This window comes from Bos indicus, chromosome 9, assembly GCF_029378745.1.
Source record: "Bos indicus isolate NIAB-ARS_2022 breed Sahiwal x Tharparkar chromosome 9, NIAB-ARS_B.indTharparkar_mat_pri_1.0, whole genome shotgun sequence".
NCBI lineage: Eukaryota > Metazoa > Chordata > Mammalia > Artiodactyla > Bovidae > Bos > Bos indicus.
The window spans coordinates 38,815,037-39,087,360 of NC_091768.1; the positions used below are offsets into that span (position 1 = coordinate 38,815,037).

The 272,324-nt window shown below is 43.9% G+C and overlaps 1 protein-coding gene and 1 long non-coding RNA gene across 7 annotated transcripts; one reads left to right on the forward strand and one right to left on the reverse strand.

The window, feature by feature from the left end:
* Positions 1 to 21,264: 21,264 nt before the first annotated feature.
* FYN (FYN proto-oncogene, Src family tyrosine kinase) lies at positions 21,265 to 234,299 on the forward strand. 6 transcript variants are annotated; one of them, XM_070795494.1, is made up of 14 exons: positions 21,265 to 21,716; positions 50,555 to 50,594; positions 121,265 to 121,334; positions 180,831 to 181,088; positions 182,887 to 182,983; positions 190,196 to 190,294; positions 192,984 to 193,087; positions 194,090 to 194,239; positions 196,833 to 196,997; positions 200,238 to 200,417; positions 202,591 to 202,667; positions 202,752 to 202,905; positions 221,102 to 221,233; positions 233,110 to 234,299. In XM_070795494.1, exons 4-14 carry the CDS (start codon positions 180,842 to 180,844, stop codon positions 233,316 to 233,318), a joined length of 1,614 nt encoding a protein of 537 aa, XP_070651595.1. In that variant the 5' UTR covers positions 21,265 to 21,716; positions 50,555 to 50,594; positions 121,265 to 121,334; positions 180,831 to 180,841; the 3' UTR covers positions 233,319 to 234,299. The 6 variants fall into 6 exon arrangements, with proteins under 6 accessions (XP_070651595.1, XP_019822753.1, XP_019822754.1 ...); XM_019967194.2 differs by lacking the exon at positions 196,833 to 196,997 and adding an exon at positions 197,369 to 197,524; XM_019967195.2 differs by lacking the exon at positions 196,833 to 196,997.
* LOC139184802 (uncharacterized) lies at positions 130,133 to 133,146 on the reverse strand. Its single transcript, XR_011568319.1, has 3 exons — positions 133,038 to 133,146; positions 131,997 to 132,084; positions 130,133 to 130,179 (listed from the first exon to the last, which is right to left on the reverse strand). It is a non-coding gene; the product is annotated as an uncharacterized lncRNA (long non-coding RNA).
* Positions 234,300 to 272,324: the final 38,025 nt, after the last annotated feature.

Here is a 272,324-nt window from a genome sequence, read left to right on the forward strand (position 1 = left end):
CATAAAAAAGAATGAAATTCTGCCATTTGCAATAATGTGGATGGACCTAGAGGGTACTATGCTTAATGAAATAAGTCAAACAGAGAAAGACAAATACCTGTTATCATTTACATGTGGAATCTAAAAAATAAAACAAATGAACAGAACAGAACAGAAGCAGACTCACAGATATAGAGAACACACTGCTGGTCGCCAGTAGAGAGAGGAAAGTGGGGAGGGGCAAGGTGAGGTATTAAGAGGTACAAACTACTATGCATCAATAAGCAACAAGGACATATTATACAACACAGTAAAATATAGCTCATATTCTGTATATATTTAATATAGCTTTAAACAGAGTATAATCCATAAAATATTGAATTACTATCTTATTAGCCTAAAACTAAAATAATATTGCAAACCAACTATACTTCAAAATATATACACACTTACATACAGAAACAAAATGAGGAGTAGGAGTAAACCTGGGGGAGAATGAAGTAATGAAGTCCAGAGAGGAAAATATCCAAGAAGAAGAACATTCCAGTAGGATGAAAGAATACTGGAGGGTTTGATAAAGTGAATCGAAACCATGTTCATTGGATTTCATATCAAGGAGGAGTTCTTGACCTAGGGAAAGAGTACTGGGTTGGTGAAGGAGGAACCATCCTTTTGAAGGGCTTCCCAGGTGACTCAATGGTAAAGAATCTGTCTGCCATTGCAGGAGAGTCAGGAGATGGGGGTACAATTTAGGAGATGGGGAAGATCCCCTGAAGAAGGAAATGGCAACCCACTCCAAGAATACTGGAGTATTCTTGCCTGGAAAATCCCATGGACACAGGAGCCTGGCGGGCTACAGTGCGTAGGGTCTCAAAGAGTCCGACATGACTGAGCACGCAGGCATGTACTAGTTTTATGCACTGGAAGTCCATGGCCATGGTTGCCCCAGGCAAACTGGGGTGATTGAGCACTCTACTCACCATCTAACCATCTAGCTGTGAAGGAAAGGAGAGGAGAGGGTAGTAGCTGGAGGAGACGTTTTGCCAGGGAGGGGGTCTCTCTTTGTTCTAAGATGAGAATGGTATAAATAAGTCCATTTGATGAGAAGGGAAAACAAGTAGAATGAAAAAGGCTGAGGCATAGAAAAGTGAAGAGATAATTAAGAAATGAGTTTTACAAAAACCTTCCTAATTGGAGTCCTCTGCTCAGGGAGCTCCTTATGGGCCCATAAATTGCTCTATGATTTACAAAACAAGGAGATCCACATTTCTTTAAAAAAAAAAAAAACACTTCAGTTGTAGAAATCAAGAAATACTTGTGGCATCACACCATTATCTATGAGAAATATCTCTATACAATCAAAGTTTCCTATGTTTAATTATAAAATGAGGCTATGCCCACTGATCCCATATTATTCCTCACCCTCCTCTCTCCCTCTCCTCAGCCCTAGACAGTGATTTGTATTCAGAGCTCCCAAATGGAAGGAGATACATCTATTCCCCATGTTCTTTCATTCCAACCCACAGGCTTTTTAGTTTTTGATTTACATGCAGAAACTGAAACAGAAAAAAGAAATCCCACTGAAACTGTGCATGCAACCCTGTGGGAGGAATGCTTCAGGAACCTGGTGAAACAGTGGGATTCTGGAAAACGGCCCAAAGCTCCTCTCAGATGTAGGAAGGCTATACCACCCATCAAAAGCAAATGAAGAAACCCCTGAACAGATAACAAAAGAAGAAGAAATCCAATGTAGCACATTTGTATTTGTAGAACTGTATTAAAATTCAACTTCCCCTGCTTCTCAGTGGCTACCATCATGTTCATCTTTCTATCTGAATGGATAGGGCTGGTATGTCAGTCTCACCATTGAGGGGGATCTCTAGACCAGGGGATCCCAATCTCTGGGCCATGGACTGGTACCTCCTGTCAGATTAGCGGCAGCACTAGATTAGAAATAAGTGAAGTGAAGTCACTCAGTTGTGTCCGACTCTTTGCGACCCCATGGATGGTAGCCTACCAGGCTCCGTGGTCCATGGGATTTTCCAGGCAAGAATACTGGAGTGGGCTGCCATTTCCTTCTCAAGGAGATCTTCCGAAACTAGGGATCAAACCCAGGTCTCCTGCATTGTACACAGACACTTTATCATCTGAGCCACTAGGGAAGCCCTCGATAAAGATTAGAAATAAAGTGCACAATACATGTAATGTGCTTGAATCATCCTGAAACCATCCTCCCCCCTCCCCCGCCACATCCATGGAAAAATTGTCCTCCCTGAAACTGGTCCCTGGTGCCAGAAAGGGTGGGGACCATTGCTCTAGAAAAAGGGTTTCCTTTATTCCTTTTCTTCACCTCTCTTTAACAGTAGTAAAGTAGCTCATTTAAATCATCATGTCTGCTCACTAGTTTAGAAGTCAAATCACTAGTTTTCGAAAGTAAAAATAATGCATGCTGCTGCTGCTGCTGCTGCTAAGTCGCTTCAGTCATGTCCAACTCTGTGCGACCCCATAGACGGCAGCCCACCAGGCTCCCCCGTCCCTGGGATTCTCCAGGCAAGAACACTGGAGTGGGTTGCCATTTCCTTCTCCAATGCATGAAAGTGAAAAGTGAAAGTGAAGTCGCTCAGTTGTGTCCAACTCTTAGCTTTATCAAAAGCTCCAAGAGTCAAAGTCCCTGCAGCGCCTTGACGTCCTATGACCTTTCCCCAGAAGTAACCATTGATGGTAGCTATTGGGTATCCCCACCAGACATTCCTAAGGTGGCGTGAGCAAAGCTACGAAACGTTTCAGTTGAAAGGAAGATGATGATGGTGATAATCACCTAGGCCCTTCTCAGTTCCAGTCCTGGGCTTTTGTTTCCAAATCTGTAAGTGGGTCCCCTGTTTCTTCCTTTTCAACTGAATCAACTGAAATGGGCACCCCAGCTGTACACCGTCGTCTTGGTTGGGTAGTGATAAAATCCTAAGTAGGTTTTAGAAGTGCTGTGAGGGAACTTCAGCCCTCTGATCTGCCTCTTTCTCCTCCAAAAGGGAAAAGCAGCTTTGAAAAGTTAACCCCCCACTGGGGTCCCTCTCTAACTCCCCCCAGGCTGCTCTCAGGAAGCTCTGTCCTTTTCCTGACTAGAGCCCCCCTTCCTCCAATAGGGAAGCAACCTGCTGTTGGCTTAGCTTTAATGAGTACCTAGTTAAATAGAAAACCCAAATCTTCTTTTCTGAAGATAAGAAAGGGTAGACCTGAGATGGAAAATACTGTGAGCCAGGAAGTAAATGCGGGAGAACCCAAACATTATTATTATTACTATTATTAACCTTTTAAAAATTCTAAGGGTGATTTGCTGTTTCCACACATATCATTTTTCTTGGATCTGCTTGAGAGAGCTTCCTGTCATCATACTGAATAGCTATATTAATAGTGTTAGTCACTCAGTCCTGTCCGACTCTTTGAGACCCTATGGACTGAAACCCGCCAAGTTCCTCTGTCCATGAAATAATACTGCTTAAAATGTGCAAACCTGTCTTTACGTGTTTTCATTGACAAAAGAGACCTCTCATATTTTCTTCAGACTCAGTCTTTCCCCTCTTCAGGGATCTGAGCAAGTAGATGAGTAAAGGGGGAAAAACAGGCCAGGGTCACACTTTTTTGGCTTCGACCCAATTTTCCAATCTTCAGCATTCTCAGCCAGTTTCCCTCCCCTCATCAGTGCATTGTGCTACTTGAAAGACACAGTGGAAATAGCTATGGGAACACAAAGAAAGAAAGAACACACACCATGGGGTTAGCAGAGAGGAAACCCTCATAATAGATTTCAAAAGAATAAATCCTGGAGCAATCCTGAGTCTTAAAAAGATTTACCAGAAATGTAGGCAGAACTCCAAGATCATGAATGCTGGAAAAAATTGCAATATTGGGCACTGTAAGATAGGAGATAAGGAGAAGAGAAATTCCAAATGAGTTAATAATTACATTCACATATGGTTTCTTGTTAGCAAGGCCTTACTGAGAACCTCAAGATCCAACCTTGTTACCCTGTTCATTGGAATAAATATGATGTAATATTTGCTAAAGTAACTTGTATCATCTTATTTCTAAAATAACTTCCTATACTCAGTCCTTTCAGGCAGCAAAATCCTGTACAAAGTAACAGTTTTCCAGTGATTTTTTTTTTTTTTAATCGGATATTTCCTATACATATGGGCTTCCATGGTGGCTCAGTGGTTAAAGAATCTGCCTACCAATGCAGGAGATACAGGTTTGATCCCTGGGTCAGGAAAATCCTCTGGAGAAGGAAATGACAACCCACTCCAGTATTCTTGCCTGGGAAAGCCCATAGACAGAGGAGACTAGTGAGCTACAGTCCATGGGGTAGCAAAGAGTCAGACCCGACTGAGCTACTAAGAGCAGCAGCAGCATTTCCTATAGATATATAACCTGGCTTGTCTTAAGTTCTGACTATGCTTTTACAGGAATATTGAAATCTATAGCTTGACTGGACCACAGCTGTGTCCTCAGGAATTATTCTCTGTCTTATGAACTCATGAGGAATACACTATAGCAAAGAAAGCAGAAGAAATTGAACTATAACAAGAATCTCCCTAAAGCTGCATCAAGAAAAATAAATTGCATTCAGAAGTATATTTTTCTTTACTCCAGTGTGGGTTCTGGCAACATAGGAGGGTTTTTAATAAATAATCTGGGTTTATTGGCTTTTTCTTTAAAGGTTTCAAAGATAAGATTCATTTTACAGATGTGTATGACTATATACAAGTTTCAATAAACTTTAAGTTATATTGAAATTTTAATAGCTTGGCTTTAAACCAAAGACACTCATCAAACATTCAGGGTTTACTGGCTTTTTTAATGTTTGGAACTCTGGGGGTAATAAGGAAGACATAACAGTATTTTTTTTTAAACTAATTGGTGAATAGATTTATTTAAAATAGAGACTCAGCAATCCTGTCTGTAGGGTGTCTGTCAGAAGTGCTATGGAAAATAGGCCAGATAACAGAGTCTAGATGAATATACTAGGGAACGGGGTGGTATCAGCACACAGGGTCATCACAGGAGAGAGGAAGACGCAATGGCTTGGGTGTCAGGAGATGGAGACTCTGGCAGATTCTACCATTGCTTATCCAACAGATCCCCCATTTTGTTCAGATATTGGGCAGACAGTCTTTGATATCAAGGAACATAGGAATGGCCAACCCACCCACCATCTGCCAATTTTGGCCTTCAAATGCCACAAAGCACTCGGCCATGGCAGCCGTGTTGCCATCATGAGAGGATGAGAAAAGCCAACGTGTCATGGATGGTAAAGCAGAAGGACAGGAAAAGCCGGGAATTCTGATGACCCCACTGAGAAAATGAACCAATGCCAGCCACTGGCTATCTCTAGACATCTTGATATGAGAACAATAAATTCATTTTTTAGCCAGTGTTCATCAGTTTTTCTGTTATTTGAAGCTAAAGGCATTCCTTTTTTTTTTCTTTTTCTTTTATTTTATTTTTTAACTTTACAATATTGTATTAATTTTGCCATATATTCCTAAGGAAGTTGTAGTCTTGGTTCTAAAACTGAACCCACAGCACGGCACTGAACACACACCCAAACATGAGACATTGTTAAAAAATAAAATAAAAGGAAATGAATGACCTCTCAAATCTTCAGTTTCCTTATTTATAAAATAAGGAATAAGAACCCCAAGATATCACCACAGTCTTTTCAAGAGAAACAAAGCAGTCCACTATTTTGAAATGATGTAAAACATATTTTGAGCTCCTACCTGAGGTATTAAAATCTTTCCTGGCCCTGTGCTAGGATTTAGTCTATATTACTTCATTTAACCTTCCAATGATCCTTTAACGTGCGTTCTCTTAACCTCATTTTACTTTTTAAAATGTATTTATTTAATTGGAGGAAAATTGTTTCACAAGGTTCTGTAGTTTCTGCTGTACAACAATGAGAATCGGTCATAACTGTATATATATCCCTTCCCATTTGAGCCTCCCTCCCACCTCCCAGCCATCCCACCCCTCTAAGTTCATCACAGCGTGCCAGAATGGGCTCCCTGTTTAACCTCATTTTACAAATGAGAAAGCTGCAATTGAGGGAGGCTGAGTAATGCCCAAGATCACATCACTAATGAGTGATGCAGTCAGGACTCACAGCAGGTCTCTTATCTGCATCTCAAGCTGCTCCCCACCTGGAGAAATACAGCAGACATTCATCCTACACTCACTCTAAGTGAGACCTAACGCCTTTTGGACACTGTGTTGATGTTTGTGGTTTTACGTTTCAAGAGATGGGACTTGAGCTATGATACAAACAAAAACCATGTAATAGCTACCGTATCCCAACACCATCACCATCTTCAGAGATGAACTGAAACTGCCCACAGGAGGATAGAGATTCTAAGGAAATAATCTTGAAGGCATTTTGATACATACTTAAACACCTAATTGAGGCACTGAAGTTCCATGCCATAAAGTGTGTCTATAATAACCTTTAATTTGAAGAACTTTGAAAGCTGGAGTAATCAAAGCCTACCTGTGTTACATAAAGAAATCTCATGGAGGCATCCAAACACAGAATGTCTGTCATCAATGGTCTTTCCTGGTACATGGCTAAAATAAACTGCAGAATTCACTCTAGACAACAGAATGAATGAAATATCAACTAAAGGGACACTAGCTACATCAGTGAGAAGAGAGGAACCTCTGACCAAAAAGATGAATTTGGTTTTGTAATTATGATTAATTTTTTTCTGGCAGAAATTAGGCCACAGGTCTATTAAGACACATCATGATTCATGATATTAAAACCTTATCCTCTGAATATGGAAAAACACTCATTTATTCTCCAAAATTCATTTATTACTTAGACAATTTTTGATAGCAAATTTTTAAAATACAGATAAGGAAAAAAAAAAAAAAACAGTAAAAAAGATCACCCATGGTCCCACCAAAAGATGCAACATTTTAGTATAGATTCATTATCTGAATGAATAAATGTCCATATAGTCAAAGCTGTAGTTTTTCCAGTTGTCATGTACAATGTGAGAGTTGGACCGTAAAGAAGGCTGAGCGCCTAAGAATTGATTCTTTTGAGTTGTAGTGCTGGAGAAGACTCTTAAGAGTCCCTTGGACTGTAAGGAGCTCAAACCAGTTAATCCTAAAGGAAATCAACCCTGAATATTCATTGGAAGGACTGATGCTGAAGCTGAAGCTCCAATACTTCGGCCACCTGATGCAAAGAGCCAACTCATTGGAAAAGACCCTGATGCTGAGAAAGATCGAGGGCAGGAGGAGAAGGGAGTGACAGAGGATAAGATGGTTGGACAGCATCACTGACTCAACAGACATGAGTCTGTGCAAACTCTGGGAAATAGTGAAGAAAAGGGAAGCAGGGAGTGCTTCAGTCCATGGGGGTTGCAAAAAGTCAGACATGACTACATGACTAAAGAACAAAAAATTAGTAAAAATAGAATGTTGGTAAGAGTAGCAGAGTGATGCTTCCACTACATACCAGATGCATGTCCTTAGGCAATTTTTTTTAACCAATCTCAGCTTTCGTTTCCTTATCTATAAAGTAAGGAAATAAGAATATCGACTTCATAGTTTTTTTAGTGACGACTAAACGTTATTTTGTGTAAAGCATTAATCATAGTGCTGGTGTGTATGAAGCACTAAATAAATATGAGTCTTTTGTCATACAATGTTTTGTAACATATCCTATCATCTCTTACATGTTATTTCATAATCTTCTACAATATAAATTTTAGTGGCTGCAAGAATTCAATTGTAATGATATGCTGTAATTCAACCAGTTTCTTATTGTTGAACATTTCAGTTATTTCCAATATGTCACTACTTTATACAATTTACACTGTGACAAAAATAAACTACTTACAGTCAAATTTTTGCACACACCCCTGATTATTTCCTTCAGATGTAGTGTTAGGAGTGAAATGGCTGTGTCACAATGGTTCATGCAAAACTGAGTTTCCAGAAATGCTACATGAACTTGCAGCTCCTCTAGTACTGTCTGGAAGAGTACAACACTCACCACCACTTTGAAAAATATTCAGTATTTTTTCAATTTGATAGTTTAAAAAAGATTTGCCTTTTCTGTTTTAATTTTCCTTGGATTCAGGTGAAATACTTTTTCATTTGTTTATGGACATTCATGTTCTGTCCTGAGATTTGCCTGTTCCTGCACTCTTGCAGGCCCAAATGTCATGTCTTACAGAGGTGTAGACACACTAATCTGTGTCTGATCTCTGATCTCTAACCTCTCAGTTTGCTCTTCACCCATCACCGGTGACCTTTACTTCACCAAATCCTAGGATCACTTCTCTCATCTCATTTTTCTAGACCTTTTGGTAGTACTTGATACCATACCACTTCCTCCTTAAAACACCTTCCTCTCTTGCCTTCTGAGATACCACATCTTCCTGTCTCTGTAGCTGTTCCTTCTCAGCCTTGGCCTCTACCTGACCCTCCATGCCCTGGTCCTAGGACCCCTCTCTGTGTGAACTCATTCATTCCCCATTTAAATAGCACACAGATTAATTACCACATTTACATCTCTAACTAAAACTTCTCTCCTGATAGTATTCAACTGATGGTAGCATCTCTGCTTGGATGTATCACAGGACTCTCAGATTTAACATATTCTAAAAAAAAAAAATTGAACCCCCGCCCCCCCCCCCCCACTATTTCCTCAGTCTTTGCTGACTTAAACATCACCACAATTTTCAGAGTTACTTACGTTGGAAACCTGAGGGTTATTCTTGGTTGCTTTCTCCTTCCCCGCTGGACTTTCCCTTCTCACTCATAAGCAAGTCTTATTGTTTCTTTTTCCAAAATAGATCCTAATGCTTCTACTTCCCTCCCTCTCCTCAATAAACCTCAATCCAGGTCAGCACCACCATAGTCACTTCCCATCCCTTCACCCTATCCCTTATTCTCTTGCATCCCTCCAATCTGTTGTTCATAAAGCAGTCACAAGGGACTTCCCTGGTGGTCCAGTGGCTAAGACTCCACACCCCCAGTGCAGGAGGCCCAGGTTCCATCTCTGGTCAGGGAACTAGATCCCACATGCTGCAAACAGGAGTTCACAGGCCACAACTAAAGATCCTGCATGCTGCAACTAAGACCCAGCACAGCCAAATATACATATTAAAAAACAAAGGAGTCACGAGACCTGCTAGTTTTAAAAATTAATTAATATATTTCAAATGGAGGCTAATTATTTACAATATTGTGGTGGTTTTTGCCATACATTGACATGAATCAGCCACGGATATACATCTGTCCCCCCCACCATGTCCTGAATCCCCCTCCCACCTCTCTCCCCATGCCATCCCTCTGGGTTGTCCCAGTGCACTGGCTTTGAGTGTCCTGTTTCATGCTTCAAACTTGGACTAAGACCTGCTTTTTAAGTGGAAATTTTAATCCCATCATTTTCCTACTCAAAGCCCTTCATTGGCTTCCCCTAATCTTTCAAATAAATTCCAAACTTGTTGTCATGATCTAGAAGGCTCTGCATGATTTGATCCTCATCTACTTCTTCCATTTCACTTCTTGCCACATTCCCTGTCTTCTTCCTCACCATGCTGCCCTCCTTCCCATTCATTGTATCACTAAACTTTTTGCTACTACAGGGTGATTGCAAATGCTGGTTCCTCAGATTGGAAGGCTTTTCCCACTTTCTCCCACCCCTCCTTACCTAAAAGACGTGTTTTCATCCTAAAGGTCTTATTTATACGCTGCTTCTAAGAGAGACCTTCTCCAATCACTCTATCCAAGTATCCCCACTCTGCATCCTTGGTTATCTTCATGGCACCTGCCTCCCAAGGAACAGGCTCTCAAGAAATATTTGTTGAATAGGCTTCAGCAATACATGAACCATGAAATTCCAGATGTTCAAGCTGGTTTTAGAAAAGGCAGAGGAACCAGAGATCAAATTGCCAACACCCGCTGGATCATCAAAAAAGCAAGAGAGTTCCAGAAAAACATCTATTTCTGCTTTATTGACTATGCCAAAGCCTTTGACTGTGTGGATCACATAAACTGTGGAAAATTCTGAAAGAGATGGGAATACCAGACCACCTGACCTGCCTCTTGAGAAACCTATAGGCAGGTCAGGAAGCAAGAGTTAGAACTGGACATGGAACAACAGACTGGTTCCAAATAGGAAAAGGAGTATGTCAAGGCTGTATATTGTCACCCTGCTCACTTAACTTCTATGCAGAGTACATTATGAGAAACGCTGGGCTGGAAGAAGCACAAGCTGGAATCAAGATTGCCAGGAGAAATATCAATCACCTCAGATATGCAGATGACACCACCCATATGGCAGAAAGTGAAGAAGAACTAAAGGGCCTCTTGATGAAAGTGAAAGAGGAGAGTGAAAAAGTTGGCTTACACATTCAGAAAACTCAGATCATGGCATCTGGTCCCATCACTTTATGGCAAATAGATGGGGAAAGAGTGGAAACAGTGGCTGACTTTATTTTTTTGGCTCCAAAATCACTGAAGATGGTGATCGCAGCCATGAAATTAAAAGATGCTTACTCCTTGGAAGGAAAGTTATGACCAACCTAGACAGCATATTAAAAAGCAGAGACATCACTTTGTCAGCAAAGGTCCGTCCAGTCAGGGCTATGGTTTTTCCAGTAGTCCTGTATGGATGTGAGAGTTGGACTATAAAGAAAGCTGAGCGCCAAAGAATTGATGCTTTTGAACTGTGGTGTTGGAGAAGACTCTTGAGAGTCCCTTGGACTGCAAGCAGATCCAACCAGTCCATTCTAAAGGAGACCAGTCCTGAGTGTTCATTGGAAGGACTGATGCTGAGGCTGAAACTCCAATACTTTGGCCACCTCATGCGAAGAGCTGACTCATTTGAAAAGACCCTGATGCTGGGAAAGACTGAGGGCAGGGGGAGAAGGGGATGGCAGAGTATGAGATGGCTGGATGGCATCACTGACTCAATGGACATGGGTTTGGGTGGACTCCGGGAGTTGGTGATGGACAGGGAGGCCTGGCGTGCTATGGTTCATGGAGTTGCAAAGAGTCGGATATGACTGAGCTACTGAACTGAACTGAACTGAATGAATAGGTACTTTACTCAATTTAATTTTGATTGATATCTTAATATTTTCCTGTTGATTGTTAAGAACTTCAAGCATTTTTAATATATTAAGCATATTCATGTTTTCTCTTTTCTCTTTTTCTGTTTTGTTTGTGGTGGTTTTGGTCTATAGGTATTTTTCACTTCAATGGACTCAAATTATTCATTTTTTTCCTCTAAGATTCCTTCTCAGTTGTCAAGCTTAGGCTAGACTTACTCATTTTGTTATAGACTTATCACAAAAAATGCACCTTCATTTTCTTCTATCTGATACTTTAATATTTTAACTTACATTTTAATCTTATATCCATGTGGAATTTGTTCTGCTATGTGATGCAAGATATAGCTTGTACCAATAATATTTATTTACTATTCCTTTCATTTATGGTTGATTTTTAAATGCCACATGTGATTACATACACAAATATTTGAGTGTGTTCCTGCAATCTTTAGGGCACTTGCTTTGTTTGTCTGTCTATCCCTGCACCACTACCAATCTAGTTTATTATCTCGTAAGGCCAATACCTTCTTGGTATTTAAAGGATTTTTAAGGGCCATATGGACTGCACTGAAGTTTTCAAAAATTTTCATCTATCCTCACTCATTTTTCCCCTTCCAGATACACTTAAAAGAAAAAAAGAATCCTCAGTAGAATTTTAATTGGAACTGTATTTGATTTATAGATGAATTTTAAGGAAATTAAAATCTTAACATTATTAAGTCTTTCCTCCTAGGAACATGGTCCATCTCTCCATTTTAACTTTTTTATTTATGATTCTCAGTGGAAATGTACAGTTTTTATATTTAGATTCCATTCCTTTTTAGGTTAACATGTGGTAGACACTGCCAGTGCTGTTCCCACCAAATACCTTTGGCATCCCCTATCTACTTTCCAAGAGCAGCTTCCTGGGCACCCCTGTGGCTCGAGAGAGGCCTTTTCTGGCCATAGGAGCCTAGTAGGACTGTTGGCAGGGCCAGCCAGAAATGTGGAGTTTATTTCCCTAGGAATAGCCTTTCACTAATGATGGTGGAGAGAGTTGGTGAGTAAACACCAGCTTCCTCTGCCTTCTGTTGTAACTCTGTCATGTGCTCACACTGTCTCCCCGAGGGTCTGCTAGGGGAACGCTCTATTTGCCCCCAGGAAAATCTAGCTTGATAATGTGCCCTCTACTGACATCCTTCCTGTCCCCATCTCCCATCCTCATTCCCAGACTGGGTCCCTGGGATCACTCTTCAATAAACGAGTCTATCATTCATCCTTTTCTAGAGGTCAGCTTTTAGGGGACACAAACCGAGAAATAATCCCGTATTATTTTTGGTTGCTATTGTAAAGGAGACATAAAATTATAATTTTTAATTAGCAATATAAGTTATTGATTTTTTGTCTATGGTTGAGATAGATCATCAATGCATATACCTCCATATTTAAACACAAGTTTTTGCCATGAAAAAAATAGTGTTAATTGCTTTACATATATGCTCTAATATGCTGCAAATTACTGTATATATTACACAGATGTGTATGTTATACATACATATACATAACACTGTATATATTACACTGTTTTCTATATATAAACAGTGAATAGAGTTGTACTCACAACCCCATGTATACAGTATTTTAGGGGCGATTTGGAGAATTTTCAAAGGTGATTTTGGCTATGCACAACTTTGACCTCACTCACTGTTATTAGAACCTAACCTCATGATCTTTGGCAACTGACTTTTTTATTGAATTCACTTAATAGTTTCAATAGTGTTTCAATTGATTCTCTTGATCTTTCCAGGCAGACAACATCAACAGGAAATAATAAGAAGTTTGTCTCCTTTTCATTATTTATACATATCGTTTCTCCCCTGTGTTTTATTGCATATGCTAGAATTTTTAGAACAGTGTCATGTATTGGTGGTGAGGACTTCCCTGGTGGTCCAGTGGTTAAGAATCAGCCTGCCAATCCAGGAGATACAGGTTCTACCCCTGGTCCGAGAAGATTCCATATGTTGTGGAGCAACTAAGCCCATGTACCACAACTTCTGAGTTTGTGCTATAGAGCCCGTGAGCCACAACTACTGAAGCCTGAGGGCTCTCAAGCCTGCGCTCCGTAACAAAAGAAGCCACTGCAGTGAGAAGCCTGCACAACTAGAAAGTGGTTCCCCTGCTCACAGCAACCAAAGAGAGCCTGGGGGCAGCAGTGAAGACCCAGTGCAGCCAAAAAGTAATTAATTTTTTAAAAGTATCAGTGGTGAAAGCAATATTCTTGTATAATTTCATATTTGAGTAGAAATAAAATTATTTCTCTTTCTGTTGGGAGAGTGTGTGAGAAAGTGTGCTTTGTGAATGCATACTGTGTATTCAAATGCAATACAATAAATGATCAATTAAATTGAATTCTAATAAATGATAAGTTGAATGCAGGAGGGGATAAATTTCAGTTTTACCCCACTATGAGGTAAAACAAATCATTTCAGTAAACCATTCCTGGTAAACTCGATTCTCTTGGTTTAAAATAAGTATAATTTATATACCCTCAATTATAATTTATATATTGGAGATCTTCTCTGGTTGCTTAATTTTCACTGGACTTTTGATTCCTTGGTTCATATGAAGAGCACTGCTCCTTTAGGCTGGATTGAAACCTCCAAAAATCAGGGCAGTTGACCTTGATTCATAAGATAGAAAAATTAATCTCTAGAATGTAAAAAGGATATGGGTTTCCATACCCACACTTGCCAAATTCACACACTCCACAATGCAGGGGGGGCATTTGTCACTTTTAAAATTTTGGCCTGGCATTGCACCTCCTCTCTTATTTGGGGAAGAGTCTTATCATCTAAACTGGTTGGGGAGCAAGGTCTCATTATGCATGGAAGTTAAAGAAGCTGGATGGCCCTTCCCCACCTCTGCCTCCAGTCCCATCCCCCACAGAGAGCTACTGTATGGCCAGCCTATTGGATGTTGCCACCCAGGAACGTGGATCTTCAGCAACTGAGAGAAGAATGAAGAGATAGCTTCAAATCCACCTCCAGGCTGAAGTCCCTGGCAGTGTGAAGGCCCTAACAGAGCTTTTTACCCATCCTCGGGCTTCCCAGGTGGTGCTAGTGGTAAAGAACCCATCTGTGAATGCAGGAGACATAAGATGCGAGTTCAGTCCCGGGGTGGGGAAGATCCCCTAGACGGGGAAATGGCAACCCACTCCAGTATTCTTGCCTGGAGAATCCCATGGACAGGAGCCTGGCAGGTTACTGTCCATGGGGTCACAAAGAGACAAGATTGAAGCTACATATCACAGCACAGCGCAACCCATCCTTTGATGTGTCCCTGGGTGGTGATTTTTGATTCCTGCCTGTTTTCTGAGCCTGGTCCTCAAATCTTGCAATTGATTTTGTGAGCACCCAATATCATTTTAATCAATTCCTTTTCTGCTTAAATTAGACAGAATTAATTTCTAATGCTGCAACCAAGAACCTGATAGAACAATTTTCTCTTCCTTCTGTTCATTTTTCCCCTTGACGACCTGATAGAATATTTGAATTCTCAAAAGTGGCAAGACACTTGTTGTAAAATTCTTGTCTCATGCAGGTATAGATCACTGAAGTAATTAGAAAGTTGAGACATTATCTTTGGGGGGTGGGGTAAGGATGACAACAGGCCATGACCAGAAAAAACAGCTGAATCATCAAGGGCACATTCTAGAAGCTCTACCAGTTGACACACACACACACAGAACCTGCAGGCTGCATAGTGTAGCTCTTGAGTGTCTTCCCAGGGATGGCATGTCAGGCTCAGCTCACTCAGAGAAGATCAAGTCTAACCAAGCTATGCCATGGATGACTGAAGGCTTCTGATCCAATTATCTGCACCAGGGTGGGGCTTCCTTGTGGCTCAACCATACAGGAGGAGCTTCAAACACCATCACTGCATACAGGAAAGTCAGGAAATAGATAAGAGTAAATAGTCAAGAAAGGGCCAGAGTGAGAGGTACAGCTAGTCAGGATGTAAAAGAAAGTGACAGGCCGCCTTATGACAAGAGAGCCTTCCTAGTTAGACCTCTACAAGGGTTCTGGTAGGAGATTTGCTGGAAGATAACTATATGAAATTAGAAGTCTTTCTATCTAGATACTCAAGGCCACTCAGGTCCATTGCCATACACTTAGACCACACCAGATGATAATCCACGCCTCCTTTGGAGAGTCAGGCAAAAAATTAAAGAAGACCATCTTCAATCACCACCACCCTTCCCACCCTCCCTATGGTCTGGTTGGGATATGGCCTCTCTTCCTCTGTAGAATCAGCCCTTTCCAACAGGACCAGCTCCTGCAGTAATGACCCTGACCCACTGAGAGCACCCAACGTGGGTCCGTGGACCTGGGTTCTAAAACTTCATTCATAATAATGCCTGTTTATTCAGCCTGGTTGCCACCTTTTTAAGACGCTAGGGGGCTGGAGAGACACAAACTAAGTAGCCACACCCCCACAGGAGGAGCCACTGTCCACTTTGGACAAAACTTGACAAGACCAAGCTAGTATAAAAGTAGTGCCAGAATCCCAGCTTCAGAAGCTGGGCATGGCCTCTTTCGGAGGCAGGTTTAACACTACCTGTCCCCACCTCCTCCTGAGCTCAGGCTGGGTGTTATATAGAGGGTCCTTCCTGTCACACGTGAGATTTTTCCCAGGACCATCACCTTACGACTCATGGCATGCTGTGGCCCCAAAACAGCGTAAATTTATTGGCTATGGTTGGACATCATAGATTTTAAACTATGTAGTTCTTTCCATTAGAACTTGATGGCAGGAGATGTCAGAAGAAGGGTTTCACAGTAAACCAGGTGTTCAGAGGTTAGCCTTGGGACATTTCCCAGGGGTCTCCTGCTTTCAAAGTTAAGCTTTTGGAGAATCATTCTTACAAGTCCCAAGAGGTCCATCAGAAGCTAGGAGGGTACTTGTGGGTGGATGAGAGCAGGAGACCTCCAACCCTCCTAGCCCTGGCAGGAGGCCTCTCTTAGATATCACCTCTGTGGCAAGAATTCTCCAAATGCGAGGGAAAAGAGCAGAGAAGAGGAGAAAGAGAAAAGGGAAAATTATAGTAGCAAAGAAAGAAAAAAAAATTTAAGTTTTATTTTACTGTTTCTTTGGTTATGCAAAAAGTTCAGAAAATCAGAAAAGATCAAAAATAAAGATAAACTGTAATTTGATAACTTGGAGAAAAATCACTGTTAACATTTTAATGTATGTACTTACATACTTTTCTATGAAAATGTAGAGACAAATTTTAAAATAGAGATAGAGATAAATTTTAAAATAATGGAGATAAATTTTAAAATAGAGATAAATTTTTAAATAATGGAATAAATATACATACCTACATGTACACATACCCATACGAATTCGCTGTCCACTTTTTTCTCTTAACACTTTATTGTGAAAATCTTTTCACATAAATAAATGGCATTATTATCATTTTCATGGGTACACAGTGTTCTATTATAGTGTAGTTTATACACCAAATCCCTTATTAACAGACATCTCGATTTTTCATCATTATAGACAATGTTCCAATTACTCACAACATAAGTGTATCTTTGCAAACTTGTTCCATTCTTTCCCAGAAGGAGAATTGCTATATCAAAGGTATGTACTTCTTTAAATAAAAAAAATTTTTATTGGAGGATAATTGCTTTATAATATTGTGCTGGCTTCTGCCATACATCAAGGTGAATCAGCCTCAGGTACACATATATCCCCTCCCTCTTGAACCCCCCCCCCCATCTCCCACCCCATCCCATCCCTGTAGGTTGTCACAGAGCACTGGGTGGAGCTCCCTGTGTCACACAGCAAGTTCCCACCGGCTATCTATTGTACATAGGGTAATGTATATGTTTCCATGCTGCTCTCTCAATTTGTTCCACCCTCTCCCTCCCCAAAGGGCTTTTCATAAATGTTACTAAGTTGTCCTCTAGAAGTGGTATAATACCCATTAACATTTTCTCTGGCAGTGTGGGTATCCACTTCCCTACATCCTTTATGTCTTTGGCCAACTAGGTAGTTGAAAACACTGTATCTTTGCATAGCTTTGATTACAAGCAGTGTTATATCTCTTTTCATGTTTACTGAAACCTGATAGTACTGATACCCTGAAAGTTGGTAAAGAATCTGCCTGCAATGCAGGAAACCCTGGTTCAATTTCTGGGTCAGGATGATCTGCTGGGGAAGGGATAGGCTACCCACTCCAGTATTCTTGGGCTTCCCTTGTGGCTCAGCTGGTAAACAATCCACCTGCAATTCAGGAGACCTGGGTTCGATCCCTGGGGTGGGAAGATCCCCTGGAGAAGGGAAAGGCTATCCACCCCAGTATTCTTGCCTAGAGAATTCCATGGGCTGTATAGTCCATGGGGTCGCAAACAGTTGGACACAACTGAGACACTTTCACTTTCACCTTGTGGATGCACTTACTTTTCATGTGTTTTCAATCGAAGTATTTGTTTTTGCTTCCTGTGGATGTGTCAGCATTCTATATTAAGGATTCTTACCCTTGCTGTATATGTTGCTGTTGAGTTAACATTTAAGAGATTAAAACTGAAATGTAATTATCAAGCAAGACAACATTTCAACTAAATAAAATTTAAAAGAAGGAAAATGTTCCTTTAAAAACAAGAGAATAAGAAATTCAGTTGAGACAAAACAAAGCCCAGATAGGAAGAGGAAAATTGAAAGAAATAGAAAAATAACCAGTACCCGTCAAATCAAAGAGAATTTTTAGAACAATGTCTACATTCTAGTTTGTATATATTAAGCTGCCAGTAAGAAAACAGAATCGGGGCTTAGAGGACAATATGGCTTATCTCAGGAAGGCTAGGGGCAGTGCCATGGATCTTTAATCAAGGTCTGTGTAGAGACCAGCACAGTAGATCAAAATGCGGAATAGCATCCAAATCTTTCACAGTACTCGATATACTTGTTCAGACCATTAGCTAATCCTCCTAGGAGGCCAAATCCATTTAAATCCACATTTCAGAAGGGCAACAGATAGAAAGGTAGGTAAGGAAAGAATTACAAAAACAGGATGAAGTCTTGATGGAAGCAGGTTAATCTGTCATCTTAATTGCATTGTCTCTTCATTTTGTTCCCTAATTAGATCAAGGAGCTATTAGAGTTACAGACGCTAAGAAAGTGACTCCTCTTGAAGAAACCATAAACAATGAGATGCCTCACCCCACCTACTCCAGATTTCACGTAAGATAAATTGAACCTCACATGGAATTCCAAGGAGGGCTCTATCTCAAGAGTGGTTTTTCTGCGAGTACATGACATTATCCTTAAAAAGGAGGAAGGTACCCTTTCATGTCCATTTAGTCTTCAAACAAGTAGCGTGCATCAAATCAGTTTTACTGTCTCCATTTTACATAATAACACTAAGGTCCAGGAAAGGTAAGTGATTTGTCGCATCAAGGTGCTGTCAACAGTGTGCAGTGTGGAGCTGGAATCAGAAACAATCTAGACTAGTGCTGTCCAGTAGAAATACAATGTGAGCCACATATGCCATTTTAAATTCTCTAGTAGACACATTAAAAAGTTAAAAGAAATAAGTGAAATTAACTTTAATAATATATTTTATTTAGCACAATATATTCAGACTATTATCATCTTCACATGTAAATAATATAAAAATCATTTAGATGTTTTATATTTTTTATGCTAAATCTTTAAAATCCAATGTGTCTTTTACTTTTACAGGACATTTAAATTTGCACTAGTCACATATCAAAAATTCAAGTACATTTCAAGTGTGTAAGGGCCAGGTGTGGCTTTTGGTCACCACATTGGACAGCCTGGTTCTAGATCAGTGGTTTTCAAGGCCTGGTACCCAGACCAGGAGCGTCAGCATCACCTGGGAACTGTTACAAGTGCAAATTCTTGGGTTCCATTCCAAGTCTACTGAATCAGACCCTCTGGGGGTGGAGATCACAAATCAGTGTTTTAACAAATCCCTTCTGGTAATTTTGATGCATGCTAAGGTTTAGAATCATTTGTTGCTGTTGTTCAGTTGCTAAGTTGTGTCTGACTCTGCGACCCCATGGACTGCAGCACGCCAGGCTGCCGTCTTCCACTATCTCCCAGAGTTTGTTCAAATTCATGTCCATAGAGTTGGTGATGCTATCTAACCATCTCACTCTCTGCCACTCCTTCTCCTTTTGCCTTCAATCTTTCCCAGCATCAGAGTCTTTTCTAATAAGTCAACTCTTTGTATCAGGTGGCCAAAATATTGGAGCTTCAGCTTCAGCATCATTGCTCTAGACAATTGCCTCTGCATTCCAATCCATATAAACCTAGGACAGCCATGGCAGGCTAGTACTGAGAAAGAGGAGCCTCTTCTCTTGAGATAAACAATTCTTGGCTAGATGAAGTTGGTGTTTTCTTGAATAGAAATCTTCTAGTCCTAGTTGTGTTCCATTTCTTGGGATTATGAAATGAATTATCAACATATAATTTAAATATGATTTCATTTAGTATTTTATTTAAGGAAGAAAGAAACCCAGTAATCACACTATACAATCACTTCAAATTTAGTTTTTAATTTCTCTTGTCCTCAGTTTCCTCATTTGTAAAATGAGGATTGTTTAACAAATGTTAGCAACTTTAAAAAGTATTGTGTACCTACTATATAGCATAGGGAACTCTGCTCAGTACTCTGTAATGACCTATATGGGAAGAGAATCTAAAACAGTGGATATATGTACACGTATAACTGATTCACTTTGCTGTACAGCAGAAACTAACACATTGTAAATCAACTATACTCCAATAAAAATTAATTAAAAACAAACAAACAACCTCCTCCCCACCCAATATTGCACAGATTTCTCACGGTGAAGTTTCCATATAAATATATCTTAGTTTAATTTTTTTTTAAGTACTATGTATTAAAAAGAAAAAAGGCAGAAAAAGTGACTGGTGTTTGAAAACTACAGTCAAAAACTTAGTGGAAAGGAAAGGTAATATTATAGATTTTGAACACAGAAGCAGATGCCAATTCACTTATATTTCTCAGAATGCTATATTTTGCTGAGGGGGCAGGGTAGGATTCTTGCCAAAATCATTAAGAAGAATGAATCTGAGCATGCCTTAGAGCAGAACTTTCAGTAAACAGGAATTACCTATAAAGAAAATCAGGAAGCTGAAGTGTTTGCTTTTTTTTAATGAAGTTACATCCTGCCATAGAAATGCTGGATAGGAAATAAAGACTGATGCACTCCCAGTTGTATATTAAACCAGCTATTATTTCATCAAGGAAAATCTGAGCAAAAGGAAAAAAACCACGATAAAGCTGAATTCATGAGAAACCAAAGACAACCAATGGCTACAATTAAACATGCTTTTGGAAAAAACTATACAAATACCCACTCTGTGATTGCAGATTCCTTAGTAGTCGCTTGCCCTCTCCACCCCTACTCGTATTTCCCTAATACTTCCTGCAGACTTTGCTTGTATATATATACATATATCAGAAGACTATAAATTCATCCTGATTTATTCCGTTTTATCCCCTTCCTTTTCTTCCTCTCCCTCCTTATAATTTACTAATAATATTAACTGTGCGTTTCCAGGTTTCTCTTTTTTCCGGGTTTCTGTGATGGGATTCTCCCTTGCTCCGCACTCTTCGGTTTGATCAGAGAAAACAATTTAATCATCCTAACAGTTTTCCAATGTATCCTCCCACCTTCAAACTAAAAGACAACAGAAAGGAAAGACAGCCCTTTCTCAAGGCAGGTTCCCATGGTTTTGAGGGAATGGCAGATGCCTTTCTGCAGTAGCGGCTGCAACCTTCTCCAAAGCTGAAACTGCAGCTCACACTCTCCTCTTATTTCCTTACCCTAACCCACTACCTCAAGTCCACGTAAACCTTAAAAAACACACACTCACAACTCCTCCAATCTAGCATCCTCTCTCACACCCTTACACCACACGCACGCCAGGATGCCCAATGCCACGGGAACTCTCTGCCCACTCGGTGGCCCCACCCATCGCCGCCCCGCCCCCGCTCCAATCACCAATGGTCGCCACCCGCTGCTCCCGAGGGGCTCGTTGATTGGACAGTGGAGCCTGCCACTCTAGCGGGGCCTCCCGCCCTCCCTCACTCCCCGCTGGGGCTGGAGGGGCTGGAGCATCAGCGCGAGTAGCTCGGAGCAGCCGCGGCAGCGGCGGCGCGTCGTTGCAGTTGCGCCATCTGTCAGGAGCGGAGCCGGCGGGGAGGGGGCTGCCGCGGGAGAGGAGGAGGGGTCGCCGCGAGCCGAAGGCCGCCGAGACCCGCCCGCCCACCGGCCGTGGGAGTAGAGGAGAGGCTGCCCTCGGAGCCGCGCGTCCATCACCGCCCCGGCGCGCGGCGCTTCACCCCGCGCACCGAGGGCTCCCCAGGCGCACACAAAGCCGCCGCCCGCGCCTGGGAGGGATCCGGTCGCCGGGCCGGGGACACCCGGCGCCGCCCCCTGGGCACTCTCAGAAGGCCCACCGACTCCCGGGCCCGCCGAGCAACCACCGGAGCCGCTTCGGCCGCGCCGGAGGAGGCGGGGAGTGGACCATGTGAATGGGCTCCGGAGCCTGAGCGCAGCGCAGGTAAGCGGCCGGGGATGCGCCGCGGGGCCGCGGGGATGCTGCGGAGATGCGGGCCGCGGGCGCCCAGCGCAGCGCCGCCCCCGCCGCGGGGCCCGGCGCTGCAGTCTCTGGGCCATCGCCGCCTCTGGGGCTCCCCGCGGGGCTGCCGGGGAGTTGGCCTCGCTTGGAGTCTTCCTGTGGTCGCTCCGGAGGACACTTCTGCGGGCTGCAGCCCCGAGGTAGCGCAGGGTTGGGGGGTCCATTTCCTCAGGGTGTGAATAGGAATTGGCTTGGGGGATGGCTAGGCTGGCCCAGACTCCGCCTCCGCCCTCTTTTCGGGGCCCCCCGCGGGGACCCGGGCTGTGTGTGTTGTTTTAATGTCAGGGATGATGTAATCACTTAATAATTGATGCCCCGTGCTGCTTCCCTCCCCACCCCACTCCACCCCTGCCCCACTCCTCCACCTCTCGGCCTCCTCCTCCTGTGGCCGTCGCCTTTCCCATCGCATCCTCCAGCTTATTTCTGGCACCTCCCTTGCACTTCCCCCATCCTCCCCTCCACTCTTCCTGTGCCACCACCCACCCTTCCCCAGTCCCCCGTGCTGGAGCCTTAGCTCCTCTTCCTCTGACCCCTCCACCCCTCCAGCTCCCTCAGGCTCCTTTCTCCTTCCTTCTCAGCTCGCTGGATTTCCTCTCTACTTCCCTAGATCGATGACTGTTTTTGTTTGGTCGCCTCCCCTCTCTTATCTCTGCGGCCACAGGCGGAGGGGACTGAGCCAGAAAGAGGCCACCAAGCTTGGGCCCCGGCGGAGATTTGCTGGGACTGAGTGAGAAGAGGGATAATAAAATCACCCTTCTTGCCCCTCCTCCCACCAATAAATCACACAGACTCGCTGGGTGTGTGTGTGTGTATGTGTGTGTGTGACACAAAGAGCCCTTTCAGTGCACAGAGAGGAGACGCACAAAGTGCCCAAGGATGGGCGCGATGCTTCTTGTTTCTCTTCCCTGGGGCTTCCCTTTTGCTCAGATAAAGCAGTTGATCTTCTCTCTGAGAGTCTTTCCTGCCACATTTACCAAAAAATAAAAGGCCCCAGATGCAGGGTGGCAGGTGCTGGCGTTTTGCTGTATTCATGGACCGGTAGTGTTGACTGGCGGCTGCAGTACTTCTTAGATTGAAGGGGGAATTGATTTCAGCTGTTTGAAGAGTTGCTTTACTCTCAGGGTAGCACCCTCCCTTGCCCAGTTTTAACTCCCTTTCATGGTAGGGGGTAGGATACATGGGTGTGGGAGAGGGAGAATTTTGTTTCCAAAAGAGAGTTATATTGATGTTTGCTAGGAGTGAGGCAGCCTAACTTGCTTCTCTCAAGTCTAAGGAAGACTGAAGTCATTTGAAATGAAGTCTTGTCCACCCAGTGATGGTTGTTTCACCCTTGTATTTAAATAAGCTCCTGGGGACATTGCTAACACAGCAGTAAGTCGGGATTTGGAAGACCACTGGGGACTGTGTCTCTCTTCCCTGCTTCAGGGTAGCCTTCAGACGCCCACTTCCTTCCTCTCACCGCCAAGCCACTGCTGTACTTTCCACCCTTTGTGCTTTTTCTTCCAAGTCCCTGCCCCTCTGTCCCTCGGGTCCTGTGCTTTCAGACGAAGGGACTCACAGATTTTTGGAGGAAGTGGTTTTGTTAACTGTCTCAGGTGTTGGAGGCACTTAGCTATGAGCGAAAGATGTGGAGAGTCTTTTGCCTGATCTCTTAAACCATCTGCTTGATGTTCCTCTTGAAAAGGAAATGTAAATGTAAGTCTAGGGGCTTAATGTTCCATTCTGTAAGCCAGTGACTGTTACGTGCTTAATCAATAACGTCAAAACTTAGGTCGAACCCATTGATTCCTAAGAGCATGGCTCTTTGACTATTATAATAGAACTGTCTCAAGTTCTTCAAGAATTTTATTAGAGAAGAATTGTTATGGTTCATTAAACATTTACTCCTGCACTTTCTAAGGACATTCATCTTGGAACATTTTATATTAAAAAAAAAAGCAAAAGGGTTAATGAGGGTAGTGTTAAAAACAAAACAAAACAAAGCGTTGTTTGTTTGGCCAAACCCAGGAAAGAAAGTGCACAATAAGCTCACACTCTGTTGACTGAGTTCAAGAGAGTGATGAGGTTGAATGTGAACAAATGCATATTCTGCTTTCTGTACTTTTATTCTCTGCTTTCTCCTGGGTCTGAAATCTCCTAACCCCATCTGATTTGCTTGGGTTCTGTTAAACCTAGGGCCCAGCTCAAAAGTCTTCTACTCTGGGATGCTTTCTCCTCCTTTCCCCTTCAAGCAAATCACCATGCCTCCAATTTTGTTTTCATACTTCAGCAGCTGACATTATGGTTGGCACGTGTCTATTTCCATCATTATTTGATCAACACACTGAAAGAAGGAACCTGGTCTTGTTTCAACAAATGTGTTAGGTCTTTGGTATGTGCTAAGCACCTGGCTTAATTAGGCTAATATTAGCAGCTATAACAAATAGGCCTGCAAAAATATAATGACTCAAAAGTAATAGATGTTTATTATTCCTCATGTAATAGTTCAAAATGGGTATTTCTGATCAGTGGGTGACTTTCCTCCATGCAGTGATTCTGGGCTCCAAATTCCACCATGCCTTGGTGCTCCATTGCAATCTGCTTTCAGCTGGCAGAAGTACAAAAGAGAGAGTAGAGGGGATGCACCCACTTTTTAATTGCCCTGGCCTGGAAATGACACCCATCACTTATGCTTACATACTTTACTTGAGGGCTAGTTAAATGGCCACATTAAACTGCAAGGGATCCTGGGAAATAGTTATCATATGACCAGAAACAAAGTCAAGAAGATATGTGTTTGGGGCCAGCAACTTTGCTATATGTCACAACTCAGGTGGTGCAAGTGGGAAAGAATCTGCCTGCCATTGCAGAAGACATAAGAGATTGAACCTGGGTTCAAGCCCTGGGTTGGGAAGATCCCCTGGAGAAGGAAATAGCAACCCACTCCAGTATTCTTGCCAGGAAAATTCCTCGAACAGAGGAGCCTGGTGGGCTATAGTCCATGGGTCGCAAAAAGTCAGAGCACACACACACACTTTTGCTATGCGGTGCTGCTCAACAAGGCAAGTCCTTCAAGGACTCTGTAGGTTAATGAGAATTAAATGGAAACCTAGAGCCTTTACCCATTATTGCCTTCATTCTTTTGCTATATGCCAGATTTTTGATTTTACAAGTTCAGACCTTCACATTTTAAACGTGTTTCCAAAAACCTTGGTTTTTTGTCGATTCTAGTAGCCACTTCCCACCCAGTTATTCCTTGTAATACAGTGATCTGATGGCTATGGTACTGACTTTGATGTGGCTCTCCAGTACCACCTTTGTTGGCCTAGATGGTTATCTGCTGATTTTAGACTTCCCGAATGGCCAGGAGAGTCTTTAGAAATCACAGTCCTACCTTCTCTAATTGGAAGAGGACATGAAAGAGACTCTAGAGGAGAAAGTTTTTTCCCCAGGCCATGTTCATGGGAAGGGAGCCTCACCTGCCCAGCTCTTCAGTCCTGACAGGGTCCCCTCCAACCCGCAGATGTCTTTAGTGGGTGGGTGACTGTGAGCCCTGCATCTTCCATGGGATTAAGTGAGCTCCCAGAGCCAGGTGAATCACTAGTATTTTGGATAGCCCCCGTTCTCCATAGGCCTCCCCAGGAGCAATTCTGTCCGTACTAGTCATCAGACTTAGTAATGCACATACTTTTGCTATGTTGTGGTTTAGTCACTAAATCGTGTCCAACTCTTTGGTACCCCACGGACTAGCCCGCCAGGCTCCTCTCTCCATGGAATTTCCCAAGCAAGAATACTGGACTGTGTTGCCATTTCCTTCTCCAGTTTTTTTTTTTTTTGCCCCTGTGTGTATGCTATAAACAGTTCATTATATTCATCAGTTCTGTAGACATTAGCCCAATATCTTATTGTGTGCAAGGTACTGGAAGATAGGATTGTGAAAATGAATACTTCTGCTGTCCTTGCTGTTTAGGAGCTTAGTCTGCTAGAGGAGATAAAAATAATACATAATAGCTAGTTTTATTGAGCATTTACTATATGCCAAACACTGTTTAAGCTCTAATCTTAATAATGGTATGAACAGCTGAAACTAATATAATATCGTAAATCAACTATTGCTGTTGTTGTTTAGTCGCTAAGTTGTGTCCAACTGTCTTGCAACCCCCTGGACCGTAGCCTGCCAGGCTCCTCTGTCCATGAGATTTTCCAGGCAAGAATACTGGAGCAGTTTTCTATTTCCTACTCCAGGGGATCTTCCCAAACCAGGGAGTGAACCTGTGTCTCCTGCATTGGCAGGCAGATTCTTTATCACTGAGCCACCTGGAAGCCTAACTATACTTCAGGGTTGTTTTTATATGAGGTAGTTTTGCTTACAATCTCCATTTTACATATGGAAAGTGAAACAAAGGACGTTAAATAACTGACTCAAGATCATACACAGCTGGTAAGCAGTAGAGTCAGGATTCAGGTCCAGTTAGTTTGGTCTCAAAGCCTTTGCTCTTAGCCACGAGGCAATATGCAAGATAATACATATGGACACAATGATGATATTGATTAAAATGTGTTACATGCCATAACGGAGGGTGGCATAAATACTTTAGAATTGGATTCTTTTGGTTGTTGGGAAACATAACTTTATGTTTAAATAAAAAATAAAATGTCAATTCCTATTGCCATTCTTTCCATCTTAGACCCTTGTGCTAACCTATGAAATTAAAAAAAAAATCTAAAAATGGGAAAGCAAAGCATGTTGATTCTGGAACTACTTTTACTCAGTGTAACTCTCTATTTTAGGAGGGATCCTTCTGTGGCCCACAGATAGGTCTGTAAGAGTTTGTGAATCGTCCTACATATTTACTCATTAAGCAACATTCATTCATTGTATCTACCATTTGCCAGACATTGAACTAGATGTCTCAGGGACAGAGAGTTGTAATCCTGCCTAAGGAACTGCCTTAGGAAGGCTCTGACCACAGTGATTACTGTCATGATTCTGGGTCTACAAGGCAGCATGAACTCCACAGGGAGGTAGGAAATTGGGGTGGCGAGGCAGAGAAAGCCAGAGGAGGAACTGGCCATTTGAGTGCTGTGTGAAGGCCATTGGCCTGGAAGGAGAAGCCGAGGATGCAGATGCACAGACTTTAGGAAAGTGAAAGTGAAAGTCAGTCATGTCCGACTCTTTGCAATCCCAAGGAATTCTCCAGGCCAGAATACTGGAATGGGTAGCCTTTCCCTTCTCCAGAGGATCTTCCTAACCCAGGGATTGAACCCTGGTCTCCCACATTGCAGGCAGATTCTTTACCAGCTGAGCCACCAGATAAGCCCAAGAATACTGGAGTGGGTAGCCTATCCCTTCTCCACAGGGTCTTCCCAACCTAGGAATCGAACTGGGGTCTCCTGCATTGCAGGCGGATTCTTTACCAACTGAGCTATCAGGGAAGCCTGACTTTTTAGGTAACTGTAAGTAATTTAGGGTGAGCAGGGGTGGTAGAGGGAGAAGATGAGACTGGTGGGAAAATTGAGAACGTTCTTAAAAGTACTTTGTCTAGAAATGCTGTTTAAGAGTTGCAAGTAGAGATGCCGCTTTGGTCTGATTTGTTTTATGAAGATCTGTTTGGCCACAGTGTGGGCTGTTGACCAGAGGTGGTCAACATCTATGTAGCTAAGGTAGTTATGGAAACTCAGATGAGCCATAGATGGAGTGCTGCACAGAATTGGGGATGGAACAAGAGAGACAGAATAAGAGAGGGTGAGACAGTATCTTGTGAGGCTGCGGGGAGGCAGAAGGGGGGTCCTTGAGAGTAGGTGAAGAAAGACCTGCAAACAAGCAGTGCAGTAAGAACAGGGAGCGAGTGTTTTAATGATGACTTTTATCATGGACACTTTGAACTTTCAGGTCAAGGTATCTTGTAGGCAGTTGAATAGATGGGTCTGGATTGAGGTATAAGGTATAAATCAGATATAAATCTGTTAGCATATTACAAAATACTGGGAGCTGTGGATATGGACAGTATCAGTGAGGAAGAGTGTTGAATGGACCGGGGGAGCAGAGGTGCCCAGGCCCCGAATGAGAGAGGTGCAGCCAGAGGATTGGGCTGGCCGAGGAGGGAGGGGGCCCTGATCCACAGCAGGGGAGGGCTATGCCCCGGACGTTAAGCAGGATTGAGAATGAAAAATGCAGTTGGGTGTTGTATCCAGCCAGAGCAGTGTGACCATAGAAATCAAAAACTCTGCTGCTCCCCAGACCAAGGTAGAAACATGTAGCAAAACCCAGAGAGCATAGAACCATAAGGGACTTAGAGATCATGTAGTCCAGCTGATCCATTTCACTTGTGAGGGAAAATGAGAACCCAGAGTGGCTGACTAACTTGTCCAAGATGGCAAAGTCATCACGTAAAGCCAGGTTTCAACCCTTTCAGCCCGGGTGAGGGGTGTGGGCCTGGTGCAACCCCTTCCAGCTGGGCCCAGTTACCTAATCTTTTTGTGCCTCCCCATCTTCACCTTTAGAATGAGTTCCTACTTCAGAGGCTTGTTGGGAGGAGTCAATGAGTTGATCCATGTAAAGCACTAAGTAAAGTATCCCACATATAGAAAAGCAATGTGTATGCTGCTGTTAATACATATATAGATGTATATATCTATACATCTATACATACACACATGTGTATCTACACATACACATAACTCACATACATCTAACTCACATATCCCTTAGGGAAGGGATGAAAATGTATTGTGTACAGAAAAGGAGATTTTGAACATTTTAGAAAGATTTGAGTGATTGTCAGTTCTGAGTCAAGAACTATTGGAAAACATAGGAAATTAGTTGAAATAGTATGATGGGAAAACGGCATTTTTAGTAAGTCTTCTTAAGAAACGCAAAGCCTTTCTATTGTTGAGAATAGAAAACATGAAAGTGCTTTGAAGTTAGCCCTATAAAAGAATGTCTTTGTTTTTAACCAGAATTTTACCCTATCTACAATGTGCGGGTGTGTCCCTTGAGTTTGACTGTAGAAGTCACCATGACTTTCTGAAGGTAGAATAAACTCCAGAGTAGGAAAAAACCCCGCAAGTTATGAATTTCATGCACTTGGTTCCTATGAAAAAAGGGTGATTTGGGTTATTTAGAGAAATATAATTTTTTTCCAGTGATTCTAGTTGAGCAGATCTAATTTTTAGCTACTAAAACACATGAGAAGCCTGAACAGTATTATCCAAATGGACTTGGGTGACATGGAGTTCAGACAGCTTCCAAATAAGTGGCACTCTGGACTTGATTAGAACACAGTAATCCTGGAAGGGTATAAATTGAATGGATTTATGGTCTAATAAAAACATGGGAAGAAAAGATAATGCTTACTGACTCATGAAACTTTAACAGCGTTTGCAAGACTCTGAGTTGTAATATTTGGATGAGAGTGTTTTCCCATCCGTCTTGGCCTGCTTCCTGAATGACCCGCGTCGTGCCTCGCTTAGGGCGTGAAACAGATTCAGGAGCTCTCGGGTGCAGAGGTCGTCATTACCTGTTCTGCCTTGTCCCCACCCCCCCACCCCGTGTCCTCAGGCAGCACCCATTGGTTTGAACAAATGTGTATTGAGCACCCATTGACTGTAAGTTTGAGGGAGGGAAAAATAAGATGTGGGAAAGTTTTAGCCCATTGCTAATTTCAATTCAGAAGGCCTTTTCTGAGAACTGTGTTTTTCTGATCTGTATTCCTATCTCTGTGATAGTATAAAAAAGCACACAGCACCCCACCACCACTCACCCCTCCCTAAATACACCAGAATGATAATCATACCTGCCTTTATTATCGAATCCCGGAGGCCTAAAATGCTTTACATACAGTAATTTACTTAGTCATCACAACTAGACGAGGCAGGTTTTACCCCGATTGGTCAAATGGGAAGATTGAGGCTCAGAAAAGTAATATGCCCATTGTCACACAGCTAATTACTAGAGAAGCCAGGTCTGTCTGGCTCCTAAACTCACACCTGATCCAAAACTGTTCCTTGTTCCCTGTGTACTTTCAAACCTTGTTGCTTTTGCCTTGCAGTTACTTCTGTGTTAGGTTTTGGGGGACAGGAAAAGTACCTTTGCCCTCAAGGAAGCCCCGCTTCTTCTGATGACTTCATGAAGACTTACCTTCTGGGAAGCCCCTGTTGGTCCTATTTTGGGGCTCCGTGGCACTTGGTTACCACCTCGTCATCACCCTTGTCACAGCCTGACCTATAAAGCAGAGTGGGTCAGCTGGGTTGGACAGTAGGAAGATACTGGCCTTTATTCCTGACTTGGGAGCTCTTTGGAAGTCAGACTGTGTTTTATTCGTGGTTGACTTGCCAACTCAACACCTAGCACGATTTCATGATGTACTGTTATTATTCCCATTTAACAGATAGGGAAACTGAGGCCTGGAGGTGTGGTGATTTGGTCAGGATCACACAACTAGTAAGCAGAGCTGGGCTCTGAACCCAGGCAGTCAGTCTGATCCAGAACCAATGTTCTTAAATGCTAAATTGTTCCATCTCTCCAACGAGATTACAAACTGTGAGGCTAGAGGCAGCACCCACCACCTCCTAGCCCAGTACTTGACAGCTCATACACAGTAAAGATAGGCCTTCTTCTTTCTTCCATCCACCCTGGCAGGGAGACAAACAGGAAACGTCAACCCAGGGCTTAACTCATGATAAGGAAAGGGCTTTGGGGCCTTGGTTACATGACTGTTCTCTGAGGATCTTAGAGAATGCGTAGTCCCAGGCCCGGTTCTGACTCAGTAGGTATGAGGTGAGCAGGGTTAACCCTGACATCTTTTCTATATGTGAGAATTGCCCTGAGGATGGAACCCATCAGGGAGGTGGCTTCTGAAAGATGAGGAACGAAGCAGAATGACTCTGAGCCACAGTGGTGGGAGCTGGCTGCTGAAGGGGTAGAAAATCATCCATCAGAGGCAGAGGGAAGTAAGCCCAGGGGAGGCTGGGGATCAGAAATCCGCCACAGAAAGAGCTCTTACCTTGTGTTTTTTAAGATTTCTAAGTACCTGCTCCTTTTGAATGTGCTGGTGGGATTTCATCTGATGCAAACACTTTCATTTTCTTCAGAGCTTCCATCTTTGAGGTACCCAAAAATAGTAGGCTTTTCATGGAGTTGTATAAGGATTCCATCTGCTTTATACTGAAAAGTAGGGCTTTAATGGAAAATTAAAAATGAGTCAGATCGCCTTTCCCACAACAAAGCCCAGGGCGCTTTTCCCAACCTTTTCTTCTTCTAATCCTCAGAAAAAGTTACTGAATCTATATTTCTGTGAAATTCTGCCCAATTTAAATTCTACTGAAAAGGCAAATAAACACCAATGAGTTCCTTCATTGCCACACATTGTAGTATCTGTTTGGAAGCAATAACAATTTTAAATGTTGTCACGTGTAAAATTTGATTTTTATTTCAGTTTCAATTTTATTCCAGAAATCGTGTGATATGTTGCACATGCACGTAAGGATATTTAAAAAATACTAATTTATCTTAAAGGTTTCTCTTGTTTGCTCTCAGAGTTTGGAGGGGTTCACCTTTTTTGTCTAGTTTATTGTCTGACCTCCTAAAAGTATAAACAGCCCCTCATCATTTTCTGATACAGGGCCTGAATTGTCACACTCTGTCTTTCTGTATCTTTTATCACCGTTTCGTGCTTGAAAACGCCAGTTCTCTGGCTTTATTTTGTGTGCACCTTTGCCTGATCGATATTCTCTTGATATGTCCTTCACTCTCCTGTTGTTTGCAAATAATGATTCCAGCTGCTTCATCCTATGCTTTCTAGTTGAGGATGTGTTCCTGATGTGAGGAATCCAAGGAGCAGAGAATTTTTGTGACTTGCCCATGGTCAGTACATCCAGTTCCTCCTTTAGTTTAGACTAGAATCCAGCTCTGCAGAAAGCAATGGCACCCCATTCCAATACTCTTGCCTGGAAAATCCCATGGATGGAGGAGCCTGGTAGGCCGCAGTCCGTGAAGTCGCTACAAGTCGAACATGACTGAGCGACTTCACTTTCACTTTTCACTTTCATGCATTGGAGAAGGAAATGGCAACCCACTCCAGTGTTCTTGCCTGGAGAATCCCAGGGACGGGGGAGCCTGGTGGGCTGCCGTCTATGGGGTCACACAGAGTCGGACACGATTGAAACGACTTAGCAGCAGCAGCAGCAGCAGAATCCAGGTCTCCCGGAAATCTGTATATGTGGGTCCCATCTTCTCAACAGACCATGGCCTCATATGATGGGATTTTTTGGTCTCCCTGTAGCTCGTAGCTCACTGTCATTCATAGTGTAGATGCTCAGCAGGTGTCTATTCAGATGGATTCTGGGGGCAGGGCACTGGAATCTATAGCTAGTTTCCTGGCCATCTGCTGGCATCTTCTTGGATATTGAGCTTCTGTAGTCTCTGATGGCATTAGGTTCACTCTCTATAGACCCGTGTGACTTAGGTTTGGGACTGTGCTATACTGTTTTAGGAACCACCATTGTCTTCTGACAGTGGTGTGTGCTTAAAGCTCTTTTGTCCATAATCTTTAGCTTTTTGTTAAAAATTTAGGGTGGTCAGGAAAACAGTTACTTCCTTGCCCTCTGTCATCAGGTTTTCATCAACAGGATTTTCACTAAAAAAAAAAAAAGGATGTTACCAACAGTGCCTAATGACATCCAAGACCAGGGAAAAATGCAGAATGTTTCAAAATCTGGAGGAAACTGGAAAAATATGACAGTGAGTGATGGAGGAGGCAAGAGTGGCAGAATGGACTACAGGGCTGGGCCTGAAAGCCTGTGGGGCTGCATGAAACCCAGCAATGGCTACGCGGGTGCCATCTCTGCATGCATTCATTTTGTTCACTTGGCATAGCTGAAGAATCTCTTTAGCGGGGAAGGAGGGTTCCATCTTAGACTTTAGGTCCTCCAGAGTAATGATTTAACACTGTATCCCAACCACAGCTTCTGTATATCCTTCAAAAGAGTGATTGACAATAAGCCTTACAAAATGTTTTCCACGGTTGTGGGGAGCGATTGCTTGAGTCATTTCTGTGACATAAGACACAACAGCACAACAGGCGATGTTTGTCAGCCCCGCATTAAGCGTCTTCTCAGCTGCCTGTGAAAAGCTCTCTGTGATTCTTCATTAATGGCTTCCCCTGCCTAGCCCTCACCTGGATGCCAGGTTTAATGTATCCGAGGGAGAGCCTTAAAAACACATTCTGTGGCCACGGACCACTGCTGTGGCAAAGAGGGGAAGGGGCGGACCGCATGCTTCACTGTCGTTTGAAATGCCATTATGGTCTTTGGAAAGCGGTAGTGGACTTTTTTTGCTTCCTTCACTATGCACTGTCTATGATTTCAGAGCTTTTCCTGCCCGCCTCCCCACTGCCACAACTACCACCTTAAATGTCGGAGATCACACACCACTAACAAAATGCACTTTCCCCTTGGCGAGCCTGTAATGTCACCACTTCATGTATTTATCCAGTTTGTTCCTGTTTAGTCACTCTGGTACATGTCAATGTCAATATTGTCTATTTTCAGTAGCAAGCTTCTAGAAGGCTGAAAGCACACCTCATTTAATTTGCTTTGTGCCATGAAACACTACACGGAACTGTGCATTTATTAAGTGCTTGTTGATTTTGATTCTATGCTTCAAGTCTGGTAGGTCCTACGGCTGTTCTCAGTACTTCTGGAATGAGATGCATCTTGAGTAAATTTTCTTCTTGCAGATAACACATCACATCCAGTGCATCTATAGATCCTCAGAGTCCTGTGTTAGAATCCAGATTTTGGTTGCACGTAATGTTTTAGGATCCATCTTTTGTTTTACCCCCTTGGGTGAAGATGCAATGATCCCAGCTTCTAATTCTGTTAGCAGGTTAGGGCCAAAGCACAGATAGTACGCCATGCTACACCCTTCTTTTCATAGAAGTGTGGTTGACCATATCATTCTCAGTGTTTTATGGTTATTATTTCAACAGATTCTTGATTTCAAACTGCTGAGAGGTGGAGGTAGTTCTCTATGAGGGTAAGAACTGCTCAGTGAAGGCTGATGAGGTGTGATTTAAGAACCTATAAGGACTACAGTGTCAGGAGAAGAACCACATACCTCTGTGGGTGTCAGTAGCTCCTGGGAGATTTGGGTCAGTTTATGCATGTGTGTGTGCTCAGTTGCTTTGGTTGTGTCCAACTCTTTGCAACCCCATGGACTGTAGCCCACCAGGCTTCTCTGTCCATGGGATTCTCCAGGCAAGAATACTGGAGTGGGTTGTCAATCCCTCCTCCAAGGGATCTTCCCAACCCAGGGGTCAAACCTGCATCTCCTGTGTCTCCTGCGTTGCAGGTAGATTCTTTATTGCTGAGCCACCAGAGAACTGTGGTGCTGGAGAAGACTCTTGAGAGTCCCTTGGACTTCAAGGGGATCAAACCAGCCAGTCCTAAAGGAAACCAATCCTAAATATTCCTTGGAAGGACTAATGCTAAAGCTGAAGCTCCAGGACTTTGCGAAGAGCCAACTCATTAGAAAAGATCCTGATACTGGGAAAGATTGAAGGCAGGAGGAGAAGGGGATGACAGAGGACAGGATGGTTGGATGGCATCACTGATTTAATGGACATAAGTTTGAATAAGCTTCAGGAGATGGTGAAGGGCAGGGAAGCCTGGCATGCTTCAGTCCATGGGGTCACAAAGAGTCGAACATGACTGAGTAACTGAACAACAGCAATCACCACCAGGGACGCCCCCCTGGTCAGTTCACACCTGAGTGCAATGCAGGGAGGATTGGTGCTTGGAAAACTGCAGCCCCAAACAGTCTCTGATTGTACCTCAGCCCACCTATACCACAGGGAGAAGAGTCCAGTGTAGCAAAAGTATTAAGAGTCCCCCATTTAGAGTGGCCCAAGGAGAGGCCCAGCGCCCTCCCTTGATCTCACATCCCTGCCTGTGACAGAGGTCATTTCCAGGGGTGAAAGGCCCCAGCCTCCACCCCCACAGCAAGGCGCCCATGTGCTTGAGATACAGAATGGTCACCGTGGGAGGAACCTTGCTTGTGCTCCCCTGAGCCAGAACATGCAGAAATGATCCACTAGAGGACCATTAAGCAGAGAAGGAGCCCTTGTATTAATTTCCTCTGGCTGCTGTAACAAATGACCATGTACCGGGTGGCTTAAAACAGTAGAACGTTTCCTTTCACAGTTCTGGGAGCCAGAGGTCTTGAAATGAAGGTGTCAGCAGGATTGGTTCTTTATAGAGACTCTGAGGAAGACTCTGAGTCCCATGCCTCTTTCCTAGCTTCCAGTGGCTGCCAGCAACCTTTGACTTTCTTTGGCTTGTAGACCCATTAGTACACTTTTTACCCTCATCTTCACATACCTTCTCCTCTCTGTGTCTTTATGTGGCCTTCTCTTGTAAATAGGACACTTGTCACTGGTTTAGGTTCCACCCTAATCCAGGATGATCTCATCTAGAGATCCTTACCTTAATTACATCTCAAAGACCCTTTTCCCATATAAGGTCACATTTCCAGGTTTCAGGTGGACATATTTTGGAGGCCACCATTCAACCCACCATAGCCCTCAAAGGGACAGCTATTAGCAGTAACCTGGGAGGAGAAAGAAAGATAAGAAAGGTATTGCAAGTTTGAATGCCTACAAAAAAATAGGCACAGTACTTTATGTGTGTGATTTTAAACTATTGCTGTAAGATGGGCGAAACTAACAGTGAAGGAAGTTCAAAATCATGGAGTGTCCTGAAAAACTTTTCAGTAAAATTGAAGGCTGAGCCGTCATCCAAGGTTGGAAGATTTGGAGATGGGAGGAGACTTGGAGAATACAGAAAAAACCAAACAGCCAGGAAAATATAGAATAATGTGTTAATAGATTAAAAAGTATTGCAGAGAAGTAGGGAAGCCCCTTTGGAATTTGTGTTTTTAACGGGTCCTTTTAGCCCAGTTTTATGACTGCTTAGTAGTACTTGTCCTTGCCTGGAGAATCCCAGGGACGGGGGAGCCTGGTGGGCTGCTGTCTATGGGGTTGCACAGGGTCGGACACGACTGAAGCGACTTAGCAGCAGCAGCAGCAGCAGCAGTAGTACTTGTCACTTGGGAATGGAAAGTCTGACCTGTGGTGACCTAGAGTTGAAAGTTGGTTTGAATAGTCAAATGAGGAGGATGCTCCAAGAGATTAAAGAAAGCGTCAGTTGAATTAGCTGAAAGGGCTTCCCAGGTGGTATTCATGGTAAAAAATCTGCCTGCCAAAGGAGGTGATGCAGAAGAGATGGGTTCGATCTCTGGGTCGGGAAGATCCCCTAGAGTAGGAAATGGCAACCTGCTCCAGTATTCTTGCCTGGAAAATTTCATGGACAAAGGAGCCTGGAGAGCTACAATCCATGGGGTTGCAAAGAGTTAGACGTGACTGAGCACCCAGAGAAGGTAATGGCTGGATAGGGGAGTCAGCTGGAACTGGGATGATGGATAAGGCAAGGGAGGGTCCAGGGTTTTATGGATGGGTGAACACAGTGGGTATGGAGGAGACGCAAGGGCCTTCTCACCCTGGAAGAAGAAACCTAGGAGGTGGAGAGTTCCGAATGATGCCAAACCAGGTGGCTTCCTGTTGAATGGATCTATTCAACAGTAGAATAGACAGTAAGGACAATAATTCTTATATAAAGAATTCAAGAAAATGAAAGTCATAGTCCCCTTTTTGCCCTTGCTTCAAATTATGTATAAATGGTGTCTCTAGAGAAATGGCATGTTAGTCCGTTGCACGTTTAACAAATCCTGGATGAGTGTTCTGGGACCCCTGAGACCTTGCATTATGACCAGCCAGCTTAGTGGGGATAATATTTTGAACTGGTATTCAATTTACTTTCCCTTCCTTTTAATTCTTGTTGCCCTGGGAGTCTCCCCCATTGAGCCGAAGGATTCCATTACTTCAGGGGGAGGACAGAGTATGGCCTAAGACAAAGAAGACATTGTTTGGCTTCTGACTTCCAAAACAGGACCTTGAAGCCTGTTTCAGCGACCAGAGTTAGCCCAGGCCTTCGTTTAAGAGAGGCAGGCTTTGTTAGCAGAAAATGATTTGTGGATTCCGAGGAGCTGGGTCTCAGAGGAGGTGGCGTGTATTGTATAGAGAGGCTGCCAGCGGGAGGAAATGCCTTCCTGGGTTGGAGGATGGAGGTGGCAGAGGTTTGGAGGAGACTCGATGTCCCCTGCTCCAGGAGAATCTGCAGGGAGAGATCATGTGTACCCTGCACCCCTACCTGGAACTCTGGAAGGAAGCCACAATGGAGTGGACCCTGCCCTGGGGCACATTTAGGCAGAAACAGCCCTGAGCTGATATCCCTTCCCTCTATTTCCCAAAGCTTATACATGGCATAGGAGAAATCCCAACAATCCTTGGACAGCTGTGGAGGTGCTGTGAGAGCTGGGCGGGGGCATCCCAGGGTCAGGACGAAGAGGGCACAGAATAAACTGGGTCAGTCCCACTGCTGAGGACTGGCTGGGATTGGGGCAGCAGATTTCCACCAATCACGTCAGCAGAACCAGGCCAGCTCGCAGAACAAAGGGATGAGACATCCCAAGGAGGCCAGTGAGGGCTTGGAGGGCAGGGTGGAGACCAGGTCCTCACCCCATCATGTGGGGGTCTGTAATCAGCCCCTTGGGGAAGGAGGGAGAGGGAAGGAACACAGCCCTGAGAGGCAATCTGAGATGAGCTCAATTTGACTAATTGCCCTGAAGGAGCGAAATTTTTAAATCTGAAGAGCAAGTTGTCTTGCAGTAGCAAGATGTTTTTTTTTTTTTTTTTTCCTATGGTAGGCAGAAATGCAGTGGTCATGATCAAGTTGAAATCAGCTATGAAAAATGTGCACAGCTGGGTAGTGATTATAAATTGCAAACCTTGCATATTGCATTTGAGCTGTTTTAACAGGATGATGGTGGTGATGATGGCGACAATGGTGATGGTGGCAAATTTGCCTACGTGTATTCTTGTAGTATACTCTTCCCTTTGTGTAAATTGTGGCTTAGTCTACCTGTACTTGGTTCATTCTGGGCAAGAAGTGGAAAGATCTGTGCTCTCAAGGACGATCAGAGTTGTCCACCGGGTATTCCAAAGTTTAGTGAAGATTGGGACTTTCCATGGTTTAACTAGTGGCACTTCTTCTCAGGGTCCTCGGTTGCCATGGAGTCAGGTCAGTGGAAAGTATTAGAATTTCAGGCTTTTCTCTCATGAACTCGGCTGTGATGCTGGAGACTAGAAGATCATTTTTACTGGGTGTGATCCTTCATATCTTAAAGGTATCAAGGTGAATACTGGAAATTACACTCTCTGACTGACTATAATGGGAGAAGCTCTTCATTTTTATTCAATCCTCATGTACTAAATAAAGCATGAGTTTATAAAGGGATTCATTTCCAAGTATAATTCATAAGTAGTTATCAGAACACTCAAATGAGGTGGGGGGGACCAGTTAGCTCTTTTTAGATACATTTTAATCTCTCTTTGACATTCATAAGAGGATGATGCTGCATTTAAGAAGATGTTTTAAAACCTGCTGTTTCTTGAAATGCCTAGTAATTTTGGAAGGGAAAGCTTTAGTCTTGCTTTAAAAAGCATATGTTTGGTGGGGCGGAGTGAGGTGGGAAGTTGCCTGTTAAGATGCTGCTTATGTATTTTCCTACTCGAAAATTATGGTGACATATAAATACGTCTCACATTTCCCTCATCTGTCAGGCGTAGCCAAGGGAGCAAGAGATGGGGAACTATAACCACTGTTTGACAGGAGTCACTAAAATCGTTTAAATTATAGAACTTAAAAAAATGTTGATTAACTGATACCGTTTCCATAATATTTTTGACCTATGAAATAGTTCCCTTCAAAATCTCAAAATAGAATTTTTAAAAATTAAAAACATGTCCCAGATGTTAGAGGAAAAAAAAAAAAAAACTTTGTATACCGTTTATATAAACAACAAAAAGAACATAAGACAGTGACTATTCTTGGTACATGGGGCTTCGCAGGTGGCACAGTGGTAAAGAATATGCTTGCCAGTGCGGGAGACATGGGCTCGATCCCTGTGTCAGAAAGATTTCCTGGAGGAGGGCATGGCAGTATCCTTTAAAGTTGTGTTTTATGGTTAATATTGGAAACTGTTGCTATCTTCAATTGGCATTTACGTATACATAATATTTTTAACAGAAAATAGCATTTTCTACAGATACACATAAGCTCAGAGCAAATTCTGCTAAATGGAGGCTTTTCTCAAAATAGGGTTTTCCCCCCCATACTGAAATGTGTACATATTTTAGCCCAAATATTTTCACAAGTCTTTTATCCCCGCTCAGGATTCTTATCATCAATAAATATTTGTTATAAGGCAAAACTCATGAAAATAAATTCCTCTTTGGTACTTTTAAATGCTTTGTCACATTTAGATGACACAAAATTATAGATCATTCCTAATTTCACTCCGTTGTAGTACAGAATATAAATGTATCTGATTAAAACCAGGAACATCATCAAAATATTGCCACAAGTTTAGATGCTCCAAAACATCTGTAACCCTATTTTAGGATTAAAACTTGGACACTGAATTCTCTAATGTGGTTAGTGCCTTCCTTTGCTCTGGTTGGGATAAATTTTAACATCTTCCTATTTGTAAGCCTTGTTTTCAGTAACTGCACTTGGTTAAATGCTTTTTAAAATCTGAAATGTTTTGGCACTTCAATCTCTACTTTGAGCAAAGATTTCCAACTGTTTTGGAACAGAACCCACCCCAACTTCACAGCATTCATCCACATACCATCACAACACACTTAGGTTGATTTAGAGAATCATTTCTCAAACATTTCTAAAGCCTAGTTGATGGTGACAGGCAGCAAAATAGAAGATGTGTACTTACAATGCCGCAGTGTTTTTTGTATTCACAAAAACACTTGATCACAAAAATTTCATAGTTCAGTTTTTCTGTTTGCAAGAGAATCCATAGATGTGGCGATTGCAGCTTGTTAGGATATAGCCACTTGTTGAATGCAGTTATGAATTAGGTGTATGCCATACCCACATCATATAACTTTCTGCCCATAGGTTTCTTGATTTGGTAAGGACAGTTATTTATAGCATCACAAAATTTGTATTCTGCAAAAACAACTTCATCTTGTTTTAAACTTTTGACCAATTAACAGTTGTATTCACACTAGCATGAGATATTCCACCTGTGACAGAATGAACTTTCACAAGCTTTATTTTGATCCCAGGAAATAGATGGGGGAAAAAAATAAAACCATAATCGAAATTAATGGATTTTTCTGTTTAAAACACCTGTTAATACTAACTTACAACTGGAATCATTTGTATGTTTTTTTCTTCTGCTAATGAAGCCAATAAATTAAAGGTATCACTTCACTTTTCCAATGTGCACCAAAAAAAACTGAACTCAGAAATAAGCAGAATCAACATAGAATAGCAGTCATTTGATCCAGAGGAAAAGTCATGCTTCCTAGAGTGCTGTCAGTGAGCCTTCCATAGCTATCTGTGTTAAATTGTCATCCTTGGTCACAGTCTTATTACAATAACTGTTATGTTAACATTTGCGGTAGCTACTGATGCTTCCTTAGCATCAGTATATTGTATTAGTATACACAGACTTACAGAGTGAATAATATCAGTGAGACTCCCATGCTAGATAATATCAGAGAACATTTTGTGCGAGCTCACATTCATCATCAACTTTCTTAAAAAGGCAAAAATGTAATTTTTCATTTAATTTGTTTTTTTTTCTTTTTCAGCTCATTGTTGCTAAAGGGGATATTGCAAAGTAAAATAGAGTATCAATAAATGACAAAAACACTGTCATGAGCACATTCACATCATTTTTGAAAAGGTCTGTTTCCTGCAAATATTTCACGTACACCTAACCTGTAATTTTCTGTTTCCCATGGACGCTTCTGACCAGTGTTTTGTGCATCTCTGGCCGCAGTGTGGGTTAGCACAGCTGGTCAGTGCATCCGGTGTGTGGAGGGGTCTACCAGGGGAGAATGCAAGGTGTTAGCTGCTCTGGCTGCTCATGTCCAAGTGCTCTTTATTTTATTGGTGAGCATCCTACCTGTTTTCCTTGAAAGAGAGGTATTTACTGCAGCCAAGACTGGAAAAGAACAGGAAAACAGATGGATTGTCATTGGTTACCATTCCGACTTAATTACATGGTAGGATGAAAATTCTCTTCCCCATGAAATTGTCTCATCACTAATAGGCAAGACCATGGCCGAATCTGGAAGAGCAAAGTGGAGGCTGCGTGCTCAGTCACATCTGATTCTTTGCCACCCCATGGATTGCGGCCTGCCAGGCTCTTCTGTCCATGGGATTTTCCAGGCAAGAATGCTGGAGTGAGTTGCCATTTCCTAGTTCAGGGGATCTTCCTGACCCAAGGATCGAACCTGCATCTCTTGGGTCTCCTGCCCTGGCAGGTGGATTCTTTACCACTGCGCCACCAAAGTGGAAGTTACCAAACCCAATCTTGGTGCCTTTTATTGCAACTCTTAATAACAGTCCTTGGTTTAAACACATGAAACATCTGGACAAACCTTCATCTGATGGGCTGCAGGGGCAATGGGTATAATCTAGTGCTTTCACAGATAAGCCACGACCTAAGGTCACCCAGGCTTCCTGGTGGTTTAGTCAGTAAAGAGTCTGCCTGCAATGCAGGAGACCACCTACAATGCAGGAGACCTGGGTTCAATCCCTGGGTCAGGAAGATCCCCTGGAGAAGGATATGGCAACCCACTCCAGTATTCTTGCCTGGGAAATCCCATGAACAGAGGAGCCTGGTGGGCTACAGTCCATGGGGTCGCAAAGAGTTGGACACGAATGAGCGACTAAACCACCTCAAGTCACCCTAGTCAGAGATCACATTTGTCTGTCTGTTTCATACAGTCCTCCTTTGGCCAGACTGTTCTGATAAGCCTGCCGCTCTGCCCTCCTATATTGCTAGCTTCCAATCCCACTGCTGAGTGAGCTTTTTAAAAAGTCCTTGTGAGAACACATTGCTGGGTAACACCCCTCAGTATTGTCCTCTTGAGCTGGAATAGTTGAACTCTTCACCGTAGCCCAGGGAGCCTCTTATGCATCCACCCACCCAGCTGGCCCTGTAGATTTTAAGTTTCCAGGTGCCGCATACCTTGCCTGTCTATTCTCTTTGCCAGGGTGGTTCATGAGAGCCACTCAATACACTTTCTCGAAGGAGTGAATATGATTTGAGTCGATGAAAGGAAAACAGAAGTATCTTGCTAATCCATGGGGATAAGGAATGCAAGTCTAAATCTCTACGTCCTAAATACTATTTCTATCTCTGATAAGAGTTGGACAGCAGAATGTAACAGGACTACATCCTCCTTCTCCACCATCAGAGGTGTTATGATGCCTACAAACCGTTCTGATTCTCAGTCTCCCATCCCTCCCCGCCCCCGCCCCAACCCAGGGAGAAAAGTGTGAATTCTAGTGCGTCTATTGTTTCCTCCAGCATTAGGCCAGGAATTTTGTTTGGCGTATACTTGGTGTATGTGGCAAGGAAAGGTGCTTTTCTGATTGATTTGGGGAAAATGGGGCCACGTGATGGTGGTGGTGGAGGAGTACTTTGAAATCACGGTTTTGAGATCTGTGTTCTTACATGACTGCTTTCTGTTGGATCTCTTTTTAAAACATGCTGCCGTTCAGTTTCATCATGAATGCCTTTCCAAGGACAGTAAATGGTTTTACACACTATGACATCGTTTCCATGGCAACTAATGTATTTTAGCAGAGAGAGAGAGACTCTGCTAGAAGTAGGCTAAAAAGGACAAATACAGAAATGGCACAGTGTAAAATGTGGGACAATGTGTGTTGTAGTAAAGATTTTTTTTTCTGACTTCTTGTTTAGGAAAACCTGTGTAAGTAGATCCTGGTTTCTTAACTCTTAGTAGTAAAGTGTTTACTGTACCCAACATTATCTAGTATTCTGCTGACACAGTTTCTTTATTTAGTACTTGGGGGTTTTTTTGTTTTTTGTTTTTGTTTTTTGCTTGCTTGTCTGTTTGCTTTAACATGTTCGTTCCATTAACATACAACGTTTGTAATTTCACCCATTTTTAAATGGTGAAACTTCATCTTCACCTCGAGTTCTCCTGTGGTAGCCACCTTACATCTCTGCTGCCCTTAATGACAGAGCCACTGTGGAGGGCTGTCCCCACTACCTGTCTCCACATAGCATCTGTTAAAAAAAAGAGTCAAAATCATTCCAAGCAAGATTTTACCCCACCACTTGCTCCAGTTACTCACCTCTCATCCTCTAAGGTTATTACAATTTAGCTCTTGGATTTTTCAGAAGCTAACATGTGAATGTAAATATGACTGACTGTTAGTTGCCCAGTTATGTCTGACACTTTGCAACCCCATGGACTGTAGCCCACCAGGCTCCTCCATCCATGGGATTTTCCAGGCAAGAACACTGGAGTGGGTTGCCGTTTCCTTCGCCAAGGTATCTTCCCAACCCAGGAATCAAACCTGGGTCTCCTGCATTGCAGGCAGACTCTTTATCATTTGAGCTTCAGGGCTTATAAGTATACATTTCAAATAATTCCACAAAGCATCAAGCCCCATGTGTGAGCCTTTGTGTAAACCTAGTTTTAAAAAAGTAAGGGTTTGGGTTACCCTGCTCTGCGCACCTGAATGTACTTGGATTTTTTGTTATATGATAACAAAATGCTCTTACGTAAACCCCAAATGGTGGGCAGATAGCAGACAGCTTCCTATTTAACAGAAAAAAAGAAGCCAAGGGAACGCTCTCGTGACTTAGAAAGATAGCAAACCAGTCTCTGGGATGGACGAGGGATGACACCCTCATTTGTCTTTTGTTGGACCACATGGTGCATTTAAAAAATTCAAACCAACATTTAAAAATTGAGCACTTTTATATAAAAACTGAGATTTCCAGCTTCTCTTGGAAAAAAAAAACAGGGAGGTCTAGCCAAGCCTGCCTTCCGTCCTGACAACAGCCTGCCCAGGCAGCATTGCAGCTGTCCTCTTGGAATGGAGCAGGGTTCTTCCGCTCACCCCAGCCCCGTCTCACATGCTCCATTCATTCCTTTTACCTGCCTGGCTGCTGTGGGTTGTTTAATATGTGACTGTTGCTGTACCCTCTCGCTTTGCCCAATCACAAAGCAAATAAATAGCAGAGCTAGGAGCAGAACTTGGTTTCCAAGCCAACTGCTTCCTCCCTGGCTGTGTACCAAAATTCTGTGTGTTGGAGTGTAATTCATAGTTAGTGGTGAGAGGGATCATTAGGAAGCGGAGTCTATGCTTTGCACCTTACTGCTTGCAATAGAGCCTGTGGTTAATTGTACTAGGCACATTGTTCATATTTGAGGGACTTTCCCCTTCTGTTTCTCTCCGAAGGTTGTATGTGCTGTTGGTTGTGATGGGCAAGATGGCAGTGCTCCACTAGTGTTAACATTTCTGTGTGCATAGGCAAGAGGGGGAAGGCTCCAATGTCATAACAGTGGTTCCAGAGTTTCTAGAGTTTTCATTGAGGTACATGAATATTTATATAAAAGAAATAAGAAGGGGGTAGTAGCCCAAAGTGTGTCTGACATCGGCCAAGGCCCATGACATCTTCTCAATGTAGGAGGCTCAAAGGTGTCCCCAGCCACTTTTGCTGTCCTCTCCCAGACTCACCTTTTCCTTTGAATTCCTTCTGGGTCCCCTTGATTTCAGGGAGCTGAAGACACCCTTGAGGGTGGCATCCATTTGTCCCCAAGCTCTTCACTGCCCTATGCCCCTCACCACTTTTAACATGTACTCATCACTATGCCTTTTCTAGGGGTGGGTAGGATGGGAGAAGAGTTGCAGGTGCCACCGCCTCGAACCTTCTTAGAAGGTTCATGTGTACAGGAAGACACAGGAGGAGAATGAGCTTCTCTGGGACTAAAAGTAATGGCCAGAGGCAGGGGAAAATTTTTTTTTCCAGGGAAAACGGGGTAATGAGGAATACCCCACAACGAAAGGCCTTGTCTGAGCAGGGTCCCGTCCTGGGGCCAGCCCCAGCTGGGGGCTGCACAGCAGAGCAGGGTGCCCTGCATGTCTGCGTGCAGCTGTGGAGGTCCCGGGCGCCCACTGTGAGAGTGGGCCTGTTCCTGGGTTGCAGGCAGGGAGCCAGGGACTGCCCCCTCGCCAGAGAACATTGAGGCGCTTCTGTGTGCACTCTGTATGTGTCTCAGCTTTCTTTGGAATTGTGGCAGAGTCTGGCCCTGCCTGGTCTTTTTGTGCCTTGGATCCTAAGTTAAGAATAACCGAAGGAACAGTGCCCCTGTTGACACGCTTGATATGGAAGCTGCTATCAAATGGCCATTTTATCCTTGGTGGCCACTGACATCACACCACGTACAGCTCTGAGTTCTCACTTGAGTTCTGATTGAATAGAGCTGTGATCGTTGGAGCAGAAAGAAGCCATTCAGACGTGAATATGTGGAGACGTGTCTAGTAACGTGCAGATGTTTTTTGGCAGGTCAATAAATATTTTAAGTCTTTTGCAAGTAGTGAAAAGGGTTGAATTGGGAATAGAGGAGATTCTGTGGCAAGAGAAAAGTATACCTCATTTCTCTCTCAATCTTCCATTTCTTAAAATAATCAAACAAAAGCCCAAGCCACAATTTAAATCTTGGCTACATCATGGCCCTTCCTTACATTGTATCTTAGTCAAGACATGATTATGATTCTAATGTATTGAATCTTGGTTTCTCGGTCACATTTTTCAAGTAAAAAGGAAACACTGGGTAACATTAAAAGTAACAGCCGAATCTTCAGAATGGATCTTTGTCACTTATTTATAGCTAAAGACATGGGACTAAATTGAAAAAACAGGTCATCTTCTGGGTACATGGGTGTATGTGGCATGTGGGCGCACCCTGGATTTATAACCCCCTTCCTTCCCCAGCACCCTCCGCGCTCCTACGTGCAGGAGGTGGCAGGTCGGCCTGATTCAGTGCAGTTTCATTTCCTTCATTTCTGTGTTCAGTTCTTCATTAGTCACCCTGCCCCTCTCCACCCTTCACACCTCCATCCACAGAGATGGCACAGGTCCCCTTTGTGTTGCCGGCACGGTACTTACTCACTGCCATTCTGGCCGCAGACAAGCTGGTGTTCCATTGAGAGGCAGGGACCAGTCCTACCTGAAGTGCTATAGGCACATGGAGGAGAGGAAATCCAGTTCTTCATAGAAGTAGGGCTAGAGGGGAACAGGTGCGGAAAGGTGGTTCTGTCCTGGGCCCTGACGGCCAATCAGGAGAGGATGCTACTTACCCAGCAGAGTGAGTGAGACTGGAATGAGGATCCTTAGTCCAGGGCCAGGAATATGCTGGGGCTTCTATCTGTTTTTCTACCCTTTCCTAAGAGAGAGGTGGGTTGAAAATATACTGGTGGGTGCAGATGTGTGCCCCTCACTGCCCGACTTCTAAACTGGTGTACACTGTCTCTCACCACCTGGCCTCTGCCTTAGCTTCCCACCTTTCTCCCTCTAGCCTCCCACCATCTGCACCCACCCCATGGCCTGTGCACCGTCAAGCCTCTTGCCATTCTCCAAACATGCGGCCAGTGTCCCTTTGCCAGGTCAGGGTATTCCTCTGCTGGCACTGTCCTCTCACAGGGTATATGGTAGGTGCCCATGGGAGAGGTCCCCTGGCATCTGAAATAGGAGAGCAGGAGGGGTGGGGTGGGGGTGGCTGTATCAAGAAGGAGCTTGAAGTTGAGGGCTTCTCAGTATTATTTTTGGAGTTTCCTCTAAAAAGAAAAATCTTTGTGTATTCCCCCAATGATGGAGGACTTGAGCTGATCTAGAGAGTGGGGAGGATTCATTTTGGGTCCAGGCCTCATCCTTCAGCTTCCCTTCCTACAGTTGATCACACATTTGCAGCGTTTATGGATTACTTTGCCAACAAAGGTTTGTCTAGTCAAGGCTATGGTTTTTCCTGTGGTCATGTATGGATGTGAGAGTTGGACTGTGAAGAAGGCTGAGCACCGAAGAATTGATGCTTTTGAACTGTGGTGTTGGAGAAGACTCTTGAGAGTGCCTTGGACTACAAGGAGATCCAACCAGTCCATTCTGAAGGAGATCAGCCCTGGGATTTCTTTGGAAGGAATGATGCTAAAGCTGAAACTCCAGTACTTTGGCCACCTCATGCGAAGAGTTGACTCATTGGAAAAGACTCTGATGCTGGGAGGGATTGGGGGCAGGAGGAGAAGGGGACGACAGAGGATGAGATGGCTGGATGGCATCACTGACTCGATGGACATGAGTCTGAGTGAACTCCAGGAGTTGGTGATGGACAGGGAGGCCTGGCGTGCTGCGATTCATGGGGTCGCAAAGAGTCGGACACGACTGAGTGACTGATCTGATCTGATCTGATCTGATGGATCTGCCTTTTCCACTGGGGGAATCTGGATCACTTCAGTCATGTTTTCGAACAAAGTATCAGTACTACTTCAGCAGGAAGAACAAAAGCATGGACCATGCCCTAATGCCCAGAAACCCACAATTGGGGGCTTTTATATGGAAATAGTCAACTATTTGGGCTTCCCTGGAGGCTCAGATGGTAAAGAATCTGCCTGCAATGCTGGAGACCTGGGTTCGATCCCTGGGTCAGGAAGATCCCCTAAAGAAGGGAATGGCAACCCAGTCCAATATTCTTGCCTGGAGAATTCCATGGACAGAGGAGCCTAGCAGGCTACAGCCCATGGGGTTGCAAAAAATAAAAAGAGTCAGACACGATTGAGTGAATAAGCCAAAAGGTGAATAATTGGTCAGTTTTTTTAACGTGAAAGTGTTAGTTGCTCAGTCATGTCCGACTCTGCAACTCCCTGGACTATAGCCCGCCAGACTCCCCTGTCCATGTAATTCCCCAGGCAAGAATATTGGATGGGTTGCCATTTCCTTCTCCAGGGGATCTTCCCTACCCAGGGATTGAACCCGAGTCTCTGGCATTGCAGGCAGATTTTTTACCATCTGAGTTACCAGGGAAGCCCTTTTAAAATATAGGAGTCATTGAAATAAAATACTACCTCTATTTCATCTAAGTATTTGATGACCAAAATTTATTTGTTCTGTACTTTTCAGAAACAGCCTTTATTTAAGAATGGTATAACTGGTTTTTAAAAAGCTAAAGCTACTCTTCATTCAAGATGGGTTGTCATATGAATTTTACTTTCAGGCAATTCTATTTCATCCACCCGTATTCTCTTTGAAACAATGGAGCTGGTGCCTAAAAATATCTCAGGCCGTGTGTGCTTGCTGTGAGTCTTTGAAGTTGACGCTGTGACATCCTTCTGGTTTCTGGCTTCGGGATGGTGCATATATGTATTGTCTTTGTTAATTAACTCCGTCTGTTTAGTAAGCCTGAAAAAGAAATTGGATGATGCTGCATGTATGTACGTATGGATAAGATTCTTTGTGTAGTAGTGAGCCAGCAGCTGCAAGTGGGTTTTCAGTTTTCCTTTTAGTACTGATTGTTAAAGAGCCATGGAGTGAAGGCTCATTCTTTCAGAGCATGTTGCTGAATTTGGTACCCTCTGAGGTTGCTATTGTGCTGTGTACATGGGAGAGGCCAAGTTTTCTCACTGCTTTGGATGAGGGTAATGATTCTCCACCTGCTCTTTCTGTGGCAGATGAAGGCAGCCCTCATCTGGCAAATTAGAACATTCTACTTTATAAATCAGAATGCTGCTGCTGTTGCTGCTGAGTCGCTTCAGTTGTGTCCAACTCTTTTCGACCCCATGGACTGTAGCCCACCAGGCTCCTCTGTCCATGAGATTCTCCAGGCAAGAATATTGGAGTGGGTAGCCATTCCCTTCTGCAGGGGGTCTTCCCAACCCAGGGATCAAACGCTTGTCTCTTAGGTCTCCTGCTTTAGCAGGCAAGTTCTTTACCCCCAGCACCACCTGGGAAGTCCATATATCAGAATGACAGCCTTCCTAAACCTCTTTGTAAGTATTTAAGAATGGACGTCAGTCTTCTCTGTATAGATAGATGTTTCCTTTGGTGAAAAGTTCTTATAGTACTGACTGACTCTTTGCAGGTTATAGAGAGGCCAGTTGAAATGTCTAGAAAGAGAGAATTCCTTTTTCTTTTTTCTTTAATAGCTCAACACTGTCTAGACCCCCAGTGGGGGAGCCAGAAGAGAAGGCATGTATTGCCTAGTGGCGTTTGGTAGGATAAGACAGTGTGTCTCAGAAGCCAGGAAGAGATGGGGCTGTGGGTTGCCCAGGCACGGACTGTGGCAAACTCATTAGCCCATTCTCTCCCTCCAGCCTCTGTGCTGCTTCTCTTGCATGTCTGCAGTGAGTTCATGATTTGAATGCCCATCTGCAGAAGACAATATATCAGTTTCTAATTCTCTTCCCCATGGTCATTTTTTTCTTCCCTTCATTCTGAGTCATCTTTGATTAAACAAAACAAAGATGTGACTGTTAATTATATAGTCTTCCAAATAGTGTAAAAATTCTCTTGTGTGTGTATGAAGGGGGGATGGTTTTGATGAGGTTGATAATTTATGATGGGGGTATTTTAAACCGTGGGCCAGAAAGAAAGATGCTAAGAATCATACTAAAAGCAAGTTTGAGTCTCTACTAAGATAGGAAAAATTGTTTCTGCTTTTTTTTCCTGCAGATTTTTCAAACCTTTTACTTTCTACCCTGACATATTGTTGTCAACATAATTCCACTCAACTGTTTTTATTGTTCTTTTTAGGCACCTTATTAAAACAGAAGCTTTGTTCAAGCAGCTAGAATCACAAAGAATAAATGAGGTATTGGAACACAGTATTGGCAGGTTGTAGGCAGAGTACTGGTAAAGAATTCACCTGCAATGCAGGAGACCCCAGTTTGATTCCTGGGTCGGAAAGATCCCCTGGAGAAGGGATAGGCTACCCACTCCACTATTCTTGCCTGGAGCATCCCCATGGACAGAGGAGCCTGGTGGGCTGCAGTCCATGGGGTCACAAAGAATCAGACACGACTGAGCGACTAAGCAGCAGCAGACAGAGAACATGAGAAATCTGGAGGTCCTGATCCTGGCATTTTAAAGATTCATGTGAAGTGGGCATGGGTGCCATCAGTCAGCATCAGCTGAACCCAGGGCTTAACACAAGGTTCTAAGGTGATCTCGGGACTAGGTTTCCATGCACAAGTTGTGCAGGCTGCTGGGTTGGCAAAGCCTCTTGGAGAGGGTCTCCCAAGCTGATGGGAACGCAGGCCCATGCCAAGAAGCCTGCTTCGACAGTGAGGCTTGCCCACAGTCAGACAGGAAGTGGGGCAGATAGGGTCTGGGGACTAAGGAAAGATTTAAGCCAAGAGGTATGTTGAACAAGACCTTGGGGACACATTTTTAACATGTCCCAGCTATGGATGACTTATAGGCATTCTGCAAAAGGAGTGTGTGTGTGTGTGTGTGTGTGTGTGTGTGTGTGTGCGCGCGCACATGCATGTGCATACTCAAGATCTCCATCTCTATTTTTCCTGGTTCTGGAAACTTAAGATCTCGTGCTGGCTTCCTTTGGTTGTACAGGCCCAGGTCTTTGCAGTTGCAGGCAGGTGTTTGTGGCAACTGTGACTTCACAACAATTGTGTGAACAAGAAAAAAAATTGTGGGCAAATCGATTGTCTGCAGCAAGTGAAAATTCTATGGTAGTGCTTTGTGGGTGGTTAACAGGTGAAGAATGCTCAGTTCCCTTGTAATTTTTTTTTTTCTTCTACAGTTTTTTGAAGAAGGAGGATGCTGATCTAGACGTGGAAAAAGTAAGTTGGCAAGTTTTGCACTAAAAGCACGTGCCTTGTAAATTAGAAAGGGGTGTCCACCAGGATTAGGTCCACGTTGAACTTGGAATTTGACTTTGAGCCCGTGGATTTCTGAGAATGAGGTTGAATTGGAGGTGGAGCTGGTGTATGATATAGAAAGCCTTAACTTACTTAGGTCAACCTGCTACTTGCCCCTCTCTCCTTGTTTGTAACACTCAATTTTGAAAATTATGGGAACATATGTTTTAGCTCTAAGATACGTCTCCCCAGCCCAGAAATAGAACAGAACAGCTGTCCTGTGGCTGCTGAGTCTTCAAGGGCTGGTGGGGGGTGAGCAGCCCTCCAGCTTCTGGTTAAGACTGGTTAAGGGAGGGTTCATTCATTGCTGGGTTTTCCTCTACTGTCAGATGGCTGCTGTTTACCGTTGCCCTAGTTGTACCTTCAAATTGCAGTCACTGTGTGACTGTGTGCTTTCATTCGCTTAACATTTTTTTGGTGCCCATTGGATGCTGGACACCTTGCTGGACTCTGCTGAGACAAAAATGAATGTGAAAGACAATACAGAGATAATTATCGCACAGTCTGATAGAGCTGTGCAAAAAGGGTTCTGGAAGCTCCAGGTGAGGGCTGGGCATCCAGAGAAGCTGCTGGAGGGAGGGGGCGTGTGAAGGAACCACGTGTTCATTCTTTCTGCAGACTGGGTGAGTCTTCTCTGCCTGTGCTTCCCTTGCCTCCCAGGCCCCTTGGGTTCCCAGAAAAGGCTGGACTTACACAGGTCTCACCAGCCAGCTATAGGATCCTTCAGTGCCCCAGACTTCACTGACCAGTCCCATGGCCTCTAGTGTAATCTTTTATTGGATCCCTGGTCAGTCAGGGACTGCCATCTGATCATTCTAGAATGACGTGGATGTTATTTCTTATTTTGAATTTATGTGCAAAAGAGGTTCTTCTCCTAAACTAGAGCCATTCTGTCTGCAGACAGTGCACTTTTATTTTCAAGTCAAGGAAATACAACTCTCTTGAAGCCTTGTTTGAGAACAGTTATGAGCAACCCCTGGTCTTTGACCCCATGCAAACTCCCCAGCTTCTGCAGAATGATCTGTGATCTCCTTTCAACCTGGCCTTTTTAGCTCATACAAACCAAGGGACTCAAGGAAGTAAAAAGGCTCTAGTCAGGGCCAGTAGAAAGGAGCCTTTGTAGAAACCCCATGGGTTAGATCTTGACTGTGGAGGCCAGAAGTCAGGAGGGACATCCCTATGGGGGTGAACCCTGTGGCCCTCCTGGGCCAGGCCAGACCTCCAGCAGCCAGAGTCTCTGGGTGTCAGGAGCCACCCCAGGGTGGTATAGCATGGACCAGCAGAACACCCAGCAGAGATGAGGGCGGGGAGAGGATCCAAGAAGTGCCTGGTGATGCTCCAGGCTACAGAGCCTGCCTGGCCTCATGCGGCCCAGGCCACAGTGAATCCCACAACCACAAGCACAAGGCCAGGAGATCCAGCTCATGGATGGGGTGCATCTGTCTGTGCAAGCCCACAGGCAGACCAGAGGGCTTACTTAGCAAATGGAGTGGGGAGCCCCAAGTGGAATGAATTAAATTCTTGCTTCAGCTCTACTGTTCACATGCTCTAAGATCTTAGGCAAATCTCTTTTCCTTTCTGAGCCTCATTTTTCTCATCAGTAGAGAGAAAATTCCTTTTCCAGGACCAAGTAGAATTCTTCATTTTTTAACTTAAAAACACGAAACGTATTTTTTATTGTTGTTTCCTAACTTGAGCCTTGTATCAGAAAGGAAAAGTGGTTGCTGCTGCTGCTGCTGCTGCTGCTAAGTCGCTTCAGTCGTGCCCGACTCTGTGCGACCCCATAGACGACAGCCCACCAGGCTCCCCCGTCCCTGGGATTCTCCAGGCAAGAACACTGGAGTGGGTTGCCATTTCCTTCTCCAATGCATGAAAGTGAAAAGTGAAAGTGAAGTCACTCAGTCGTGTCTGACTCTCAGCGACCCCATGGACTGCAGCCCACCAGGCTCATCCATCCATGGGATTCTCCAGGCAAAAGTACTGGAGTGGGGTGCCATTGCCTTCTCCAAAGTGGTTGTTGGCCACAATCTAAAGAAGACTTAATAAGGCTGGCCATGGGCTGGGAGCTCCTTGCAGGTGGAGCCTGATCGATTGTACTGACAGCAAGGTGTGTCTAACAGTGGGATGAACTGTGTAACTGACCCTGTTTTGGGCGTTGGATGTTTGTTAGCACTGAGGGAATTTAGACTGAAAGAAGCGAAACCTGGGCTGGGAAATGCTTCTTGAGCCAAGTGAGTTTGGGCTCCTCTGAAGGGTTCTGCCCACACCCTCCCAGTCAAGTAGTTAGTGACCTGAAAAACACTTAACCACCAGAGGGGAGTTCACTATTTTAAAAGCTCTGATTCAAAAGCTTCAATTCCAGAATCTTTTTCTAATGCTCCAGGAAGGCTACTGATACAGATATGCCAAATAATCTTTTTGCCTGTGTTTATATACCTGCCAGGAAGAATCTAGTACAGGGTGTAGCTCCATTGTTTAAGTAAATGATACCTGTTAGCCAACCCAAGTGAAGAAAATTCACTGATGTCAGAATGTCTTTGTTTCCTAATGGATTTTTGAGTTTTCTCTTTTAGTTGAACATTTTTGTAAGGATAGAACTAGGAAAGGAAAATTAGCTTTGTTTTGACATGTCAAAGTTCAGAGATACATCAGCATACATTCTATTATTATTGTTTGTAGTTTACTGGATTTCCGCTACATACTGAGTGCTTTTTATGTATGCCGCACTTCACCATTACAGCAATATTGTGAGGTGACCATGTCCCTTACCATGAGTTGCTTAAGGCACCATAGTAGTAGCAAGGATTCTAGTCGTACTTATCCAGTCCAAAGCCTTCTCTTTCCCATGCCCCATCTTACCTTGGAATTGATATAGTGTTCAATGTATCTTTTAATATTTTCTATTGTGATAAAAATCACATAATATAAAACATTACTATTTTAACCATGTTTAACTATATAGTTCAATGGCACTAAGTACAACTCTCACCATCATCCGCTCCCAAATTTTTCACCTTCCTAAAATGAACTCTGTTCCCATTAAACACTAACTCCCCATCCTCTCTCCCCACCTCACCTCCATCCCTCTGACATCTACTGATACACTTCCAATTCTATGAATTTGACTGTTGAGAGAGTATATTTGTGTCATCTCCTTTTTAAAAGTTTTATGAGTAAGTTGTAAAAAAGCAATGTTACTTTCTAGAGAGGTCTTCCTTGACTCCCAGTCTGGCTGGAGGCATAGTTATTTGTACAGTAGCCATCTAATATCTTTTTCCTCCTGGAATGTAGCCTTCGGTCTGAATTCTTCATGTATGAAGCCTAGAGCCTGTACCTAGTATGCCTTCTTAAGGTATTGAATGCCACAGGACCAAATTGAGGGGTAATGAGACCCAGTGAAAGCTACGTTGGTAGGTAGAAAAGTTAAAAACTTTATTGTATACGCCAGAAATCATGTTTCTCTTCTCCAGCAATGGGTTTTATCTGTGGAAATCATGCTTGTTAATAGCATTATATGGAGATAGCATGATCACTCCCTATCCTCAAAAGTACAGTTTCAAGCAGACAAACAAATAGATAATTCTTAGAATGAAGTCATCTGGGCAAGTAAAGCAAGTCTGAAGGGAGGAGCAGTAAGAACACAAGGGAAACGTTAAACTTTTTTTTTTCCCACAGAATCTTATAGAATTATTGAGGAATATACTTCTGAGTATAGTTTCCATAAATCACTGGTTTAAATATATAAGGTGTGTCTTCTAAAAGTGAAACCCACCCTCAAGTGAATTTTAAAGAATGTGTAATTTTCGGGGAAAGATTGAAGGCGGGAGGAGAAGGGGACGACAGAGGATGAGATGGTTGGATGGCATCACCGACTCAATGGACATGAGTTTGGGTAAACTCTGGGAGCTGGTGATGGACAGTGAAGCCTGGTGTGCTGTAGTCCATGGGGTTGCAGAGTCGGACACAACTGAGTGACTGAACTGACTGACTGAATTTTGTTTTTATGTCAGAAAAACAAAAATGCACTTTTTAAAATAAAAAGCTGATAAAATTGAGTCATCTTACTTAGTAATTTAAACCTATTTAAATGAATGTGATTAGCATCTCTTTGGTCATAACTACTCTCAAAGTTCTGGGGAGAGAGGTTTGATTTTCATGTACCCTACATGGCCTTTGTCCAGCATGATTAAAGTGTTTTGGCGTCTGCCTTGAGAGAGGCCCCTGTTATATCTGTAGTTCCAGTGAGACTAAGAATTCCTCTACTGTTATCCCAGCTGTTTGCAGGGCTTAGATAGCTGCCTTCAGTCCCTCAAATATGGCCAAAATACTACTGTCTCTTTGGTAGGCCACCTCAACTAAAATCATCCTTGAGAAAGAAAAGTAAATTAAAAAGTTACCTCCTGCTTTAGAGTTGTTTCCTTTCTCTCAGTGAATTTCTTTTTCTCAGTGAGTTACTGAAAAATGGAGTAGCTTCTGTATTCATGTGTAAATGCAGAATGCACATAGAAGTTACTCCATTTTTCAGTCTGTCTTTTGTTTTAATAAGTCCCAAAAGAAATGATAAAAAAAAAAAAATCCTAGATTCTTATTGTGAGGCCAATTGTCTTGTGAAAAAAAAAAAAAAAAGATCTCTTTCTAAACAGTTAATGGTTCAAAATTCAAGACTGCATTAGAAAATAAGCTTTAAAGTCATGTATGATTCCTACACAGCCAGTTGAAAAGAGAAAAATTTGTGACCCAATGGACTGTATCCCTCCAGGCTCTTCTGTTCATTGGATTCTCCAGGCAAGAATACTGGAGTACGTTGCTATACATTTCTCCAGGGGATCTTCCCAATCCAGGGATCAAACCCACGTCTCCTGCACTGGAGGCAGATTCTTTACCACTGAGCTATCAGGGAAGCCTGTAGTGGGGGTAATATAATTTCCAGGGGTCAGAGGATCATCAGGACTTATATGGAATGTCCAAAGGCTTAAGAATGCTGGTCAGTGGGAAGGCATGCGGCTGTCTCCGTGGGCATGTAGGGGGTTTGGTGTTAGGGGTACCACCTCCCTGAGTATGCTGCTTGCTCTAAGGAGAAGGAGAGAGAGAGAAGAGGACCAGCATGAGTGTAATGCCCTGCTGTCTGTAGAAGCTGCTCTTCCTAAATGGAGGGGAGGGCTCCCCAGGTGCTGTGGGTCCCTTAGGCCCTCTGACACAGGTGCGTAGAATACTGCCAACTTCAGGACCTGTGAGATGCCCAGTTTGCTTCCATTCTCCATGTCCTTCGCCCCAACCTCACACACAGACTGACCTATTCTACTGGTGACTGAGCATCGGGAAAGACCAGCCTTTGTTTCACTTAGCGGAGGCCAAGCCTGACACAGCCTGTTCTCCTGGTGATTAGGGATCAAGAAAAAGGAATGGCTTTTGGTTGGGGATGGGGGAATGTCTGTGTTTATGAGCAAGAAACTTGCACACAGAATTCTGTTTTAGATTGAAGAGCAAACTTTTAAAAGTCCTGGATTAAAAATAGTTGTTATGCATCACCCGTAATAACTGACCAACTTTCTTTGACATATATCTCTAGATTGTAAAAACTAAGCACCACCACTGTCCAAGAAGAAAAAACATGCCCTATGCCAGTTCCTAGATTATTTCCTAGATAATATTTCTAGATATATTTCCTAGATAATATTTCCTAGATAATAAGAGATCCGTCTTCCTAGATATTATAAACTCAGGCAGATATTGATGGCAATTGGAAGAACTGCGGGTAACAGTATTAGATTGTGATTCAAGGAAAGAGCTGAAAGGCTGGGATGGATTGTCTGCTGCTGGATGCAGAAGAGTTAATTTATCCTTTCGTCAAACATTGATGAACCCAGGTGGGCCAACCACTGTGTAGACCACATGTCATCTTATTCAGTTGTCCTGTTTTGCATGTGAGGAAAATGAAGCTCAACAGAAATGAAATGATTTACCCGAGGACTTGAATCTTGGAAGCAGCAAGATCTAAATTAGGTCTCGGTCTCTTTCCTCTCCATGTTGGAGCTTCTGTCCTGAGGTTCGCTTGAGCAGAAGACAAATGAATCATCATCAGCCTCATGTCATCAAACTGGTAGTTTTATATGTACCTTTCATTTTCCCTTCCTTGATTTTAAAAGGACTTTCTCCCTTATGGGGTGGTTTTTAAAATAGTAATGATGTTTTTATCAGGGAGGTGTTAGAAACTCAAAACGGGAACCATGTCCTGCAGCCTGACCTGGTGCCACCAGGCGGTCCCCTGGGTGACAGCATGAGAGTTGACTTGGAGAGATGGTGGTGGTGGGAGTCTAGGCAGGCCTGCAGGACCTTCCTCCTCTTTCCGAGGCCAGTTCCTAGGCTGGGGGATCATGCTGTTGTATTGCTCATCTAAGTAGCATTCATCATTCTCCGAAGGCTGGATGTTGCCAGGCGAGGGTGGGGAGAAATGCTGCCCACATCACAATAGAGAATCAAGACACAATCCCACCTATGCTGGAGGCTCTCTCCTCCCATGTGTGCAGGCAGATTGCTGGATCGTCTCTTCCACAGCAGTGAGGAGGCCTGCTGGGTGGAGGTTAAACCAGCTGGTTGTCTGCCCTGCTTGGACTTATTGTCTGCTGAATTTGTGTGTGAAGCAAAGATTATTAGTAAAATGTGCACTCAGAATGGCTTAAAAGATGCCTTTTATCACTGTCCCCAAACACTTTTAAAAGCAGAGCCATACTTGTTCTAAGTCTGGTTTGGAATAGGCCATAAAAACACATACAAATTCAAACTTCTTCCTTGAAGAAGGTTATTCCTGCCCACTTTTTGCCCTCAGCAAAATTTAACTAATCAGAAAACCTTCCTTTTAGTTTACTGTGACTGTCATCACAAATGAGTACAAACGTGGTCTCTTAAAACAACAGAGGTTTGGTCTCGCATGCTTTTGGAGTCCGAGTCCAGTGTTACGGTATCAGCAGGAATACATGCCTTTCGGAGGCTTTCGTTGTCGGGGGACAATCTTGGGGGAGAATCGGTTGCTTGTCTCTTCTTTCCCAGTTTTTGGGGCTCCAGATGCTTGTTGACTTGTGGCCACATCTCTCCAGTCCCTGCCTCTGCCTTCAGGCTACCTTCTTCCCTGTGCATCTCCGTCTCATCTCCCTCTGCATCCCTCTTATAAGGATGCCAGTGATGGCTTTGAGCACCTGCTGGATAATCTAGAATCATCTCCTCCTGTGGACATTCTTAGCTTTATCATATCACAGCATTTCATGTCAGGTCATATTCACAAATTGCAGGAATTAGGAAGAGTATACTTTAGGGAGGGGGAGACATTTTTCTGCCTCTCACACCTTCTCTTAGGGGAATTTCTGTGTTTTTCATTTCCTGAAACATAAAGCCTGTCACCATTTATTTTGCAAGTTACTTGAGTGAATTTGATCTTCCTGAAAGGGACCACGTGGAAGACCTAGGAACTAACCTTGTCTCCCAGGCCTCACTCAGAAAAGGCAAGGCCAGGCCTGTCTTCATTCTCAGATTGGAATTAATGTGAGAATGAAGAATTAGGGGCTCTGAGAGCAGGGAGGGGACTAGGAAATCAGATCTTCCAGTCTGAGAGAGAAACGGCTACAGAGACACGGTCATGGAGACAAGGAGCAGAATGGGATGAGCAGTCACTGCGTCAGCCCTTCTTCCAGTGTGTCCCTGCAGGCCCTCAAGCTGTTGCCCATCAGATGAGCCTCTTGGTCTTCCTTCATGCAAGAGCGCTTAACCTGAAAAACCATCCCCGCAAATCCATGTTTTCCTGGCCAACAGCCCTGGTTCTTACAAACCTTCTTACATTACCTGATATCAGGAATTCTGTTATTCTGGTTACTTCTTCCTGGATGCATTCCCTTTATGTCATTGCCTCTTTGAAAGCATGGCACTCAGACACAAACAGTACTTCAGAGATGTCTCAGCCAGTATAGAGTAAGGTCTCTACACCAAAGACTCCTAAGGCCTGTGAGATGCACGTTTTCTGCATCATTAAATGCTGAACCAGTGCAGACCAGGATCACGTCTCTGGTTCAGCTGCTCTGTGGCACTCTTAGCTTGCATTGAGCTTGTATTCAATAAAAATCCTTAAGACTTTAAAATATTAATTGCTTTAAACACATCCCCTTTGCCCCTGCCACGTAAAAATGCTGGGCTTCTGTCTGGGCTTTAGGATGGGGTCAGCTGGGAATCCAGAATATTCCAGATGAGAATCTGGAGAACAGACGGATCCATGGCCAGGGACACGTTCACAGGGACATATGAGCAGCATGTATGTAACAGGAGACAATGAAGGGAGCTGGGAAGGTCTAGCACTGGGGAAGTCCTTCCACGGGTGGCAGTCTGGATGGACATATGTTGTTGGATAGCAGGATTGTATGGCTGAATGAGTCAAGGGGCCAGATGAAAGGAGTGGTGGAGAATGGGGACAAGACCACAGCAGGAAGCCGTAGAAGGTTTGGGTCTACAAGAACAACTTAGAGGATCAACTGCCAGAAGTGGGTGGGGCCCAGAACAGGAGACTGAGCCCAGAGAGTAAAAGGCAGCCCCAGCTCAGAAGTCAGAGTCATAACATTGATGGGACTCTGAAGTCAGAGTCCTGGAGCCTCTCCCACCCAGGGACATGGCAGAGCTTATGATCAGGGTGAGCTGTCCCAACAGAGCAGGCTCAGGAGTCTGGAGCAGGCACCGACATCAGCTATATTTATGCAGTAGATTTCTTTCTTTCTTTCTTTCTTTCTTTTTTGCAGTCAAAAGCAGGATTTTTATCTGTTAACTTGGAGGGATTTTGTTGTTGTTTTGGCTCAGCCTATTAACATCCTTTAAAATCTCTGGTCTTCCTTCCTTCCTTCCTTCCTTTCTTTCTGTTCTGTTTTCTCTCTGTCTATATCTTGGCTCTTCTACATTCTTTTAAAATTTTTTATTGGAATATAGTTGATGTACAGTGTTGTGTTGGTTTCAAGTATACATTCTTTCTTCCAGTCTATTAACTATCTCCTCTCATCTGAGAATTATTTGTGATCTCTGTAAGCACATCTTGATGAAAGCATCCCTAATAAGCAAGGATGACAAACCTCCCAGGCCCGCATACAAGGACCTCCCTCCAAGTCATTGCTGCTCCCTCTGATGTTTGCGCCCTTGGGAGGGCTATGCAGTCAACCCTGAGTCCAACAAACCCAGCTGTCACTTGGCCCAGGTTTTCACACCTTGCTCAGCTGTGTTTTAGTGACTGTCTGGAACTTTGCTGACGTCAGAGTGCTCTCTGTCTGTAATCTGTCACTCAGACAGTCCGTGAAAGCGCCATGAGATGGAGGCAGTGCCACAGGAAGGGGGGTTGGAAGAGTACTTGGTTGTTTGCTACTTTGAGGGCAGAGATACCTGTTTGCTCCGAGCAAACAGAGCGCCCCGCTTCCTGGAGCGCACCCGGGGGCATCAGCTCGAGGGGGGACTTTGAAGGAGGGACTAGAACTCGGTATTCAGATGTGCAGCCCTGATCTTTGTCTTAAGTGTTTGCCTCCACTGAAGACCGATCCTCCCTTGCGGGTCCCGTGTGGTCTGTGGAGAGCAGCCCCCGCTGTCAAGTGAACACAGCTGCTTCTCGGAAGCCGTGGGGTGTTCGTGAAGTTGTGAAATACACCACCGCTGAAGAAAGTCAGGGTGTAAAGTGAAGGAAAGGAAGTGGACCATTTCTGTTAACACAAGAAGAGATGAAACAATGCATCCATTTGCATAGTCCTTCCAACAAGGCTACCGTGAGAAAGCGAGATGGTTCCAGAGTCGGGCACAGGCAGCCTGAAGCAGCAGAAAGAGTGAGAGGGCCCAGGGGCTTGACTGAGTCCTGGCGGGGCGTCCAACGAGCTGTGTGGTGGTGACCGTGCGGGAAGCAGAGCGTTATCACTCCTCCACCTGCGGCTGTGCTGAGTGTCTCAAGGAGAGGTGCAGGGTGCCCTGAAATCGCTGCAGTCACTAGGGGACCCCCGAATGGGAGTCAGTGAAGAGATGCTGATGAAGGGAGGGTGTTGTAATAATTTACACCTTCTGTCTGTTGTCCTCTTTCTTTGGGCAATACTGTCCAAGGATTGACTAACTTCCAAGTACGCTGTGGAAAAGAGTCATACACGGGGTAGGAGGTTTCCTGTCAAAGGAAGGTTTCTTTTCACAACATGATTATATCTTTTGCTACAGTAATTTAACACAAACCAAACTTTTTTTGTGTGTATGTGTGGGAAGATTTTGTTCATCGATAGAAGAAAAGTGGTCCTCCGAGACTAGGGGTGGCGGAAAAGTCATTTAAAAAACAAAGTAACTGCCATTTTGCCTATCATACTATTATCAGATGAAGGAGTCCTTTTTTCCCCCTTATACCAGAGAGCTTGACCCGTGCATCAATGTGAGACTTATTGCAAAAAAAAAAAAAAAAGGTGAATTTGCTAATGGGGACAAAATTTGAACAGCTCTTAGATCTTATTAGTTACTTTATTTTCTTTTTGTTAATTTTTTTTAAACTTTTTTAAAACTTAAGACCTGCATTCAATTCCTGGATGGGGAAGATCCCCTGGGGAAGGGAATAGCTACCCACTCCAGGATTCTTGCCTGGAGAATTCCATGGACAGAGGAGTCCAGCGGGTTACAGTCCATCAGGTTGCAAAGAGTTGGATCCAACTGAAAGACCAACACTTTCATAGCCAATTAACAGACAATGTTGTGATAGTTTCCGGTAAACAGTGAAGGGACTCAGCCGTACGTATACACGTACCCATTCTTTCCTAAACTCCCATTTTCAGTACCTCTTCATGAAATTTAGAAGTTGTTACAGCCATCATTCCCATGTGTCTCAGCTGATAAAGAATCCACCTACGATGCAGGAGGCCCTGGTTCGATTCCTGGGTCAGGAAGATCTGCTGGAGAAGGGTTAAGCTATCCTCTCCAGTATTCTTGGGCTTCTTTGGTGGCTCAGCTGGTAAAGAATCCCTTGCAATGCGGGAGACCTGGGTTTGATCTATGGGTTGGGAAGATGCCCTGGAAAAGGGAATGGCTACCCACTCCAATATTCTGACCTGGAGATTTCTATAGATATGGGGTCACAAAGAGTCGGACACAACTGAGTGTCTTTCACTTTCACTTTTCACAGCGATCATTAGTTAAGTTTTAGGTATGCTACTGCTAAGTCACTTCAGTCGTGTCCAGCTCTGTGCGACCCCATAGACGGAAGCCCACCAGGCTCCCCCATCCCTGGGATTCTCCAGGCAAGAACACTGGAGTGGGTTGCCATTTCCTTCTCCAATGCGTGAAAGTGAAAAGTGAAAGGGAAGTCGCTCAGTCGTGTTTGACTCTTAGCGACCCCGTGGACTGCAGCCTACCAGGCTCCTCCATCCATGGGATTTTCCAGGCAAAAGTACTGGAGTGGGGTGCCATTGCCTTCTCCGAGTTTTAGGTATGGGGAGGCCTTATTGGCATTGTGTCAGGAGTACTTTTTTTTAATATGGCCCTTGAGCTGGTAGAACTAAGAAGTTTTGACAGCCACTATAATATTTGCCATATCTTCTCATATTTGGTGTTACTGATATTGGCTACTAGCCAATCAAGTGACTTTTCTTTTCTATTTCTACAGTGGTCCAGTGGAAAATATAATTAGGGTTCATCGTTTTCTAGACGGTAAATACAACAACAAGACACTGTATAGAGTTGATCCTAGAACAGAACGGGTTTGAAATGCAAGTGTCCACTTACATGCAGAGTTTTTTCAAATAAGTGTTACAGAACTGCATGATCTGCAGTTGGTTGAATCTACAGATGCAGAGCCAAGGGTAAGGAGGGCTGACTGTAAAGTTACACGTAGATTTTTGACTGCCCGAAAGGTTGGCTTCCCAACCTCCCCTGTCTGTGCGGTTCAAGGGTCAACTGTAATTTTCTTTTTTGAAGGAAAAAGCAAAAAGCTTCAGAAACAATCATTTCAGACCCCACAGAGGAAGATTCGTCAAGGCAGGAAAAGTGCTTAATTGTTTTTTTGTTTTCAAGTTTTGTTTTTTTTAAACAGACTTCATTTTTTAGAGCAATTTTAGGTCCACAGAAAAACCAAGAGGAAGGTAGAGATTTCTTATGTACCCTCTGCCCCCACACATGCTTCTCCTCCACAAATATTTGTTACAAATGATGAACCGACACTGACACATCATTTTCACTCAGAGGCCATAGTTTGCTTTAGCATTCATTCTTAATGTTGTACATTTTATGGGTGTGGACAAGTGCATGATAACATATACCAACCATTACAGTACCATACAGATTATATTCAGATCAGATCAGATCAGTCACTCAGTCGTGTCCGACTCCTTGCAACCCCATGAATCGCAGCACGCCAGGCCTCCCTGTCCATCACCAACTTCCGGAGTTCACTCAGACTCACGTCCATCGAGTCAGTGATGCCATCCAGCCATCTCATCCTCTGTCGTCCACTTCTCCTCCTGCCCCCAATCCCTCCCAGCATCAGAGTCTTTTCCAATGAGTCAGATTATATTCACTGCCCTAAAAACCCTCTGTGCTCTGCATATTCATCCTTCTCTCATCCCTAACCTCTAGCAGCTAGTGATCTTTTTACTATCTCTATAGTTTTGCCTTTTTCAGAATGTCATATAGGTGGAATCATACAGTGTATAGCCTTACCTGATTGACTTCTTTTGATTAGTAATATGCATTTACGTTGTCTCCATATTTTTCATGGCTCAACAGCTCATTTCTTCTTAGAGCTGAATCATGTTTCATTGTCTGGATGTACCTACAGTTTATTTATTCATTCATCTCCTGAAGAACATCTTGGTTGCTACTAAGTTTTGGCAGTTATGGAAAAACTACTATGAACATCTGTGTGCAGGTTTTGTGTGGATATAAGTTTCGTTTTCTTGGGGTACATACCAAGGAGCACAATTAAAAGCATTCCTTTTTGTTGAAATTCTAGAAATTTTTTTTTTCTTTTGGGGTGGTGGTGTAGAGCCCAAATCAGTGTATGCCATAGGCCTGTTTGTATGTGAATTCTAAGCAGCCCTCATTTCACTGATGCTTTATCCATGAACATCCATCACTATATTTCAGCTCAAATTTGAGATGAAGAATGACTAATTTTTGCTTTTTCTCTTATATTACCATGTCCCCTGGCTCATAATCATTGAGAACTTTCTTCACCCCAATTGAAGGAACTGACCAACTTGGATGCCTTTGTCCAAGAGCCTTCCTTTTTTCCTTTCTTTTCCTATGACCATGTCCATGAATCAGGTTCTTGGCACCTCAGATTTTGGAATCATCTTCCCTGGCCTCATGTTCAGACTTGTCTGTCAGTTTCTCCGATTATTGCTAAACTCTTGTCTGAATTCTGTTGAAGCCATCCACCGAGCCTGACCCCCTTTCTGAGCCCTGCTATCCTGCTCCTCATGGGGCTAAATATAGAGTTGTTCACAGTATCCTGTCACCTCCTTGCACCTCTACCTTACTTTTCTTGTGATTTTTTCCATATTCATTCTTTAGTATATCTGTGATCAAGTGAAAACAGGCCCATTAAAGTTAACGGGGCCATGAAGTTTGGTTTTCATGTTATGATACAGGCAATATGAAACATTTTTGAAAAACAATCAAATTAACCAGACTGAGATCTCCAGGACAGTGGTTACATTTATGTATTTTTCCCACAAGAAGTCTACTATATAGAAGAAACAAACTGAAATTTAAAAAAAAAACTATTTGCCAAATCCATTTGCTATTGAAAGACTTGATCAGTTTCCATTTCTGGGTAGGTAATAGAAGCTTTTAGAATCAACATTTCCGAAATAAAATAAATCCAATAAGAACTCTTATTTGGTCTAAATTAAGGCCATCATACCAAGATCAGGACTCCTGATATATCTGTATATATAATCTCAGTATAACTGAGATTAGAGCAAAAAGTAATCTCAGGGTCTACTGTTCAAAGAGGAGAAAGAAGGATGGAGAATTATGCCAGGGTTGGAAGCCTGGGTGTCTGAGAGCTGGGGGGCCTGAGATAACTTTATAGGAACAAAGAGGAAGTCAGGCTGGGCGGCAGTAACACGATGGCATGAACTTGACACGCTTCTCGGGAGCAGTAGGAGACCCTGTGGTTGGGTCGGGCTTGGAAAGTCCGGGCCAGCACTGCCTCCTACAGCTCCACTCCATTGCACCCTGAGTAGCATTTCAGGTCCCCTTGCAACACGGTCGCCACCAACTTCTGAGGGAGAAGTCACTGCAGAGTTTACTTTCCCATCAGCGGTGGCCTGGATCAGGTGAGTGCATCTGGAAGGAAGGAAGGAAGGAAGAGCATCCTGTTGGGGCTTCAGTGATTCTCATGTTTCAGTGGAGCAGGGAGTCAATGGAGCGCGCACGCAGGCTTAAGACAGAGTCCCCAGCTGAGGGCTCCATGGAGGGTCAGAGTGCCAGGGAGGAGGCACTGAGGGAGGTGGGCCCCTCAGTGTAACATGGAAAATTATGATGATGTATGCACAGGAATACATATGCAGCAGTGTGTCTGTGTGTGCCAGATACATACGTATATACCTACGTCAAGAGGGGCAGGGAGGGAGGAAGGGGGAGAGAGGCAGAGAAACAACACAACAGCCCTGTGCCATAATGCAGCTTAAAAGCTAGAACGTCACCAGCACTTCAGAAGCTCCTGTGTCCCTCCTTGGCCATACCTCTCTCCTTCAAAGGAAACACTGTTTTGAATTTTGTGTTTGTCATTTCCTGGTTTTTCTGTGTAAGCGTGTTTCCCTAAGCAATCTGTTATTAAGTCTTGTTTGCCTCAGGATTGTATATAAATGGTATTCTTGTACCATTTGCTTTGTTCAATCAATGTTTATTTTTTAAGATTCATCCCCATTGATGCATGGTGTGTCAGGCATGAAATTCATCTATACCGCTGTGTGGTCTTGCCTTATATGAATACACCACAATTTATTTATCCAGTCTCCTCTCAGTGGACATGTGGGTTATTTCCAGCTTTGTGCTATTTTAAACAGTGCTGCTGTGACCATTCTTGTATGTTCATCTTGCTGCAGTTTCTCTAGGATAGGAACCTAAGAGAAGAATTTCTGGGTCTTAGAGTCTATGCATCTTCAGCTTTACTGGGTAATATTTTTCAAGGTGGTTATATTTGGACATTCCATCTGACATTCCCATGAGTAAACAGATTAACTTTTAAGAGAAGGGGAAGTCCGAAGGGAAGAAGAAATGCATGATTAGCTAAATATTGGTGAGGAAAAGGATGTCATTAGGGTTTGATGAAGTACAACTCCCCATCAAAGTGTGGAGTAGAAACAGCTGGGTTCGTGAAGGGGAAGGGGACGTGTAGGTCCTACACAACCATTATGGGAAGGGTGAAAGCGTATCTTGCATGGACTGTGGTCACATTGGCATCAGGGAGCAGGTTCCATCTCAGTAAGAATGAAGCACCAGTTCACTACGTTTTCACTCAGTCTCCGCTGATCAGCAGGAACCTTCAGTTTTCTGTCTGGGGAGCACATAGATGCTGCATGGCATTTAAGGGTCTGTTTCCACATCAAACTGAGGGTGTCATGGATTCTAGTCAAGCTTTTAAAACAGTTATCCACACAGAAGCACACAAAGACTTGGGAGATAACTTTCCTCCCAACACAGGGGGATTTTTCTTACAGCATGCATTATATTTTACAAATTCAGTAGATGACCCAGGGTTTGACAGTGCTGTTTATCTGACCTTGGATGAGAACTCAGAGCTGCTGTGTGGTTTTAATTCACTTGACCTGAGAAATATGGGTCTGTGGCCTTTTCACAGCACATTAACTGTGAAATAAGACACAGTCCTATGTGAGCATTTTGACCGCATTTGCAAATCCTGACCACTGTGATACGTAAAACCGATAGAATTTGTTTTCAAAGAATTTCCATTCTTCCAAATTGAGATTTGAGTGAGGATGATGTCTTTTGTTGGCATTCCCGTGAAACTGAAAGTAGAGCATTAAGCCATTAGAAGCACGTGCTCTCTGGCGTCTCAGAAGGGCAGCTTTTTTTAACTTGTTATTTTTGGGTCACCCTTTATTAATAGCATTCATCCAATTTATTTGATTCCAGGCCAGAGAGCTCTGTGATGGTGGCATTTTCAAAATATTTCAATCGTAGTTTTTCATCATCTGTTGATTGGTCTTGTCTTTTGATGGTGACATTACACATTTGGGAAAGCAACATTATATACTGGAAATAACGCTTGTGCTTTGCCAAAAATATATAAAAGAACCTCAATTTTCCATAAGTGAGATCTCATTATGTAAACCATGACACATCTGTTCAGTGTAACATTACGTATTAGTTAAAATGATGGTTATAAAAATTGTTAAATAAGTTGGACAGATGTTTAATTTAAGTTTTAAAGAACAGAATACAGAATTGTGGAATATAATCCTAATTTTGAAATCTAAATGCATGGGTAAGAAAAGCCTATAAAAATTATACCCAAATGTTAGTTGTTGTACTTGGGTAAATGAGATTATAGGGGTTTTCTTCTCAGTGTGGTTATATTACTTTCATAATAAAATTAATTAAAAGAGTGGAAAGAGAGATCAACCTGGATTCAGATTGCCCTGTACCACTATCCAGCTGCTTGACCATGTGGTCAAGCTACTTAACTGGCTTCCTCAGGAGCTAAAGATGTTATGTTTACCTCCATAGGGTTGTTGTCAAATGACATGATATTCTGAAGACCCCCTGTGCAGGTAGATATTTTGGTGGTTCCTGTCCTCTTCTCCAGCTTTCCTTTTTCTGTCGAAACAGGCCTCGCCCAGCACACACCCAACAGCTATGAGTGATGCTCTTTTATTGTCTGGTTTCTATTTTGTCTGGTTGGGGCCTCACTCTGATCTTAGTAAATACTTTTGACTTCTTAAAACTTCTTTTTTAGCAGTGACAACTGATGGTTATTTTAGAGAAGTGAGTGATGAGTAAGAATGCTTTTTGTCACAAGAGGGGAAATTTGAAGAACTGGACTTTCTAAAGTCTTAGAATTTCAGCTGTTCAAATACATGCGTTTGATTGACAGAAATATGCTTGCTAATTTAAGGACATCCTTGTTAACCTCCCTTGGCCAGTGAAGAGGAAACATGTTAAATGCTTGCTAACCAAGCTGGTGATTTTCTTAGCTCTGCCAAGTTCTTCTAAGAGACAGGTACAAATAATATATATGAGAAGAATTCAACCAGGATCCCTAGGGACTGTGTGTAACCTCTAAGATATTAAATGGAGCTTTGTAAACTTTGAGATTATATGCACTGATCATGTTCAACAGTTGATGTAAACAGGAGGAACCAGAGATACTCTATGAGATCATAGTTTCTAGCTTACTTCAGAGTAAGTTTACTGGGGGCAGGGAGAGGAAAGTTCATTTCTTAATAGTAATAGCCAGATGCAGATTGACTAGGCAGTGGAAAATGTAATCTTTCCCAGAGTTCAAAAAAAGATGCCCATATTCACATGGTCCCAAGTCGTCCCCTCTACTTGGAATAAGACACATAGTATCTGAGCTCTCCCCTAGACTCCTAGAGTCTGTTAGAACAGAGGACCTTCCTGACCTACTGAAGGCTGGAATCCAGGTCTCTCAACTCTCAGTTCACATCCTGTCCAGAATAGCAGACTCGCCCTCTGCCTTTTGAGCTAGTCACTGGACAGGCTGAGCCTCATTTTTGTCGTAAGATGAGAGGTTTAATCTCCAAGGGCTCTCCTAGCTCAAAATCTCAAAGATTCAGTGATTCCTTTCAGTATTTCTTTTTCTAACGTGTCAATATCTTGAGAGACCCAAGTAATTAAACCAGAGAAAATCAACTGTGAGTTCTTATCCCTTAAAGTTGGAGGCTCTGAATCAGGTACCTTGTCTTCTGCAGATAGTGTGGTAGGATGAGGATCTTTCTGTCCAAGGCCACAGTTCTACACAGTCCAATCTTCATGGCCTGACAAAGGGCCCAAATTGGCATAAGGCAAACCAGAGTGTCCCAGCAGGGACTTCCTATAGGTTGTTGTAAAAAGGAAGAGAGCAAGGACAAGAAATAAAAGGCTCGAGATTGGATGGGAAGAAGTAAAGTTGTCTTTATTTGCAGGCAACATGCCAGTTTATATAGACAAGTTCTGGTGGCTCAGATGGTAAAGAATCTGCCTGCCAATGCCAGGAGATCCGGGTTCAATCCCTGGGTTGGGAAGATGCCCTGGAGAAGGGAATGGCAACCCACTCCAGTATTCTTGCCTGGAGAATTCCATGGACAGGGGAGTCTGGCAGGCTACAGTCCATAGGATTGCAAAGAGTCAGACATGACTGAGCGACTAACACACACACACACACACACACACACACACACACACACACACACGTGGAATGTATTAAACCTCTACTAGGAAGAACAAATCATTGAACTTTGTAAAGTCACAGGATACAAGATGACCAATATACAAAAATCAATTCTGTCTCCATAGATTAACACCTAATAGGTAGAAAATGAAGTTAAAGAAAGTTCTGTGTATAATAACTGAAAAACATAAACACTTAGGAATACATTTAGCAAAAATCAGCCAGTTGGTACTGTCTTTGGCAGGAACTTGAGGATAATGGGTGCTGGCAGTCCTAGGCAATCCTGGGGGTGTGGACATTGTTTTGTAGCCCTTAACATTTCTCAAGAGAGAAGCTTTATAAACTTGTTGTTTCGCATCATTATGTGGATTGTAATGTCAGTTTGTATTCAACAAGCCAATCCACACTCCTAAGACCATGCTATTATCTGATACCAGACATGTTCTTTGCACTTACTGTGTTGGGTGAAGTCCTGAGTGATTTTCAAAGTCAGATGAATTCTCACGCAGAAGATGTTAACTCAGAAAGTTGTGATTTTTCTTTATTCTTTGTTCCTACTTCTCTCCAGAGTATGATGAGGCATTTAATCCATCAGACAGCAGGAGGATCTATGTAATGAATTTTTACATGCCCCGGTCATTTTAATGTAATTGTCCTTCTTTTAAAAGGCTTCATTAACTCTATTGTTAGGATTGTAAAACTACCTAAGAGAGATAGGAGGGCTTTTCCCATTTTCAGAATTTAACACAGTTTCTTAATTGCACTGCTTTAGGTGAACAGTAATTAAATGGGTTGGGAGAACATGCAATATTTATTTATAGTAACGCAGGCATGTCATGTATTTATAGTCATTACTGCATAGTCTAGTTGATAACATCCTTTTGGGGAAATTTTCATGACTGTTAAAGTAGCTCCAATCAGTGTTTTTGTCAAGTCTTTGAATCTAACTGTGAAAATTAACAGGTCCAGATACCCTTATATTAAGGTACCGTACATAGTGAACTTTTTGCAAGAAACTTGTACTTGCAAAACCCTGAGTATGCTTTTAACATTTTTAATTTAAAAGATTTGGGTTAAACATGTGTGCCAATGTCAGTAGTCTTTGGAGTGTTATCATATCTTAATTGTGACAAGATAACAGATTGTCACAGATAATATTCCTTGGTTCCTTGGTTCTTACATTTGGTAATAAATACAACATTAGCACCTTATTCTTGATGTGCTCTGATATGACACATTTGTCAAGTGGATAAGAGAGAAGTTTCCCATCCAATGTTGAGGATTTTAATACCAGCTAAACCACTGTCTGGGGGTCTTTTTGCACACCAAATGAAAAAGCTAGGAATCCTCCATCCAGAAAAACGTATGCACACAAACACAGATACACTGTGCTACTCAGGAGCAGGTCTCTGGGCTCCCCGAATGTGCCCAGTCATGGACCCAAAGATATGACTCCTTGATCAAAATGCCACTTGTACAGATAGCCTCTCCGGATGTGCGCACACACAGCCCCACCCCTGGCCGTGCCTCATCTCTCCCATGTCTGTGTGTCTGCAGAGATATTTTTATTTACACCTTTTCTCCATAGGACGTTTTTATTCAGTATCTTCATTTAACAACTCAGTTTAAATGCGACAGGAACAGAGGTTCCTTTTCCATCACTGCTGATTTCTCATGCTTCCTGTGATTTCCTCAGTCATTACAGGTACTCGTCGACTTCTCCCTCGGCCCCATTTCCCCCAAAACTAAAAACAAGCTGCTCTCTTCCTCCAGGCATCCAATACATGAATAGCTTTTTATCCCATGTGTTTTCACAGAGCCACCGCTTTCACCCCTTCTGCTGTTTATCAGCTCACCACAGAGCCAGCCTTCACAGCTGTCCTTGAAACTGTCCCAGTCCCTCTCCCCTGGACGCCCCTCTCCCCTGGACGCTCCTCCCTTCACCCTGCCCTCCTTGGGGACTCAGAGTCTGCGGTGTGTGTGGTCAGCCTCACGCAGCCACACCTTCTCTTGAGTCCCGCCCTGCTCAGCCACCTCTGGAGACTCTCTGTCAACACACACTGCAAATTCAAACCCGCCAGCTCCTTCACTCCGGGGGTCGCTGCCCCCAGGGACTCCTCCTCTGCCTGAGTCCCTGCGTGTTTCTTTTCAGCCACTGCTCTCCCATCTTCCTGCACCGGGGACTCTCTGCCCCTCCAAGAGAGAAGCTCAGACAGGTTGTCCCATCTGCTGAGAAGCAGTGGCTGGGCATCTCTCATTTTCTAGTCACTGAACCTGCCGGAAGATGGGTCCCCAGAACTGGGCAGCCTTATTTCTGTTCATTCAGCAACACCCCTCTCTTCCTCCCACCATTTACCTGACACAACTGAGTCAATAGTTCAAGAAAGATACTTTTTTTTTTTAAGTGTTGGGGCAAGGGTCTAGGAGAATGATGCAAATTATTATTAATAATAATTCACAAGTATATAAGTCCCTGAAACCCCACCCCCCATGCGCACAGCCTGATGCCAGGGTCTTCCTCTTTGCTCATCAGTGATCTACTCACCTCTGCACCCTAGTGCAGGGCAGGCACTCAATCAAGTGTCTGGCGAAGGAGCCGTACAGGGACCTGGCACATCGGTTCAGTATTTCATAGACTCGTAGAGCTGGGGGTGACCTTTGAGGTGATCTCCTAGTATCTCATTTGACAGCTGAGCAAACAGAGTCAGGGCAGTTAAATGACTAGTCCAAGGTCAGACAGCAATAAAATCAGCTTTTGAACCTGTGTTTTCTGACTGACTCCTGGTCTCCCTTTTTGTTGCACTAAAGGACTACTCAGCCTGTGGTTCTTCTTTCCCCATCTCTTTCATCTCTATTATTAGTGCCTGTCTGGTGCTAAGAGATATTCTGAGCTCTAATGCTGCCTGGTGTTGTCTGCTGCACCTCAGTGTACCTAAGAACTTAGTAATGATCTTACTTTTTGAACAGAACTCGATACTTTTCAGGATCTTTCACATATGTTTCCTCATTAGATTTTGCCACAGACTGGTGACATAGGTTGAACTTATGTCAGAAGAGAAAAAGTAGAGCTTAGTTGAGGCCATGTGGCTAGTCAGTGTGACACAGTTGAGGCTAGGCTCTGGTTTTCCTGTCTCAGGATGTGGTGACTTACAACTGTTTTGAGAATCTGGCCTCAGGCTCTGGAATCTTGCCTTCCTTTATGTAAATATGAAAAATAGAATTTCCTATTTTCTAACAGTTTTCAGTGTTTTGTTAAGTGTGTTCTGAAGCACTCTGGTCCCATGGGATGATCTGTTGGAAAAAAAAAAAAATTAAAACCGGGTTTTGTGACCAGATAAGCCAGGAAAAACTGCTTGCTGGATGCCTCTCTGGGGGATTCCCAGTGCACGTGAACATTTAAAGACTCTGAGAAGTTCCTCTCCAAAGACCATTGAGTATATTTTAATTGTGGTGAAATACATGTGATGTAAAATCTACCATCTTCATCATTTTTAAGTGTTTTAGTTCAATAGTGTTAAGTATATTCACATTGTTTGCCCAGTCAGTCTCCACAACTCTTCTCATCTTGAGAAATTGAAAGTCTGTGCCTATTAAACAACCATCCCCATACTCTCCTCCCTTAGCCCCTGGTAGCCACCATTTTATTTTCTGTCTCTGAATTCGCCTCCTCTTGGCGCCTCATAGAAGTGGAATCATACAGTATTTTTTTTTTCGATGACTGGCTAATTTCACTTAGTATAATGTCCTCAAGGCCCACCCATATTATACCACATGTCAGAATTTCCTTCTTTTTTAAGTGAAAGTCGCTCAGTCGTGTCCAACTCTTTGCAACCCCATGAACTATACAGTCCATGGAGTTCTCCAGGCCAAAATACTGGAGTGGGTAGCCTTTCCCTTCTTCAGGGGATCTTCCCAACCAAGGGATCAAACCTAGGTCTCCCACATTGCTGGTAGATTCTTTACCAGCTGAGCCACAAGGGAAGCCCTTCTTTTTTTAAGGCAGAGTAATATTCCACTGTATGTATATACCACATATTTTTATTGATGCAACTGAAGGTGACACCTGAGTTGCTTCTAACTTCTGTTTCCTGTGAATAGTGCTGTTTTTTCTGTGGGTGTGCAAACATCTCTTTGAGACCCTGCTTTCAGTGTTTCGGGGTGTGTATGTGCTCAGTCATCTCTGACTCTTTGTGACCCATGGACTGTAGCCTGCCAGCCTCCTCTGCCCATGGAATTTTCCAGGCAAGAATACTGGCGCAGGTTGCAATTTCCTACTCCAGGAGATCTTCCTGACTCAAGGATCCAACCCACATCTTCTACATTGGCAGGCAGACTCTTTACCACTGTGCCACTTGGGAAGCCATTTTGAGGGTATATACTCAAAAGCAGAATTGCTGGATCACAAGGGAATTTCATTTTTATTTTTTTGTGTGTGGAACTGCCATTGTTTAAGATATTTTTCAATTCAAGTTTCACAGCTTTTCCACATTATTCCTTTGAGTATCCCACAGAACATGGCACTTTCAGGAAACAGTGGGAAATCCTGAGCTCAGTAAGGATTTCCGTTTGTTCCAGGGGGCTGGCAGACCTCAGGATGCTGCCTGGCAGTTGGGCCACAAAGCTCCCAGTCCAAGGGCAAGGTCAGCAGTGTGGTCCCAGGAGCTGCAGAAGGGGAGAAAGCTCATGGTACACAGCAAACCAGAATAAGAGTCCTTCCACTGGAACTACCTCTGCATATGTGGCATGGTTATAGAGGCTGCTGTGGCTCTGATGTCATTCCATGAGTGAGTAAAGAAGGGTAAGGCCATCTGCCTACGTTCAATGAGGCACCTGGAGCAAGCTTTCCAGTGAGAAGTTTTAGAATTCAGAATCCACTGTTTCCTCCTCCCCTTGAAATGGAGAGCATGCCACCTGGTCACAATCTAGATGGGCTCCTCTCTGGGGCCTGTTGTGTTGACTCCATCTCATTGGCCCTTCGTGTGGTTCCTCAGTAATTGAGGGATGAGTGTAAACACTCTAATTGTGTGGATAGATTAATATTCCAACAGAGCTGATTTGCCTCACACAGATGGAAAGGATATGTAGAGCAAGGGCAGTAAACTGAGGAAAGAAGCAAATTCCCCAGCCCCCAAAGCTGCTGGCTACCTCAGATGTCCTTGTGGTCAAGTTCCAACTGTTGGTGAGCTGGAAGGAGGCATTACATGATTGGACACCCGAATGCCCTGGGTTGTTTCTCTAAATATGGGCTTAAAAATTGAAATGGGCCTGAATAGTATGCTTGCTCCTTGGAAGAAAAGCTATGACAAACCTAGATAGCATATTAAAATGCAGAGACATCACTTTGCCGACAAAAGTCCATGTAGTCAAAGCTATGGTTTTTCTACTAGTCATGTATGGATATAAGAATCAGACCATAAAGATGGCTGAGTGCCAAAGAATTGATGTTTTGAATTGTGATGCTGGAGAAGACTCTTGAGAGTCCCTTGAACTGCAAAGAGATCAAACCAGTCAGTCCTAATGGAAATCAACCCTGAATATTCACTGGAAGGACTGATGCTGAAGCTCCAATATTTTGCCCACCTGATGCGAAGCACCAACTCATTGGAAAAGACCCTCATGCTGGAAAAGATTAAGGGTAGGAGGGGAAGAAGGCAACAGAGGATGAGATGTTGGATGGCATCACTGGCTCAATGCACATGAATTTGAGAAAAACTCTGAGAGATAGTGAAGGACACAGAAACCTGGCCTGCTGCAGTCCGTGGGGTCACAAAGAGTTGGACACGACTTAGCAACTGAACAATAACAACAAAAGAAAACAAACCAGGAGGCTGTAGCTTTATCCAGCTGTTTTTGATGTTGATAAGAATGAGGACATAAAATCATGGAGAGGCTTTGTAGTCCCAGAGAGCTTTGACAGCCTGCAGGACGGCCATAGCACACTCAGCTTCTTAGTTCCCTTGTCTGAGAGCTGGTACTGATAATGATGCCACACATTGTAGGGAGAGAATTTCATAAGCTCTCTGAGATTCTTAGATGAAAGTGGCTACTGAGGTACAAATTATTATCATTATTTTAAGAGATTTTACTGTTCTGTAAATAGATGCTGTACCTTATTCTCTCTGACTCTCTTGCTTTAAATGAGTTCAGATTTGGCTTCTCTCATTGGCTGCCTCCCACCCAGATTATTTCCCCAGGGTCACAGTTCTGTTTGGAGGTGCAGAGGTAAAGTGGAAAGGGGCTTGGGAAGTTCTGTGTATACCCTCGGGCAAGCCACCTACCCTCCTGGGGCCTTAATTTTTGCATTTTTAAGGTTCCTTTCTAAGGTCCCTTCCAGCTCTGTAGATTTGTGATTTTATCAAAGATTAGAGAAATAATTCAGCTTCAAATTACCAATATGTATAGAGTACCAAGTCCAAACTAGGCACTGCTCTAGGTACTTGGGATAAGGTACCTTATTCTGGTTGGGGGAAAGGAGGTGAGACAGAAAACAATAAACAGTAAATATTAATACCTAAGCAAATTATATAATTGTTAAAAAGTGATATGTTCTAGGCAAAATCAAAATAGTGTGGTAAAAGGAATTGGGAATGCAGGCAGCAGTGAAATTTTTTTTAAATGTAGCAGAGAAGAACTTTCCCATATGAGAGTTTTTAGAAAATCAAGTACATTAATGGGAGGCTGCAAACCTCTCCTATGGAGATTTTTAGGGAAAAAAAGAAGTCCTCTGTCTTTTTAGAATGAGGTATATTCTTATCTGGGTGGAGAGGGATTTGCCAGATGATCCTTTCAAAGGCTTTCTTTTTAAATGATTTAGTGGTTTGTTCGGGAGCAGCCCCAGCGTTTGTGAGAGTATGCATGTGTTCACATATACACAAACACACACATACTCATACATGTGTGTGTACACCTGGCACATGCATATCTACTGCTTAAGGAGCAGGTACAAGCCAGCTTTGGGAGGCCCAGCTGCTGGCATGCATCCCAGCTCACTTTTAAAAGGCCAACTGGTGTGCCATAATAATATAGCCTTCCCATCCTGCCATTTTATGAGGGAAGAACTGAAACACAGAGATGCTAGTGACTCGCCAGAATCAGGATGAGTCAAGAGTGGCTAATAGGACCTGGCGTCACACTCTGCTTTTGGCCACCCGCCTTCAGTACCTCCCTGCACTCCTCTGCCCAGGAGTGGGCGGCTCAGCTGTTTTTACATCCCCTTCCCTCAAGCTTAGTGACCACCTCCATTCCCAAGTCTGTGTAAGTAAGTAATGATAAAACCAGTAGAGTACTTCCTTTAACCTGTATGTATCCAGACCTACATAGTCCAGTTTTAATGATTCATGTTAGGGCCAAACAGATAACAGTCATGTGACAATAATTTCTTTTTAATTTTTTATTTATTTTTCTTTTTAAAATTAATGTACAGTTGACTTACAGTGTTGTGTTAGTTTCAGATGTACAACAAACTGATTCAGTTTTGCATTCATATCTGTTCTTTTTCGGGCTTCCCAGGTGGCACCAGTGTAAAGAATCCACCTGCCGATGCAGGAAATGCAGGAGATGTGGGTTTGATCTCTGGGTCAGGAAGATCCCTGGAGGAGGAAATGGCAACCCACTCTAGTATTCTTGCCTGGAAAATTCCATGGACAGAGGAGCCTGGTGGGCCACAGTCCATGGAATTACAAAGAGTTGGACACGACTGAGCATGCATGCCACGCCATTCTTTTTCAGATTCTTTTTCCTCGAAGGCTATTACAAAACATTGAGTATAGTTCCCCGTGCTATGTAGTCGGTCCTCGTTGGTTGTCTGTTTTATATATAGTAGTGTGTATTTGTTAATCCCAAATTCTCAATTTATCCCTCCCTCCCTCTTTCCCCTTTGGGAGTTGCTTTTCTATGTCTGTGGGTCTATTTCTGTTTTGTAAATAAATTTATTTGTATCATCTTTTTAGATTCCACACACATGATATCATGGGATATTTGTCTTTGTCTGACTTTAGTGTGATCATCTCTGGGTCCATCCATTTTGCTGCAATTGGCATTATTTCATTGTTTTTTTATGGCTGGGTAATATTCTACTGTACATGTATACATCATCATCTTTATCCATTCATCTGTCAATGGACATTTAGGTTGCTTGCATAATGTGACAATCATTTCAAAATAGCAAATGCTTTATTTACTTGTGTTGTTCAGTACAACAGTGAGGTCATAGAATCCACAGCAGCACCTCAGGTCCCTCCTTCCCCATGAGCTGTCCTTACACCCTACGGCCCCGACAAACTTACTGGTATTTTCTAACAATGACCCACTGTTCTTCCACCTCTCCTCCTGATTCTGCATTGTAAAATATACACTCTCCCCCCAACGCTTTACCAGTAGGCTGGACAAGGGGAAGAGCCAGGAAGGCTAAGCCAGAGTCACTGCAGCAGCTGGGGCAAGAAGGAGCCTGGTCACATGTGTTCTTCATTTCTGGTCGCCACACCACTGTTGGTTGTATGCTGTGCCAGCCAGGCTCCTAGATTACCTCCTGTAATTTAGTCCTCATGGCAATCCTACGTGGTAGGATTTGCTTCTTTGCTTCACTGATGAAAAAAAACACAGTCAGAGAAATCGAGTAACTTGCCAGGTATCATGCTGTAGAGAATGCTAGGCTTTGAGCCCAGGTGTATCTCATTATAAAAACCGTGCTTGGTCTCCAGGGCGCTGCCTCTAAGTCATGTACATCCCGAGGTTCCATGTTCTTTCAGTTGCCAAATTTGTTGGGTGGGAAACACAATGATAAAACTCTTTGGTGTTTGCTTGAGGCAGTTACATCTGTTTTCAGCCAAGATCTTGAAAGCTTAGTAGCTAAATGAAAATGAGTAGGTTCTCCCCAAGCTCTGTGGAGTGGAATCTGTTTTGTTTGGAAACACAGAGGCCAGCAAGTTCTATGGTCCACTGTTCTAACACGTCAGATGCAATTGTTTTCTGACTCTTTCAGTATTTTAGCAACTTCATGACCAAGGTGGTGCTCAAGTTAGGCAGTGCACAATCTAAGGAATTGAACAGAGCACAGAGATGGGAGCTGGGAGGAGCTTTCACAGGATATGGGAGATTTTAAGCAGTTTCTTTGTCACAAATTAAAAATAAAGATACTTTCTGACAAACATGTTGATTCAACATGTGAATCTGTGAACTCGATATAAGCACCTCAAGGGTAAGGTATCCAAGGATGCATTTTGTGGTGACCTAACACTAGCTCGCAGTTTATACCTTGGTTGAAAGCTAGCGTTAATTTAGGCAAGGAAGGGAAAGGGTCCCTGCAAGGACAGGAGACCAGAGAAGCAAAACAGTCACACTCAACAATTACAAAGAGAAAATCCAGAGTAATGAGTGAGAGAAGATGAGGCAAAGTAGATGAGGCAGGATGAACAGACAAGCAAGTGCGGGAGTATGTGAACTGAAGACACCGAACGCAAGAAGGAAAGACCAAGACACAGGGAGCCGTAGGCAAGAACGTCACCCAGTGTTAACAAGATGCTCTCCAACATACGGTGTTAAGGCTTTCTCCTAGGTTTCAGTAGAAACTTAAGCCTAGCGTGCAGAGGGCTTTCATGTGAGTTCTCTTTCTACCTGCCTGAGATTATATTTGTTCCATCAGGAGGAAAATCATTTGAAAGTAGAGACACTAATATTTATCATTATCCACATCAGTTCTTAGTAAACATGAGAATCAGAGCAAAGTGAAATGAACTTGAAATAGATTCTATGACAGTGATCCACCCAATGATGTTATCGTATACGAGTCATTACGGAATAGATTCTTCACCTCTTGCAATACATGGTTTTCAGTTTTCAGAAGTGTATAATGAAGATTTTTCAAAGCTTATGCACTCACTTGAGAGTCACAATGGTCACTATGTTTCTTCTATGGCAGTGCTACACTTCCCCAGTTATTTTCCCAGTTAGAAACGCTATTTGACTTCTGAATGTTCTATATGCATAGTTGTTGGTTTTATATACTTCTTGCTTTCACTTCCTGAAGCATAGTGGTATGATGAACTGATTACAAATAGCATTCTAATGAAACTGTTGGGTGTGTTGTACTATAAGTCATCTGCAAATGGGAAGTTCTTTCCTGAGGAAATTGATAAACTGAGAGTCAGCTTGCATGCTCATATATTTTCTGTGAGAATTTTTGGTCCCTCCTCATTTTTTGTCCTTTTAAAAATTTGTGCCAGTTAATTCGTGCTTCCCATCCAGACACACATTTTAACACCTGTAACAGTTAGCTGAGGTCGGTTATGTGGACATGATATTAAGAGTTTGCATTAAATGTTTACCAGCAGAGTATCTGAGGATGTAAACTCTTATAGGAAAGTAGAGTTTTTAGTTCAAATACTGGATATTTTTAAAAGTAAAAATAGAGAATGGTTTTTTTATCTACCAGGTCTATGCTCTTAGCCTAGAGACAAAGGGCTCTTTCAGGAGAAACAGAGAAATTTTAGTTGACATTTCCCCCTCAACACCAGGCTTACAAAGAGTCACAATGCTATAGAGATGGACTACAGGCCTGTTTTCCCGAGTCCAGTGTATTGTAAAAGTCTGGGCCAGCATTTTTAAAGTCAGGATACTTCACACTTTAAAAAAACCCAAACTTATGACTTCTCTTTAAAAATAGCATGCTCTGGCCACAGTGGGCCAGCATCATCCCTTGACAGTCAATGCTAGGGCTGGAGCTGCCTAGCCACCCCAACACCTACCCCCTGTAGGCAGTTCCTGGGCCCTTTTTGTGGGTTCATACACCTGAAGTCTATGGCCTCCAGTGCTGGTTGCCATTCATGATCACATTTGTAGTGTTGATTTTTACAAAATGGATGAGTATTTTTCTGAACCTATTTGGCAACATGGAGAAGACAGGAGGGTGGGGGCAGCCTAATTTTGCTTGTTCCCGGCTCACTTGGCTCGTGCAGGTTACCTGTCTGCGGCATTTGAGCTACACCTGCTGCTCCCTCCCTCATACCACATTTCACCTGTGCTGTGTGGCACATGGGGTCTTGGTTCCTCAACCAGGGATGGACCCGGTGGCCCCCCCCACACCACCCCCCCCACCACCACCAGCAGTGGAAGCGTGGAATCTTAACCACTGAAAGTCCCCGCCTTGCTTGCTTCTATTTCCCCTGAAAGAGCCATAGTCCAAACTGGGGATTCCTCCCTGTCCTTGACGTGTCCTTTCTTGGGTCCTCCCCCTCCTCCAGATGCCCTCTCTACACCGTCCTCCCATATGGGCTCCACCCTCATCAGGATTTCCTTCTGCTTCCAGCTCATCCCTCTCAGCCTCCTTTGCTGCCTCCGTGGTGAGCTTCATTTACTTTTACTTCTTCATTATACAAGCGTTACCTGAATTACATAGATTATTTTAGAAATTCAGACAATAGCAGAGGTATGTTAAAAGGTAATCTTTTTTTATTTTAACTATGTTCCTTTCCACTGCCTTTCTCAGAGAAAACTATGGTTAATCCCTGGATGGATCTCTTCTCCTGACCCTTTTCCATGTAATCTGTTGTGTGTTGTGGTTTAACACAAATAAAATCAGTTTATAGATACTGTTTTTAACTTTTAACTTGGAGAGGACCCTGGTCAGTGTAAACAGATCTCTGCCTTACCCGTTTTGTGATCTGCCAGTTTCTTAAATGTTGGTGCTTCCCAGCATAACCTACTGGATAATCGCAGTACTTAATACATTGTTGTTATTATGGTTGTGAGCTGCTAGGGACAGTTCTTATCAAAACACTTGTCAATACATATTCAGTGACTGAGTGAATGAATGAATGAACGTTGGTGTTTTTGCCCATTCAATTAGATCATTGTAATTTATACTTTATGTATAATATTAAATTGCATTGAAATTTAAAATCAAACTAAAATATCCGAAGTTCTGTAGTAAATTATGTATTAGCATAATTATTGTAAGACACAGTTAACCTATTTCTCAGGTTATTTCCTAAAAGCGATATTTATTGATTTTACTTACCTCAGTAGGATCACCCTACTGTGATGTAAACTATTATATATAGGATGGATAAATATCAAGGTCCTACTGTATAGCACAGGGAACTATATTCAATATTCTGTATTAAAACATATTGGAAAAGAATATTAAAAAAATGTATATATTTAACTGAGTCACTTTCCTGTACAGCAGAAATTAATGCAACATTGTAAATCAATTATACTTCAATAAAAATTTTTTTAAAAAGATCACCCTACTATGCAAAAAAGAATTCTGTATACTACTTTTTTTGTGTTCTTGGGAGAAGTATTGGTGGCTGGTGGTTTTTGTTTTGTGTATTTTAAATGAGTATGTGTTTTGGCATCTTTCCAAGGCAGATAGTACTCTGGGTACATACAATTCATCTTTCATAAAAGTTTCATTTTATCTTTAAAAAGATATAAATGCACAATGATTGTATAAACAGAATTGACTTAATAGAGCATTTCTTCAGTAGGAAAGTAGTTGAGGTTTATGAAGGGAGCCTTGTCAGAACTATTGTAGAGGGCTCTCGTTCAAATTCATGCCGCTGTTGATAGCCCTGATTTAAGGAGAAACCAACGAAAACATCTATCATCTGATGGCTGTGGGATGTCACCCAGGCTTGTGTCATGGTCGTGTCATGTCCCTGGGTTTGTGGGATGAAAAAAATAACACTTGGATACTTGGAATTCATCCGTAAGCTGTTTTTGTCAGGAGTGGGTGCATTTCTTGCTCCCAAGTCGAAATGAGAGTTTTAAATACCGTTAATAACTCTCTCATCACAAGACTCTCTGGAGGAGACACCAAGGGTGAGTGTGTGGGAACGATAGTTTAAAAATGTATTCATGTATAAAGTGGGGGCGGTGGGACTAATTGATAATAAGCTGAAATCAGTTGGCCACTAACAACCCATAGCAAGACCTGGTCCCTACTTGTGCATGTTTGAAAAATCAATAAACAAACACAAATTAGAAAATAAAGAAGAAAATGAAAACTATATAAAGACCTCTGCAATGCGCACAGGTCTGTTAAACTAATTAAAATTCTGCCCAAGGGGTTACTGAAGTGGCTAAAACTCAGCTTAATCTGGGTCAAGGTCTTGGGGAAGGTGGCTCAAGTGCTGTGTTTTTAAAGAGAGGAAAGAACATTTGATTTCAAGGGACTGTCATAAAACAGTCCAAGCAAGCTCTAGATGGAAACTTACAATGTACCATATTACAGGATTGAAATACCGGAGTAGGAGTTGAATGCCTTTGGCACAGGACAGAAATGGGGTGAAAGGAGTGTGCCCAGGCTGACATCCTGAATTTATGTGTTGTACTATAGTTTACAGACTCCTTCTGGGGATTTTTTTTTTTTTTTTTTTGACCTGTATTAAATGAACTACAAGCCTGTTTGAAGACTGAATCTCCAGGGTTGATGGTGGCAGCCTGCCTGGATGTAGGGGATGAGAGAAGAGAGATTAAGACAAGACCCACTCTGAGTTTCTGGACCTGGGATGATATCTGTACCCCTGACCAAAATTAACAAATATAGAAGGGCAGTTTGGGCAAGAGAAGATCAATCAGACAGCCAAGACTGACAGAGGAACCCACTGACAGTGTTCAGCTCTTGAGAACAAGGAAGGTTAACTTGCCAGTGAACTCTAGGAACACTTGTAGCCTGGTGACCTTGAGAGCAGAGGCCCCGCGTGGGCATTGGCGCAAGATTGGAGAGGACACATTAAGTGGGAGAGGGAGTTGATGGACATGGGTAAAAGCAGGGGCAAGAAGTCGCTGGAAGGGAAAAGCGAGTGTCAAATGACACTTGTAAATCAGGGAGCCGCCCGGATGGTACAGTTTAGAGAGACAGCGGCGTGACAGCATGAGATCATGTTTTGTACTGTTTATTTGCAGTTTGTTGAGTTTTATATCCCTCAGGAAATAGCTGTGGCTCAGATGCAGACAGCTCTGAGTAGACGAGGCACATGACCGCAGTATCAGGGAAAACTAGTCAGCGGTGGCAGGAGCCAGGTGGAAGGGCAAGTGCTTGTTCCCACAGTGGAGCCGGGCCCCTGACACAAGCTGTCTTCTGGGCTCCTCTCTCAGGAGGCCCGTGGGCATCTGCACAGGTCCCAGGCTGGCCTCGCGTCTTGCATATGAATGCAACCAGCATCAAACAGGTGTGATCTCAGACTGTCACCACCCCTGGACATGTAACTCAAAGCTCAAGTCAGGAGGTTCATCTTCATATACAATGCTTCCTTTTTAAAGAGGATTTGCAACCCTAAATCCATAGTCAGCTTGATCTGATCAAGATCAAGCCAGCCACACTCACACTGAGGCATTGAGAATGCTGTGCATGTTGGCTGCCTGCTGTTGCTGCTAGATAGATGCTGCACCCAGGAATTATAAGGAGGGAAGCAGTAGGTGTGTGTTCTTCTGGTGGTCGGTCTCTTTTGTCTCAACCCTCCATCTTGCTGTCACTCTGCACATGATAATTTAGGGAAAATACTACAGGGCCAAAATATGTAGCTTATTCTTGACTTGGTGAACCCATGCATTGGCATGACATGGGATACATTTCAGCAAATGTTTGTAATTCTGATAAATGACATCCAGAGGAGGAGGCTTATAGTCATCAGCTCACGTGTGTGCTCTCCATCGTTCTCACAGTTGGCTGATTCTTCAGGGCACGTGTGTAGATGTAGCATTTGTTGACCCTGACTCCTGCTTTCAGAGGCTGGCCAGAATTGCAGCTGGGCCCTGTTGTCATCAGACAGGGCCTCAGTGGAGGAATCATGCTGCCCTTTTTTGAATCCAGAGAGAAACACTTCGTCATTTGTGTATCAGCAATGCTTGTATTTTCTCCTGGATTGAAAACAAAAATGACCAGAAACCATTAGTTATTAATACAAGCCATACACTTTTAATCTCAGTCTAGCGTTCAAGAAAAGCAATGTTTGTTTGCCAGATAACTTGAGGTCTTTGTGTGTGGAGCTAACAGATGGAGTGCATTGAATGATGACTGCACGTGGATGCGCGCTGAGCCCAGGAGGGCATCCCTGGGCTAGGAGGGTTGTCCAGAAAGTTAACAAGGCTGGATTCAGAAGGGCTCTAGACAGAAAAAGCCCAAGTAGTGAAATATCTTTTACGGAGATTTTCTCTTCAGTGTAATGGTTACCAGGGCACTGATTGCAACTGTTTTCAAACAGATGTGCCTTGTGTTCATTCTGTTTCAGGCATGTTATGGGAGTAGAAAAGAGAACTTCTAGCACAGCAGTGTTTGAGAAAACAAGGAAAATCAAATTGTCTTAAATCTTATCCTCTGAATAACATCTATTATTTAGTGGTATTCTCCTCCTCCCTAGTAGGGTGGTTGGGATACAAATTTAAGTAGGATTCTCCTCAAGCCCCCAAAGGACTTCCCTGGTGCCTCAGATGGTAAAGAATCTGCTTGCAATGCAGGAGACCCAGGTTCAATCCCTGGATTGGGAAGATTCTCCTGGAGAAGGAAATGGCAAGTCACTCCAGTATTCTTGCCTGGAGAATTCCATGCACAGACAGAGGAGTCTGGCAGGCTACAGTCAGTCCATGGGGTCAGAAAGAGTCAGACACGACTGAGCGACTCACACACACTATCTCCTCAACCAAAAAGAAAATGTAGCTAATATTTTTAAATAAGTCCAAATGATACATAAAAGTATAAAGAAAAAGTGAAAAATTCCCACCTGTATTGACCTTCTAGATATCTACACAGATATAGTAGTACACAGGTATATATATGATTTTATATGAATAGGATTGTACCAAAAGACAACTCTGTAGTCTGTTTTGATCACTTAACAAAATGCTGAATATAGCTACATCAGAAGTATTATTGCTGGTCTAGAATTCAATTATATAGCTGTATCCCATTAAGTTATTCATTGTGCCATTTATTCACCAGATATTTATTTTTAGTTCTAGATGTAGTAACCAGATTTTGCAGATGCAGAAGTAAACTCCCCTATGAGTGGATATATAGATTACTGCTGGTTTTTCTATGTTATAAGCAATATTGCCTTGAACAAACAATACCACAACACACAGCATACTTAAATTTTCTCCTTAGTATAAATCCCTAGGTAGAAAACTCGTTGATGAGTGGGTTGGTACATTTTGGAGTTTCATCCATATTTATTGTATAACCACACTCTACTAAAAGTTTGCAATGGTGCCAGTTTTTCAGTACTCTTATGGTGGTACTTTTCTTTCATTATCATCTTTGTTAATGGGATAGGTGAAAAATGGTATTTCACTGTTGTAACTTACATTTCTTTGATTTGTAGTGTACTTGGGATGGGACTTTAAGCCACTAAGAAATCATGGCTTCCGCATGATCTATGGGCTTCCCTGGTGGCTCAGACAGTAAAGAATCTGCCTGAAATGCAGGAGACCTGGGTTCGATCTCTGGGTCAAGAAGATACCCTGGAGAAGGAAATGGCAATCCATTCCAGTATTCTTGCCAGGAAAATCCCATGAACAGAGGAACTTGATGGGCTACAGTCCATGGGGTCACAGAGAGTCGGACATGACCAAGCTACCAACTCTTTGTTTCACGTGATTGATGGAGCACCATTTTCTTTGAGTCTTAAGTTTATCCCTCTCACAAGGAAAGATTCTTTTTTACTTTCTTCTTTGCAGTCAGATCAGGTAGGTTAGAATCAATAAGGGGTTGTCTGTTTGGTGACTGGATCTTCACTGAAAGAAGATATGTAAGTGTTAGTACTGATTTAAATCTAGATTGTTGGTTTTAGTTCATGTAAGATTTGATTAATTTCCTTTCATTTTCAAATAGATATCATACTTTTAAAAATATTTTAAAAATCATGGAGATATTTAAGGAGTACCTAATTAAAATCTTTGATATAAATGCCTAGAAGTATATTGTCTCCATATAGCTTTTCACTTGGGTTTGTAGCGTTTGTATTTAAGTGTTTTCTTTTTTCTTCCAGCTACAAATGAAATTTAGTTGTAGCAAAATGGTTGTGAGACAGACACGTCTGAGTTCAGGTTTCCGTCCTTCAAGTATTGGTTGCCTTGGTCTCTGTTTCCACATCTGCAGGGATAATAATAATACCTATCTCGTGAAGCATTAAAAAAAAAAACTTGCATACTGCCTGGCATCTAATACATGATCAATAAATATTACATTTTTTCTTATGGGAAATTTTAGCAAAATTAGAAACCCTCAGGAAAGGATATAATTTCTTTACTGAAATTCCATCATCCAGAGACAACAAATGTCTCTCGTTTTTAGATGTTTTATTCTAGTACTTTTCCTCAAAGATACATATTTTACAGAAGTGGAACCATACTAAAACTGTACAGGATGTACAGGATTTCAGCAAATGTGTGTACTTAATCATTCAACAATGGAAGAGAGTGGTTACCCAGATTAAAAAAAAAAAAAAATAGTGGTTTAGTGGAGAATTTTGTGCTGATATTTACTTGTAATGAATTTTTTGTTAGAGTGAAGATTAAGTATAATTGAAAGGCATTTTGGACAATTAAAACTATAAACATTTCCATTCCTTCTAATTCAGCATTCAGATCTGTTTCTTATGCAATCAAAAATATACACCATTTTTCTGTGTTACTTGGGAAAGCATTTAAACAGTTGACAGACTGCAGGAGTCCAAGACTATGGTTTGTCTACACTGCTTCCGATCCCAGGAGAACAGCGAGGCGAGCTGACACTGACTGAATGTGGACGGGAACTTCCTTAGCTTGCCATGCCTTATCCCATGGCCTGAGCTGGATTTCATGAGTTGTGTTTACCAAATAGAGTCCAAATTAAATTTTTGTTTATCAGGTTCCTTTTAAGGGAGGCCCACTCTTCAAAGAAGCTCCTGGTGAATCTTTTTAAAGCATACGCATATATATACACACACATGCAAAACTCACCAGATTACCTGCCTTGCATGTTAAGATTATCTAGGAACTATATTTCAAACATCTTCTACAAGTAAAGAGCACAAATATTCTTTGAACTCATGTTTTTGTGCTCAGCAGTCAAATCCTGACTTGCATTTCTGCCCCTAGGACTTCCATGTAAGTTCATTTTGGTTGAAAAACTGTCTGAATTTTCTTGCCATTTTCCTTTTTTTTTTTTTCCTTGTCTTCAATAAGTATGGGGTTATTCAGTTCAGTTCAGTTCAGTTCGGTTGCTCAGTCGTGTCCGACTCTTTGAGACCCCATGAATTGCAGCACGCCAGGCCTCCCTGTCCATCACCAACTCCTGGAGTTCACCCAGACTCATGTCCATCGAGTCAGTGATGCCATCCCGCCATCTCATCCTCTGTCGTCCCCTTCTCCTCCTGCCCCTAATCCCTCCCAGCATCAGAGTCTTTTCCAATGAGTCAACTCTTCGCATGAGGTGGCCAAAGCACTGGAGTTTCAGCTTTAGCATCATTCCTTCCAAAGAAATCCCAAGTCTGATCTCCTTCAGAATGGACTGGTTGGATCTCCTTGCAGTCCAAGGGACTCTCAAGAGTCTTCTCCCACACCACAGTTCAAGGTTCAAACCAAAGAGATATTTTTAGAATATTTATTTTGTTTAGCATTAATTCTCAAAAATATTCCTGTCACTGGGTAAAATTCATAATTTAAGTTTATATTTTCTTAATACGGTAAAGAATCTGCCTACAGTGCAGGAGACTGGGGTTCGATCCCTGGGTCAGGAAGATCTCCTGCAGAAGGGAATGGCTACCCACTCCAGTATTCTTGCCTGGAGAATTCCACAGACAGAGGAGCCTGTCGGGCTACAGTCCATGGGATCGAAGATAGTCAGATAGAGCTATTAACACTTTCACTTTTCTTAATTTAATTCTACACATAGTATAAATTTTATGTATTATATGTATTAAAATGTTGCATAAACTTTTTATAAGCTATCTATATACAGAGTTTTGCATAAGCTTTTTTTCCATTTCAGGTTCTTAACTATTTTCAACCTTTTGTTAAAAGAGAAGATTAAATTTTACCTATATTAAATTAGTTTTCTCTAGTTCTATCTTTATTCTTCTCCTGGGAAATTCCAAAAGCTTGCAGTGAAAAAAATCTTTACATGCTTCAGGCTTTTACTTTGTTTCATTTTAGATGAGAATCTGGGACCTTATCAATGAAATATGGCTTTATCATTCTCTTCTGCACCTTTGTCTTTAGAATCAAAACTTCATTCATAAAACCAAAACCACTTATGAAAACATATGCAATACTAAGGTTTGTTTTCTCCCCATCATTTTGACCTGTTTTTAATACGAATAGTGTTTTTAATAAGAATAGTATTGGCATGGGATTTTCCCCTTAAGTTTTTAACCTCCTCCAGAGTGAGCAATGTGCTTTCTCTTTACAGAGTTAACATAAATCCAGATGGCATTGAGGCACTCCCATGTTGAGACATGATGAGAAATTAAGGTTCACTAGTGCTGATTCCAGCGTGGCCTGCACTCTCTCCTTCAGCTCACATCTTGCTGGGAGAATTGGAAGGATGATCCTCAAGTTTCTCGGCACCTCTGTGCTTTCTGTCTAGCAGGGGAAGCAGAGATGCCGTGGGAACTTAGAAGCAGCAGGTTCTCTCTTCCCATCCGCAACCCACTTTCCGGTTTCAGTAACACCTCTTTGCTGAAGCTTTGGCTTCCATGCAAATTCTGTTTCCACACAGTGAAGATCTTTGTCATATCTGAAGTTAGTTGAGTCTTGACCACGTGCCAAGACCTTTTTACTCTTTCACTGGCACTTCTTGCAAATCCTAGGAGATAGGTAGTATAGTATTATCTCCATTTAGAGGGTGACAAAACCAAGACCGAGATAAGTAAAGCTGCTCATCTAAGATCACAACTGTTATATATGGTGTGGGGCTTTGTGTCCAGAGCACTGACTCTAACCCTCACACTCTTTTATATACATTATATATATTTTTATATAAAAATATATTTATTTATTTTTGGCTGTGCTGGGTCTTTTCTCTAGTCGCAGCGAGTAGGGGTCACTCTTCTCAAGTTGTGGTGTGTGGGTTCTTCATTAGAAGAGATGGTGGCTTCTCATCTTGTGGAGCACAGATTCTAGGGCACGCAGGCTTCAGTAGTTTCGGCTCCCCAGCTCTAGAGCACAGGCTCAATAGTTGTGGCATACAGGCTTGCTGGCTCCACGACAGGTGGGATCTTCCTGAACCAGGGATCAAACCCATGTCTCCTCCACTGGCAGGCAGAGTCTTTACCACTGAGCCATCAGGGAGGCCCTTTTAAAAAATATTTACTTTATTTATTTGGCTGTACTGAGTTTTGGTTGCTGCATGTGGGATCTTTAGTTGTGGCATGTGGGATCCTGTTCCCCCACCAGGTATCAAATCCAGGCCCCCTGCATTGGCAATGTGGAGTCTTAGCCACTGGGCCACCAGGGAAGTCCCATTCCTCACACTCTTTACTATTTCTTTCTTCCAAGCAAACTTTGATAGAATCACAGTTCAGTGTCATAAAACGTATTGAAGTAACCTTGCGTATTCATTGTTTCAGGATTTGTCCCACATTATCTCTGGGGATTATCTTAAGATGAGACATAGGTTGTGAATAAAGCTAACACAGAGTGGTTATTCCCTCAGAGTTGTATTTCATAAACCACAGTGACTTGCTCATGCTGTTTCATAGAGTTTTCCTTAAGTTGTTGGGTTCTCCAGGGAATTGCATGGTATCTCCCTAAAATTGCTGCTCTGTTAGGCCTTGGGAAAAGTTCATCCAGGTTAGGTGAGGGAGCTCTTTAAACCCTTGCAAATCACTGAACCGTTAGACAGTCACAGATCTAGTAGAGGGGAGGACACTGTTTAATTTCATAAGGTGTTTAATTGTGAAAGGACAGATCCAATGGTGTATTTTGGAAAATACTTGCAACATACTAAGTCTGTGATTTTAGAACATAATTGTAGGTGTCTTACCTCTGATGAAGACTATTCCATGGTCTAGAACATAGTAAATGCTCAGTGAATAGTTGTTTAATGAATGAATTAATTACATTACTTATATAATTTTGAGGGAAAAAAGTGAGCAGTCTCAGGGTGTATAGGAGGACAATAATGATCATGTTTAACATATACTCTGCACTTGGTAGCGTGTTGTTGTTTAGTCGCTTAAGTCACGTCTGACTCTTTTGCAACCCAGTAGACCGTAGCCCGCCAGCCTCCTCTGTCCATGGGATTTCCCAGGCAAGAATACCGGGGTCGGTTGCTGTTTCCTTCTCCGGGGCATCTTTCTGACCCAGGGATCGAACCCACTTCTCCTGCTTGGCAGGCGGATACTTTACCGCTGAGCCACATGGGAAGCCCCCTAGAGGGCATGACCGTCTCCATAAAAACGTTTTGTATGTTGGTAATATCTTTTATCTAAAGAACTTCACGTTTTAGACCTTAGTTACTTCTCAAAGCACTGCTCTGAGGAAGATGAGTGACACTCTTCATTTTTAGATGAAGAATTTGTGGTTAAGCCTGGTTCAGCGTGACTGACTCAAGATTGATTAACTCCGATTATGGGAGCCTTGTCTCCAGCCTCAGTCTGTGCCCCCGACCTGCTCTTTGGCCTTTCAGCAGCTGTGTGGCCTCCTACTGTTCAGCACCCTCCCCCTCTTTTTTTTTTTTTTTTTAAAAAAAGCATTTTTAATGTAATAACCCACTTTAAAGGAAATGTAATAATTTAGCTATGTAAGCATGTTTGGTTTCTAAGTCTACAGCGAAAATATTTCTAGCCATTTGGCCCCACATGCTTTTTTCTCTTCACACAGTTCCACAAAGTGCACACCAAGCAGATGGCGCCGACAAGCTCATGATTTATTTACAGCCAGTACAGTAGACGGAGGCATATGTGCTAAGCCCTCTTATACCCGCTCCACGGGAGCCATTAACACATCCATTTAGATGGAAGAGTCTCGGGGCTTTGCTGTGGGCATTTCAGTTCGCTTCCCGCCCCCCACCCCCGCCCCGCCCCGCCCCCGCCCGAAGCATCACCATCTGCCCTGCTTCCACTCAGAGACCCTGGCACCCTCCCCTCTTACCCAGGCGGCCTCAGGCCTGTTCTGAAGAACAGCCTCGGTTTGCTTAGATATGGCGCTGGCGGCAGCTGCTGTGTTTCTCGCTCAGACAAGTTTAACCCTAAGCCTGTTCTCCTTCCCCCAAAGCTGTGCTTGGACGAGGTTCGTTCCCATACAGTTCCACAGACATGCTTGAGCACCCTCCCCAGGCCAAGCTGGGGCCTGGGGTGCGGAGGGTCCTCAGACATGTGCCCTGGGATGTGGCACATGTCTTTCTTCCTTTGTGCTCTAATTTCAAGGCTCCAGCTCTCCTAGTCACCTGTGATGCCTGAAGAACCAGCAGCTGATGGGCTGTAAGACTTCCTGCACCAGATAGATCAAACCCTAGCCTCTACTTTCTACACCACTCACCAGGGATCTTATGTACATGCTTTTCTTCCTTCTCAAATATTCTTCCTGGGCGAGTAATTATTAATTGTATTTAAAGAGCAGTGATTCAGAATGTTTTCTACCCAGAATATCTGGAGGGGTGGCAAAACACTTTGTTGCTATCTAGTCTAGTCATTTCTTAATCATTCCCCCCGCCTCCCCACCAAGCTTTTTTTTTAAAGGCATTTCAGTTAAAATGACCTCTCAGTTTAGCAACCCACAACTAACTTGTAAAGCCACTCCATTTTGTAATTCCAGATTCCTGGCAGGGCAGTCTGATTGGCTTATCTTTTTCAGCCAAGCTGCAGAACTTGTAGGTTCCCAGCCAGCGTGTAGGCGGAGCCTCCTTCTGGTCTGTTGTTCTCTTCTGTCCAGTCATACCTTGCTGGACTAGCTCTGGTCACATGGCTTGTTGCAGGACAAATGCCCAGAGAAAGGAACAAAAACAGGCAGATACCCAAAAACACGTATAGAGGACAGATAGGTTTGAGAGACACTGAAGTGTAAAACCACACTTTGCCTTTTGTCCTCAAACAAGTCTCTGTTAGAATGAGAAGCACAGAAGCATCTTGACCCCTATTGTCCACTGTTTGCTATACTTATGCTTACAAGTCCAACTCTGCATTGTATGACCCCTCCCCCCAAATTAACTCTCTATTATGGTATGTTTCAAACCATTCCATCTGAATCTCAACTTTAGGACTTAAGTAAAATTAAATTTGTTTATTTATTATAGCTCTAGTACTGAAGCTAAAAAGAAATGAGTCACCAATGAAATCCTACACTATGTAATAGGATTCCTCTGTCTTATGTGGCTAAAACTGAGGTCCCCAAATTAACAAGTAGTGACGCTTGCACATCCAGCCAGGGCAGGGGCTGAGGATTCTATGTGTGCAACCTACAACATACATCAGCTGGTGCTGGGCAAGGTCTGCTGCCTGTGCCAACAACTCAATTATTGTTTGGTAAACACACTTTTATTCATTGAGGAGCAGTTGTTTGCCAATGTATCATACAATTATATAGTGAAGGGAGAACAATAGATGCATTGTAGAAATATTTTTAAAACAAGGCAGCAGCAGACAGCGCATAGGAAAAGGAGCCCAGCCCCAGAGTACCCGCTGCCATGTGGCATTTAACAAAGCAGAGCACTCTGTCTCAAACACCTCTTTCTGGCATGAGCCTGGCAGCACCCATTTCTGGCTCTTTCTGCTGGATACGTTTGCCTGTGGGGACATCAGCAGCACAGGTGTGCAGATGTGCATGGAAGTGGGTGTGAATACACCCAGACACTTGGCTTCTTCACACTCATGTTTGTAGGAAGAGAAAAAGGCTTCAAACATTGGTTGGTTGATTGAGTGTCTCTTGAGGTCTTGACTTGAAAGGAACATGGACAAAAATGTAAATTCTTCAGGAGGTTAGGATTTGGGCTTTGAGGGCAACTTGAGATTTGAACAAGCATGTCTAAGAGATTTACAGTTCGTGTAGGAGGTGACTGTTGACACATTGTTTCCTAACCAGTACCACGGAATATACAGTTTTTTGTTTTTTTACCAGACTGACATCAGAAGGATTCACGTACCGTGACAGATTGCTTTGTAATTTATTCTGCCTGAATGGCCCTGGAATACTCTCAATGAAGGTCTTGTGTGAATCAGAGAAGGTTTTGCTCTTCACATTACAGTGACTGCCAAAAACTCACTTGTCAGACCTGATGAGTAGAGTAGTATTTAGCTCTTTCTCCTACTTCGTAATTCATGCTCCCATATTTTCATCCTACAACAGTAAATTGCATATAAATCTTTAAGCTTTAACGTTGAATCATTTATCACAGGCATCTCTGTTAAGAACAAGACAGAATTCAGATTACAGAGCAATTTTACTAAATTTTTATTAGTCTCTTTGAGCTTCAACCCTCTGACCAGAACTACTACTACCTTCAGTGAAAGAATTGTTTATTTACAAGACAATAAAATTAGTCATTATTGCCTATTTAATGGCAATAAGAAATAAAACCTAGGTCTCTCTGACTCAGGAGGTATACTTAGCATTAGATCACTGTTTCCCAAACTTTAGTCATTTGTATACACCTGTATGATTTCCTCCATGTCTGTGTACCACCTGTATTACTTAGATATTTTCCCTTAAATTGTTTTTATGCTTGTTGTTGTTGTTCAGTCGCTCAGTCATGTCCAACTCTTTGTGACCCCCATGGACGGTAGCATGCCAGTCTCCTCTGTTGTCTACTCTCTCCCAAAAGTGAACATGAAAGTGAAAGTTGCTCAGTCATGTCCACCTCTTTGCGACCCTATGGACTATACAGTCCATGGAATTCTCCAGGCCAGAATACTGGAGTGGGTAGCTTTTCCCTTCTCCAGGGGATCTTCCAGACCCAGGAATCAAACTGGGGTCTCTCCCATTGCAGGCAGATTCTTTACCAACTGAGCTATCAGGGAAGCCCTAAACTATCTCCTGAAGTTTGCTCAAATTTATGTCCAGTGAGTCAGTGATACTATCTAACCATCTCATCATCTGTTGCCCTCTTCTCCTCCTGCCCTCAGTCTTTCCTAGCGTCAGTGTCTTTTCCAGTGAGTTGGCTCTTTGCATCAGGTGGCCACAGTATTGGAGATTCAGCTTCAGCATCAGTCCTTTTAATGAATGTTAGGGTTGATTTCCTTTAGGATTGCCTAGTTTGATCTCCTTACAGTCCAAGGGACTCTCAAGAGTCTTCTCCAGCACCACAGTTTGAAGTCATCAATTCTTCAGTGCTCAGCCTTCTTTATGGTCCAGTTCTCACATCCATACATGACTACTGAAAACACCATAGCTTTGACTATATGGACTTTTGTCAGCAAAGTAATGTCTCTGCTTTTTAACATACAGTCTAGGTTTGTCATAACTTTTCTTCCAAGGAGCAAGCATCTTTTAATTTCATGGCTATAGTTCTTTAGTTCTTCTTCACTTTCTGCCATAGAGTGGTGTTATCTGCATATCTGAGGTTATTGATATTTCTCCTGCAGTCTTGATTCCAGCATGGGATTCATGCAGCCCAGAATTTTGCATGGTGTGCTCTGCATAGAATTTAAGTAAGTATGGTGACAGTACACAGCCATATCATGCTCCTTTCCCAGTTTTGAACCAGTCCATTGTCCCATTGCTGGTTCTAACTGTTGCTTCTTGACCTGCCTGTGGGTTTCTGAGGAAACAGGTAAGGTGGTCTGGTATTCCCATCTCTCTCCACAGTTTGTTGTGATCCACCCAACCAAATTTATTTTTACAAGATGCTTTTTATGACCTGCTCAAATAGAAAACCAGTATCATTTGATGTGAATTGATGACAATCATGAAAATAAGTCAATGAAAACCAGAGTGCCACTACAGTCTCATAGATTCTCTTGCTAGACAACTCTGTGCCTGAGGCTGTACCTCTCTGATGAAGAAGGGCATGGGGGAGTTAGAGAGCTGTTGCAGACAGCTTTGGGGTTTGAGAAGGCTTGAAAAGCATAGAAAAAGGAATAAAGTTCTTGTTTTGTGCCTTATAATGTGCCTCTGGGATTACCTGGGGTCCCCAGGAAGCGCATGCTGCTGAGCACACAGCTAACCTGGAGAACTCAGGAAGCAGCGTCTTCCTTCACCCATGCCAGTGAAACAGGTATGCATAGAGACAGGGAGGTGTAAAAGTCATTTATTGGGCACCCACTGAAGTGACCTTAGAGGATGGTGATCAAACGTGATGCTTCCTGAGCACGTAAGTTTAGTGGAGTAGTTGAGCAGAAGTTGAGTAGAAGTTGAAAGATGGGATAAGTCCATTCCTTAACCCACTAATTTCAGGTCACTTGGCAGCACATTATGCAGGTAGTTGCCGGCTAATATAGAGGCTGGAAAAACCATATATATTAAAAAGAAAAACATAGATCACTTTTGCTATAGGTTATAGGTACATGCAGTCAATCCTAAAGAAAATCAGCCCTGAATATTCATTGGAAGGACTAAAGCTGAAGTTCCAATACTTTGGCCACCTGATGCAAAGAGCCAAATCATTGGAAAAGACCCTGGTGCTGGGAAAGATTGAGGGCAGAAGGAGGAGGAGGCAACAGAGGATGAGATGGTTGGATAGCATCAATGACTCAATGGACGTGAATTTGAGCAAACTCCAGGAGATAGTGAAGGACAGGGAAGCCCTGGCATGCTGCAGTCTATGGGGTTGCAGAGTTGGACATGACTGAGCAATTGAATAACAGCATGAATATGTGCAATTCAAGCTAAATTATTTTCCACTTCAAAAACCTGAGATATTTTTCTTTTCTGTAGTATTTTTATTTTGACTTCTTTTAGAAAAAAGAGCAACAGGGGCTTCACTAAACTATGAACACATTTAGCACAAAAGATGCTGAAAGCTTTACTACAAAGACTAAAGTGAAGTATGGTGTCTTTTATTGAGTAGGTGCTCAGAAAATATTTGGTAAGTACACCTGTAAATGTATTTTTGAGATACTTCCCTGAACAGAGTTGTGTCCTTTCTGCAGTTACCTGAACTGTCAGGTACCTTCATAGGTGGGCATGGTAGAAGCATCAGAGCTTCAGCTTCTGCATGTGGAATGCTTCTGTCTGCTGTGATGGGAATGGTTTGACACTCCCGAATACAGTTTCTTTAGAACCATAGTGCCAGGCATCTTCCTTTTCCTCCTCTGGGTCCAAACACTATCCTCCTTTCCCCACTCTGTCTATGCCCCAGAAAATGGACTTCTCTGCACTGGTGGGCTCTTTGCCTCTGGTTTCTAGTTTGGTTCAGCAACCGGAGAGCACGAGATCAGAGGAAGGGAGGTAGTGAAGTCAGGACACGTCTTCCCTATGGGGTTTCCCACACTGGCAGCAGCCCTTCAAGGATGGTCACAGCACCTGTCAGGCAGCCGGCGCTCCCCACCAGCATTTCTGTTCCGGTTCAGGTGCCCATCCTCGTTGGCCCCTTCGGGCCTCGGGGTGGGACAGAGCCTGCCTTACCCAATTCCTTCTCATTCCTATCCCAGGGCACCACATTAGACCTTGTGGCTTTCCTGCACCCTGCCCAATTCTTTGTAAATTGTCCCTTTATTAAATTCCCCTCAAATTATCATGATTTGAACCCGGGTTCGATCCCTGGGTCAGGAAGATCCCTTGGAGAAGGAAATGGCAATCCACTCCAGTACTCTTGCCTGGAAAATCCCATGGAGTCCATGGGTTCGCAGAGTCAGACACGACTGAGCGACTTCACTTTCACTTTATCATGATTTGAGGATGCCACCTGTTTCCAGCTGGTACTGCCACTCATAATGGGTGTAGGTGCTGACTTCTTAGCAACACACAGCAACGCTGACTGGTTCCAGAGGGACTGACCTCTGACCTCAGCTTTGATAGCAATGTGGTCTCTACCAGTGTGGTTCCCAAACTTGGGGGTGCTTCATGGTCACATGGGGAGGCTGTGAAAATTCAGGTCCCTGCCCCCTACCACCTACTGACTTAGGAGTGCTGAGGACAGTTCTAAGGCCCTCGTGATGACTGACCTTTTGTAGTTCACTAGACATGGAATATGATGATTCATAGCACCCCAAAGCCCAGTGGCCTTCAGAACAGATAACTGGTTACAGGGCACTAGACCCCTGTCTCGTGCCATGTCTAACTGTTATGTTAACCATGAGTGAGTGGCAAACCTGATAGCTGTAAAGACTTCTCCTGCTGCTGCTGCTGCTGCTAAGTTGCTTCAGTCGTGTCCGACTCTGTGCGACCCCATAGACGGCAGCCCACCAGGCTCCCCTGTCCCCGGGATTCTCCAGGCAAGAACACTGGAGTGGGTTGCCATTTCCTTCTCCAATGCATGAAAGTGAAAAGTGAAAGGGAAGTTGCTCAGTCGTGTCCGACTCTTAGCGACCCCATGGACTGCAGTCTTCCAGGCTCCCCCATCCATGGGATTTTCCAGGCAAGAGTACTGGAGTGGGGTGCCATTGCCTTCTCCGGATGACTTCTCCTACAAAAGTACAATTTAATGAGAAAGGAAACAACCCGAGAGGGGAGTGGCTGCTCTTTCAACTCCCATTAAGAGCAGTGAGCTGATGCAGTGCAGGAGTGGCCAGTCCCTTCCTGGCTCACTATGCAAGATTTGAAAGAGACAAGACTGTCTCTTATTACCCATGGGAAAGCTTGATGTCTGTTTTGTCATGGAGTTCCTCACCATCACCTGTTTAGAAAAAGAATCTTATTGATAACCAAAGTGTCACTCAAGATATGAAATGTAATTATCTAAAGACTGGACACTGTTATCTTGCAAAAAAAAAAAAAGGTTTTTTAAGTTATAAGTCCCATGTTAAAGTAAATGCCTTTGGTGGATCCCTTGTCATAGGCTCATGGAATGCTTATTAGTTCATTTCTGTGACCACACTCTGAGAAAGCATCAGTATTCACTCTGCCAAGGGAAAATTGTGACCAGAGTTCAAGACCCTGAATGAATCTGGGTAACATGTCAGAAGGACACAAGCTCAAATCCTGTTTGCACCAAGGGGTCAGGTTCATTTTTCCTTGTCAGGATGTGGGGCGTGTAAGATTCACAGGGAATGTTACTCCCTGTTCCCCATCCCCACCGGAAATCTGTAATCGTCTAAAAAAAATTCACATCTCTCATCTCAGGGCAGAGTCACAAAGATACTATAAAGTTAGTTGGAAAGTGTATTCTGATGAGTCAGGGGGGCGGACCCCAGGTGCCTCCAGCCACCTTCAGCCACCTTGCAGTGCCTTTTGCAAAACTGTAAGAGAATGTCTAGCTCCCACATTAGTAGTAGTAACAATTCATCTCACTCAGCTGTGAGCCAGGACACGTAGTAGTTCTGTCTTCCCAAAAGACTGAGTGAGGGTCACTCTGCTGAGGGCTCATTGCTGAGAAAGATCGCAAACTGTCTATTATATGTTCTACCATTTCATGCATTCTCAGCCTTTTCCTTTCAATGGTTTGGTAAAGTGCTTTTAGCTGATGGGTTGTGGATGTTAAGATAAAGGGGTCTTCTTGGATGGGATAACCTAGGAACAGAGATCCTTTCCAAGAGGGCAGAGTTGGGCATGAAGAGGAATCCACTGACCCAGGTGGAGAATACTAAGGCCTGTCCTGCTCTGTCCTGTGGGTTAGCTTTCAGAGCCTTCTAGACTGATTTGCCCTGGAAAGAGAGAGGTGGTTCTTAACAGCCCCTGGGCTTACTGGGGCCAGCATCAGGGAGCCAGGAGTCACAAGCTTGTGCACTTGTGTTTCACCTCTGAACACAAAGTGCTCAAAAAAGGAGAAAGTTCAGTCAGGCTTTGTGTTTTCAACAATCTTAATACATTAAATGTTGGCACTGAAGGACCCTAGAAACTGTGCTGGTGTCCTAGAGAGCAGACCTAGAGAGTGACCCCTGGCTAGATGACCTGTTTACAGACCACCTGCTTGTCCACCCCATTCCACTCCACCCTTCCTTTCATCCCTTATCTATGTATGGGGTCTTCAGCTACCCTGAGAGCCATCATAGGCTCAGAAGACAAGAGAAAAAGGCTAGGAAGAACAGAAAAACACTTTAGAGGAACTGTTGCAAGAGCCAGCAACTAGATGGTACCAACCCTCTCCCACCTCCCACCGCCCCCACCATACCTTCCTGTCACACAGCCTACATTTTTTTTCACTTCAACTTTTTGGTAACCTACAATTCAATTATTTCATTTGAGGTTATAAATGACCTTTTAAAAAAAAAAGGCAGTTTCAGAGGAAGTTGACTCATTAAATGATCAGTGACACATGTGTGAATTAATTAATTAAATTGTTCAGCCAGGGGAAAGAAGGCTGTGATTGGAAAGAGGGGGCACCTTGGGAAGGGGGCCCAGGTGGAATGTGAAGTGACAGGAAGCCAGTAGGAGGACTAGAGAACGGGCAGTTGTAGGAGTAGGGAGAGGATTAGGTAGAAAAACACTGCAACCACAGGGACTCTTGCTCCTGAGACCCAGAAGTCAGGCAGTGGTGGTTTTCTTCTCCATAAAGCTTGTCTGGTGGGGCAGCCTGGTACCTAACTCCACCCACAGCAGCATGTATCATGTGGAAGGTTGCCAGGTTTAGTGAATTAAAAAAATACATGATGCTTGATTAAATTTGAATTTCAGATAAACAACAAATAATTTTGTAGTGTAAGTATGTCCCAGATTGTTGATTCAAAATTTAAATTTAACTATGCATACTGAATTTTATCTGTCAGCTTGCAAAATGGCTGCGTGCCTGACATTCGGTGGTTCTTTGAAAAAGATGCTGTGGTGGGGAAACTGAGGATGAGAGGGGTCATGGTTTACAGCCTCTTGGGTGGTACAGAAGCCTCCAAAGCAGGTGCTCCTAAGTCCTGAATCATTATCCGTGGCTGGCTTGTGAATTCAATTTGGGCCATCTGATGTTTGTCTTGGGGTGGCAGAAAGGACCCTGGAGGGAGGTGAAGCCAATGGAGGGCTCCGTGATAAGCCCTTCCAAAAGGCTCAGAAGGCTGGGAAGCTGAAGCAGGCTGACAGAGATTCCAGGAGGTGTGAAACCCTGGGTGGAATCAGAGCAGAAGGTTAGGAGGGACGGAAGAGTCATCTGGTCTACCTTCTTCCATATATATATATATATATATATATATATTTTTTTTTTTTTTTTTTTTTTTTTAATGACGATGATGATTTATTTTTTTATGAAGAAACTGAGGGCTAGCAAGGTAAAGTGACAACTCAAGTCATGGAAAATCAGTGAAGCCTGTGGGAGAATCAGACTTCTTAAGTCCTCACTGAGTTCTTTCCACTGCGTGGTGCTGACGGAGCAGATTCTTAGTCAAGCCTCCGTTTCCACACAGCGCTACTTTGTACACAGTACCCACTTAGCCTAACCCTGTGGGAAAGACCGCCAATGAGTCACCACCACCCTCATTTTCTTTTCTGTTGGTGTAAGAACCACCTCAGTAGCCCCTTATTACCAAGAGGCTGGGTTATGCTTTATATCCCAGGTAACAAAGACCAAGGGCCAAGAGATCCAGGTTTCACCATTCATTTCTTTAGGTGCTATCTGGGGCAGTTACGCAGGTTTCCCAAATCTGGCTACTCAGTAGAATGAAAGGAAAACATGAAGTTGTGCTTCCTTCTGGCTTAAGGATATATATGGGTGGTTTTGCAGTTTAGTATTCCTTTCCTGTTTAGGACAGAAATATGATAGGAGACTAGTCAGCAGCAGTCTGTAGAGATCTCCCAGAGCCCTCTACGGTGCCCAGTTGGCAGAAAGGAATGCTTAGGGTAGAATGAAAGAGGGAGGGACACTCCTGAAGTGGAGAAAACCACCGCCTCCATTTCCTCCAGAGGCTGAGTTTTTTAGTAACAGGAAGAGTGGCTGTTTCCCAAAGCTTTTTTTTTTTTCCTGAATCCTTAAGCATGACCTTCTTATATTTTTAGGATCATGATAACTCTTCCTGGCTTTTCAACTTGTGAGAATGACATGTTCTTTTTAAGTGGATTGGGTTTACTTTAGAGGCTTTTGGTATAAACTGTGGATCTTTGAGGATAAGAATACTTCATTGAACCAGTGGCTGTGTCCACACTGTCTTATCCCCTCAGTGAATTAGCACATGGGAAACTATTTAGAGGGGAGAAGGTCATTTGTGGGAAAGAAAACTCTTTACTTCTTCTCTATTCATGTGGTTTTCTCCCTTCCTGACATGATGGATATTAGTGATGTTTTCTTGGAAAGCAAAATATCCCACATTAACGTATCATGGCCTCTTTGGGAAGCTGAAATTCCACAAGCTCTTCCACAGATTATTTCTTCAGGTAATTCTACATTTGCACTGTTTGCTGCAGAAATGCAATAATCCTAGGCAAATTGTTTCTGTATTGTCTCAGGAGTGATAGTATTAAACATTAGCCAGCCAAAGTCATAGGCAAAGACACCTGATATTTGAATTCTTATATTACCTTCTTTATATTGCCCGGTATTACCCACCCCCCAGGAATCACTGGCTGGAAGCATTATGAAGTGATTACTTCCTTCCCTGACATTAACAATAATTACACTTGACATCACAAATTGGAGAATGTGAAACTAAAAAACTGAAAATATTTGATGAATATACTGACTGAGATCTGATCAGCATTATAATGTGTGGTCAGTTCACAGTAGCTTGAGAATAAGAAAACCTCTATACATTTATTAATGTTATCTACTGACTCCAAAAAATGATCATTAGGGTGAAACTTCCTTTAAACTCCAAGCCATAAAAGTGGCATAGTTCAAAAAATCATTGAACTAAATGAAACCCAAATATTTGAAGTGATTGAATTAATAGCTTTTAAAAAGCCAAATAAACATGTTCCCCTGAAAAGAAACCAATTTAGAAATTTTTTTAAAATAAAAAAGTCCTACCAGTTAGCCAAGAACAGTGCTCAGAAGGTGATATGGCAGCATACCCTTGGAACACCAGTGGTCACTGGGGAGCTGCTGTTTTGAGGCAGATCAGAAGGAAGATCCTGGGAACAATTCTACAGGCAAGTGGGCCCTTTTCCTAAAGAAGAGGAGGTAAACAGCTAAGCTGCTTAGTTTTGGCTTTTGTCACTTAGAACTTCAGCTGAATTCTGGTCATCTTCTGGTCCTGCATTTTCCTAGCAAGAAAAGCACGCATGACTGGGAATTGCAAGAGTTTTAGCCAGTTTTCTTTAAGACCCACTCTGCATCCATCTTGGTAAATCGTGCTTAAGTATCACATTGTTAGTTAGCTTGGCATGTACACATGCCACGTTAGCAAGTTTAGTTATCAGGTGAATGAACTGCAAACGTCTTGAAGATCAAGGCGGTGGCTGATACTTTTTGTTCTCTTCACTAGCCCCTAACCAGCACCTTGCACACTGTTCAGTCACCTGTCACACAGAACTCTTCCCCTGGTGCCCAGTGTAAGTCACTGTGGGTGCTAAGATGGGGCAAAGCTTTTTTTCTCAAAGGCTGTGCTCACATTTGGGAGCATTTAAGCTGCCTACAGGGTATCATATGTGTGTCTCACACCAGTGGAAGTGAGAGGAAGGAGTAATCCAAAAATTATACACAACCCAGGCACCATTTTTATCGTTCACAGTCTCAGATGCACTTGCTATTTTTGTAGTTGGCTTATGTTTTTCTGGTATGATCTGGACCCTAGGAGAGGCCCCTCAGTTTTCTGAAAATTCATAGAGTGAATGATACATTCACAGATCTAAGTCTTAAGTGACTGGTATGGAAGTTCTGTTGAATTTTGATATTCATTTCTCCAGCTAGCAAATTTTTCTCCCTATAAATATTTGTTCAGTTAAACTACACATTGTAAGACTTTCCATGTATTCTGCTTCAGGGAGACTAGGCCAGTGTAACAGGAAAAACGGGGAACTTGTCCAATAAGCCACCTGGTCCTAAAAAGCAGATGCCCCCGCACCTGCCACTGTGCATCTGGTCTTTTATGATGCGGGGTCTTGTTATTTGATAACAGAGGTCTTCTTACTATCTGAGAAGCATTAGGCTAAAGTACAAGGAAGTATAAGGTGGTTGAGGATTGAACAGTAAAGCCTGATATTTTTAGATTAAAACTTTGATCTGTTCTCTTTCCAAATTATGCTATTTAGGCGTTTGCCATTCATCCTTATTTCTGCTACAACCCCCATGCCATCCCGCCCTGTCCTCTGAAGAGTTCAATAGTCTGGCACTTGGTTTCCCGCAAGAAGAGTTGAGGAGAGAACTGCAGGCTTAGGCAAGGGAGGGTTAAAACTAAAGCTGGGTTTCCAGAAATTGAGGCAGAGCTTTATGCGACTGCAAAATAACCTACTTATTAGCAATTCTGCTGCATCATCCTTTGAACTTAAATCCCCATTTTTATCTTGGTGGGGATTTTCAGGAGTCAGTGAGTAGTATTAACTTGTGCTCTGGAGAAATGGAAGGATCCTATGGCAGAATTAAGAAGCATGATTGCAGCCAGTCCTTCCCGTTTTAGATTACAGCAAATGCCTTCTGCATCAGGCTTGCTTTTTGTGCGTTTTCTTTTCCTGCCTTCATCACATTCGTTATCCCTTGGGCAAGTTGTGTCTGTCCCTCCTGCCACACTCCCCCACACTCCAGGCTAGAAGCTGTCCTGCAGAGACTCCAACCAGTTGGAGAGCCTTCTTTCTCCCATCCCCCTGTCTTTCCCACCCCTGTGGTGAGACCCATGCCTAATTTTCAGCTCTTCTGGGGCAGTGTGTCATTATTTGGAAGAAAATTAGAAAGCATTTTACACGGCTTATTACAAATCATTAATTGAAGTGCCACGAAACCCAAGGAATTTATTCTCCTATTGATGTGTGCGTAACCCCTATTAACATTAATAAAGTTGTTTAGAATCAAAGAACCAGCAGGAACCCATAACAGAGGATCCATTTTGATCCTGCTTTACAAAGTGACTCACACCCACAGGGCATCAACAAGCCTTTTAAATATAATTTTTACAACACCTTTTTTTTTTTTTTTTTAAAGAAAAGCCATTACTGAGTATAACATCATAGCACACTCCCGTCCTTCAGTGTGAAGGATGGCAGCTGTTTGTGTAGTCCTGCTCCACCTGGGTTGGAAGTGGGACATGGCAAGCCTGGTCAGTGTGTATGCAGGGAAGATCCATGTGAGTGGTTTCTACCTGGGGCCACCACGCATGCTCGTATCGTGGGGGAGCTGCCCGAACAGTGGGAAGGGGACCATGCCCCTGGACACCCACAGACAGAAGTAAATAGAGGTATTTGCGTCACTGGAGCTGTTTCTGCCCTGTCCTACCTGTGCAATTATGACAGGTAACATTGATGAAATGAACAGTTGAAGGGTGGGGATAATTGTAAATCTTTTAGTCCAGATAATTATAAATCTTTTGAACACTCCAAGGACCCCAGAGAATCTGAAGATGTAGAAACAAGAGGAAAGTACCCTTAACCTTTCAAGTAAAGTGCAAACACCACTAGTTCGAGCTGCTCTTTCTCTAATAGTGAGTGAATTTGTACAGTGTTTGTTTATTCACCTTCTTAGCCAATAAAGGGAGACTTCTGAGGGGCCGATTTTTAGATCTATGTCTTTCCCCTACCCCTTCCCAGTTCCTTCTCTGTCTCCTCTTCCGTCCACTATAGGGCATTCATTTATACAGATGTTATTAATGTTTGGAAAATGACTTCAGTGTGGGTGACAAAGAAGAGAAGTTTTCATTGAGAAAGATGGTATTCTTTCAGTATCCTGTAGTCTGTCTCAAAAATGTTAAATTTTATAACACTTAGATTAACACTTGTTTGTTTTTAAATGTTACTTTTAAAAAGAATCACTTCTCCTAAAACAGATGGAAAACTAAATTGCTTTTATTAGGTTTCTGAAGTGCTAGTTATAAGTGAATTATTTCCCTCAAGACTGGCAGCACCTCACCAAGGTTTGTCCTTGGAATGTTACCGAACCTTGTAAGAACTTTGAGTTCCCTCTGATTTTGTCTGAGTATGGGAAATAGGTATTTGTTTCTGAAATTGTTAATTTAGATACTCCAAGGAAGGAAAATAGGGGATATCCCTTTAATCACTGAACCTCATTTCCAACCCTTTATTTTTTTTTTAAGTTTAAGTGTAGAGTTTCCAAAAAAAGGAAGCAATGCTGGTTATAAACAGGTAGGATCCATCTGGCACTGTGCAGATAAAAACAAGCCCAGAATTCTATTCACTTGTCCTTCACCACAGGGCTGTGATCTGGGTCAGGATTATCCTTGTTTTACAAATGAGGCAGCTGGAGCTGGAGAGGTGAAGCCAGCCTTTCTCAGGGCCATAGACCCAGGGAGGGTTAAGAGCCCAGATGAGGTGGGAGGGTTGAGGGAAGAAGCTGCATGATTACTGCCCAGCCTGCCTGCCCCCTGGATCTTGTTAGAGTTGGGCTGCATAGGCTCACTGTTGGTCCAATGGGTCATACAGTCCCAGAGACCCAGTTTGACTTACTGATAAGTCAGACTTGACTTACTTATCAGTACCTGTCAGAGTGCTTGGAGCATGACAGGCACTCAATAAATATTTGCAGAATGACTATGTTGCCCAAACCAAAGAGTTCGCTGTAATTCATAGTCTCATCCTGGTCATTTCCCTGGCCACTGCCACATCTCTTTTGAAACCTCTTTGCAAGTGAGTTTAGACACACGTGTGTATATACTTTATATATGTACTTTTAAAGTAACATTTCCAGAATTGGCCTCACATGCCAGTGTGATCAAAGACCAGTAGCAAATCAGAGCTGGGTGTGGAGGTGCTAGATGCACACTTTCTTTGATTTCAACATATTTCAAATGGTCGTTTCCTGACTTTAAAATATGCACTCATACTAGGTATTTGTCTTTCTGATTCACCTCACTTAGTATGATAATCTCTAGTTGAATCCATATTGCTGCAAATGGCATTATTTTTTTTTATGGCTGACTAGTATTCCATTGTGTGTATGCACCACATCGTCTTTATCCACTCATCTGTTGATGGGCATTTAGGTTGTTTTCCTGTCTAGTCTACTGTGAATAGTGGTTTTATGTACATAGAGGTTCATGTATCTTTTTGAATTATAGTTTTGTCTGGATGGTATGTTCCCGGGAGTGGAACTGCTGGATCATATAGTAATTCTATTTTTAGTTTTCTGAGGAACCTCCACACTCTTTTCCATAGTGGCTGTACCAACTTACATCCCACCAATAGTGTAGATGGGTTCCCTTTCTCCACACCCTTTCCAGGCCATTCTGACTTGAGTGTAGTGGTACTTCATTGTAGATCTGATTTGCATTTCTCTAATAATTAGTGATATTGAGCATCTTTTCATTTTGTCTACTGGCCATCTATATGTCTTCTTTGGAGAAATTTCTCTGTAAGTCTTCTTCCCTTTTTTTAAGCTAGTTAAGATTTATTTAAGCATTTCATGAATGAAACAAATCATATTTACTTATTGTACCTTAATAAGAGGGCATGGTTTTTGTTTTTATTTTTATTTTTTAGTGGAATATAATTGATTTACAATGTTGTGTTAGTTTCAGGTGTACGGCAAAGTGAATCGATTATACATAGATCATTACAGAGTATTAAGCAGAGTTTCCTGTGCTATACAGTAGGTCCCTGGTAAAATGACTTTAAAAGCAAATACTATTTTCTTACCAGAGGAAAGTTTAACTGGGGATATAGAAGCCTCCTTAAATGTGTTTTTCAAAAGAAGTATTATATTTTGGGGCTTTCTTACTCACTTTAAGTTGAAATATAAGATTGCATGTAAAGGAGAACATAATACACAGTGTCCTGTTGTGTCACTGATGTTTTAAAATAGAGGGTACAGGATTAAAAAGCAATAAAATGTTATTCACACACACACAAAATGATCCACAAAACTATTGTTGGGCAGATACTGGAATTAAGTGTAGAATTAGCATCAGAAAGTCTACAGAAAAATGAACTGTTTGAATCTAAGGGGTCTCCTTTGGGAAGCTAATATTGGGGGAATGAAATCTCCAAGGAAGGTCCTGGGTGTTCTTGGCAAGTGAAGGAGAGCAGCTCAACTTCTAAGGCCAGGCCCCATGCTCGTCTCTGAGGGTGAGTGAGGTCTCCCTCAAGAACCCTCCACAGTCCCCTCACACACAATCCTCTCTCAGCTCAGAGAGGAGGCTGTAGTGAGACCCTTTCTCACTTCCCCTGAGGGTTCCCTGCACCCCAGGCTGCTGTATAAGTGCCCAAATAAATCTCCATAGCAGAGGGTCCAAGAAAACAAAGCATCTGAGGATAGAGTCTGGCCATATGGTTTCTATGTCCCCAGGGATGTATTTCAGTGGTGGCTGGAGCAGTTGTGTGAAGCCCATGTCTAATGGTGATGAGCCAGCCCTGCATAGACTCTGACCAGCTGCTGAGGTCAAGCTGCCCCCCGAGACTGGGGACAGAATTCTCTCTCCATATATGTGATGCTGGCTGCTCTGAGGAAGGTCAGAAGACTGCCTCATGACCATGTATATCCACAATGGAAATCTGAAGAGCCTGGAAATGGACAAAGGCAGGAATGGTGTCCTGGGAGTTATTTTCAATATTCCATACTGTTGAGTGGAAACTATACATTAATCCACAGCAAGACTCAGGCAAGCTGAGCTGATGTCTTGGGGTAACTTTGAAGTGGAGGATGTGGAGCACGGACTGTGTGCTACATAGAGAGACCACATTTATACTTAGGGCTTTCCCCTCCAGAGATGCTGTAGACTATAAACCAAAGCCCCAGGAAACTTTTTTAATAGATGTGAAAAAATTAGGCTTGAATATCCAAATTTTCACCTTAAAAATCAATCAGATCAAGTTTAAATGATTTGTGTTACTTTATTTTGAAGCTGTTTACTTCATGCTGTCCTAACATACAATAATAAAAATAACTTGGGCATGACAGTCATCTTAAGTGAATAAAAAAACCTAACGAAATGAAATGGTACTTTTAAGCTTTTAGCAAAGCAAATTTTTGAATTATCTTGCTTAAATTAAATTGCTGCACTCTTTTACTTTCAGCACTTATAAGAGCTCTGTTTTGTCTCTGGTTTCACTGCGTTAACCACTGGGTTTTTTTTTTTTAATTGACGTATTAACATTCATATAGAAAAGTGCACACTTTGTTAATTGCACTGAAAATGAATTTTCATAAAGTGAAAACACCCCTGTAGCCAGGAACCAGATGGAGAAAGAACGTCACCCAAGCTGCAAAGCCCCTTAGACCCCTTTCTAGTCCCCAAATCCCACCAAAGGTAACTATTATATCATGATTTCTAACACAGGTTGAGTTGTCTGTTTTGAATTTTATATAAATAAAATCTTAAGGATATATTTTTGTATGTCTCTCAACATTACATTTGGGAAATTAATCCTTGTTGTTATGGGTTGTAGTTTGTTCACTCTTATTGCCATGTAATACACTGTATAACTCTCCCAAAGTTTATTTAACCCTTCTGTTATACATGGGCTTTGGGCTGGGTTCAGCACAGTGCTGCTAGGAACACTCCTGTACGTGCCAGTGGGTGAGTACCTTTATGTTGCTGTAAGACAGATTCCTTGATGGTGAGATCCTGGGTCATGAGACATAGGTGTGTCCTGCTCTGATGGAGCCTGCCAGGTTTCCACAACGTCTTTATCAATTTACACTCTCATCAGCATAGAATGAGAGTTCCAGTTGCTCCATGTTGTCCCCAAGACTTGGCAACTTTTGTCTCTGTCATTTTGTTGTTTGTCTCTGCCTCTCTGGTAGGTGTGTGTTGGTAAGGCATTGTGATTCTAGTTTACTTTTCTTTGATGACTAAACTAGTCCAACTAGTTTAGTCCATGGACTGCAGCACGCCAGGCTCCTCTGTCCTCCACTGTCTGCTGAGGTTGGCCCAAATTCATGTCCATTGAGCCAGTGATGCTGTCCAGCTATCTTATCCTTTGTCACCCTCTTCTGCTTTTGGCTTCAATCTCTCCCAGCATCAGGGTTTTTTCCAGTGAGTCAACTCTTCGAATCAGGTGGCCAAAGTATTGGAGCTTCAGTTTCAGCAACAGACCTTCCAATGAATAGTCAGGATTGATTTCCTTTAGGATTGACTGGTTTGATCTCTTTGCAGTCCAAAGGACTCTCAAGAGTGTTCTCCAACACCACAACTCAAAAGCATCAAGGGCTCAGCTTTCTTTATGGTCCAACTCTCACATCCCTACATGACTACTAGAAAAACCATAGCTTTGGCCACACGGACCTTTGTCAGCAAAGTAGTGGGTGCTTTTTAATACGCTGTCTAGGTTTGTCATAGCTTTTCTTCCAAGGAGCAAGCGTCTTTAAATTTCATGGCTGCAGTGATTTTGGAGTCCAAGGAAATAAAATCTTTCACTGTTTCCCCATCTACTTGCCATGAGGTGATGGGGCCGGATGCCATGATCTTAGTTTTTTGAATGTTAAGTTTTAAACCAGCTTTTTCACTCTCCTCTTTCACCTTCATCAAGAGGCCCTTTAGTTCCTCTTCATTTTCTGTCATTAGAGTGGTATCACCTGCATATCTGAGAGCATCTTCTTATATGTTTATTGGCCATTTAGGTTTCCCTTTTGTGAAATTTCTTCTCAAGTATTTGCCCATTTTTGTATTGGGTAGTCTGCCTTTTCCTTATGGGCTTGTAGGAGTTCTTTGTTGGATATATATGTTACGATTATTTTCTTCACTGTGTGGCCTACCTTGATCCTATTGAGGTGTTTTAATAAAGAATTCTTAAATTTAATACAGTCTAAATTGTCATTATTTTTTCTTCATGGTTAACACTTTCTTGTGTTTTATTTTTTGAAACCCTTTACCTGTCAGAAGATCTGAAGGTATTCTTTGCTTCCTTCTAAAAGTTTTATTATTTGACTTTTCACGTTTATTTCTACCATCTGTCTAGAATTGACTTGCGCGTGTAAAGTAGAGATTAAGGTTCCTTTTTTTCTTACAGATACACAGTGTATTCATTTCCTAGGGCTGTCCTAACAAAGTACCACAAACTACGTGGCTTAAGACAACAGGAAGTGATCCTCTCAAAGTTCTGGAGACCAGACGCCTGAAATCAGGGTGTGGGCAGAGTCATGTTCCCTCCAAAGGCTTTGAGGATGATCCCTTCCCCACCTCTTCCTAGCTTCTGGTGGTGGCTAGAAATCCTTGACACTCCTTGCTTTGTGTCTACATTGCTCTGACCTCTGCCTCCATTGTCATATTGACTTTTTCCCCTTGTATCTCTGTGTCTAAATTTCCCTCTTCTTAAAAGGGAATCAGTCATATTGAATTTAGGGTGCATGCTAATCTGCTATAATGTCATTTTAACTAATTACATCTTCAGTGACCCTATGTCCAAATAATGTCACCTTCTGAGGTACTAGGGTGGGGTTGGTTAGGACTTCAGTATATCTTTTGGGGGAGCACAATCAACCCATAATACCCAGTAAACCCAGCTCCATTTCTTGAACTTCAGTGTCATCTTTGTCATAAATCAGGTGATTATCTGTGTAGGTCTATTTTTGAAGCTTCTTTTTTGTTCTGTTGATCTAATTGTCTATCATACAACTACCACACTGTCTTAATTATTGTTATTTTATAATGAAATTTGGTATCTGATGGAGTAAGTCTTCTAGCTTTGTGGTTGTTTTTGAAGATTATCTTGGTTTTGGGCAGTTTGAATTTCCATGTGAATTATAGAATCTGCTTGTCAATTTCTACCAGAAAAATAAAACGTTTTTAAATCAAAATTGTACTGAGGATGCAATTTACAGGAGAACTGACATCTTTAAAATATTGAGACTTTTAATCCATGTATACAGCATAACCCTTTATTATTTAGGTATTTAATGTCTCTCAGTTCAGTTCAGTCACTCAGTCATGTCCAACTCTTTGCGACCCCATGAATCGCAGCATGCCAGGCCTCCCTGTCCATCACCAACTCCCAGAGTTCACTCAAACTCATGTCCATCAAGTTGGTGATGCCATCCAGCCATCTCATCCTCTGTCGTCCCCTTCTCCTCCTGCCCCCAATCCCTCCCAGCATCAGAGTCTTTTGCAATGAGTCAACTCTTTGCATGAGGTGGCCAAAGTACTGGAGTTTCAGCTTTAGCATCATTCCTTCCAAAGAACACCCAGGACTGATCTCCTTTAGAATGGACTGGTTGGATCTCCTTGCAGTCCAAGGGACTCTCAAGAGTTTTCTCCAACACCACAGTTCAAAAGCATCAATTCTTTGGTGCTCAGCTTTCTTCACAGTCCAACTCTTACATCCATACATGACCAGTAGAAAAACCATAGCCTTGACTAGATGGACCTTTGTTGGCAAAGTAATGTCTCTGCTTTTGAATATGCTGTGTACGTTAGTCATAACTTTTCCTTCCAAGGAGTAAGCGTCTTTTAATTTCATGGCTGCAATCACCATCTGCAGTGATTTTGGAGCCCAAAAAAATAAAGTCTGACACTGTTTCCCCATCTATTTCCCATGAAGTAATGGAACCAGATGCCATGATCTACTTAGTTTTCTGAATGTTGAGCTTTAAGCCAACTTTTTCACTGTCCTCTTTTACTTTCATCAAGAGGCTTTTTAGTTCCTCTTCACTTTCTGCCATAAGGGTGTTGTCATCTGCATATCTGAGGTTACTGATATTTGTCCTGGCAATCTTGATTCCAGCTTGTGCTTCTTCCAGCCCAGCGTTTCTCATAATGTACTCTGCATAGAAGTTAAGTGAGCAGGGTGACAATATACAGCCTTGACGTACTCCTTTTCCTATTTGGGAAAGTTGTTCCATGTCCAGTTCTAACTCTTGCTTCCTGACCTGCATATAGGTTTCTCAAGAGGCAGGTCAGGTGGTCTGGTATTCCCATCTCTTTCAGAATTTTCCACAGTTTATTGTGATCCACACAGTCAAAGGCTTTGGCATAGTCAGTAAAGCAGAAATAGATGTTTTTCTGGAACTCTCTTGCTTTTTCATGATCCAGCGGGTGTTGGCAAATTGATCTCTGGTTCCTCTGCCTTTTCTAAAACCAGCTTGAACATCTGGAAGTTCACGGTTCACATATTGCTGAAGCCTGGCTTGGAGAATTTTGAGCATTACTTTACTAGCGTGTGAGATAGTGCAATTGTGCAGTAGTTTGAGCATCCTTTGGCATTGCCTTTCTTTGGGATTGGAATGAAAACTGACCTTTTCCAGTCCTGTGGCCACTGCTGAGTTTTCCAAATTTGCTGGCATATTGAGTGCAGCACTTTCACAGCATCATCTTTCAGGATTTGAAATAGCTCAACTGGAATTCCATCACCTCCACTAGCTTTGTTCATAGTGATACTTTCTAAGGCCCACTTGACTTCACATTCCAGGATGTCTGGCTCTAGGTGAGTGATCACACCATCGTGATTATCTGGGTCATGAAGCCTCTTTTTTGTACAGTTCTTCTGTGTACTCTTGCCATCTCTTCTTACTATCTTCTGCTTCTGTTAGGTCCATACCATTTCTGTCCTTTATCGAGCCCATCTTTGCATGAAATGTTCCCTTGGTATCTCTAATTTTCTTGAAGAGATCTCTAGTCTTCCCCCATTCTGTTGTTTTCCTCTATTTCTTTGCATTGATCGCTGAAGAAGGCTTTCTTATCTCTTCTTGCTATTCTTTGGAACTCTGCATTCAGATGCTTATATCTTTCCTTTTCTCCTTTGCTTTTCACTTCTCTTCTTTTCACAGCTATTTGTAAGGCTTCCCCACTCAGCCGTTTTGCATTTTTGCATTTCTTTTCCACAGGGATGGTCTTGATCCCTGTCTCCTGTACAGTGTCACAAACCTCATTCCATAGTTCATCAGGCACTCTATCTATCAGATCTAGTCCCTTAAATCTATTTCTCACTTCCACTGCATAATCATAAGGGATTTGATTTAGGTCATACCTGAATGTTCTAGTGGTTTCCCCTACTTTCTTCAATTTAAGTCTGAATTTGGCAATAAGGAATTTATTATCTGAGCCACAGTCAGCTCCCGGTCTTGTTTTTGCTGACTGTATAGAGCTTTTCCATCTTTGGCTGCAAAGAATATAATCAATCTGATTTTGGTGTTGACCATCTGGTGATGTTCATGTGTAGAGTCTTCTCGTGTGTTGTTGGAAGAGGGTGTTTGCTATGACCAGTGCGTTCTCTTGGCAAAACTCTATTAGCCTTTGCCCTGCTTCATTCCGTATTCCAAGGCCAAATTTGCCTGTTACTCCAGGTGTTTCTTGACTTCCTACTTTTGCATTCCAGTCCTCTATAATGAAAAGGACATCTTTTTGGAGTGTTAGTCCTAAAAGGTCTTGTAGGTCTTCATAGAACCGTTCAACTTCAGCTTCTTCAGCGTTACTGGTTAGGGCATAGACTTGGATTACTGTGATATTGAATGGTTTGCCTTGGAAATGAATAGAGATCATTCTGTCATTTTTGAGATTGCATCCAAGTACTGCATTTCAGACTCTTTTGTTGACCATGATGGCTACTCCATTTCTTCTAAGGGATTCCTGCCCACAGTAGTAGGTATAATGGTCATCTGAGTTAAATTCACCCTTTCCAGTCCATTTCAGTTCGCTGATTCCTAGGAATGTCGATGTTCACTCTTGTCATCTCCTGTTTGACCACTTCCAATTTGCCTTGATTCATGGACCTGACATTCCAGGTTCCTTTGCAATATTGCTCTTTACAGCATCGGACCTTGCTTCTATCACCAGTCACATCCACAACTGGGTATTGTTTTTGCTTTGGCTCCATCCCTTCATTCTTTCTGGAGTTATTTCTCCACTGATCTCCAGTAGCATATTGGGCACCTACCAACCTGGGGAGTTCCTCTTTTAGTAATGTTTTTAATGGTTTTCAGTGTTAAGGTCTTACACATTTTAAAATTTACTTTTAATTATTTTTATAAATTTATTTTTTTCTTATACATCTTTTATTGGACTTATTCCTAGATATTTGATATTTTTGATGAAGATTTGTTTTGATGCAGCAAAAAGCAGAGGAAGAGAAGAAAAGCTTCTACTGGGTTTACTGCCTCACATTATTAAGGAATTTTCCCACATTTACCAAGCTTAGCAGGGCTAAGGTTTAAGTTGAGGTCTCACTGGGTCTAAGTAAGGGTCTGGCAAATAAATTAGTTAGTCCTTCAGAAATGCAAGGTTTAGAAGAGATGAAGTGGTTCAAAACATGGGATCCTCAGATTTAGGTAAAATGGGTCCTTGGTAGAGAAATATTAGAGGAATTGACTTTGCCATGCTGCCACATGGAGAACCATGGGTGGAAGAGATGTTGAGGACACAATGCAGATGTTGGATGGGGAAGGAGTCTAGTTCTGGGGTTTCCAGTGTTCTTAGAACACTAAACTCCCCAGAAGTGCTGAGTGGGACAGGAGGATGGCCCAGGTGGTGGTGTTTTGCGTCCTTTCCTCCTTGAACCAGAGCTGTTCTGTTCTACTTTTATCTATTATGTTGGAGTATAGCATATGTGTTGAAAATGCACATGTATGGACATCTGCATGTGATTGCACAAGGTTCTATACTAAAAAAAAAAAAAAAAATAGCTTAAAGACTACCAGACTTTGGAAGGAATGATGCTAAAGCTGAAACTCCAGTACTTTGGCCACCTCATGTGAAGAGTTGACTCATTGGAAAAGCCTCTGATGCTGGGAGGGATTGGGGGCAAGAGGAGAAGGGGACGACAGAGGATGAGATGGCTGGATGGCATCACTGACTCGATGGACGTGAGTCTGAGTGAACTCCGGGAGTTGGTGATGGACAGGGAGGCCTGGCGTGCTGCAATTCATGGGGTCGCAAAGAGTCAGACACGACTGAGCCACTGATCTGATCTGACCTGATCTGACCAGACTAGATATTCTTTAACATTCCATTCAGCCCCAGGATTCTGGGATTTTAATATTCTAGCCAGCCTACATTTCAGGGACTCTGCAGACATCATTATTAACCTTGATCTTGGTAGCATGGTGATACTGTGTGCATATCCAGGGCTTTCCCAGGAGCCACTGCAGAATGTCTGTTTTAGAGGGTCTTGAGAGTGGTTATCAGGTTGGAAGAGGGCTTGGGTACTTGCCCAGCTGCATCATAGCAAAGCAGTGCTTTTGTTCAGACTCATATTGCAAATCACTAGAAATAGCTTCATTCACTGAGTATACTACAAAACAGAGTTTCTGTTTTATTTTTACCTGATACCTAAGGAATGTGATCACCTGGTAGAAACTCATTGCCCAAAAGAAAAGGAAGACATAATTTTTATATATACTTCATTCTCTTTTGTCTTATGGAAGCAGAATCTTATTCCTCCTGACAGTCATTCAGGAGTCAGCGGCATTCACTTCATTTATTTCTTTCCCAAATAAAACTTCAATATAGAGCTTTAAATATAACAATCATCATTATCATAAATAATAATTATTAATAATATATTACAAATTAATGATGTATAATAAATTATTGTGTGAAGGAAGAGAAGGAATTATATCACTACTACTCTTACTGCTGGGGTTGATAGAGGTTACAGGGAGCCCTAGAGCCCCATCCAGGCCCTCGGACCACTCCTTTGCATGACAGCTCAACCACTTGTGCCCAGGAGCCCAAAATATGTACCTGAGAGCTGCCTCCTAGGAGGCAAGGATAAGCTCCTTTGCTGGTTTGGGGCTGCTCTGCTGCTCCAAGAGCCTGAGTGCCCCTCATCCTGGCAACAGCTAGTGAGAGAGAAGCAGCGGCCCCTTCTAGTCTGACCTTCCTGCCCTCTCATCCTTGGGTCGGTAACCCCTTTGTGCTGGCTGAGGGCCCTCCACGCTCATCTCTTTGTCTACCCTTCACTCTTTTCTTCTACCCTTTACTCCCGCTCCAGCAAATAATAAAGCAAACAGCCACCACAGCCTCGTTTGAGTCTTCCCAACTTGTGGTAACGCCAGAAGGACCAGGGCCCCTGCAGTCAGGGAGAGCAGATGGGCCAGTGTTGCCTGCTTGGTGCACCCCTCTCTCTCCCCCACGAAGGAGGCCCCGTTTCCTAGTGAACTCTGTTTTTTGCTTCCCATTCTCCTCCCTTGTGATTGGGCTTTGTTTGCTCACTTGCTCGTTTAATGCATCATCCTGCCATTTGGAGCTCCTTAGTTTTGCAGACAGTTGACTTTGGACTTGCAGGGAACACTGTCAAATGCCCAGCTTGCACCTCACGCTGCACAGGACAGCTGTAGCACAGGAGAGCTGTGGAGGGGAGGGGAAGTCACCCTCTCTAGCCCCTGTTCCCTTTCCTTTGCTTTTGAAAATAAGACAGCAGAGACTCAAACAGCTGCTCCTTAACGGGTGGGCCCTACAAGCATGCTGGCTTTATCATCATCCCTCACCAGCTAGAGGAAGACTTGGGAGCCCCATTCCAGAACTCGCTAATGTGGTCACAGAGGTGAACTAAAAAAGGATCAAGCCCTGTGAAAGCAACAAAATGACTAGAAGTGCCTCCTCTGTGTGAGGCAGTGGGCCAGGCAAGGTGTCAGTGGTTCAAAGATAGATATAGAGTAAGTTCCTGGCTCAAGGATCTGGCTCACTTCTGGTAGAGGTGTAAACAGTGAGATGAATTCCAATGGATTGGACAAGAACTTCAGGGAGAGATTTATGTTTCAGTTGGGCTGGAGGGGCAGGTTGAGTCACCATTCTTGCAGGTGGAGGTAAGGGTGCATGGGAGGGAAGAACGGGGCAGGTGAAGGCCCAGAGGAGGGACAGGTGCTGGGAACAGCAAATGCTTTGGTAAGGCTGGGCATGATGGAGAAAAAAGAAATGGGCGATAAGGCCGAGTTGGGTCTGGAATGATGGTGGTTGACTTGGAGTACAAAGCTGAAGAGTGTGAGTCTGTGTAAGTCTTTGGTCTTTCTAACCATATTACTACCCTGAGGTTCCTAGGGGGTGGCTTAGAGGCACTTCAGGGGCCAAAGGTTCAGAGCCCTTCCTTGCTCATTGTACTGGGTTACCTTTCACTTAAGAGGGTTCCCATTGGCCTGTGCCAAGCACCCATTCACTTACCTAGTCCATCAGTCTGCAAATACTGAGAACCTCCTGTATGTCTAGCCCTTACTCCGTTCTGCTGGGAGACCGTGGAAGGTTTTTGGTTTTTTGTTTGTGTGTTTCATTGTGTTTGTTTGTTTTTGTTTTCTGTACAGAAGGTTTTGACCCAGTGACAGACTAGCAAGAGCCGTGGGTCAGCAACCTGAGTTATATTTCTGTCTCTGCCACCCACTCATAAATCCTTAAGCAAGTCTCCTGACCTCACTGGGAGTAGTTTATCACCTGAAAAGTGTAGAACTAGACTGGTAAATCGTTCCCAACTGAGACATTCTAGGACTGCCATGATCAGTGCGTGATCTATAATGCAAAACTTTCCTTTCTGTCAAGAGATTCAGAAAAGGAGAGACCAGAGGCAGAAAGACCAGGTAGGAGGTGATGGCAAGAACATCTGTGGGGCGCCTTACGGATCTGAGTGAGGCCTTTCACTCAACAAGTGCAGTACTTAGTGCCAGACGTTGCCCTGAGCATGGACATGTATCAGTGACCAATACAGAGCCTCTGCTTTCAAGGTACTTCCTGTATAGAGGGCAGTGGTGGGACTGGAACAGGAGTGACAGATTGAGAGATGTAGTTTGAAACTAAGAACAAAGGGTGTTAGTTGGAGCTGTGGAAGTGTATGAGGTACTAGAGAAGAGAAAGGACAAAGGTTTAGAGGGAAAGAGAAACCTGGGATGACGGAACCTTCTGTGGAAAGCCAACGAATGTTCACTCCATGATAGAAAACACATTCTGTGTCATGCCAAAACAACAAACTTGTCCCCCAAAATATCCTGGTGTGGCTGCGAAGCTATGACACTAAAGAGAAAATGTCTGTTTAGACACTCAGTTCTCCTTGATTACATCATTCCCATATATGAAGCAAAATGACACCAGAGCCATGTATAGGTTTATATTATATAATGTGAAGTGTTAGTCACTCAGTTGTGTCCGACTCTTTGTGACCCCATGGACTGTAGCCCACCAGGCTCCCCTGTCCATGGAATTCTCCAGGCAAGAATAGTGGAGTGGGTTGCCATTCCCTTCTCTGAGGAATCTTCCTGACCCAGGGATGAAACCTGGGTCTCCCGCATTGCAGGCAGTCTCTTTACCAACTGATCCACCAGGAAAACCCTGGGTTTATATAATAACTGATCTATTTGCTTTCCTCAGAAAGGTCTCTAATAAGTACCAATGATATGTAAAAGTAGTGTGGGCAGCTGCCTAAGTTGCTAGCCCTTTAAATCTTTTCCCAGAGCAGCTGTCTCTCTCCCATTCATTCATTCATTCATTCTCTCTCTCTCCAAGTTATTGGCCTGCATCCAGAGCAGATTCTGAGAGCCTCAAGCTTTTCCTTATTTACCCTTCAGTAATTACATATCACAGGTTGTTTGCTCTATGAGAGTCTGGGGCTGAGCAATTAGTTTCCCATTGTCTTCGCAGGAAATGATATCCATGTGACTTCTGCAGAAGGCAACTGTTGACCACTCTGGTTAAAAGAATTTGGAAAGCATTCAGCACTTCCTCTGGTTGGTCATTCAGACTGGCTGATTGGGAAAGCTTTTGGAAATGTGCAGAGCAAATAATGGTTGACAGAACCAGAAATACTACTGGGTCAGTCCCTGAACAAAAGAGGCCTCTGAACTGTTCCTCGTGTCTCTCGATGCACTGACTTGTCTGGAGCCCTTCACTGTGTGGCTCAGCATGGTGCCTCGGCATTCTATTCTTTTTATAATACTTCCTGGGGAATGATCAGTCAGGACGCTTTCCAGCTGCAGATAATTGACTATCCAATTTAAGGAGGAAGGCAATGGCACCCCACTCCAGTACTCTTGCCTGAAAAATCCATGGACAGAGGAGCCTGGTAGGCTGCAGTCCATGGGGTTGCTAAGAGTCCGGAACGACTGAGCGACTTCACTTTCACTTTTCGCTTTCATGCATTGGAGAAGGAAATGGCAACCCACTCCAGTGTTCTTGCCTGGAGAATCCCAGGGATGGGGAAGCCTGGTGGGCTGCCGTCTCTGGGTCGCACAGAGTCGGACACGACTGAAGCGACTTAACAGCAGTGCAATATGAAATTTATTGAAAGTCCAGTAGCTCTGCAGACTTTAGGGTTGACTGAATGCAAACACCCCCAGCTCTACTTTCCTGAGTTTCTTCTGTCTTTGCATCCTCTGTGGGCCAACTTTATCTTGTTGGAGCAAGATAGCTGCAGAAGTCCCAGACATCACATCCCACACAGCATTCAGGAGGGACTTTGTCCCAGAAGAATGAGAAGCTCCCAGCAAAACATTCTGCATCTGTTGTTGGCCTGGATAGGATCACATGCCCAGTCTTGAACCAGTCACTGGCAACAGGAATGAGTTTCCCTTAGATCAGTGAATCTCAAACTGTAGCATGCTCACAGGTCACTTGGGATCTTGTAAAACGGCTTCCGGTTCAGTAGGTTAGAGGCAAGACTTCAGAGCTGACATTTCTCAGAAGCTCCCAGGTGATGCTGACATTGCTGCTGGGCACACTGCAAAGCCTTAGACCACGCAGGTCCCCACCCCACCCCAGCTGGTAGTGCTGTCACCTGCCCACAAGGACTGTGGCTGGAGAAACATGGGGGATCTGTTAGGAAGAAGGAAGAGGGAATGGCCCCATGCAAATAAAAACTGTATCAGAGATACTTGTATCCAGTGCATAACAAGCATATTACCTTTAAAGCAGGAGCCACAGGAGGTCTATGATACAGCAGTAAAAACAAAAAGCACTTGCAGTACTAGTTGTGGTGTGGGAGCACCAACAAACACATTATTATTTGTTTATTCTTGAGGTTGTATACATTGCCATTTTTGAAACAAAAAATTAAAGTCATGCTACTTTCTTGATTCTCATTCAGCTATTTTTATTTAATGCCATATACCTAATGTGACTCAAAGGGAACGAGTTCAAATGAAGTGGATTTACATATCCTTAAGTATAAAAGAGTATGCCAAGTCTAGCCATCGTTCTTTGAGCTGCTGTCTGATTGTTGTCTTAGTTACTGGGGAGGGAGGGTACACCCCCACTCATCCTATGAGTCACTTGACATGACGTTGGGGCGTGGAAGATGCTGTCTGTCAGTGGTGAATTTCTGCCAGTGCAAATGGTCACAGTGCCCTTATACATGATGTTTAGTGGAGAAAATCATTATGCTGTCTACATTGAAAAGGAAGAACTATTTTGTTATCTTGTGTGGGCTGGGGGGGGTAGGTTTATTGACAAAAGACACACAGGAGTCCTGAAGTGCTGTAATTTGGGGAAAAAGGCTGTTAAGACTGAAGGACCAGCGTTCCTCCTGATCACAGACTCAGGGGGGCCCAGAGTGGAATATGCAGCCAGGTGTTGAGTAAACCCACCTGGGTGGTACCCAGAGGGACTGCCGTCTCCAGAATCACATGCAGACAACACTCTGTGAGGGAGATGGAGTTTTCCTGCTCCATCTGCTTGACCCGCCCACTCTGAAACCACAGCTTCACATCTGTGAGACCTGTGGGAGGGCAGAGCAACTCTTACTAACTGTCCTCACCTACACAGGTCACCAAAGTGCCTGTACCCAGGGAATTACCGACCCTGACACCTTCAGAGGTTCTCGGCTCCTCTGGACCAGCTGGGGAAAGCTGCTGGGCTCCGAGCTCCAGCAAGGCAGGAACTGTGCTCACATCACACCAGTGCCCCATGGATAGGCATGATGACTGAACAGGAAGATGGTCAGCCCCACTGACCGAGCATTCACTTTTTAAGGAGAAATGAAAGAGGGGAACACTTTGTTGTGTAACTTCAGTAATTTACCAGCTAAATATACAACGTTTCAGTGTCCCGTCCACATATTTAGAACCTCAAGGACTGCCAGTTAGAGACGAAATAATATTAGCTGATCCTGTGTGCTACAGGCAAGGTGGCACTATGATTCATCAATTGGTTCAAACGATGTTGACTGAATGTCGTCCTACTGTGTGCACTGTGAGGCATGGCAACGAGAGTTTGGTCCATGGATGGGTGCCCAGAATAGGGAAGACATGGTTTCCAGAAGGGAAACACAATATATACTTAATTACTTCTGCCTAATGATGCATTTTTCATTTCGTTGTGGTATTTTTCAGGACCAGTCCAGCAGCTGTATTAGAAGACATGTGGTATATATAAAGTTTGTGATCGTTGGGGGAAATTTTGGTAAGTGTCACTGCCTTTATCTCTGATACCTTGTGAAGTACGTGGTGCTCATAAAGGGAAGCCAGGGCTTTGTCTCTGCATCTTTTAAATCTGCTCTGCACTTGACAAAATGGATTTTATAATTAAATGTGACACTCAATTGGTATTTTCTGACAGTACGACATTTTTTCTTGTCATTGCTGGTGTTATTAAAAAGTATGGGGTTTTCTAAGATATAATAAGTCTAGATTTTAGGAAACCTTCCAGATGTGGGATGAAGAATACCCTGGACCATTTAGCTTATGTTCTAAGCCACCCATGGAATATGTGAGTAATTAACTTGCAAACCAAAAGAAGTGGGGAAAAAAAATGTTTCTAGGTTTCCAGAGCAGAGAGATCCTTCCAGTCTATTTGTTGAAATGAAAGAGAAACAAGCAGTTAGCTGCTTGGGGAATGGGACGTGAAAGGGAATTAAGAATCCAGCATGCCTCATCCCAGCCTGGGACCAGCAGAGCAGTGGTCTGAGACCAGGAACATTAAATTCAGCAGTCACCCAGAAGACCTTGCTAGCAGTAGTCAAAAGGACAGGAGACATGGGTCAAAACCCAAGTTCTACACTTAGCATTTGTTATATAACCTCACTGAGCCTCAGTCTCCTCATCTGTAAAATAAGGCATATAATATTACCTACCTCCTAGGATTGTTGTGAGAATAAAGCAAGCTAAGTAGTGCAGGGATGCTCAATAAAGCAGTTTTTTTTTAACTTATTTTATTGAAATGTAATTAATTTACAGTGTTGTGTTAATTTCTGCCATACAGCAAAGCGATTCATATACATATTCACATATATATACATTCATATATTTTTTCACGTATATATACGTTCATATATATTTTCATGTGTATATATACACACATTCATGTATATGTATATCCATGTTTATATATACACACATTCTTTTCATACTCTTTTCCATTATGGTTTATCACAGGATATTGAATTTAGTTCCTTATGCTATACAATAGGACCTTGTTGTTTATCTATCCTATACATAATAATTCGAATCTACTAATCCAGTCTCCCAATCCCTCCCTCCCACTTGGCAACCACAAGTCTATTATCTATGTCTGTGAAAAGCAGTTATTCTGGATAACAGAACACCCTTGTTTGGAAACTGGACATTTGCCATTGAGGTCAAGCCAGCAAAAGGTGTGCGTGTCTTCCAGAAGAAGAGACGTTGAAGAGGGGCTAGTCACCCCCTGTCTGCTATCACTAGGGACATCACAGCTGGTCACCACAGTCCTTCTCCAGCGTCCACCGCATAGCAAGCAGGGGGAAGCCTCAAGACATTTGCCTTCTTCTCTCACCCTGTCAACCTGTTCTTAAACCAGCTTAGTTAATTTAACTCCCCTTGCTGCCACCTTTGCAGCCAGGTGTGGTCACATTGTTTTAGCTTTGTTCAGTTTGAGAGCTAATGTTATTTTGAATCAAAATGATGAGAAGAGAAAGAACAGGTCAGAAGGTGATGGTGCCCTTGGTTTAGGTCTCAGTTACCATGTTGAGGCTCTCATTTCCAAACCTTTCTTTGGATTTTTTTTGTCTATGCTTATTATTCAGGCTTCACAGAGATTCAGTTACTGGACAGAATTTTTTCTAACTAAAGTCCATATTTATTCACATTTCATCTATTTATCTATTAATTGAAGGATAATTACAGAATTTTGTTGGTTTCTGCCAAACATCATCATGAAGGGCAGAAATATTTGAGCTTTAACTCAAAGAATTTGGCTTTCGGGTGGGACCCTTTACCGGAAGTTGGGAAGAATCAAGAATGTCACTGAGATGAGCTCAGGGTTAAGATTTGGTGTCCAGAGGCGACAACCCTCCAGTTTCAGGGCCTCAAAGAGATGGACATGGCCTCAGGAGTTGTCTGGTCCAGTCTTCCATTAACAAAAAAATAAAACTCTTCTCCAGAATTCTTGACAGAGGGTATTTCACCTTCTTTCAGAGGTGGGATTTGCTATTGCACAGAGGAGCTTTCTCCAATTAAAAAGCAATTCAGGGCACAGGGAAATTTAAAGGGGTGAGAAAATTGTGCTAGCTTTGACTGTACTGGTATTTATACAACTGTAGGCTTTTGTGAAAACTCACATGGCTATACAACAAAAAGGGTGAATTTTGCTATAGTTAATTAAACCTTAATTTTTTTAATGGGGAAAAGAACGAGCAACTAGACAAATACCTGGACATTAGCTCAAATTATTACAAAGAAAGAAAAAGGGAAGGAGAGGAGGAGGGAGGGAAGAAAAGCTATCTAGACCTTCTATTGATCTACAGTATGTGCTCGAGGGAACAGGACTTGGTCTTCTTCCTTCTTCTTTTCAGTGTCTGGACAGTACCTGGCCTGCAGAAGGCCTGTGCTGAGTATTTATTAAATCATCGAGGCCCCTGAGTCACTCTCTAAGCAGATGGAGACAAGCTCACTTACTTTCCCACACACCACCCACTGGATATTTGAAGATGCTCTCCTTCCTCATTCTTCTTCTCTGGGCTGAGTTTAAACTGTCTTTGTTCTTTGACTCTTCATCTCCTGATGTGATTTTCCTTTCTTACCCTGCCCGGTGCCTCTCCTGATTTGCTCCCTATGAGTGGTCTGGGGCTAAAAACGCAGCCTCTGAGGGGATCTGGACCCCAGAAGGGATACAGTGAGTCCCCACTTCTGTAGATGGTGTTAATACACAGCAAGCCTTATCCCCTTCCTTACTAAGGGCTTGGTAACTGGATTGCTTACCAGTAGTCTTCTAAGAATGGAGCTCCTAAAAGTAGGGAGGCTAGTGGTCCATCCGAGAGATCAGGTGGCAGCAAAGCCAGCCTCATCAGTGTCTTGACTGAAATGAAGCCAGGTCCTGCCCCTGGTTTGAGATAGCAGCGGTGCTGTTTATAAGTCTTTCTGGGCAGTACTGTATTTCAGGTCCCACTTCTTCACCAGGAGTCATAGCAAGTTAGAAATTCTAACTATGGGAGGGTGGGTATGTACTATTGGCGTCTAATGGATGGAAGCCAGAGATACTGCTAAAGACCCTAAAATGCACAGGACACGCCCCCTCCATACACACACACATACACACACACACACACATACACACACACACAATCCTGCCCAAGACGTTAGTAGTTCTGAGGCTGTGAAACCAATATGGAAATAATAATATTTTTTTAAAAATCAATGTCTAAGGTACTCATTATTTTGAAGGTTTAAATTTTTTAATGTTTTGACAATTAAATGTAAATATATAACTAGAAAACATAAAGGAGTTTGTTCAAAAAATCACAAATCTGAAAGTGCTCCTAAGAGGCTACATCACCACAGACTCCAAGCCAGAAATGATCTAAATGAATTCAGACAGATGGGTGTCTGAAGACATATACTGAGGACTGTCAGCTAAAGCTGAAAACGAGACTCACACAACTTGGTTCCGGCATTCACACAAAAGAGATTGGCTCGTGTTTTAAATTTCAGCCCGGCTTCTTCAGATGTGTTTGTCTTCAGATGACCTCTGAGATGAGGCAGTATTTCAATCTGGGTTAGCCCATCCTTTTGAATCAAGGGTGTGATTCTGGTGTGATGAGAATGTGCTTAGGGAGGAGAGAGATCTCATTACAGATGATTGAGATTGGGTATTTTGGTACTCAGGGCTGTTTATTTGCATCAATTTCCTAGTGACAGTACAATCTGGTTTAACTGGGAGTCGTTGTGAGCTTGTGTAGCCCGATATGGCTACATTTGCCGAAGCAGGGAGATTAAAGCAACATATGTCAAGTTGTGATATAGGACAATCCACTTGAAAAGACTTTAATTATAGGGCCTATTTTGGGAGGGTAACTGTGCTTTTTGTGAGGTGTATTTTGGGATCCACTAACCCAACTTCAAGGCCAGTAATATCTTCCCAGAAAGGGTGTGGTTGTGTGCTTGTTGCCTAAATATTTTCTTACCCAAAGCTTTGGTATTTGGTACTTTCCTTCGACTTTACTCCCCTTCATTTTTCTTTTCCTGATAATCTTTCCTCTTGCAAGAATGCTATGAAAATGCATTCTGGGAAGCTGGAGAAGAAAAGGATGAAAGATCTCATTTAGATGGCCAAGTCCAGAGATTTAGGGGCGTTACATTATCAGTCTGCTGTTTTTAAGACAAACAGAATTTGGAGGAATGCCCCAAAAGTAATAGTAAGCAGAATCACGGGAGACTATAAAAATGACACGTTGGGGGGAAATATTTACTGTATGTGTCTAGTAGCAGAACTACACACTTACAACTACTTGTTTCCAGTACCCCTTTTCCAACCCACGGGTAATTCTTGTGAGCCATTTCAGTGTTCTTTGGCTAATGATCTGGAGTGAGTTATCTGGTTTTACTTTTGTTCTTTGAGATTCTTGCCTTTTTTCAGCCCTGCCTCAGGTGAATACCTCTGTGTGTGTGTGTGTGTGTGTGTGTGTGTATGTGTGTTGGGAGGGGGGATGGGGAGGGTGGGGCATTGTCTTCCTGCCTAGCTCTTCAGGTGGCTCCCACACACTAACCTATGTGAACCGCAGCTCCATTCTTCCCTTTATCAGGGCGTACAGATTTGCATGCAGCAGCCCTGCCCAGCCTCTCAGATGCCCTTTTGTAAGCATCGTTGGAAGCTTTGGAACAGAGTGGTATGACCTGTTGAAAGCCAGCCCTGTGCATGCTGGCCCTGCTCTGGTGTGCATGAGAGCAGGTGCACCAAGGTTGAGCAGCTGCATCAACCTTGTACTCTTGATCTTTGAATTCCCACGATCAGTTATCCCTTGCTGTCTAAGAGAAGTGTTCTTCTGTCTCCAGGTCAGTTTTGGTGCCGTCCTAAACCAGCCTCATTGAAGCTGCATTGAGGCTGTCCTCCTGCTTGTCTGCCCCAGTAGCTCATGTACTTAGAATCCACTCTAAAATTCACACTGTTGTGTGGTTGTTACCTCCAGCAACACCTGTATACCAGAATGTCCCACTTATGGAGGGAAAACATTTTCAGAATAAGTAGCTGGCAAGTATTCTAGAACACGACTGGAGAGCTGACATTGTGTCCTACATCTCACCTAGGATCCAGGTGATGGGACCCAGCCACCCCCCAGCCCTGCCCCTAATTGGCAGGCTGCCCACATGTTGAATGCACGTGATGATACCATTTGTATAACCCACTTAGGTTCATAAGAAGCTGCCACGCATTTGCTGCTCCCAAACCACCTCTTAGGTGGTGGAGCAGGTGCCAGATAAAATCTTTTGCTCAGAGACTATAGCCTTAGTCTCAGGCAGGGGCGTTTGGGAGTGCAGACCTGTTTGTTGTCCTGCTCTCAAAGAGAAAGTAACTACTGGCATGTGGAGAGGCAGGGGTGGTACGTGTCCTGCCGTGTCTGGGACAGCCTGCCCAGTGAAGAATTGTCTCCAATGCAGCATACACTGCAGCCCTGCTGAGAAGCACTGCTCTGAGGTTGAGTGGCTGCTATATAGCAGAGTGGGGCTCATACCCACTCTCTCTCAATCCAAGGTCTCTATGTCCCTCTCCACGTTGGAGGCATCACAGAATTCATTCCCACTTCTTTGGGAGTGTGCACTGCAGTGAAATTGAACTCAGAGTAGCTGTTCCTTGGACTGTGCCATTGCTGCTATCGCGCCAGACCTTCACTGCAGCATTCTGCAGGGGAAGCGGCTTCTCTGGGACCTCAGTGGCCCAGCCAAGCAGCACCCTGTGCCTAGCATTCCTCTGTCTATGCCCAGCGCAGGTGGAGAGAGAGTATGTGTGTATTCTCTTAGGAAGAGACCAAAGAGGATGCTCCACCCAAAGCCTTTGATCTAGTCTTACTGGCTTACAGACCATCCACAGGGGCAATTAGGTTTCAGTGTTAGGAGTTTTTGATATGATAGCTTAGGCTTCCTATCTACCTGCTGCACTTCTACAGCCTGTTGGAGCTTTGTTTAAAGTTTGGTTTTGATGTCGACCAACAAAGAAGCCAAGACAGTGCCTACATCAGTTTGAATGAGCACACATGAAAGTTGATTAACGTGGTAAAAATAAAGCCATGTCGAATGAAAAGGCACACAGTGAAGCTGACTTGAATATAAACGTTGAAGGGGTTATGTAAAGAGGAGGAAGTGATAGTATCTGATCTTTTTTTTTCTTCTTTCCTGGCTTTCCCCTTCTTCTCTCTCTTCCAGATTCTATCTCAATTTTTTATTTTGAAAATTTTCAAACCTACTGGCTTGGGAGAATGATAAATACCTGTATGTCCTTTATTTAGATTCACATGTTAGTCTACATTTGCCATATTTACCTTTTGTATCCCAATATATGTAATATATATAATTGTATGTAACACATGTAATATATATAATTATATGTAACACATGTAATATATATAATTGTATGTAACATATGTAATATATATAATTATATGTAATATGTGATATATATGTAGTATACGTTATATAAATTTTGCAAAACCATTTGAAAGTTGCAAACATCTTGACCCTTTGCCTCTAAATAGTTCACCATGTATCTCCTAAATATAAGGACTTTCTTCTACATAGCCACAATGCTATTAGCTAATAAGAAATAAAACAATAATTCCATAATATTATCTAATACTCAGTCCATATTCAAACTTTCCCAGTTGTCCTCGGCTGCCTATGGTATAGAACCTCCTGCCTTCTGAGCTTGTCTGTTTCTTCACAGGGTTATTTAACTTGCTCCTCACTTCCTGAAAATTGTTAGGTCTAGAGGCTTGATATTAGAGGCAGGTGAAACCTCTTTTGGCAAGAATTCTTCATAGGCGGTATTCCATCCTTGATGTTACATCACATCAGGAGGCAGATGATGTCATCCTGTCCATCATCCACAGTGCTCAGTCTGATCTCATAGATCAGGTGGTAACCAGACCTCACCAAGATCCAGAAGCACTTAGAGTCAGTAAGGCATCTGTGGGCTGGTACCTGGGTCCTTTGTCAGCATCCTGTCCCCCACCTACCTTTCATCCAGAGATTTGAGTATCAATGAATAATCCTAGCTTGCATCAATTATCACACTGGGATAGTGTCTGATAATTTTTATCCTTTGCTTTCACTTCCTCAGTTATTTATAGTGAATGATCTGGGCCTTCATATTTTTCAGTGATGACTTTTAAGCCACTTCCTTGGTAGTCAGCTCGATTTTGCTGTGATAATAGATTATGCTAAACATTTTCCTTTCTCACCTTCAGAATAGGGAGTAACTTGAGCAGAGCATTTACTGCACACCAGGACCACACACACTCCTTACCTATAGAACTCCTTTCACTATTTTCCCCCTCACAACAGCTCAGACTAGCAAGCAAAGTGACTTGCTCAGGGTCACCCAGCTCCTGCAGTGGAGCCAAGATCAAGCAGATTTGTCAGAGTTTCCCACTCATTCGTGTTCCCTCCAACCCCCAACCCTGGCTGTGTCTCCCACCCTGCAGTTCTTGCCTTAGATGAATGCCTGCCTGACTGGTGGATCCGTGAACAGGGAAGGTCAGTGAGGGAGGTGCAGGAGAAACGCATGCCACCCTAAAAGGGCCAGGTGCCACTGGGTTTCTGACAGATGTGGCTCAGTACCACCAGAGATCTCCATCTGTGTGTTAACCATTCCAACTTTTTAATATTGGCAACTAATTTATATATTCTGATACTTTTTCAGCCAAGTCGTCAGTTTTCCCCACCAGCACGGCTGCTGGCTGAAACTGTCTTGACTCAGCTTGGCTTTGCTTAGAAATGGAATTCATGGTTTGTCTGTTTTTAACACCCTTTTTAAAGTGGGTATTACTGTTCTTGAGATGGGATGCTTTTTTGATTGGGGGGAGTGTTTGATTTTTGAAGAGGGAAAATCAGTCTTCAGGGAAGTTTTCTTTAATTGATACATTATAAAACCTTCATTTTATAGGATTTTCTTTTTTACTGAATCAACACAGTTCATTATTGAACTGCACTTTCACACAGATGGTTTCAGAAAGCTAGAACAGATATGGGGTGGGGATTGGGGAAGGGACAGGTGCCCCCTAATAGGCAGGACCGCTGGCTGGCTTCCCTGGACCAGGACAGGGGAGATCAGGCTGTTCAGTTTCTGGGGATCAGTTCTCCACGTGTATACACACAGCAAGCCAGCAACTCCTCAGACATAAACACAGACACCCTGAACAAAAATGGGATTTCTTAACTAGCAGGTTAATAGCACAATCATAGATGTTTCATTTGTAGCTCTGAAGGAAAGCAAATACACTTCCCTCTGAATATCATCTGTAGAATTTTTTTTTTTTCCAAAATGTTCTCTGAGTCCTTGCAGGGCAATGAAGTCTGTCTGTTTCACCCATCATGTACTCCTTGTTCTCGTGTTTATTTAACTGTGTTAAGGAGTCAGAACAACCTGCACACTTGTTCCTATGAGAAGAACTGAAGCAGAACTGACAGACAAACAGCAGCACTTCTCAGGATGGGCCTCGGTTGTTGTAGTGCTGCTGAGGATAAAGACCTCTTAGGTTAATTCTAATTGTTCCTAGCAGAATGACTCCTGAGTTGGGAGCGAAGGGGAATGATTGCAGGTAAAGACCTTCTCTGGTCTTACTTCCTCATGCAGGAGCTTATTTCTTCCCTCTCATTTTACCAGATTAGTAACCTGAGGCACAGAGAGGTTGAGTCCTGTCCAGGTCAAACCAAATTAGCCTGGGTCTTTTGTGATTGTGACTCAGGTTTCCTAAAGCTAAAAATTTCAGTCAAGTAATGCTTCACCCCATGTGTCATCTTATTGTCAGCAATGTTTATTTCCATCCAAACCCTCCATAACCCAGCTTACCACCGCCAATAATGTTTAACAGGTGAAGAAATGAAAGTCCAAGTCGGTGTTGTTCAGACACAGAAATAGAAGACAAGGAGCATGTGTAATTATAATTTTCCAGTAGCCATGTTGAAAGAAAGTAAGAAGAAACAGGTGGAATTAATTTTGATAGTGTACTTTAACCTAATAGATATCTGAAATATTAACATATCGCCATGTAATCAATGTTCAAAATAACTGGAATTCTTGTAGCAAGTCTTTGAGATCTCAGTGTGTACTTTACACTTTAAACAGTACATCTCAATTTAGCCATATTTCAAGTATCCCGCATGGCTAGTGGCCCCCAGTATAGGGCAGCACGGCAGTGTGGTGGCCCAAGGTCATACCTAGCTAGATTCTTTAAGTCTCTTAAGAAAAACTTCAGCAGCTTTTTTCTTCTCCCCCTAATCTGAGGCCACATATTTCTGTCCTCTTTGTGTCACTTTTTCCCCAGCTAACTCTAATTACAGGGGATGCTTGGGTTGGCCATACCCACAAGCTCAGCAGTTTTCCACCAGTCCTGGCGGCTGGTGAGACCAGCACACTCTGCCTTGTAAATGATAGCCTGTGATAATTAGCCTGTGAAGCATTCTTCCAAATTTCTCCACAGCAGTTTCCATGATTTCCTTTTTTTTAGGAATACCTCAGTGGAATTTTGCAAAGCCAGGGAGATTTTTTTCAATGCATCCTTTCTTAAAGACCCATTCTAATCAATGAATGATTCTTAAAATACTTGCTACCTAGTAGGCTCCTCACAACCTCAGCAGACCAAAAAAGCATTACACATTTTTTATCTGTTTTTATAGTGAGATACCTATGTTAATTCATGATGGCTTATTTTCTTTTTGAACTAATCAAATATTTCCCCAATATGTCAGTCCCATTTTGAGCATTATTTACAAAGACACTGAGAGCATTATTTGCGGTGAAACATTAGTAAAAATCAGATTCCATTTCCACTCAATGTCAAGTCTCTGGCCATTGACCCCATTACTTGAAGTATTAGCCTGTAATACATCCCAGAAACAGAAATGTCAGAAGAATGGTGACAGGCTCCTGGAGTTTGTTGTGATGGACTTCCCCCAAAGAGAAATCCTGATTTGTAAAAATTTAAATCATAACGCAGGAGATCCAGGTTTGATCCCTGGGTCAGGAAGATCCACTGGAGAAGGGAATGGCTATCCACTCCAGTATTTCTTGCCTGGAGAATTCCATGGACAGAGTTGCCTAGCAGGCTATAGTCCACGGGGTCTCACAGAGTTGGACACAACTGAGAAACTAACATTTTCCCTTTTTTCCCCCAGGAAAATGATTGTCCCCTGTTCTTAATTAGAAGCCAGCCCTCCACATCTTCCAAAATTCTCAGTTAAGAATAGAGAAAATAATATGTTTTCCTGTGGCCTTGTCCACTAATTGAAGAATGGCCCCATAAAACCAGATAAGTGCATTTCCCCTGATCTCCTGCATGCTGTCTTCTTTAGATTTTGGCCTGGTGTCCATTTTTCTTATTCACAGACCCCCTGAAATCTGTCATTTAAAACACTTTAGGTGTAAGGTTGCATTTAGAATCAGAACAATAAGTTGCAAGGGCTGTTTCTTCTCATTCGACTACTCTCCTGTAGTGATGCTCACTTTGACTCCCAAATCACAGTCCTCTTATTCCCTCTGATTTGAAAGTATTTCTATGTGTTTGAGTGGATAGCTCATGTTCATTTCAGAATGTCATTTAGTAGCTACATTTCTGCTAAATAACCAGAAATTATAGTTGACCCTAGCCAAGAAGCTGAGTACCTAGATTTTGCTTCCAAGTATGGTGCTGAGTAGAAATGTTTTCGTTTCATCTTCAATATTAATAGTAGACTGAGAGTGATGGATGGGCCTGGATATGAGAAAAAGAAAGGAAATGTAGATTGCAATGGCAGACCATCATCTACGGAAGGGTTTCTTGACCTGGGGTTTTTATCAGAACCACCTGAGAAGCTGTTAAAAATCCTGGTGTCCAGGCCTTGCTGTCAGAGCCCCTGAGGACATGACCCAGGCAAGTGTACAAGGACCATCTGCTCTTCCTCAGCTGCATTTGTTGTGAAAATTAAGGGAGAAATTTACTCTATGAAAAGTATACCTCATTGAACTTTGTTGTTGTTCAGTCGCTCAGTCCTATCTGACTCTGCAAGCCGATGGACTGCAGCACACCAGGCTTCCCTGTTCTTCACTATCTCCCAGAGCTTGTTCAAATTCATGTCCATTGAGTTGATGATGCCATCCAACTATCTTATCCTCTGTCACCCCTTTCTCCTCCTGCCCTCAGTCTTTCCCGGCATTAGGGTCTTTTCCAGTGAGTCGGCTCTTCACATCAGGTGGCCAAACTTACTATCCTAAAATACATGCATACATTGAAATTTTTGAATCTCACCATGGAGAATATTTTGACTGTCACATGCTCTGGGGTCTGAAGATAAAGCTCACAGTTGAAACAGTCATTCATCCACTCAGTCAACATTTAAAGGTCAGTGCCAAGTGTTGTTCCTGCCCTGGGGAAACAGAGACACAGCACATGTCCTGAAGCATTTTGTGTTATGGATGAGATCAATATCCAATATCTGGCATCACCAACTTGATGGACATGAGTTTAAGCAAGCTGCAGGAGTTGGTAATGGACAGGGAAGCCTGGCAAGCTGCAGTCCATGGGGTTGCAAAGAATCGGACACGACTGAGCGACTGAACTGAATATCCAACAATTACGACGCAGAGTAAAGTGTAATGAATGTATCTGTAGAGCAAAAAGAGAGAAGGAGACCCCCAACAAACATATACACACATTCCCAGTCCTACCCATTGCCTTCTTGAAGATGGAAGTTGGTAGACAGTGTGGGAAGGATTCACAGAGAGGCCAGAGAACATGAGTCCTGAGGCTTGAGTAAAGAAGTAAAGAATATTGTGCCTGTTTTGCAAAGGAATGGCTCTCAAAATTTGGTTCTAAAGTAAAACAAGGTCTTTATGACATCATTTGTCTTTTAAGGTGATTCAGCAGCCTTTGATGTGATTCAGTTTGTTTATCCTGATCTGTGTTGTCCCAGCCCAAGTCACATGGCTGACACATAGTAGGCACAGTGGGTGTGCTGAGTTGAATTGATACTTCCAAGTTTAGCCTTTCCTCTGACAAACTGTTAAGACACAGTAGTATCCTAGGGAGGATAATAATGCCAGTATATAATTTTCAAAACAGCACCCAAGTTACTTCTCCAAGTATTATTTCTAAAAGACTGAAAAAAAAAATTGCTCTTAAAGGAGAGCACATTAAGAATATGTGAGTAGTTCCTGCTGGTACATGTCATGGTGTGATTTGATTTTTTATATTTTGGGAACATTCACTCTTCTTTCTAACCTAATTTTTACTCTCTCTCATTCGTAAATGTATCTGAGGTTTTGGAAGAGCAACTGGGCCAAAAGCCAATTGATCATGGCATTCCTTACTGAGTCTTTTATTAGTGTAAACAGAGAAAACAGCATTGTATTTTCCTAGATATTGAATACTTTTTCAGGATTTGGGGGGCAGAAAGTATTTGAGAGTAGCTGTTGACACTGCATTGAAAAATATACAGCCAGTGCTGAGGCGCCTACTTACCCAGAGCAACTGTTGTCCCTGCACATTTTTGCAGCTTACGTGCATGCGTAAAGCCGCTTCAGTCATGTCCAACTCTTTTGCAACCCTATGATCAGGCTCCTTTGTCCGTGGGATTCTCCAGGCAAGAATACTGGAGTGGGTTGCCATGCCCTTCTCCAGGGGATCTTCCCTACCCAGGGATTGAACCCTCATCTCTTATGTCTTCTGCATTGGCAGATGGGTTCTTTACCACTAGCGCCACCTAGAAAGTCCCTTTTGCAGCTTATGTCCCAGTTACCACCACTGATTACTTTGATGCTGCAGAGCATAATAGGGAAATCTGTGACCTGACCTTTTACCCTGGTATAATATGGAAGGAGAAGATTCCGCTCACATACTTCTTTGCTCAGAAGGCAGTATTTCTAGAGGTGCCGTGTGTGTTGGAATTTTTTTGCTGTTAGTCTGCCTGCTTCCCAAGCCTAAAAGCAATGTGCACTCCACCCCTGTTCCATTAAATAACCATTCTGGTTGGAAAGAAAGTAGATGATGCCATGGAAGCTGGGCCTGGGGTTTAAAATGGCAGGATGGGGTTTAAAATCTCCTCGGCTTGTGATTAAATCTAATCACTCCACTGCTGACCAGCTGTAGAGTCTTGGGCAAGTCACTCCACCTCTGAGAACCCCACTTTCTCATTTCTGAAATGGCAGTTAAAGATGAAAGCAGATAAGAAGCATGATGCTAACGCGATGCCTGGCGCTAATACATGCTTACTCTCTGTCAGGTCTCTTTACTTCCCCTTGTGAACCTGCATATCAGTTTGATCATTTTCTTGTTTAACAACTTTTTAGGACTCGCCTTACCGTCTGATAAAGACTTTAACACTAGCCTGGCGTTCATGGCCTTTTACCATCTCCCTGTCTCACCTTTCTACCACATCTCTTCATCTCAAGCAAAACCAAACCATCTCTGTGCCCTCAGTGGGTCTCAGGCACTCACTCTCTTCTTGGAGTGCCCTCTGCCCACCTCTTAAATCTAAATCCAATCTGCTGCAAAGCTCATCTTTTTTTTTTTTTTAATTGAAGTATAGTTGATTTACTGAATGTTGTGCCATCTCTGCTGTACAGCAGAGTAACTCAGTTATACACATATGTATATTCTTTTTTTAATATTCCTTTCCATTATGATTTATCCCAGGAGACTGAGAATAGTTCCTTGTGCTATACAGTGGAACCCTGTAGTGTATCCATTCTAAATGTAATAATAGTTTTGCATCTATGCAAGGCTCATCTTAAATGCCACTTCCTCCTTGTCCCTCAGACTGGAAAATTCACCTCCTTGTCCAGCCTTGTCTTTCTCATCACAGGTGCTCAGAGAGTTTTTTCCCTGGTGAGCCTTCTCTTCTTTTTCACAAGGCCTGCAGATGGCCATCTTCTTCTCTATGCACACACATCTTTCATGTGTCTTCCTCTTATAAGGACACCAGTTCCACTGGACTAGGGCCTTACCTTTATGACCTCATTTAACCTTAATGAAAAGACCCTAATGCTGGGCAAGATTGAAGGCAGGAAGAGAAAGGGGAGACAGAGCATGAGATGGTTGCATGGCATCATCGACTCAATGGACATGAGTTTGAGCAAACTCTGGGAGATTTGAAGGACAGGGAAGCCTGGCATGCTGCAGTCCGTGGAGTCACAAAGAGTTGGACACAACTGAGCAACTGAACAGCAACAACTTCTGTATAAGCTTCATCTCCAAGTACAGACATGTTGGAGATTAGGACTTCAACATGTGAATTTTGAAGGGACAGGATTCAGTTAGTTACATATGGGTATAAAAGTCCAGCTGGATCCTCTGAGGGAGTGTGGGGAGCTGGGGCGGGGGGGGGGTGGCGGTGTGGGTGGGTGTAATTTCCCTCTGCTACTAGCGTTCTCTTCTTCTCTACCCTCATTGCGGAGTACCACAGAGAGGCAGCCACTGTGTGGTTCCCCTGGGTCTCTAGCCTTGGCCAGCCCAGTACAGCTGCTCCCCCGCCATCTCGCCCACAGAGCCCGCTTCCGCCCCCACGGAGGGCTGCTGGAAGCCTGCACTGCCTCACGCAGAGGTCCCATCACAGCCCCCTCCTGGCTGCCCGCAGCCAGCCAAGGAGAACAAGAGAGAATGAGCCCCAGCAGGAAAGGGAAGGAATTAAGGGGCCGAAACAGAAGGGTGACTCTTTTGTCTTAAAGGAAAGAAGTGAAGCTTTTCCTTTCACTTCTCTGTTAAACATTGTTCATGGGCTATTTTTTCCTCCACATTTCTCAGGTCTGAAAACCACTGAGGCACCCCTTCGCTCTACAAGTTTAGACAGTTGATAAATGATGTGAGAGAATGCAGTCTAATTGGGTCCTTCGTTAACCCACCCCTGACTTACAGAGGGGGGTGATTTGGTTACAAACCATTTTTACTCCGCTAAATCAGGGGTTCCACATGCTGTCATCTGCTTGTAAATTAGCTGGAAGCACAAGCTTTGCATTATGCAAAGTATTTATTCTTGCAGTTAATATGCTGGAAAGTGTGGTTTCACACGTTTCTTCTGATACAAAGGTTCTCACCCAGTAGTGAACCAGTCACCTGGGGAGCGTGTACAAAGTGCCAAGTCCATCCTTCCTCCTCCCCACCCCCACCCCATGAGTGTAAGTGTGGGAATGAGCGCACAGGGCTTCCCTGACCCTACCCTGAAAACCCCAGTCATTGCTTCTTACTTTATTACTTCCTTAGAGATTTCTTACTAATTTTTTTCAAATATAGGATTCTTTTTTTTTAATTCTTGACAAAACCCAGGAACTAGTTTGTTTTTTATTGTTTTATGACGGACAGCTTCAAATTTACAGAAAGTAGACGGTGTCACATAATGGACCCCCATGATCACCCAGCTCCAGTGATTATCCACGTTCTGCTATTCTTGTTCTTCTGTGCCTGGATTATTCTTACTTTCTGACTAATTCAATTTTATTTCCTAGATAAGAAAAAGAGTGTAATCTGTGAACTAAAAGTTGGTTACATGTCCTTGCAAGTGTTTCCCCCACTTTTCTGCATCTACTCCTCACAGCAGTCCCAGGCATCGTTACCTGCATTTTATAACCTTGGAAATTGAAGCTCTCAAAAATCACATGCTTGCCCAGGCTCTCAACTAGTAAGCACTCAAGTAGGGTTCACTCCCAGAGGCATCTGAGAAGTCTGCTTTTCCCCCTAAGCTACACCGTAGAAGAATAAGGACCATAAAAAATAAGTAGGTCCAGGTTTCACATATGGACAGATGTACAACTGTATAATAAAGCAAATACCATTTAATGTTAATATCAGAAGCTAGATGGTGTTTGGGCATTCAGTGTAAAATTATTTAAACTTTGTGTTTGAAGTTTTTCACGATAAAATATTGATGGAAGGGAATTTCAGCAGAAGCAGACTTTGTCTTTCTCATCAAGCAGGACATAAACAAGCTAGTTTCAGATACCCATTCTATGGATATCTGTTCAAAAGACACATATTGGAAACTTCCTTGAATTTTAATCTTAAAAATAGCAAGCCAGTGATAGAAATTACCTGGAAATGACCTTATCAACGTTCCCTGGTGAGGTCTTAGAGAACTTAGAAAACTAGATGCCTTAACTGTGCGAGGGACATGACGATAGACAGTTCTCCAGTTCTGGTCACTTAGGTGGGATTCAGTCATTTACCCAAAGCAACATTTTACATAGTAACATACATCCTGCATATTGAAGTGCTTCCTTAGCACAGAAGGACATAACTTTTTTACACTACTTCACAAACACAGCCACCCACACCACTCCATTGTGTGGTACAGGCCCTGCTTTGATTGGGGAGCTGGCCAGAAACTGCTGAAGGTACAGAGACCCTGCGAGTACAGCCAGCAGCCCTCTTCCATTCCTCCAGGGGGCACTGTGGGTCCCAGCAGCCAAGGCTTGGCTGCCATTCGCATTACCCAGCCTGCCCGGTAGCACTCAAGGCCAAGTGCTCCGAGCCCAGGGAGAGCTCTGCCCTTCTAGCTTTAGCCTGCTGTGGATGAAGGAGCTGCTTAGTTATACAAAAGCTACGTACCCAGAATCCTCACACACTGCAAAACTATGATCACATCAGGGAACCAAGAAATTTCTAGTAACAACCTAACTCACTGATTTCCAAAATTCCAATTGAATCTTGGGGTCCATATGACTCACTGATGTTTGTACCATCATACCATTCTCTTTTGATTATACTCTGAGTAGAATCAAAAGCCCTCAAGAGGTAACTGTCTCTTGTGTTCAGTACTCCATCAGTGTCCTTCATCCTGAGGTGTCCAGACAGTACAGTCTACAAGGAAGAGCAAGGTTTGTAATTAGACCTGGACGTGAATCCCAGCTTCCACCATTACTGGCTGTGAGACTTGGAGAAAGTTGCTTAACTCCTCTGAGCTCAGCTCATAGGACTATTGTAAGGTTTGAACTCAGATACAGGTATGTGAAAGGGCTTCCCAGGTGGCTCAGTGATAAAGAATCTGCCTGCCACTGTAGGAGATACAGGAGATGCGGTTTGATCTCTGGGTCAGGAAAATCCCCTGGAGAAGGAAATGGTAACCCACTCCAGTATTGTTGCCTGGAGAATTCCATGGACAGTGGAGACTGGCAGGCTGCAGTCCATGAGGTCTCAAAAGAGTCAGACACGACTTAGTGACTGAGCGCACATGTGTATGTGAAGTCACCAGCATGGCCTTGGGCCCACTGAGCACTGGTTTCCCTTTGCTCTCATCTGTATGATTTATTGTGAATACGAGATGAGGGCTCACATCCCTGCTGCTCCCTGCTGGTCCAAATACATTGTGTCTCTTCCCATCCATGCTTTCATCATCTAAAAATGGACTGCCTGTTCTCCAGGATGCTGCAAGTGTGGGTACTATCTAACTGCCCCTTGGGGTGCTCCATCACACTGTGGGGTGCAGGATAGTCCTGAACATGGAGCCCAGAAAGGGTAACGGCTGGCAGCAGACTGGAGGCTGTGGGATCAGGTAGGGAGGGCAGCGGAGAAATGATCAAAGTGAATCTGGAATCAAAGCTTGGCGTTTCTGAAAACAAAGATTACAGCTTGGTAGCTTTGCCAAGGGTGACCCCCACGGGATGTTAGTTATACCACACCAAGGAGGTGGGTGCTTGACTTCCAGTCACTTCCCCACAGAAAGCCTAATTGCAGCCTGGATCCTTTGCGACTCCTTGGCGGGGGTGAGGAGTGGAGGGGGGCTCCTAGGCTAGGGATGGGGAGACCACTGCAGTGTTCCTGCCTGCACTACTGCCTTCCTCCTGAGAATGATTGCCATTATTATTTCATGTGGTCTTACAACCGGGAACGAGAGTTTGCTCAGTTGTGCATAACAGACATTAAATCTGTTGCGCAATTTGCAGTCTAAACTTGCTTGTGGACCTTCCATCCTTGCTGGTTCCTGCCTGCTACAGCCATCCAAGCACTTGGGACACATTTCCTTTCTTCCCCAAAGCTGCGAGGGGCCCAGGAGTTGGGCTTCCTTAAATGCAAGCAGATGGAAGCAAGCAGGAGTGTGGAGGCAATTAGACGATTTCTTCCTCCAAGCAGTACGGGCTTGCTCTCTTTGGTATGTGGCTGTTCTTGCTCATTTTTATTTTCCATTTGGGTTTTGTCAGCCTGTCAGCTCTTTTTTTCCAAGCTGTGTGTTTTGCTGCTGGTTGTAGGCTCGTGCAAGATGGGGTGACTTGGTTGCTTATTGTTTGAAATCAAACTTTCCACACCGAGGTATGGATAATGCATGATCATGAAGATGATGCTTATGCTTCATATTTGTAAAATATTCTGCAGCTTAGAGTGCTTTCACATACATCACCATTTCATTTGGCCTGGGCAGAAACTCAGATTGAAATGACAGCTACGCTCACCCTGTGGGAGTGGGTCTCTATGCTATCTTGTGGGTCTTTGTCTCTATGCTGTCTTGCTAGTCATACACAAAGGGGAGGGGAGTAGAATGAAAATTGAAGTCTTTTGCTTTGTTTTCTCTTTCTAGCTTCAGTCAATCAGTTACATATTTTTCAAGCACTTTATGAGCGCACCGCTAAGTTCTCTGGTGACATTTAAATAACTGTAGCAGACAGCCCTTGCTATCAGGGGATTTCCAGTTGAGGAAAGAAGACCTGCAACTATGAGTTTAAGTGACAGTGCCAGCACACAGAGGGCATTAAGTAACTAGGTGTTGGATGTGTGAGTGAATAAATGAATGAATGGATGGTGCAACCCACCAGAGTCCTGAAGAGCAAGAAGAAGAGCGAGGGAGGAGGGAATGAGGTTAGCGGTCCTCAGTGGGATGGGACACGGAGGATACAGCAGACTCGGAATACCTGGCTGCCAGGGCGAGAGAATGGGATCACCTGCATTCTGAATTGCCACCCTTAGTGCAGCTAAATAAGAGCTGAAGATGCTAAAGGAAACCATAGAGATATAGACTGTGAAGAGTGAGCAAGGAAAATGTAATATGGGGCGAGCGAGAAGGAGGGAAAGAGGGAAGGAGGCCAGGAAACAAACTGGAAGAAAGACGTTGCTCATCGGCTGTTGTCAGAAAAAGGGCTAGGAAAGCCACTTCACCTTAAAAGTCTGTCTCCTGGTTTTAAGAACCTACCGTATTGCAGCCCTCTAGTAGGAACTAGGAGAAGGTGATGGAAGAATTGAGAGAATCAGAGAAATATAGGATTTGGCCCTATCCCTTAAGAGAGCCTGCCATGCATAGGAAATAGTGAAACAAGGTGAATACCCCACCTGCTGGATGCTGGGGACAAGCCACGGAAGGGAGAGACTTGGAGACCAGTGTAGCCTGAGGAGCTGAGGAAGGCTCCTTGAAGGGGGAAGATGGGCCAAGGCCTGGCTCTTGGAGATGCAGAAACTGCACGGGCAGTTGTGTGGAGATGTGTACCATCATGGGTGTAGCTCATGTTGGGCCAGTGGGAGATGCTGGAAGAGGGGCAGGGCCCCTGGTGTGGAAGGCTTGGAAGCCAGGCTGGGTAAGTTGCTGAGCAAGGGAGTGACACAGAGGCAGTAAGTGGAATTTTCTTCATGCCCAGAATTCTCATTAGTGCCCTGATGCCCCAGATGCTGGGCTGGGTTCTTCACTGTCCCCTGCTGATGGTGTGAGAGTAAGCTAAGGGAAGGAAATGCCTCCTTGGGATGGGCATCAAAATCTCCCAGAGTCTCCTGGGCCAAATACCACCTCTCCAGTGGCAGAGCAGGAGTCATCTCTAGTAGAGCTGTCAGTAGGACACTCTTCTTCGTGGCTATTTTAGCTGCCATGGAACTGGACTTAGTTTGTGTTTAGACCTTTATGAAGTCTATGTAGCTTCATTGTGATGAAATTTTTTAAAATAATATCCATTCATACACACCCCTGATATAGAGGACTTAGGAAATAAATTACAAAGGACAAAAGTCACCTTTTATTCCATCACACAGAGACAGTCATGCACATTGTTCATATGTTGTTCAATGCCCCTTCCTTATACAAATTTGGAAATTATTAAAAATAATTTATTTTTTAAAATAATTTTTATCTTATTTTTTAACTTGACAATAAACCATGAATATTTTTCTAGTTCAGTATTTTTCAATATGATTCCAGTGATGTATCCTATTCCACTGTAGGAATGTACCATAATTTATTTGATCAAATAGGAAACCAGTCTCCTATTTTTGCTCATTTTGGTTGTTTCCAGCAAATTCGGTTGTTACATATTTTTAAAAACAGCATCATAATGTGATATTTTCAGATAACCTGTTTTCATTAAGTGAGTTGAGCAGACAAATGCAAATGAATATAGAATGTTCCTTATGAAGTTTTATCTTACTTTTAGTGTCACTTCATCAAAAATAGTTAATCAAGCCCTGAGTGGAAGAGAATTACATGTGCTGTAGCATACTTCTCTAAGACTGTAAAAACATGAGCTAACCAAGCCCCATGCTGATAGATATACCTGAATATAGAGTAAGAGTTTAGGGATACCAGTTGGATCAGGTAGTTCTTAGAATTTAAATGTCCTCCCATGCTTGATTGTAGTGAAATTACAGCAACAACAAAATTTTTAAGTAACCCTCAATATTATCTTCACATACATGAAGAGCCAAGCATTAAAGAACTTTAACCCCCTCTCTGTAACCTACCTCTTGATCAGTGTTTAAGACACCGATCTCCTTCCTGATATGGGACACCGTTTGGAGGGCTGGTTCCTGCTGACTTTATTATAAGCTGCATAGAAGAGAAGTTGCCAGCTTTATTTTTTCTTTGAGACAGAGTTTGATTTACAGAGACCTGAAACTTCCTGCTTGTGTTTCTTTTCCAGTAATATGTGTGATTCACCACAGTTCAAGGTAACCGCGTCTTATAATACCTCACTTTTTTCCAGTGGTATTTTTCTATGGGAACCCTAGAATAGAGAGGAATCCTCTGTGTCTTCCATGATCTCATATTCCCTGCCTCTCAGAGTTTTGCAGTATAATTAGGTTACTTGTTTTTCTTAATTATTTTTAATCATCCAGTGCTGAAGAGGAGGAGGAGAAGGTCAAGAAAAAATAAGATGTGTTCTATTTTTTAAACATTACTTTGTATGTTGCTGGTGCGTAGGAACAGCATTTTTCATACTGGACAAATACGTGGCAATATGCTAAAGCCTTTTATCAATTCTAATAATTGACCTGTAATTCTCTTAGATTTTCTGTGTAACCAGTCATATCCATAAATAAAAAAATTTTTTTTGCAATCTTTTATCTTTTTTTTTTCCCCCTTACTACTCTGGTTGGGACCTGTAGCACAGTGTTAAAAAGAAGGAGGGCAAACACACATCCTTAGTTTATTCCAGATTTGAAGGGCAGGCTGCTAACGTTTCACCATTGAGTATGATGCTTACTCTTGGGAATTGGTTAATTCTTATTAGGTTAAGAAAGTTCCCTTTTGATCCTAGTTGGTTAACAGTTGCTATTTTTTTTAAGTCACAAGTAATTGTTGGATTTTATTCAGTGCTTTTCTGTGTCTATTGGTAAGATTTTCAGGGTTTTCTCTTTTAATCTGATAACAGGGAAATCACTGTTGTCAATTTTCTAAAGTTAAACCATCCTTGCATTATTGGTAAAAATCCAATAGCCATGATATGTTTTATAGACTGTTGGGTTGAGTTTGTTAAAAATTTTTTTAGGGTTTTTTTGTTTGTATTTATATATGAGATTGGCCTATAATTTTCCTTTTTTTCTACTGTCCTTGTCTGCTTTAAATGCAAAGGGTATACTAGTGCTTTTCTGGTTTCTGTCTTTGAAACCTGCCTTTTTTTTTTCTGTAAAACCATCTGAACCTAGTGTTTCTTGGCTTTGTTTTCTTTGGCAGAGGGATGTGTAGATTTTTAAATGATGAGTCAAAGAATTTCTCTGAAATTTTTTATTTCTTCTTAATGACATGCAATTGTTCATAGAATGTTGTTATTTTTAATCTCTGCTGAACCTGTAGTTACATTCTCTCTTTCATTCCTATTTCATGGTGATTTGTCTATTTTATTAATTTTTCAAAAAAACATCTTTTCCTTTGTTAATCCTTCCTAATGTATCTATATTTTCTGATTTTATTAATTTTATCCTCTGTTATTCCCTTTGTCCAGTTTCCTTGGATTTACTTTTACTGACTTTCTTACTTCTGGAGCTGGATACTCATTAATTATCCATCTTTTTTCTTTTTTAGGATAAGATTTAAGTATTTTCCTCTAAAGAAAACTTTATTAGAATCTGACAAGTCTTATTATGGAATATTTTCATCATCACTCAGTTCTAAGAATGTTATAATTACCATACTTGTTTATTCTTTGATTCATGAATTATTAGCAGTGTCATTTTAATCTTCAAACAAATGAGACTTTTTAGTAATCATCTTGTTTTGGCATCTAACTTAAAAATTTTTCTTGTTGTCAGAGAATGTTGTTAGTATGATACTAGTTTCACAAAATTTTTTGAGACTTGGTTCATAGTCTAGTATATGATCAGTTTTTTTGAAAAAGTCCATGAAATGTTTTTTAAAAATGCATATTCTCTGATGGGACTGGGGGAAATAGAGTTCTAAATATACCCATTAGATTATGCCATTTAATTATATAGTTCAAAAATTTTATATACTTAATCAATCACTAAGAGAGGTATTGTTAAAAATCTCTCACTGTGTTTATAACTTTGGCCTTTTGATTCTGATGATTTGCTTTATACATGGTTATATAAAGACTCTTGAGAGTCCCTTGGACTGCAAGGAGATCCAACCAGTCCATTCTGAAGATCAGCCCTGGGATTTCTTTGGAGGGAATGATGCTAAAGCTGAAACTCCAGTACTTTGGCCACCTCATGTGAAGAGCTAACTCATTGGAAAAGACTCTGATGCTGGAAGGGATTGGGGGCAGGAGGAGAAGGGGACGACAGAGGATGAGATGGCTGGATGGCATCACTTACTCGATGGATGTGAGTCTGAGTGAACTCCAGGAGTTGGTGATGGACAGGGAGGCCTGGCGTGCTGCAATTCATGGGGCGGCGAAGAGTCCGACACGACTGAGCGACTGAACTGAACTGAACTGATATCCATTTCCTGGAAAGAGTATTAAAGAACTTTTCACTGGCATTGTCCTCTTTGTCTCAGAACACAGATTCCTTCCTTAAGCTTCTAGGTTAATCCAGCTTCTCAGAAGCCTTGCCCCCAAGGCATTCATCTGCTGATGGCTTCAACACTGGGATATTTCAAGGGGATAAAGTATCATAAAACCATAGAGCTGCTATCCTTGAAGGAGACTTAAAGTTCATCTAGTTCAACCAATATCTTTATCCAAATTCTTCTAGAAATCTCTAGTGTCAAGATACCTTCTGCCAACTTTGGGAAGTTCTCATTATTAATATGAGTCATAAGAAAATATTCCTTCTTATAACCACCCATCAGGTTTTTAAAGATTGCTTAAAATGTCTTCTTCTCTAAGCAAAGCAATTTTCATTTTTTTTTTTTTTTAGTTTTTCCCCATATAATTCCCCATCCATTCAATATCTTAGTTACTGTTTTATGGATAAGTTCTGGATTCTATGTAGTCATGCCTTGAAAGATTTTCATATTTCACACACACACATATACATGGGTATGTGTGTACATGTGTTTTTAAGGAGTATTTTATTGGGTAATTTTTAAGAAAGCCCCTCAAGAAAACATCTTACATGGAGGTCAAAACCCACTGACCACAGTATGTAATGATTTCTCTCTCTCTCTCTCAAGGGAGGCCATTGTGATGAGAGACCATGGCTCTTGCATATTATTCCAGGCATGTGCTTAATGCAAGAGTGTGTACTTAGAATCAAGGCCCACGTGGTCCTTTTCTGAAGGCCACACTGTATAAGGAAGGAGAATAACACACAGGAGCAAATTTCCTGTTTAAAAAAAAAAATCCAACTTTGTTTAGAAATTAGCCAGTATGATTTCTGTGTTTCTAATGGAGAACCCTTCGTCTCCCTTTCTAAGGGAGAAGGAAATGGCAACCCAGTCCAGTATTCTTGCCTGGAGAACCCCCATGGACAGAGGAGCTTGGTGGGCTACAGTCCGTAGGGTCGCGAAAGAGTCAGACACGACTGAGGGACTAAACAACAGCAATGGAGAACAGGGGGAAACTTGCCCTTCATTTACTGACATAAAGTAAGTGTTGGTTTGGAAGTCCAAGTCCACAGTTTATACACTGAGGGAAGGTAGTAAGAGGTGTCAGAAAATCTCCTCCCAGTGGGAACAGTACCCTATTGTGCTTGCAGAAGTTGGCTATAAGTCATGAGCACTCCACCCGCTTGCCCGCAGCATCCACTCCAACCACCAAGAAAGCACACTCCCCTTGGGGCCCAGGACTATTCAGGAGGTTGACGAGTCCCACCTTCAGACAGACAGTGCAGGTAGTATCTTAACCTTGCTTAGCATCGTATTTAAGAAGGAATAGTGGGACAATATTGCCCTTTTAACTTGGTCTCTTGTGGTACCAAGTATTTCATTATCACTGCAGTTTCAATACTCCAAGTTCAGACTAGCTCAGAATGGGTAACAGCAGCCTCTGGTTTAGCAGCCCCTTAATTGTGGTCTGTTAACCTCCTTAGCTCAGCCTCACTAAGGGAGGACCTCCACGGTAACCAGCAAAACCTCTCTCCTTGGTTAAGTCAAGCTAAGTTGGTGAAGCAACATTACCCAACATACTTATATCAAAAGCACCCACATTTCTAAATATTCTTGGAACCTCAACTTAAGTGCTACCAGATCTAATGCTATTTTTCAGTAAATACCTCATTAGGTCACACTGGCTTTTAAGCAGGCATATCAAACAATTGACTCAAATTGAAATTACTTTCAGCACACACCACCCCCTCAGTCTTTTTCACACATGCTGCTGCTAAACCATATCCCTCATCCTGCACTATGCAACATTTTTTCCTTCACTAATTTTTATCATCTCAGTTCTGGCCTATTAGTTACTCTAACCCATCAAGGTATTTTTGTGTCTTGAGCTTGTCACCTTCAGCATTTCTATCCCTCCCAAGTTCACTTCATCTGAACATTTTATCAAGCAAATTTTCCCTATCTTCATCTAAGATGTTGGCAAGGTTGTTAAAGATCTCAGGCCCTGTGTTATATCCCTGAGGTCATCTTCTAGGTAGACGTGGACTCCTTGATCAACGCCATTAGCTGTCCCGATACCCAGCCCACATTTTTTCTATCTTTTTCCTCAAGGATTATGAAAGGTCTTTTAGATGTTAGATTACTGAGATTCATAAAGAACCACATTTCTCTGATTCCTGTCAAAACAGAAAGAGGGCTGACTATGCATCCTCTGAAATCATCCTTTGTGAAGGGTCAGAGCAGACCAAATGCCGAAACACTTTAGTAGGATTACCCAATTGGCTTTTGTTGTTTTTTACATCTAGCACTCCTTGACACTTTTTCCCTAGAACCAGTTTTCTCATAAGATCAATCAAGATTGAGATTTCACATATGGAAATAGGATTGAATTTCACCCAAAGCTATTTTTGCTGGCATTCAGGTTAACAATTTTGCTCACTTATGCTTAACTGTAAAATACTAGAATGTGTCAACTAGAACGTTAGAAATGAACTACACTCCCCAATCCCATTCTACAGTTATCAGCTCTGTCTACCCCTCCATCCTTCCCTCACCGCCAGCTTCCTAAATCAAGATCAAGATTCATTAACATGGCCTACACCACTGAAACCTCTTCCTAGCTGTGTGTCCCTCTTCCAGGAGCTCCCTGGACTGAGCCACCGTGCAGAGAGCTATCAGACCGAGTCACTCTAGCTCAGAGCTCTTCAGGGCTTGTCTTTCATGGTCCAGATTGAGTCCGTCCCTCTCCCTTGGCTGGTGATCTGCTCATGGCAGCCACCTCCCCATGCCTCAGACCCTGCGCCACCTAGTGGCTCCATCACTCTTCCCTAATGTCTTTCATGCCCCTCTGACTCCCCGAAGCCCATCTTTGCTCTAAAAGTCCGAGGCCAGGAATGTCCCAATCCATTTCTATATTTACAAATCTTGATTCTTTCTCAAGTGATAATTTAAATGCTTTTCCCAATAAAGCCTTGACTGATTCCTCCAGAAAAAAAGTAATTTTTTTCCTCTGCTTCCCTGGTGGCTCAGATGTTAAAGAGTCTACCTACAGTGTTGGAGACCGGAGTTCAATCCCTGGGTCAGGAAGAGCCCCTGGAGAAGGGAATGGCAACCCACTCCAGTATTCGTGCCTGGAGAATCCCATGGACAGAGGAACCTGGCAGGCTACAGTCCACAGGATCACAAAGAGTTAGACACGACTGAGCGATTAACACACATACATAAGTTCCTGTGAGCACTGTGTAACTTCCAAGTGACATTATCTTGCATAGAATTGTTTGTGTACTTGTTTTATCAAAAGCTGCTCCAGTGCTGAGACAATAGCCTTGTCTCAGCACTTGTCTCTTATTTGCCTTTTCAGTTCAGTGAGGTCCAGGCACCTAGTAGACAGTCAAGACATACTTATTGGATGGGTTCAGTGAGGTCCAGGCACCTAGTAGACAGTCAAGACATACTTATTGGATGGATGGGTGGTGTTGAGACTCTGGAAAGGATAAATAACTTGCCAAGATCACAGAGTTTTGACTAATAGAATTAATAACAGTTCCCAAATTCAATAATAAGATATTCGGCCAACACTATGCTACATTCTGTTTCACAGTTTTGCTTTGATCTTTTTGTGGAAGTATAAGTAATAGACATCCAGTTTTAAGAATTAGGCCAAAAGTCTGAGTTTGATTGTTTGCTTCTTATTACCCCTTAGTTTTGCACGCCTAGGAATGTGTATTTGGGAAAGGGGCATGATAAGCTTTTCCTACCACATTCATCAAGCTTCAGAAATAACTTGAAAGGAGGAGATGCTGCCACTTTGGAACATTTGTCCTTTACATTTAAATGCCTTTACATTTAAAATGCCTACGAACACACTTGGAAGAATTGTTCAACTCTAAAAATCATAATTCTCTCAATAGAAAAATGCACTTCAGCTGTACTGTGTCAGCAGTTTGGGGCTTATGTTTGTTTTTATTTCGAGTGAGGAGTGGGCTAGAGATCTAATGTTAAAAATAGAGAGTAAGCCCCAGGATGAAATGGTTACCCTAACCTAGAGAAGGTGGTTCTGCCTTTCTCCAACTTGTATAACAAAAGCACGATGCTGTCAACCTGACCGAGGGCTGATCAACCTCATTTGAATCTGAAAGGGAGCCCACATCCTTCCTGTTGCCATGCAAAGATGCTGAAAAAAATTCACAGAGAAAACAGATGGACTAATATATGCTGTGTTTCCCAGACGTCCTGTCCCCAGTGCCCCCAAAACGGTGCAATAATTGAGAATGAGGTTGAACAAGAAAAGAACAAAGGAATAAAAGTATAAAATGCTGACGAAAAGCCAACCAGAAGCTATTCTTTTTAATCTGCTTCTCTTCGTGTTTTTTCAAATGTGGTTCTGTAGATAGGGGCAAAGGAAAGAAATGCAGGGTCATTTTTTGCATTTTCAAGTAAAATTTTGTTATCTTGCACAATACACTCACCGAGACTTTCTTTCATTCATGGTAGACTCCCGCTCCACCAATTTCGAAAGCAAAGGTGGCCAGTGTATTCTTTTGTTGCTCTGTGATGTTGGAGTCCCTTTTTTGGTTTTTGCAGTAAGTTCCCCCAGAGTTGGAATGACCAAAGGACAAGCCATTTATCTCAGCAATTCAGTGAAAATTTCCAACTTAAAAAAAAAAACAAAACACATGGATTGTATTGGCATGATGTGGACAGACTAATCAAGAAAGGGAAGAAGGGAGGAGAGGAGAATAAGAGAAGAGAGGAGCCTAACACTTCTTTTCTCACCAGCTGTTTCTTGGCTTCAGCAACCCACTCCGGTATTCTCACCTGGAGAATCCCATGGACAGAGGAGCCTGGTGGGCCATGGTCCTTAGGGTCACATAGAGTCGGACACGACCTAAGTGACTCAGCAGGCATGCACATTTCTTGGCTTACCTCCAGTACAGGCGAGGCTTATCAGTTTTGTGATAAGATGGTCCTGTTACAGAAAGTCCCAATTGAAGGCATCTGGAGCCGCATAAACAAAGGCCAGGACAGCTTCAAAGTGGACAAGTGTATTAAGTCACATTTGAACATGGTATTGCTACACGGTCAGACATTAAAGATTTCAGATTTAAATTAGATCTAACAGAGAAATTCCACAGAAATGAGGATATACATTTTGAGATTCTTTCCTGGGGAGATCATACACTATTTCTGGAGATCTTCATCATAAGCAAGATTTTCATCCCTACGGTAGAGGCATTTATCCGTATGCTTTCTTAATTCCAAGTTGATTTCTACACATAGATTTCAAGCATATATTTATTTAAAATATTTATGGCACCATGAATGCTATTTGTCTTGTGCTGAAATTTTACCCTATTAGTTGTAATTGAGTTCCCTAAATTGAAATTTTTTACCATTTTAGGAAAAACTCTGAAATCATATAAAAACTGTGTAATTTGCCTGGGAGATGCAGAATAACTTCCAGAAGATAATTAGATGTTTTGAAAATACAAAGAAACAGGGTAGAACCTGAACGAAAAGAATAACTTGTTCTGTTTGCCTTCCTTCGGGCTATTTTAGAACATTTTGGCTTTATCTCTTAATAAGGATTTATGGGATTATTAAGGAGCTTTTAAGTTTTCTTCCACGTTAGACATGTAACCGTAGCATCTAAAACCCACTTATTTGCATACACGGAACAAATGGCAGCATCCTTTCTTTAGAGTAGCCCAGTCTCTATGTCATAAACATGATATTATTGCCATTGCGTTTTAGCTGTTGCTCCCAAAAGACTTAATCCAAAGCACATCATCACATGTAAGAGATGAGCAAGCAGCATTTGGGCTGCAGATACTGAGAGAGTATTCAAATTCAAATATTAAAAATTAAAGTTCACCTTCACCCATTGGTTCTTAGTCCTTAGGAATTTGCCATAGACTCAAAAAAGCGAAAGCTAGAGGGAATTTTCGAGCTTCTCTGGATCAAAGCATTGTAGAAGCGAGGCCCAGGAGGGTGAGTGGCTTACCGGAGGTCACCAGTAAATCCAGAAAGGATAGCAGTACCAGTGTTTGCTTTCTACCAAATCATCTTATTCACCTCTTAGGGAACATATTTCACTGCAGATAGTTCACCACTTTTGATCAGATACATCAAATCTTCAACTTGGGTTAATTTTTTCGATTATGAGTACCAATCTGCACTGTCTGATAGACATATAATGAAACTGCAAATGCAAACATACAGATAATTTTAATTTTTCAAGTAGCCGCATTAAAAAAGCAAAAAGAAACAGATGAAAGTAATTTTAATAATGTATTTTATTTAAAACAACATATCTAAAATATTACCATTTCAACATGCAATCAATATATATAAAATTTGTTAATGAGGTACTTTACATCCTTTTCTTCATGCCAAGTCTTTGAGATCTGGTTATATGCTTTACACTTACATCACATCTCAGCTCGCACCAGCTACAGGTACCATATTGGACAGTGCAGCTCTGCAGGCTGAGGAGGCCCAAGCTTTGCACCAAACCACAGACCTCCTAACCCTTGAAATTGTAAATGTCTATGAATCTAGTTCACATTTCCTTTCATTTTTGCTCTTAATATTTCATGCTTGTCTGCGGAAGATTCAGAGAGAAGTAAGCAAGCGTGAACTGCTGTAAAGGGAGTTTATCTGTTGAAAACACGGTCCAGCTCTTGCTAAGATAGTGTTACTGTGTGATATATTACTCCTGCCTTCCTCTAATTCCATGAAGTCTTCCATTTCCTTAATGTCAAAAGTTTCCTTACCAGCTGCAGCTGTTTCCTGTGGATAATGTTCTAAATGGTTTTTATTTATGAGATGTCTTGTACTGTAACTGCTGTCAGAATGAATATGTATACCAAAGCCTAAATCCCAAGTCAGTCTAATCAACTGGCTTCTAAAAAATAATTGTTAAACCTTAGCTGCAGCTCTCAACAGTGATAGTTCTCACTTTGACCTAATTACAGAATCTAATGTTAAAATATGTAAGGAGGGAGATCAAAGAAGAGGATCATTTTGCTTTCCGTTTGTTCACGCATCATCTTTCGCATCTCCCAACCCCCACCTCCAACCAGCCAGGCAAAGGCACCACATGGAATAGTAATGAATGACTAGACACTGAGGTGGTTTTGTTTTGCTTATCATTGAAGTAGGAATAATAATAGTGCCTACTTCAAAGGCTTGTGAGAGTGAAGCCGAAAGCACCATATCTGACACAGTTAGACCTCAACAAAAAATGACAACCACTGTTATTATTTGCTTTGCAATGACTTCATAAAAATAAGATGGACAAAATAGAGAGCAAGTAGGTGCACGTTGTCTGAAAAACAGAGAGGAAGCCTGCCACCTCTTTTTAAGGACATTATCCATATGATTCTTGGAACCAAATCAGGCTTCAGCCCAGAGTTGAGATTGCTTTCTGTTTCCATCGTGTCTTCAGCATGACTGTGTGAACCTACATCGCTTCCAACAACAGTGGGAGTGTTGAGCCAAAGTGACCAGTGCAAAGGACAGGCCGTGTGCAAGGACAGGGAGGAGCTGACCCACGTAGGGTGTGTCAAGTCATCAGAACAGTGTTTAAACCTGGTTTTCATAGTGAATTGTGACAGAGGACAATCCATGTTTGGGTTGTCCCTCGGGATCTTTTGTGATGCTTCTTTAAACAATTTCACAGAGTAAGAAAATAGAGTTTTTAGAATATAAGACCATCAAGATAACTTCCTTCTTTACTTGCTTTTGCCTCTGCTGCCCAGGAAACCTTTTCACTGGAGACCTAGTCAACTCTCTTTGACACTTCCGAGTATCACCTCTTGGTTGAACACAGCTAAAATCACATCGAGTTGTTCCTTGGCATTCTTGGAAGCAGTTCTCTCTTTAAGAACCAGTGAATTCACAATACTTTCCAGTCCCTTCCTTTCTATGCTGAACCACCTCCCTCTGCTTACTCAAGGCCGCTTGAGACAGGAAAGCATTGATGACGAGGGAAAACGGTATAGACTCTTAGGCTGTGTGCAGGCCTCTGTGGACACATTTTGATGTTCTTAAGAATATTTTAGTATCTAAATTATTTGTCTGACCATTCATCCTGAGTACCTGAGTTCTCCATGAGTTGGCATCTCTCTTTTGGGGGTCATCTCTGAATATAGAGCACTAAGACAGTTGACAAGTGGTGGTCTCTCTTGTTCTTCCTGATTTGCCTGAAGTTCTAATCCCTGTTGCTGATAGAGGATTCTGAAGACAAAGCTGACTCACAGTGCCCGATAGCATAGAGAGCAGCAGCCACGTTGCCTGGTCTGCACACCCACACCTGTCCTTTACACTTTGCTTCAGGTAGGCAATTGCATCTCTGTTTAGCAAAAGAAGGGGCTATTAAACACATGCCAAAGAGTGGTATCTTCATACCTTAGAATACTGTTCGGCATTGAAAACTACAATGAATAAAGCAATAGAAACTACTATACCACCCAGGTGGTACAGTGGTAAAGAATCTACCTGCCAATGCAGAAGACTCAAGAGATCTGGATTCAACCCCTGGGTTGGGTAAAACTCCTGGAGTGGGAAATAGCAGCCCACTCCAGTATTTTTGCCTGAAAAAATCCCATGGACAGAGGAGCCTGGCAGGCCACAGTCCATGGGGTCGCAGAGTTGGACATGACTGAGCACACACACAACACAACTTGTAAGATTACATTTCCATGAAATCCTGGACCAGACAAAACTTGGCTATGGTGGTGAAAGTTACAACTGTGTTTGCCTAGGGTGGGACTGACTGTCTAGGGGAATAGATGGGTCTTTCTTGGGTGATGAAAATGTTTTCTGTCTTGTTCAGGGTTTAGGTTACACAGATATATACATTTGTCAGAACTCATTGAACTGTATGTACATGTACGATCCAAACATTGAACTGTGTGTGAAATATACTGAAACTTAAAAAGAAACTATGAAGAAAAAGAGGGGCAACTGAAAAATTCATCCTACTTGCTAAACCTCCCCCAATTACTAGAAAATCTTTGTTCATTTCTGAGACATTTTCTTCCGGGCTGGCTACTGCGTAACTGCTCATCACCCCTTTTTGTACCTTATACTTAATAGGTAGCAGTTTCCTGTTTTTTTGGTCTCGGTCTCACACGCAAAAATGGTCAGCTATACCTCAGAAGCATAGAGAGACTTCCTTTTCACAAAGATTGTCTGTCCTAGGTTACGTGGGAAAAGTTGTGCAAGGGAGATTTATTACTTGAAGACTATTTTTTGGAAAGCATGTATTCTCTCCCTAATTTCTGATTGGTTGCATTAATTCAGAATTTGGAAGTGTGCCTTGAACCAAAACTCTTTGTCAAGTTTCCTGTGTTGTGAAATGCAGATGTTTACATTAAAATTTAAACCTTTTATTCACCCCTCACCCTCTCCCTCTGGTCCATCCTCCCTGCCTCTTAAATAATCTTTCCAAAATGCACATCTATTGTGTAAGCCTTGCTCAGAAGCCCTGATGGCCTGCTCTCTCTCACATTGGGGCGCCTGCCTAACTTTCCAGTTGCCCACCTACGCTCTTGGCTTTTGTCCCACCAAACAAGGCTGATCCCTGGAATGCTCCTTTCTGGATCTGTGCCTTGTGAGAACTGTTCCTCAGCCTGGAGACCATTTAACCCACACTCTCCTCTACCTGTCCTTCCTGGAGGCCCAGTTTGGATACCCCTGTTCTTTGAGAACCTGTTCTAGCTTCCTTGGGGTAGGAGTGACCCACACACCCAAGCTCCCAGGGCACCATGTGTGTTTCTCCAGCTCAGCACACTTGCTACGTTAGAAAAGAGCAGTTTCTTTCCGTATCTGCCTTCTCCCATTGGTTGGATGCTCTTCATTTACAGGGATGCACTTTACATCTTTGTGTTCTCTGCACCCTAGTGGGTGCATAGTCTTGATCCCGAAATGGTGGGTGGGTGGCTGGACTGATTCACTCATTCATTCATTCATTTACTTATTCAGCAGTGTAGAAGTTCCTTTCTTTTTGAGACCTTGGAAGAAGAGACAAACAAGGCCCAGAATGCCCCTAGCAAAATCAGTGTTTCTGGGACAATGTTACAATATTCTGATACTGCTCTCTGCTTACTTTTCCAAGTGGTAACAAGAACCTTGTGATGCTTTCTGCCTGGGTTGCACTTTCTACCTCTACTTCCCTGCATGAAGGACTTTCTACCCAGTTCCAAGAATGAAAATTAAAATACACCACTAATAATTAAACCAATCATCCTCCAAGGACTCAGTGAGTAATGAATATGCTTGCAGTGCAAAAGACACAGGTTCGATCCCTGGGTCAGAAAGATCTGCTTGAGAAGGAAACAGCAACCCACTCCAGTATTCTTGCCTGGAAAATCCCACAGAGAGAAGAGCCTGGTGGGCTACAGTCCATGGGGTCTCAAAGAGTTGAACATGACTAAGCACATAAACTCAATAATTAAACCAGAGCTGGAAAAAGAAAGAAAGAAAAACAAAATACAAATACCACCTAACAATAAATTCACTTTGTACAATTTCTAAATACCATAGTTTTATCCTCACAGAAATCATCGAATGAAGCAAGCAAGGGGTAATTGTCCCAGCAGGCAAATGAGAAGACTGAGGTGAAGTAAAGGCCAGATGATTTGCCCAAAGTCACACGTCTGTTTAGTGATAATGCGGAGACCAGAATAGAAGTCCATGTGTTCCCAACCAGGCTGGGAGAGTGTTCAGAAGTACAAGTTCCCAGGAAGATCAAATAATTGCTGGAAAAGCACTTCCGATCTCCAACGAAAACAGATCTTTCCAGCTGAGTGCCCTCCCTAAGGCCTGAAGAGTATCATCTGCCAAGTAGCTGTTCTTTCGTCTTCTGCATGAGCTACCCAAGGCTGAGGGCCACTGTGACATCCGGCAGAATCAGGAATGGCCGCATGCTGCCAAAACACATTTGAAACTTATAGAAATCAGGAACTGTCCAGGTCAAGAGAAATTAGAGAATATTTGTTTTTAAATTCTTGCCAGGACGCAGGTATGGAAACTGATGGAGGTGGGGAGCTTTGTCACTCATGCTTCTACGTGTGTTCATGTGTGTGTGACAAGACAGCTATTTCTGTGAGGCCAGTTTAAATTTAAGAGCAAACATTTCACAGTAGGATAATGGCTGCTGAGCCTGCATTTGCAGCTGCAGCTGCATCATTGCTCTGGGGAAGGCAGGATGGCTGTTCTCCAACTATTCACACGGGTGAGAATCAGGAACAAAAAGAAGACTTGGTCGTATTTAATACTGCAAGTCCCAGCTCATGTCCCACGTTAGAGGCTTAACTCAGAAGCTGACCACAGGGGCAGCTCGTTGGCTTTGAGACCCAGGGTTTGTTCCATGAGATCTTTCAGACCTTCTCTTTTCTATAATAAATAAAATCCTATGCATTTAACTGGGAGTGAAAGAGCCAGCTCTTTTCAGACATTAACAAATGAATGGCTGTGATTTTTGTCTGCCTCACTGATTTGCTGCACAAAGGAGAGTGCAGTCACTCCACATCTGAAACGTATTCAAATTGTGTTAGAGCAAAGTTGCCTTTGATATAAAATTTTAATTACTCTTAGGTATCTAGTTCTGGGATCCTCTTGTCTTTTTTCCCCCCTACATCCACTCTACCCTATTCCCTCTTTCCCATTTATTTTTCCTTCAGCATCTCCACTGACCAGCTTTGCTAGCCAAGATGTACTGATAATTTCATTAGAAAATGAGCCTCTGAAAAAAGGACCCCTAGGGCCTGTGGAGAGGACAGGGGCAGGGACTGATCCTGTGAGCTGTCTTGACTGAAGCCTTCATTCCTCTGGTCCTACAGGCAGAATTACGTGGAAAGTTTTTATTTTCATGTAAAACCTATTTAAGCATCTGCTTCAGGGATCTGGAATAAAACACATGGGGATAAATTATGAAGCAAAATAAAAAATATGGGGAGACAGATAGAACTACATTTTTTTGTTGTCAATCCTGAAATAACCCACTAATACTTAACCTTCATTTGGGATTCTGGTCAAAACTTTGATATTAAAGAATATCATCAAGTCCCTTTGCAATCACAGTGTTTACAAAGCCTTATCAAGCTTGGATCAAGTATGACCACAAGGTAGGACAAATTGTAATTTGTTGGTTGTTGATTGGGCTTCACTGGTGGTTCAGCTGGTAAAGAATCCACCTGCAGTGCAGGAAACCTGGGTTCAATCCCTGGGTTGGGAAGATCCCCTGGAGAAGAGAACCCACTCCAGAATTCTGGCTTGGAGAATTCCATGGACTGCATAGTCCATGGGGTTGCAAAGAGTCCAATACAACTGAGCCACTTTCACTTTCACTTTGGTTGTGTAGATGTTTGTAGGTGTTGTGACCTTTTTTACCAAGACTTTCTTGTCCCTCTTTGACTTCTTCATTAAGAAAAAGAAAGGGAGCAGTTACTAGTTTCTAGCTAACTTTTGATCTAAAATGGTAAATGGTACATTCCCATATTTGTATCTAGTTCTTAGCCTTTGATTTTAAATCTGATTCCTCAGATAGTGGGATAGCTCTGTTCAGCCACAAAGTCTGTTAGATTCTTGCACCACAGAGCATGTGTGAACTTTTCCCTTGGTTAGAAGCTGAGATTGATGATAAATTCTGCCTCTGCCACTTATTTCACAGATGACTTGTCATGAGCTAGGCATCAACTCAAATCAGCTTTACTCTAGGGTTCTGAGTTTGGAAGTTCCCGAATATCATGTAAATAAATAAACCCTGGCTTCAGGCCCAGATGAAAGGTTGACTCTCAGTACTGGTGTATACACCTTTCATAATGCTGAGAGAGTGACGTCATATTACTGTTGCTTGGGGGTGTTTGTTTCTACACTGGGAAGCATTGATTTGCCACTTTGAATGCCATAAGCGACAGCTTTTTGTTCTGTTCTGGAGGCTGATGAATAAGCATGGACTTTATAGTCAGAGAGTGGTGGTTTTGAAATCTGACCCCAGCACTCCTAGCTGTGTGCTCTTAGGCAAATTCCTTAATCTCGTGAGTTTAGGCTTTCTACAGTAAAATGGATTACACAAACAAAATGTAGATACCTAACACAATGCCTGGTGTAGAGCAGGCTCTCAAAATTGTTTCCTTTCCTTTTTGTAGAAACTTCTGGGAGGAAGCCTAAAAGATAGGGTTTCCTCTGAATTCTTTGGCTGAAGGTATTGTTTTAATTAGTACCATTTCTACGAAAAGAATCACACATTTCTAAGGGAGTCATGAGAAGCAATAGGGCACAGCCTTGGGGTTCTCAGTGCGGCCCCAGACCAGTGGATCCGGATTCATCTTAGCACTTGTCAGAAATGCAGCTTCCCAGACCCCACCCAAAGTCACTGATGCAGGAACTTGGCAATGAGGCCCCTCAGCCTATGTGTGCGCAAGCATTCCAGACCATTCTCATGTGAAGTTTGAGAACCACTGGTGTTGTGAAAAGAACACCAGACTAGCTTTTTTACATGTTCTGCTACTTAAACCAGCAGCCATTTCTCCACAGCAGGCCTCCACTGCCACATCTCTGGAATGAGAAGTGAAATTGAACCAAATAACCTCTGAGATCTCTTCCATTTCTGGCATCCTGTGGTTCTGGTCTCAATCCAGTTTATAGTCAGGCAGCATTTTCTTAGTGACCCTATTCTAAAAAACAAACAGAGAGAAAATAACTTGGCTCAGACAATAAAGAATCCGCCTGCAATGTGGGAGATCTGGGTTCGATCCCTGGGTTGGAAAGATCCCCTGGAGGAGGGAATGGCAACTCACTCCAGGATTCTGGCCTAGAGAATCCCCATGGACAGAGGAGCCTGGCTGGCTACAGTCTATGGGGTCACAAAGAGTCAGACATGACTAAGCATCTAAAAGCACAGCACATTATTTCCAAAGTAGCATGTTATTATTGTTACAAAATGAAAAAAAGCAAAATGAAGAAATTTAGAACCATCTAGAATCTCAGTATCCAGAGATTTCTTTTGTACTATGCTCTCCCAGAACTTTTTTTGGCAAATTATATCCATATGCATGTGTATATGTATTAATCTATGTGTACACATATGCACATGTATATGTATATAATCTATGTGTACACATATAAATGTCTCCTCACGGTCATTCAGCATCTGTCTGCTAGGTTTCTGTCCTGTGCCAGGCATAGCCGGGGGCCCTGTGGGTACACAGTGAAGAGTCAGGAAAAGCCCCCACGGGGCTCTCATTCTCACTGGGGGAGATGGTAAACAAGAAAATAAGTAAATGAGGTCATTACTGACAGAGTTAAGTGCTATGAAGGAAATAGAACGGAGTGATATGATAGAGTGACAAGGCAGTGGCCAGCTGAGAGTTGATGCCAGGAAGGAGCCAGCTATGGGAATTTGCGGGAAGAGCATTTTAGGCCAAGGGAAAAGCTTGTGCAGAGGCCCTGAAGGCAGCCCAAAGAAGAGGCATGAAAGGGAGGCTGTAGCAGAGGAGGCCAGACAGATAGGGGCCAAGCAAGGATGGCTGTATAGTTTTAAATTTACTCTAAATGTAATAGGATTTCATTTTAAGACTAGGAGTAACTTAAAAAACATGTATCACTGCAATTGCCGTGTAGAGGATGGATTATAGAGGAGAACGAAAGTAGGAGAGATAGGAGTGTGTGTCTATCTAGTGTTTTATAACGTGTGTGTTTCCCTTGACTTTGAATCATGAACATTTCCCAAGTTTATTGATATTTTGCCGCATTATCATTTTTAATGGCTGCATAGAAATCTGGTGTGATATTGTGTTTTGTTAATCACCTGTAGTGGTGAATAGCTAGATTGTGTCCAATTTTTTATTGTCATGAATAATACTGTGAGTACTATTAAACCTCTGTGTGCGTTCTTGTTATTTGCTTAGGGTAACTCCTAAAAGTGCAAATCTTTGGCCAATAGTAGACTCATCTGAAAAGACCCTGATTCTGGGAAAGATTGAAGGTGGGAGGAGAAGGGGACGACAGAGGATGAGATGGTTGGGTGGCATCACCGACTCAATGGACATAAGTTTGAATAACCTCTGGGAGTTGGTGATGGACAGGGAGGCCTGGCATGCTGCGGTCCATGGGGTCGAGAGGACATGGACATGACTGAGCAACTGAACTGAACTAAGGCTGCATTTGAAGAGTCTTTCTTCAATCTATTGGTTAGTTTCCCCTATAATTTTGTAACTGAGCTTCCCCAGTGGCTCACCGGGAAAGAATCCTCCTGCAGTGCAGGAGAGGTTGGTGATGCAGGTTTGATCCCTGGGTCGGAAAGATCCCCTGGAGCAGGGAATGGCAACCCACTCAAGTTTTCTTGCCTGAAGAATTCCACGGACAGAGGAGCCTGGCGGGCTACAGTCCATAGTGTTGCAAAGAGAAACCACTGAAATGACTTAGCACGCATGCACCCTCTAGTCACTTAACCCGTTAGCTGATGAACTTCAACAGGCTGGGACCAGAGAGAGGCAAATGAGGCAACATCCTAGGGCACATAATTTAAGTGTGGCCCCCCCAAAAAAACCTCAGTAATCAAAATAAATAATATTTCAGTGTAATCTTTTTTATCCTGACGGCTGAGCTTTTTGACGTCTCTTTACACTTCACCCCCAGGTCAAGTGCCTCACTCTTAGACCTGACCCTGGCACTTTTTATAGGAAAAAAACATAAGAAAAGAATGATTTGTCTCTAGATTCGAATTTGTTTTTACTTATCCTGTTACAAAGTGACATCACTAACTTAATTGTTAGCTACATAGTAACACTGCGTGAGTCCACTGTTTTCTCAAGTAAATGAGAAATACATGGGGTCTGAGACCCATGTCCTTCACTTAGGACGTCCGGGGGGCGGTTGTCTTAAGCTCCCTGCTCATGACTGGCTGTGATCAAATTTGCATTTCCTGGTCCTGAGTCGCTGTGCTAGTTGTAACCAGGAGGGTGGCCTGGGTCTGATGAAGGATTTGCCAGGAGCCTGGTGGGGGTCTAACTGGCCTAATCTTGTGGACCCAACAGTGTCCATTTATTCTCTCTGATCTGCTCAGACGCTTTTTATTCTCTCTACCTTCTCAGGAGAACTGGAGGACTCAAAGTTAGCATTGGAGTTCTGTGGGGTTTTGTTTTTATCTCAAATTAAAGAGCCATTGGCCAGAATCCAAAAGTGAAAATTCAAGTGACAAGTAAGTTTTGAGTTCCATCTTTTGGTTTCCTTTTCTGCATTGCCACCCCCAGCCAGTCCCTGGCCTCTACTCAGAAGTCAGGAGCTAAGTGAAGATAAGAGGGAACCTCTGTGTGCTGTAGGAGCCACTGTCCTCCCACCTCTCAAATGCAGGGCTGTGTGCTCATGACGTCACTGGCCTTGGATGCACAGACCTCCCCCACAGCTGGTGTCAGCCTCCACGGTTCCTGGGCTGGGCAGCCCATCACACCATAGAGTCTGCGCTCCAGAAAGTCTGCAGGTGCTGCCAAGCAAAGTGTCTTCTTCCTCTGTCATTTCCTCCTTTCCATTGAGCCTATTTGCAGCAAACAAGAGTGGACCATATAGAACAATAGGTACATGATTAGCAAGAAAGATTACCATCACCAAAAGCCACAAGTCCCAAGACAGTCAACCCAAAATGTTGCAAAGCTACATCCCTCCAGATCACCCAGTTATGATCAGAGGGTTCATGTCTAATCTGGCTGGCAGAGTCCCCTGCCCTTATGTCAGCATGGGTAAAGGAGAAGGACCAGGTGACTCTGAGATGGTAGCCCTCCCAGCATCCAGCATCTGATGGATCCAGCAGCCCCACTGGTCCAGAATGTCTCTGTGTGCTGGAGGAGATCCTGCAGTCAGGAGACTCAGGCCCTGTGGCCCAGTGATCTTATGAGAGATGCTGATGATGCTTCATGGAGCCACAGAAGTGATCCATGGAATGGAATGTAGGAATTGGAATGTGGCCGCCACAAACTCACCTGTTCCCTATTCCCTTTGAGATGATATCATGGCAGTCCAGGCCAAGAAGATTGCTGAGAATGCCAGGGCTTTCAGAACTGTCCCTTTATGGTTTTGAGAAAATCATGGAGCTAAATATAGCTCCTTCTGTTCTGAGATCCATGTATTCTTCCCCATGTTATCTGTCATCAGAGTAAGACTTCTGAAAAGTCTGTGCTAGAACATTTTATTTAGGTGAAAATTAGCTTGTTGTATGCCAAAATGCTTTTCAACTGAAGTGTCTTTGTTTTAGTGACCTCTTAAATTGCCCCTTTGATGGTGAGATTCAGACTGAGATTTTTAACCCAAGAGTTGCTCTAAAAATTCCTTTTTCTTTCTAAAAGATAAGTAACCCATCATCTCCATCTTCCAGCTAACATTAAATAATGTGAGTATTGTATGACTGTTGTCATGCCCTTTGAAAACTAGGCAGTAGATTCTTTCTTGAGTTGAAACCAAAGAAAGATCAGGCAGACATTCAGCTTTCTCCCTAATTCATTTTTTTTTTAAATTTATCAGACTAACTCATTTTGTTGGCTACTCAGTTAAGCTCATCAAGTGTTATCCCTAATCCATGTGACTGATCTCCAATCACAGCAGACCGTCTGTCTCCTAGGCTGCCAGGAAGTCAGAGCTGTCATTTGCGCCTGGGCTAGAAAGCCCGGTCATGACCCCGAGAGAACCCTTGGGCTCCAGCATGCCTCCCGTCCTCACATACATGTGCCTGTTATATCTATATTTTATTGAGCATCTGTTTTGTGGGCAAATAATGGTCTGGGTGCTATCTACTAATCTGAACCATATGTCCTATCTGTAGAACAAAAGATGGTCAGGTATCAGTATACTTCCTATTAGTAATTAATAGTAGAGTGTGTTTATTCTTATTTTTTTAATTGACATAATTACATTTTACAGGTCGTGGGCTCCCCTTGTGGCTGAGTAGTAAAGAATCCTCCCCTGGGTTGGGAAGAGTCCCTGGAGAAGGAAATGGCAACCCACTCCAGTATTCGTGCCTGGAGGATTCCGCAGACAGAGGAGCCTGGCGGGCTACAGTCCTTGGGGTCACAGAGTCAGACACGACTTAGCAACTGAGCACGCATGCACCTTTTACAAGGTATCAGGTCAGTTCAGTCGCTCAGTCGTAAAGCAGAATAATTTTAGTGACCTACACAAAATACAAACTCTTCCCTCACTCATGGCTTCTGCACTGATACCCTGAGGTGCTGAGGCGTGAAGAGGAGAAAAATGAGGAAACCGTCTCAGAACTGAAGGAGTGGAATTAAAACCATTACCAGAAGAATCACTCCTGTTTCTCTCCCACATGCCCGAGTAATGAACTGCCTAGCCTGGGCCTCCCTTGAGACAGTCATCTGGGTGGGCAGGAGGCAGCCCCAGTAGCAACCACACACCCACGTGAGACAGAATCCTGACAGGGCCGTGGAAATAAGGCCCTGTCCTGTGGAGATGGGCTCTGTGCGGCCTCCCGGAAACCCACTTACATTTACATCAGATCATCCCTTTGGTTTCCTCCCGACAGAACACTGTCTCCCACACCTGCGCATCTTGCTAGAACATAATTATGAGCTAGTAATTTAAATGAAACAAACTGCCTCCACCCTCAGTACCTAACTGATGCTGAATAACTGGGCAGGTTTCAGGTGCCCAGAAAAATCTATAGCACTGTTGATACCATGAAGACAGTTTTAAATCTAAAAGAACAGGCTCCATGGTAATCAGGACTTTGGCCTCGGAACACTTCAATTTCAAAATCTGAAGATTATGGGAAGAGACCTAGCCAGTCTGTGCACTTTCCCCATTTGTCTTTAGAGATGGTGGAAGCCATTCTTGGCATCAGGGGAGGAATGAACAGAGGTGAGGTTGATGGAGGCACCATCGCACACCCTCCCTGAGAGCTGCCAACACCAGGAGGAAGGCAGAGGCAGCTTCACACAGGAAGGTAGAAAGTTCCCTTCACTTCTTTAGGAGAGGTTCATTATCTCATGTCCTGTTCATCATCATTCAAAAGTGTTTCTTAAGGGCCAGGTTGCACCAGACGTTGTACTTGTGTTGGACTCAGTCTACCAAGGATCATAAACAGGATGCCCACGGAGAGAGTGTTCCCAGAGGGGACACACCACCTGTGTGTGAAGGGAAAACCGGGGCTCTTTACCAGGGCTCACACTTAAGCCTTACCTCCTGAGTCACCCTGGGGCTTCCTCATTCCCTGCAGAAAGCACACATCCAGGGCAGCCTCCTGACAGGGTGGACAGCTCTGGGCCTTCTGCTGAAGATGAAGATGAAGGCCAATGATACTGATTCAAGCACCTTATAAGCCAAAGCTCACCCAGGCAACCAGAGAAGGAAGAGGAGGATGCAACAGTGAATTTGCCCAGATCTTGGGCTTTAGCCATCTTTGACCAGGAATCAGCACCCCAAGGATGGCCGCATAAACCTCAGGCTTGCTGAACCTTACCTATCACTTCTCTCCTGGAAGTCCTCTTATGGCTGCAGACGCAGGTCTTGGGGGACCTAGCTCCAAAGACAGGTTTGAGCTGAAATTGTAAAGCTTCAGTCCCAGGCCCTTTCAGTGGAGTGAGGCCCATCCATCACATACAGAGCTATAAAGGCACAGATTCCTGGGCCTCCCAGACCTGTGGAGCACACATAATCCCTAGTTCAGTGGGCATGTTTCTTTAGACGTACATGCGTTAAGAGTGGAATTATTGCTTATCGGATGGATTCATTTTCATCTTCACTAAATAATGCAAAATTGTCTTTCCAAAGTAGTCGTGACCAGTTTACATTCCACCAGCAGTATATGTGAATTCGGTGGTTCCTCAGTTTCACTAGCACTTGGTATTGGCAGACTGGAATCTCTGCCCCTGGTTTTACTCCTTTGTGTTGGAATTACAGTACAGAAATGAAGGAGTTGGGGTAGGGAGGTTTGGTCTGGTTTGGAAATGAATGATACTTTTGTCACCTGGCCTAAGTGAGAAAGCACAAGTGCTCCGGTACCAACAAAGGGGTAAAATTGCTTATCTTCCAGGGGGGAGCAGAGTCAAAAAAGAGAGAAATTTATTCGAGCTCTCATTTTAAGCTGAAGAAGAGTCAGATGCTTGAGGCACAAAAGAAACAAGAATGGCAGGAAGGATTAACCAGCAAGATTTGAGAAGAGAAACAGACTTAAAACCATTGAAGTAAAATTAAAAATAAAGTTATTAAACAGCTTAACAGGTTTGGAAGGCAGGAAATAGGCTATATAATCGGTCTGTTCTATAAGAGATACACAGATCCACTAATATTTTTTAGCAACATTTTAATTTTAGCAATGGAACCTACATAGAAAATGCAAATCTTAGAAGAGAAGCAGGATGGTTAGGAAATGGGGTGGGATATAGAGGGGAGGGCATTCAGGTAATGGATGTCCAAATTAAAGATGAAACTTGATGGAACAGAGAATACCCAGGGGGTATAGGCCTTTTTTGGGGCTTCCCAGGTGGTGCTAGTGGTAAAGAACCCACCTAACAGCGCAGGAGACGTAAGAGATGTGGGTTCGGTTCCTGGGTCAGAAAGATCCCTTGGAGAAAGGAATGGCAACCCACTCCAGTATTCTTGTCTGGAGAATCCCATGTAGCCTGTGGGCTACAATCCATAGGATCATGAAGAGTTGGACACTACTGAAGCGACTTAGCACGCATGCATGCATAGGCTGCTTATACCCAGGACTATTCTTTTTTCACGTGGGCTGCTTTTGCTAATCAGCACGTTGGGTCAGTCTTTGTCAAAAAGAATTATGCACGGCTGTTGTCTGGGCTCACTCCAAGCACGTACCATTGTGACTCGCTGAGTCCATCTGAGTTGCATTGAACCAGCACTAGGACCAAGTATGAAACCACACTCAGGGTCATCGTTACCTGGAGTCTGTAAGGCAGCTCCCCAGGGGCTCGGCGTGAATGCTGGACAGGCCAGTCCTGCTTGGCACCAGGACAGTTCACCACAGCTCAGAGCTGCCAATGGGTGACGATCACTTGTGGATGAGCAGGAGTTTTCATCCTCTGACCGTGGTGAGCTTGTAGACGTAAGCAGGGCTGTCATGGCTAAAACATGGGCATCTTCTGACACTGGCCCAAAGAATTTGTTCATAGTACAAATATCATACAAAGCTGAGATAGAACTGCTGCTTCTGCATCCTGATGAAAATGATCATGTTTGACTTGAAGGAGTAAACTCTGCAGAATCGGAGGCTTTGGTGTGCCCCTCTTGACTTTACACTGCCCTCACCGATAACCTTAGCACCTTCTTCAGGCTTCTCTTGTGGATGTTGGAGGGCCTTGCTGGATATTAGCTGTATCATCCCCTTATTTAGTGGGCAGTTGTCTTTCTTCAGATGTCCTGCACTGCAGATGTCTGTCTCTTTTGTCTGTTTTCCATTTCTCACTCCTACCAGCCCCTAGAGATCTTGGGATTCTTTCTGTGACAGAGCTATCAGAAAATGTAGCTTACACAGGCCCATAGAAATTGCCTCTGCTGCAATATGCATTCAGGTCTTTATTCTCACATGCAACAAAAGCTACAGCTTTGCTACAGTTGGAGATGATTTATGAGGTATGAATTATGCATAGGCAGGTAGCTAGAATGGATAGAGTTATTTGTCCAGCTGAGAAAGTCAAATGTTATACTCAGATGCCTCTCCATCCCCACTGTGTACAGTCCCTTCGCACTGTGGTCTGGCTTTCTGGTTCACCTGCACCGCTCTTTTCTCTTCCCCATTTCACTCTGTCTATCCAGACCCAGTTTCACTCCCACTAACTACCGGATAGGTATCCGCTGGATAATGAACAAATGCTTTAGCCTGCTAGCACATAGCTAGGGGTATGTATCTTAGATTCAGTCAGGTGTGGGTTAAAATCGAAGTCAATTGAGCTATGAGTCCTTGGGCAAGTAGCTTGACGTTCCTGTACTTATTCCTGCATCTGTAAAACAGTGCCAATGATGATAATTCCCAGTTCACAGGCTGTTGATGGATCAAATGAGATAATTTGCTTATTGCACGTAGCAATGCCTCGGGCACCGTAGTGAACACGCAGTAGAACAGACAGGTAGTTGTTTATGATCTGGCTTCATTTCCAGCCACCTTTTGAGCTGCACACATCCATTCCATTAAACTATAAGCTTTTTTTTAGCAGGAGGTACCTTCATTCTGTAGCCCAGAGCCTCACAATATGCCCAACACACATTCCAGTGCTCTGTAAATATGGGACCAAGTCAAGTTAGCCCCTTGGAGCTGTGCCATACCACACCTCTGCTCTCCATGAGCAGCCCACCCCCTCCCCACCTGGGCCATGTCCAGTCACCTTTAGAGCTGCCAACCTGGGTGATTTGGGGCTCCCTCTGCACTCACTGCCCAACCCGAGTCCATTGACTCAGTGGCTTATCTCCCTCCTAAGTATATACAAGCGCCTCGAAGGCAGGACCTTATATACCTGACTTTATATCCACAGGTCCTTACACAGCTCCTGTCATGTAGAGAGAATAAGAATGTGTCTGCTGAACAAAGGCTGGAGGTAGGGCTGAGTGTAGATAAAAGGATGTGTGCAAAGCAACAAGAATGCAAGGGACTTGAGACAGTTGGAAACTGGTGATTTGTTACTATGGTGATTTCCGAGTAATTTTTGTTTAGGAGGATGGGAGGTTTGTTCTTATTTTTGTTGTCTTCTTAACTTCCTCATCTCTAGCAGTTCGGGAGGAGAACAGCTGTACCTAGCAACCCTAGGGTAGAGCAGGAGAGGGATAGAGTGGAGGTGTGGCGAGGGAAGAGGTGGGTCAAGACCAAAGCAGGTTATAAATGCCTGGGCTGGTTGAGCCAGGCCATAAGTTACTCTTCATTTTAGCCACAGAGCCAAGTGGAGAACATAGTCAAGTCTTCTGAAAACCACAGTAAGAAAGAGTGCTTTAAGCCAGAATGTAAAAAAATTAAAAAAACTGTAGGACATAGAGATGCCCAGCTCCCGTTACATTGGTAAAACTCTCATAATATTCATGATGCAGGCTCTGGCTGTGGCGGGGGACATCTGAGCATTCAAAGCCAAACCTGACCACATATCAAGGTCCCTCTATGAGTCCCCATGATTGATAAGATTCAGCCTAGGGCTGAGGAGAGTGGAGAGCTGTCTGGGGACTCAGTTCTGCCTGAATATGTGCAGAAGGGCTCTGGGCCCCTTCAGGAATGTGAGGCTTGGAATGAACCCTGAAGGCTGCTTGTCAAAGACTACTGGCTTGATTGATGAGGAAACCGGGCTGCACAGCGTTGGAGTGACATACTCCATACCACTTGGCTGCTCAGCAGCCTTGTTAAGGCTATGCCACTGCTTCCAGACCTTCTCTAAACCAGGTGCCTGGGACCAAGATGTCCTAGAAACTTGGAATCTAGCCCTAAACTAGATCACTTCAAGAAAAGAACACTGTAAGCCATAGTGTGAAAAAATAAAACCTGTAAGACATAACAGTGCCCAATTCCTATCATATCACTAAAATTTTCACATCATTAAATCTGTCTTCTAATGAGGAACAGAACATTCTTCTCAAAAGGCAGAATGGGATAGTCAGGTCCAGGTCTACTGACTGGGTGACTCTGGACAAGTTACTTAAGTTCTGTGAGCCCAAGGTCCCTGGTGGTTCAGTGGTAAAGAATCTGCCTACCAAGCAAGAGATGCAAGTTTGATCCCTGGGTCAGGAAGATCTGCTGGAGGAGGGCATGGCAACCCACCCCAGTATTCTTGCCTGGGAAATCCCATGGACAGAGGATCCTGGTGGGCTTAAGCCCATGGGGTCACTACAGAGTCAAGACATGACTTAGCAACTAAACAACAAAGGTTTCTTAAAAATATAATACCCTGCTCTGCAGATTGAATGAAATGCCATATGTGAAGTACAAGCAGAAGATAAGTTCTTTGTAAATGGTAGCTATTGTTACAATTCATTATGCTTGTTATTCTACTAACCTACCTTAATCCAAGTTTAACTGTCAGTGTCAAAGGAGGTTAGAAGCTCTTCTTGGTTCTAGAGTCTGAGGGAAAAGCAAACAGGTGGCCAGCAGAGCCCCAAACCCTTGACCTCTGTGTCAGATTTACTTCCTCCTTGTGTTGGGGTACAGGCTGCCTGTTATAACAAAAAGACCCCATTTCACTCCCCCCCCAGAAAACTAGTAGCTCACGGAGGATAGGTGTTCCTGCCTCTCGTGTTACTGTCAGAGATCAGAGCTTTGGGTGGTAAAGCTGAGTTCCAGAAGGCCATCCGGGCCCAGGTTCCTTCTGTCGTGCTGCTCTGCTCTTTCCTGGTGGGCTGCCATTCTCTGCCTGGTTAATGCCAGTTTACCAGCACCACATTCACTTTCCAGCCCACAGGAAGTGGGAAAGAGAAGGGAGGGCAGCCCACTCTCTCTTGAGGAATGCAAGAGTTGAGTGTATCACACCCACTCGCAACCAGTTGTCCAGAATTAAGTGACAGGGCCACACCGTAGCTGCAAGGGAGTCTGAAAATGTGGTCTCTAGCTGTCTAGCCACATACCTAGCTAAAATTCTGTTACTGTGGAAGAAGCAGGGTGGATTCGGTGAGACAGCTCTCCCTCACCAGCTTTCATCCACCCACTACTTTATTTTCAGTGATGTGGATTTGGACCTCTGACCCTTCAGCCCCAGGGCAACCGCATCTGATACCAGAATCCTACAAGCTCTCGGAAAAAGGCAAGATAAACAGCTGTGCTGTCTTTAAGGAGATAATCTCAGATTCAGTAACTCCACAAGACAACAACACTCTGGGGGAGAAAAAAAAAATTCTGCCTTATATATATGCCAAGTGAAAAGTCAATATTGAATTGCTTTTACCATAAAATGTATGGTGGTATGTAAACTAAGTCTTCCCTCTTTTGGATTCGCTAACATAAATCTGACTGGATTTCGCCTGCCAACTAGATCATCAACGAGTGAGTAGTCCAGCCCACATAACCCAAGTTCCTCCCACACAACATGGCCACAGTTTGACATCCCAAATCCAAGTTTAATAGCTCCTGGGGAAAGCATCACTGATTGCTTTCATTGGTTCCTTGTTCTCTTCCTCCTACTTATTATCTCCCTCCTCTAATTTCCTTGTGTCTGTGTTGGCATTCAGCTTTGTGTTCATGAGTGCGAGCTCTTGAGAAAGCGTCACTGAAGCAGGTACCACATAATCAAGCTCCTTGGGCTCACTAAGGGTGAGGAAATGAAACTCAAGGGGAAGGCAGAGACTGTTCTCGTTCCCTTTAGGCGAGGAGATGGCAGGAGGAGGCTGCCCAGAGGCAGCTGGCCTCTATGCTCTCTTTGTTCCTATCGCCACCCTCACAGTTGTTCCCTGTCCCAATGGAGGCCGTGGAATTAGGGGTCTGTTTTCTGATAGCCAGTTTATCAGCATTCACGCCAAAATAGCTGCCAAGAAGCTTTGAAATTCTAAACCGCTGCAAGGGATGCAGAAGTTACGGCTGCTGGTGTTGCTGATTCCTTGCAACTTGAGAAAGTGCCAACATAAAGATCCAGGGGAGGAGGGACCAGGCTTCATGTCCTTCTTCAAAGAAAAGGCCTCAGCCTCAGTTCCAGAAACACAGTGCAAATGGCCCCACCACCAGATTCTCAGGGAAGGAGATTTTGACGGGCTCTGACTTCATAAACCAGATACATAATCAGTGGAGAGGGAAGTTGCGGTCAACACAGACACGCGCTCAAGGGCAAAAAAGAAGAAAGTAAAATATGCTTACTCAGAGTCCATTCTGTTTCTTTAAAGGAATGGATCTTCCTGGCTGGAACTGGTGAATTAAAGGAAAATAAGAATTCACTGTTTTTTGAAAGGAGGAGGCCCCATTTGCAGAATCATCTGGCAAGGAACCTCTATAGACCCTGGAAAGATTGGCAGAGCTAGTTTTTGTCCAGCCGTGGAGAGCGAACCCCCTCGGCTTTCATTCTCCGGGTTGGCAGGGAGGGGATGTTGATGACGCCTGTTCAAGCAGCTGCTTTGTGCTAGTGTGTTTTCTTGTGGCTCTGCCAGGTGACAGCCTGACCCTCGGGCCCTCGGCCAGTTCAACCCAGAAAGCCAGTGTCTGCCACCATGCCCCAGATGTGACACTGACTTTCCTGTCTCTCTTTGCTGATTCACAAATAGAAGCCTACTTTTTTGTTTTTATTTTTGTTTTCCTGTGATTGTTTTTCGATAACAGGGCCAAGGAGAGTGGAAAGAGGCTTGACCCCAAAGATTTACATTAGGAAGAAACATCTCTGTTGGAACTTTTATGTTTCTGAAAACCTTCAGGTCAAATAAACCTCTGTTGGTTATTCCATGTGCTGCTTGGATTGCCCCAGATGCTAGGGCTTGTGGCTCAGAAGTCAAGGTCTCAGAAGGCTGAACATCCCAACAGGAAAGGGTGAAGGCAACAAGAGGACAAGTGAGAGCAAAATTCGGAACTTTTCTGTGTGGTGCCCCAAGCGAGTCCCTTTGCCTGTAACAAGCATCCCAAGAACAGCAGTACTTTGCTTCATCCTCCACCCTCTTGGATCCATGCCCATGTGGGGTCTTCAGGCCTGTGCTCACAGAGAGGTCCTACAGATCCTCCATAACCAGAGCCCCTTGGTTGGGTTTCAAGGGTGACTTAAGTATCATCATCCTGAGTTTACTGGGTTTCCCCAGCCACCTAGGAACTTGGGACCTAGAGATTCTCGAGAACCCATTCAGCCAGCCACCCCATTCCTGGTTCTGTTAGCCCAGATTCTGCCACTCGCCATCTCCATGGTCCTCTGAGTCGATTGTATATCACAGCTTTGCTCAGTCTGTGCCCCTAATTAGATTTCTCTGGGGTCTCTATGTCCATTCGCCACCCACACTCAATTCTGCTCCCTCACTGCCCACTTCCCAGCACAGGTGTGATGAAAACACACTCAGAAGTCTCTCTGTCTCTCTGTCCTTTGGTACCTTTTGTCTTGACAACTTCTGGAAGGAGCGGTTGCCTCTTAGTAGCCTTGGGAATCGATCACTGTCTCTCCCTCTCTTAATTTTTCAGTTCACAATGCATACATCATCATTTTACAGTTGTTATCCACTTATACACAAATTAAGTCATTAATTGATGAGAGTAAAAGGACCTTTCTTATTAACAAGTCAAGACGATTTATTCTCATTTTTTAAAATGGTGGATTCTCAGTATAGAAAATCTGAGAAACAAAGAAACCAAGAAGACGTTGCCCATGATGTTATCCCCTGCACACAACCAGCAAATGTCTTGGTATCTTTCCTTCCAAAGATTTCTCTAGGCGTTTGTTACCTACTTGCAATCTTGTGACCCTTCTTATTATAGCAGGAGCATTTTTTCCATGTTAGTAATCATTTTCTTTAAGCATAAGTTTTAACTTCTGTTTAACTTTACATTATGGCCTTACAATATACTTAGCTATTGTCTTCTTATTAAATAATTAGCACACTTTATAATTTTTTGAATTATAAGTAACACCTCATAGGATCTCTTCATGTGTCATTTTTTTAAAAAAGCATCTCTCTAGCACAGACTCAGAGGTTAAAGAGAAGACCCATTTTCAAGTTTGGGGTTTTTTTTAATAATGTTGCCTTGTTGATTTACAAAAAGTTACCTGCTAACTCCTGGTCGTCTGTCAGCGGTGTATGAGAATAGTCATCACTATTGGGCAAACATCTTCTTAAAATTTCATTGACTTAGAGGTGCAAGTAACTCACCAATCTAAATTGTGTTACCACTGAAGGCAAATATATTTTAAGGTTGTTTTTTACTTTCTTTGAATTGCCAGCTCACATGCTTCCCTATTTACCTAATCTTAGAGTTGTCTTATCTGTATAAATTCCTTATGTGTTAACCCTAGAGAATTGAAAGCATATGTCCACACAAAAGCTTGTTCATGAATGTTTACAGCAGCATTATTCATAATAGTCAAAAGTGGGAACAACCCACACGTCTATCAGCTGATGATCAATAAACAAGTGATATATCCATACAATAGAGTACTTTTCAGCCATAAAAAGGAATGAAGTACTAAGCCATCTATGAATGTTATGCCAAGTAGCCAGTCAGAAAAGCCACATACTGTGCAGAAGAGGCAAATCCATAGAGACATAAAGTAGATTGGTGTTGCCAAGGGCTAGGCTGAGAACGGGATGGGAAATAATTGCTTAATGGGTACACGTTTCTTTTTGGGGTGATGAAAATGTTGGAATTAGATAGTGGTGATGGTTCCTTTGCAAATATATTAAAAACCACTAAACTGTACACTTTAAGAGGGTGATTTTATGGCATATGAAATATATCTCAATAAAAATAAGACAAAATTTTAAAGTGCTAACCACAAGGAATTTTTCCATGGTCCAAGAAGTGATGGGGGAAGGTCTGAAGAACAATCAGTGCCCTGTTTCTTTCTGAACCCTTTGTTTGGCATAGACAGTTTAAATCTACCTTTATTTTTATCACCATTCACTCTTGTCCTAACCGTGACATCCAAAAGTGAAGTGAGTGTAAGAAGAAAGTGTTCTTCACTCCTTTTGGAGCTTTTCCACGGTTTGCTATTAAAACCTCATTTGTGCATTTGGGTTTGGGAATGGTTCCAGCAGTTAGTTGACTGCAGTGTTAAATCTCACCATTGGGGTCTAATGCTTCCATTTCTTTTTATTAAGTGCTTTTGGGTCCCTGGGCGTCAGGGAATGGAAGGTTGCACAGAGGGAAAGAGAATGTGTTGCCAGGGTATTAGCTGCCGCCTAGCAGCCTGAGGGTCATTTGAACAGGACAAGCCAGAAAGAGGAAGCCAGCAGATGTTCTAGGTGCCAGGAATGTGGCTTTTTCTTAAACTAATGTGACATTTTAAGAGTGATTTCTATTAGTTCAGTTCCCTTGCTCTGTGGTATGGAGCAAGGTCCTTCCTCCTCACCCTCCAAAGGCCGTTGTTGCAAAGCCGAGCGTCAGTGATCCAATGAGTCCAACTCCACCTCTTATTATTTCTGAATCAAAGTTTTAACTTGATTTTTCAGTAGGCTCTGGTTCTGCCACTGTTGCCTGTGGAAAGGGTCTGCCTTGTAGATGTTCCTGCTTTCACTTCTTCTCTCCACAAAGATGTAATATTATTTTATCACCTGTGTTTGGTGGGGGGAGCTCTCACTCTGAGGGCTCCCCAGAGTAGAAACCTATTATTGTTGTGCTTGGAGGAAGCATTACATGTGTATAGCTCAGTTTATGCAGTCAACATGTTCCAGAAAGTTTACATAATGTAAAGCACATCATGTTTTCAGTGCAGTAGGACAGCTCTGTTTTACACTAAGGAACCCAATGCTGACTCCTTTCTGGTATCTATAAATATCCTGCCATGTCTAGGAAGTATCAGGAAACTAAGGGTTGCTGTAATGTCATTGGCACAAACGTTCATTAAGATGCCAAACCACATCAAGGAAGCTGGTGACTCACCATACCTGGCGTGGTACCAGCACCCTTGCTGAGCCCGCTGTCTCAAGGGGTGGGCTGGGGATCTGGAGGAGCGGGGCCCAGTCCCTGAAATCAGGGCATGCATTAGTCATGCACATGAGGGTGGGTTCTGTGGAGTCAGGGACCTTCTCCACCGGTCTCTCCCTCCACTCCTCCCACCCTGGTGCCCACACCCTTGCGTGGACTGACCTAGATTCCATGGGGCAGGAGGCAAGGCTAGTGTAGAGGCTCCATGGGCTGGCCAAGAAGTCAGCCTGTCTGGCTTCAAATCCCATCCCCACCCCTGACTGAGCTGTAGACAAATTCCCGAACCTCTTTGATCCTCCATTGTACAGTGAGAGCAAAGAGCAATCCCCCATCTTAGGGTTGTCATGAAAATTTAGTGAGAAGACACGTTCCAGTACATAGCAGGGCACCTGGCTTGCAGGGCACCTTTGCTTAATAATGGTCATCGCTGCTGAGATTGGGAGCCTTCATCTCTGTGATGCCCCATCCCACCAGAATATAATAAGTATTTGTTTTCTGTTGCCCTGTAACAAATTATGACAAACTTCCTGATTTAAAACAATGCCCATTTATCAGCTAACAGTTCTGAGTCACAAGTCCAGACGCAATGTGGCTGCTCTCTCTGCTTGCAAGGCTGAAATCAGTGTATTGGCTAATAGCATTCTCATCTGGAAGCTTGAATGGGGAAGAATTCATTTCCAGGTTTTTTAGGCTTCTTGACCCAACTCAGTAGTTCCTTGTGGTTGTAGGACTGAGGTCCCCGTTTCTTTGCAATCTGCCAGGTGGGGGCTGTTCTCAGCTCCTAGAGGCCACCCATATTTCTGGCCACGTAACTCCTGTCTTCAAAGCCAGCAGGGGAAAATATCCCTTCCATGAAATGCCTTTCACACTTTGAATCTACTTCTCCAAAAAAAGGCCAGTTCCTTACAAGGGCTCACATGATAATGTCAGGTCTATCTAGGATAATCCCTCTTCAATTAAAACCAACTGTGCCAAATAAGAGAGCCTAAACACAGGAGCCATGATTCCATCATCCACAAGTCCCAGGGACTATCTGGGGCTTATCTACAGGAGGTGGGGATCTTGGGCACACCTTAGAGTTCTGCAACACCTTTTCAACAAGGCAGGTACTTCACGCCTGCCTTCCAGTTGGCAGCAAAAAGAGGATTTTCCCTCACTGGCATGGTCTTTTGTGTTCATTTTTCATAACTGGGCTGCAGCCACTGGCTGGACCCAGCACCAATGCTGTGTGTGGTTCAGACCTCAAGTATTTACGTCTCTAAAATGCCATCCCAGCTGTGACCTTTTCCCTGCTTTGGGAAGTGTTTGTGCTTCATAAAGGGTTGAGTGTGGTCCTGTCTCTCTCTAGCCTCCCCAGACATCCCTGGTCCCTCTGTCCTGGCTGTCCCCATCAGACAGCACTGCCTGCAGGGGGTCAGGACCCAGGATCCCACAGAGAGGAGAGCCATATTGTAAAAGATATGAAAACGCTGAGACACTGGAGTGACAGATACTGTGGCCCAATTACCACTGCTACCAGTGAGGCCCTCCTCTGTCTCCGAATGTCCTGCGTCCAGCTGTTCCATGGGGAAAGCTAAGGAAAGCCTTCCCCAGACTCTCAGGGATTAGTTTCCCCATCGAGGACACAGAAATATATACCTCAGATTGATTTTTGTGGGTATTTCCAGTCTTACAAGGATCAAGAGTTCCCTGCCATGAGTCTTCTGTCCTGAAGTCAATCCATTTCTCATGTGACTCTGCCACATCTTATCCATTTGCCTCGCTATTACTGTTGACTAGAAAAGGGTGTTTGGTTGTGAAGCTGCCAGTTTTTGCTTTTTCCCCAGAGAAGTCGATGCAGCTGTGCAGTCAATCTACAGTTGAGCTTTGAATACCTTTCCAGCTGTCCCCAGCTCAGTTACTTGTGTCTGGTTTCCAGGTTCTTAATTTAGTTCCCTTTCCCATTCTTTTACTTTCCTCGTGATACCCACCCAGGTAGAGCAGAGAGCAGCTAAAGGGATGGTGAATGAGAGCCCCAGGAATCATGCCACATCAGCACCCAGGCCAGTGTGTTCTCCCTGTCACTCTCCAGAGTCTGGGCTGTCAAGAGCCTTGCTGCCACTTACGTCTGAGAGCTCTTCTCTTCTCCACACCCACCTCGGTTGGTTTTTCAGGCAAAGTGCTTACATTGTTGAAATTGTTGTCGGTTTCACCTTCCTCCTCCTGCTATCCTATTTGTGTGTCTCAAGAGAAAATAATTTGCTTTTTGCAGAAGACCGCCAGTGGCTATTTTCCTTTTCTGGTACTTAGCTCTCTCACATGCCTGAAATCTCACAAGTCCTGCTGTGGTGTAACCTGGGCATACAGGTGTTGCTTCATTGATTGGCATATGAGGAAATGTGGGTGAATCTGGGTTTAATGTGCATCTAACCAACCGGACCGGGTTCTGTGGCATCAGTGGAGGGAATGTACATTCCACCAGACTCATGCTAGACCAAAGTAGCCTGTGCCCAGAGTAGCGGATAGATTCCATCCTTCATGTCAGCTTCCGTCAACCATTCAAGGGCTATGTGAAAAAGGATTCTGAGGCCACCTATGTGATGGATGGGTGATGTCCATCACTCTCATAGGAAGAGGGCGTGGAAGTCCTGGGATGATTCTTTCTTTAGTGATTTCCGCCCATTGTTTCATGCTTTTGTGGCACATATGAAAGCACCCACAAGACTAAGGAAATTTTAAGTAAATCAGGTTTTACTTACATAGTAGAAGCAGAGCCCCTATGTTTGCAGAAGGACTGGAGAATAGGGGTCTTCACAGCTCTAATCTATACCTTAACCACAGGTACAGGATCCTGCTGGTCAAAGTGCTATGCATCAGTTTTTCTAGGCATGGTAATGTGCGGAGGACAATGGTCATGATGTATGATTTACTGATCAGAGTACTCCCAGGGCCCCACTTTTGAATGGCATTATTCAGCATTTCCCAGTGCCGCACAGATCTTGAGCTAGTGTATTAGTGCTTTATATGTTCACGATGGATGCACAGCATGGGCCATAAAAGCCACACTACAGAACTGTACATAATAAGGATGTTTTTATTTTAACCTGCATGCTCAGAACTTTTCTTCATGGCAAGGAGCCTGAAGTCACACTCAGTACAACTCATAGCATCTTCTGACCCCTTTCATCAGGAAATAGTCTGACCACCTCAAGTGGGAAGAAGAAGACCACAAGTTCTTATACAAATATTTTTATTGAAATGTAGCTTTTAATGACTTGAGCCTGCATTTCCTGATTTATTTCCTTTTCTTCATGTTTGTCAACAAAGTGAAGAGGATAAGCAAGATCTAAGTAGAAACATTTCTTATGCAAAATTGCAAGCACGTGAAGGGGTAACAGAGCTGTCCCTTCTAGAAAAGAGAATTGTTTTCTACAATTCTGATTGAGTTTGGGGTTTCTGCATTTAACATGTAACACATAACTTATTGAGTACCTGCTGTGTTTCAGGCACTGTTCTCGGCAATGGGGATGCAATAACGAAACAAAAACCAAAGATTAATCGCTGCTTCCAAGGAGCTTACTATTTATTTCCTTCCATTGTTTCATAGAATTATATAAAAGCTGTTAAACATTTATTACAGTAGTAATACTTTTTTTAGTAGATTTTTTCTTTTTGGATATTTGTGAGTTACATTTTATTTGGGGCAAAATGAAGACTGCAGCCCCGGAGGCAGCACCTTAGATAGCTCTGAGAGACTGGTCCCAGTAGATTCTTGAAAGATTTTTTTTCTTAGTTTGGTTAGATGTAGGGTTCTGTTTTCAATAGATTTCTGATGTAGGGGGTTTTTTTGATAGAATTGAAAGAGTAGTTTGTAGTGAGAGTTCTCAGTGGTTTTAGATGATATACTCTGTCACAGGAATGAACTTCTCGAGAAAAAAACAGCACTTTGTGTCAGTTTTTTAAATTGCCTTTTTCGCCCCAGCATACCTGTTCTTCCAAGGAAGGCATTCTGGACTGCAGTGTTAATCACATGCGTATAAGGAAAACAGCTCTTATGCTGTTTCAAAGATATAGCTATAAATTCTGTCTTCTTCGTAATTCAGGATTTCTCAGGCTTCGTGCATTCACATTTGGAGCCAGGTAATTCTCTGTTGTTAGAGGCTGTCCCGTTCACCCTAGGAGGCTTTGCAGCAGGCTTAGTGTCTTGCCATTGGATACCAGCAGTCCTCCTTACCCTCAAGTTGTGCAGCCAGACATGTCCCTTGGTCATGGGCCACCAAGTCCCCCGCGGCTGAGAACCACTGGCATGAATGATGTGATTCTGGGATGCAGGTCACATATCCTCCGATTACAGCGAGTCAGTGGAATCTCTGAGAAAAGCACCTAGGACAAGCAGTGTGTTATTGGCCTTTGTAGAAGCTCAGGGCAACGTTCCACCATGAAAGGGTTAATATAAAGTGAGCAAGATATTTACCAGTCTTGTGAAGTAACACCAACAACAAATGATGAAAATCCTTCAGCCAATCATGCCTTGGAGATACTTTGCATTTCCTATTGGAAACTTGTTAAAAATCACATTCGTTTACCATAAGTTAGAGAGCATGTTGGACAGAGTACACTGTAAGTTAATCTGGAATGATTTACGCGTAAATGTGTTCCAGATTTGGTGAGCTCAGCTCGAGCAGCAGGCGGCTTGTTTCCAAACATTTCCATTCTCAGGAACTGACATTCAGTTCAATAAGTATTTACTGAAACATGTAATGTGAGAGGGCCTTAAACAGTCTGATATTGCTTCCATGACCCCAGCTGGCATGGAAGCAGTGCTCAGAAAAGTGCCCCCCCAGAGTGTCTGTGTCTGATGTGGCACCCCCATTTTGGTTTGCGAGATATAGAGAGATACTAGTTCCTTCCTTGCCCTTCACCGCCTCATGTCCCCTCTCGTCCTGTACCAGCTGTACTCTCCCCGGTGGATACATGTAATTACACGTGATGTCATGTGTTTCTTATTTGGTTCTTTGGTCCCAAATGGGCCACTTTTCAGAACTTGGCAGGGACATCCATTGCATTTTCTACCTCCCCGCCAACAGCTGGACAGGGTATTGCAGTCCAAAGTGGGGTCATTTAACCAACTCACCTTCCATTTTTTAATCTTCTTCATGTCTCACACATGCCGGTAGATTCTAAAACACAGGGCACGGTGCTGATAAAAGTTGCTGGAAGAAGGGTTGGCTTTGAAGCAGAAAGGATAAAAGAGAAACAGTGGTTAGAGAATTTCCGCTCATTCAGTTGCTCTTTATTGAGCACCCACTATGTGCCAGCCACTGGCAATATAGCAATGACAAAAACAGACAGGACACTGCTCTCCTGGAGCTCACAGTCTACTGGGCAGTGAGACACGTGGGAAGGCCATGTTTTCATATGGCACAATAGATGCTGTAAAGAGAGAAACCAAGATGCCGTATGAGCACTGAGGAAGAGCAGCACCCCAGCCTGGGGGATGGCGGGGAATTAGAGAAGGCTTTGCAGAGGAAGTGGTGTCTTAACTGAGACATGAAGATTATATTGTGTATCATAAAGGGAGAGGGAGGGACTTACTTCCCTGGTGGTCCAGTGGTTAAGACTTCACCTTCCAATGCAGGGAGTGTGGGTTCAATCCCCGGTCAGGAAGCTAAGATCCCACATATCTCCATGGCCAAAAACCAAAACATAAAACAGAAACACCACTGTAACAAATATAGACTTTTTTTAAATGGTCCATATTAAAAAAAAAAAAAAAAAACAGAGAGGAGAGGATAAAGGGGTTCAAAGCCATGTTCCAAGGACGAAAGGTGAGTGGGAAGAATAGAATCTTAAGCACTGAGAAGTTAGGCATGTTTAGATGGTAGAGTGAGAGACAGGAGGGCTGAGAAGTAAACGAAGAGGAGCCAGTGACAGACGAGCTTCAGGACTCTTACGAGAACACTTGGGTCTTAGCTGATGCCCTTTACTGAGACCAGCACCGACACAGTAGGTTTAATTGGAAGGAGGATGGGGTGACAGTGACTCAAGTTTTAATTCACCACTAATTCTAGAATATGGGAATGAGCTTTTAAGTGTTTCTGAAAGATGTCAAAAGCTAATGGAAATTTAAAAAATTAATTAGCCTGTTTAAATGATTTTGTGACTGTAGGCTATCATGACATCCTGCAAATACACTCAGCCCTCTCAGTTTCTGCCAACTGTATTTTTTTCATCTAGTGATTATTTCTTAATTTTGATACATATCATCTTATTGCTTAAAATTTAGCAAATGTGTGTCTGTGAATGAGTACCCATGAATGAAGAAGTACAGTAAGCTATTTAAGGGCTATATTCTGGCTTTTCCAACATGCCTGTATTCTCTTTAGATTTTCTTTGCTGTGATGGAGGGTTTTATTCTAATGTTTTATTCTAATACTGCACAGATTAATTTTTGAGAGCATACACTATTTTTTAAGATGACTAGAGAAAACCAAGTTATATTTTTGGACAGTCTTTAGGCAGATATCTGATATTACAGGATTGTAAGGGTGCAGACCTCATGTGAGGGAAAATATTGCATGGTGAACATAATGCTGTGTGTTGATCCCATTGCCAGAGCATATGAGGGATAAATGTGATGGTCAAGTTAAGGGCATTGAGATTGCTTCCAACCGCCAACCCTAGCCTCAGCTTTCCATGGCCCTCTAGGCGTGAAATACTGCATGAGTGTAAAAGATTCCCCTTTATAGTCAAGCGACCCAGCCACTAGGGGGCATCCAAGTTCACGTGCCTCTTTCTGTTTGTTTTCCACAGGAATTTAGATAATGGGCTGTGTGCAATGTAAGGACAAAGAAGCAACAAAACTGACGGAGGAGAGGGATGGCAGTCTGAACCAGAGCTCCGGGTACCGCTATGGTACAGACCCCACTCCTCAGCACTACCCCAGCTTCGGTGTGACCTCCATCCCGAACTACAACAACTTCCACGGGGCCGGGGGCCAAGGACTCACCGTCTTTGGGGGTGTGAACTCTTCGTCTCATACTGGGACCTTGCGAACAAGAGGAGGAACAGGTCAGGATGAAGCTACTCTTAAATCTTTTAGCCATTGAACATTTGTGCTCCTTTGGTGTTTAAGTTTTTAACCACTCTCCAGCTCCCTGCTACCAGATGAAAGGCTCTTAAAATCACTAAAGCTTGATGGACAAATCTAGATACCAGCAACAGCGGCATGGGGGTCCCCCAGCTGCTGCTCTGTGAGAATCCTGTGAGGGTTACGAGGCACAACTTTCTGCTGATCATTTGAGGCCAGTGGCTCTCAACCTTGGCTGGATGGCTTGGAATTATTAGGCAGCTTTTTCAAAATATAGATACCTGAGCCCCACCCCCACCCCCAATCCCAGATCTTTTGAATCAGAAGTTTCAGGACTGGATATGAGCATGGATGTTTTGAGTTCTCCAGCTATGAAAGCACTCCTTCCCCACAACCCCCAGTTCAGACTGTTTCCAGGGGAGTACCTGCCCTTTCAGCTTTCTAATTAACCTCCATCCTGCCGGTCACTTCCCAGCTGGTGGGCTCATTTGGCTATATTATTTTTTGGCAATTTGTCTCCACTGATTCTCTCTCTAATCCTCCCATTGTCTTCTATATGACAGAGTTTATCAGTGCTCAAGTATTTTCATCTCTTTTGTATTTTAAAATTGAATCTTATGTATCCTTAAGGGATCTTCTCTTTTCTTTTTTTTTTAACTTTTCCTTTTCTTTTCCCTAGGCTGTGTTTCACTGCTATGTGCATTTGCTGACTTAGCTAATACTTTGTAAAATATCTGGCGTGTGTTCTCAGACATATGTTTTCTGAAATATTTGTAAGATATCTCATGCATCCTTAATCTTCCAAAGCCTCTCCCAGTATGTGAACCATGGTAACTAGATATTTGACATAACTTGTTCCAAAACTGTCTTATTTATTATAAAAGTTTTTAAAATATATATATATAATACATCAATCCATATGTTCTCAGTTCAGCTGGGAGCAGAGGTCTTATAAAATAGCCCACTATTACTTTTTACGTGGGGAATTGGCACTACCAAGGCCTCTCTTCCCTCTGCACCCAACAGGGTAGTGTAGTTATATCCAGGGGACCTGACCCAGAGCTTTGGGCAACTAGCTACTTCTGTGCTGCCAACACTTCACACTCTGTTCAGTAGAAAAAAATATTTATTTTCATCCTTATGGTGAATGTAGCTTTCCCTTGAGAGCAGGCCTTTCATGGGTGACTGGAGGCTGAGCACACTTCCTTATCCTTCCAGCCTTCCTGGAAGGCACCTGGAATGGGGGGCTGAAGGAAAGAAATCATCAGGCAGTCTAGGGACGTCTGTCTCTGGAGGATGCAGCGGGGAAAACGGGCCAGAGATGCACCCAGCACACACACCCCGTGCCTGCTGGGAGAAGGCGTGCGCTCTGCTGTCTCTCCCTGGGCCTCATGTGGCTCCTCATGGGGGCAAAGCGTGTCTTGTCAGTGCTGCAGAGCGCTGCCCATCTGAACTGAATGTTGCTACTTGTTGCCCTTGGTTGTGGCCAAAATGTAATATTAATATCTGTCTATTCTCGAAGACTCATTCCAAGTGTGCAGAGAGAAATCCTTCAGCCCTGGGTTTTAGTCAGCTCAAATAATGCTTCCTTTCACAAAGACTGAGGCATAAATTCAGCTCGTGACTCTGGTTTCACGCATTAGTTACAACACTGCCTGATGTTATCAGTGCTGATTAGATGTAAATTTTGAGAATGAGGCTTTAGTGAAGATTTAATCTCTTGGAATTAATTTTCCCTGGTGTAATAATCTCTCCCATTTTGATTTTGTTTTTTGTCAGGAGTGACCCTGTTTGTGGCCCTTTATGACTATGAAGCACGGACGGAAGATGACCTGAGTTTTCACAAAGGAGAAAAATTTCAAATATTGAACAGCTCGTAAGTTCGGAGAGGGAGAAGAAAGCAGGCATGCCTTTCAGGCCGGGAAGTGATTCTAGTGTTAGCAGTCTGCACCTTTTTTCATATCTCTGAAATGCTAAGAGAGCACTTGCTCATCAATCCATTAATTCTTAGCAATTTAACTTGAGGAAAGAAGAGTCAATGAACCAGTGTGGTATTCTATGGTTCTGTGTGTCCAGGGAGCTTTTTGGGAGCATAGAAGCAGAGTCAATGGTTTTGGTTTAAAGGCTGTGGAAACACCAGGATCTCCCTCTACAAATCCACAGTTTCAGATGATTGGCATGGGGGGCTTGCCTGTCCACATTACCCTCTCTCTGCCCTGAGATTTTCTTCAGATTTCACGTGTCACCCTGGCCTCATGAAACGCTGGCAACACATTCCATTTTCAAAACCGCTAGATATTCTAATTGGTGAAGCCTGTGGAGGCATTTTGCCATAATGAAAATTTGCAATTGAAACCTTTGTAAGGGGGAAGGAGAACCGATTTGGCCCTCTTGAGAATGACTACAGTGCATGCCTTTTCAATGTGGCCAGTAGGAACAGCCCGTTATGCAGGCAATGGGGAAACGTCAAGGGCGAGAATCACTCATGTTTCAAATCCTCCATTTAATACTTCCTTTAGGGAGAGTAAAATATGAGTCCGATTTCCCTTCAGTTTTTAAATATTGTGTCTATTAGGCTCAGGCAAGGTGCACAGGTCAGGGCCCTCCAGAAAAATTCAGGCTCAGAAGAAAATGATGTCCCCTGTGTCTTAGTCAGGCCCCCTCCCCTACTCCTCAAGTTTCCCCCATGAGCGCCCCCTAGTGTCTGGGAAAAATAAGGACGGAGAGCCCCTTAGGAAGGTCCAGTTAATCTGCCCTCTGCCCTTTGAGCAAACTGGATTGTGTGATGGTGGAAGGGCCCGGACGCCTGGCACTTCTGCTTTCCCACAGCCCTGCTCACCCTGCACATCCCAGGAAAGAGGAGTAGTCCTTGGAGCAAGGAACTCCCCCAGGCCCTGAACATTGCCTCCTTGTAAAGCCCTCCCCTCCTCTCAAATGCCCCCAACTCAGGACAACCTTTCAAGGGCAGGAATGAAATTCCTCCCATATTAGGCCAGTGACTCTTCCAGACATCAGAAGGAACTGTCTCTGTAGTTATAGGATTGGGTTGTTTTTTTTTTAATTTATTATTGTCACCATTAACGGGGGTGGATGGGATTTTTTTTTAACTTTTTATTTAAATTACGTATGGTCAAGCGTACAGATCAAAAGTGTGCATGGTGGTGCTCGCATAATAACACCGCTCAACTGAAAAATAGTTCAGGTGGTACCTTGTATGTCATACGTATTTTACCACAGTTTTTTTTAAAGGTGTACCATTTGCAGAATTTTCACAAACCAAACATACCTATATAACGTGTACCGGGATCAAGAACATTACCTGCCCACCCCACCCCCCAGCCCTCCTCCTGTAGCCACAGGAATTTTTCTTTAACTAGTGAACAGCTGCTCTTTGTTGAGGGCTCTTAGGTGCCAGCCATGTGCTAAGTTGCAGATGTTCTCATTTGCCCTTCACAGCAACTGAGGTGTGGCTCGTAGTCATCTTTTGACATAGGAGGAGCCAGAGGCTCAGGATAGAGAGCAGCCCAGGTACGTGGAGCTAGCAAGTGGCAGAGCCGAGGGTGGAATGTAGGGATGGCATACGGAGTGCAGTGTCAGGCTTGGGGCTGGAAAGGCCCAAGTCAGAGGAAACTGAGCCATTGGAGTTACATACAGGTTTGAGGGGAAGTGGGAGAGGGGGCATTTGGCTTTGATGCCTTCTGATTTCTGATTCCTTGTTGTTAATTCGATGCTCAGATGAATGCTTCTTGTCAGAGGCTGCTAATTTCGAGCTCTGAAATACCACCCTCCTTCCCCTCCCTATTTTATTCAGTATTTCCTAAATGCTAAGGTTGGTTAGAACTTTTCATTTGTAACTTCTAAAAGGTAAGAATTGAGAAATATAGGAAATACCTTAAGTGACTCTCGTAGGCTTTCTCCACACTCACATGGGTCCACACACTAGGTTTGCAGGGCACTTGGGAAGCCAGTCGTTGCCAAAATCTTAATTTGTGACTTCCTCCTTTGTTAAGCTGGGTCAGATCTGGAATGGCTTCTGATTGGAATTTTGGAGAAGCACTCAAGGAAGATCCGATCTACCTCAATCTATATTTCGTGAATTGCATGCGTGGTCTTTAATGTTTACAGGAGGCATTTGAGGCTCTGACCTGTTCCCTTAGAAGACAATATTATAAAGGACTTTTTTTCCCCTTTAATGTTCTTCCTTCTTGCCAGTGGAATTTCTCATCCTACGTGCCATTTAAATGCCCTTTTTCAAGGTTATGGAGCGTTGAAAATAAAGTTCTTGTAACAAACACAATATCCCGAAGTCAAGGGTAATAACAGGGAAGGGAAAATGGTGAAGGAAAAACAAAGCAGCAGTGCAGAACCAGATGGCGCGCGACTCCCTCCCCTTCCCCAGCCTCTCCTGGGCCCCTGGCTCCCACCCCTTGAAAGACAAGGAGGGACCAGGCTGTGTTCTCCCTGGGGCAGCTGCCACACCCCCCGTGTGGGCCCTCCCACTCCTTTCCCTGTCTGGGGGCTGAAGCTGAAGGCCTCCGGGCAGGCTTTTGTGCTTTAAGGTGCAGCGTAAACCGTGTGATGTGCTTGTGTGGCTGTGCCCCCGGCCCGAGCTGGAGGCACTGCTTCCCACCACGGGGAGGAGAGGTCCCTCCCTAACCGGTGAAGGTGCTCAGTGCAGGGTGTTCGGACATTACTAAACTTGATCCATTTTTGAATACAGAATTCATCTGTTTTATTCCTATTTTTGCATTTCATGACTACTGCTGCACCACCAGAAGCAGCAACTCTAAAATATAATCAGTGTTTTACAGAGTGGAACAGTGCTCATGGCCTAGGGTGCTGTCAATAGTCGTGTCCAACTCTTTGCAACCCCATGGACTGGAGCCCACCAGGCTCCTCTGTCCATGGAATTTTCCAGGCAAGAATCCTGGAGTGGATTGCCATTTCCTCCTCCAGGGGATCTTCCCAACCCAGGGATCAAACCCACTTCTCCTGCATTGGCAGGTGGATTCTTTGTCAGTGAGCCACCTGGGAAGCCCCCATGGCTTACGGTAGTGACTCCTTTAAAGTTCTTTTCATTGTAATAAGAAGAAATCTGGTTTAGAGCCCATGTAAGCTTTTGACCAAATTGTTATGGATATGCTCTGTGAGAGTAAGATGGGTGGTGACCAAATTTAGAAAGAATCCAGCATTTATAATAATAATGCGCCAAAGCTCCATAGATCAAGGCTGACTTCTGTTTGCAAATGTCATTTCCTGGCTCCATCAGGGCTCCAAACTCCCAGCTCCTGGGACCACAAGCCCTCTGAGCAGCTCTGGGGAATGGGAAGAGGTTCTTTTAATATGTGTTTAAACTAGAGCAAGAGGGGAAGCTGTGATGGAAATTTCTATTCTAAACCAGAGCCAAGGCTTAAATCATGTATTTGAATCAGACCAAGATAACAGTTGAAGAAAAGTCTCACCAACTCTTAAATTAATGAAATAACTGGACTGTAAGAACTGTTTAAAGAAATGCAATTTTAATAATACTAATTACTCGTGGTAACTCAAAGAAAAAGTAACCTAGTAAAGATCCTGTTTTCCTAAATCAAGCTGAATAATTTGCATAGAGTATGTTATTTATTTGCAAGTGAATTGGGCTTCCAGTGTATTAAAAAGTGATTTATTCATCTGCTCAGAAGGGTCCTTTTGCTATCTTGAGTCTATACCAGCCTGTCTGGGCACAACATGTGAGTTACTACACTGTGTCCTTGTCACCTCCTTTGGTGGAGAAAGGGACCCTAGATGGCCTCGAAAAGAGAAAAGGATTTTATCTTTCTCAGCTTCTCATGAGTGACTGAAAACCTTTGTGAGATTAATAGAGGCATTCAAGAGAAAATTGTGAATTCCTAATACATGACTTTAGAATGATCTGATAGTTGGATTCTAATCAGTGCTAAACTATTTAGGTGCCAAAACCAAAATGAGATAGTTAATGCTCAATTTGAAATGGAAAGAACTTGATCACCTGGATAAGGCTGTGCTTGTCACAACTTGCAGCAAAGTATATTGGTTTCCTGTCCCAGATGACATTTCCATGCACCTGAAAATTGATAGTATCGACTTTTTTTTCTAAATTCAAATCAATTAGAACTAACTCAATGAAGGTTATTTTGCAGTAAAAAATAAGCCTCTGCTGCAAGTACTTAATATTTTCCTTACTATTTGGGAGATTTCCCAGATGTGTGTGTGGTGGGAAGCACAGAGAAAGAGAAGAAAGCCTGGCAGAGATATGTACTGTTATTTTCTATAATGAAATGTCTCCATCTAGTGGAAGTTCAGAGCAGTAAATGTCACCACGTTAAAATGATAATGGCTCCAAAGCAGTTTCCTTAAACACGTGCAGTGTGCAAAGAAAAAAATAAACTTCCACATATGTTCTTAGATGATGTCCTTACAACTGCACGTATTTCCCTTGACAGATGTAGAAATGAAACCAATACAAACTGTTACAGTGTTAACATTTGTAATGTCATAATTTGAACGTGAAAGGCAGAGGGACAAGCTCGGGGAGCTACACAGGGTAGATGCCACACAGCCAGTATCAGTCTAGTTCTTAAGTTGGGTGGTAGGTTCACAAGTGTTCATATGTACCTGTAGTCTGTGGTATGCATAAATTACTCCATGAACTAAATTTAAAATTATTAATAAAGGAATTTCTAGGTGCACCTATTTCCCTCTTTTGATTGATTTGTTTAAATTCAATAGAGTAATGAAAGACTGGAAAACTAATTAGAACATCAGTTTTTAAAGGCTTTGCGAGCACCCTGTTTCCTTGGGAACTCTTCTGTGCCGCTTGTGCCACCTGACACTTCCCGCAGCTACACCTGTGGCACCAATGGGCTTGTCACCGTCTGTCTGTCGTGTGAAATCCTGTCTGGAGTGGCTGCTCATCATCACCTTGCTCAGGGTCAGGCTTTAGAGCTTGGGTCACAGAGTGAGGCTTGCGTTTAACACGGAGGCTGGTCCTCCTCCACTAATTGCATCCATCTGGGGAGGACGCTGACCGGGGTCCAGAGCCAGCATTTCTCTTCCCTGTCGGAGGGCTTTGACACACAGGTCAGTGAAAAAGTGATTTAAAAAAAAAAAAAAGCCTGGACCAAAAAAGGCAAGAGAGAAGGTGCTGGGCATCTGGTGATCGAAAGGCTGGGAGGCCTCCGTCTGCTCAGGGGCAGTTGGGTCCTCCGTTGCCCTCCCACTCTTGACCACAGTCCGGTGGAGGGCTCTGTGCCACCGTTCATGTCAGAGCTACAGCCCCACATACACACTGACCTTTGTTGATGGGGGAGGAGGCGCACACTGCGCTCCAGCCTTGCTCCCTGTCATGTGCAGCTATGTGAGTCTGATCCTATGAACTCTGACCACTCCATCTATTCATTTGTTTCAAGCTGGGTCGTGTTTCAAGTCCCCCTTTCTGTCCATCTGCCCACAGCGCTGAGCGCCTGACAGATGAGGCCATGCTGTGGCTGAAACACTGGGCTGAAGTGGTGAGGCTAAGACTCTCATCCTCTTAGCAAGGTCTTTTCCTCCCCCTGCACCCACACTGCTGAACCCACCCTTCCTCCCCTGCCCCCCAGACTCAGGCCAGTGCTGTCAATACTCGATGAAATAACCTCAGAGGGAAAATGTATGAGCAAGTTATAACCCATTGTAAGCTTTATTCTTCTACCCATTTTCTTGAAAGCAAACAAGGCAGATATTCAGAGCATCTGCATCCTTTATTGGGCCTCCGAACAGGCCACCTTTCTCAAATGATATACAACTATGAAGGGCTTCCCAGGTGACACAGCGGTAAAGAATTCAGTTGCCAATTCAGGAGGCTCAAGAGACACAGGTTCGATCCCTGGGTCGGGAAGATGCTCTGAAGCAGAAAATGGCAACCCACTCCAGTACTCTTGCCTGGAGAGTACCATGGACAGAGGAGCCTAGCGGGCTACAGTCCACGGGGTCACAATCCCATGGACAGAGGAGCCTGGCGGGTTACAGTCCACGGGGTCACAATCCCATGGACAGAGGAGCCTGGCGGGCTACAGTCCACGGGGTCACAATCCCATGGACAGAGGAGCCTGGCGGGCTACAGTCCACGGGGTCACAAAGAGTCAGACAGCACTGAGCGACTAAACACACACACACATATGCAACTACAGTGTCTGTCTGCTCTCTGTCTCTCCCTTTTTTCTTTCTTTCAAATCATTTACTAGCTGACAAAATAACGTTAAAGCCAGGGGCCTGCATAGAGGTACCAGGACGCTGGGGATGAAATAGAGACTGTTAGCCAAATTAGCACCATCAGTGCATCCTTTATTTTCTCCCAGCTCAGCTTTATTGAGATATAATTGGAAATATGACATTGTATAAGTTTAAGGTGTACAATGTGATGGCTTGACACATGTATGTTGTGAAATGTTTACTACAAGAAGGTTGGTTAAAACATCCCTCACTTCACATAATTACAGTTTTGTTGTTGGTACAATGTTTTCCTTAAGTAGGCAGTGATTGAGTTCCCTTCCCCTCTAAGTTGGAGACGCTTACCAAGCCATAGGGACTTCCTGGGCGGTGCTAGTGGCAAAAAAAACCCTGCCTGCCAGTGCAGGAGACATAAGCCACAGAGGTTCGATCCCTGCATCAGGAAGATCCCCTGGAGTAGGAAATGGCAGCCCACTCCAGCATTCTTGCCTGGAGAGTCCCATGGACCAAGGAGCCTGGTGGGCTACAGTCCATAGGGTTGCAAAGAGTCAAACACAACTGAAATAACTTAGCACGCACCAAGCCAAATGCCCTCTTCCCCATCAGTGCCCCCTCATGAAGGGTCCTACATTCTGAATTCATAAATAAAGCGAGAGATGAGAGACAAAGCTGGATCCTCTCCCAGCTAATGTGGATGGCACGCATTGGACCCTCACAGAAAGCTGTGTGGGAGTTTGGAAAAATCAGGTATAGAATGACTAGGAGGTAGTCATGTGCTCCCACTACACCGAGCCTGTGACTGCAGAACACTGAACCGGTCGACATATTCACTTCCTTTTCTCTCTTTTTTTTTTCCCTCCAGGGAAGGAGATTGGTGGGAAGCACGCTCCTTGACAACTGGAGAGACGGGTTACATTCCCAGCAATTATGTGGCTCCAGTTGACTCCATCCAGGCAGAAGAGTACGTTTTGCTGTTTTCTCTTAACTACTTGCTTTTCCACGTTAGTTGCCCTGATAAATTCATTAGCCTTATGCAAGAGGAAGAAGCAGTCCCCGAGAGCCATCAAGAGGGGAGAGGACGTGGCAATGCTGTGACCCCCAGGCTCTATGCCGTGGTTTTTGCCACATCTGCGTAATGCTTGTACCTTTATTAACTTAATGTTTTTCTTAAAGCCTGTTCACCTTTTAAAAACATTTATTTCAAGAAGAAACTTTATAGTAGCACCTCAAATGAAAACCGAGTATTACTTTGCCATAGATAGAAATAACCATAAGAACGTGATGAAATTCTACCTAGAGCATGCATTACTGGCCACTCCAGGATCTAAGCCTGCAGTCTGCTGAAGAAAAGAGGGGAGGGGAAGGAAGAAGGGAGGGATGAAGACAGAAAGAAAGGGAGGTGTAAGTAATCGTTAAAGATCAGCATGTACGGGAGTTTTAAAGGGGTGCTGGAAAGGCACACCGTTCACAGCCCAGGTAGGAATAACGCAAGAGCAGTGAGTCCTGCCGCTCAGGAAGCCCCGTGGTCATGCACTTCACATGGTCCTTTGCTTTGACATGGAGTCTCAGGTGGCTTCTTTCTTAGCAAATCGTGACTAGCAGTTAGTGCAAGGATTTCACTGATAGTGGTTTCAGAAGATGGTCGATGGGCTGAGGGAATATCCTAGAAGGAATGACCATAGTTCCTCCCCCTGGCCTGTGGGGATTCATGGGCATTTCCAAAGTGGAGAGCTGTCAGGATGGCTCGTGTGGCGGCCCTCCCCTCTGAACTGAGGGCAAGGGAGGTGGAACAGGATCTCCCGAACGTGGGAGCCGGGCCTTCCCCCACCGCCCACCCCACTGCCCCAATACCTAGGGGACCTGCCTCTGCTGCTGGAGGCAGTTCTGACTTTCCAGCGAGGTTGCTGAGAAGAGTCAGCCCCGGAGTCCACACTTTGGCTCTGATATTTAACATGCCCGGCGCTTATGTCAGCACTGCAGGGACAGTTAGACTCCCCTGTGGGATGGCTTGCTTGTCTTTAATTCCCCTGTATCTCCTCTAGGAAGATCTGTTCTGTTTTCCACTGTCGAACACTCAGTGACTCTGAGCTCCTTTTTACTCTCAGTGAGTGTGTTTCATCATCAGTGAATAAAGGAATCTGCCCTGAATCATTATTTTAGGGCAGGTTTGCAAACATCTCTGTGTTCTTTCAGAATAAAAGATGCCACCAAAATATACCATTACTTTGACTGAACTGGGAACCTACCCAATATACGTTTAAGTTATATTTGTAATAGTTTTTTAAAGAAGCAAATAACATTTAAAAAATAATACCCATGGTTTTACATGTGCAGTTAATTACCATTATCTTAAAACACGATTGCCTTAGTACACTCTATTCTAATGGTTCCCCTTTCACCGCTGTTCATGTTTACACTGAGTTTTAATTGGGTTATTGATACAAATCTGGAAAATCATTTCCCACAAAATGATTCCTGTAGTTCCCTTTATCCCCCCTAGCACAAAGCTAGGATTGTTGCAGTCTTGTGCCTTTAAAAGTCACGAAGGAGCTGGCATGCAGTGTGTCTTTTCTTATCTTCAGGGAAGCTCACTCATTCACAAAAGAACTTGACAGTGAACACATAATAGCTGTGTTCATGTATAATGAATTGAAATTTCATTTTAGAAACTGGATCCTTTCACAGTCAAACATTCTAAAAATTGTCCCTGTGCACAGATTCCAATGGAGAGCCACCAAGTTCTCCCTGGGGCTCTAGAAGCACCTGCTGCTCACCCAGCACCTAGCGCGGAAACATTACCCAATTGTCAGGCTGGGCTTATGGCTGAAGAGTACGCGGGAGGTGAAAGATGAAGAAGGAAGGCCAGGAGGCGACTTGATGCGATGCTTCCTAAAGTGGCATGGGAGTGATATTACAGGGAGACTAGGAACACGTCTGTGACACCGAGACGTTTTTAAGGCTGTGCTGGTTGACTGTGAACAGTAAGTGGCCCTGCCACTGTGCCAGAGGTCACATGTGGCAGGTCGCAGCACCACCACTCAGCACATGCCTCTTACAGGCCCTTCCCACTGCTGAGCAGGAAGACAAGAGTCACAAGCATCCAGGGACAGCAGTCATCTCAAATTAGGGATAGTCTTGACCTCTTTCTTTCAGAGTTCCTATAGGTAGGAAGCTACTGAAAATACTGCTTATCCATTCCAATGGGCTTTTTTTAAATGCTTGATTAATGATCTTTATGTACACTAAGACTGTGTTTTGTTATTTGCCAAGGGTTGTAATAATGCTCAAAAATCCAGGATCTTGTAGAAGCTCATGGGCAGGGTGTCCTGCAGTTGCCATTTCAAAACAAGGTCTGGGATTTTTCCTTTTTGTTCATGCAAGTGATACTTGCAACACAAACCCACCGGTTTCCCATCATCTCTGGAAGGAAGAAAAATAACCTGCGATTCAAATCTGATTGTTTTTCAGGCGTGAAAGGGGTGGATTAGGGACGGAATCAGGAATAGATTGAAAGGGAACTAGAGGAAGCTAGGAAAAATACACAGGGGGAGGCCAAGGAGGGACTTGGACGTGAGGAGGATGCACGAGCACTGTTCCACTTTGACAAATGATCGTTAGACAATGTCTCCTTCCCTTGATCTCACTTACAGGTGGTACTTTGGAAAACTCGGCCGGAAAGATGCTGAGCGACAGCTTTTGTCCTTTGGAAACCCACGGGGTACCTTTCTTATCCGTGAGAGTGAAACCACCAAAGGTAAGATAACGAGTTGAAGACGTTGGCTTGTCATTCAAATCTGTGGATTAGTCAGAGGGGATGAAAGGCTTATCTCTAATGTACAAGGATTTTTAAATGGCACATATCCTCTCTGCCTCGTGAGCAGAGTCCTATTTTCAGTTTCCCCTCCAGGCTCTAGAACTGCAGACAGTTCCAAAAGGACTACAGAGGCTCGAAACCAAGACCTTCCTCCCGAAACAGGGGCTGGGCTGCTTCTCCCCTCCAGGCACGCAAGATCACAGAACGTTCAGAAGTCCTTTAGAATTAGGATTTTCTGAAACTCTTAGTTCCTCAGGCGCCCATCACACAGGTTGTTTTTCTTGGGTTTTTTTGGTGGGGTTTTTTTTTTGTTTTGTTTTTTTTGCATTTCTTTTGTTTTTTTCCACAACCGAGGACTTCTCTTCCTCCATTTGCTGGCCTTCTCATTATTTAACAACTCATTAGAGCCCATGAGAGGAGCTGGGCCAAGGAAACAGCAGTGGCCTTCTAGCTTGAACAAACAGACTACTGGTTATTGGCTCCTGTGAAAAGTGTTGTGAAGCAAGAATTGGAAGCTCAGTTCTAGAGAAACAGCCCTTAGATTTCTTTCAGTGCACGCCACCCCCGACTTGGTGATGCTCCGTGAATAACCCAGACTAGGACAGCAATCTCGGCCGTGAGCATCTGTGCTTGCCTCATCTTGCCCTGGGGGAGTTGGGTCTACGCCGAGTTCACCAGGACAAGTACACTGAATAGACTTATCGTAGGAAAAAAAATCCAGGGAGCTTTCATTCCCAACGGTAGAATCATTTTATTACTAATATCTTCTGACATTGGCAGGAAAAAATTATTTTCTTCCTATGTTGCTGAATGGATGTGTGTGTGTGGTGTGTGTGTCTCCTCTTGATAATTATCAATCAGAATACTCAAGTAAATGAGTCCCCCAAAAAGAAATTGGTATTCCAAATGATGGGAGCTGCTAATGCTTTGCACATTTCCCAGGTGCCTATTCACTTTCTATCCGAGACTGGGATGATATGAAAGGAGACCATGTCAAACATTATAAAATTCGCAAACTTGACAACGGTGGATACTATATTACCACCCGGGCCCAATTTGAAACCCTTCAGCAGCTTGTACAACATTACTCAGGTAAAGTGAATTCTAACTGGCTACTAACCATTTGGATGCTGGAGGGAGGGAGTGAGAAAAGAGTGGGAAAAGGGAAAGTGGTACAGCAAATATATTGCAAAGGCACTAGGAAAACGGTCTTCTTTGCTAGGCTCTCAAGATGAGGCTTGGCCGAACAGGTTCTGTTACTATTTTTACCTTCACAGTTATCGTTAGTTCCATATGTTTGTCAAAACACAGACCATTCTCGTTCCCCAGCTAGAAAGCAATAGGTTAAATTCTAAAAGCTGTTTGCTTTTTCGTCTTCGCCTTTAAATCCTTGGAAGTTATCTCTTCCTGCTCCCCTACAGTATATATGGTTTGGAAACTGTGAAAGGAAGAAGGTGTGGTCTGTAGGGGAACTCCATCCATGGGGCCTCCTAGAGCGGGTGGTGTGTTCCTACCACCACTTCCCTCTCAGCAGGAAGGGCTGCACACACATACACGAGATGACTTTCGCCATCCATTTCTCACGTTCCACTTCCCCACCAATGCTTCCGTTTACTAACTAGACTGAGATGTATATGACCCACAGCTCCTAGAGCTGTTACAGCTATTGTATTAAATTAAATTTTCAAACAGTAGACCAATCTCTGTCCTAACACCCAGACATCACCATCAGTCTGTTGTTCCTAGAAACATATAATTATTAGGTGTTTAGGTGTGTGATTTGTACATTTTATTAAAAAGAGTGATTGTACATGTAGTTGTTAAAATGATTGCTTTCTTTCCTAGATTAGCAAGTCAACCCCACTATGTCAATATATACACACCAATGGATGGACATATGCATGTCCAGATAGAGGTCTATATCCCAATTGTTTTTATGTGACCCATATGTACATTTTCTGTTATTCTTTAGGATAATGACAAGACTTCAAAATACTACATGGCTTGACTTCCACTATTGCTCTATGCTCATTCATTTAAAAATATGTGTGTATAATTTTTTAGCACCAAAAAAGGCAGTTTTTTGAAAATGGCACTAAGAAATATCTGTCTATTGATCCTGGGCACTAAAGAGCAAATGAAAAAGCATTAACAACACTTGGCAAGCTTGTTGATTAGGGGAGGGGGTCACTTTGGTTGGTGTGGATTCTAATGAAATACTTAGGAGAAATGAAGCAAAATATCTCCCTGAGATTAAATGATGTGCTCAAAATGCCCGCATGTTGTAAGGATCTCTCAAATGCCTAAATATATTTCATTACAGCCAGACATCAGCTGGATCCCCAGGGCTTGGATCATTTGAAAATATTGTGTTGGAAAGGGCACCTTAATAACATCATAAAGCTGGAAGGAAAGAAGGGATGTGAGGAGCAATAGACACTTTTTAATCTCAAAAAAAAAAAAATGCATCTCGAGACAGATTTGTTTTTATATTGGCTTCTCCCCTTGCCTCTTTCTCTCCCTCACACAATAAAATGCCTTTGAAATATTGACACATAAATAATTTCCTGCCTAAATGTCTGAGAACCTGATTCTGTCAAAAAGAAAGGAATAACAAGGAACCTGCAGCTGGTTCCTGGAGCAAAGGCGACAGCTTTACATTCTGTGTCCCTGGAGTAGAGGGGCCTCCCGTGGGGCGTGGCCAGCGGGGCTCCGTCCCATCTCAGGCCAGGCTCTCTGCAGCTTTTGTGACTCCCTTGAGTCCCTGTCCATTGTCAACTTTCTCACCTGACTGGTGTTTAGCTTGGCATTTAGACAATTTCCCCTTACCACTGCTACAGTCTAAGACTTTTTCTTTAAAGAGAGAGAGAAGAAAAGGGAAAAATCCTCCAAATAATCTATAAGTGATAACGACTTTTTTCCTTCCTCTTTTTCATAGGAAATAGAGTTCTCTCACATCCTTGAGTTTCTGCAAATTTTAGTTCCCATTCTTTCTCCTTTCAAGCCAGACTCCTAAATTATACATCGGAGACTGTTATAAAGATTTTTTTTAATGGAAGATTTCAAAGAAGCAAGAGTAGCTGACTGGTAGAATAGAGTCAGTTCAAATTGTCAGAGAAATCACTAGAGAAATAGGACCTCTTTTTTCCCTCGCCAGGTGTAATCTCCAGCCTTACTAGTTTATAACAGTCTAACGTTCTGTACGAGAAGCCTGTACTGAAGCTACAATTTTAAGTATATTCATAGCAAAGGGAGTCCCCACGCCCTTGATATGAGACGGCAGCAAAAGACAGTCGTGCTGACATTCTGTGGTCCAAAGGTACTTTTTGAAATCAATAGAGGTTATTTGCAGAGTTTCAGAAGACATGTTATTAGCACACTGGGCTGGAAACATTTTCCTTATTTCGTAAGCACAGACACCAAAGCAGCCTGAATCTGTATCTATGTACAGCCTATAGTAGACCTGGGTGTACGCAGTCGTCGAAATCCAAAACGTCTTCTGTTCTGCCTCCAGCGAGCACATTTCAGTGTGTGGTGTCTAATCTTCCGACACGTGTGTAGTTCTCTGCTGGCATAGCACTGTTTTGCCTAACACTGTGCGCTGGCTGGGTTTGTGCCCCGTGAGTGTTGTTGTTCACGTGTTTGCTCTTCTCTTCCTCTCCCGCCGCTGTCCTCGCTCCATCAGAGAGAGCTGCAGGCCTCTGCTGCCGCCTAGTAGTTCCCTGTCACAAAGGGATGCCACGGCTTACCGATCTGTCTGTCAAAACCAAAGATGTCTGGGAAATCCCTCGAGAATCCCTGCAGTTGATCAAGAGACTGGGAAATGGGCAGTTTGGGGAAGTATGGATGGGTATGCCGAGACTCAATTACTCTATTACTAGCTTTCTCGTTTGGGGAAGTCCCAAACACCAAAGATGGAAGGTGAAAATAAAGACTTTTTGGCCAGGAAGAGAATATGAATTATGAGTAATTTGATTTCAGAATTCTGGTTAAGATTGGCAGATGGCTCAAATGATACTGTTATATGAGCCTCAATTCATAAACCAGGAAATGGTACAAGGTATATTCTAGCCTGCACCAAAGGCCTTCATTTCCAACTGCAAATGTTGGTAGAATGAACAGTGTCGCCCTAAAGGGCCCGTCACCTCCCATCTTTTCTAGCGCATGCATGATTATGGATTATAAGGACTGTGTTTTCTTTATTAATTCCCTTTCCTGTAGAGAAAGCTGATGGTTTGTGTTTTAACTTAACTGTGATTGCATCGAGTTGTACCCCACAAACTTCTGGATTGTCTAAAGATGCTTGGGAAGTTGCACGTGGTTCCCTGTGTCTGGAGAAGAAGCTGGGTCAGGGGTGTTTCGCTGAAGTGTGGCTTGGTAAGGCAGAGGGCACATTTTGTTTTGGCTGCATCTCAAAGCCAGCTACAAGGCGATTTTGAACAAACAAACACACAGCTGGTGGGACCAAGATGCTTGACCTGGATGGCTAGATGGGCACAGGCCATTCAGGTTATTCCCTTCCATTCTGCTTCATGTGGTTAATTAAGGCACACAGAACAGAAAACCAGTACAGTAAGAGTGATGTTTCCTCTTCCTAAGACGTGGGAAGGTAAGATTCTACAGATGGGCTAATGTAGGAAAAGACCATGGGCTTTTTTCCTCAGTAGCCTGGATTTGAATCTTTTCCAGCTGATTAACCATGGGCATGGGGCTTATTTCATCTCTTTGAACCTCAGTTACCTCATCTGTAAAACTGAAATAATACCTACTTCATAGGATTACGTTGAGGGTGATATGGCATAGTATATCTCCATGGCAAATGGCAGGTACTCAGTGGACACTTGTTCTTCTCTCTTAATTTGGTTGTCTTTGATCAGGCCAACTTCTCTGGCCTTCCCCACTGCTTTAAAACACCCTGAAACATCTGTCAATAAGGTCATGTTGCTGCTTATGGAATCCTGCTTCTTACTTTCTTAGATTCAATTAAAAGCAACATTATTTAAAAGCAAAAGCATAAGTTGGTACCTGTTGATTTGTGTGGGTATAGGTACTTAGGTGTGATCTACATTAAAAGATTTAATGCAGTTAAAGCACTTAGAATGGAACTTGACAACTAGTAAGTACTACATATAGAGAGAGGTAGAGAGAGACACACACACACACCCTCAGTTATACACATGGATGAATGTATGCATATGCCATTATAGAAAGTATTATCATTATTAATATAATCGCTTTCCGAGTCAACTTATTGTATCTGTCTCTATCTGGAATCTAATTCTCATGTTGTATTTATATGGCCTTACACTCCCTTATCCACCCAATTTATAATTAGATTTGTGAGTCCTAAGGATTTCAATACAGTCATTCATGAAATCAGGAAAAATTAAACTCTGTACAAAAATTTATTTTCAAACATTATAGTTACCAATTTTAAATCATTACACATGCTGTTATGTTTTCCCCTGAATGTGAAACACCATGTTGAGGTAGTTCAGGATCAGGATGGAAGGTTATCTAGGTAACCAGGTGATATTAGAGAGGATGATCTCACTGTTAAAATTTCAGGGGTGCTAAAACACTCACACGACCACTTACTAATTATCAGATTTCCCATTTATGTTTAATGGTCAGTTTTCTATAAGATTTCAATGAACTCTTTTTGAAGCCACTTATCCTTTGATAATTTACATTTTTGTAGGTTGCATGTTGTGATTATATGAACCATGTTTTATAACAAGGGTAACAAGACTTGTTGCAATTTATAGAATTTTTTAGTTCTAGGATTAATTATATTAAGTATAAAGTTAATTTAAACCAGCCTTCTTTTCCAAATAGAAAACGATATAATCTAATTTAGTAGATTTTTCAGTTTACCTTATAGTTTTAATTCAAAGTCATAGGACTAATAATGGATACACATAGGATTTAGTGGGGTTTTTTTAAATTCTGGTGCTAAAAGAGACTGGAAAGATAATCCAGTTCCATTTCTGCATTTTACAGATGAGGTAAATGATGAGGATCATAAACCAGGCCCGCCTCTGAAACTCCTAGATTATTTTACATATGTGAAGTTGTAAATATTTCTTTTCCCTCTTAGCTGCTGTTTAATTTTTCCAGTCTAGTAGAAATCATTGTTCTTGTGGCTGACCATCAGTAAACTTGAGGAATTTTCTTTTCCTGGTTGAAGTATTGGCAAGTGGACCAAGAGCTTCTTGCCAATACTTCTCAGCACATTTAGCTCAACTTCTCAAGGACTCAGTCAAGTAGCTCATCCCTGGCTGACAACTGAAAGTCTAGAGGTAATTTCCAAACTTCCTTAGTGTGATGTTATATATTTTAAAATGGCACACCCCAGAAAATAGGACTTAATGTCATTTGTTCCATGTTTATCCTCCTGTCTAAGGGATGGCTATTGGATGGCCATTGAAGGCCAGTCCTGTTCTAACCCCTAGACACTCATCCTTATAAAGAAGTATCCAGAAAGTACTAGTGATCTAATGTACTACATGATAAGTAAATATAATTAACATCCTGTATATTATCTATGAAAATTGTTTAGGGGATAAATCCCAAGAGTTCTCATCACAAGAAAAAAATTTATTTGTATTTAATTTTGTATCTATCTAAGATGATGGATTTCACTAGACTTAACTGTAATAGTCACTCCATGATATATGTAAATTAAATCATTATGCTTTACATCTTAAACTGATACAGTGCCATATGTCAATCATATCTCAAAAACTACTAGAAGGGAAAAAAATGAAGTATCCAGAGCTTTTGATACAAATTTGTGATCACGTGGCTGAACCAGAAAGGGAAAGTGACATATATCAAAATACGAAAAATTTTTAAAGAATTGTAAACCATGATATAGCCTGTAAGTAAACACATTTTTTCCTGTTGAAAATACTTGACAGAGTCCTTGCATTTGATTGTCTTTGTTCAACAACAACAACAGCAAAACTCTATTAAGTTTTCTTTAAATGTAAAATCTAACTTTATACAAATAGCTATTCATTTAAAAAGTTTTTTTCCCATCCAAAGAGGATCCTTGGTTTGACTTAATATTGTGGGGTGTCTGCAGGTACCTGGAATGGAAACACAAAAGTAGCCATAAAGACTCTTAAACCAGGCACAATGTCCCCTGAATCATTCCTTGAGGAGGCGCAGATCATGAAGAAGTTGAAGCACGACAAACTGGTCCAGCTATATGCCGTGGTGTCCGAGGAGCCCATCTACATCGTCACCGAGTATATGAATAAAGGTTGGCCTGGGCCTCTCGGGCTCCCCCTCACAGGGACCTGCAGGCTTGTCTCAGGGAGGGGAATGGAGCTGCCTGCCTGCTTTTTCCCTCCTTCCTCCATGAGTCAAGCATTCTTTGTCAGGGAGCACAAACTATGTGCTCACTGGCAAAAAGGTTGTACGAACAGACAGTGACCTTGAGTTTGACCCCCAGATTCCTTTGCATGCTTTTGCACATGTCAGGATTTCCAGCTCCTCTTCATAATTGAATAATTCATTTTTAGTATCGGAGTGATTAGTGCATGCATGTGTAGTCGTGTCTGACTCTTTGCAACCCCATGGATTGTAGCCCACCAGGCTCCTCTGTCCATGGGCTTCTCCAGGCAAGAATACTGGAGTGGGTTGCCATTGATACAGAGGGCTATAAAAGTTTGCTGTTATTTGGAATGCCACAGCTTATGTTAAAAATTAAATTTTTTTCAAACAAAGATATGAGGCTATATAGTTTTCAGGTATTCATCTCTCCTGCCTCATTCCCACCACCTTTGTCTGTCTTGAGTCCCCTACTCAAGACACCACAACCTTGACCATGTTGGAAACCCTTATCAAGGGTGAGTTTTTTTTAATCACATCGGTTCAAAACTTATTTGTTTTGCAGTAAAATTTTGTTTGAAAATGCCTTTTTGTGTACAGAAACATAAAAGTAAGAAATTGTGTTATGAAAGGTTTTGTGGCATAGCTTAACCATCTTAATAATAAATTACTTTCTTACAAATTTTTTAAAAATTAAATGTTTTTGCAAGGCTGAACAATTAACATCAGGCACTGATCTCTGGGTTAAGTTTAGCCTCCATCTTTTCAACATCTTTTTTTTTTCTTCAGCTCTCTTCTTAAACATCTGATGTAGAAAGACATGCTTTTAAAGAGCACATTATATTCTCATTCTTTTTCTCTCTCTCTTTGTCTTTCTAATCAAAGCAATATTGTTGGGGATAAGACCACAGATCACTTTGTTTTGGAAAAATAGATGAACCAAACAAGAAACAGCCTTAAAAGGCAACGCATTGTACATCAGATGACACCAGTACAATTTTTCCCTTTCCACGTACTTTCTATTAAAATATATTTGGAATTATTCCCTGGCAGATTGTTTGTCCTTTGTATTTGGTTATTTGGTAAATAACTTTGTGATTAAAGCATGAAAAAAAATACCAGTGATCACATGAACCTCCAGCCTCTGCCCATGATTGCTTCAGCCCCAGTGTTCATTCTGAGCTCCTTAGGCGGAGTCATCACACTGGCTCTGAAGCTGCAGCCTTTGGTTTCAGGTATCTTTCAAGGCCTGATTGGCCATGATCTAATGTGGGGAGCCACCTACCCCAACCCTGTATTCCTCAGATACCCTTTTCTTGATTTAAAAATCTGTCAATAAGCTGAGCCACTGATTGTACACTTTACTATATGTTGGAATCACCTAATACAGGGGTCCCCAACCTTTGAGAGCTAATGCCTGATGATCTGAGGTGGAACTGACATGATAATAATAGAAATAAAGTACACAATAAATGGGATGTGCTTGAATCATCCCTAAAGCATCCACCACCCCCAAGTCCATGGAAACATTGTCTTTAAAGAAGCTTGTCCCTGGTGCCAAAAAGACTGGGAACCACTGATCTAATGGGCTTCTCAAAATATAAGTTTCTGGGCCAAAACTCGATTCTGTAGATGTGGGATGGGTTCTGAGAGTTTGTGTTTCCAACTGGTTCCCCAGGGGTTGCCGTTCTTGCTGGTCCGGGACCATGTACTGGGAACCACTCAGCTAGGCGCTGTTTCTCCACATCACTCTTGAGCAGAACTGATCAGGAATTCGGGAATGAGAGTGAAGTGGTGCAGCCTTTAATCTCATCTAAGGCTGCTTCTTATGACATGAAGTCCCATTTCTTCTAGCTTCATCCCATTTTTGTTGCCCTTAGAATTGGAGTCACCACTGTTTACTTTTAAAAAGTAAAACTGCAGCCTCCAGTGCATAGTTGTTTTTTTTCCTGCCCAGTTTTTATGTGTGAACCTTTTTTTCACTGATAGCCTCATTTCATCTGATTACCTCATTCCTTCTAATAAGAAAACCAAATACAGCCCTTCATTGGGAATTTTGACCTTTCAGAGGAAATCAAAATGACTTTATGTTTTGTTCATAGGAAGTTTACTCGATTTCTTGAAAGATGGGGAAGGAAGGGCTCTGAAATTACCAAACCTCGTGGACATGGCAGCACAGGTAGGCCCTCGATTCATGCCTTAGATTTACCAGTGAGTGAACACGTGGAGCCACGTGTAATGCGCACTTCCTCGGTCTACGCAGGTTGCCGCGGGAATGGCGTACATCGAGCGCATGAATTACATCCACAGAGACCTGCGGTCAGCAAACATTCTCGTGGGGAATGGACTAATTTGCAAGATCGCCGACTTCGGATTGGCCAGGTTGATCGAGGACAATGAGTACACAGCAAGACAAGGTGGGCACTTGAATGAGGAAGGCTCGCGATCCCATCCTGCATAGCCCTTCCTCCTCCTTCCCTCCCTTCTTCCAGAAGATATTCGGAATGTCATTCTCCAGCTGGGTTTTTCCTTCTTGATCTGGCAGGAATCTGACCGCACTGCAGATGGGAGACTGTAGTGGGTTCAGTTGGTGGATAAGATGTTGCTTTTTTCATGCGCGAGTGTCCACTGATGTCCTCCTGGCTTGTGCCACCCTCGTGCCTGCATCCAGGCTCGGGACCCTCTGCCTTTCGAGGAGAGGGTGTGGAAGGCCAGGAGAGCAGTCAGGAAGCCGCTCATCATTCCATCAGAGTCTCAGCCAAAACAGAAGGCACTCTCATTGGAGAATTTAATAAAGGAGTTATTTGCGACAGCGCAGGCAGGGTTTAAGAAAACCAGCAGGGCGTGATGCGGCCTCCCAGAGCTTGTAACAGTACCAGAACTAAGAACGAGCAGCTGTGCGTGGAGACCACCGCTGGCTGAGACAGGCCTCTGGGGAAGTCACGCCCAGGCTCACTCTTTAGCCCTCCTACCGGTCTCCTGGCAAGCCCAACTAGAGCCAGCAGTCAGAGGAGCCACTGACAGTCCAGATGGGCCCCGAGAAGGGAGAAGAGAGGTAGAGAGGGGATCTAGAGGGCCAACAGGAGAGAACAAGAGTCACTCGAAAAGCTCCACTTCCTTGAATCATCCCCCTCCATTCCACCCTTTCAAAAGATTTATAGAAATCAGCCTCCAGATAAAATACATCTCAAACCAACAGCCACTCCAGGGGGACAACTTTTCAGGTTCTTCTAGAGTACTAGATAGGGGAGAAGGAATTCCCAGGGTTACTTCCTTTCTTCCAGAACTTTACACAGTGGTCAAAGGGTAAATGTGTGGAATTAAGTGTGCAGTTTGCAACGGAACATAGGCTCCTCATGGCGAACATAACATGTCTGAAGGAAGCGGGGTCAGCTTCATTGTTATTCTTAACCAAAGCCAAGTCATTCTGAGCAAGGCTGAGCAATGACTGGAATAGGTTACAGGGCGGTGTTATCTCCTAGAGGTTATAATGGTTAGCTCTGCAGTTCTTCTTTCTCGCCTTCTTTTCTAATTCTTTCATGTCATGCCAGTTCTTCCCTCCTTTTATCCTTCTTGGCAGTCTCAAGTGATGAGGGGAAAAAAATGCTAAACTAAGACCCTGCCTCGTACAGATACTGTCCAAAGGCTAAATTACATGTCGGTCAGACAGCTCGGCTATTTGAATTTCCCCAACATGTGGCAGTTCTTGTCCTGGAGCCAAAGGCCGACACATTGAGCATGCCCATTCATCACACACATGCACATGTGCATATGCACACGCGCGCATGCACACACACACACACACACACACACACTGCAGGGCCAGATGGTATGCCGTATCACTAATCAAAGGCACGTGGGCAGCTTTGATTGGCACTGCAGTCCAGAGAGGACTGTGGGCACGATTTTGAGTCAAGGTGAGCTGAGCGGGTCTGAAGTGCCCCCGGATCTGAGACCTGGCCCTAAATGAGAGAGTTTACCCTGAGGCAAACCTGTCAGATCCCAGCTCACAGACCCAGAAGGAGAGGCGAGCGGGTGAAGGTTGAGAGACATGAATCTTTGGTTTAGGAAGGGGTGAGTCATATCAGCATCCTTCTGTGTGTGAGTGTTTTGGGGCTGGAGGAAGCAGTTCAGGATTTGTTTCTCCCATCCCCCCAGGCTCTGGACTGTCTGGAATTTGTCGTTAGCACCCTTGAGTCATCAATAAATGAGAACGTTGCAGAGCCTGAAGCCCAAGCATGCTGGCAGGGGTGCTGTTGACAGGGCTGGGTGTTTAGTTCATGGGGTGAGATGCCTAGGCTGTGGCCCTGGGTGATTAGCGTCTGGGGGAAGGCACGTCAGGAGCCCTCGCTGCAGTCCCCTCAAAGTGTGCTGCTGCTGTGGAACAGGGCTGTGTGGCTGACCTCAACCCCAGCCCTCCCGTCCTGCCTTCCTCCCGATTGTCTTTTCTGGTGGTGTCCTCTCCACCTCCATCACCTTCCCAGATGTTGTCGTGATGCCCTTCAGAGGGTCAGCTTCACGCCCTTAATTTCCAAACAGAATACTCCACCCTTCTCTCTTCCAATTCTTTTTTCTTCTCTCTCCCCTTTTATAAGTATCTTCTGTGTGCTAAGTCGCTTCAGTCATGTCTGACTCTTTGCAACCCTATAGACTAGAGAATTAAACTGGGGAGAAAAAAGCAAAGACTGGGCCCCTGGGATTTGCCAGGAGAATAAAAGAAATGTTGCAACAGAGGACAAAGAAGGAGCAGGGGTGTTTATAGGAAACCTACCCAGTGCCAGATCCAAGCGGGCAAATGTGAGGAGTGGAGTGGGAAAGATAGATACAGGCTCAGAGAGGCTGAGTGACAAAGTCACACAGCCAGTCAAAAGGCAGAGGCAGGATTTGGATTCAGGCATAGCTGGTCCTGTCAAATCCACCCTCTTATGCTATGCTGACTGCCTCTCATCAGGACAGTGATTGAAAGAAGAGAAAAATAAAAAATTGAAAGGATTGGTCATAAGCTCCTTTTCCCCTTTATTTTATAGAAGCGCTTTTAAGAGGCACCTTCTAAAGTGCATGTGAGGGGAGTTGGAAGACCTTCATCTGCCAGCTCCAGATCAGCCCAGCTGTTTACAGAGCACCTCTAGGGGTCTGCCCTGTGCCCAGGCCACTTTACGAGGCAGGAAGGGCCCAGTGTGTATCCACTGGCGTGCTCTGCAGATGGCATGCATGCTTCATGCTGAAGTTTCTGCGGGGAATTAGTCAGTTCTTCCAGACAGCTGCTCCGTGTGCCTGAAAATATTTACAAGTCCGGTTTTATGTTCCCCACAGCCTCAGCCAGGCCGCATCTTGTTTATGGAAGTGTGGGCAGTGTTGAGAAGTGTGTGCCGATCACAGGTATTTTCAGAATGTGGGTGACTGTTGTTTCTCAACACAGTGGTGAGGTTCCCATCTAAGGGCTTGCTGAAATGTCTCTCCCTCCTCCTATGTGGTGGATGAGCTGGCATTTCCCCAGGCACCTGCAGAACTGGATTTGGGACCTGAGTTAAACAGCCGCTCCTGAGTTCCTTTGTCCTCCCCTGCCTGCCCTACTGGATTGTAAGCAGCAGCCCATATCAGGGAGAAGGTCAAGACCAGGCCCAGAGCTGTGGAGGGTGGTCCTCTGCCAGTAGCATTCTGGAGGCAACTAGCAATCATTTGGTATTGCTCATTTTCTTACCTCTGCATGTCCCCCAGTGACAGCAGTTAGGTCTTCTTCTGTCCAATCTGCATCTCCAAGTAATGGCAACCGTCATTATTTGAGTGCCCTTCAAAGTGAAGGGGCTTCGATAGGAGCTCCTGAGCCAAAGAAGCCAAAGACTGAACCGGAGCAAGCTGCCAGCATGGAGTCAGATGAGATCTGAAACCCGTCCCTATCACCCACCAGCTCTGGGGCCTTGGGCACATTACCTAACTTTTCCACACCTTTGCTTGCTTATCTGTAAAGTGGAAACATACTTTCCCTGTTTGGTGCTTTCGTTTTTGCAAAGATTAAGTGAAACAGCACATGTAAATTGTTTAGCACAGTACCTGGCATGTAGCGACTGGTAAACAAAAAGGACTCTTGTTATTCTGTCCTGGACAAGACTAAGTTCTTGGGGAATAAACGAATTCCAGATTGGCCACAGACACGTGGAAAGGCTCAGCCACCATCCGGGAAAGGGAGAGAGGGATCAAAGCTAATTCCCTGTGGTCAAATATGAGTGGTCATGACGACGCAGTTGCCAGCAACAGGCGTGAGTGAGTCAGGAAGAAGGTTTTCTTTTCCAAGAACAAGGGTGAGTTTGGTTTGGTTTGGGATTTGTTGAGCTTGAGGTAGTTGTGGCGGTACATCCAAGTTTGATGTCCAAGCCCAGAGAGGTCAGTGGGGGTGCCCTCACCTCTGAGCACTCCTCTCCATATCACCACCCCTCAGCCACCCATGGCTTCTCACCCCCATGCTGCCTGCACCCTCCCTTGAGGTCTGATCACAGCCCCTCCTGCCACCAGTTCCCCAGAGGTCATGCAAGAATTCTTGAAAAAATTTTTCTTGAAAAAAAGTTTCTTCCTGAGCTTTTAGGAAGCTCAGTGCTGACTAATACTGATTTAAACCTAACAAGCTCAGATAGACCTGGCTTACGTATCAGAATGATTTGCTTTTGTGGATACATTTTTTTTTATTGAGTCATAATATATGTACAATAAAATGAATAAGTCTGAAGTGTACAACTCAGGGAATTTTTACATATGGGGGTGCCCTTGAAATTGCCCACAGATGAAGATACAAACATTGCCAGCCCCCTAGAAGACCCCCTCATCCCCTTCTAGACAGTCAGCACTCCCAAAAGTAGCCCCTGTTTTACCTCTGTCACCAGAGATTCCTTTTCCCTGTAACTGAACTTCGTATAAACAAATCATTCAGTATCCGTCTTTTGTGTCTAGTTTCTTTTGCGTCATTGTGAGATTCATCCATGTTGCTGCATGAAACAGTAGGTCTTTCCTTTTCTTTGCTGAGTAGTATTCCATTTACACATAAATCCACATATCCATTCTCCTGGTATTTCTACCTGGGAGACTTTATGAAATTAGCTGCCATGGCAGTGGTCATGTCCTCCTATCTTCTGGGTATAGTTCTAGGAGTGGAACTGTTGGTCTTAGGACAGACCTGTACTGCCCAGCAGGCTCTGTGGCCTTATCTTTAAAGATAGAATATACAGGCACTGTGCTGCATAGGTGCTTTATTTCTCTTTAGGCCGCTAAGGCAGCGTGGTGAGGCTGTGGAAGCTGTGGCTGGCTGTCAGGAAGCCCGAGTTTGAACTAGCTATCTCTTACAAGGTTGGTGTATCCCCAGGCAAATCAGTTAACCTTTCTGAGCCTCATTTTTTAGCATCCGTAAAATGGAGATAATAAAAATAATTACCTCACATAATTAGTGTGAGAATTAAATGGGCTCTCTATAAAAGCTGTTGGAGGGTTGTGAAATATAAACCATTCTTATAACCTGAACTTTTTGTGTGTGATGTACATTTGCCTTGAAAGAGGTCTTTATTTTCTTAACTAAAAATTCTTTTTAAGGAAAAAGCTAGTAAGGAATAGTAAAGAATAATTTTTCTTGTAAGAAAAATAATACATTTCGTTATTTTACAGCCAATTCCATTGGTCTGGGCAGGTGCCATTTGGTTTATCTGCATGCCCAAGGGCCCCTCTGCACACAGCTGGGAGTTGGTGGTCTGCTCACCAGCCTCTCCAGCAGAGTTTCGTTTTTTCTCAGATTTGCCTTCTCTGTTGAGAACTGTCCCTACCTCCATTATTTTTGATCTTGTCAAGTCTGAACATCTGATGGACATTCTCAGCAGTGTCACTGATGGTTGCGCATGCGTGTGTGCACGTGCACACCCACATTCGTGTGCAAATATGTGTTCCAAAGATGGCAGGGACTGGATTGGCTTAGAGTATGACCCATGAAATCAAGTTATCCTGATGTGAGTATTAGCAACACTGCTAATGAGTTGTGAGGCCTTGGATGAATTACTTAACCTCTCTGAGCCTTTATTTCCTCCTCTAAAAACAGGGATAATAGTTATCTGTATCAGAAAATTGTTGTATGGCTTCCCTGAGAACAGACAGAAAACACTTAGCACAAAGCAGATGCTGAGCTGACAGTTGTATAATTTTAGTTACTAGTAGTAGCAATAGTAACATCACTACTATTGATCCACTGGGGTGTTATAGTGTTCTTTCTCCCTTCCCCGCCCAGTCTCTTACACACACACACACACACACACACACACTCACTCACTCACACTCTTGGTTTTTCCCTACCCCCTCCATCAGGGTCTCCCGCAAAAAGGACACACACACACACACACACACACACACACACACACACTCTCTTGGTTTTTCCCTACCCCCTCCATCAGGGTCTCCCGCAAAAAGGACACACACACACACACACACACTCACTCTTGGTTTTTCCCTACCCCCTCCATCAGGGTCTCCCGCAAAAAGGACCTGCCTATTTAACCCTTTCTTCTCCTGATTTGAATCATCACAAAGATGGGAACTTAGAGTTGCTCTGTGTTTTAGGTTTATTTGGGGTTTGGGGGTTTTCTGGGGTTTTTCAAGGTCTAAGTTAATGACAGGATCATTGCTGAGAAAGCAAATGTCAAAGCCCCATTTAATCTTTGGGTCTTTGGAATGTATGGAAACGGGCATTTAGGACTTTGTATAAAACCTGCTGTAGGTTTAGGTTTATGTATTAAACAGAAGAAAAATACGTCTATTCAAATGAGGGTTTAGGTTGAATAGATTATTATCTGGAGAAAATTCCTATATAAATTAGACTGCAAAGAATTCATAATTGTTGCAGTTTTCATGTTAAAAAATTGTTGCTGCATAAATTAACACATTCTTTCATGGAGAACATATTTTAGAAAGATTTGTTACTTTAATAACTCTTTGTGTATTAGAAATCCCAGATGCCTGTACTAATTAAATATAATCAGATTTTGGATTCAAAAAGCACAGTAGCCATTTAACACAAACAAGCAGGCAGCTAGGTTGACAAACACAGTCAGGAAGAAGCAGATCCCTGTTTCTTTCAGATTTGGTATTTCACCATTCAGAACTGTGAATTCAATTCCTGTCCTTCCTTTGTACTGCCACGACTGGGGATTATCAGACTCGGAACGCCAGCTTTCCAGCTCAAGGGCTCCTGCAGAATTATTAATCAGCCTCTTCTGAGGCCCCTGTAATCCGGAGGCAGATCAAGGCTGATCTCGCCGCGAGATGCCCTCCCTGCTCCCGCCGGCACATGCGTTTCTTGTTCTCTGTCAACAACAGCATTGCCATTCCCACACAGTGTGCTATGACCTGAACAGCAAAAGTCAGGGGAGGAGGAGGGGGGAAAAACCCTTTTAATTATTGAATTTAATCTAATTCTTCCCATGCTAGAGAAGCAAATCATCCTTTGACAAAAAGCAAACCCTTTCCAGCTCAGCTATTGTTTTAAGCACAGAGCAGGAAGCTCATTTGTTTGAACTGACCGTGCCGCTGGGCCTCGATCAGGGTCGCGGGTCCCGGGGGTGTCTGCTGAGAGCCCAAGGCTCTCCCCGCAGAACTCCCTGCCCTCAGCCAGGCCCTCCCAGCCCTCCTTCCTGCTGTTGCTGAGAGAGCTGCGTGCCGGAGCCCAGCCTGGTTCCAATCAAGCCTCCCAGATTCCGAGTTTGGTGCACTTCCGTCACAGGCAGAGAGCGCCTTCATTTGTATTCCGACCCCGGCGGCTGGGCTACCACCAGCTTTTCCGAGAGGGGCGCTTTGTTTATTTGCGCACCCACCGCGGAGCCCCGGCGCCAGGTTCAGCGCTGCGGGGAGCGGTCAGGCTGCCCGACGGAGGCTGATGGGTGGGGCAGATCATGTTTTCCTCGGAAAAGGGACGCGGGGCAAGCCAGAGACTAAAAGGAAAGGAAAACTCACCCCTACCTCCCCCACTGTCTCTTTTAAAATTAAAACTGTTTGCTGGGAGGACATGGATTCATTCCTTCCATCCGCATAGCCTGGCTGCTCCCTGACTCTGCACCTGGGGGGCAGAAGGGAGGGGACAGATGGGCCTGCTGTAAGCTCCAGTCACCGAGAGCTCAGCCTGTCTGAATATCTTTCCTCTTCTCTGCACTGGGCGGTCATGTTTTGTATTCCCTATGGGTCGGTCTCTCTCTCTCTCTCTCTCCCTCTCCCCCTCCTTTGTGCTGTCTTGAGCAAAGCAATTTGGCAGTTGTTTCTGAATGGTCAGAGCAAGTCCTTGGTTTGTGCACCCACGTTCCTTAGTACTCATCAAGAAGGAAGCAGATGGTCACCCTCTGTGATTTTAAAGTGTGTAAATAGGAACTACAGACTGCCATCAAACATCAAGAATGTCACTTGGCTTCCTTGTCTTGCTTTGCTGAGAGAAGTCCTGCGTTTGCATCATCCTGATAATCAGGGACAGCCAGTGCACGTGAAAGCTGTCCAGTGTTTTGGAGGAGGGTGCACAGCAGCACGGGGCTGGTCTCCCCAAAGGCACAGGCAGGGGCTGGGAGAGTGGTGTGGAAAAGCACCCCAAAGTGGTTATTGTCTTCTATTCATCCTCTCTTCCTTCCGTTTCTTCCTGACTCCCAACCAGACCCTTGGTATGACCACCAGCTGTTTCTGAGCAGTATCTCCAACCGCAGTGTCCCTTACCACCTAGCAGGCTTTGTGACATGATGTCAGACTGACCCAGGCCCACTGCCCCTGCTAGGGGTGACCAGATTCTTGAGATGACGTCTGTGTTGAGCTCAATTTCAGATGTGTGTTTTGACTTCAGTCTGAATTCTCACCACCGTGAACGGCAGCATACGATTGCTTCCATTCCGCAGCTTTCTTGCCTTTTGTTCTGGAGAAAAGACCACAGATACGGTCTCCATCATACCCAGAGTGTGAGTCAGAGATTTGGTCCTACCTTTGCCTTCCTTGTAGTTCTTGGAAAGCTGGAAGGATCATTGGAGTTATTCAACATTCTAGTGTTCTAGAACAGCAAGCAGGGGCCCTCCTTTCTTCAGTTCCACCCAAGATAATCGCTTCCACAAGTCCCAACCACCTCCCCCCCACACACACGCACATACATACACACACATTCAGTACTTCAGGCAAGTCTTTTTGTTTGTTTGTTTTTTTGGCCATGCTGGTGGCATGCAGCATCTTAGTTCCCCAACCAGGTATTGAACCCGTGCCCCCTGCAGTGGAAGCACAGAGTCTTAACCCCTGGACCACCAGGGAAGTCCCAGGCAAAGTCTTGCTGATGAATCATAGATCTCCTCCCTGAGAGCACGGGGACCAAACAGCATGATTTCAGGAGATGCTGGTTAATTTCATCCTTTGTTGCCAGTGAGAGTTCTCCTGGGTTGGCATTGGTCAACCTTGGGAGAAAGGTGATGGGGGAAGGCTAGTGTCCTTCCCTCCACTTCTGGCTCCCCCATAGGTTTGTAAAAGAATGTCACTGGCTCCTTTCTGTTCTCCTCCATGTAAGGCACTCCCGCCCTCCCACAGTTCACTGGCCTTCCCATCCGTCCTCGACTACAAAACACCAGGACCGGTGGCTTGCCTCCAGCCTCACCCACCATCCTCCCAGGTGGCTGGGCTTGCTGCCCGCTGTCCTCTAGTTGTCCTGATTAGGCTTTTAATACACACTGATGGATTTTCTACTCCTTCTTGTCTGGTCCTTGGCCTGGGGCTCCACTTGGAACTTTGTTCATGCCTTTCAGCGTGACTATTCCTTCCTGGATTCAGCCACACCAGACTTTGGTTCAGTGCCTGGCTAAGCAGCCATCATGTTTACAGCATGTTCAGGCCCTGCCTGGGTTCTTGTCTTCCTCCCCCAAACTTGGTCCTCCTCCACCCACAACCTGGGGAGGATGGCACTCCTCCCTTCTCCCCACCTCCTTCCTTCTCTAACACCCCACTGACCGTTATGCATTTCAAATAGAATAGCATCTCAGCCCATTGTACCATTTACTTTTCCTTTTTTTTTTACACATGGTGCTAAAAATCTTACGAACCTAAACTAGAAATTACAACAGAATGTGTCACCAGGAATAACTGGGAAACACACAGTTGTATTACTCCAGACACGTTTGGGAAATTTTAAATTTTGCTTGGGCATGTTTTATTGGGTTTGAAATCATCCTTTTGTTGAATAACCACAAAGTTCCAGGTCAGATCAGCTCTGATTTTACCTCTTTCACAGGATATCCTGTCCAGGTCCCACCTTGTTACCACCCCCACCCTGCCCCACGCCCTACCAACCATGTAATCAGCTTCCTGTTACTGGCATAGATCATGCTTTCTTTTATTCTCCAGGGTAACTTTAAAGTTGAAGTACTTCACATTATTTAATATTGGATATAATAGCTTGCAGAGTTTACTGCTTTATAAATAAAGAGGGTTCTGGATGGATCTTTGGTTCAGAAAAACTGTGTCTGTTGTTGATACCAATGCCTTTCTTCCTTACAGATGCTTTTAGGGCACCATTTGTATTCTCTGGAGGGAGGGTTTGGCTGCTTTTATTTGCCACTGGCTTTGCCTTCTCCACCAAGGCCCAAGTTTTTAGCCAGAGGGGATATTCTCAAGGCTATAGAATTGGCCTGGTCACCATTAGGAAAAAAAAAAGGCTTGAGAGTCCAGCTCTCCAGTAAGAGCTAGTAATATGAGCTGGGCCTCCCCAGGCCTGTCCTGGTCCCTGCCTGGAGCTCCAAGAAGAATAGAGGGTCCCATCGCGGCATCCCGTGTGGCCGCCCTGTGTGGGTCCTCTTTCCCTTGCTCCTGAGCCCTCTTCTGCCTGAAACCAGAGCCACAATTAGCTCTGTTGGGTTTCCCCGTGAGCTCTGTCCCCAGCTGCCCGGAATGTCCTAGGGCAGGAGGTGGCTCCTGCTTGGTTTCCCAGGAGTGCCTCTGGCTATGCTGGGGACTCCTGGAGGCTGAGTGAGTTCTCAGTGATTGACTGCTGAGTGTATGGGCTTTTCTTCATCCTCTTTCCCTCTCATGAAGTTTGGAGAGCTTTGGCTGGCCTGATGCAACTCAGAGCCTTTGCATTAAGATCCAAGGAAGATACTAGCTAGCATTTATTTAAATATTGTGAGGTGCCAGATGCTGTGCTGAGCCCTTTGCATTATTTGTAATTCTCATCACAGCCTTGTGAGATCCCAGTTTACAGACAAGGAGACTGATACTTAGCAGGCTTTTAAATGGTCACCCAGCAAAACCAGTGTGCACACCCAGGTCTGCCTAACTCTGGGGCCCCTTTCCCTAATGACTGCCTTGAGCCTTCCAGAAATGACCACTCCAGCCCAGGCCACAACTGGGCCTCTTTGCGTTGTCACAAAAAATATTTGCTCCCTCTTTTCTGGCCGACTTTCACACCCTTAGTGCAGGGGGCAGACTGGAAAGTGAAGGTCCCTGCGGCCTTCAGTTGAGCATCTGAAATGCCGCCACCGAGGGCCTTAATGCACCAAGATGCATAAAGTACTGTAACTGAATCAAGTAAGAACTTTCTTTTTAAGATGCAAGAAAGCAGATTGCCTAGCCCGAAAGGACCTTCATTCACTTGATAGGGGCCTGGGAGGTTGGGATGAGCCATCCTGACCTAATGAAATTTAGCTGGTCATCCTGTTTCCACTTAAAAACCAAGAGCCTTCGGTCAGACTGTCCTGGAGTGCAGTGAGGAGGCTCTTATTCCTATAACTCTAAGGGTGAAAATAATTATTCGTTCCGCAGCTGTATTGTGTCACTATTTTTTGTTTGGTTTGATTAAATTTGTGTAAAGGAAGAGAATCTCTGTGGCCATCAGAGTGTTGGAGAAATTGCTAGGTTGACCCTTTAACCAATTAAAGCATTTATTGAGCAATTGCTGTTTAACCAGCCTTAGGCAAGGTACTGTGAAGGAAGAGCAGCATAAAACATGGACTCCAGCCTCAAATGATCTCCGTTCTATTTAAGGAGAAGCAGAATAACTAGGAGAGAGACATACTGGAAACAGGATGTGGCAGTGGTGGTTGAGTGTTTGGGCTCTAGAGCCAGACTCCCTTGAGCCAGACTTCAAATCCCAGCTCCACCATTTATGTGCGTCCTTTGGCCTATCATTTTACCTCTGTTCAGTTTTCTTGTCTGTAGAACAGGACTGTAATCGGTATCTGCCTCATATGGGTAAAGCACTTAGCGTGATGCTTGCCACTTACCAAGCACTCAATATATGCTTAGCTGTTGTGGGAGCGTCTAACGTCAGGCTTTAGTAAACTTGTTTATCACACTGGCTCCAGGAGCATGGGTGAGCTCAGTGAAGACTGGAGTAGTCACAGATGACTTGATGAAGCAGGTGGGGCTGGAGCTGAGCAAGCTTTAGCTAAGCAGGTAGAAGGAGAGACAACGTTTAGAATATGTTAATGTAGAAGAGGCAAGTTCATGATCATGCCAAGTGCAGGGTACAGGTTATAGGAAAGCAAACTAGACTGGATTTAACTATGGGTTTGGGGCAGAAAGAACCAAAGTTGAATAGATATGTGGGTCCTAGGAAACTGGATGGGAGATTTTGACTTAATGCAGTAGGGAACCCACTGTGTGGTTGTGGGGGAGGCTGGTGTGGACATTATGAAGCTGAGGCTTAAAATTGTTAATTGGAAAAACAGTGAGCTGAAGGCTGGGCACCATGGTTCGAGGTCTAAACAGAGGGACGAGGACCTAAATCGAGTTTTGGCAGAGAACTTAAACAGGAAAGGGCAAGTTTGAGAGGCTTGTCAGAGAGGGAAGCAAGAGGCTTTATTGATGGGTTAGATAGTGGGTTTAAGGAGAAGGAGAAGTCTCAGCCAGCTTTCAAGTTTTTTCATCTTGAAGCCTGGCAGAGTGGGGTCTGATTCCCAGAAAAGGGATACTAAAAAAAGAGCCTCTGTTTGCTTCCTAGAATATTAAAGTACGAATCAACTTTGTCAGCCATCTAGGAAAATTTTCCACCTACAGGAACTTCTTTTATAACAAACTGTCTTATTCATAGTAAAATGATTTAATGAAAAATCAATTTAGATTCATAGTTGCCACATTTGAGATAAAGTTGCAGCATCCTAGAGGCTTTGTCCCTTAGACATTTGCAAATCGGGAACCAAGGTTTCAGATAAGAGACAAAGTTTTTCCAGTGTTTCCCCTGCTGTTCACACAGAAATGCTGGGCAGGGTTAATCCTGAGAGAGGCGTGTTTCCCCAAGGAATGAGCAGAGAGAAGAGTCTATAGCACTGAGACCTCTGAGACACTTAGAGAGAGGGAAACTGAGGAGGAACCTACAGCAGAGACCAGAGAAGTGCCCAGAAAGAAAGGAAGAGCATCAGGGAAGAAGAAACTCAGAAAAGATTGCTCATTTCTCATAGGAATGTTTGAGCTTTACCAAGTGTTGAAATATGCCAGGTTCTACTCCTCTGTTCCTGAGGTGATTCGTATTACTCAAATGTGAAAAGTGTACTAAAACAGCACAAATGTGACTGGAGCCACGAGGTAAGCAAGCATGACAGAAGTGATGGTAGACACGTCGTCAGCCTGATTGTTGATGGCTAATAGCCACGGGCCTTGAAATGTCATGATGCTTTTCAAGAGTTTTGAAAAGTCAAAGCGCTTTTCACGTTCTGGCTCATCATAGATCATTCTCTAGGTAATGATGTGTGACTTACGTGTTTTAAAGACAAGGAAAGGGTGGGGGAGTGCTCACGGCCTCCAGTGGGTCCCCACCACACTAGAAGGAATCCAGAGTCCTTAGTGTAACCTGCAGCGCCCCATGGCATCTGTCCTTATGGCCCATCTTATTCTTCTTTATGGCCCTTGTCTCTGTCTGACATATAAAGGTCACTGGTTTATTTTATGTCCTTCCCAAGTGAACCCGCAAGCCCCCTGAGAGTAGGAGATTGCATTCACTGTGGTCTCCCCAGCACTACAGACCGTGCCAGGTACATGGGAGACTCCAGAAGAGAGAGAACAAAACTAGTCCAGCGAGCATGGGGTCTTTGGTTGTCTTGCAGATAAACTTTGATAACTGAATAAATCCAGAGCTCTCTCCTTTCTCTTACTTAAAGCATGGATGGTTATTAACCATATTCTGAAGACTAGTGAGGTTGAATGATTGCTATCCAGTCACCTGCTTCCATCCCAGTCTATTGAAAAACTGATTTTTTACTTTCTTTTGCTGTGATCGCTCCAAGGCCTCTGGCTACCTTGCCTCTCTGTGGGTCTAACCTCCCAGCTGTAGCCCTAGGCCCATCAGAGAGCCAAATCCAGGATTCCTGCCACCTCAAACAGCTTTACTCTGACCCAAGGTTTCTGAACACATGTCATTTGGGACTAGAGATCTGGGTTTTCCAGGTGTTTTTGTTCCCTTAGCATGTGACAGATGCTTTTCTACTGTAGTTGGCAGTTGTTAAACCCTTCAAAGGGCATCCAGGTGGTGGTAGACCGTGACACTGGTCACTGAGGACAAGGCAAGGACTCGCCAGAGAGGGGGGAACTGATTAGAAGCCCCATAAGGAACCACGGTTGTTCCACCAGGAAGGGACGGCTGAGCAGGTTGATCAGTGTCCAGTTACTCATTCATTCAGCACCTCCTTAACCAGTGCCTTCTGTAGGGCTGGCGCTGGGCTCAGTACTGCACACATGGTGGCCATCCACAGAGACATGTACCAGCCCCCAAGAACAGTCTCTGTCCATGGAGAGAAATGCACTTTCTGACAACTCACATGTACACTGCACTTGAGTAGTAACAACCACAATGAACCAGATACCCTGGCAGCACAGAGCTAGGGAACCTGCCCCAGTCTTTGTGCTCAGGCCAGGGCTCCCCAGCCAGAAACACTCAGGCCAAGAACAAAGGAGGAGTGGGAGTTAGCCATGGGCAGGAGTTGGGTGGGACCTGCAGCAAAGAAAACAGCCTGACCCAAGGCCCTGCAGCAGGAAGGACAGTCAGAGGGGACCTGGGAGAGCAGAGGAGGGGAGGCCCACGGTTACAGGAGGCTGGAGAGTGGGGAGGAGGGGCCAGATTGTTGGGGGAGACAACTGGAAGGGATTGCAGGAGGAGGCCAGTGGCAGGGAGCCAGTGGGGACTGGAGTGCAGGTAGTGAAGATGAAGAGGGAGATTTACCGGTGTGAGGTCAACTCAGTATGGATGGTGATAAGGCAGCAGAGGCCAGAGATGACTCTGTGAAGATCTGTGAAGCTCCTTCTCTAAGTAGGCTCCATGCTGGGCTCTCTAGATGGCACTAGTGGTAAAGAACCCACCTGCCGCTGCAGGAGACACAGGTTCAATCCCTGGATTGGGAAGATCCCCTGGAGAAGGGAATGGCTACCCAGTCCGCTGTGCTTGCCAGGAGAATCCATCATGGACAGAGGAGCCTGGTAGGCTACAGTCCGTGGGGTCTCAAAGAGTCGGACACAACTGAGCAACTAAGCACACAGCACAAACATTGAACAAGTACCCTGAGAGTTTATTACTGACACAGATCGTCATACCTGCATCAGCTGCTTAATTTCCTCCAGCGAGGTGCAGAGGAGAGGACATTATCTTGGTGTCTAATCCTGGCCCCAAAGGGGAATGCCAGGAACAGTGAATCATCTAGTTACATGGCAGCACCACGCTCGTTGTGGCATAGGTCTCCTGACAGTCCCCTTTTTTCTACAAATCCATCCAATCAGAACTTTGGTCTTGGCTTTATGCCTTCCATGATACCTATGAAAAAAATCTGAGAGGGCAGAACTCTATTTTGAAGGAAAAGGCAGCGTTTACACCCAGGAGGTCCTTCCTTCCAGACTTAAGAGCTTTCCTAACTTTACCCAAGGAGCAACCCCATCCAACCCCAGCAGGGTTGTATCCACGGCAACCTTAGGGACCCCATTCTCATAGATGGGGTTTGCAGTGTGCAACCTCAGGGCCATTTTCAAAGACCCCTGCCAAAGCCTGGCATGAACTCTCCCTGCTGTGGACCTGCGTCTGTACCCTGAGGAGGCAAGAGACCAAAACGAGGAGAAATTGAAGTAACAAGATGAGTAGAAGAGTGAGCATTGATTCATTCTTTTCCACTGAAACCTCACTTGATCACTAACAGTTTATCTCTGCTTTAATTTAACCTTCTGTCTTCCTTGAAACTGTGAATTATCTTTAGAGAAGTCCAGAGCAGCTGCTATTTTGAGACCAAAACAAAGACAAAGGCATTCTTCATTTTTTCCCCTCCAACACATATTATTTGTAAATACGTTGCTTATCTTAGAAAGAAAACTAATGCAAAATAAATGTATGTAAGTAAGCTCCTACTAGTAAGTCAGAGCACATACCTACAAAAGGTTTCTTATCAGAGATCCATTACAGGCTTTGTTTCGGCTTCTCTTTTGAAGGTTTATATAATTGTTGTAGATGATATAATGAGAAAACAATAAAGCAGACTACCGCAACTGGCTGATATATTGGCATTTGCTTTTTTAAAAAATCTGAAATTATGAAATCTTCTCTCAGAAAATCCAAAATGACTTTATCCCAATTTTAACTAGTTTACTTTCAGCAACACTTACATCTTGAGCAACATGGAATGATTCCAAGAAGGGAAGAAAGGCTTCTTTTGCTCGTCATTTTATTTACAGGATTTGTGTCTGCACAGTGGAGAAAAATGTTCCATTTGCTTCAGAGACGGACATAGATTTCCAAGCCATTTGGCTCGAGAGCTGGTTTAAATAGGAATGAATTTAATATACCTTTAATTCTCTGAAATAAGAGAACTCCAGCTGAGGTTTGGTCCAGGGCAAAGTCAGCTCTCGACACTGAAGAGAATCTATCACATTAATCCCAGAGGCTCGGAGTCCAAAGCTGCGTGAACAGAATGCTGGAGGATAGGAAGTGTGAGAAGAATGCTTTGAAAGAAACTTTAAAAACAGAATGACTGTTCAGAGAATACCAGACCTTGTGTGGAATCATGCAGCACTTAAGCAAAGATATAAGTAATTATGCTTGAGAAACATAGCTAATTAAAAATAACTCGATGCATAAAAGGGAAGAAAAACTAGAGAATCATTTCTCTGCTCCAGTGTTAATATGAGATGCCACAGAATGAAATAGTAGGATTTTTTTTTTTAATTTCATTTCACACGGGCATAGAAGAGATGGAGAGGAAAATTATATTGCCCGAAAATGCCAGGGTAGATTTGCTGAAGATGTTATCATGTACTGTATTTAAAACAAAAAATCTAATTGCTGTAATTTATCATACCTCTGGTTATTAAAACCATGCTAATTCAAAGATTTTAATCATTTGCCAGTTTTGCACATAATGGCTTTTCCTAGAAGATACTATGAAAATTTCTGAGTTTGTCAGCCTTTGTGTGATTTTTTTTAGGCATTCCTAAGTAAAATTAACATGCTTTAAACATATAATTGTGTTTACATCAGTAATAAAAATTCCTTGTGTTTCCCTTTTAGTCTGTTCAATGAAATATCCGAAACTGCTTTATAAATGCTGAGCCTAATGTGTGAGAGCACAGGCTGCTGAATCAACTTTAATTCCCCGTATACACATCTAGCTTTGTAAGGAGCAGAGTGGACCCCACCCTTCCTTTTTGATTGGAGAAAGGATTCTTTTAACAGGAGACATTTGCAAGAAAAGATTTGGCACAAAATTTGCTTCTTGGTCTTGAGAAATCAGACTCATAAGATAGTCATTGAGATAAAACCACTCTGTAAAAATTTTAGATAGCACCCTGTCTGGCTCACAGGAGAAAGACAGGGAGGTAAGCAAGGGATGGTATAGTGCAGAAGAAAAACATTCCCCAGAATTAAAGGTGGCCACTATTAGGGGCAAGGGTGGAAGGAAAAAGGAGAGTGTAGTGGGGAAGTTGCTGTTTTGCTAAGTCGTGTGTGATTCTTTTGTGACCCCATGGACTATAGCCCCTCCAGGCTCCTCTGTCCAGTGGGATTTTCCCAGGCAAGAATACTGGAGTGGGTTGCCATTTCCTCCTCCAGGGGATCTTCCTGACCCAGGGATCGAACCTGCGCCTCTTGCATCTCCTGCATTGGTAGGCGGGTTCTTTACCACTAGCACCACCTGGGAAGTCCCACATAATGCATGGGCTACAGCAAATTGTCTCCACCCTTGGGAGATGCATGGTGGTTTGATCTGGTTTTTATATACCTCAGTAAGAGGAGACTATGGTCTTTTATACTAAAGGATTCTTGAGGGTAACATTATGATTTACAACATTATTTGAAAGTGAAAGAAAAAAATATAAAAGTTTCCTAAATCATAAGTTAGCCCTACCTCCAGACCAAACCTATGACATTCAATCAGTTTGTAGAATCAAGTTCGAAAGCCAGGACGTGAAGGAGCTTTGAAGCCCAGATGGGACTTGCTTAGGGTTGCAGAGGCAGGAACAGACGCCAGAGCTGCTCAGTCCTAGCCCGGGTCCAGTTTCCCCTCCTCCATGTCCTCCTCTCTGAACCTGATCCCATGAACACATTCCCACCTGCTATTCTTTCCCCAGCCCCACGCCCAGAGCCATGATCTCTGCCTGAGGAGTAACCAGGTGTTCTTCCTGCAGGCGCCAAGTTCCCCATCAAGTGGACGGCCCCCGAAGCAGCCCTGTACGGGAGGTTCACAATCAAGTCTGACGTGTGGTCTTTTGGAATCTTACTCACAGAGCTGGTCACCAAAGGAAGAGTTCCGTACCCAGGTAAGAGCCAGACACAGCAGAAATGGGCCTGAGTGGATGTTCTCCCAGCACTATTTGGGGAGTCCTCTTCCTGGTTGCCTTCTCAGCCCCATTTTCAGCTTTCTGCCAAGCGTGGGAATTTGAAGAACATGGACAGGTATTTAGCCAGGGGAAAGCAGAAGTGGGAGCCCCCATGGCTTGTAGACAAGCAACCATCGTGAATTGTGTGCCAGGACTAATGCAGTTAGCAGCTGGTGAACGCTCCAGTCCACCTCAGTCCGTGGGTTCTCTCCTCTCCCCTCTCAGGAGGAGTGTGTGTCCCTGGCTCCCAGGATAGAAATGTCACTGGCAGAACCGTACAGATGGACTTTGTAGACCCTTCTGGGAAGGAGAAGGAGAAAAGCCCCCACTGCTTTTTGATTACACCATAGCACTGACCCTTGGCGTGAACCTGGCAGGAAGATGCCAGTACCTGCCCTCTCTGCAGGCCCTGCTCCAGGTGGCTGGAGAGAGCAGAGGCACGAGGAAACGCCACGCAGAAGCCACTCACTACACATGTCTTGGGTTTCTTGGGACTTGGGGGGTTGTTTTAGGGGGAGAGAGGGTTGACTGCTCTGCACAGCTTATAGGAGGATCTCAGTTCCTGGACTAGGGATTGAACCTGACACCCCCACCCCCCGAAGTGAGAGCCTGGAATCCTAACCACTAGGCCACCAGGGAACACCTTCACTGCACGTTTCTGAATGATTAAAATATGCTCCACAAAAGCAAGTATGTGTACGTGCTAAATGGCTTTAGTCGGGTCCAACTTTTTGCGACCCCATGGACTGTAACCTGCCAGGCTCCCCTGTCCATGGGATTCTCCAGGCAAGAATACTGGAGTGGGTTTGCTGTGCACTGCTCCAGGGGATCTTCCTGACCCAAGGATCAAACCCCTGTCTCTTACGTCTCCTGCGTTGGCAGGCAGGTTCTGTACCACTAGCGCCTCCTGAAAGTGAAAGTGTTAGTCATTCAGTCCTGTCCGACTTTTTGCAACCCTCTGGACTGTACTGTCCATGGAATCTCCAAGAGTGGATTGCCATTTCCTTCTCCAGGGGATCTTCCCAACCCAGGGATTGAATCTGGGTCTCCTGCATTGTAGGCAGATTCTTTACCATCTGAGCCACTGGGGAAGCCCAAAAGCAAGTATAGTGTAAAGAAATTGGAGATTCTTAAGCCCTGGAGTTTTTCTGGATTATCAGAGTCATGCTCTCCAAAGAAACCACGGGTTAGGTGATTCAGGCTTAAATTCATTAATTTAGACAGACACTGATGTAAAGGACACTTGTGTCGTTTCACCTCCGCGCTTTAATGGTTATAGCACGGGGCGATCTGCTTTCTGAAATGTTAAGGACATATTTTTCTGTTACTGTTGAGTGAAGAAAGAACATAGCTCCCCATCATGCCCTGCCTAAGAGAGGAGCTTTTAAAAATTAAAAAATAATAATAAACACAGTGATAGAAACGATAGCAGAGATTACTGAGGAATTGAGAGCTCTTGCAAATGCTGGGTCTGTAATCATATCTTTGCAGTCAGAGGAGCCGGTGAGGGCAGATTAATTTGTAATCCCTTTGTTCCTTTTTTGTGATTGTTTCTGGTCATCTTCGGAGAATGCAGAGAAGTAAAGAAGATCTCTTTCTGGGTTGGTCGTAAGCCTCAAGACTCCTCTAAGAGAGCCGGCTTGGCACAGAGGCAAAATTTGACAAATTCCCTATCTCTGAAATGCCAGCACTGGGTGGTTAGAGGTGTGGGCGGAAGTCAGTTTTATTGATGCTGCTGCAGCGACTGCTGCTCCCTGTGTGTGCAAGTGGGCAGCCGCTCTGGGAGTAGCCAACCAGAAGAAAGGGCTGCCCTGGAGGGGCCTGGAACCCAGCACAGGCATTTCTGAATCGCTTCTCAAGGGGGAGAATTTTGTCAGTGCTCTGGATTTTGAAGATGTGAAGGCGCCTCTTTTCTCATTGTCTGAATTTTGAATGAATTTCTTCCTGAGCCCCCCAGGTTTAGCCACCCGATGTGTTGTGGTGGGGGAAGGTTAATGTCTTGCATTTCTGTGAAACCTTTACTTCCAGGAAGACAAAGCGGCTTTTTGTTTCTCAGGGTCACACACAGGCGCCGAGACAAAGGGGTGGGGGCGGGGGCCTGGGAGGAGGAAGGCAGGTGTGCGTTTCTGAGGGAGAGTCTTTTGTCAAGTTTGGTTTAGGCATAAAGAAAGCAGTCTCCTTTTACAACTGAGGCAGGGTTTTCATTCATTCAGCTTAGCATCGGTCAATGTGATTGTGCCTGGCGTGATTGTGCACTACCTGGGGAGCAAGTACTGTGAATAAGACCTTCATACTCTCAGCAAACATTGAGAGAACAGGCCTGAAGGAGGATGCTGTTTTAGTTCCTGGGGGATGGAACAGTGAGTGGAGAAATAAATTCAGTCCCTGCACTCACAGAGCTTACAGTCAGATGGATGAAATAGAAAGCAGCCCTTTTTTTATTGCTTCTGTATAATTAGAGGAAATCATCTTTGGGGGATTCAATACTTGAACTCACTCACTGTGGGCCCCCAGTCTTAATCCTGATAATGAGGCAAGGACCCCGGATTCAGGTGTCTGCACACAGCAGGTCCAGAGAAGGGCTTTTCACTCCGAATCCTGTGAGGATGGCCAAGGAGTTTGACAAGAGAATTCAGTCCACTTTGTCATGCCTAGTTATACACTCGGAGCAACTGCTGATGTGCTGGGGGCTTTGATAGCTGCCCGGATTCTGTGATGGTGGCCAAGCAAAGGGGCCGTGTCTGGGAAGCTTCATGGAGAAGAAGGTACGTAGGCTTTCCCCTTCACATTAAGGAAGAATGATCCCAGACAAGGAGGGATGTGTGGGAAGGCGCCACGGCCTGGGTGGAGGCCCCTAGGATATGAGCCTGTGGAGAAGGCTGTGAGGTGGGGTTGCCTGGCCAGACCCCATGAAGAGGGCCTGGTGCAGCCACAGGAAGGCCTGGCCCGTCTGTAGCCGGGCTCTGGAGCTGTGTCAGCGGGGAGTGACAGGAGCCCCAGAAAGCTGTTCCCAAACCTACTGCTCACCATAGATGCTGCTTGTTTTTGTTCTCAGTGTAACTGTAATCATATTTAATTGTGCCTCGAATCTCACAGTACACTCTTCTTGAGGGAGAGGCTTTTACAGAAGGATTCCAATTACAGGATGATTACCTTAACGAAGGAGAACAATTCCTAAGGAACAGACAGTTTCTTTCAGCCTCATCCTGTGACACCGGACAAGGAAGGCCCTTCCTGTCCTCATTCTCACTGTCTCTTGGAGCGGCCAGGTTGGCAGTGTGTGCCAAGGGGCTGCGTCTCCACTGACCAGAGTCCTTGTGGCTGGGGGTGGCATCCAGGACAGACGCCCAGACCTGTCCACCGTGGTTCCCATCCTAAGTTCTCAGCAGTTATTTCTCAGTTGGCTAGAGTGTATTTTGAAGTAATTCTTGTTTCAAGAGCAGTAGGCAACGATACATTTTTATTTCATACCTGAGAACGGCCTTCTGTCATCATTACACACAGGAAAGGTACTTTGGCTGGTGATGAGGATGAGGGTCAAGGGAGCGATGAAAGTGACTTCTAAATGGATGTTATGAAAGCTTTCCAGGCAGTTTTGCCCAGTGTGAAAGAAGGTCCAGAAAAAGAATCAGAGAAGGAACTTGGAATAGTGTTTGGAAGGTGTAACTGAATGAAGGGCTCAAAGAAGGAGGCAAAAATAAAACATGGGATTGGTTGGTTAGTTAGCAGGTTTTACAAAATGGATGATTCGAAAGGAAGGAAAGAAGGAGACTCTCAGATTGAGTGAGAGCCTGGAAGCCAAATTAAAAATACTGAACTGTGATTCTGAGATTAACAGGGAGGTAGTGGAGAGGAGTCCCATCACCCTACCAGACAAAGAAGGTTGCTTCCAAGATGTGTAACAAAGATGCTCTGAAGAACAGCTCTGTTTTCCAGATTACCACAGCCTGACCTTAGCACCTCCTCAGCCTAGCTGTACAGCTTGCTTTACTATAAGCCAAGGCTCAGAACCATTCTTTGCATCAAGATTATACCTGATTTTGTGCCGATGAATTGTTACATATGAGAATTGAAAGTACTTAAAACTGTTTTCTAGGATTGATGCATAAAATCTGAGCAATGCATTTTAACCTATTTTTTTTTCACCTCCAAATCCTTCTTTTCTTCTTTGTTTCCACTGCCCCACGGCAGGCTGTCATCCTCTGCTGCAGGAACCCCCTTCATGGAACTTCCTATTTCCTGTCCCCCCCCCACCCCCACCATCTATCATTGTCACCATCAGAGTTATCCTAGAAACAGATCCGCTTATCCTGCCTCTACTAGTTAAAAAGTCCATGGCTTCCCCTTGATAAACTCCAGAAGCCTTCATCTGGTGTAGTCCTTCTTAACTCTTTCCTTCAATCATTCAACATATATTTATTGAGTACCTGCTGTATGCCAGGTACTGTTTAGGTCCCCAGGAGTGTCGCAGTGAACCAATAGACAAAAGCTGTCCTCCCAAACTTTTCACTCCTCAGAGGAGACAGACAATCAGCAAAGACAAATAAGCAAAATACATTCCTCATTGGCTGGTGGTAATGGGTAGGGAGGAGAGTAAAATGGGGAAGGGCAGAGAGGGTGGCAGAGGAGGACATCACCAGGAAGGTGACATCTGAGGAAGAAGGCTCAGGTTAACTGGGCAAGGAGCCCCCCTTCAGAGGGAACCAGAGCACAGAGGCTCTGAAGAAGCAGTGTGGGCGGAGCAGGCGGGCCCAGAGGCCCCAGACAGATCAGCGGGGCCTTCTGAGGCCACGGTTAGGGCATTTGCGCTCAGCGAGATGAGGGCCGACTGAGGGGCTTCGACCAGGTGACATCATCAGACGCGATGTCTCTTGTGCTGCTCCTGACCCTCATCACCAAGAGATTTCTCTCAAACATGCAAGTCTGTCTTCTCAGCTCCACTCTCTGCCTCAGAATCCATCCAACCCTAACCCAAAGTCCCCTCCTTTGTGTCGCCTTCTCCGTGTCTCTTCCTGGGTCGCTCCTCTGCTCACTCCCATGCCACTAGGTACCTCTCTGGTGAAGCCCTTGTCTGTGTGTCTCTGTTTCCCAGTAGCTCTGAACCCTGAGAAGGGGGCTCCTTTAGTAGACTCTCAGTAAGTCTTAAGCACATACACGGAAGAATGGGTGGAGGGATAAAGGGCTGGATGGATGGATGGGTGGGCAGAGGGGAAAAAATGATTAGCCCAAGAGGCTTTTAAAATAAGACTTTGCCCATAGCCTGCAAAACCTTTCAACTCTATTTCATCATCTCCAAACATAAATAAGGCGTGTTTTTCCCAGCCGCAGAGTAGCCTCTGTCCTCAAAGTTGTTCTGGGAAATTGACCCCGTGGTCAGTTCAAACACCACGTCCCAGCATCATTCTAAGCAGAATGTCCTGGCTGTTCTGGGCCCTGGCTCTCCACTGAACACCTGCTTTGGGAATTTGGCAGGATCTGGCAAAGCAGGAACATTCTCTTAAGCATATCACATTTATTTATGCATTTGCAGTGCTTTCAACTCTTCTAACAACTGACAGCTGCCTGACTTTCGTGACTGCATCTAGTCATTTGATAATGACTTGAAGAGGGAGATAAATTAGTGAATGTATAGCACTTTCCTTGAAGAATTGCAAGTCTCCACCTTCATCGTCCCTCTGCCCCACTCAGATGCCTTCCAACAGAGCCTGAGCTGTAGACCTAAATTCCTTTGTGTTCAGCAGCCCATCATCGTCACCCTTATCCCCACTGGGCCCAGCCTGATACTGGGGGCAGGTTTCTCCTGGGGGAGGAAGAGGTCGGGACTCTCCATCCCGGAAAAAGGGAATTGGGATGAAACTTCAAATCTCAGCCTAGGGTGCTTAGTCTTCTGCCTTCCGTGCTCCCATCCACGGTCCTCAGGCTTTTCTGTTTTGGCTCCTGTTGTTCCCGCCAGAGGAGTCCTGCCTGGAACGCCCAGGAGTCTTGTTACCTCCCCCGACAAGGTTTCTCTTGGCCCACGTGGCTGGTGGAGGAGAGAGCAGACAGGGAGGGGCTCTCTGCTCCCCAGTCCTACCCCCTGCTGCTCCTGTGTACCCCTGTGGATTTCTGTGGCCTGCCCTCACCCTCACCCTCTCTGTCACTTTTTCACTGTTACTGGGACAAAGGAGCTGTTCATGATACTGGATTATCAACTTTAACTTTTGTGTGTTATGGCACCTGAGTAGCTGTCATTTCTGTGTTTATTAATAGAGTGGGCTTCATAAAAACAGGTGTCCTAAGCTTATCTGGTTAAGATGCAGAAAGAGAAACAAGAGTCATCGTTGTGCCACCTCAAGGTCACTTCTTTATTTTCAGCTCTCCTCTTTGAGCAACATCTATCTGCCCGGAGTCTGTACTTTGATCTCATAACCAAAACCGAACTTGATGTGTCCCAGTTGTAGCCCAGTAAGATAACTAGAGCACATGGGCATCTGATAGCACGCGCTCGTGCTGAGCAAGCACCATTAATGGCACCCTCCTTCCTTCCGCCCTCCCTGCACTCCCAGCACCGCTCAGCAGACAAGTAAACAGAAGGGCTTTTTACAGGGTTTGTGTAGAGAAGCCAGGGGGAGCCTCTGACAAAAAGCCTGATGCACAATAGCTTCTAATTTCCTTTCAACAGAAAGCTCGGTTTGCAGAAGTAAGCTGCGTGTCTGAGAACCTGAGCATCATTCCCATTGTCAAAGGGCCTAATTATTCACATGGCACAAAAATCTTGCAACCCCTAGTCCAATCCAGATACAAACCTGGATGGTAAACAGCAAGAATCCCCACTTGTATAGCCACAGCCCCTGGAAGATCCGTATTAGGAAACTGAAATGGTGAGCTGTCAAGCCCAATACCCTCCGTTCATAGAAGACACTTCAGTGAGCTGAAAGCACAGTGAATATGGAGATATTCCACTGACAAAGAGAAACTGAGGCAGGGGAAGTCAATCACCTGCTGAGACACAGAGTTGAAAGAGTAAAGTGGCTCCGCAATGAAAATGGTTTTCTTAACTGTGAAAGTCGCTCAGTCATGCAGTCCATGGAATCCTCCAGGCCAGAATACTGGAGTGGGTAGACTGTTAGTTCTTCCCTGGAGATCAAAAAAAAAAAAGCAAGGAGACACCACTGAGTTAATATCTAGCTTAAGGAAGAGGCACAGGAAAGTGTAAAATAAAAGGAGGGAGGAGAAAAAGGAGCGAAGGGATGGAAAATACGCACACGTGAAAGCAGAGACTGTTGGCAGCCATACATAGTAAGGGTTGGAAAGTGAGAGCTGGAAACTTGACCTTAATTCAGGAACCTAGAGGCAGCCAGCAGCATGATTTGGAAGGATAATACGGTCATAATGGCAGGAAGTGAATTCAGTCCACTTGGCCAGAGAATCTCAGCTGCAGGGTTTGGGGCAGACCCACTGGAAATGAGGCTACCAGTGACCATGTTTGAGAGCCTGAGATGCAGGGTGACAGGAGGCCCCCATGGAAGGTGCAGGAAGAGGTATCTGAAAGTAAACCCCGGCACAGCAGACTACACAGGTGTTCTGTGAACTGAGTCCCACTGGGCTATGTGCCCTGTGAGAGTGACCTGTGGAAATGGTCCATTTTCCTGACTGACCACAAGGAGAGCAGAAAGGTAAGGAACCACTGAGGTGGGGGCAGAGGAGGACAGGCTGGAGTGAAAACAGCCAGTGTGTCTGCTTGCTGGTCACCAAGCCCTGTGCCCCTTCTCTGACGTGGAGGTTGGGATCCAGGCAACGTGCCTTCGGGAGCTTTGTTACCATGACATGGTTGGATGCCACAGGCTGACATAGAGCACCCTACTGTTGAAAAACACTCTCTATTGTAGCTTCCACTAAGAACTGTTGTTGACAAAGTTACAAAACATACAACCATGTTTTAAAGTTTCTGCCTCTTCAGTTTCTCCCCTAAGAAGGAAAATAATAAGCAGAACATTCCCAGGCAGCCTCCTCCCCAACCCCCACCCGCTTCCTCAATTGGAACTAAGATACAAAGATTCTTCCCTTTGCCCACATCCCTCAGGACTCCGCTGGCCTCCCTAAACTCAATGTTGTGTGTGTTCCCTTCCCAGTCCCTGGCCCTCACCTTCCCTGGTGGCTCAGATGGTAAAGAATCTGCCTGTAATCCAGGATACCTGGGTTTGATCCCTGTATCAGGAAGATCCCCTGGAGAAGAGAATGGCTACCCACTCCAGTGTTCTTGCCTGGAGAATTCCATGGACAGAGGAGCCTGGTGGGCTACAGACCATGGGGTCGCAAAGAGTCAGACATGACTAAAGCAACTAACACTTTCACTTTTCTTTTTTTTTTTTTCCACTTTTCTTTTCACTTTCAAAAAGAGCTCATGAAATAGTAGTATGAAGAGGAAAATCCATTTTTACTAAAAAGCAATTCTTACACGTGATTTTTCAAAGTTCTTATAGCCAAGAATACTCTTTTTTGAAAAAAATATGAACACAGCCCACTTACTTGGGCTATTGTTTGTGAAGTGAAAAGTGACCCAAGCCTTGCTGAGCAAGCATCTCTTGGTTGTGCAGTTCCCACTGCCAGGAACCATCATGAAGGAGCTGGGTCCACTTCTGGCCTATGGATGCTCGGAAAAGATCCAGTCCCATTCAGACTGTCATTGTCAGCCAAGTGCATTGTCTTATATCCCACTTTTCTGGCAAAACTGATGTTGGTATGTTTCTTGTTAGCCTGGTGCGTCGAATTGGTTTTGTGTGCTCTTCATGCTGGGAGAACCTGGGGAGTGGCATGAGAGCGGGGAGAGGAGAAACAAGAAGAGGATGTGGGCAGAAAGGAGGTGGAGGGCATGGGGAGGAGCTGCCGGCGAGGCCAGCTGGTGATACCACGAGGGCCAAGGCCCAGCTCCATCCCTGGTCCCAGCTGCCCTGGGGAGCAGGCTGCCTCCCTAAAATGCTACATGTTGAGGGTCGAGCTGTGTCCCTGACTCAGGCAGAGCACTGGAAAAACAGGCTTGACTCAAGTGGCCAATTAAACTTTCCATTGGTGAAGACTGGATCAAGACTTAAAAAAAAAAAAATACATGAAATCTTTCCATTTGAGTAGTTTGTTTTTTAATGACAAGAATCCTGTAATGACATAAGGGCTGCAGAGCAATAGGAGAATGATTAGCTAAGCTCTGTGGTGTGGTTTTGGATGATCCCAGTGCCAGAATGAAGCATTAGGAGGAGGCATTTGGGTTTGGCGGGGGGTGTAACCACCTCCAACAGGGCCTGTCGGACCTTCTGAGGCTCAGACCGCCCACCTGTCTCTCCTCCAGTTCTCACAGACTCCTGGCAGGGTCAGGGTCAAGGGGGACTTCTGCAGGTTCAGGCATGTGTCTTCTGAGATGTTAAGAAACCAAGGACTGCACTGAAATACAAAGCACACACTTTGGAGGAAGCCAGTCCTGGTACGGGCTCATGCTCTCTTCCTAACCTTTCTGGGCTCCTAGAATGTGGTGGTTGCTGTCCACTCGTGCCAGAGCTTCACAGCCAAAACCCTTGGGACTGGACAGCCTTCACAGTCAGATTTGGTTTTCTTTTTCAAAGTCCATATAGTGCTTAGACCATAATTTGTATAACACCTTAGGAGGGTCTTGGGCTGCACTCTGTGTTCGGATACATCCTTAATTCTTCTAATATGTATAAATGAAGAAAAACAGTCTAGCGCCTCATACCAGGTCAGGTTTTATGGCCAAATAAGGTGAATTCAGATCAGTTTGCTGCCAGGGAGGTTCCCAGAACTTGTGCTTTGCAGAGCTTGTTGTATTGGGGGTTGTGGATGAGGAAATGCTGGCCCTTGTCCCTTGCCCTGTTTGTCCAGAGCCCTGCGGGACACTCCAGTGGCAACCTCAGCATCTCCCCTTGCTTCCAACCGCCCCCCCGCCCCACCCTGACTTATCAAAATGAGTTTTCAGTGGTTGGAAGAGGACGTAAGGTAATTAACTACAGAGCTGACCAGTCATCCAACTGAAGAGAGCCCCTGTGAAGTCAGGCATGGTGTGGAAGAAGGGAACCCAGATTCAACTATTGAGCCTTTCTCACTAAAATAAGGGTCACCACCAAAATATGAGCAGAGTTATGTTAGAAAACTAAATTGAAGGCCTACTTCAACACAGCAGGAATAATACACAGATTTTATCACCTCAGTGAATTACAGTGGCAGAGAATAAGAAAGCATCCTGAAAGGGTTTGGATAAGCATGTGACTGACAGGGCTGTGGTTGACAGTCACGGGAGCTGGAATCAGCCCAGCTCCAAAAACAACAACAAAGAGAACTGGCAACAGATCGCAGAATCTGAGCGATTCTGGGGGACAGGGGGACAGGGTCGTGACCTGGCCCTGCTGCTCTGGCTGGGTGGTTCTGCTCAGCGGGTTGCCGTCTCCTCCAGAAGTCGCAAAATGTACACACTGTGTCCTGCTGATCGGAGCCCTGAGAGCCAGGGGAAGAATTCCAGGTTTCTGAATGGCTGAAACTCGGGTTTTTGCTTTTATAAATTAACTGGGTCAGAGGTTGGAGAGGATTCCAGATTATAGGCTCAGGGCCAAGGAGTAGCCAAAACATACAAGGGCTTGGCAGGCGATGGCAGAACACGATACGGCAGGAAAGGGAAGCAAACCAGAGAAGAGAGCCTGGCAGTGATTGAGAAAGGGGTCAGGGCATTCAGCTCCCCCGTCCACCCCTCATGTGGTATTTCCTGTTCTGTTGAGAAGGCCAGCGTGCAGGAAGGCTGCACTCTCCAGAGGGCTGGCAGTCTCCCAGAACGTCTCCTGTTAGCTCCAGGCATCCCGAAGTCTCTGTATCAGGCAGCTCCCCCAGAGGGTCACAGAGGTCTCAGTGATTGATGGCCTGTCTGAGGTCATCAGTAAACAGTGCCCTGTCTCCCTGTCAGAGTCATCTTAACCCAGGGCACCTGGGGGTCACTGGGCTGGACAGAGCCCAGAGTGATGGCGTGATGGCGGATCTCGAATGGCCAAACACTGAGAGTTTGTCCAGGCGCGAGGACAGCCAATTTATGAAGTACATCAACAGAGCTTATAGGTCCTGTGAACAAAGGACAGTTTAGTTTTCATTCCCTGGATTTGTTTTTATCTGCTTCATTCATACTTTTGTCAGCATAATTGATGTATAATTTACATACAATAGAATTCTACAGTTTTAAGAATTCAGTGAGTTTTGACAAACATAAACAGTCACACCTCCATACTCAGGGTATAGAACATGGATTGGCAGCCTACAGCTCCTAGGCCAGATCTGGCTCCCACTCTGTCTTTGTTTTCTGCATTTTCAGAGTTGTAGAAAAATAAATAAAATGAAGGATATGCGGCAGAGATAGTATGCAACCTAAAATCTTTACTGCCTGGCCTTTACAGGGAGGGTTTGCTGATACAGAACGTTTCCCTCACCCTTGTGTTCCCTGCGGCCTCTTTGCAGGATTGCCCTCCCCGTCACCCCTGGCAACCACTGATCTGCTTTCTATCACTATAGTTTTTGCCTTTTCTAGAATTTCATATAAATGAAATCATGCAGTACGTCGCCTTTTGTGTCTGGCTTCTTTCACTTCTAATGCTTTTGAGATTCACCCTCCAGGGCTTCACGTGTGTCAGTAGGGGAGTCCTTTTTTATTTCTGAGTGGTGAGATAGCCCATTGAAGACAGGATTCGCCTCTGGGTGAGGTGGGAGCACTCAACATGTTTTAACCACCTGTAGGCTCCAAGGAGAAGAAAGAGAAGACGCGGGGGCGCCCGCTCTCATGGCCCTTGTCTTTGCAGGCATGAACAACCGGGAGGTGCTGGAGCAGGTGGAGCGCGGTTACAGGATGCCCTGTCCACAGGACTGCCCCATCTCCCTCCACGAGCTCATGATACACTGCTGGAAAAAGGACCCCGAAGAGCGGCCCACTTTCGAGTACCTGCAGGGCTTCCTGGAAGACTACTTCACCGCAACAGAGCCTCAGTATCAACCCGGGGAAAACCTGTAAGACCTGGGTCTGCAGAGAGAGGCCTGGTCCCAGAGGCTTCCCCGCCCCCTCCCCATTAGCTTTCAATTCCATAGCCAGCTGCTCCAAGCAGAGCAGCCAGAACCGTCCAGGATCAGATTGCATGTGACTCTGAAGCTGACGAACTTCCATGGCCCTCATTCATGACACTTGTCCCCAAATCCGAACCTCCTCTGTGAAGCATTCGAGACAGAACCTTGTTATTTCTCAGACTTTGGAAATGCATTGTATCGATGTTATGTAAAAGGCCAAACCTCTGTTCAGTGTAAATAGTTACTCCAGTGCCAACGATCCTAGTGCTTTCCTTTTTTTAAAATGCAAATCCTATGTGATTTTAACTCTGTCTTCACCTGATTCAACTAAAAAAAAAAGTATTATTTTCCAAAAGTGGCCTCTTTGTCTAAAACAATAAAATTTTTTTTCATGTTTTAACAAAAACCAATCAGGACAGGTGTTTGTTTTTTTTCTTTTTTTATAAATATGAATATATATAATCTATATATCCCTGTGCATACACCATGTGGGTGCTAACATGGAGACCGTGGCCAACGTTGGCCACAAAGCTTCAGGACCCAGAATGAGGATTTGACTGGAAAATCAACATAAAAGCACTGGTGTAATTCTGAAAACCAGTGGCCTCGCTTTTTGGCTTTTGCAAAACGTGTTTGTTTGTTTGTTTTTTTTTTGGATTGTACTTTTTTGGTTCATGACTGTGCCTGTAGATGGCTGTTACTTTGACTCTTTTCATCAGGGCCCAAGCTGAATTCACAATTTCTTTTTCCAGTATTTGCTTCAACTTACTATGATTTGTTCTTGAAACTTAAAAGTGAGCCTCTTTAAAGCAAGCAAGTGGCCAGTACCACCAGGGAAACTAGAGGATGGATACCACACAAACTTCTTGTATAAAAACATGAATGCTGAAATGTTTCCAACTTTTTTAATTTAATAAACCTTGTAACCACATTTAAATGGTCTAAAATCCATAGCATTGTAGTCATGGCAACATGCTAAATTTTCTCATACAACTAAACCTTACGGGAAGGTGAGGGAGGGGTTGTACATTTCCCATTGTAAAATAAGTGTTTGAATGTTCTGTACTGCTAATGAAATGACTTTCTCTATGTCCAGGAGTCCTCCAGTGAAATAACTATGCACTACTTTACATTTCATGAGGATGCACAAAAAAAAAAAAAAAAAAGTATTACATTTTTAGTTGCTGTTTGTACCAACCTTGAATTACAAATGTTTAACAACAACAAATCAAAAACCCTATTTCTATTTGAGTTTTTAATACTGAGTAGCAACTCTGAAGTCTTAATTCCTTTTTTGTTATTTCTTTGTGAGTTTACATTTTTAAATTGTTTAACTTTCTTAATTTAGTAATTAAAAAGAGAGCATTTTACATTTGAATTTTTTTTTTTTTTTGTTCATTTGTTTAAATCATGGAAGGTACTCTAGGAGTGACATGTGTGTTCCACACCCAGTGGTAAGGACTCACCTGGAAATTTAACCATTGTGCAATGACTTCCAAATGACAGAAACATTCAAAACAGCTAGAATGAGGGTTTTTTTCACCCAGAAAGTCTAGACCATTGTCTAGTTAATTCAGAGGATCATTAAAGCAGGAGTAGACATACAGTCACATTTTAATTTATCAGACATTTTCTCTTAACTGGAATTTTCTGTGTCCCCGTTGTAGAAGAATCTTTCTCCTCCTGGAGTCAGTACATGCTTCCCAGTGCCCCTCCACCTCTGTAGTGAAGTTGCTAAGCAGGGAAACAGCTTGGTGTGGCAGATGGGGCAGGGGGTGGATGGGCCAGCCTGGCTCTGCCCTCCTTCAGCTGCTTTCATTCGACAGTCACCTGAAGTCGCTCCCTTTCAGGTCCTGTCTATAGAAATGAGGGAGTTGGATGAGATTTGCTATAGATTCCTACATCTGAGATCCTGGGATTCTAAGATCACTGAGGTCATGTGGAATTATACAAAGAGGACAGTTTTCTTGGTGATATAGCCTTTATATGTTTAGAAAGTTTCCAGCATTTTTTAAGTGAAGCAGCGATTTTTCTGACTAACCCAAGTTTTTATGGCATTGGTTTGGTATTAATACAATTGCTAAATTGACAAAATTTAATAAAATTTCAAATATCTTTTTACATACAATTATTATCACAGTACTGGGCAGTTTTTTTTAATACTGTTCTAGACGTGTTTAAAGATGTAACTGTGTTTTTCATCTTTACATCCCAATAGGTTGGATAATTTTCAGGTACTCTCTAGGGAGGTTTTGTGTATGTTTCTGACTCAGTCATTCAAAAAAGATCTGAAAAAGTCACAACAGCCTGTTTTAGACAGATTTTTAAAGGAAAACAGTCTCTTCAAAGTATAGCCTTTAATTCATCCATTGAGTTAACTGTGAGTTCTCTTATGTGAAGCAAAACTCGAGACTTTGGCTAACTCGAGGACACACTTAAGAAATGCATCTTGCTGGAACTGTTCTGAAACAGAGTAGGGTTGCAGAATAAAGGTAAAAGTAGCCATGAATATGAAGAAATCAGAGACATTTCAGGTGTTTTCTTCCAAGCAGCTTATGAGTTGTCAAGAGATCTCCCTGATGCAGACTAGTCCAGGCAAATGAGACCTCACTTCCAGGGAGTCCCCACACCTCCCAAAAGGTTTAGAAGTTTGGGGAGAGGAAACTGAACCCACTGACCCAAAAAGTTCTCTTGGATCTTGAAAGGTGCCTTAGTGGCAAGTGATGGTGAAATGTCTGTTTTGTCTTTTATAATCTGGCAGTGAGTAAGGATTTGCTCTGTTCCCTCAGGAAAGCTGGCATCTGGCATTGCTGGGCTGCACAGGGAGGCTTCCTAATAATCTAGCTGATTCTACTTCCTTAAAATCAAATTGTAAACCTGCCGGAGAAGACGACTTGACAAAGCTCAGATGCTGTAAATGAGACAGAGTGATTTCTGTTCAGCCATGCTCATGCCTCGCTCTCTCCTCTGAGTCTGCTTTGTTACACGTGTACTGATGGGCCAGAAGGACCTGAGAGAGGACCGGTAGAGGCCGGGTCTCCCCTGTGGTAGAGCATTAAGGTGTAGACTGAAGCCACGATGCATTTGGCTCTGCCTCGTTCATGGCAAAGAAAGGTGTATGAGGATCGAGGCACTTCCACAAGAAGAGTGAAGGGTGTTCACAATCCCTCCAATACAGCCACACAACTGAAGATTCCCCGACAAGCACAAGAGGGTATTTACCTGCCTTGAGAAAGACGGGAATCCTCCTGTGGCTAAATCTTGGCACCAGAGGATTTTTCTAGTAGCACTGGAGCTGCAAAATCTTACCTGAAATTTCCCTATGGGACTTTGAGAATGTATACCATATTAAATGGCATGGTTCTTTCATGAGTGCTGGAAGAAGGTAAGGTTTTCTGCAGGATTCAGAGGAGGACGGACTGAAGCCCACAGCATGAGGTATGTCATCTGCTGTTTTGTCACAGCTCTGGACAAGAGACCTCACTTGACAAAATAGGAATTTCCTAACAAGTTGCATTGGTATAAAATGGCGTTCGGTCACTTCGGTTCTGAAAGGTATTTTAATAGGTTTAGATAAGTTTCGTTGGCTTTCTTATCACTATATATTATATGATTGGAATTCAATTCGGTGATTAAAATATTTGCTGGAAAGGAAGGAGAGAATAAGCAGGGAGGGAGGGAGGGAGGAAGTAATTGAGGGGAAGGAAGGGGGAGTGAGGAGAAAGGAGGTTCAAACAAATTCTCACTCTAAAAATTATATTGTAGGGTATGAATTTACTAAGGCAGGTACCAATAGTATGTTTATTTCATTCCTCAAAAATAGATTGCAACTCCAGAGAAGAAAACAATGAAAAATTATCTTTGCGATATCAAATGAAGCTTCACAGTTTATATATATACCTAGATTCTCAGAAATTTTTCACAATAAATTCCTAAAGCATACCTCTTTTTTTCCAAACATGCAAAATATTCAGAATCCCATGGGTGGTGATGAAGATATACCTTATTTTTTAAATTAATTCTGGGGACTAGAAATAAAAATAAGTGGCTTTCCAGTGTGACAGGGATGATTCTATGGAGACTGTGATCAGTAAAAAATGACTGCTCCCCCAGCAGCCAGAATACTATGCTCCTTTCCAGAATACTTCTCTTTAATAATACGTTTAATAATGTGACTCGTCTCTTAATGCATTTTCCCTACCAGATTATGAGCTCCTTGAGAACAGAAACTGCCTAGCTTGTTCATCACTCTACTCCTGCACCAAGGGCAGTGATGGTAGATGCTGGCTGGTAGATGCTGATGGTAGATGTTGGCTGAGTGGGTGGATGGCTAGATGGATGATGCCATCCTGTGGGGTGAAAGGTACACCAATGAATAACATAGTTACCTTAGGGCCTGCTAGGCACCCTGGGATTTGCTGTGAGCTGCCCGAGGCACTAGCATTGCCATCGTGAATGTGTGCTCGTGACTTGAAGACCCAGTCTGTAGCTTGGAGTGAACACCATTAGTGTTTCCTGAATCTTCCCCCGGAACTCATCCACACATCAATGGGAATGAACCTGTACCCCTTGGGACCTGGGGCCTTCAAAATCTCATTCTAACGTTTGTGCATATTATGAAAAAATTGATATTTTCCTAAGATACCCATTTTTTGTCTTCATATAGAATTCTTTTCCCATCCTTCAGATTGTGCATTGTTAACAAGTCTATGGCTTGTAGTATGCCTGGCAAAACTCTGCCATGACCCAGGGAGTCCATATACCCTGCTTGAGAATCACAGGATGAAGATCTTGTCCATAAGATACTACTGCTAACATGGAAATATTGTAGTTGGGAGAGGTAATCTTAACCAAACTAATATAGATTCTCTATATTTGATTCCCATTTTTCACCCAGCAAAGAACAGCCCCCTGACTGAGAATGGGACAGAAGATGGGAGGGTTTGATCATAGGAAGAGGAAAATCACCCAGAACTGCCTAGAAGTGAATGTCTGATCAGGTCAGCCTGCTGGTCCAAGATGGCAGCAAATTGGGGAAGACAAGCTAGAGACATTGGACAAAGAGGAAGAAACCAGAACTGGGGTGAAAGGAGCCCTTTGCTGAGGCTATTCAAGGCCATGGGATGGCCACCAAAGAGATGACTTTGGTTATGTGTAAGGACTTCATTTCTTCTGCAAACATTTTTTGAGTACTTATTATGGGTTAGACCCTGTGCTTAGCACTAGAAAGCTAAGGAGACAATTAATATTCCCAGTCTAGTTGCTCAGTCGTGTCCGACTCTTTGCAACCCCATGAACTGTAGCCTACCAGGCTCTTCCATCCATAGGATTTCCCAGGCAAGAATATTGGAGTGGGTTGCCATTACCTTCTCCAGTGAGATGGAGGTCCATAAAAGATAGTTGCAATAAGCTCTCTGTTAGGAGGAAACAAAAGGGGCAGCAAAGGAGTGCCAAATGGCCCAGAATTGGGAATTCAAGGGAGGCTTCCTGGAGGAGTGGGTGCCTAAAAGACAAGCAGAGATGGATTATGTAATGCATAATGGTAGGCTCAGCATTTTTTGCCTTGAGTTGTATTTTCTTCTAATCCCCAATCTCAATCAGGGGCCAGCTCTAAATACAGAATGTGCTTTGAATATAGAAGGTATTCAACAAATGCATCTAAATGAAGAGAAACCAAAACCAAGCAAAAAAAATCTAATTCTCCTTCCTCCCGCTCCCCAAACACAGACATTAAAAGGTATGTAGGTAACATCGTTTATTCTGATTATTGTGCTGCTAACTACCCGGATGGGAGATAATACCGTAAAAGGACAGAATAAGGTTTCCGGCAGGTTTTTGACTCCAGTGTCCTAGTTGGAATGTGGTTTGAACTATATAGAGTATGAGAATAAGAGAATTGCAGGACTTGTACACTTCCCTCCTAAGAATAATTAGTAGGGGGTTTTCTCCCACTGGTGACCCTGTTGTCATTCATTCTTCCCCTCCCATTTAAGAGGCTTTTTTGTTTGAATCATCAGGTAATATGTAAATTCATGAAAGCAGGTATATATTAGCAGATGCAAGGCATTCTGGTTGGTTGTTTTGTTTATTTTTTTCCTTTAGTTAATTATCAAGTGCTTGCTCTGTAATAATCAATGAGCAGCTAATTGGAAGTAAGAGGGAATGAAATGGGTATTATTCAGATAGTGTTTTTAACAGAAGGCATACAAGTAATACTGTGGGGAAATATTACTAAATAGCAAGAGATTTTATCATGTGCGTGTGTGTATGTGTGTGTGTGTTTACAAAAGGATCCATTTAAAGCCACTCAGAAACTAAAGCCAGATATGTGAATCCTTTCATTCTCAGACTCCTCCCAAGGGGTAAGTGCTGGAAGATGACAAGAGAGAAGCGGAGCCCCTAGAGATCGCCCTGGAACCAAACCACCCTAAATGGAGCCGGGAGGTCTGTCAATTCCCAGAGAGCAACGAGGAAATGGTAAGTAAATGGCGGCAGTTGCCTAGAGAATTAGGGAATGAATAACAATGCTATATGGTAAATTAACCATGTTACATTGTGCACAGCAAAGTGATGGAAAAACCCTGTTAAAAATTGAATAATAATTTGCCCACATCATTTACGTAAAATGCATAATTTTCCTACTTCAGTGGACTTTAGTTTGATTTAAAATATGAACAACTCCAGTCCTGTTCACCAAAGCATAGTTTTTGAGATAATTGGGAAGGGGGAAAGGAATCAGACCATAATCAGCACAATCCTATGTGAACCACTTCACCTCCCGCCTCACCTGTGCGTTTCAGAAAATATTTGTTTATACGTTCCTGAAGGTCTCTAAGTGAAAGTGCAGGCATTCATCACTGTCACCACTATCACCAAACCATGACCTCACCATGTTCGAGAGGGGGGAAGCAATGCTTCATTCTATTCAATATTTTTCTGCTCTAATTCAAATAAGTACTTATTTCTGGATACTAGGGAAAATGGAAACGTAGCAAAGCTGTACTTAAAACAGCAAGCCAGGAACAAAAGCAACATGTGCAGCCAAAGGAGACCTTGGAAGATGCGTAGATAAAACAAAAAGCTGTGCTTGGCTGGGACTCTGTTTTGGAATCAGATGCAAAATGGAGAACGTTGTTCCAGTTGTAAAGATTTTGCAGTCCATAATATCTGGAATAGAAAGGCATCATGTCATCTCCCTTGACATTCAGAAGCTGTGCTATTGCTATGAGTTACGATACTTGTTCCTGAACCAGAGTGGTCAGAGGTGGGGTGGAACTCCTGTGGTGGACCAGAATTTAAGCTCCACTTAAACAGTGCTTTCCCATGACAATCACTGTCCATTTCCTTCCCCCACCTGCCCCCGCTCCCCACCCCCACCAGAACCATAGAAGTTTTATTTAGATATGCACTCATTCTCTTCATCCCCATCTCTCTACAAAGGGCCATTATTTACTTATTATATTCAGCCGTTAAATGTCAACTTTTTAGGACAAATGTATAGCTGACTCTCTCTGCTTCTCATGAAGACTCGTTTTGTTGGCCAAATCCTATTAAAGCCTCGCTGACCCCAAGAAGTTGAATCTGAACCCTGCAAATCTCAATACTTTTTATCTCTTGGGTGCTCATTTTGGTTGAGCAAAGGAGCCTCCCTCAATTCTAAGACTCCTCCCCACTTCCTCCTTTTCTCCTAGTAACTCTTGCCACTGGCCAAAGATTTATTAGAGCCTAGTTTTGTCCCTATGCCTCTTGCCACTAGCTATAAATTGCCTTTTTGCAAATTAGAAAAAGCTACCCTACCTCAAGACACTTTGCTGCCATCTGCCAGAAAACTATTGTAATAAATATGCCAAGAGCTCATGACTAGAATGTGAATGGTGCCCCCTAGAATCGTGCAGTATACAGCTGGCACAACTGTATGTGACAACCCTGTACTTGGAAATCGCCTGAGCTATCCTGGAAGCTGGTTGTATAAATAAGAACACAGTAGGTCAGTCTTGCATTTTTATGACAGTTGGCAATTTCAAAATCTAAATCACTTGGCCATGATCAAAAATTACTGAGAGGCAATTTCTGGAAGAGACTGAGAGCCCCTAGGTAGCAGTACTCATAAGAATAAAGGGTTCTTATTCAGCCCAAGATTTGGCCTACTGGCTGGGTATATACAGCCCAAACCACCTTGGCTTGATTTTCAGGAAGCATCACTGGTAAGTCTCAGTGTTGAGGGTAAAGGAGGAAAGTGAACTTGGCTTATGTTTAAGTCAACCTTTCCCTCTCCCTGGCATTGGCTGCTTCATTCTTGTTGATCGCCCATCTGTTCCCCTCCCTCCTTCACATTCAGTACAACCTGCATGTTCTAGTGATCTTTTGCCATGAAACAAACTACCCCAAAACTTAGTGGCAGAAATAGAAGCAGTCATTTATTTTGCTCACAAGTCTGCAATTTGGACAACATTCGTCAGGGACATCTCTGCTCCACCTGGCATCAACTAGGGCATCCCCGTGTGGCTGGAGGACCTGCCTTCCCAATGGTGTACACACAGCCCCTGAGTTGATGCTGGCTCCTGCCCAGGAGTTTGGCTGGAGCTCTTGCCAAGGGCTTTGGTTCCTCTCCACTTGGGCTCCCAGGTGGCTGTGGGGGCTTGTTCACACCATGGAGCTCATGCTAAACCACCAGTTGAACCACCCCAACTGACTCCTCATGAAGCAGAGACAAGCTGCCCCTACCAAAAGTAAAGTGAAAGTGAAAGTGTTAGTCACTCAGTTGTGTCTGACTCTTAGTGACCCCATGGAGTGTAGCCCGCCAGACTTCCCTGTGCGTGGAATTCTCCTGGCAGAGACACTGAAGAAGATTGCCATTTCCTTTTCCAGGGGATCTTGCCCCCACCAAACCTTGCCCAAATTTCCAATTTCTGAAAAAAATAAATGGCTGGTTTTAAGCCACTGAAGTTTGGAGTGGTTTGTTTTGCAGTGATAGATCACCAAAATGCACAGGTGGAATATGATGTGGATCCATTCCTACATCTTCCTATGATGCCTGTAGGTGCATGGAGTAAAGGAAGCTAAAAAAAAAAAAAAAAACTACATTTCCCAGACTCTCTTACCATGAGGGTCATGAGTGTCCGTCAGGCCATCCTAGTTAGACATAGCAGCACAGAGTTTGGAAGGCAAAAGTGAGACAGAAGCCAAGTTCCTACAGGTTTTGTGTGTTTTCTGTTGGAAAGCAAGGCCATGGGGCCACCGACGTCCAATCTCCAGCTTCACGGGCGTCAGGAGTCAGTTGAGGTGGCAGTGGGTCCTGCATGTCCCAGCATGCAGGCAGATGTTCCCAGTTGTCTGACCAAATGCTGTGGTATTGCAGCCACCGTGTTCTTGGGGTCAACAGTGCCAGCGGCAGCCCCTGAGTCCCACCTTCCTGAAAGTGAAAAATGTGGCAGTGGTGAGGTCAGCTCTGCCACATTCTGGGGATCATTCCTAGAAATCCGGCATAGAGCCTTCTTTTCCAGCCATTCAGCAAGTTTGTAATTCCACCTTTTTGCTTAAAAACCCTAGTCGGGTTCCTATTTCCTATATTAATCCTTCAACTTATGAATCCTGCACACTGATCCCTTCTCAGCCACCACTGTTCTTCCTTGCTTTCTCTCATGTACTCACTCCTTTGACAAATATTTGTGGCATACCTTCTCCACCTAGACAGCATATTAAAAAGTCAAGACATCACTTTGCCAACTAAGTTCCATATAGTCAAAGCTATGGTTTTTCCAGTAGTCACATACAGATGTGAGAGTTGAACCATAAAGGAGGCTGAGCGCTGAAGAATTGATGCTTTTGTACTGTGGTGCTAGAGAAGATTCTTGAGAGTCCCTTTGACAGCAGGGAGATCAAACCAGTCAATCCTAAAAGATCAAGCCAGTCAGGCCTAAAGGAAATCAACCCTGAATATTCACTGAAAGTTCTGATACTGAAGCTGAAGCTCCAATACTTTGGCCACCTGATGCAAATAGCTGACTCACTGGAAAAGACCCTGAAGCTAGGAAAGACTGAAGGCAATAGAAGGGGAAGACAGAGGATGAGATGGTTGGATGGCATCATCAAGTCAAAGTACATGAGTCTGAGCAAATTCCGGCAGATGGTGAAGGACAGGGAAGCCTGACATGCTGCAGTCCACGGGGTCCCAAAGAGTCAGATACAACTGAGTGACTGAACAACAACAACTCCACTGCCAGGCACTGTGCTAGATCCTGGAGAAGAATCTGTGAACTAAACAAACGTTGGCACCACCCTCATGGAAGGAACCAAGACACAGACCCAGAAACAGCAAACTACAACCCTCAGGCCAAGTCAGCCCCTACCCATCTTTGTGGAGAAGTTTTCTTAGCACACCACCACACCCATTCACTTCTGTCTTGGCTCTGGCCAGTGTTTCGCTACAATGGCAAAGTTGAACAGTTGCAACAGAGACTCTATGACCCACAGAGCTGAAAATATTTACCACCTAGCCTTTCATAGAAAAAGTTAGCCAACTCCTGCATTAAACAAATAAACCTCCAAGTCAGGCTCCTGTTGTACCCACATCCAATCAATCACTCTGTCAGTTCTGCAGGCACACACGCCAAGCTCAACTCTGAGCACTCCATGAGAACCATCTTACTTAATTCTCACAACAGCCTTTGGAACATACTGTTAAAATCGGAAAGCGTGGGGAGAGGCTGGGGTTGGGGTGTCTGAGTAGTTGGTAAAGCTTTAATGGAGATGAAAATCCCAGGAGGAGGAGCTAAGAGTAGGCAGAAGCTGGTGGACTCGGTGTAGACTCGGGTGGGTGAGGCCCCCACGGACACCTGTGAGAGGCTAGTTTTCGGTGTAGTGTGGTGGGGAAGCATGATTTCAAGTCTGGCCTGATTTCAGGGTCAAATCACAACTCTTCCACTATTAACTGTGTGGCTTTAGTTACTTCACATCTCTAAGCCTCTTAGCTTCCGTCTCCTCACAAGTCAAGTGGGCTCTTGTCAAACTCAAGTAAGGGAATATGCATGCAGCCTCGAGCATAGGGCTGGGTCTGTGGAAGATGTCGGATCCATGTGGGCCCCTCCCCTTCATCTTTGGTCTGTCCTGTATGTGATGGAAAACTACCCTAAAATCTCAGCTGACATTGTGTTATTCTCCTCATTAGAAAACATGATGGCTTCCACCGGCCCCTGCTAGTGCAAGGAGACACTAGTTTGGAAAGGCTGCCCAGCACACGCCTCCTTAAACTCCTCCCCGCCCCTCGCATTGCATTTTCTATTGAAAGTCAAGTTTTCACCATGTAACCCTCCTGATTACCAAAACAGCTGATGATACTGGGGACAGACGCCTGATAGGGGAACCAGTCCATTGACTGGCCACTAGCTAATGGAAACGTGTCCAAGAATCAAGAGGCTCTGGTAATGGATGCTGGGCCTACAGGTTAGGTTGAGTCAGGATCAGAGATGGCCCCATGGAGAGCAGAGCAAAGCAGTGGCTAGAGACCACCGACCACCAAGGAGTGAGTGGCTGGGAACAGCTGCCGCTCAGCTCCTCCATCAGCAGATCTAACACTACTTCCAGAGAAATACACCATTTCTCTGAGATTCCTCAAGCCCCTGCAGACACCATTTGTCCCTTGAGCTATTTCCAGGGAGTATAGGCCCCTGCAGTCCTGCTCCACTGTTTGCTTCATCTCTCCTGCTCCCTCCACCATCACCCCTGCCCTGGATCATGTCTGCGCTGCGCTGCCCACGACTGCTCAAGCACACTCTTCACTGTTCCAGCCTTTCCCTCTTGCCTGGAATGTTCTTTTGCCCTCTCTTCTCTTCTTAACCACCCATCCATCCTTGGAGGCCTCACTCAAACATCTCCTTCCTCTCTGATCCCTCAGTCATAAATGGTGGCTCCTCCCAAGAGCTCCCCACGTTGGGCTCTGGTCTCCCCAGGGTCTCCTGCACCCTCCCCGAGTGCTCCTCCTCGTCTCTGTGCTCACTGCCAGTAGGAAGTTGGCCCGTGCTAAACACTCAGATACAACAGTGAATTTACTCCAAGGGTTAGAAAACCTCAAATACGATCTGAGTTTCTTCCATAAAGACTATTATGCCAATATAAGGCATTGTTCATTAAAATGGAAATGCATTTAGAGAATGCTTCAGATTAAAGGGATAAAGATCAAAGGGTGCATTTTTGGCCAGGAGTTCTGAGTCTTACAGACCCAAATAAATTGTAGACATTTTATTTCCTGAACTGATTGGAACCATAACACTGGATTTGGTGCTGGAATATAAAACTTGCTGAAACTTTTAGCCTGGTGGAAAGTTTGTCGCCTCTTTATGGTAAATGGATGTTCTCATCTGACATTAAAGTGCCTGTGTCTCCTGCTGAAACAAGCTAGTCAATCTGGAAGGCCTGACTTGGAAGAAGCCTCCATCGTTGATGGGGAACCTGCAGAGCCCTGCCCTTAGTTAGAGTTTTAGGCACACCCGGCTCCCAGCAGATCAGGAAAGGGTGTGTCTGTTGCATGTGGACACATGTCCACTCGGGTTCAAGATCCTGCAGATCTGTGTTGAGAATAGAAAGCAGCTGTTCATGCAGACAGCACTCGAGACGCTGGCTGAGTTTTACAAATATTCAAGAATCTGTTCACCAGCATCCTGACCGTTGCTGTGGCCTGGCCACTCCTCTGGGTCCCTCTGCCCAGGGCTCATCCCTGGGCTTGCCCTCCCTGCCACACTCCCAGCCCAGCTGCCCAGGTTCCCTCTGGACCAGGGGTTGGGTTGGAGGGTTCTGGCTCATGGGGTGAGCCAAGCCTCTGCCCCTGAGTCCAGGGAGGGACGGACACACTGCTGGGAGGAGGGCCACCAAAAGGGCTCGTGATGGGAGCCCTCGGGACTCAGCAGGGGGCGCCCTGCTCCAGATAGGGCAGCAGGGTGGTCTCAGGCATGGGCCTTCAGCTTTTGCAGAAGCCAGTCGGGCCAGGCAGACTTGGCCCAACTCAACCCCTGAGAAAGCAGGCCCCTGCCTCAACAGGGACAGTGACCTGCGGCCAGTCTTGTGGGGGCTGCTGAGAGGTTGGGCTGGGATTTGGGGAGCAGGACAACCTGACTCCCATCCCACCAGGTGAGATGCAGCTCACATCTCATCTCCTACCTGATCTGGGGCTGCAGAACAGGGCCTCTGCCTGGACCTCAACCCCAGCGCTTCAAAGAGATGCTGTTCTATTGGATTTGATGAACCTGACCTCTAGCAGAGCATCCCGGAAGGTCACTGACTTACATGGCACAAGGGACAAGTTTTCAAAGCAAACCCCTGATTTTATAGATGAAACCAAAAGAATACATTGACACTCCCATGTGCTTTATCCCCCACACCCTGACCTTGCTCTTTTCTTAATTAGAGTATCTCAGAGCCCAGGGCCTGCAGGGTCCTGGCCCTGGGCTGGCCATGGTGACAGATGCCCCCTCACTCCTTATGCCCTCTTTTGATAACCCTCAAGTACCCCCTCCACCCTTCAGAGACTCAAGTATGCTCCCCCAGAGGTGGGATGGAGAACACTGTGTATAGGAAACGCTAGCAACTGACAGGAACCTTCTCCAGAAGCTGAAAGACTCCAGAGCTTTGTGCCCCACCTGACCTCCTAAAAACTGAGAAACCCTTGGGTAAAGTTGTCCTCCACATCCGGCTCACAGGGGACACCCTACAGGTTGTCTTTGTCCCTGCCTAGTTCAGTGAGCAGCTCTTACCCTGGCTGGCCGCTTCCTTGCAAGGTAGTTGCTGACTCGGACAGCTAAGAGAACAGGGTCTGAAATTTCCATTAAATGCAAATCCCTAGACTCTTCTGATCTTGGGGCAAGATGCAAAAATGTCCATTTTCTTTTAATACATAATGATTTTCATTTTGATGGCACAAGTAATATATGTGATACAGGTAACAGCTACTCTTGGGGTAAAACCAATAAACATTCTGGAGAAAGAGATGGCAAACCACTCCAGTATTCTTGCCTGGAAAATCTCATGGATAGAGGAGCCTGGTGGGCTACAGTCCATGGTGTTACAAAGAGTCGGACACGACTGAGCAACTGAGCACAATAAGTATTCACACAAAGCAATCCATGCCCCACTCCAACCGGCCCACCCCTTTCCAACGCCATAGCTTCCACAGGTTATCGCTTACCATCTTTGTTTGTGTCTTTGCAATCATCTTGGAGCACATTTACACGGGCAGGGCTTTTTCTTTACATGAGTGAAACACATGCACCGTGACTCTTCACTGAGGAATCTGTCTTGGAGAACTCTCCACGTCTACACATTGAGATTTGCTTTCTTCTTTTTAACAAATGGTATTCAGCAGGATTCCATAGAATGAAACAGCATCATTCATTTAACCCTTCTCCCACTGATGGATAGTTATTTCCAGATTTTCACTGTTACAAACAACCTACATCCTTGCACCGTTTTTGGTGGACATCAGCGAGGATTTCTCTTGGAGGACTATCTAGAATTGGAATTGCTCAGGTATTCATTTTAATACATTCTTGAGTTTAATATATACTGCTGAATTGTCCCATCAAACCATTTAATCAGTGTATATACAAGTAAGTTATCATTCCTGGAATCTTCATTTTTTTAACAAGTGCCCAGATGATCTGGATGCAGGTGGCTAAGGACCATACTTTGAGGACATAGTGGTTATACCAACTGACCATGGCTGCAATAACACTACACTTAACAGAAGTTATTCCCAAACCCAGTGGCTTAAAATAACAAGTGTGGGGGCTTTTTTTCTCAGTGTGATCTATAGTTAGACCACAGCCCAGTGAGGTTTAGCTGGACTGCAGGCTCAGAGTTCCAAGTTACCCACTGGAGGACTTGGATCCAGGCTTTGGGTCAAGCTCTGTGTGCAGGCATCCCTAAGATCTCCCTATCCTCATCTTTTTCAGTCAGATTGGATTATGGCCTCATTTTAACTTATTCACCTCTCAAAGGTCTTATCTCCAAATACACATTCTGAAGCCCTGGGGGTAATATGAATCTTGTTGTTCAGTCGCTAGGTCCTGTCTGACTCTGCAGCTTCATGGACTGTAGCACACCAGGATTTCCTCTCCTCCACTGTCTCCCAAAGTTTGCTAAAATTCATGTCCATTGAGTTGGTGATGCTATCTAACCATCTTATCCTCTGCCTCCTGCTTCTCCATTTGCTTTCAATCTTTCCCAGCATCAGGGTCTTTGCCAATGAGGTGGCTTTTTGCATCATGTGGCCAAAATATTGCAGCTTCAGCTTCAGCGATAATCCTTCCAATGAATATTCAGGATTTCTTTCCCCTAGGATTGACTGGTTTGATCTCCTTGCAGTCAAAGCGACTCTCAAGAGTCTTCTCCAGCACCACAATTGGGAAACATCACACACAATTCCTCTGCCCTCAGCTTTATGGTACAACTCTCACATTTGCACATGACTACTGGAAAAACCATAACTTTGACTATATGGATCTTTGTCAGCAAAGTGATGTCTCTGCTTTTTAATATGCTAAGTTTGTCAGAGCTTTCCTTCCAAGGAGCAAGCGTCTTTGGATTTCATGGCTGCAGTCACCATCCACAGTAATTTTGGAGCCTAAGAAAATAAAATCTGCCACTGCTTCCACTAGGGACACAATTCAGCCTATAACAATAGATTATGGACAAAATAACTTAAAAATTTTTTTGAACTGCTTTATTGAGATATACTTTGAGTCACTCATTTATATGTCTCGTGCATCTGATTCATACAATTTAATGGCTTTTTGTAGATTCACAGAGCTGTGTGATCATCACCACTACCAATTTTGGAACATTTTCATTACCCCAAACAAAACCCCAAGCCCCTTAACCATCACTCACTCATTTCCTTCCCATCCCCTCAGCACTAGGCAACCACTATCTATTTTCTATCTTTATAGATTTGCCCATTCTGTACATTTCATTTAAATAGTATCATATAATATGCAGTCATTTGTGACTGGCCTTTTTCATTTAGATTAATATTTTCAAAGCGTATGCATGTTGGACCTTTTTAAAAGAAAAATTATAAGAAAATAATACATTGGACCTTTTTAAACATAAGAACTTGTGTTCATCAAAAACACCATTAAGCAAGTGAATAAGCAAGTCATAGCCTTGGAGGAGATATCTGCAATACATAATTCTTTACAAGTACTCAAACCAGAATGTATAAGAACTATAGGTCTGTAAGAAAAATACAAATTGTTCATTTATAACTGCGCAAAAGTCTTAAACAAACCCTTCACAAAATGAGGATATCCAGATGACGAATAAGCATTGGAAAAGGTACTTTACAACATTACTCATCAAGGAAATGCAAATTAAAGTCACGGTGGGATAGCACGGAATGGTTAACAGCAAAAGGACTGACAGTATCAATGCTGGGTGAGGATGTGGAGCAACTGAAAGGCCATTTATTGCTGGTGGGAATGTAAATTTGTTCCACCACTTTGGAAATTGACAGTGAAGTTGTGTGTGCCTGCTACCCTGTGTCCCAGCAATTTCACTCCAGGTCTACATCCATGAGAAATTAGTGCATATGCCTACTTGTATATGAATATTCATAGCAACTTTGTAACAGCCAAAAACTGGAAACAATTGAAATGATCATCAACAAGAAGAATGGATCAATAAAACCAGATAAATTCATGCAAATGAATATACTACATAGCAATAAAAAAGAACAAACTATTAATACATGCCAAAACATGAGTGAAATCTCAAACTTACTATGTCGAGTGAAAGAAACCATGCATAAAAGAGTGCATTTTATATGCGTCCATTTGTATGAAGTTTAAAAGCAGACAGAACTAATCAATGGTGATAGAAGTTAACCTAGAACTATGTTGGGGTCAGGAGGGTGTTAACTGGGAGAAGGCACAAGGAATGAGGCCCACTTCCTTCTGGAGTGAAGGAAATATTCGAAATCTTGATAAGGTTGGTGGTTCCACTGGTGTATACATAAAATCCACTGGCTCAGATGGTAAAAGCATCTGCCTACAATGTGGGACACTGAGGTTCGATCCCTGGGTTGGGAAGATCCCCTGGAGAAGGAAATGGCAACCCACTCCAATGCTCTTGCCTGGAAAATCCCATGGACGGAGAAGCCTGTTAGGCTATAGTCCATGGGGTCACAAAGAGTCAGACACGATTGAGTGACTTCACTTTCACTTTCACATGCTTAAGACTAGCCCACATAATTAAGTGTAAGTTGTTCCTTGATAAAAAATAAATAATTGAGAGACTTCACTGGTGGTTGGGTGGTTAAGACTCCAGCACTCCTGTGGCAGGGGCACAGGTTTGATCCCTGGTAACTAGGAGCCACATGCTGAAGGGCGCGGCCAAAAAGAACGAAAGAATTGAGAAAGACTGCTCGTATTGAAAGAGACTTTATGAGGACTTAAATTTAAGTCTACTCTGTCTTTTCCGGGCAAGTAAAAGTGAAGTGGAGTCCCTCAGTCGTGTCCAACTCTTTGCGACCCCGTGGACTGTAGCCCACTAGGCTCCTCCATCCATGGGATTCTCCACACAAGAATACTGGAGTGGGTTGCCATTTCCTTCTCCAGGGTATCTTCCTGACCCAGGGATTGAACCCAGGTCTCCCGCATTGCAGGCAGACGCTTTAACCTCTGAGCCACCAGGGCAAGAGGACTATTTAAACTCTCTAAGCCTCAGTTTCTCATCTGTGAAAGTGTTAGTTGCTTGGTTGTGTTCAATTCTTTGAGACCCCATGGAGCACAGCCCACCAGACTCCTCTGTCCGTGGAATTCTCCAGGCAAGAATACTGGAGTGGGCTGCCATTCCCTCCTCCAGAAGATCTTCCCAACCCAGGGATCAAACCCAGGTCTCCTGCATTTTAGGCAGATTCTTTACCACCTGAGTTACCAGGGAAATAGAGATAATACCTCATGTCTATTAATTTGATAATGAGCTAATGTATATAAAATATATTCTCTAACTTTCTCCCTCAGTTTTCCCATCGGTAAAATGAGGATAAAAGTAGTAACTGCCTCAATAACCCTGAGCTATTTCACGTAAAGCATTAAGTACAGTGTATAAAGAGGAAGTTTTCAATACGTGCTCATAGTAGCAGCTGTTACGGTTATTATTGATGTTATAAATATGGACCAGATTAACTTCAAGGCCCATTCAGCTGCTGGAGGCCTCTAGAAACAAATGGAAGCCAGGAAGTTTGGGCATATGGACTCTGACTCCTGTGACAGGGCTGAGATGAAACCCCAGGTCCTTTGATGCCCCACCCCGAGGTCTTTCCGCCACCCAACGCTGCCTGAATAAAAGGGAGCAGTGGGGGAAGTGTGAATTCTGTGCTGATTGTCATGTGTCTGGCCCTCCGTGTCTGCCAACAGAGTGTCTGTGGTCTTGTGAAGTATATGGTCGGGAGAGGAGAGGCACCTCCGCCTCCTTCTCTTCCCCTGTGGGTACCTGGACGACTGTTGCTCCTAAATTATCCCTGATGTGCCAGGTGAAGCCTATTATCCCCACATCACAGTTGAGGGAACCAGCAAACAAAGTGGCTAAGTGACTTGCCTGGGGTCACACAGCTAAGAAGTGGGGGAAGCCAGGACTGAATGCAGCCTGCCTGCCCAGGGCCAGCGTGCACTCGCCTAGCCGCTGCACTGTGCTGCCTTATCATTGTGGGCTCAGCTTCTGTGAGAGCTTTTCTGGGTCATAAATCATTCCTTGAATCACCTCGCCTGTGCTCTTCTCTACCTCACCTTCACTGAGGTTTAAGGAGCTACGGCTGCCTTTGTGAGCCAGGCTCCCCCTGGGCAGAGGTCACCGCTGCCAGAGGCATTCGGCTTCCTCTATAGCCCCTATCCTGCTCCAAACCTGCACAGCTGCCTCTAATGACCTGGCACTTGGGGATGCCCCAGGGCTAACCTAGCCATGCCACTTGACGTTTTTTGAAGACGGCACTCCCTTCCTCCACCCACCTCTCTTTTGGAGAGCAGTGATTTATAACACGTGGGCAGCTGAGCAGTTGCTATAAGCAAGACTGTCAGGGCTAATGTGGTTTGGGGCTTAGGTGTGTGAAAAGCTCTCAACTCTGTAGACTCCAGCGTCCCTTGTGTTCCCGAATGTCAACATGTGCAACCCTGTTAAATCAAAGACAAGGCTGAAAAGGTGGATCCTGCTGCAGTGCTGGGGGACGGATACAGATTTCATGTAAAAAGCCCCACAAATGTTTGGTTCAGCGAGTGTTTTTGGAGATCCTTTGTCCCTAACCAGAATCCTCAAGTAGAACCAGCTAACCGTGTGTCAGAGAATAAAACTGTTGCCACCCACCCCATCTTTCTAATTCTTTGGTTTCTCTGGAGTTCACCTAAACATCCACAAAGGTGTCTGTCTGGGGTTAGAGGGACTGCCCTCAGGGTAATAGACTTCCTACATCAAGCAAACCTCACAATATGGAAAGCTTTTCCAAGTTTGGGCTCAGATATCCTTTACCAGTGTCCCCGCCCCCCAGACCCTCATTTTGCGTTCTCTTCAACTCTGAAGGCCTCCAGCTGATATAATTTGCAGGCTAATAAAGGAGCGAGCGGGTGTTAAAGCACACCAGCCTCGCTGCCTGTCACCACAGGAAACTGTGCTCTTTCCAGACCCAAATTTATGTCCATCCTACATAAACTTTATACGGTGCCACACTGCTGTTAAAAGTGATTTACTCACAAGACATTGGCTCGCAGGAGGCCAACCTTCGGGAGATTTGTGCTAACCCTGCTGGAGTCACATAAAGTCGCCAGCTGAGGGTCACAGTTCTCCTGAGGACCACAGATGGCAGGGGTCTGGGGTGATGCTCCTCCAAGGCTGAGGTGGTGGAGGTTGGCTTTAAAGTCTGACAGCCATAAAACAGAGGAGGTGGCCCAAGTAAATCTCTGGTGGGTTTGGCAGATGGCAGAAAATCCATGTGCAATATCCTTCATTACCAATACACACTCAGAAAGAGTCTGTACATGTTGAAAGGAAAGAAATGAAGGGAGATATGTATATAGACGTATTTAACACACATCTGTTTAAATATAACAAGCAATGCATTTTTGAAATATTTGCAGTGGGGAACTAAATCTGTCCGTGTTGTTTGGTGACTAATAGAGAAGAGGGGAACCCAGAGCTGTAGGAGTCACCTAAAGTGGCAGAGGCTGAACTTTGGCAGGTAAGTGCCCCCTTCCTGCACCAGGACAAATTCTCCTGGGCACTGAGGTCAACCATGGGACTCCAGGTCAAGCCTTTCTGGGCCAACCACCAACTCCCAGAAGTGAGAAAAAAACGGCCCTGGTGTTCACCCTCAAGGAGCCTTCACTCTGCTCAGTAAGGAAACCTAGCTGCCACGCTTTGGCCTCCACAGTGGTCCATGGAAAACTATCTGGGGACTCTGATATTCCACACTTCTGAGACACAGGATGGAAGGGAATGCACGATCCACCTTCCTGGTTCTAAAGAGCTCAAACAAAAGGAATGATCCTATCTCCCTTCTATTTAAGGTTGAGTCTGTCCTCGGGGTCTTAATTTACCCAGGGAAATTAAAACTAGCTGCAATAACAAAAACCCCAGAAGTCTCAGAAGCTTAACACAATTTAGTCCCATTCTAATCCAATGTGGCTATCTCTCCTCTGAGCTGTGACTCAGGCTCTTTCCATCTTACGGAACCACCATCCCCGAGAGTGTCTCTGAAGTCTCTGCTGGCCCCTTGGCCTTCACCTAGCCATCAATGAAGGACAATGAGCTGACAGTCCAATGGGGCACGGTAGGGGCTAGGTCTGGAGTAGCCTTTATTACTTCTCACATTCCATCAACTAGAACACGTTGCATACTGTGGGGAAGGCCATCTCTGCATGTGCTTGAAAGAAGAAATAAAATATGTGGGAATCTAGCTGTTCTCTGCTTCATCCAGAAATGGAGGTGAATCTGAAGAGTTCAAGGCCTGACCGCATCCCTGTTCTACCCAGAAGCAGCATGTAATAATCCCACTCAATCCTGATATACATTTATGTCACCTACATAGTGTGATTTCTGGACCATTAGAAAGCTCTCCTGGGAATTCCCTGGCAGTCCAGTAATTAGGACTCCGTGCTCTCACTGCCGTGGGCCCAAGTTCAATCCCTGGTCAGGGAACTAAGATCCCACAAGCAATATGGCCAAAATTTAAAAAAGAAAGAAAGAAAGCTCTCCTGCTCCAAAATACCTTCTCTAGATTGCCTATTCTGGAACTTTGCTGGTGGAGAATCATACCGCTGGGCTCAACATCGTCTTGATCTTTTCTTTCCTTTTTAGATTGTGTGCCAGTTATCAATTTATCACTTCCTCAGCTACATGTTCATCCTTCATTGCCTGTGCTTCAAAAATGGACGGGTACCCTGTAGCTGTCCCCATAGTAAGTTTTGTCAATAGAGGATGCTGGGCAGACACTGCAGGAGGAAGGGGACTTCTGCCCTGGCTCCCTTATGCTTGTTCAGCAGATTCCTGCAGCTTACCAGGCTCCCAGAGCACCAGCAGCTTCACCAGTGCCCAGCTCCTGCAGTGCACGGTGGCCAGTAGCTTCCTTGGCACTTCCCTAACATCCAGTGCTTTTATAGCAGGGTACCTCTAGTGAGATATCGGCCTGTGATCAGCTTTTCCTGCATCCTAGGAAGCCAATTTCCAGTAAGTGCCGCTGGTGCAGCATCCCAGAGTCTTCTCTGCCCTCCAGGGAGCCACATCTGTGCCCTCCTCCAAAGGATCTGAATCTCAGCCCTGGGGGCCTCTCCATCAAGAACTCTATCTCATTCCTATGGGTTGTTGTTCCTCATCTGCCATCCCTAAATTCTTTAGAGTTCCCTTTACTTCTTAGTACTTTAATCTCCTGTTATAGTTAATCATATTTATATTATACTTTCTCTATCCAAATTACTGTATAGATTCTCCCTTTTGACTGGATCCAGAGTGATAGGAGTTGCAGATGTCCTTGGGTCAAATTCACAAGAAGTCAATGACATTTTAGTGTAAAATAGCTTATTTTGTTTTTCTAGCATCTAGAGAGTGGTCAGTGTCTTGGAGCTGAGAGAAAGGACAATAAGAAGAAAGACCCAGAGCGGATATTGGAAAAATCCTAGTGACAGACTTTGCCTGTTTCAGTTTTGCCATGGGCTGGCTATAGCTGTTAAGTGTTAATCTTCATTTCAGTGCAAAACATCTTTGGTTCCCAGGGTCAGCCTAACCGCACCAGAAAGAAAATGAAAGCACTAGTTTTTCTGGTGAGGCAGCAGCTATTGCACTTTGATAAGCTCCGTGCATTTCCCCCCTCTGTTGTTTTATTTCTTAATCACACGTAAAAGTGTGTCACCATATAAAGCGAAAAGAGAACAGCTCTGGACATTTTGTTTCATTGAACAGAGCCAGGCTACTCCCTAGATGTACATTAACTTTTTCAGACAGGACATTATCACCTTCAGGCTGCAAGGAAAATGTGAATCAAAACCATGAAGATTGTCAGACAATGAAATGGCTCAGTTAAGGAGAGGCTGGCATTTCTCTGGGGATTGTTAAAGCTAGGATGGCAGTTCGTGTCTTTAGGATGGTACAAGTGTGGTTTTGATTAAAAGTGGGAGTAGAAACAACAACCAAGCTCCTGTCCAACTTAAGAAAATCTTGTTTATTAAAAGTAATATACCTACACAATTTAAAAAACACATGATAGGACGTATTTAGAAAATCAACTGTCTTCTCTCTTACCTTCTCCCACCATCCACTGATTCCTGCTCCTCAGTTCTCTTCATGTTGTGGGTTATATCTATTTCATTTCCCTTCTTTATCACTCTAATGGGTTCTTAAAAGGGAGCAAATAGAAACACATGGGTACGGCCTGCCATCTTGAAAAATAAGCCTTCCTTTCAACTTTGACCAGTTTTTTCTTAGGGAAAAACTTAAGAAACAGAATCTCGTGCTCTGAAAATTCTCTGCTTACCAATCAAAATGCATATATATGTGTATCATTTAAGCCTGTAATGGAAACATACTTCTTCCATCTAGTCTCATCTTTTTGACCACCTAGATATTTCTCTGTTCTATTGGCCACTTGAGTTCAGAATCCAAAGCTTTTTGACCTCATCTATCTGGTGCTCTTCGGACAAGCATTACCTTGAACATCTACACTTGAATTAAAAATTTCCACGTGAAGTCAGCTGTAATATTATTATCAGGATAAAAACAGCAATGTTGCAAATAGTGGATATAGAACTATGGCCTGTAAAGGGAGACACGGGAGCTAGAATGAAAATGGCTGACGTGTCGGACCCTCCCACCATGTCCTTCCCCCTCTCCCGAGGGTGGGTGTCCCCCTCAAATCACTCTCTTCTCCGCTGGGGCCTCCTGCTGTATACCCACCATCTCTGCCCTTTCTGACAAAAAGGTAGAGGGCTGGGCAGTGCATAAGAAAAGAGAAATTAGGCTAAATTGATCTTTATCCAACCTACTGCTAGTGAATCCATCTATACCTCACATTTCCCAATTCAACTTCTCAACTGTCACGAGCACCACAGAAGGGCCTGCCCGACAGGCTCAGATAAGCTAAAACCATGTTTTAATCAGTCAGGAGCACTGTGTGTAAGCTCCTTTATGCTCATGGCCATTAGTCCATCATCTTTGTTTACTGACAGTTGTTTTAAAGACAGCTAAGTGAAGCTTCCCATGTGTTGTGGTGGTAAAGAATCCGCCTGCCAATCCAGGAGACAAAAGAGACACGGGTTCGATCCCTGGATCAGGAAGACCCGCTAGAGAAGAAAATGGCAACTCACTCCAGTATTCTTGCCTGGAGAATCCCATGGACAGAGGAGCCTGGCAGGCTACAGTCCATGCGATCACAAAGAGTCAGACACGGAGGAGCACACACACAAATATCCAAGTAGATAACACTGGTGGAATGCACCTTTATCTAGGTTGGTGTGAGTGCCAGGGAAAGAGCTGAGATATCTGTTTTGCAAAAAGAAAAAAAAAAGAAAAAAAAGCCATCAAAGCTCCTTAGCACATAATACATTTCAGCAATCAGAGCCAGCATCCAAAAGAACGGCGAGTGAAAAATGCTTCTAATCGTCATATTTTAAATGCCTAATTTCCTGCCAATCTTATATCTGTTTCCAGAGAAGCGAAAGTTGCCCACTCTGCCAGCGCCTTTGTCAGCTGCCAGCTGTTACTTCCCCAGGAAGGGGGTCAGAAGGCTGCTAGTAGCTAATAGCCAGCCAGAAGCTGCAAGGAAGAACTGTCCCTCATGGGGTTTAGCTGCTGGCTGATTGTCAGCTGAGAGCTACAAGTTCTGGTTTGATAAAAACCAGCTATAGATTTCAAACCTTCTTTTTTTTTTTTTTCTTTTTCCATTTGTGCTCTGAAATTGTCGCGCACTCCAAATGGAACTCAGAAAGCACGCGGGCCTTTGTTCTGCCTTGTTAGGCGCCAGCAGTAGACTCCTCTGCAGTCACTTTGCAGGGTGGCTGGTTGGGGTGAGGCGCAGTGGAGGGGTGGGGGTGGGCTGGAGAAGCTGCACCATGCCTGCTGGCCCATGTGTGACCCTGGGCGAGGGTGGGCCCGGCACAGAGGGCTTCCTGAACGCTCTGAGAGGCAGGCTCAGACTCTGGTGAGTTTTTTTTTTGTGTGACAGTAGGGTAGGATGCACTTGTCAGAGTCAGAATTTATTGACTGAAGCCCCCTGAAATGAAATGAGCCACAAGATCCCTGCACCAGGCATGCAATCCAAATCTTAAACCGTCCCAGGGCTCCCACTCTTCCCAGAGGCCAACAGTCAAGGATTCTCGGAGACACGGTGAAACTCAGAGTTCTGTGGATTTCAGGGGGTCGGGCAAGAGGAAGGGGGGCAGCAAGAATTCTGCACAACGGTGTGCTTTAAATTCAGATGCTTAGGGGCTGTCATGTGCAATGCATCAATGATGAAAAATAAACACCCAGCAGAAGCTGGCTTGGAGTTAAGGCGAGTGCACAATAAATTTCAACTGGTTAAATTAATCGCTTGCTGCTTGTTGTGAATATTAATCCCAGGGAGGGAGCTGGCTTCAACCCAATCAAAAGACAGGTGAAAACTGCAAACAGAAAAACATTTGGGATCTCTAGGAGGAAGGCTTACCTGTGAGCCAGGCATCGATGCTGAATCCCAAAGAGAAGCAGAGTCTGTGAAACAGCCCCACCTACTTCACAGGCACAGCTGTGCTGCAACAACCAGCCCACCCTGCCCTCGGCCCTCACCTGTCCCCTCCGGGGCTCTTCCGGGACTTGTATGAGAAATGCCTGGCCTGAGGCTGTGGAAGATGAAAGAGCCAAGACTCCTAATTTGCTTTTTTTTTTTAATTGTACTAAGATATACATAACATAAAATGTGTCATTTTAACCATTTCCAGTTTGGTGGCATTAAGTACATTCACAATGTTCTACAATCGTCACCACTGCCAATTTCCAGAATTTTTTCATCATCCCAAACAGAAACTCGGTACGCATTAAATGATATTTCCTCATTCTCCCCACTCCCCAACCCCTGGTAACCGCTATTCTACTGTCTGTCTGTATGAAATTGAGTGTCTAGGCATCTCATATCAGTGGAATAATGTAATATTTGTTCTTTTGTGTCTGGCTTATTTCACTTAGTATGTTTCCAAGGTTCATTTGGGTTGTAACGTGTATCAGTACTTCATTCCTGCTTAAGGCTGAATAATACTCTGTCTTATGCTATGGCACGTTTTGTGTATCCATCCATCGAGGACATGTGGGCTCTTTTCATCTTTTGATTGCTGTGAATAGCACTGCAATGAACATTCGTGAATAAATATATGTTCAAGTCCCTGCTTTCAGTTCTTCGGAGTATATACTCAGAAGTGGAATATCTGGATCACTTGGTAATTCTTTATTTAATTTTTTGAGGAATCACCAAACTATTCCCTAATTTTTTTTTTAATATTCCCCTAATTTCTCATGTAGCAGAAAGAAAAAAATCCTTACAGATAAAATGATGGTCTCCTTTTGTCATTTAAGGAATAGGATTGATCTCTGTAGTAGAACTGTGTTGTTGGAGAAGACTCTTGAGAGTTCCTTGGACTGCAAAGAGATCAATCCAATCAATCCTAAAGGAAATCAGTCCTGAATATTTATTGGAAGGACTGATACTGAAGCTGAAGCTCCAATACTTTGGCCACCTGATGGAAAGAACTGACTCAATGGAAAAGACCCTGATGGCTGGGAAAGATTGAATGCAGGAGGAGAAGGGGGCGACAGAGAATGAGATGGTTGCGTGGCATCACTGAATCAATGGACATGAGTTTGAGCAAACTCCAGGAGTTGGTGATGGACAGGAAAGCCTGGCATGCTGCAGTCCATGGGGTTCAAAGAGTCGAACATGACTGAGTGACTGAACAACAACAACTATAGCAGATGGCTGTTTACAGAATGACTTTGATAGGACATGGCTGACTGTGAAAGGTGAGAGCCCCTTCAGGTAACCATCAGGAAAAGGAGCTAGATAGTGCTGGGCTGGTAAAGTTGCAAGAATATTGTCTTCCCTGGGTGGTGCTAAGACAGAAGTCCAGGGCCCTCAAAAGAGAAGTCTCTGGAGGTAGACGGGGGCAAGTTTTGCACCACCAGGGTCCAGATGTCCTAAGGTAAAAGATGATCAGTGAGATCTTTGCCAATGAACCTAGAATGCCTTGTAGTTGGCTCTGAATCTCTTACTTGGTCTGCCCTGAACTGTAATTCCCCTCCATTGTCTGAAAACCTTCAGCTAAAATCTGTTCTGTGCAATAGAGTTGCAAGAGTGGTCCTGTGAGCAAATTCGAGGGAGACAGAGGTGGGGGAGGGGCCCTCCAAAGTTGGGGGAGATGGGCTGCACCCTATGTTGAGTGGGAGCAGGAACTCCAAGTGTGGGATGGCTGTGGGGCATGTCAGAAATCCCGCAGAAGATGAGGTGGGGGCTGCAGCCACTTGGAGTAGAAGTTGAAGGAAAAGACAACTGCAGATAATGGGAAGACTTGGGGCTTTCCGGACTATCCCAAGAATATGATACCTTTGAGCAGAAAAGCCAGAGCCACCTGAGGTGAAGCCCCAGCCTCATTTGTGGGCAGAATCTCAGCGAATGTTCTACCAGGCCAGAAACAGAGATTCACCCACTTGGAGATAAGCTTTGGTAAAATAAACAGCCTGTGAAACAGCTCTGTGGCTTTCAGGGAGCTGGGTGACTTTGGGGCAGCTTCGTTTAGATCTAAATTCTCATCACCAGGAGGAACATCCCCTAGATGAGTCACTCTAGGGCGATGCGGAGCAGGGACTGGCCTGGGAAGGTGAACTTGCTCAGACAAACACACCTCACACTGAGCCAGGAACTTGCACAGTGCTGTAGCTTCAGTAAGGCCGCCATGGTTATCAGGACCCTGACTCTGATGACTGGACTGGGTCATCTCTGTCCAGAGATTCATCTGTAGAAACACAAGGGAAGTTGCTTTCATCAAGACTGTAAGCAGCGAAAGACTTGTTATCATGAATGAACCGGCACTCTGGAAGAAGAATGAGGTATTGTTCTCATTCATCTCCAGTTACACTTTTACACAACAAACTGAAAGACTCGCTATCATTTTAGTTCTGAGACAAATCCCATGTTTCTCTTAGCTAAGGGTCTGGGGATAGGAGCCCATGTGGTTAAGGGATTACCCTTGGGGCTCCTTGGACTGGTCCCTCTTCTGCAAGTCCTGCCTTATTCTCATCCCACATGGTTTGCTCCGCTCTGGTCGTTCACAGCTGCATCAGGGCCCTTGCCACCAAGTCTCTGTCTCTGCTGATGTAATAGGAAAGGAAAGCAAATGATACAAAAAATAAACCTCTATAGGTGCATGTCTGAATTCTAGAGATGGAGGGTGTGTGGACAGGGTGGGGAAGGGAGGAAGCAGAAGAAAAATGGCTTGATTGTTTAGGAAAACACCTGTTTGGTTATCAAAGGGGAGCATCCCAGCATCGTCAAGAAGGAGAGCTCAAGTAATCTGTGTAATGAAGTGGCAGGAATTAGGGGATTCCCTCAGGCATCAGGGCTCCCCCAGTGGCTCAGCGGTAAAGAATCTGCTTACAGTGCAGGAGTTGCAAGAGACGTGGATTCAATCCCTGGGTTGGGAAGATCCCATGGAGGAGGACATGGCCACCCACTCCAGTATTCTTGCCTGGAGAATCCCATGGACAGAGGAGCCTGGCGGGCTACAGTCCATGGGGTCCCACAGAGTTGGACAGGACTGAAATGACTTAGCATGCACTCATGCCCCAGGCATCAAGGGAGACTTGCGTCCAGTTACCAAGAATAGCATACAAAGGATCAGATTAGGCTCCAAAAATGGCTACGATCAGGACTTAAGGACAAAAGCAATGCCAGTGAGAAAGTCTCCATGCTGGACAAAGCTGAGGATCCTCAGAATAGTGGTACCTCCCTCAGACTCTGCTTTTGCTATTTAAATTGTGGTCCATAGAATAGCAGGGTCAGTAGCACCTGAGAGCTTGTAGGAAAGCAGAATCCCAGGCCCCACCCCAGGCTTCCTGGACCAGACTCTCATTTCAAAGATCCCCAGGCAATGTATATGTACACTGTTTTCATAAGAGATGTTTTAAAACATTGGTCTCTGGTATGGACAGAGGAGCCTGGTGGGTCCATGAGATCACCAAGAGTCAGATGTGACTGAGCAACTAAACACACACACACTCTGCAGCTTCAGCTGTGCACTGGAATTACCCAAGGAACTTTTAAACACACTGACAGCCCACCACCAGAACTCTCAGGTGATTCCTAATATGTAGCAAAATCTGAGAACCACAGCCTCTAGGACTCCAGTCTGGCTGTGGCCCCTGTGCCTGGTGGGAGGCATCCATGGGCCAGTGGTGCACTGACAAACAGGCTCTCCAGGGAAAAAAGTTTGTTTTGTAGATTGAAGTGTTTGCTGGCTTCCATTGTGTAAACATTCCCCCACACAATAGCTGATTTCCAGCTACCAGTCCGATGCCCTGAAAGTGGAGATAGGAAGCAATGATTTGAGTCTCAAGAGCCTGTGCTCACCTGTGCTCATCCCACAGCGTGGGGCCAGCGGGGTATGTCCACACCAGAGCTCTCCCCCTCCTTTAGGACCTTGCAATTCCCTGGTCTGATGAGGCCAAAAGGGGGTGGTATGGGGTTTAAACATGGGCCAGAGTGTTCACAGCTGAGGTCCCTAGTGTGTGGGATATAGCTGGTGTTAGGAATGGTGTGAGAGAAAAGGTGAGGGCTGGGCCGCCAGTACTTTCTTGCCCCTTCCCTGAAAATATGGGGGAGGGCCTGCAGGATAAGCATGCCCCATTTTGAGTTTGCAGCTCTTTCCTGAGCTCTGCTATGGCATGGTGACCCTCCGTTATCACCAGCCATCCCCTTTTCCTAAGAACACACTTAACATGCTGGTTTTGGCTTAGGTGTGCTTTGGGGAGTCAGGGGGAAGATGGTGCCCTTGCCTGAAGACCCCACATGCTGGAGGCAAGAGGACAAGAAGGATTGAGAATTTAATTTAGGGATTATCCAGGAGGATATGACTCACCCTCCACCCCCCAGGAGCCCTTGGAAATGTTGGGGAGGCACTGGACTTCCCACCGGAGGCGGGAGATGGAGTTAAGGCGTTTTGTTTATGTGTTACAGGAAGGCTGATTTCCAAAGTCTGGAAGATTTGGGATGAAGAGTCCAGAGCCTGCAGCTGGATTGAAAGAGTTAAATTCCCAGCTCTACCTTGGACTAGCCGGTGGCCTTCGAAAAGTGGCGGATATCTACCTCCTCAGCCTGGAGAGTGTTGGAGGAGCCAGCGTGCTCTCAAAAGGCAGAAAGTTGGCCAGACCTGGGGCAGGAAAGGGTCAAGGAGGGCAAAGGGCCAGGAGGCAGTCATGCTGGGAGGCCTGGAGGAGACAGCCAGGGAGGAGCTGAGACAGAACAGTCAGCAGCCTCAGTGAGAGGAGCCTCGTGGGAAGACGGTCCCCTGAAAGAAGAGCTCCCAGAACTGATGAAGGGAAATGTTCCATGAAAGGGGGCCAAAGACAAATATCATCTCCTCCCCAGGTTGCTAGCACCTGCCTTCTGCCTCTCACCCAAACGCCAAGCAACATTTCCTTTGAAACGGTCCAAGTGTGAGAGCTTGAGCCCCACCAGTTGCTGGAAACCAAGCCTCTCAGACGTCAGAAGGCTGATGTTTTCATCATGTGCACGTGTGTGTGTGTGTGTATGAGAGACAGAGGAAGTCTTGTGGGTTGTCAGGGTCTCGTGGTTTCCTTGTCAGCATCAGTGACAGTCAGAAGCAGCTTCTTTTTGCTGGTTTCCAACCCAGAACTAGGCCACCTTCAGGGAGTCCCAGCCAGCAACTTCCTCCCTTAGACTATCTTCCCTTCCCTCAGTGGACGTGCCCCGAAAGAGGAAGAGATTAGTATCCCATTCTGTTCCAAGGCCTGTCTTAGTCCTCGAGTCCTTTCTATGGTTGAGCCCAGCGTGATCCTAAGCCTTTGTCCTCACCATAGGCTCTCCTCTACCTCTAGATCCTATGCCTGAGAGAAAGAACAAGAAATGCCGAAATGCTCAACAATTCCCAAAGACAGACTGAACTGAGAGAGACTGAATTATTCTCAATGGCAAATATGTGGCCTCTTCCCCATAATTTAGTGGGATGGGAGTTCATAAAGAGAGATAGGAAAGCTCTAGAAAAAACATTGTGGGTTTCGGGGGGGTTTTGGCATGATCTAAAAGTTAAAACTCTCTCCTTTCTCTCTTCCTCCCTCTCCCCCTCTCTCTCCCTTTCTCTCTCACACACACACATAAAATTTACTGGCCTATTGTTTTTAAAATGAAATTCTAAGAACATCTTTCTTACAGAAAGCACCGCTGTGCCTGTTTACACTTACTTCTATATGCAACCTGCCAGCCAGGAAAAGCTGAAAGGGAAGATATTTTAAATTAAAAGAATACATAATTTTTCTCCTGCCTGGAAGGTGTCAGCATCAAGGCAACAAGCTGAGCGAGTGAGGACAAGTCTGCCTGTACAATACGTAAGCTTTCATGTGGCCTGAGAGGTGAAGTGGTCAGTCTGTCCCCAGAACAGAGCCCAGAGCAGAGCTGGCAAAAGCCCTCAAGAAGCACGTGGTTTGACCATTGGTTTTTGCTCAACTGGATCCTCACCTGTGGTTGGATTCTCTGATTTGCAGTGAATTCTCTAACATACGGTACACCCTTATTTAATTGTTAGCATAAGAATGTCTTATTGCTACATATGCATTTTTAATATTATTTACTATTTTGTTGAGTTTTTTCCTTTTCCAGTATTGACTGATCACTGACTCTTGGTATACTAATTGAGTGACATATTATTTAATAGTTATTATTATAACAGTTGGAGAAGGAAATGGCAACCCACTCCAGTGTTCTTGCCTGGAGAGTCCCAGGGACGGGGAAGCCTGGTGGGCTGCCGTCTATGGGGTCACACAGAGTCGGACACAACTGAAGTGACTTAGTATAGTATAGCATAGCATTATAACAGTAGCTAATATTTATTGAGCACAATGCCAGACACTGCACAGAGGTCACTTTATCTAATCTTCATAGTAATCTCAGAAGGCTGCTGTATAGGCAGTTGATGCCTGGCTGAGAAGGCAAAATCAGCCCTGGTCCCTATCCACTGAGCTCTGTGTTCATGCCCCAGGAGGAAAGGAGATGTTTTCTTTACACAAAAGCAGCAACCAGAATCGGTGCATTTGTTCCCTTCATCACCGATGAAAGAGATATTTTATCCCATTATCCAGATTAAGAAACCGAGGTGCAAAGAAGTTACGAACTTCCCTGAGGTTACACAGCTGGCAGGAAGTGGTCGAGGGATAGTCCACAGCCAGACTTGCAGCCCAGGCTCTTATCCCAATGCTGTCGGTGTAATATCTTTTTCCACTCCTGGAAATGCTCAGTCCTAGTCTGTGAGTGCCCAGAAAACAGGCATTTCCATCCCCATGGGCTGCCTTAGGTCCTACACAATAGGCCATGTCACTGAGCACAGACATGCGGGGCATTCTTGACTCTAAAGGAATGATTGCTCAGATCTTTAGGCAGAGACCTCCAGCTACCACACCCAGTTGCTTTAGACTGGAATTTCACGATGCAACAGGAAGGGAAGAGGCAGTGAGAACTGTCAGGGAGACAGTACCCTAGGAAATCAACCCTCTAGATTCTCTTTTCTACGGTGTGCCCAGTTCTGGTGACAAACAAAAGCTTAGAGTCTGGAGGTCAGGCAGCTGGATGGGAAAAGCTTAATGAGAACCGCCCATCTATCCCCCTTGCATCCACACCTCACATCTTCGTGCAGCCTTGAAAGATCAGTCTGTCCGTGAAATACACCTGCCTTCTAACTTTGTGCCTACAGTTTCCACCGTTTAGTGCATTTCTCTGGGTTATAGTGCTCCTACCTGCCACCACACCCTCCAGTTTCTTCCTGCTTGCTCCCTGATGCCTGAAATTCCTTTAACATGGAACAAAGGCTTTCATTTCATAGAGAGTGATGAGGCTTAAAATGCAAGCACCCCTCAGAGAGGTAGCACAATGATTTAAATTCACACCGTGTAACTGAAGTATAAATGAGTGATCAGGTTTCTTTTCCTGAGAGCACCTTTTTATGAGGAAAAGGCAAAAGAAAGAAAAAGCATGCTAGAAAAAGCAGTGTTGAAGAAGGAAGGGTAATCTAGAGAGGTTAAGGGGCATGAGTCTGTGGCTTTAGCGTCCACCTGCCCCAGTGGGTCCTGGATAGCATGGTGCAGGGAAGAGATGGGGCCTTCTCAGGGAGTTGGCTCTGGTTTGAAACCCAGCTATGCAGCCCTCACATGCTACCTAACTTCGTGCATCCTGATTTTCTCACCTGTAAAATGAGGGAAATAAAACCCACCATGCCCACCTGCTTTGGGGGTTATTTTATTTTAATTGTGATGAAATAACATAAAACTTACCATCTTAACCATTTTTAAGTGCACGGTTCAGTGGCATTAACTACATTCATGTCATTGCGTAACCAGCATCACTATTTATTTCCAGAACTCTTTTCATCTTGCAAAACTGAAACTCTGTACCCGTTAAACAGTAACTCTGCATTCTTCCCTCTTCTCAGCCCTTGATAACCACCATTTTACCCTCTGTCTGTGAATCTGATCACTCTAGGTACCTCAGCCAAGTGGAATCAGACGGTACTTGTCCCTATATGACTGGCTCATTTCACTGAGCAAAATGTCCTCCAGCTTCATCCATGTTAGTGTGCACGTCTGAATTTCCTTCCTTTTCTAAGGCTGATTCATATCCCATTGTAGGTTTATGCCACACTCTGTTCATCTGGTCATCCATCGATGGACACTTGGGTGGCTTCTACCTTGACTGTAGTGTATAATGCTGCTATGAACGTGGTGTACACATTTCTCTTTCAAACTCTGCTTTCTTATCTTGAGGATCTCTCTGAGACCCTCACTTCTTCTGGGTGTATACCCAGAAATGGAATTATTGGGTCATATAGAAATTCTATTTTTAAATTTGTGAGAAATGGCCATACTATTTTTCACAGAGGCCGCACAATTTCAAATTCCCACCTACTGTGCCCATAGCTTCCAATATACGTATAGTCTCCCGGAAACGCGTTACTTTCTCTTTTTTTATAGTAACCATCCTAATTTTTTAAGTTGAGATATGCTTGATTTACAATATTCTGTTAGTTTCAGGTGTCAGCAAAGTGATTTCTATTTTTCTGTTCTTTTTTCTATTCTTTTCCATTACAGTTTATTACAAAATATTCAATATAGTTCCCTGTGCTATACAGTAAGTCCTTGTTGTTTATCTATTTTATACATGGTAGTGTGCATCTGTTAATACCATGCTCTCAATTTATCCCTCCCAGCTTCCCCCTTTGGTAACCGTAAGTCTGTTCTCATGTCTGTGGGGCTATTTCTATTAGATTCTATTTCTATTAGATTCCACATATAAGTGATATCATAAACTTGCCTTTCTGTCTCACTTCACTTAATTTCTAGATCCATCCATATTGTTACAAATGGTATTGTTTCATTCTTTTCTATGGCTGAGTAATATGCCATCACATATATGTACCACAACTTCTTTATTCATTCTTCTGTTGATGGACACTTAGGTTTCATCCATGTCTTGGCTACTGTAAACAGTGATGTTATGAACATTGGAGAGCATGTCCAGATATATGCCCAGGAGTGGGATTGCTGGATCATATGGTAGTTCTATTTTTAGCTTTTTAAGGAACATCTATACTGAGAGTTGGACTATAAACAAAGCTGAGCCCTGAAGAATTGATGCTTTTGAACTGTGGTGTTGGAGAAGACTCTTGAGAGTCCCTTGGACTGCAAGGAGATCCAACCAGTCCATCCTAAAGGAGATCAGTCCTGGCTGTTCATTGGAAGGACTGATGTTGAAGCTGCAACTCCAATACTTTGGCCATCTGATGCGAAGAGCTGACTCATTTGAAAAGACCCTGATGTTGGGAAACATTGAGGGCAAGACGAGAAGGGGATGACAGAGGATGAGATGGTTGGATTGCATCACAGACTCAATGGACATGGGTTTGGGTGGACTCTGGCAGTTGGTGATGGACAGGGAGGCCTGGAATGCTGCCGTTCATGGGGTTGGAAAGAGTTGGACACGACTGAGTGACTGAACTGAACTGAATACTGTTCTCCATGGTGACTATACCAATTTATATTCCTACCAACAGTGTAGGAGGGTTCCTTTTTCTCCACACCTTCTCAAGCATTTATTATTTGTAGACTTTCGATGATGGTCATTCTGACCAGTGTAAGGTGATACTTCAACGTGGTTTTGATTTGCATTTTTCTAATGATTAGTGACGCTGAGCATATTTTCATGTGCCTGTTGGCCATCTGTCTGTCTCCTTTGTCGAAATGTTAAATTAGTTTTTCTGCCCTAATCATCCTCTTTTTTAACTGGAACCTGAATAAACTCCCCATGTACCTGTTCAAAAGTCAAACAATTGAGTACATCCAACTAGAGAAGACTTGGAGAATAATGTAGGATTATTAATTACAGACTTCCTTGAAGGGTGGAGGATCCCTCCTGCTCTCTCATTACCACACTGAGTCTCCTCCATGTCCTCTGTGGACCTCATGCTACTTCCTTATCATCCCTTTCCAAACATCCCTCTCTCATCTGACTTGCCATACTGTGTCCAGCCTCCACAGGAAGCAGAGTCTGGTTTCTATCTACTTTTGTCTGGAATTCTGGTGAGTAAATCTCTTCATTTGTTAGACAGTGAAAATCACTTGGCACACTGTAAATAATAAATGGTAACTAATCTTCTAGTACCTACCTCATAGGGGTATTGTGAACATTGAGTACATAAATGCACACAGAGTTCTTAGAACACTTAAGTGCTATCTGAGGTTAGCTGTTATTATTGTGTTGGTCATACTGGGGAGCCTAGTTTGTCAGGACTTAATCACTTTTGAGCAAGAGATGCTGCCAACAACTTTGGGTCCAGGTGACCACTTTGAGGAAAGTCACCTTGAAGCAGATAATCTTTGGCTTTTCCAGAACTTTAAAGTGTTCCCTTTTAAGGATGTAAATGTAAGGTGAATTCATACCATCGCAGTGGGGAAAGGGAATGACAGAGCTTTTGTAGGCTGACAAAATCTTATACCCTTCATAGGAGAAGGAGATGAACAAATCTATACAGGGCTCAAGGAACCTCTTTTTTTTTTTTTTTTTTTGCCACACAACATGTGGGATCTTAGTTCCCTGACCAGGGATCAAACCAGCATACCCTGCACTGGAAGCGCAGAGTCTTAACCACTGGACCACCAGGGAAGTCCTCAAGGAATCTCTTAAAAAGAAAAGGAGTGAGAGAGAATCCTTTCCTCATGAGAGTCTGTGTTACTAACAGGACCTCTAGGCTGGATGTGTGAGGTTCTGACTAAATCAGCAGACAGAATCTGAAACGGTTGTAGAGGGCAACTGTCTGAGAAGAAGGGCCCCCTGGACTGGTAGGGGAGGGTCCAGGGGCTCAGTGGGGTTCGGGGAGGAAGGCAGTGAAGAGTTCTGGCTTCTGCCTGCCTCTGGCAGCCCCTCTGAACTAGAAGCATCCCACCGCAGCAGTGGAGAAGAAGTAACCAGTGACTCTACAGCCATGTCTGGTGGCTAGTTTGTTTGGAACTCCCTGTATTTCCATAATTCTTTGCTTCTGAAAGAGACACAGAACCTGAGCATCTTTCAGTTTGCGTGCCTAGCACCCAGCACATGTCCAGAATGAGGCAAGTACTCACTAAAGATTGCGGGACTGGAGTAAGCCAGAAGAGCAGGCAGGACCAGGCGCTGGGAGCCGGGGCACCTCTTCTCTTCTTGCCTCGGTCCTGGAACCCAGTTGTGGGGAGAGTCACCAGTGCTGGGGACTCTGTGAGTGAGGACTATCCTCTGGGAATGAAGGATAGGAGTTTTCTTCTCTTCCTCATGGTGTATCATAGTTTCACTCTGCCTTTCCAGCACTTAAAATCATAGCGTTTAAGAATGGAAAAGGTTTGTCCAAGGAATGAATCTTTTCATCTTTGCCTCTCTTTTCATGGGTTAAAACCATAGTATAGCGAGTCCAGAGCATTAGGTCCAAATGATTTTGCTTACGAAGGTGGGAAGAGCTGGACTTTATCTAATTATGCAAGAATACTAAGCGACTCTAGAACCTGGCAAACACCTATCCTGCCTCCTGGACCAGAACAAGAAGGCTGGTCTGCCTCCTGAGTACTCTGCCTACTGTGTATACAGCAGCCGGCATCGCATAAACACAGCACCATGGTAACTGGCACAGTTTCAGATCCATCCTTTTATTACTTACACCTTTATCCCCCCTCTCTTAAATTGTCAAGAGTTGTGCAAAGAAAGCAAGTTCAGTGTGCTCCACCCAAACACATAGGAAGGGCAGACTTCAGCAGGGCAACCAAGGAAGGGGAGGTAATATCCACCTATTGGAAGTGAGACAGTTCTGGAATTCTCCACAGACTAGCTGTGTGACCTTAGAAGTGACTCTCTGTCTCGAGCTCCAGATTCCTTAAAGGTAAAGTGGGAATGACAGGAGTAAACTCATCTCCAGGACTTTTTGGAGGATTAAATACACTAACAAGTACTGTATGGTGGTTCCTGGGTGAAGAGTTCCTCTTCTGTGGGGGCAGCCAAAGGGCTGTGTGTATCAGCCCGAGAACACCAGTGGGGTCTCCTGCAGGGCTGGAGGTATTCATTTCCCAGGTGCTCCCTGACATTTCCCCTGTCATCCACATTTGACTAACGGCCACAGGCATGTTCAGACGGAAGTTTCTAGTGTTCAGGACCTCCTCTCTAAACAGTTTACATCCTCAGGCTGCTTTTCAGTGGGGCCCCAGCAAGGGCTCGTAGGTAGGACCCATTAACTCCTTCCTCAAGTGCTGCTGTTCTGCTCAGGATAAACTGAGCCAGAGGAAGGCCCAGCTACCAGCAATTATGAGCAGCATTGCAGTGCTTGGTATCTCCCCGCAGGGCCCTTAGGCTCACATCTGGGGAAACAGTTGGTGGGAGAACTAGAAAAAAAAATTCCTCTTGTTCTTCCTGATGGGCTGTATTCCAAAGGCAGTAGTTGACAGGAGCGTCTTCTGGGCTTTTCCCAATCCATTTAAAGGCGTCTAAAAGAAATGAAAACTGTCCTCACCCCACCCTTTCTTTGCTCTCCCTCTTTTTTTTCTCCTTTTGTTGCTCTTTTCTATTCTCATTTCCTAACAGTGATAGCTTTTTCAAAGTATCCTGGTACCAACAGCTCCGTACAAAAAAGCACTGCTAAGCTGCTAAGTTGCTTCAGTCATGTCCGACTCTGTGTGACCCCATAGACGGCAGCCCACCAGGCTTCCCCGTCCCTGGGATTCTCCAGGGAAGAACACTGGAGTGGGTTGCCAATTCCTTCTCCAATGCATGAAAGTGAAAAGTGAAAGTGAAGTTGCTCAGTCGTGTCCGACTCTAGCACCCCACGGACTGCAGCCTTCCAGGCTCCTCCGTCCATGGGATTTTCCAGGCAAGAGTACTGGAGTGGGGTGCCATTATTTTCCCCTAAACTAAAAAAGCCTGTCATAATAATAGTTTTGAGGCAGAAAACTCAAGGCCAAGGTAATAAGTGCAATTTTTAAATCTTTTTTTTTTTTTTTTTTAATGAATGAAGTACCACACACTTGTGGGGAAAGGAATCCAGTACAGACATGTGGGTGTTTGTGTGCTCAGTCGTGTCCGACTCTTTGCGACTCCATGCACTGTAGCCCACTAGGCTCCTCTGTCTATGAAATTTTCCAGGCAAGAATACTGGAGTGGGTTGCTGTTTCCTCTTTCAGGGGCTCTTCCCCACCCAGGGATTGAAACTGCAACTCTAGTGTCTCCTTCATCTCAGCTTTTTTACCACTTTTTTTTTTTTAAAACCGCTTTTTTACCACTGAGCCACCAGGGAAGCCCCAATATATGTATAGTATACATATTTTATGCAATGAATAGGATAAAAGCCTTCCATTCTCACCCCTTCCCTCAACCCTCTTTCCTGGAGGTGATCACTACTTAATAGTTTGATACGCATTCTTCCAGACATTTCTGTCATTTTTTGGTCATTTGGCAGTTATGTCATGCTTGCCTGCTATGTTCTGGGCACAGTGATAAGTGTTAGAAACAACAGTGAATAAATGTATATAGATATACATATCTTTATCTGTCATATCTATTGGCAAAAACGAGATGACCAGGGTAATGGGCTGACCCTCTGGACTCAACTGGCAGGCAGAGCAGCTGGAGCACAGTACACCTGCCCACACCCAGCTGGCCAATGGGCAACTGAGGTCACACCCT

What these genes read in the sequence shown, in the direction of transcription:
- FYN (XM_070795494.1), top strand. Translation starts at nt 180,842, where the DNA reads ATGGGCTGTGTGCAATGTAAGGACAAAGAAGCAACAAAACTGACGGAG. An exon ending in TTTCAAATATTGAACAGCTC is followed by an intron (nt 182,984 to 190,195) that starts GTAAGTTCGGAG and finishes TTTTCCCTCCAG; the next exon opens with GGAAGGAGATTGGTGGGAAG. An exon ending in GACTCCATCCAGGCAGAAGA is followed by an intron (nt 190,295 to 192,983) that starts GTACGTTTTGCT and finishes TCTCACTTACAG; the next exon opens with GTGGTACTTTGGAAAACTCG.